We start from the raw sequence: 288,358 nt of genomic DNA, 5'->3' as shown, positions 1-288,358 counted from the left end.
TAGAGAAGAACAGGGTCTTTGCTGATCTGGTAATAGCATTATCTTTCTTAGTCGGATCCTTTTCTGCTCCTATCTACCTTCAAAATATTCTGCAGACACTCATTCTGGTTCGTCAACAATCACACTACCACACTTAACCAAATTGCCAACAACAATTACAAACAACTCATCGACCTTAAATACAAATACAATAGGTCGGTAACACATCACAAAACCTACAAATCTCATAGAGATTACAAACATATCGGTTCAATCATAACCATTGGATTACATGGCAATCAACTACACATTGTTCTAGACAACTTCAACTGCTCTTGGATCACCACACAATGGATCCTGTGGCTCATCACTTGTTTTCCATTTCATGCTATGCATTTGCTCATTCCCAAGATAAACGGTTATCTTCATGTGCCAAAACCACTTTGAAACTCATCACGTGCATCATGCTTACGTGGCATCTCCATCTCCGATCACCATTCGATCATAGATCATCATAACTGATTCACCAAGCTCCATCAGTTAGGGTTCTGCATATCAACTGGTTAGGGTTACCGGTTGACCACTATGCTTGAATAACAATACCAATACCGGTTTCCTTCATTGCTCTACTACCAGTTACATTGTTGCATCACTACCGGTTGCAATACAGCTCCATTACCGGTTACTATAGACATCAATGACAACACTATATTTCATCAATGCAATCTTCATGCAATGCCAACAATATTAAATAAATGATATCTTTTTTATTATTTAAAAATGGTACAATATTTATCAACACTTCCTTATAAGATGAGAGATTTTGAATTTTTTCTCTTGAACAAAACAATTTGAATAGTCTAAAATTTACTTTCTATCTAAAAAACAAAGATTAGAAAATGTGAGCACAACAAAAAACAAGATTAAACACATCAAAGATTAAAGAAATCAAACAAAATAAATTACATAAAAATTATGATGACCATTTCATTGACATCTATAATACAAAACTTAAAATTTTCAAATAAAATATTTTAATTTACTTAAACAAAATATATAGAAAATTACAACAAAATTTTTAATGTTTATTTATTTATAAATATACAAAATAAATAAATAAAATGCACATATTAATAACAATTCATTTACAATATAAAAAAACTTTCTCCAAATAAATCAACTAAAATTTTCAATTTCCCAGAACCCATGGTGAAATTATATTTTAACCGTGTCTGCTAGTATTTTCCAAAATCCATGGATGACCTGCAAGTAAAAATAGAATTAAGACTCTTTGTAAGACCAAAGATAAACAACCACTATATCCAGAAACTTAATGAAATACAACCAGCTATCATCAACTTACATAAAATCTGATTTGTGGTAAACCTCTCCTTGACATTTTTGTTGAGCATTCCCTTGAGAAGATCTTTGGCTTGAGAGGGAATGCCAACATCTTCATCAATATCAAGTTGTGTATTAGCTGTCTTAATCTGTTCTCTTATGTCTTCAGAATCACCAGAATCATAAAGAAAACAACCTGTCAGAAGGCAAAACAAAACAATTCCTGCACTCCAAATATCAACCTCCTTGGAATACCCCTCCCACAACAAAACTTCTGGAGCAACATATTGCAAAGTTCCAACATCATGATACAAAAGCTCTCCTGCATGCAGGCAAGTAAACAAGTTAAACTAAATATAGCAGATTGTGCAGTTCTAATATCTTTGGGTATAACAGGTAAGCTGGAATTATAATTATGTGGTTGTGTTTTGAAAGCTTCTTATTTCAGACATAATATTTAAATTGGGGTTCGAACTCATGATCTGTATTTTTCATGGGCTCAATCATCATGTCTAACTTGAATGATGTCAGATGATATTTATTGTACAGTCACTTATTTGTAACACCTATTATCTATATTTTTGAACTACTTAACCATCCAGTCTAACTAGAATGAATCAGTGGATACCAATTTTCAGTCAAGTTATTTGTGACACCCATTATCTATGCTTTTCAACGGTTCAACCATCCAGTCTAATTCGAATGAGGTCAGATGATACTAATTGTACAGTCAATTATTTGTGACACCCATTATCTATATTTTTCAATGACTCAACCATCCACCATCCAATCTAACTGGAATGGCATCAGATAATACTAATTGTACAGTCAATTATTTGTGATACCCATTATCTATATTTTTCAAGTGCCCAACCATCCAGTCCAATTAGAATGATGTTAGATGATACTAAATGTACAGTCTATTATTTATGACATCAATTATCTATATTTTTCAACAACTCAACCATCTATAATTCCAGCAATGTCAGATGATACTAATTGTACAGTCAATTATTTATGACACCCATTATCTATATTTTTCAAGTGCTCAACCATCCAGTCTAATTAGAATTATGTCAGACTAATTGTACAGTCAATTATTTATGACAGCCATTATCTATATTTTTCAACAACTCAAACCATCTGGAATTCCAGCAATGTCAGATGATATAATTGTATAGTCAATTATTTGTGACAACAGATCAACCATCCAATCTAACTCGAAGGACATCAGATAATACTATTTGTACAGTCAATTATTTGCAACAGTGGTAAAATCCATTTGAATTCAATTCATAACTCCAGTAATTTTTTTTAGAAATAATCCAGAAATTATACTCTTAATAATGACTATTACCTAGAATAAGAACTTATCAGACACAAGCAAACTGATGGGTCTGTTTCTTTCTCTTTTCTGCTTACCTTGGCTAAAAGGAGCAGCTAGTCCAAAGTCTCCCAGTTTTATGTCACTGAAATTGGTCTGAGAATTCAAAAGTATATTGTCAAGCTTTACATCTCTGTGTACAACTCCCATTCCATGGCAGTGCTGAAGAGCTTCCATTAAAGATTTGATAATGCATGCAGCATTTTGGTGAGATAATGGAGCATTTGCATGGTTTATGAGATAAGAACACAGGTCTCCTCCCTCACAAAGATCTGTCATCATGTAAAATTTTCCTTTGTGGCGATGCACATTTCTTAAGCCAAGAACATTTGGATGCCCAGATAAATCTCTCCATATCTCAATTTCTTCCTGCTTTACTGATTTGCTTGGAATAATTTTACAGGCCAATTTCTGTCGACTTTGCAAATGAATTATTTCGACCACTATTCCGTCTCCTCCAGAACCGATCTTCCTGCCTAGCTGGTATTCACCAAGAATCGACATCTTTACTGTAATAATTAATTATGCAGCGTTTTATCTTTTCCCGTCATGTGATATTGAATCAATGATTCTGGGTTTTTATATAAAAGAATAAAATAGGTGTCTCCTAATGATGTCTCTAGCATGTTTTGCATAGAAACACTGATTTTTTTAAAGATAGATATAATAGTTATTAATTTGACAATAAAATTGGTTTTACTATTACTATTACTAAAATTGACACTCATCATATTGTATATTATATGACATTTGTTATAATTACAATTAGTTTTACTATTACTTAAATAAAAATAATTTAAATAACTTTAAATAACTTAAATTAAAATAAATGCATCAATAAACCAAAAAAAATCTTTTATTGATTTTCTCCTCTCAACTATCACTCACTCTCAGTTTAACTATTAATCAATTCTATCTATCTCCACAATACTAATAGTTTAATTATTCTTTTATTTCTATAATTATTATATTCTGTATGCCTTTTAAATCTTTACATATTTGGGGTAATGAAATTGGCATTTCATATTTATTTTTTTTGGGTTTGTATTTATTTTGAAAGAGTTTCCACACACATATATTAAGATGTATTATTAATTATAATATAATTATTTTTTAAGTGGAATAATAAACAAATATGATATCTTTGTACTTTACACATTTATTTAAAGATAGGTATACTAGTTTAATTATTCTTTTATCTCTATAATTATTATATTCTTGTAGTTGTATGCCTTTTAAATCTTTACATATTTGGGGTAATGAAATTGGCATTTCATGTTAATTTTTTTTGGTTTTGTATTTATTTTAAAAGAGTTTCCACACACATATTAAGATGTATTATTAATTATAATATGATAATATAATTATTTTGGAAGTGGAATAATAAACAAATATGATATCTTTGTACTTTACCTATATTTCTCTAAAGATAGGTATACTAGTTTAATTATTCTTTTATTTCTATAATTATTATATTCATACTAGTTTAAATATTCTTTTATTTCTATAATTATTATAATTATTATATTTTTATAATTATTATAATTATATGCCTTTTAAATCTTTACATATTTTGGGTAATGAAATTGGCATTTCATGTTAATTTTTTTTGGTTTTGTATTTATTTTGAAAGAGTATCCACACACATATTAAGATGTAAAATATATTTTAATATTCAAAATGATTCTTTAAATAGATAACGACTATTAAAAACTAGTTTAACAAATAGAATCAATTATTAAATTGAATAAAAGAATTTGTTAATATAACTACTCTTTTATTTCTTCTTTAAAATATGTGTGAGTGAGAGAGATCTTAAGACATATTGTGTTTGAGCTATAGATTTGAGCAAATACCTATTGTATTATGTTATGATGATTAGTAATTATTTGTTTTGCATAATTCAAATCTAAAAACCTTATTATATATATGTTTACTATCTCAATTAATTATGCAACTTTTTATTCTTTTCGTCCTTTGATATTCAATCAATGATTTTGAGTTTTTATATAAAATTTTAGGACAATGATATTTAATGGAAAATTAATTATCAAAGATTAGTTTGACAAATAAAATTAATTGTTAATTGTTAATATTTAAGAGCGAACATATAAAAATAATAAAAAATAAAATAAAAATCATACACTTACTTTTATGCAATATACTAACTATAAACAAATTCTTGGAAAAAAAACATTCCAAAAATAGAATGTCAACATCAATTAACAATAGAATTTCTTCTTCGAAAAATTCTTGGCTTTCGAGTAGACTTCTAATGATTAAGATGGTGCTAGCAACTATTCCTAATTACATCATGTTTTTTTTGCAAATTCTAAAAGGTATTTTGGGAGGTCTAGAATCTAATCTTAGAAGCTTCCTATGGAAAGGCAACAAAGATGAGAAGAAGAAAATTCCTTTTTTGTCATGGGATAAGATCTATATTACATCTAAATTTTTAGGTGTTGCAGTTATTCATAATTTAAAAGACAAAAATTTAGCTCTAAGTGCTAAGCTAGTATGGAAGGTCTTTTCTAGTCATACTTCAAAATGGGCTTCCATCATATCCTCCAAATACTTAGATTCAAATGTAGTACAAAGAATCTTTATAATTTTCAATCCTCCTATTGGTTCTCAGATGTGTAATTCCATGATGAAATGCAAGAATATTCCATGGTAAAAAGGCCTTATTCTAGGAGGATTCCTAGAATGGTTGCTCTCCTCTTAATTGAGTGAATAGATTTCTAGTGGTAAAAGCAGTGTTGAAGGAAAATTGGGGAGACAAAGTATGTGACTACATGCACATTTTAGACCAAGATGGCATCAAGCAAGCTCATTTGAAGGATTTCTCTAAGCTGACCATTCCATGAGAACAATTTAATCTACGAGAGGAGAAGCTCAAATTGAGATCAATCCATTACAAAAATATGTAAGACTATCTAATCTGGACTCCCTCACCAATAGGAAATTATTTATTCAAGCAAGGGTATGAAATTATTAAGAATCATCAGCCTCTCACAAATAGAAGGTGTTTCTCCTTTTGGTAGTTAGATGCATTTCTTCCAAAAGTAGGAGCTTTTACTTGAACGACCCTCAAAGGTGGGATTTTAACAAGTGATAGATTGATTGTTATTGGTCTTGTAGATGTTGGCATAAACTTGATTTTGGCAGATATTTTTCAAATTGTAACCACCCAGTTACAAGGTTGAGACTACAACTCTACTAAAATCTTGACAACCTTTGTCATTGATGCCAAAGGGGGAGTAGTAGTATGAGAAAATAACCGGCAGAAGACTTATCTACTCAGGGGGAGCTCTTATATTTTTGGTAACATATTTTTGGAAACATTTTTGGATTACAAGTTTTGGATACACTTTTGAATTTTCTCATGAGTGTTGTCATCAATGCCAAAGGGGGAGATTGTTGGCATATGCCCACTCCAATGAGACATTGTAGGTGATTGAAGGTTTTGTCATTGATGGCAACCTTACAATCCTATGGCACCGGCAAGGCATTACACTAGCACTAGCAAGATCAGACTCTACATCGACACTCATACCACCGGCACTAGCAGAGAAAGGAAGCTTACCGGCACAGAGGCCGACATGATCTTTTTTGTTATAGTATATTTTGTTTATTATTGTAAAATCTTTGTAAGCCGACTTGGCAAGTTGTAAAATGACTCTTATAAAGAGAGATCATTGTAGAACATTTTGTAATGAAGAAAGAAGATTGTATTTAGGTGAAATAAGGCATACCTATTAAGCGAATTATAGGTTAAGGGTTTATGTAAGAAGCAGAGCAGAAACCGGTACTAGATCTGGCATTAAAGATGCTATTTTGAAGCAGTACAAGATATTGGATTTGTATAGTCCATTTTTGTAAGTCAGTGAGACTTCCCATTTTGTATTTGAGCAGTGAGCTCTAGGCAGTTGGCCTTCCTGCATGTGCAGGCCCCTCTTGTAGCAGTAATATTCTCTTATTGGCCAGTAAGTGAATATTGTGGGTCACAAATCTCACCAAGGTTTTTCCCACATCGGGTTTCCTCGTTAAATCCTTGTGTTATGGTGTGTTTTTCATGTGGTTGTTTTTATCTCTGTTTATTGCATTACTTTCTGCTTACCAGTACACTGTTATAATATGTTCTGCATGTTTTAAGTTAAGAAATTCAATTCACCGGTTAGATACTGATTCACCCCCCCCCCCTCTCTCATTATTTGTGGGAATCCTAACAATTTGTATCAAAGCTTGGTCCTCTATTTTTAGAAGCCTAACGGCTTGAGGAAGATCTTGACACCGGTAGAGATGGAAAATTTGATGAAGCAACTTGAAGGAGCTCTCTCAGACTATGATGCAGAAAAATTGAAAAATATCAAACTAGAAGATGATCTAAAGGCTACTCAGGATATTATTCAAGCACTTCAAGAGAATCTTACTATTTCAAGAAACAAGAGAAGAGAATTATGTGAAAAGATGCAAAATGAGAATGATGAAAAAGAAACTCTTAATGATATGATAAACAAGTTGAAACAAGAGAACATGACAACAAAGAATGAGATGCAGGATATGACTATGAGATTTTGTATAGAAATTGAGGATAGAAAGAAAAATGAAGAAGATTTGACCAGAAGACTAAGTGATGTTGCAAATGAAAACACAAGACTCAGTTATGAAAATGATTTGTTGAAGACAGATCTGATGCACACTCAGAATAACTCAAATGAACTGATGAGGCAGAAAGAAGTCTTAGAAAGAGAACTAGATACTGCAAATCAACATAAAGAGAAATTCAAGAAAAGCTCAGAGGAACTTGGTAACTTGCTGAAGAATCAAAAACCTAAAGGTGACACTTTTGGAATTGGCTTTGAAGTTGGTGAAAGCTCTGGTACTGCAAATACACAGGATCATAGCAAACCAGTAAGGCAACCTAATGCTTATAAATTCAATGGAAAATTCTTTAACTATAATAAGTATGGTCATAGAGAAAATGAATGTAGATCTAGAAATTATTAGAGCACCAATGCACCCACCGGTCAATGTTCAAAATGCAACAAAATTGGTCACAACTCTGAAAATTGCAGAATGAATGTGAGATGTTATGTTTGTGGAAGATTTGGACACCTATCTAATCAATGCAGAACACAAACTGGCATAGGTTATGAGAAAGCTATTTAGAATAATAATGTGACTTGTTAGGCATGTAACAAGATTGGGCATATTGCAAAATTCTATAGAAGTAAAGGATCACCGGCAGACAACAAAAGTTCTAGTTTGAAAGGAAAAGAAAAAGTTGGAGAGGTTAAGCAAGAATTTTCAAAACAATGGATTAGAAAGTCAGACCTAAATATTGTTGGGAATATTCCTCCATTGGTAGAACCAATCAACACTCCACCGGCAGGACAGAGTAGTGCTTCACCGATAGGACATAGTAATACTCCACCGGCAGGAAGCTCTTCATCAAATTGAAGAAAATTTTCTTGAGGGTTTGGAAATCAATGAGACATATGCTATAATTCCCTTGGTTAATGGTGAGAAGTTGGAAATTACTTCTATATCGGCAGACAATGTTAAGTGACTACTTAATCGACATACATTAAATGTGGTAGTTGGCAGTTTGACATTATAAATTTGTGGTTTTGACCCCATTTCACTTCGCTGAGCATTCAAACATTCGAAGAGAATGAAATCTCTAGAGCTAAGGCATTTCGAGCAAAGAGGCAAAGCACTTCAGCAATCAATCCATCCAAAGACATAAAAAGGTATTTATCATCATGGCATCCTCCTCTGCACCTGAATTTATAGCAAACCCTACAATAGTCAAGGTTATAAAATGCCCTAGGACCGTATTTCAATTAGTTCCCAAGGTAGCTAAGAAAGATGACAATGTAGGTGCTTTTTCCCAAATTCCAAAAGGAGTTGTTTTTGCAGAAGATCCCACAATATACATTCATTGTAACATAGAGGAATTAGGAGATGAAGAAATTAAAAACATGTATAAGATTGTTATATGTGATGACTCCGGAAATATAAAACCTGAACATAAAGTTGTTGAAACCCTAGGATTCACTAAAATCCTCTGCATTCCTGAATTTCCCAAGGAAGTGATTAGGATAGTTTTAAGAAGGGTACATGGTTCATTCTTTTGGCTTGATTCAGTTCACAAAATTACAAAAGAAGTTGTGAAAGCTGTAACAGGGTTACCTTCCACCAGTAGCAGACCAGACAAGACTAAGAAGGTCTCCAATGACCTAGTAATGAACTTAACTGGTGCAACATCAAACAGAAGGTCTCTAAGGGTTAATGATGTGACCGATATAAATGTTAGATTTGTTAGCATGATTTTAGGGTACAAAGCAACTCATGCAAATAGACTTAACTCAATTTCCAGTTTATGCATTAAGAGTGCTTATGACATGGTTAAAGACAATGCAAAAATTGATGTATGTGAATGGTTAAAAGATGAGTTGATTGATAACTTAGGCAAAATCAAAAAGGATAAGAAAGGAACATTCAGATTTGGTAATTTACTTGTATGCTTAATGTTACACATAACCAAACAGGTTCCCGGTATAGGCAATAAGAACCTTGGATTTGATATACCGGTAGGAAAATAGTTAATAGACCTATTCAACAATATGGGTGAAAACAAAGAAAAGAATATTCATGACTATTTTCAAGCACTAAAGGTTAGGATGAAGAAAAGAATCAGACTATCACAGAAGATTGTCAACAAATACAAGGATGAAATATGTTTTGTAATAAAAAAGGATGAGATCTGGATGGAAGCAGTCATCCCAAGAACAATTTGGGTAACAGAGATGGGTTATGAGACCGACGATCATATTATTGAAACTTATGCTAAAGCACTTCTGGAAGCACCAAATGAACCTAGGAAGAAGTATTTGGTAGTGCTAAGACCATAGAAAGTCAAATTCAATCTAAGAAGAGAGTGAAAAAGGTTGAAGCAGTTGTAAGAAGAGGTTCTAGATAGGCTAAGGCTATTAAAGAAGATATACTTAAAAAAACCGGTATCACTGAGGATGAGTTAGGAACTCTACAGCCTGAAACTCACCTTTCACCGGTAGATACTTCTTTAGAGAATGACATGTCTGCAACTTTCAAAAGAGTTGTAAGGAAAAGGGATCCTTCACTGGCATCCACACCCTCATCTAGAAGGACTAGACAAAAACAACAGGCAGTGAGGTCTCCGGTTAGAAAGACAACACCAAAGAAAATGTTGACACCAAAGAAGAAGAAGACTAAGCAAAACATGGCCCCTCTTGACAAATTGCTAAATGAAATCATAGAGGAAGGGAAACTCAAGAACATAGGAAAGGTCTATGATACACTATCAGTAGATGAAAAAGAACAAGTTGAAAACAGTGCCACTGACAACAAGAGAAGATCAAAAACCATTGCTTAAGGAAATGGAAACACAGACTAACCTACCAGAGGTCACTACAAGCTTGGTTACTTCCTCCATCGGCAGAATTCAGAATGTTGGCTCCTCCGCAACAGGTTACAAATCAACAAATGTAGCTGAAGTACTTTTGGACTCCATCAAAAGGATAACAGATTGTAGTTCAAAGGCTTATAAAGCTATAGATGACACAATCCCAATTTTGAAGATAATAGCTCCTAACTGTAACATTGACAATAAGGATTCTTTAAGACAACTTGACACTTTGTGTAAATACATCACTGAGAACACAGCGACTGTTGAGCAAATAAAGGAAGAGGCATTGAAGGATAAGTTAGAAATTGAAAAGAAAAAATTCTTTGAAGATCGGATAAAGAAGTGTACTAGGGAATTTGACACACTTCTACCAGAACTATGTAACTTATTGAAGGAATTTAAAACTCTGTACAAAGATACTTGCAAGACAAAATTTTTGATAGTAGACATAGATAAGAAAATGAGCAAGATGCGGGAAGAAATAAATAAACTTGCAGACAATTTTGTTAACTCACCTGATACATTATCAGTTTTTGAACAAAGGATAACAAGTTTTGAGGAAGAGTTACTTAAGTTAGAAAGAGAAAAGGAGACAATAGTAAATAAGGCAAAGAATTTGAGACTAAGACTGAGTCCAAGATTGGACTATCTAGCATCATTATGGAAGGAAATATCCAAGACACTAGAACAAGGACAAAAAACACCGGCATAGCATATGCAGCAACTCACCAGTACAATTCAAAGAACAGAGACAACAATAAAGGACAACAAGAAGTTTATGGAAAGTATAAACTTGATTTTGGCAGATATTTTTCAAATTGTAACCACCCAGTTACAAGGTTGAGACTACAACTCTACTAACATCTTGACAACCTTTGTCATTGATGCCAAAGGGGGAGTAGTAGTATGAGAAAATAACCGGCAGAAGACTTATCTACTCAGGGGGAGCTCTTATATTTTTGGTAACATATTTTTGGAAACATTTTTGGATTACAAGTTTTGGATACACTTTTGAATTTTCTCATGAGTGTTGTCATCAATGCCAAAGGGGGAGATTGTTGGCATATGCCCACTCCAATGAGACATTGTAGGTGATTGAAGGTTTTGTCATTGATGGCAACCTTACAATCCTATGGCACAGGCAAGGCATTACACCGGCACTAGCAAGATCAGACTCTACACTGACACTCAAACCACTGGCACCGGCAGAGAAAGGAAGCTTACCGGCATAGAGGCCGATAGGATCTTTTTTGTTATAGTATATTTTGTTTATTATTGTAAAATCTTTGTAGGCCGACTTGGCAAGTTGTAAAATGACTCTTATATAAGAGAGATCATTGTAGAACATTTTGTAATAAAGAAAGAAGATTGTATTTAGGCAAAATAAGGTAGACCTATTAAGCGAATTATAGGTTAAGGGTTTATGTAATAAGAAGAGCAGAAACCGGTATTGGATCTGGAATTAAAGATGCTATTTTGAAGTAGTACAAGATACTGGATTTGTATAATCCATTTTTGTAAGTTAGTGAGACTTCCCATTTTGTATTTGAGCAATGAGCTCTAGGCAGTTGGCCTTCCTGCATGTGCAGGCCCCTCTTGTAGCAGTAATATTCTCTTATTGGCCAGTAAGTGAATATTGTGGGTGACAAATCCCACCGAGGTTTTTCCCACACCGGGTTTCCTCGTTAAATCCTTTTGTTATCGTGTGTTTTTCAGGTGGTTGTTTTTATCTATGTTTATTGCATTACTTTTAGCTTACCGGTACACTGTTATAATATGTTCTGCATGTTTTAAGTTAAGAAATTCAATTCATCGGTTAGATACTGATTCACCCCCCCCTCTCAGTATCTGTGGGAAACCTAATAGTAGAACCTTTTAATTATGTTATTTGTGGAAATGAAATTGAGATGATAGATCATATTCTTCTTAATTTTCCTTTTGCTTATTCTTGTTGGACATGGTTACAAAATAAACTCAATTAATGGAGGTTTTTGAATCTTGGTTATTGCTTCATAGAAACTCTTTCTTTGCAGCACTATGGAGGCTAGCACCAACCATTTTGATTTGGAATATTTGGTGGGAAAGAAATAAATGGATTTTTAGAAAGAAAGTTGACCCATTATTAACAATTATAAAGAATATAGAAATGTCAATTTTAAAAGTAGTGAAAGCTTACACATTTAAACATAAATAGATTGACTCATGCTATACATCTTGGGACTCATAAGTGATGTCTAAATGGAACCGAATTGCATTACCTTTCAGAGGAAGCTTAATAAACAAATCCACAAAGAAGGTCAATGAAAAAAAAATTAGATGGAAGCCTCCCAATCAAAACTACATTAAGCTGAATTTTGATGAAGCATCAAAAGATAACCCAGGTATTTTAGATAATTCTTGTGTCCTTTGAAATAATAAATAAATGGTAATAGTAGCTTTGGCCTCCCATATTCCCATTGGATCAAATAACATTAAAGAAGAAAAAAAATTGCTTGCAGGTATTAGACTAATAGTTCAAATGAAAGTAACAAATGGGGCACAGTCCAGAGAAATAAAAAAGACAAAGATATGAGAAAACACAAAACACAAAAAATCCAACAGAAGAGCAACACAGAAGCAGCTGAGAGCCAACCCTAATCCAACATTTTCATGGTCTATTCCATCTCTTTCTCAATCTTGGTCATAATATTTGTAATCTTCTTGAGCTTTTGAAAATCAGGAGGAGGTCCAACTGCCTTTCTCTTCAACGTACCTCTAGTTCTTTTGCTAGGTCCCGAAGAAGTATCATGTTCAACAGTAGCTTCCACATCCACCGCATTCTTCAACTGAAATTTCTCTTCAAAGCTACTAATCATATTTTTAAAGCTCTCCACAGCGGAACCAAGCACCCCACGACTAGTCTTAACAACATTCTTGATGGATTCCTTTATTTTAGCATTTTCATTTTCCAAAGCTTCCATCTTGGCTTCATAGCCTCTTTTGAAATTGTCAAAGGTTTTTAGTTGTTGTGTTCTTTGTTTGCTTAACTGTTGGTTAAGACTTCATGGAGTTTTTTTTATGTAAAGAGTTTTGGGTCCCTTCAAAACCTATTTTTGCCCTAATAAAAAATAGTTCAAATGAAAGTAGTGAATTTTGAAATTGAAGGTGATTCAATGAATATAATTTTAGTGCTAAAGAAAGTGGATGCAGCAAATTGGAAGATTAAATATATTCTACAGGATGTTAGGGTTTTGGCAGATCTTGAGCAAATACAAACTAATAGTTATATGCAGATTCGAATACACAAAGATGAAGAAAAATACACAACACAAATAACACAGAGATTTAACATAGTTCACCCAAGATGGGCTACATCTACAAAACACGAGTGTCCAATCTTTTCTTAGTATCCAGTAATATAATACAACGCCATTAAAAAGCCTTTTTTATTCTAGTTGCTTATAACATGCAATATTTAGGGCAACCTACAAAGTCAGCTTTTTTAGGGTTTTTTTTTAAATGTCAGCTTTTTTTTCAACAAAAAAATGGCAATTTTTTTTCCCTCGAGGGTTGTGCCCCTGAACCCCTACTTTCTTGGGAGCTGCATCCCCGAACGCCTACTTGGGGCCTGGCCCAGCCTCAAACCTTGACAAGAATACATAACGAGTGCATAGTACTTGCATGATCAATTGCCACATACCAATAATCTCCTACTTGGAGATTGATCAAGATCCACACCAAACAATCTCCACCTCAGAGACTGATCCTAGATGACAATGTTGCACTTGTATCTCCCACTAGATAAAACATAGACTTGATTGTTCCTTAATTATATTATTTTCAGTCAAGAAGGCCAAGATAAACTGATGAGGAAATCAACTTATCCTGTGGGACTTCCTTCGTGAACATATCTATAGGATTGTCACTTGTATGAATCTTTTCAAGCCGCAACTGGTCATCCTCCAAAACAGACCGTATGAAGTGGTACCTGAGATGAATGTGTTTTGTCCTTGAATGAAGAGTAGAATTCTTTGCAAGATGAATGACACTCTGGCTATCAATGTACAATGGGATATCCTCTTGCATCTTGCCCAATTCCTCTAGAAAACATTGTAACCAAATCATTTCCTTGCTAGCTTCAGTAGCAACCACATACTCAGCTTTAGTGGTTGAAAGTGCAACAACCTTTTACAGTTTAGAAATCCAACTAACTGTAGTTCCCCCTATAGTAAAGACATACCCTATAGTACTCCTCCTTGTATCAATAGCACTTGCCAAATCAAAGTCAACATATCCTCATAGAGAAGAGTTTGATCCTCTAAAATATAATGCCTTGGTAGTAGTACCTCTCAAATACTTGAGAATCCATTTGACAACATTCCAATGTTTCCATGCCTGGATTGGTCATGTACCTGCACACAACTCCCACTGCATGTGCAATATGTAGTTATGTGCATACCATCGCATACATCAGACTGCCAATAGCTGATGAATACAAAATGTTAGCCATTTTATTTACTCTTCCCATGTCTTTGGACACATCTCCTTAGTCAATTTGAAATGAATAGCCAAATGTGTACCAACTATTTTTGCATTTTGCATGTTAAATCTTTTCAACACCTTCTTTATATACTCACTTTGGAACAAAGTTAATGTTCCATTTTTCCTATCCCATGAAATCCTAATTAAGGATTTTCTTAGTTGCACCCAAATCCTTCATAGAAATGACTTTTCTAATTTCTATTTAAGTTCATGAATATTTTGCATGGTAGACCCTGCAACAAGCATGCCATCAACATAAAGTAACAGGATAATATAACTACCATTATCCAATCTCTTAAAATAAACATAATAATCAGAATGACATCCGTGGTAACCTTGTTCAACCATGAAACTATCAAATTTCAAATACCATTGCCAGGGTGCTTTCTTTAGGCCATACAAACTCTTCTTCAACCTGCACACTAACTCCTCCTTACCTTTGACCTCATATCCCTATGGTTGTTGCATGTAGATTTCCCCCTCCAAATACCCATGGAGAAAAGGGCTTTGACATCTATTTGTTCAAGATGCAAGTCTTCTGCAACCACAAGACTTAGAATAGTTCTAATTGAAGTCATTTTCTCAACTGGAGAAAATATTTCATCAAAATCTATATCCTTTTTCCATGAAAAACCTTTTGCCATTAGTCTGGCCTTATATCTTTTCTATCCTCCATCATCCTCCTTTAGCATATAAACCCATTTATTTGAAGAGGCTCTTTTTCTTGCAGGTAATGGGACTATCCCATGCTTAATTCTGCATCAAAGAATCCATTTCCTCTTTCATGCCTAGCTCCCACTCTTGTTTTGCATCCACCTACATTGCTTCTTCATATCCTTTTCATTCACCAGAATCAGTTAATAAAATAGAATACAAAGAAGGAGAAAATATTTTAGGAGGCCTACTTAACCTCATAGAACATCTAACACTTGCAAGAGTTTGTGGGATATTTTGTTGTTGCTAAGAATCAGGTACCAATGACATTTTATTTGAGGAATCTCATCCAACACCACATATTCCTTTTTGACCAGTTCATGCTTATTTTCCTGCATCTATTTCTTATACATGACCTTCTCATTGAATATAACATCTCTACTTCTAATTATTTTCTAATTTTTAAAATCCCATAATTGATAACCAAAGTCATCTATTTCATATCCAATGAAGGTACATTTTTGAGATTTAGCATCAAGCTTGGTTCTGTTCTCTTTATTAACATGGACAAAAGCTTCAAAACCAAAGGTTTTTAGAAAATAATAATTTGCCCTTTTATTGATCGACGACTCCTCTAGAATTCCACCATCCAAAGGGTTTGAAGGTCCTCTATTTATCAAATAAAAAATAGTATGTACAACAACCGCTCAATAATATAGGGGTAGTCCAACATGAAATCTCATGCTCCATGATGGTCCTATTCATTCTCTTAGACACACCATTTTCTTGTGGAGTTCCAGAACCATCTTCTGCCTTTTGATTCCATTGAAAGAATAGTAATCTTCAAACGATTTGCTGCAATACTCGCCTCCATTATTAGATTTGAGACACTTCAACTTTTTTCCTATCTCATTCTCAACCAAAGCTTTCCATTTATTAAAAGTTTCAAAAACATCTGATTTCTATTTTTAGGAAATACACCCATGTTTTTTTGGTTGCATCATCTATAAAAATAACATAATAACACGAGCCACCAAGAGATGATACCTGAGCCAGTCCCCATACATTTGAATGCACAAGCTCTAACTTCTCACTCTTCTTCTCTTTTCCAACATTGAGAAATATGACTCTTGTTTGTTTTACCATAAACACAATTTTCACAAAACTCTAAATCAATCTGCTTCAATCCTGGCAACAAATTTTTAGAGTGAAGGATTTTCATCCCTTTCTCACTCATGTGCCCAAGTCTATGGTGCCACAATTTTGAATCTATCCTTGCAACATTTATTGTAGTTGTCCTTGTAGTAACTTTTTCTATAGAAGCTAAGGTAGAATAAGTATTACCAATACATAAATACATTGTTCTTACCTTTTCACCTTTAGCTACTACTAATGCACCTTTAGTGAGCTTCCAGACATTGTCTGTAAAGGTAACTATGCAACCTTCACTACTTAGTTGTCCTCCAGAAATTAAATTTCTTCTTAAATTTGGGATATCCCTTACCTCCTGCAGCAACCAATCATTTCCATTATACAACTTGATTTTTATCTTGTCTTTTCCAACAATCTAACAAGGTTCATCATCACCCAAGTATACCTGTCCAAAATCACTTTGAACATAATCTAGAAAATATTTTCTATGGGGTGTGGCATGAAATGAAGCCCCTGAATCTATTACCCAAGAATCATTAACATTATCTAAACACAAAATTAAGGCATCTTGTAAAGTATTACTTGCAACGTTGGCTTCCTTACCATTCTCTTCATTTCTATCTCCTTGTTTTTTTTTATAAGACCAACAATCTTTCTTTAAATGTCTTGGATTTTCACAGTACCAACAATTCTTTCTTCCTCTAGATTGAGAGCATTCTTTCTTTGACATCAAATTTCAAATTGTTTGTACTAGAGATAAAGTTACTTACAACCATAACCAAGCTATTCCAACTTTCTTGCCAAGAACATAAAATTCAAGAGAGCCCTAACCTCTTCATCAAAGTAATCTTTTACAGAAGTCAATTGGTTGGTAATTATATTAAATTTATTTAAATGATCTGCTGCAGATCCCCCTTCACTCATTTTGATATTAAATAAATGCTTCACAAGAAATACCTTATTCAAAGATAAGGGTTTCTCATATAATTTCGCTAGTGTTGCCATCAAGGTTTCAGTCATTGTTGCTTTCAATATATTGAATTCTATAGATGGGGCAAGGCACAACCAAATGGTCCCCAGTGCCTTTCTGTCTAGAATATCCCAATCTTCATCTGACATCATGGTGAGTTTCTTTGTTTTTCCTTCTAATGGCCACCACAGATCCTTTTGATACAGGTAATCTTCCATCTACATTTTAACCTAACTGATAATTCTGGCCGTTGAACTTCTCAACCTTGAATTTGGTTTTCTTCCATTGGTACCACTCAAATTTGAAAGTCCCTACCAATTTACATAAACACACAACTTTGATACCAATTGTTAGGGTTTTGTCAGATCTTGAGCAAATATAAAATAACAATTATATGCAGATTTGAATACACAAAGATGAAGAAAAATACACAACACAAATAACACAAAGATTTAACGCGGTTCACCCAAGATGGCCTACATCCACAAAACACAATCATCCAATCTTTTCTTATTATCTAGTATTACAGTATAACACCATTACAAAGCCTTTTTCATTCCACCCACATATAACATGCAATTTGTAGGGAAACCTACAAAGTCAGCTTTTTTAGGGTTTTTTCAAATTTTGGTCTTTTTTTTAAAATAAAAAATGGCAATTTTTTCCTCGAGGGCTGCGTCCTCGAACCCTTGCTTTCTCAGGGGTTGCACCCCCAAACCCCTACTCTTGAGGGCTTCTACCCCCGAACCCTTTCTCAAGGCTCATCCTGACCTCAAACCCTGACAAGAATACATAACGAGTGTACAATACTTGTATGATCAATCCCCACATACCAACACATGAAGCCTTGAAAATTTTATATGAAGGATGTAATTATCCTTTGATCAATTTCATATCTTTCACTGTTATAGAGAAGATAACAACATGGCAGATAGTTTGGCAAACAAGGGATGTAATTATCGATATGAAGGAAAAGTTCTTGACATGGAGGATATTGAAGCTAACCCCACATTGACATTAATCCTCTAATCAAAATCTGACTAGTAAGAATTTTTTTCTAACAAGTTGCTTTTTGTGTTGTGTAGATTTTAGGTGTTGATTTGTACAATTTTTAATGATATTTATCTCGATTTTCTCCCCCTGCATGATCACATCAAATCACTTAATATGAATCATCCCTAACTTTCATCATCTACAAAGCTACAAGTCAAGCTTCTATGCCCTGTCAACAACTTTCATTTGAGAGCATGCAAGCTAAACATTCATCTTCTTTATCACATAATAGTTTTCTCAAGGAAAATTTGGTCTAGGAGAATCCAAAATCAACAAACATCACATCAAGTTCTTAGTGGCTTGTTTTTGAACAATATCAGTTGAAGGTTTTCTCAAAGGAAATTGGCTCTAGTTGTAGATATTTTTCTTTGCACTCCTCCATTTTCTCAACATATACCTCATTCCAAGTCATCAGTTCAATTTTCTTTGTAGAAGACTTCAAGGAATAATTTGAAAGGGGATCTCAAGAAATTAGATTGGGCATTTGAAGTAGAAGTGTTGCAACCAACTTGAGTTCTAGGCAGGGTGGAATAATAAGATAATTTTTTAAGACTTCAAAGAAAATTGTCCCTATTAATAAATTAGTTTCTGATTTGGGTCTCTCTAGTTTTATTTTTTCTACTCTCTTCAGTAGCATGATGTAGATTCATGCATATGTTAATAGTTGTTGGGGTAGATACTTATTTTATTTTTGGTGTCTTTTGTTGTAATACCAAATTTTAGAGTTGGGTTGCTTTTTGTTATGCATCCTACCTGATGCAGGAGCACCAGAGTAGTTCAAACCGATATTTGGATTTTATCTCAGTGAGACATCAATTCTAGTATTGGCTCGATATTGGTATGTTGTTATCGGTTGGTTTTGCAGTGTATGGAGCAAAGATGAATCGGGTTGTGGGTGGTTTCCGTAACTTGCAGATCATTGACGATGTTATTTTGGGCCTTGTCTGATGTTCCCAGAGGACCGCGTGTAGTTTTATGCATTTGAAAATGTTCTTGGTGATTTAGGCCAACATGTTATCGTTTACACATTTCATCATGAACCGGTTGGTCTTTGGCCAACTTGATCGAGTTGTTATTGCTTGCGGATGGTATAAAGGGAAAGTTTAAAGATTCATTTTGGAGGACATAGATAGGAGGAAGAGATCGAGCGAAGATGCAGTTTCTGGAGAGATTCTGGGTCGGCGAGATTGAAGTCTAGATGGACTGAGGTCCGGATCAGTGTAGAACAGTATAGATTGTTACTAGAGGATTATTTGTTGAGCAGAAGATCTATGGATCTTAGATTTGTGTTGTATTGATTTTTTTGTAATCCTAGGCTACGGTCCAGCATGTGTAGTCACTGAAGGCTTATGTAATTATTTAAATGAATGTAATGACGGATTTATCTGTTATCAATTGATAGTATCTTTCTTGGTGTTTTGTGTTATAGGCTGCGAGGTGGGGATGTCCTTCATTGGATCTCCCTACCTTGACTACGTCAAGTGGTATCAAAGATGGTTTGTAAACTTGTTGATCAAAGAAGACTCGGTTATGTACCGGTTGGTTGGAAAGGAAGTTGAGGTAGTTTGTGGACTTGTTCAGATCGGTGAACGTGAGGCAGTACAAGGCTTTCAAGAAGACCGTTGAACCTACAACTTAAGCTTGAGGTAGTTAGTGGGTGGAGACTTGAACAAAACGTCGAACTGAGGCAAGCTGCAAGGTTGACTGGTAGATCGTCGAGTAGAGGAAACCAAAACATGTAGTTAATCCACCAAACCCCTGAGGTAGTTGCAAGTACCTATTGGCAGATCGCTGAACCAGATCAAGTGATGGGACTCACTTTTCAATTAACCCCAAGAGTCTGATGTAGGAGCACCAGAGTTCCTCAAATCAACATTTGAATTTGATCTCGCTAAGACATCAATTTCGGTATTGGCCTAGTATTGGTATGTTCTTGCTGGTTGGTTTTGTAATGTATGGAGCAAAGATGAATTGGGTTGCAGGTGGTTTTTGTAACTTACGGATCATTGAGTGATGTTGGTTTGGGCCTTGTCTGATGTTTCTAGAGGACCGCATGTGTTTTTTTGCATTTGAAGATGTTCTTGGTGATTTGGGCCACCATGTTATTGTTTACACGTTTCATCATGAACCAATTGGTCTTTGGCTGACTTGATCAAGTTGTTATTGCTTGCGGATGGTATAAAGAGAAAGTTTAAAGATTCATTTTGGAGGACTGAGATAGGAGGAAGAGATCAAGCGAAGATGTAGTTTCTAGAGATATTCTGGAATGGGGGGACTGAAGTCCAGATGGGCTGAGGTCCGGATCAGTGCAGGTTGTTACTGGAGGCTTATTTGTTAAGCAAAAGATCTGCGGATATTAATTTGTGTTGTATGGATTGTGTAGCTAGGAAATCGAAAATCATCACAAACAATATAAAAACTAATCTAGCTCAATCACGAAAGTTTAAATGTAATGATCTATCCTAATTACATCCAATAGAGACATAAAGATAAAACATTCAAAAGTAAATACTATGCAAACCATATGCAGATCTGAATGCTTCCTTCATGCGGCTCCATTGTTCTTCTTTCCTCTTCAAATAGTTTGGTTGTGGATCTCACCTACAAGTGCACATACATGATTGAAAGCAAGTAGGTAAGAAAATTTCTCAAAAGTACTCGAAGCGTGATTGATTAGAAATTCGATAATCTGATTAGGGGTCAAGAATCAAGGGATTTGATTGAAGAAATTCATCCAATTTATAGAGAAATTGGAGAAATGAATCAAATTAGCATGAAAGAGATTCAAATGGAAATTCAAATCAAGAATAGCAAAATTATGACATGTGTATGACAAATTGCTATGCAAGGATTTATGACAATTTATGACAATTTATGACAAATTGCTATGCAAGGATTTATGACAAGATTTTGGAATAGAAATAGACATTTAGGAATTTAAGAGAAATTAGAAAATTAGGTTAGAAATGATGACTTGGAAATTAGGAAATTGATGCAAATTAGGTAAATTAATTAATAATTTCCCATTCATTAATTAATTTACAAAAAGGGAGGAATTAATTAGCCAATTAAATAAACATTTAATTCTGACAAGAAGACTTAGGATAAATAAATAAATTATTTAACCTAAAGGGAGAAATGACAAACAAGGTTAAATGATTAAATCATGAAACCCTAGAAGATGAATTAGAAATGCAAAGACGACAATTAGGTCTTGATGCAAGATTGATTTGATGTCGATTCGATCATGATTTTGAATTGATAAATGATTTTATTGATAAATAATTGAAATTGGTTGACAAATTGACCAATATTGATAAAGAGACCAAATTTATATGCGCCAATTGACATGATTGAAGAGGACAAGGATCGATGACAAATCGATCGCAAAATTGACGAGATTGACAAGTTGATAAGAGATTGACAAGATTGACCAAAATCATGACTGAAAATTGTTATCGACAAGACCTAATTCGAAAGCGAGACAAATGAAGAGTGCAGAAGAAGGACTCGATGCTCACAAATGATAAATACCAAGTGCGTGACATAGGAGAAATGTTAATGCGACGCAAAAACATAAGATGAGGCAATGCGCAAATGTTAAAGTATGACTCCGCAAGCGTTGACCATTTTTAGGTGTCTACAGAGTGTTCACAAGACTCTACAGGTGATCTATTTCCAAACTCACTAGGAGATTATAATGATTGATGTTACAATTAAGGGGTGGTGGGAGTGAGAATACCAGTTGGGTGATTGTTATTATGGTGGTCATTAAGGGGTGGTTCTTAGGACTATGTTCCAAATGTTGGATAACAAATGTTGAAAGCAAACATGCATCCTAGAAAGACCTCTTAGAATCAGTATGAACCTTCACTATCCTTTGTTTCCTTTTAATCAAACATTTAATGTCATGATGCACAAACATACCAGTATGCCTTTAAAGAGGAAACAAACATAGTTAATTTCCCATTGCATTAACCTTTTGAGAAAAGATATTTCAACTCATAAATCTATTTAAAATTTAGCAACATAATGACATGTGAATTAATAATTTAAAACATGAAAGAAGAATTATAAAGAAGAGTGTAAAACACCAATATACATGGGGAAAACCTTTTTAGATAAGAAACCTCACACTTCAAAGCATTGAACCAATTTATTAATATGCAATAAATAAGATACAATACACTTTCAGGCTCATATCCTTAACATGGAGAGTTACATATTGCTCTTCTTTGGAGAAACATAGACATCATAGTAGTAGCACTGAATTCTTCATTCTTCAAACCATCATTTAATAATGAAATAAAACTCAAGCATATAATGCTTTAGAAGTTGGGTGCCAAAGAAAACAACTCCATCTTCAACAAAACAAAAAAGATGAATAAAGCACATCATCATCCTACATATCCAAACAAATCTATCCTCTTCCTAGGGTATAAATCTTCAGGGAAATAATTTTAATTAACTTAAACTCTAGGAAAAGATAAAAGAAAAAAATTGTTTTCTTCGCTTTTCTCATTTAGGAATAAGAACTACAAAACAAGTCTCTCTTCTAAAAGTAGGAGATTTTCAAATTTGTTTTTATCTTTAACATGAAATATTTGACTTCAATCCCCTAAATCATAGGACCTCCAAAGTGGGTACCCATTTCCTAGAAGATAGATATTACACCGTATCTAATTTCCTACACAATAGGAAATGTGCCATCAACTTCACCTACCATGTAAGATGTCACCTCTCCAAGAGGACACATAAAGTGAATGACAAACTTATGAAATAATCAACTTAGGATAAATAAATATGCACCAAAATAATTAATTAAATTAATTATCAATGTTAGGACTCAAAGGTTGAGACACATTAATCCCAATGGAGGTTGCTTTGTGAGTGATGTGGACCTCACAATGATGCTATTCTAGTTTCTTATTAGTCATGGTAGAGAAGTTAGCAGGCCCATCCTCTTCATTTCTATTAAGAGTTGTTCTAGCCAATAAAAAAAGAAGTGATAGTAAATTGAAAATAAAGGAACTTGAAATATGCACAAGGCAAATGAAAATAGGAATTTTGTCTCTCTCTTTAAGAATTCATTGAGAATGCGATATCCTCGTTTGATGATGGTGGGGTAAGCCTTGCAATGGGCATTAATCGTTTGTTTAAATTGGTGCCTTTTTAATGTTTTTTTAGACTATTTTCAAACAAATTGTGCTTTCCTTTTATGTTTCTATACTTTCCCATGCAATTTATCAAATAAATCACATGCCTTGGGTATGTGTTTATAATTTTTCAAGGTATTTTATTAAATAGTTCAAGTGTCTTGGGCTTACTTTTAATACCATCATATATAATATTAATTAATGTTTTATTAAATATTTCAAGTGTCTTGGACTTACTTCTAATACAAGTAAATTATTGGCATGGTTTTAGTAATTAGGATGTTGCATTTAAATTGGAACACTTTACCATATAACAAGTCTTTTCTAAGGTCTAAAGCATCACATGAATATGAAAAATGTTAATGTGATAAAAATTTATCACCATCTGCTAATAATAATATAGCAAAGGGGATACCCCTTTGTGAAATGGTGGGGCTTCTTGCTTGTAGATCCAACAACCAAAGTTAAAACCTTACAGGATTTCTTTCTATTGTCTAAAACAAAGAGTTACTTAACTTGGAGTTAATACATAAAAAAGTTTTAAGAGAGATCCCTTGGTGAAATGGTGGGGTTTATTTCTTGTAAAGTGAACAACCAAGGTCTCTCTCTACCATGTCAATGATGGAGTGTTGCTCACATTGGTGTTAACACACCAAAATTTAAGTCTTTAGTATCTACCTTGGATAAGGTTGTTAAAATGGAATCTCTCACTCTTACTCCTATCCATTCACTATCTATTTCAAGGATCCTTGGTTCCTTTGCATTTTCTATTGGTGGGTTTTTTGACATTATTCCTTCTACTACTAGGGTTTTTTTCGTTGTGGGTGTGCTTCCTATTATTGTATCATTTGTCACTGGTGCATCATTTTCCATGGGTGTGCATTCCATCTTTGGTGCAGCCACGTGTTCCTTTGTTTCTATTACAAGATTACAGTCTACTACTATTATTGTTAAACCTTCTTTGTTGAATTCTATTGTTGATGGACACAACTTAGATTTAGGGTTAGGTAGTTCCTTTGTGTCTACTGCTATAGTGTCGTTTGGCTCTATTTCTTTGGCTACTGGAGTTTTGACTACCACAGGTGTGCATCCTATTATTTCATTTTTTACTCCATTGTTGGGCCCAATTTAATCTACCACGGGTCTTCCTATCTTTAGTGTAGCCACAAGTTCTTTCATTCATGTTACTAGTGTGAATTTTTGTTGTTGTTGTTGCTATTACATTTTTGGGGTCGACCTTTAATGTTGATACATTTAACTTTGCTTAGATTGTATAGATTTTTAATCTATGGCCCTCTCTTTTATAATATGGGTTTTGATAATAAATAAAATGATAAATTAAAATATCAAAAATAAAATAAATAATTCAAATTTAATTAAGTTTAATGAATAGTCAAAAGGCATGAAATGAAGAGTTGTGACCCCCTCAAACATGAAGTATAAAAGGGATTTCATTTCATTTGATAAGGTGACCTATCCATCAATAAAAAAATCAGTTGAAAAGAAGGAAGAAATCAATAAATTTGGACATTTTTTTTTTTTAAGGCAACAATTACATATGAATGGTTGTGACTCTTTCAAATGTGTTGCTCAATAGATTGGTCTTTACAATCCAATCTCTAGTCTGACTCTATACTTACAAATAAGACCGATGCAATTAAGAAGTAGTTGGGTAAACTAACATGAACCTAGCAAGTAGTTTCTCTCTAAATTTTTAATGAAGGTACAACTCCCTTCTCAGGATCTACTTGAATTCTTGTAAATTAAACTAAACAGGGGGTATACTTTTGACTAGAAAGTAGGAAATGAACTAACATCTTCTCATCACCATGACACAAGCACAAATAGCATAGATCCTATTTAAATGGGAAAAGAATAGCTTATTTCAACTAGATATATCATCAATACATAGAGAATGACTTCCCAAATGTAGCATTAACTCAAAGATTAACTACTGCACTCGGCTAAGATTCAAAAAAATTAAAACCAATGCTAACTTTTGAGAGTGTAAGTTAACCCACAAGAAAAAAATTACCACAAAGAGTAACAATACTATTGAATTATGAAATCAAAGTTCTGCAATAACATGATTTTATAAAACCCAAATGTACAAAGGCATTCCAACTCAGAAATTAACTATCCAAAACACTACAATAATGATCAACAAAATTTGATCAAGTCTCACTCATACCTCAAAGGACAAGGGGGACCAAAAATTGTGATCATTTGAAAAGTCTATTACATGCACATTTAAAGATTACAAAATATAACTACCCCTAGATTCTTGGAAAATGATTCTTTTATCTTTCAGAACTGATTCGGTTTCTACCAAAACTTGCAGCAAACTTTAAGACAAGCTAATTAAAAGGAAAAAAAAAGATGGCAAGTGCTTTGAACAAAATGATTTAAGAGGTTGAAGTATCTCTTGGTGGTACCAATTGTTGTTGAGCCTTTCTGTCTTTGTAACCTTGTAACACCTTTAAGACACCTGAGATTTTGATGGCTCGAGAAATGATTACACTGCTAGTCCTCATTGACCATTGAGCCCTTATTTTCCTAATGATTGTGCTATTGGGTGAGAATGTCTTGTAATGATTAACACACCAAACCAATGAAGCATTAATTATCACCAACCCTTCATGCTTCATCTCATCGAATGTCTTAGGGTCAAATAGAGCATCTACATTATAAACGAATTCAGCCTTAAGTTAATCCATGGTGGTGATGCATGAGTTGTCCTCCTTAAGGTGATACTCAATGTCTTCAAATTCACGTGAAATTCGGGTTACCATGTCATTGGCTTCTATCAACAACTTATTTTGTTCCTTTATATTTTGTTGTAGAAAATTGCATTTCCATTTCAAACTGTGTATGTAACTTTCACATGGGATCGAGGTAGCATACGTTCTTTAATAGTTGTGTCTAATCTCATCTCTTCAATTTCTTGCATCCCCTTAATGGCCTGCTAGTGTGTGGTTTCTTATATTTTTAGATTACTTATCTTTGTGATCACATCATTCCTAGAAAGTACCACTTCATCAGAAGATCTATTTAAATTTTCAATAAATGATGGTGCTTGATCCTTTACTTTATCAACCCATTTTATGGTAATTTCATCCAAGTGGCTATAAATTTGCAACTTGGATATCATATCCTTATTAACATTAGATTTAGGATCAAATACAATTGATGTATCTCTATTATCCTATGATGATGCATTAAGAAGATATCTCAAGCAATAGGAAAATGAATCTGCAAGACCTTTTAAGCCTCCTTACTTAAATTCTCCTTCTCCACCCTTTCCATTACTCTCGTAGTTGTAACTTAAAAATTATCCAAATCTACATCCACACTTAGAGGCCGCATATCGATTTAAGATATATTAAAGCCAGTTATAGTAGTCTAATGTGGGTCTTTTTGTACTTTAGGCTAGGAAAGTTCAAGGAATAAATGGTCTGAGTCTTCATCCTTGACAAAGTATGTAGTAGTTTTAAGCTTTTTACTCTTGGGGGTAGGGGTAGACTGCAAAAATTGAGAGACAAAGTCTCTGGAGTGTTCCCTAATGTATTCCCTCTTTCTCTTATTTGAAAGTGAAACTTTGAGCCATGATGGAGAGGCTATAGTTTTAGAGGCACTTTGCATAGTATCAAGAGTCAAGAGAAGGGTCCTCAAGGCATTCTATTTATAATGGTGAGAATATTAGGGTTTCCATCATTGGAAGTATGAAAACTGCTAATATTTAGACTTAAACATTAAAAGAGGCATGAACCTAATAGATCTAGCCATAGATAAACAAGGATAGGGCTAAGAATTCTTATTTAGATTCACTTTGGGGGGAATCCTCTTTTAAGTTGAATTATGAACATGTTGAAATTAGGGTAAATGTGCTAGAATTGAAGTGAAAATGCATAAACAGTGAGCTATAGTTATGGGATTGATCTACAAACTTGGATCTGAGCAATGCAAGAGTGTTCAAATTTGTTCCCAAAAGGAGCTCTTAAAGTGTACAGACCAAAATTCCCATCACTTTGGTCCTCTACACTTTTCATCATCCAAAGGGAAATCTATTTGTCTCTACAAATAAAGCTAATTATGAAGATTGAAGCTTTGTACTTGTTCCTACGTACACTGGAGAAGAGAAATATGTCGGGAATAGGGATTTGCCTTAGGTCAAACCCCAGTTTTGGAATTAACCATGAAATAGAAATGAAATGTAATTGAATTGTAGTAATGGAAATAATTTCCTTTTGAGGGAAATGTTGAATAATGTTTGAAACATTAATGTTGTACCTTTTAATGGAGTTTTGTTTGTCTCCACAAGCAATTAGGGTTTCATGGAGTCTTCATAAACATAGAACATGAATTCCAACTCCAAATCTTAACTCTTGACCTTACTTCTACTCCAATGCTTGAGGGAAGATTGATTACTTTCTCACTTGAACTTGAAAGCTTGATTGCTTGAATTGATTGCATGAATATCTTAAGTGTATATCAAAATGAGAGAGGTAGAGATCGTTTTATACATTCTTGTCGAAAAATAATTTAATTTTCATACATGAGACAACATGAGATCTAAGATTCCTGCTCAAATGTTGTTACCATTGAGGGGACCCAAAATAGGTCCTGATTGGGAGGACCAAAGCACTAGACACTCTAGTTCCTGAGGACAAGAGCACTAGCCCCCTAGTCCTGACCAATCATAGATACAGGAAATGGGGTAAGAAAGTGTGCATTCAAGAAAAAATAAATTATTTGCATGGTGTGAGTAGAATCAGGGCTTCGATTAGGCCCCGGGACAAGAACGCCAAGGTGAGAGCCCAAATAAGGACAAAAATTGTAAGAGAGTACAATTTAGGACACTTCATTTAAAAATGTAATGGTGAAAATATTAGGGTTTCCACCATTAGATGTATGAAAACTACTAATATTTAGACTTAGGGACCATTGCATTAAAAGAGGCATGAACCTAATAGATCTAGCCACAAATCAGAAATGATAGAGCTAAGAATTCTTATTAGATTCACTTTGAGGGGGGAATACTCTTTTAAGTTGAGTTGTGAAAAACTAAAATTAAGGTAAATATACTGGAATTGAAGTGAAAATACATAAATAGTGAGCTACAATCATTGGATCGAGCCACAAACCTGGATCTGATCAATGTAAGAGTGTTCAAAATTGCTCCCAGAAGGAGCTCCTGAAATGTTGGGATCAAAATGCCCATCGCTCTGGTCCTCTGTAGTTTTCATTGTCCAAAGGGGAATCTATTTGTCTCTATAAATAAATCCAATTCTAAATATTTCAACTCCATACCTATTCCTAACAACACTAGAGAAGGGAAATAGACTCCAGAAATAGGGGTTCTCCTTACATCAAACATTGGTTTTGAAATTAGCCATGAAATATAAATGAAATGGAATTAAATTGCAGTAATAGAAATGATCTCCTTTTGAGGGAAATGTTGAATAATGTGTAAAACACTAATGTTGTACCTTTTTAATGGAGTATTGTTTTCTTCCACAAGGAATTAGGGTTTCATGAAATCTTCATAAACATAGAACATGAATGTCAACTCCAATGCTTGAATCTTGACCTTACTTCTACTCCAATGCTTGAGGAAAGACTGATTACTTTCTCACTTGAACTTGAATTATTGATTTCTTGAATTGATTGCATGAATATCTTATGTAGTTATCAAAATGAGAGGGGTAGACATCCTTTTATACATGCTTGTTGAAAAACAATTTAATTTTTCAACATGAGATAACACGAGATAAGGATTCTTGCTCAAATGATGTTACCATTGAAGGGTCCCAAAATAGGCCCTGATTGGGAGGACCATAGCACTAGCACCCTAGTCGTGACCAATTAGGAGACAATAAATGGGGTAAGAAAGTGTGCATTCTAGAAAAAAAGATTTTTTGCATGATGTGAGCAGAATCAAGGCTCTGATTAGGCCTCGGGATAGGAATGTCAAGGTGAGGGCCCGAATGAGGTAAAAAATTGTAAGGAATTATAATTTAAAATGCTACATTTAGCCCCCATTTTAGCGAGAGCATAAAACTAAGCATACTCTTGATAAAGTACAAAAGCTTATATTGAAAAGCTTTCATCAAAATGCTAAAGAGACAAGATACACTAAGCCCCCTAGTAGACTATAGGTATCTTACGACTTTAATATCAAGATAAAAGGGACATCATAAGAAAGAGAGATAATCATGACTACCAACCTAGTAAAGATTTCTTAGTATGAGTCATGGAAAGAAAAAATACCAAAATTACACAACAAAGGCTAAGTTTGCAAAGTAACTTGAGTATTGAGATATGCAAAGAGTGAAATATTGAGTGGAGTGTATGCCCCCATGTTAAAGTGATTGCATACACCACACCAGTAGAAATTTATTTAAGGTAGTATACATGCATCCAAAATACAAGCACGTTACCACAATGATATGCCCACAAGGAAGGACACATCAAAGGATAATGATCACAAAACACAAAAAACATAAAGGTTCTACTTAAGTCTAGGGTTAGTATTCTATTATAATAAATAATGTATATCATGAAATATAATTGTATTTAATTGTCCTCATCCCCCAAAAGATGTAGAACCACAATGGAAGAAGGACACATGTGTCTTTTGAGTCAACATGGGAGAGACAAAAAGAGATCTTAACAATTTACATTATCCTCAAGTAGACAACACTAGGGACAACAAATAGAAGAATTGAGAAACAAATAGAGGAATGCCAAAAACAAGAAAGAAAGGAGAGAGTGGGAGAGTCTACGACATGAGTGAAGCTAATCAAGCAAATCATCCACCTCCGAACCTTGCTAAAAACTATTTTGTGAAGGTGGAAAAGATGCAAGAGGAGAAAATTCAAGCACAGTAGATGGAGCTCCCACAAGTTCCAAACAAGGACCATGCTTTAATGACGAGTCACTTTGCCTGTTACTAGGATCTAGGATTAATGCTTTTGAAAATTGTTTAGATAAATCATTGTCAACATCAACAAGTTTATATTCATCATTGGAATCATTAGCATCCACATTGTTAGCATGAACATCATTTTCATCCATCTCTTAAATATTAATATTAAAAAAATATGATCCTTAACACAAATAGAACATAAACCATCATCTTTATTAAGCATTTTTAATCATGGAGATTTAGGTTGAACTTCCTCCCTAGGGTTGGGTGAAGGCTGAACAAATGGGATCATGTCAAAATTTCGTGACTTTGGGGAGGAAATGGGTTGAGAAGCAAGTTCACAAACCTTATCGCGATGTCTTTGTTGGTGTTCTCTTGCACAATAGTTTTGTTTAGTTTTAGCCAAGGGTTGTCAAGTTTTAGGATCAATGGACATAGGCATCTTCTCTTCCTTTAAAGGAGGAATGGAAGAAGGTTTACTAGATTGAAAAATAGGATATCCCATATGCTTCCCTTTGTAAGATGTAGGAGGTAGAACCACAACATATAAAGGAGGAATAGAAGGTATAAGAAGGAGATTGGGTCTATCATGAGAAGGAGGAATAGGTATAGGATATCTAGGCTTACTCCAAGATAAGATAATATCATTCTTCTACTTTTGATAAGATTGAAAAACAACATCACTACAAGGCTTAAGAGGCTCAAAAATTTTAGACCAAAAGTAATCAAGATTAACATCTCCACACCTCACTATGGGTTGGTACATGCCATGATTAATTGTTATATTTTTTCATTATGAGGAAATTAAGCATTTATGAATGATAGAAGGAATTACTTTCATAGAAGAGATCCAAGGATGTCCCAACTTCACATGAAATTGACTCGATGTAGGAATGATAGCAAAAATAACATCTAAGAATTTACTACCAACCTCAACAGGAAGAGTAATAGAACCAATAGTAGGGCAAGAGAAAACATCAAAGACCTTAACCACTACATTAGATTTATCATATGTTACTTGATGAAATTGTAAAGTATAAAGATATTCTTCGGTTATCACGTTCACCATACACATTGGAGCAATGAGCACCCCTTGTGGGAGTTTGTCTTTGATCTTTGCAGTGATATATAGTGGGCCATTAGGTGCTTGAATAGTCTTACTAGGATCAAAGGTAATGCATAGTTACTTAGGACGTATAGGCTAATCAACAAGATTCACCATATTATTAGACTTGAGGCCAAGGTCATTAGGAGAAAATGCAAGATGCTCAGACTCAATCACATTAGTAGAATGGGAAGGCAAAGGATTAGTAAATATTTGAAGATTTTGATTTGGAGGAGCTATGGATTTGTTTACTTTTTCATTCACACCAACTAAAAATATGGTATTATTATCAATAAAGTCTTGAATTCTACTCCTTAAGGAATAACACTTTTTAGTGTCATGACTGGGTTGATGATGATATTGGCAAAAGGATTTGGGATCATAATAAGGTGGCAAAGGTTTGGAGGTGTCAATTGGCTTGATGGGAGGAAGTTTAAACACATTTTTGTTTAACAATTATTTCATAATACTATGTAAAGACTCGGAAAGAGGTGTAAATTCTTTTCTAAAGTACTTGGATAAAAGAGGCACAATGGTTGTTGTAGGTGCTACTTGGGTATTGTTGTTGTTATTTAACTTGATGAATCCCTTGTTTGGTTTAAAATTTGCACAATATTGTTGAGGACTTTCATTCTTATCAACTAGAGCCATTGAAGGAGATGATTCAAATTGACTCACTTGAAGCTTATAATTATGAAGCACTGTGCACAACGCCTTTTTCTTTAACACCTTTCTTAGAATGAATCAAATCAGTTAAAGTAATCTTAGGACCAATATTATAGTGAAGTTATTGAATGAAATCTTTAGCCAATTGTTGAAATGATGTAATAGAATAAGGAGGAAAAAAACAATACCATTTCAATGCTTTGTCCCTAAATGTTTTAGTAAGCTTATCCTTTGCTATGTAATTTTGGTATTTGTTCTTTTCATGACTCATATTAAGAAACTCTTACTAGGCCAGTAGTCACGATTCTCTCTCTTTCTTATGATCTCCCTTTTATCTTGATATTAAATTCATAAGATACCTAAAGTCTACTAGGGGATTGGTGTGTCTTGCTTCTTTAGCATTTTGATGAAATCTTTTCAATGTAAACATTTGTACTTTATCGACAATATTCTTAATCTCATACTCTCGCTAAAGTGGGGCTAAATGTAGTGTCCTAAATTTTACTTTGTTACAATTTTTGTCCTAATTTGGGCCCTCACCTTGGCATTCCTATCCTGAGGCCTAATCGAAGCCCTGATTCTACTCACACCATGCAAATACTTCATTTTTTTCTAGAATACACAATTCCTTACCCCATTTTTTGTGTCCTAGATTGGTCAGGACCAAGGTGCTATCACTCTGGTCCTCAGGGACTAGAGCACCCATTGCTCTAGTCCTCCCAATTAGGACCTATTTTGGGGTCCCTCAATGATAACATCATTTGAGCGGGAATCCTAGATCCTATGTCAACTCATGTTGGAATATTAAACTATTTTTCGACAAGCATGTATAAAAGGAGGTCTACCCCTCTCATTTTTATAACCACATAAGAGATTCATGCAATCAATTAAAGCAATCAAGCATTCAAGTTCAAGTGAGAAAGTAATCAATCTTCCCTCAAGCATTGGAGCAAAAGTAAGGTCAATTCAAACATTGGAGTTGAATTTCATGTTCTATGTTTATGAAGACTTCACGAAACCCTAATTTCATGTGGAGACAAACAACACTCAATTAAAAGGTACAACATTAGTGTTTCACACATATTCAACATTACCCTCAAAAGGAGATCATCTTCATTATTGCAATTCAATTAAATTTAATTTTTATTTCATGGTTAATTCCAAATCGAGGTTCGACCTAAGGCAAACCCCTATTTCCAACCTATTTCCCTTCTCTAGTGTGCACATAAATAGGTACAATGCTACAATGTTCAGAATTGACTTTATTTATAGAGATGAATAAATTCCCCTTTGGATGTTGAAAACTGACGACGAATAGAGCAATGGGCATTTTGGTCCTAACATTTCAGGAGCTCCTTCTAGGAATAGATCTAAATAATCTTACACTGCTTAGATCTAGGTTTGTGGCTTGATCCAATGAATGTAGCTCATTTTTTATGCATTTTCACTTCAATTCCAACACATTTAACCTAATTTCAATATTTTAATAATTGAACTTAAAAGAAGATTTCCCCCAAAGTGAATCTAAGTAAGAATTTGCAGCCCTATCCTTTCTAATTTGTGGCCAGATCTATTAGGTTCACACCTCCTTTAATGTAATGATCCCTATGTCTAAATATTAGTGGTTTTCATGCATCTAATGGTGGAAACCTTAATATTTTCACCATTACACTATCAATATTTTGCAACTTGAAAGTGAAGATGGACAAAAATCTAGATGCAATGGTTAGTATAATAAATCATAAGATGTTCAAACATTGAAATAAACATAAACATTATACATAAAATTATTGCCCTCTCCTTCGGATTGAGCCTTGGATGAAGTTGAAGATGTACCCCTCTTCAACTTTTTTGGATTGGCTCCAAGATGAGTTGTGGATTTCTCTCCACACACAACAACAAGGATAAGAGAGATGAATGGGTGATGGATTATAGCAAATGGATGATTGATATGGATGCCTAAAATTGACTATAATTGAGATGTTAAGGGGGTGATTCTAAGCACAAATGAGCAGCATGTTATTGCATGGAGATGAGATATGAAATGCAGGGGAGGAAACCCCAATTTATAGCTTTGAAGGAGGAGGAATGGACGATCAAGATTGATTTGAAATGGAGGGCCAAGATTGAAGGAAATGGATGAAGTGGATTGAGAAGACATGGTGTGGAGACCAAGAGATTAGCCATAAAGGCATTTCTTGTCTCCACACTCCACAATATGCATGGGGAAGATATCCTCAAGTACATTGGGAAGACAAAAAGGAATAAAAAAATTCCTTGGGGAGGACAAGGGAATTAAAAATTTCCAAATAAAAAGAATGGGGAGAGAAAAGGAATTAAAAATTCCTTTAGAGAGGAGAGTGCATAGGAAAGTGGGAGAATTTGAAATCCTTGAAATGACCAAAGTTGGTGCATTTTAGGTTTGGAAGGTGAGAGGGGAAATCCATTTATGGCAAATGGTTGACTTTGCTCTAATCATGAAGATTAGGAATGTGCAAATGATTAGCAAGGGAGATTAAGTGGACTAATGAAGAATTAGAGTGCAAGTGGGAAAGTTAGGAGGATTTGACAACAGGAGAGAGAATGAGTGGAGGAATTAAAAATTGGAGAATAATGTTAATGAGACTTCTAGAAGAATTAATTAAGCTAAGTGGGATTAGAAAAAGTGATTTGTAGGAATCACATGACTTAAGTTAATTAATTTAAATTAATTAATTCAAGGGGAATTTAGAGGAATTAATTATTTGGATGACCTTAGAAGAATGGGAAATAATTTATTTATTTGATAAATCAATTATTGGACTTATAGTGATAGAATTAATTGAAATAATTTTATTTTTTTGATCGGTAACAGGTATTACAATTTCAGTTGCTCTACAGTGAACCAATAAGTACCTCTAACTTAAGACAATATGGGTTCTCACCCCTCCAATATAGACACTTTTGACTGGAGCTATGAACTAGTGGGGTCACAAAGGGGGACCCCATCCCCGAGGTGAAAAAGTCGAGGCATTAATGCATCCAATGTAAATCTCATGCAGCTTAACAATCCATCAGATCCATATTGCTCTTTATAACTCCCATCTCCTTATCTCTCCACAATACTACTTATATCTCCCTTCTCCTTATCTCTCCATACTCCACCTTATCACTCCATATCAACTACTTATCCCTCCACTAGAACACCTTATCACTCCATCTGGCAGTAGGTATGCACAATAGTTGCACCGAGGAAGAATCACACTGCACCAATAGTCATGGGGTGTTGGACATCTTGGAAGACATCACCGAAGGCACGAGCGAGCTTACAGGGGCATTAACGCCAATGTAGGGGAAGCATCGATCGCAGGGGGAGGAGGCAAAATGGTGATCCAAGCACGCACCAAGGCACAACAGGGGTAAACCATCATGGGGGCATCACTGGGGCAGAGATTCAAACCTATGACCCACTATCAATAGTGGGGTGCAACTTGCCGTTGCACTATGGGGTTAACCCCCTAATTGAAATAAATTTAATTAACTCTAAGAAGAATGTAAATAACATAATTAAATAAACTAATTATGTAAGGATAAATTAATTAAATATTTAAATTAATTAATTTTAGACATCTACATTTTGCCCCTCTTTTATGCAGTGAAAAAAATCGGGATGGGTAAAAGATAGAAAAAGATGCCCCAATTTGAAGATGCGAGTGGTATATGCCTCCTCGAGAATTTAACCAAAAATTTTTAAATTTTTCGAGAAAATTATTGAAAAGAAGAAAATAGTGAAAAAGAAGAGAAGTGAAAGGAGGAAAATGGGAGAAAGAAAAAATATTTGGAGGAAAGTGAGAGAAAACGAGGAATGAGAAAGAAACAGGGCTACAAGGGGCCCTATAGGCCACATGGGTCTCAAGGAAGGGTCATTATCACATATACACCTTGGAGATTTGGAGAGCCCAGAGAACTTGGAGAGAGATGACATGCATCTTGCACCATGAGAACTCTTGAGAGAGGGTCAGATGCTTCCAATGACTAGCTGATTATGGCCCACCGGTATGTACCTTGAACCCACTTTGTCATTTTCTACTTTAGGGCATTTGTTAGAGCAATAAATAGGGGTACAAATATTTGGGGTGCAGACGTCGTTCGCCATTTTGGCATCTGTGCGAGGGATTTATGCCTGCGTAGGCGTTCAACACCTACACAAATGTTGAACTGGCTAAAAGGGGAGCTTCTCGCCCACACGGATGAATAATGTTTGCATAGACGGTGTTATGTAGGTAAAGGAAGGGATTAGGAGGGTAAAGGTTGTATATCGATGTCTGCACCTATGGCACGACGTCTCCACAATGGTTTCGGCATCTCCACCTAGGAGAAACGTTGTCTCCACTTGGAAGGATGAAAAAAGGAAAAAGGGAGGTAGAGGAGAGGGGGAAATGGGTTCAAGAGATCACATGGATGCCCCAGGGGTAGAATAGGATAGAAATTGGCTAGGATAGGCTAGAATAGAAGGTGGTTAATGAGGTGAATCTACTGGATGCAGGTGGATTTTGATCCTATCACATCTCGAGAGCATTGGCCACCAACCATGGCGTTGTACAGGAAAATGTGGAGGGATGAGCGTGAAATACTCAATGCACTAGGATTAGGATTCATGGGGAGATGGTCGCAGATCTATGCACATATTGCCATGATGACAATGCTCATGGAGTGTTGGGATAGCGAGACCTAAACATTCCACCTACCGATGGGTGAGGTGAGCATTACACTTTTGGATTTTTGGAGGATATTGAAGATCCCCATAAGAGGTGTGATTCCAAAGTACAGGTTGGATGCAGGAAAGCACTATCTTTGGACTATTTGCGAGTATGATGACCTACCCATGGATAGGAGTTAGATGCGGCTCAAGGAGGCCATGAAGATTCAACACATTCCTTGATTGGTCTTGTTCATCTATAGATTGATCTATAGGTGCAAGATTCCTGATCTAAGTGGCCATGACTTTTCTGTTGGTTGGAATTGCTACATCTATTATATGATAGACCACATGGAGTATGCATGGGAGCGGCTATGCTTGGGTACCTTTATCATGACATGCACATGTGTGTCTATTGGGTTTATAGGAACCTCAACACAGTTGTTACCTTGCTCCATATCTAGGCCTAGGAGCATATAGCAATCACTTGGCCAGTGGGAGTACAAGATTGATGATGGTAGTTTCCTTACATAGACTGCTACAGGGGCCTGCTACAATATACTCGGGTTGGTGTAGTTTGGTTTTGGAGGAGAGTGTTTGATGAGTTGATGCTCTTCTGTTGGTGGCCTTATCTAGATAGTGAGTGATGGAGGGGGGATTGGCAGTTAGTGTTTATGCAAGGTGAGTGTTGGCTTTTTGGATGCACAATAATGTCATATATCAATACCTACCCCATCAAGTGATGTGATAGTTTTGGATAGTGCAGGACATTGTTGGATATGAGCGAACCCACCCATACATTACACAAGAGACTGTGACATGGGGAGAAGCAATGGGACCTTTTGAGGTCAAGGTTAGCTGGACATGAGCACAAATGGTGCCATGGAATGAGTGATATCAAGTTGGAGAGGACCCGACATGCACATGGACCTACACATGCTGGTGGGAGGCCCACAGACTAGTGCAACTCAATATACTAGGAGTACTTGAGAAAGATGAGCTACTATCATCAATTGATGAGGTTGTTGAAGAGGAGGGAGATGGTCCCAGAGATAGGGCAGCTGCCAGAGGGGGAAGAGGACATAGGCAGACAAGAGGAGCCAGAGGGTGGAGACAGGTACCATGAAAGGGGAGGAGGGGATAGGAGGGACCACGGGTAGAGGTACCCCTACAGGTAAAGGTCCTGATAGGGCAAATTGCTGCAGATCCAACATAGGATGAGGGTGGGGATGGAGGAGAAGATCCCATGGATATTCTAGGGGTATAGGGATAGGCTGGATAGGTGACTCAAGCAGATTTTGACAGGGTTGATGTCAAGCGAGATAGGGCACAGAGCCTAGATGATCAAGTCATTATGGAGAGACAAAGGGTTGAGAAGGAGAGATCCTGAGCAGACAGCCTACAAGAGGAGGTAGAGCAGCTGAGGAGGGAGGACCTACATACTACCCTTATAAATGGAGATGACTTGAGGAGATACAAGAATGAGACAACAATTGTTAAAGGAGGCTAGGAGTGGGGGGGCTATTGCACAATTGTGAGATGAGATGCAACAGATGGATGACAAGCTCTATTAGATAGTTCAAATAACTGGAAGACAACTGTGAGGGGGGTGAATCAGTTATCTCAGATTACCAGAACATTTAGCAATTAAAACTTTAATACCAGAACCCAAAACATTAATACCGAAATTCTTAAACCAAACAATTAAAAACCATCCAAATGACAGCAAGATTTATATGTGAAAAACCCGGTTAAGGGAAAACCACGGTGGGAAGCCTACCCACAGTCAGATAATACTTTTGCAATAAGTATATGAATTACAATTGAGGGGTATGCACTTGCAGGAAAGCCAACAACCTAGAGCACACTGCTCATCACAAAAGGAGTCTCACTGACTACATATAAATCCATACTATAATTCAGAAGAAGGAATGAACTGCAAAGATAGCATCTCCTATGCCAGAGTACAATTCCAGTTAATCTCAATACCGAAGGACTAAATCCTCTTACATAAACCCAATTCAATCTCCAATGATCAACCAAATCTTTTGCCTGAATGATATTACATTATTCACACATTACATATCCATATCTATTCCTTAACCATATCCCTATGATGATCTACAATGAGATCTTACATTATATATATAAACCCTCAATCATAAACAATCAGGTCAGCCACTTGACAGTAAACCAATTACATAATTATAAAACATGTTGGCCTCAGACCAAATAAACAATATCCAACACATAAGACATCTCGGAAACACATCGACAGGTCCAATCCACACGCTTCATTAAACCGGTCCATAACCTAGATCAACTGGGACCCAATATAGGTTCACACGCTAAAGCAATGATCTCCACTCGCCAAGTCTCAAACATTTCACCAAAAACATCTTGAATCTCCACCAGAAGTTGCACCAACATCACTTATGCATATCATCAAAGATCTTCATCAAAGCTCTACCAGTGAAACCCTTGTCGAAACCACAAGCCAAGCTTCCAAGCGAAAAGGATAGCATCCAATAACCAAACCAAAGCCAACTTATTTAATATGAACATGAGTACCATGAATAAGCCAATTCCATAGCCAAACTATACCAGATCATGTCGGTTCCAAACCAACCAGAAACCACTCATCCTACCAGAACCAAAAAGGTGTCGATAAAGCATCCAAAACAACTAGTGTTGACATCAATGACAAAATATCAATGCAACACATAATTAGCTCTTCCAAATGGCCAATAATTTCCTCCTTTAGCATTGATGGCAACACTAGATGTGAAAAACATCTAAGTACCAAGAAATGCCAAACAAGTCTCCTCCAATGGAAGACAACCAACAATCTCCCACTCAAAGATATAGCAATGAAGTTCTGAAACAAAGACCAAAATCCCCTTGTGAATGATATCTCTATAAAGCTTTGAATTACACATATATCTCTCCCCCTAATGTATACAACTCCTCAAGTTTTCTTTTTCACATCAATATCTCTCCCCCTTTGACATCAATGCTAGAAATCTGACAAAAATATCAAAGCAAAAACATAAACCACTAGAACACAAAGTTGACTACTCCCATTGAGCAGTAGCATCCCCACATCAGTGCTGAAATGAGTAATATCTCTGATAATACATACCAAACTGATGCCAAAAAGCATCGATTAGTTCTCTATCGGAGGGGCAGAAAACCCTAACCTGTCTCTCAAGTACTCAAATGGTTCTTTAATTAAAGGTTTAGTGAAAATATCTGCAATCTGCTCTTTAGTGTTCACATAAACCAGTCTAACTTAATTTTCTTCCACCTTCTCCTTCAAAAAGTTATACTTGATAGATATGTGCTTTGTCTTAGAATGAAATACTGGATTCTTTGATATGTCAATAGCAGTAGAGTTATCACAGTGAATAACTATCAGTCTAGTGCAATTCACTTCGATATCCTTCAACATTTTCTTCATCCATAAAACCTATGTATAGTTAGTAGTAGCAGCAACATACTCAGCTTCAACAGTAGATAAATTAGTACATGATTGTTTCTTGCTGATCCATGAAACCAACTTCTTTCCAAGAAAGAAAGCTCCACCGGAAGTACTTTTCTGGTCATCAACATCTCCAGCCTAAGCAACATCTATATATGCACATAAATTAAAGTCGTCATCCTTAGGGTACCACAAACCATATTCTGATGTACCTTGCAAGTATCTAAAAATCCCTTTCATGACACTCTCATGATTTTCTCTAGGATCACTCTGAAATCTAGATGCAATACAAACAATGTTCATTATGTCAGGCCTAGTCTGAGTCAAATAAAATAGACCTCCAATCATAGATTTGTATCTTATAGGATTTACCAGTGCAGAAACATCTTTCCTAGTTAATTTCTCACTTGTAACCATAGGAGTACTTATAGGTTTATAATCTCTTATGCATACTCAGTTTGATAGATGAAAATACTTTTGTCAGTCTGAGTAATTCTGCAAACCTAAGAAAAATTACATTTCCTCAATCATAAACATTTGAAATTCCTTCTCCATATTCTTAGAAAATTCTATGCACAACTTATCTTCACCTCCAAAAACAGTGTCATCAACAAATACTTCAATAATTAGTATATCATCATCAACAATCTTATAATATAAATTAATGTTAGCATTACCTTTAGTAAAACCAAGCTTCAAAAGATATTTATCCAACCTTGCATACCAAGCTATAGGTGCCTATTTCAATCCATATAAAGCTTTCCCTAACCTACAAACCATGTTTGTATTGTCTGAAAGTAAAAAACCATAAGGTGCTCAATATAAACTTCCTCATCAAGATCCCCATTAAAAAATGCACACTTAACATCAATCTGATAAACTTGTAGTTCTTATGGGAAGCATAAGCAAGAAATAATCTTACAGCTTCAATCCTAGCTATAGGTGCAAATGTCTCTCCATAATCAATTCCTTCCTTCTAAGAATATCCTTTATAAACCAATCTAGCCTTATTCCTTACAAATTGACCGTCCTCATTCAATTTATTTCTAAAAACTCATTTAGTTTCAATTACATTCTTATTTTTAGGTCGAGGAACCAAAGTCCATGTGTTATTCTTCTTAATTTGATCTAATTCTTCTTCCATAGCTTTCAACCAACATTCATCTTTACATGCTTCAATTACTGATACCGGTTCAACTTGAGAAATTAAGCATACATCATTACTTGTCAGTCTTATTCTTGTCATCACTCCATTGTTCTTATCCCCAATGATCTGATCTTCTGAATGATTCAATCTCACATATCTAGGAGTCCTCTGACTCTTTGTTCTTCTTCTCGGTTCTTTGGTTACTGTTGAATTTCCTGACACTTCCGAAGTTACTGGATCAACATTCTGCTCTGGTAAAGGTGCTACCGGTTCAGATATAATCATTTCCATCATCGGTTCCTTTTCGTAAACTATAATTTGACCTCTATTCAGCTCATCCACCTTGACATTAGCACTCTCCACAATTCTCTGCAATCTCTTGTTATAACATCTATATGCTTTTCTTTCATTAGAATAACCAAGAAATATGCCTTCATCACATCTAGGATCAAATTTGCCAATGATATCATCTCTCCTAATATAACATTTACTACCAAAGATTCTCAAATACTTAACTATAGGCGTATTGCTAAACCAAAATTCATAAGGATTCTTACCGGTTTCTCCTTTGATATGTACTCTATTGAATGTATAAACCGTTGTTCTCACTGCTTCTCTCCGGTAGATATGAGGTAGACTAGCTTACATCATCATTGTTCTAGCAACAACCAGGATAGTTTTGTTCTTCCTTTCCACAACTCCATTCCGTTGAGGTGTCCGGGGAGTAGAAAATTGTCTCCTAATACCATGCTTCTCACAAAAGTTATTAAACTCACTGGATGTGAATTCTCCACCATGATCTGACCTCAAACATTTAATCTTAAATCCTATCTTAGTTTCCACTTTAGCCTTAAAGATTTTAAAATTTTCAAAAGCCTCATATTTCTCCCTTAGAAATGTAACCCACATCATTCTAGAATAATCACCAATGTTTAGCATGAAATATCTATCACCTTGAAATTTGTTAACTCTAGCCAGGCTACATAAATCAGTATGAATAAGATCAAGAATATCATTAGATTTATCTTGTATACTCCTAAAAGAGGTTCTGGCCTATTTTCCCATTTGATATTCTTTGCATACCGAATTATAGGGCCTCACAAACTTAGGTATACCTCTAACTACCTTAGTTGAATTGATCATTACAATGCAATCAAAATTCACATGACACAGCCTCTTATGCCATTGCCAACTTTCATCAATTTGTGCAATCAAACATGTCTTCTCACCAGAATTTAAATGAAATATATTACCTTTTGTCTGTGTACTGGTTCCAATCTCCAAACCATATCTGTTAATGATTTTGCATTTTCCATCCTTGAACTATAATTGAAATCCCTTATTCACCAATTTTCCTACACTCAAAAGATTATGCTTCAAACCTTCAACAAAATAAACATTATCAGTATTGTTCTCACCATCCAATGATATAGTTCCCTTTCCTTTGATCATACATGCTTTGCTATCTCCAAATCTAACCAAACCACCATCAAATTCTTGCAAAGATGGAAACTTCCCTTTATCTCCAGTCATATGATGTGAACATCCACTATCAATTACCCATTCATATTTGTCTTCAATTTTAGTAGCAAGTGCCTTCTCTTCTAGTGTCAGAACATCTTCCTTGATAGCCAAGAACACCCATTCCTTTCCATTGTTGGAACCACTAGCAGAGTCTTTTGTCGATTCATCATCAAAATCAGTTATGCCTTCCTCATCTGCTATGTAGCATGATTTGTCTTTGTTTTTCTTGTACTTATACTTGTTCTGATATCTAGGGTTAGGCTTAAATATGATTCTTACTCTCTCTTCAAATATTGAATTCCTTTCAGGACATCTAGATGCAAAATGACCAATCTTGTTACATAACATCCAATTCCTTAGCATATAAGGCTTTCCAATATTGCTTACCAGTTGATGATGCAGATGCATGAAAAGATGAATCAAACTTCATAGCTCCAGAAGGTCCAAATTCTTCAAGCTCAAAAGTAGATAATTTCCCAACCAAGGTATCTCTATTGAGAGAAGTATTAGCCATTGTTTTGAACTCATTAATAGTAGTACACTTCATTTTGTAAGTTGGTGGTAGGGCTCTCAAGACTTTATAAACAATTTTATCTTCACTTAGAGTTCCACCACAACATTGAATTCCCATAACAATCTCATTTACCCTTTCCATGCATGTAGTAATCCTTTCATCTTCTTCCATCTTCAGGTTTTCATATCTCTCCTGGTAACCATCAAGTTTAGCAATCTTCATAGTAGGGTCACCTTCATTAAGAGTCTGCAACTTATCCCATATAGCCTTTTTAGATGATTTGTCAGTTAATCTCATTATTTGTTGATCATAAAGTGCACACAAGAGGGCTTCTCTTTCTCTACAATCATTATCAAGCTCCTTGTTCAGATTTGTCGGAGGAGGATTTCCAGATGCTGGATTATAAGGTGTAAGACCATTGTATGTGATCTCCCAAATCTCCTTTCCAAGACATCTCAGATGAGTCTCCATCTGAATCTTCCATACTATGTAGTTTGTTCCATCAAGCCTAGGAATATCTCTCTGAAAGATAGATCCAGAACTAGATGAACTTGAACTTTTAGTCGCCATAGGATCTTCCTCAAGTGGTTAATCTTTCTGCATAGAGTAGCAAAGCTCTGATACCAATTGTTAGATAGTTCAAATAACTAGAAGACAACTGAGAGGGGGGTGAATAGGTTGTCTTGGATTACCATAACATTTAGCAATTAAAACATTAATACTAGAACCCAAAACATTAATACCATAATGCTTAAACCAAATACCAGAATAGGAATTCAACCAATTAAGCATAAACAATAAAAAACCATCCAAATAACACCGATATTTATACGTGGAAAACATGGTAAAGGGAAAAACCACGGTAGGAAGCCTACCCATAGTCAAATAATACTTCTGCAATAAGTATATGAATTACAATTGAGGGGCCTACACTTGCAGGAAGGCCAACATCCTAGAGCACACTGCTCATCACAAAAGGAGTCTCACTAACTACATATAAATCCATACTACAATCCAGAAGAAGGAATGAACTGCAAAGATAGCATCTTCTATGCCAGAGTACAGTTCCGGTTAAGCTCAATACCGGAGGACTAAATCCTCTTACATAAACCCAATTCGATCTCCAATGATCGACCAAATCTTCTGCCTGAATGATATTTCATTATTCGTACATTACATATCGATATCTATTCCTTGACCATATCCCTATGATGATCTACAATGAGATCTTACATTATATATATATAAACCCTCAACCATAAACAATTAGGTCGGCCACCAGACAATAAACCAATTACATAATTATAAAACATGTTGGTCTCAGACCAAACAAACAATATCCAACACATAAGACATCCCAGAAACACATCGACAGGTCCAATCCACACGTTTCATTAAACCGGTCCATAACCTAGATCAACCGGGACCCAATATAGGTCCACACACTAAAGAAATGATCTCCATCCACCAATTCTTGAACACGATCACCGACAACATCCTGAATCTCCACTAGAAGTTGTACCAACACCAATTATGCATATCATCAAAGATCTTCATCAAAGCTCTGCCGATGAAACCCTCGCCGGAACCACAAGCCAAGCTTCCAAGAAAATGGGATAGCATCCGATAACCAAACCAAAGGCAACTTACTGAATATGAACATGATTATAATGAATAAGACAATTCCATAACCAAACTATACCAGAGCATACTAGATCATGCCGGATCCAAACCAACCAGAAACCACTGATCCTACCGAGACCAGAAGGGTACCAGTAAAGCATCAAAAATAGCTAGTGTTAACATCAATGACAAAACATCAATGCACCACATAATCAGTTCTTCCAAATGGCCAACAGAGCTCCAGACACTTTGAGCGAGGTTGAGGAGGACAGAGGCTGATACTACTAGGTTGAGGAGTAAGAGAGATGTGGCCCGTCAGTTGTTGGCTCCCAACAAATTAGGGCCCTTCCTATCTAAGATCATAGTGGCGAGGCAGCAGGTAGAGAGTATGGGGAGGGAGATCTAGTATTATAGGGATCGTTATCATCAATTCATGCATGAAGATCAGTGCACACCCTCCTATGCGGAGAGCACTAGATCCCACAAGACCTAGAGCCAGCAGTCAAGTACCCTTGTGGGGATGAGGGCACCACGTCCAGCACCTAGTGGACCCTCAGGTATAGGTGGAGGAAAAAGGGAGAGCACAGGCTTGTGTTCATGTATATGTGACATACTTTTGACCATTCCGGGATATATACCATTTTATTATAGTTGGACATATTGATTTTTTGAGATATATATTACACATGATTTTTGGCAGCGGTTATGCCTGTGTTATTTTATTATGGGTTGTACATGGACTTATTATTTATATGTGATGGATGATGATTTATGATTTGATGATATGATTATACATGTGGTCTATCCTATTTGTGTTGTAGGATGGATGGTTATGATATATATGCATATTTACTCTATGTGATGTTCCTAACATGTTTGTGGATGTAGATGTGATGCATGCCTATATGATGTGCAATTTTTTTATTTTTCATGATGTATGTTTATGGATGAATGATTATACTATATGCGATGCAAAAATGGATACCCTATATTCACTTAATGTCTATGTGATGTGATGGAGAAAATGATACTAAATATGAATATGCAACAAAGATATAATGAATTCACCTAAAAGTAATAATTGAATAATTGCAACTAAAATAATGAATGTATGCAATGGATCTTCAAATGAATGTGATTACTATGATGACTTTAACTAGCTACAAATGAGATGTAATTACTATTATGAATGCATCTAAATGAAGATTAATGAATGCAAGTAATAATACAATGTACCTAAAATGTAATGCAATGAGTTTCAAACCCTAATGAGAACCCTTATTCAGCCACTAGTATTATAGGCAGAATGGACAAAAAGTGTGTTGAACTTGTTCTCGACTAACTTACCAAAATGTGATTATTTTTAAATGTTTTATATTGAATAATGTGATTATTAATGATTGTAGAAATAAAGGAGGCCAATTAATGTCTCACATTACCATTTGCGTGAGATATTATTGTAATGGTAAATGATAATTATAATGAACATGCAATTTAATGAGACATGCAGCTAAACAAAAATGAAACTACATGAAATGATAGTAATGATTTTGGTAATGTGTCAATCATAATATAATGATACGAGACTAGTCAGAAGAGGATGTTGGTATTATGGATATGTTGCATTGGTTTTGTCATTGTTGTCAACACTTATCCTTCTGGAGATCTTTGGTTATGTTGAACCGACACATTATGTTCACTGCCTTATGCATAGTCACCAGTATTTGGTTCACCGACAGGTTATATTGTTCACCGACACTAAGGATGACTTGTTATCATCTACAGATCACTTGGTTATGTCAGAGACATGGTTTGGACACTTGATTTTGGTATTATGGTTATTGGTCTAATCGGGTTGACATATTTGTTGTTATCGGCAAATTGGTCTAGGTTATGGACTGACACATGTTATCTATTCCATATCAGCACGACACATTATAGAGATGATTTATTGATTGGATATTGTTGTAATTGTATTGAGCCAACATGATGCATCACATCTTGATTTATTTGTAAATTGATTTAATTGTAATATTCTTAATTATCCGACCTACACATTTGGTCCTAGGTTTTGGTATATATGTAAGGTCTCAATTATGAGATAAAAAATTATATATGAGCATAGAAGAAAAAGGTTATGGTATTGTTACATGGTATGTGCGAATATTGAAGATTATATGAGCAGACCATAGAGAAGGTTCAAGGAAGGTTTGAAGGTGATTATCAGAGCTTAACCAGTGTTGAATCCAGCATTGGAGATGCTACTTTGAGCAGTACATTATCATTGGATTTAATCATCCAATTGTAGTTAGTGTGACTCCTATTTTGTGATTGAGCAGTGAGCTCTAGGCAGTTGGCCTTTCTACATGTGCAGAACCCCATTTGTATACACATACTATGCAGTAGTATCATCTAATTGTGGGTAAGGTTTCCCACCGTGGTTTTTCCCCTTACAGGGTTTCCACTTACAAATCTTTGTGTTATGTGTTGTGGATGTTGTTTCTCTTTCTGTTTCATGCATTAAGTTTCACCAGTATTGATATTAATCGTTAATTTGTCAACCGGCATTAAGTTTGGTTTACCGGTATTATGTATCAAGTTTGACTAAGTTATATTTGGGTTAAAATTAATAGACAACTGATTCACCCCGCCCCCCCCCCTCTCAGTTGCCTCTGGATCCTAACAAAGGAAAGTGGGGGGTAGGAATGAATAAATTGAGGTCTCCAAAATGTAAAAGGGTAGGATGGAATAAAATGCAAGTGATATGGATGAAATAGGGGGAGGTTTGTTGTTGTGTATATGTGGAGATCAAACCTAGGTTTTGATATTTCCAAGGATCACCTACATAACTAATTATAGGAATAAGAATGTTGTGGAAATCCAAGGTGTGGACTAGACTCTCAGACAATAGGTATCTCTTGCACACAATTGTGTAAACATCATGATGATGTAGGTACGAGATTGTAGGTTTGTGCAAGGGAGACCCTAAAACACGCCATAACACAAAATCATGCCCCAGTGTACACCAACACAAGACATACCAAGATATAGAATGATCCCAACAATTGTAGAGAGGAGTAGTCATGGGACATAAAGATGCAAATAAAAGCAATAGACCAAATCATGCAAACAAAATGCACATGGCCAATTGACATCTCTTGCCAAGAGTAGGACTTAGGATGATGGATAAAGTTCCATTCATGGGAAGGATGCATCCCGATGGGAAAAGGTGATTGATAGGACTGAATAGGCAATATAGAAGCTAGCAGGTGTCTATGAATGCAGATGTGAAACTATTTGTGAAGACTTAATAAAGCTCATATGGATGGGAACTTGGATGATACACAAGTCAAGGAGAATCTCAGTTTGATGGATTAAGCTCATAAATCGGGGGGGAAGCTCAGTGTAATGGGTCAAACCTTATTCACAATTCGAACAAAGACTCATCATCTCATGAAGGTGGGGAATTAGTAGGGTCACTAGATCAATTTTATTAATGAAGATAGAATTAACCTTGATATCTACCACTGATGTGTTTGAAGGTTTATGTGGTAGTGTGGATTGAAGATGGCTCACGATTTGGAATAAGCTAATGTCTTTCATAGTGTACAAGAAAGCACAATGAAGTAGGGGGGATAAGTGGGGTGGGAGAGGGTAGGTCAGATATTATTCTAATTTTGGTTGTGAATAGGCGTTGCAGCGGATGGGGAATTGATCAAAACAAAGAGTCATCCTACACAGATGGCTTACGTACCTCCTTCCATTCGATTTATCAAAAATGGGAAATGATTGGATGGGTGGGAGGAATGAGGTATGCAAAGGTGGAAAGCAAAGTTTTCTCTTAAACACTATGACAAAATTGCAAAATTGTTGGGGGGAAGATGGAAATTCTTTTGTCTCAGCCCTAAAAAGCGAGTTTGTCAATGGATCTAGCTTATTTAGCTTGACACCTAGAACCAAGTTTTCACCAAGGTACTTGCCCATAGCGCCACAAAGTGGTTTTCACTGTTGGAAAAAATGATTTTTCTTTTTCTTTTTTGGTTTTTTCATTTTTTTGTATTTATCTTGATTTTTATTTTTTTTTATCTTTTTTTATTTTTGAAAAACTGGTAACCTCTAAAGACTAGGCATAGAATCTCTTCAGATGCATGATGCTCATAGGCTCATTGAAATGATCGCCCTCAAGAGTGGCCAATTGATAAGCACCTGATCCATATTTTATTATGATCACATATGGTCCAAGCCAGTTAGGATCAAACTTGCCTTTCTTCTCTCGATCCTGGAGATTCTTCTAATTTTCCATAAGTATTAGGTCGCCGATGTCGAATTATTGAGTTTAGACTTTCTTAATATAGCTTATCCTAAGGCGCTTCTAATATACTCGGAGATGGTTTAAGGCCTTGGGGCGCCTTTCATTCAGCAATTCTAGCTCTTGCAATCTGGCAACTCTATATTCTTCCTCAGGGAGAATATTTTGTAGTGATACCCTGAGTGACAGGATCTCAATCTCGAGGGGGAGTATGGCTTCAGAATTGAAGACTAGGGAGTATGGAATGGAACCTATGGGTGTGGGGATGATTGTGTGGTAGGCCCAGAGGGCAGGATGGAGTTGCAAGTGCCAATTCTAACCAAATTCATTGACTATTTTTTTGAGGATTTTGATAAGCGTTTTTATTAGAAGCCTCAGCTTGACTGTTACCTTGCAGGTAATATGGAGTGGAAAAGCGATGTTGGATGGATAATTTCTAATATAATTCCTTAACATCTTGATTTTTGAAAGGTCTATTATTATCTATGATGATAACTTTAGGGATTCCATAGCGGCATATGAGGTAGCTTAGTATGAACTTGGAAATTTGTTTGCTAGTTGTGAATGTGAGGGGTATAGCTTCCACCCACTTAGTGAAGTACTCAGTAGTAGTTATTATGAATTTGTGGCTATTGGATAAAGTGGGGTGTATTTTCCCTATGAGATTAAGCCCTCACTATGAGAAGGTCCATGGTGTGATCAATGACTTCAGATCCTGAGGTGCATGGATTTTGTCGTTGTGCTTCTAATAGGGGATACATTTCTTCACATAGTGATATGCATCTTCTTCCATCATAGGCCAATAGTATCCTGTGCTCCATAAATACCTTCATGCACTTCACGTAGTTCCCATTTGGCCTCATCTTTACCTAAATACCTTAGGAGGGATCCATCAAAATGCCTTTGAAAGAGGGTGTCACGAAGGATAGTGTATCCGGTAGATCGGAGGATGAAGGTTTGTTGTTTAGTTTTAGTGAGGTGGGGTGGAATGATGTTATCTCAAAGGTAGGCAAAGGTTTCTTGATACTAAGGGGAGTTAGAACTAATGAGGACACATACCAAGAACTCATACTTTTGATTGTTTGTTGGCATTTGTAGGAGAGAGCCAATTGTATCCATAACATCAACAACATGGTTGTTTGTGCTAGGAATTTGATCAAACTGGATGAGAGTGAAATGCTTCTTGATGTCTTCCACCATGTTGTGATAAGGAAGTGACTTGTCATCATTTGATATTCATCATTGACTTTCTTTATGACAAGTTGGGCATCACCATAGACCTGTAACTCAGTTATCTTCTATTGGATGGCAATCCACAACCTAGTGATTAAAGCTACATACTTCTCAATGTTGCTGGTTCATACAAAGGTGATCTTGTATGACTTCGAGATGTAATATACTTGAGGTTTCACGAGCAAGATACTTGTCCCTGATCCATTTTCTGTACAGGAGCCATCAAAATACAACGACCACTTTGAAGATGTGCTGACAGTCAAAATGGCATCATCAAGGAATTATGTGATAAGGGGGTGATCACCTTGTAAGGGGACATCAACCAATTGATCTGCTATGACTTGGCCTTTACTTTATTTTTGATCTACATATTCAATGTCAAATTCACTCAGGAGCATAACCCATTTTGTAGTACGTCCAGTGAGAGAAGCCTTGGATAGTAAGTACTTTAAGGGGTCAATATTTTCTATAAGCTTAGTCTTGTTGTTGAGCATATAGTGCCACAATTTCTATGTGATGAAGACCAATGCAAAGAAATCTCTTTCTATGGGGGTATAATTGAGTTTATACCCTACAAGAATGTGACTAATGTAGTAGATTGCATGTTATTTGTCATGGTTGCTTGTATGTGCTAGTAATGCCCCTAGTGCCACTATTGTTGTTGTATGTACAAAAGAAGGGTTTATCCTGGGATTGGTGGCATCAATACTGGAGGAGAGCCCAGGTATTCTCTTAACTTATCAAAGGCCTTTTGACATAGATAATCCCATTTGAATATGGTATCTTTGTGTAGGAGGTGTGCAAATGGGTGACACTTATCTGCCAGTTGTGCAATGAATTTGCGGATGGATTGAATCTTTCCTTGTAGACTATGGAGCTGCCTGAGTGTCTTATGGGGAAGCATTTCCATTATAGCTTTGACTTTTGTGGGATCCACCTCAATGCCTCTGCTAGAAACTATAAACCCTAGGAGCTTTCTTGATGTAACTCTAAAGACACATTTCTTAGGATTTAGGCATAGCTTATATTTCTCAAGTCTCTCAAAGATTTTCCTTAAGACTAGAATGTGTGCATCTCTTGTTTTTTACTTTCATAGGAGATCATCTACATAATCTTCCATTATGTTGTGCAAAAGATCATGGAATATGGTGGTCATGGATCGCTAGTAGGTTGCTCGTACATTTTTAAGACCAAAGGATATGACTTGATAGAAAAAGGTGCCCCAAAGTGTTGTGAATGTTGTCTTATGTTGATCTTCTTCTATAATTCTAATTTGGTTATATCTTGAAAAAAATTTCATTAGGGAAAGCATCTCATGTCCTACTGTGAGATCTATGATCATATCTATATTTGGAAGTGGAAAGTCATCTTTCAGACATGCTTTATTCAGGTCTATAAATTTGGTACAGATTCTGATACCCCCAGAGGCTTTGTTGATAGGTACAATATTTGAAACCCATTTAGGATAGTCTATGGCTTGATGAAACCAACATCCAACATCTTTTGCATCTTTGCCTTGACTAAGGGAGCCACTTGAGGATTCATCTTGCATAGCTTTTGTTTGACTGGTTTGGCATCCAAGTGAACAACAAGATTATCTACTACCAAGTTAGGATCAATGCCTAGCATGTCAACATAAGACCAAACGAAGTTGATTTTTGTCTCATTTAAAAACCTCATAAAGTTCCTCCTTTCTTGATCCATTAGAGACTTGGCTATGATTACATTCTTTGAAGTGTCTTATCTACCCAAATTGATTGTGTATATTTCCACAATGAGTAGAGGGGATTTTTCTTGATTTGGGGAACCATGGTAGGGAGGTCAAGTCCCTCATCTTCTAGTGGCTGATCCAAGTTTTCACTAGAAGATGCATCCTTTATTTTTACTTTTTCTATGTCCAAAGGTGCCTTGGAGAGGTTTCCAGTAGGGGACTTCTAATTTTTCTTTTTATTTTCATTTTTGTGACCGATGAAATTGACCTGACTACCAATGTAAGATGAAGTTGAATCCCATTGACAAAAGTGTGGTTGTCAAGTTCTTGCATATTGAGTAATGCCAAGAGGGCATCAGCAGCAGCACATATGTCAAGAACTAGTTGTCCTTATTGGCTCCAGTCAATAAGTTCAAGGTGTACAAGCTTAAGCTCAAATGGGGTGGGAGGGATAACGAGGGAAATGGTGTTTACATAGGCATCATCAAATATTTATTCAAGGTATTCGAAAGGCATTTCATGGAGTTCCTCTTCATCGGAGTCTTTGACTTTAGTAGGAGAATTTGTCGATGCATCAACAAGAGTGATCTTAGGCACTGGTGAGTAACCTAAACCTCTATTATACTTGTAGGAAATTAGGGAGTGGGTGCTTTTCTTCATTTTTCTTTTGGTTAGAGACCATGTCCTTTATAACCCATCTTATCTACAATAGTAGAGGCTTTTGGATACATTTGTTTTGGAATATCTACTAGTTTTTCATCTTCTTCTCGATACAACGAAGAGATGACATCGGTTTCCAGAATTTCTTCATCAAGTGGGCCCCACTTCTGGAAGGCGGTTTTCTTGCACTTCATGGTGGGTTTATTTTTCTTCTTGATTTCTTTTGGCTTTCTATATGTCCCAGGAGAAGGTAGAAGTTGACCCATGTGGAGAGCATTTTGAAGGGTATACTATCCACAACCATTATCAATGATCTTGACCTCGACCTTAAGTTGGGATTAAGTGGAGGTGACATTTGAGGGATCAGATGGGGGAGCTAGAGTGGGTGAGTTGAGTGCACAATGGTAGGGGTTCTTCCCTTCAAGGAGTTTGCAATATTGGAAGGGTTGTGGGTTGACACGAATGGTGATTTATCTACCATAAAAATGGGAATTTAAGGCATTGATGGTAGGTGGATTGGATGGCTTGAATGGAATGGATCCATGGATGACCAAGAAGGATGTTATATGGGAGGTCAAGGTCCAAGACCTGGCATGTTGTCTCCATAATAGCAAGGCCCAATTGAAGAGGCAATGTGATTGTACCTTTTGAAACCCTTTTTGCATCATCATAGGATTTGATTGTGATCTTTCTTGATGGATCAACCAAGTCTTCAACAATTCCCAATTGCTTAATTAACTTGTATGTACAAATATTTTAGCCAGATCCACCATCTATAAGGACCCTTTTGATTTTTTGTTTTTGGACGATAGCTTCAATGTGGAGGGGCTTATTATGAGATGGGTCATAATTAGGTGCATCTTTGGATGGGAATACAAGGTGGTGTTGTGCAACAAGGTTTCCTATGAGGGCTTCAAATTGGGTTGTGTTAATATTGTCAAGGACGCGAGACTCTAGGAGGGCTTGTTAAAGGATCTCTTTATGGATGGGGGATGTCTTGAGGAGTTCAAGGATGGAGATATGTGCAGGTCCTTTCTCAAGATGATCAAGGATATCATATTGGTGGGTGGATGACATGGGAGGTTGCAGGGGAGGTGGAGGAACACCCTGGATAGTCACTCTTCCTCTGCATATGGTAACATTGCAATCATTTTGATAATTTGAAGGTGTGGCACCTTGAATGACTATTTTTCTTGGGAGGACCAATTTTGGGGTTGCGGAGGAGGGATACCTTGGATGGTGACTCTGGGCCTATGAGTGGTGGGAGGGGGATCAACTCCTTTGACTGTGTTGGTATTAATATGGGTGTCGGCAGGTTCTATGTGGCCTACCAAGGAGTCAAAGCCAGACACATAATTGGTATAGTCGTAATTAACAACATGAGATGATGAGGCCTTATCCTTACCATGTTTAGGGAATGGGTCCTGGTAAATTTTAAGTTTTTCATTGGAGTTACCAGGTTTTGCAACATCAACCTCAATGTCACCCTTGTCAATAAGGTCTTGAATGTAATTATTGAGCTTCATACACTTACATGTATCATGACCATTGACATGATGGTAGTCACAATATTCATTTTCATTATACCATCAGAGTTTAGGCTAATTTGAATCAAAAGGGAATGTTATCAGAAAGACAACATCGCCAACCTTAACAAGCTTTTGTAAAATAACCTCAATGGGATCACCAAGCGGAGTGTACTCACGTTGTGACTAGTTGTTGGGGCGGGAAGGTCGACCTTGGATGGAGGGATTGTTGCAGGGTTGTGATTGATTGGCTTGATTGTGAGGATTAGATTGATTGTTGAAGAAATTGTTGGTGGTGGTAGGTTTGGATGGGGTAGCGACAGTTTGGACATGCTTTGTGTCAATGACTCCATCATTAACAATGTTCTTGTTCTTAGACCAAAAATTTGGCTTGTCATTATAAGAGGAACCTTGGTTAGATTTTTTATAATGCTTAAGTGTCCCTTCTTCTAAAAGGACATGTTCCAAGGCTAGACCTTTCTTAGATATTTCATCAAAGGTACTCAATAATTGACAAGTCAAAGGTTTAGATAACTCAGGTACCAAATTTCGTTGGAATAACTCAACTTGGTGTGGTTCTAGTATGTCCCAAGGAAATTTCTTGATGAGATGTCACCACCTTTGCAAGAATTTAGTGAAAGTTTCTCCAGGCCTCTTCTTTGTATTGCATAAGTTCATCATAGAAGCATCATTCTCAATATTATAAGCATAGTGGAACACAATTTTTTCTGCCAAGTCTGGAAAATACTTGATGGAGCCATGGGGTAAGGTGAAAAAACAAGCGAGGGCATCCCCACTAAGACTTTTTGCAAAAAAATCTTCTAAGGTAGATGTCACTATAAGAGACCTCTTCACATAAGATGTAAATTTCATGCACATGGTCCCTATGATCACCCTTGCCTTTTTGTTTTTCAAATTTAGGCATTTCAAACCCAGGTGGGTAAGGTGCAACTGAAATAGATGGGTCATAGGGACAAGAATATATTTCTTCGAAAGTGTAAGGTCTCTTGTTTGTCCCATTCTTAAAGTTCTTGATAAGGTCCTTCATGTCCCGAATTTACTTTATTTGGTCGAGCTCTTGATTAGGGACATGAGGAACATAATGACCCATGTTAGGCATAGGGATTTGATGAGATGAAGATGGAATATTACCACCACCAATGTATTGATATGATGAAACGGAAGGTTGTGATGTGACTTGAGGATGTGAATCATGAATAGTGCTAGCAGAAGGCAAACTTGTGTTGATGTAATTGAGGGAAATATGAAGAGGTGTGGTCGACCTAGAAGGTTGAGATATGATTGGATGGTTCATGTTTTGAGGTATGAAAATTAGAGGTAAAGATGTTGCAGTTGTAGGTGTCGCGGGTGGTGGGTGAAGGACAACGTCAATGATGCATTGATCTATGAGGTCACCTTCCAAAGGTCTATCAAGGATAGACCGGTCAAATCCTGGGGGCAAGCATGCTCCTTGAGTGATGAGATGAGCTACAAGCCCATTAGAATTATGTATGAAAAATCTCTCCATCATATCTTGGTTGTAGGGATCATCAACAAAGGATTGGACACGTGAAGAGAGGTTAGGTTGATCAACAAGTTGTTCCTCTTTAGGTTGAGGATCTTGAGTGAAAGGATCCCTAAACTCATGCACATTATTGGAGTTGCCTTGGGCAGCCATCTTTGCCTTTTGGGAGTGAGTCAAGGCCATGTACAAGTAACCTTGAGGATGAATGGATGAGGACAAGAATTGATGCGAGACTTAGGCGGATGGAAATAATGAGTGGACATCAAATTTTGATTTGATTTGATTTCGATTAGATTGAGATTAATTTGGATGGGGTCCTTGGATTAGGACAAGGTTGATTTGATTAGGATGACACCCTAGTCCTTGGATTAGGATTTTAGGTGAGGGATTGATTATATGGACCACAAGAAAGGTGACAACCAATGATAGGTAAAAATTTAGACCTTATGATATTGATCAATTCCTCTTCTACTTAGGGTAAACTAATGTCCCTAATCAAGACAAGATGAAGGATAAGGGTTTTGATCAACCCACAATTATTAGACAAAGGTACTTGGGGGAGATTGTTTCCCAAGCACAAAATCCAATTGATTGATTGATTAAGGATGAAGATATAAATACAAATTTTACAAGGTATTACCCCTATGATGGGGTTAATTAGGATGATTGGATTGAAGATTGATTAATTGGATCAAAGATTGACTGAAATTGATTGATCGTGCTAAGTCCTTAAGGATTGAGGGTGAAAAATGATTAGAGGGTGACAATGATTATGGAAGGAAAGAAAATGATGGGAGAAAGTGATGAAGTATAAGGTTACCTTAGGTGGACCAAGACTCAATAAGTGATTGGTGCTGAAGGAAAATCAGTCAAAGGGATATGACCACCCCTATTGATGGATTGTGACAAACCCGACCTTTGATGGAAGGCACATTCTCTCAAAGACTCTTCATCAAACTCATTGTTGTGACCATGGAGATAATCGTGGAAATGATGCAAGAAGTTCCTATGCTTCAACAAGAGTGCGATTGATATACAAGAATTTATGATGCTTAAGGAGTTGTTTCAAACTTGACCTCTTCTTCTTGACTTAGTGATATATTGACTTCTCATGATGTTTGATTGACTTGGACATATGGACCATGAAGGAAATTGACTAGAAATGTTGACTGGGTGGAGACGTCGAAGTAGAACGGAGATGTTGAAACAGTGACGCAGAGATTTCAAAGCTCAGAAATGACGGGGCAGAGATGTTGAATTGAAGGTTTGAATTGTTTGATGGGAAATTTTGATGAAAATTTGGTCAAACTTGGGAAATGGTTGATCGTCAACTACTCTTGTCAATAAAATATCAGACAAAGTATACACATTGGCCAAGGGCAACGCTTAATATCAAGCACGAAAATGATTGGGGGCCTAGATTACTAGACCAAGCATATTTCACTGGTATTGCACAAAATCAAGACACGCATCAAACATAGATCTTAGGATGGAAAGTGGAAACCATTCAATAGGCCTCTCACATAAGCGATACCTCAAACAAGTGGATAGATAGAGATTATGGTAGCACTGGCTCCCCCTTACAATGCACTCACTTCTCGAGCATACCAGATTCTCCTACTCCAAATATTTGAGGATCTATTATGTGGGAAATTCCTATCTTAGCTTGAGTGGGTACATGAGAGGTAACTTCGGGGTATGATTTGCATCCCTTGCACTATGAATGTGGGATTTTAGGAAACTACAACAAGGTTCTTAGTGTAATTTCTGAGGGATCACCAATCCAATGAGGGAGTCTCAAAGCAAGCCACTTATGTCTTTAATTGAGCTTATCGGTGTAGAGGGGGCCTCCACAAGCACTTCAGCCGCTTGACCAATATATTTATATAGCCACTCAGAAAACTTGCTCAAGATCGCACCACGAGAGTCGATATCCCCAACATGTCCCAATTCGAACTACCCTTGTGAGGTGATGAAATCATCGGTCAAAAATAACCCTCTCTATAAAAGTGTTTTTGTTGATTTTAGCTGGACTGAATCGTGAGATAAACCCTATGAAACTTGTCCATTTCGTATCTCACGTACTCCGAGATTGGCTGACTTGCCTCATAAGTCGTGCCCTTTTTGCATCTTAGTTAAGTGTCTTTTTCTTTATAGGATTTATCTTTTTGTTTTCTCTTTTTATGCATGTCGGTTTTTAAAACCCGACTTGCATGTTTTTGCCTTTGAGTTGCACATCAGGTTTTAAAACCTGATGTGCAAGTTTGTTGTCTTTAGTGGCAGGTCAGGTTTTATAACCTGACCTATAGCTCTGCCTTAACTACAGGTCGATTTTGCAGGTTCACCCTCCTAGAGTTGCAGGTCAGGCTTTATTTCCCGACCTGTAGGTTCACCCTCCTAGAGTTGCAGGTCGGGTTTTATTTCCCGACCTGCAAGTGATCCCTCGTGAGGTCGGGTTTTATTTCTGGACCTGCATAACATGTCATTTGGTTTTTAAGTGCATTAAATGCACTTTGTTTAACCTTTTTAAACTCGATTTTAGTTTTTAATTGGCATTTTAAGCTGATAACTTGCAGTTTCAAAGTTCTTAGGTGCAATTTTTCATTTTGCAAGTGCGGAGGAGATTTTGATCTTCAGATCTAAACTTTAGCTCACCTTCTTTTCAATTTCTTATCAGAATGGGTATTTTTTGCATTGTATTTTCATTTTTGCAGGCTAGGGTTTTGGTTTTTCCATTTTTCTTTCTGTTATTTCCTTTTGTTTTTTTTCTTTGCCAGGGTTTATGATTGTCGGGTTTTTTTGAAAACCCAACATGTTTATTTTTTCCTCCCTTTTAGGTGTTAGGTTTTGCAAACTCGACACCCTTTAAATTTTTGTTGTACCCTTAGCAGGTTTGAATTTAAATTCTGACCTGCATAATGATCTATGCTTTGGGGGAAAGTCGAGATTTATATCTTGACTTGTCATTTTTTCCCCTTATTGACATGTAAATTCATTTATTTTTCAACCTGCTAGTTTGTTTTACTCAAAAGGCATGTCAAGTTTTAAAACCCAACATACCTTGCTTTGCATGAAGCTGCAAGGTGGGAAATAAATCCCGACATGCAAGTTGATCTACCCCTGAGTGCAAGTCAGGATTTATTTCTCGATCTGCAGCCTTTGTTCTACCCTAAGGCAGGTCGGGTTTTATTTCTCAACCTTCCATTCACGACTTTCCCTTAACATGTCAGGTTTTAAAACCCAACATGTCAATCCATTTGTTTTATCCTGCACACCGAGTTTTAAAACCCAATATGCAGGGATGACCTTCCTTAGTGCAAGTTGGGTTTTAAAACCCGACCTGTTGTTTTTGTTGTTTTTCTTCCTAAGGCATTTTTGTCTTCTGGTTCTGATTCTAATCAATTAGAATGTAACTCTGATGATGTCAACTCTCTGAACACTGATCTTTGGAGTTGAAATGAAGCCTTTGTAAAATGTCTAAGCCCTCTCCTATCAAATCAACAAGGAAAAAGATGAAGTACAAGTATGACAAGTACTTGAACATGTTCTTGGAAAGCTCTATCAAGTCAAATGTGGACCAAATCCGGGATATTGAAATAGGGAATGTGGACATGGAAGAGTTTCTGAAAAGAGTTCATGAGGCCCCTTCAATGATGACCCCATCTTATAGCTAGCGAACTCCACAAGTATGCATCTTTCCCAGTAGAAGCTCATGATCTTGACTTTGTATTAGCACCAATAGAGTGCTTTGATCCTACTACTAGACAAATCAAAGATTAAGATGGGAATGTAGTCATTCGTCTTGATAGTGAATACTTTCATAGTATTTTTAAAGGTTCTTATACAGAGTAATTTGTGGATATCACTTCAGAAAGTGCACATAAATGGTATGAGGAAAATGAAGATAACTGTAAGAAAACAATCAATAATGTTTTCTTGCAAACTGCTAGAAACTCCACAACATTGTGTTGGCCAAATCTCTTTCATAGGAGTGATTTCATTGAGGATTATAATGATATTGCCACCTTATTGTCATGGATAAAAGGGCTTCTAGATTCTCACTACTTTCAAACATGGATGTGCTGGTATATGAATGTCATCAGAAAAGGAAATGACAAGATAGACTGGGGTGAGCAAATCAGTGATATGATTTGCAAACAATTGAAGGAAGTCAGAACCACTTTGAAATTATATATGACTTCTTACCTTGTGTATGCAGTCGCCTCTATGAGGCAATTTCTAGGACTGTCTACAAAAGGTGACAAAAGGAAAACTCTAGTATGGGATTATTACTCTTAGTAGACCATTACCAATTGGAGAAGTCACTTTCGAAGGGTCAATGATGCCTTCTTTTATGTATGGAAGTGCTTATTTGATAAAGAGTTGCAGAAAAAGAGACTTTCTAATGCAGCATATAAAAATGTTTGTGAGTATAGATGTGTCTTGTTGTAATTTTCCATATTCACATACATTTGTGTAGGTTGTTTCACTGGTGAACCTTTTATGCTACCAAGGTATCCATCTGATAAGATTATTATAATGGAGCTCTATCATCAGTTAGTGTATGTACATGAGAGACAATCTTATTCATGCAATACTAGTCTCAAGTCCTCCCAGTCTATTGGCCAGTATTCAGTACTAACCACTCTTAAAGCCAAGAACATGGAGGAAATGCAGTGGGTGACAATGAGAAGATTCAACGCCCGCAATAACTTTGATTTGCATGGAATGAAGAATAAGATCCATAGAAATTATGTACATGTGCCTCAGCTATAGGATGTTTGGGCAAATTGTATAGATGATGAAGATCTAAGGAAACTTGATTTCAGTCACCTCACACTTACGCAGATTGAAAACTTGAATTTGGCCAAAATTCTAGATACATGGGAGGATAATACTGATGATGTTATAGATCCCATTTATTTCAAGAACAAATTTTCTAATACTCCTCTTCCTCCTATTCAGGGGTCACAGAAGGAAAACAAATCCATTTCTGCAAGATTTGCCCCCATCATGGCAAATACTAATGCATGGTTGCTAAAGAAAGGCATAAGGATGAAACAGCTCCCTAAAATTTCTAGTGAGGAGCAAGATGATGAAGGTCCTCTGGGTAAGACATCAAAAATGAGAACCAAGAATAGACAGGATCCATAGAAGCTACCACCAATTTCATCTCCTAAGTCAAAAGAGAAAAAACCTACATACAAGTTTACTATCAAAGGACCAAAGAAATGAGAATCCTCATCTCAAGCCGCACAAAAGGATGTTTCTGGGGAATCGACATTACAAGAATTTTAAAAAGTACAAGAAGAGGGAGAGATACCATGGGAAGAAGAAATACAAGATGCAGAGGAATCACTTCCACTATTAGTTACTACCATTTCTACAACAACATAGGTTCCTGCTTCAACTCAGGTAACCATTCATTCTATTGAGTCTGATTTAGATGAAGAAGATGAAGAACAAGATGATGAAGGCTTAGATGTTGGAGAAGATGATGAAGAATTTGTTACTTTGTGAAGCCTTCCAAGTTTTGATGATGTACCTGCGTCTATGATTGAATCTTCAATATTAGACTTTATAGAAGCAATGAAATAGATTTCTTAAGAGCAACAGGTGGTGACGCTCCCTTCAGGTGTTGGTACTATAGAGGCTCTACCACTTGTTTTGACCGTTATTACTATAGAAGCTCCACCATTGGTTTCTACTATTGTGGAAACAACATCTTCTTTTGAAATTTCTAATGTTACTGATACAACTACCCTTGTGCCAATATCTCAAGTTATTGTAACTACAAGCTAAGCCACAATACAAGTGTCTGTGACTGTGCAAACCGGTACCACAATTCCAACAGAAAAATTAGATCTTCCTCCATGGTTGGATATTGGGGCGCCTAAAAGAAAAAAGCAGGTAATTTCACAAAATGATTTTCATTTTGATTGATTAGGTCTTGTCAAGCAGAAAGCCACCAAGAAACCCAAGATTGTGTCTAGAATCTTTTTTGATCCAGTAATCAAAAGGAAATACGTTGAGGTCTTGGTGCCATCTTCATATAAGGATAAGGACAACATTCAACTTGTGTATTATACTATACAAACTATGGAACTTGGCGGAGAAACACATGAGAGTGTTAAGTAAGACTCTCAAGCTGCTTTCAATTCTCTCATGTGCAGACTAGATCAGGAGGATGAGAAGATTGAATGGAAGCATAAATGTGAATAGCTAACTAGTGTTCTTCATAAAATTATGCAGTCATCACAAGAGGTTCAGCCAATAGATTCTTTAGTTGACACAGAAGCACTTAAAAAAGTAGAACAATTGGGTACAAGAGGCAAAGTAATGGAGGAATGGATCAATTGCTTGAAGTCAAAAGGGTCACATCTCATTGACTCTACAGTCAAGATTTTGATAGATTTTCAGAATGCACAAGTACAAGTTTGGGATGTACAATCTCTATTATCCCAAGAAATAATAGAACTTGAGAAAAATTTAGGGATTTGGGATAAAATGACAGAATATAGAGTATACATCCTTGTTGAAAACAATGTAGTATTGACTCGGGGTGAGTACATCCAAACCCGATCAATATTAGCACACAAGGATGAGCTAATGAAAATGTTGGTAAAAGATATGAATCGGGATAAGAAAGTATGTGCTAATGCAATTACAAATATTCCATCAGAGATATCAGAATTACTTTGCCAACTATTTGATATAGAACAAAAGGTCTTACCCAACGAGACTATTAAACATGAATTCCTCACCATGATCGACCACTTGGTAGATGATCAATTTTCTCTAGTGTCATTTGATAAGTTGATTCAAATTCAAGTCAACTTAGATGATCTTACATCAGTTTTGAAGAAAGATAAAAGGGCTTATGTAGAGGTCAAATATTTCATCTGTCATGTGCATGCCATTTCTAATGCAACTTCAGGGCCAGAAAAATCTGAGATGCAACCTACACTGGAAAGATTTGAGGAATTCCAAAGAATCAATGAGAGGAGAAAATAAAGAATAAAGTGTCTTGACACTACGTAGTTTTCATGTAGTTGCATCTTTTCTTACAACAAATTTTCTTGTAGTTGCATTTTTATTTTATGCAGTAGTTGTATTCAAGTGGGACTCTACAGTTGAATTAGTCAATTGTGCCCACATTTTTCTCAGCTCCTTTCATATGAAAGGGGGAACCTCATTCGTAAATTTTTTATCTTTTATATGCTAAGAAAAATTATGTTGAATTATTGCCTTAACTAAGACTTTGAGCATTTTGTTGTGAAGAATAAATTAAGCAAATAAAGAAAGCAATTCCTTTTGATTCCAAACATTGTGTTGGGTCGAAGATTGTTTATATGAATGGATGTTCCTATGTTCATGGCTTATATATGTTCTTTAATTCCTTGATATTGGTGGCATTTTTGTTCATGAGATTAAAGGAGCATCTAAATTGTGGAAAATAGACTTTGAGCTATTTTCATATTTAGGAATTACTATTGTGATACAGTGACTAGGTAGTAGGCTTTGTACATTGTACTTATGTGGTTTTAGAGATATAATTTAGTCATTGTATGCAAGTTTTGTTAGTTGCTTATTTTGTAAGAAGTTCTATCAAGTATTAAAGGGATATACACTAATTCTGAAATAAAAAAGAGAATTATACGCCCTAAGCTTACCCCCAAATTTAATTTCAAAGTTGTTGAAATACCCAAATTCTTTCAGGGAACCTCCCCTTGATGAGACAAGAGACTTTGTCTCAACATAGATGTGTGTGAAATAAATATTTTGTCATTGGTACGTTGGTGACAAAATATTCACCCAACAGAAAGGAAAAATCAAGTTTTGACAATCGCCTTTCTCATCACCCAAGGTCCGCAAAGGTGATGGGAGAGGATAATAGATGTGACAATGGGTCCACCCTACACAAGCGCAAGCACGAAAAACACAGAAAATATTTGTTCTTTTAAATCCACAAATAAAGGTTATCTATTCTAAACATGCAAGAAAGTAAACTAAGATTAATGGAAAAATTATGTCTTTGGCCAGCGTGTTGCACAAAACAGGTCAGTAGTCTCAACAATTGTCTTGGACACACAAGAAAAACCCGCAAAAACTTAAATTTGGATCAATACCCAAAAATTCCTAAGGCCTCTACGTAGATGTCGAAGCATAGGTGCAAACGCTAAATGTTTGTGCAAACGTCAAGCGTTTACGCATACACCGAAGTAGGCCTGACTACAGAACCAAATTACAAAAAGTGGGAAAAAAATGGCAAATTTGAAATTTGAAATTCAACTGCTAAGCTATTAACTACGCAGACATTGATCTATAGCACAAATGTTGATGCATCGATTTGCTCGAAAACTAACCTAATTAGCCTAAAAATATAAAAACTTTGCAAAAAACTAGAAATTGAAAGCAACTAACTAGATTATTTTTGTTATTTTTAACTGATTTTTTAAGTGGTTTTGTGATTTTTATTGTTTTAAATTACTAAAATGCAAAAATAAAAGCTCAAATTGAAGTATCAAAAGACACTGGGTGGAGAGGTCAATTCACAGGTGGAGACGTCGAAGCAAGAACTTGCAAAAAAGGTGGGTCAGAAAATTTAAATTTCGAGTGGAGACACTGATCCAAAGCGTAGACGTCGAACCAACAAGTCGAAGATGTTGATTTGCAACCGCAAACGTTGATCTGGTACTTGTGGCTAAAAACTTCAAAAACACTCAATTTCGAGATTAGTAGCAGGGTCGTGTGTCCCACCAGGCATGTCAAAATAAAGATGGACTAAAATCTAGATGCAATGGTTTGTAGAATAAATCACAAGGGATTCAAACATTCAAATAAACATAACCATTATACCTCAAATTATTGCCTTCTCCTTTCGATTGAGCCTTGGATGAAGTTGAAGATGCACCCCTCTTCAACTTGTTTGGATTAGCTCCGAGATGAGTTGTGGGTTGCTCTCCACACACAACAACAAGGATAAGGGAGATGAATGGGTGATGGATGATAGCAAATGAATGATTGATATGGATGCCTAAAATTGACTATAATGGAGATGCTAAGGGGATGATTCTAAGAACAAATGAGTAACATGTGATTACATTGAGATGGGATATGAAATGAAGGGGACGAGACCCCAATTTATAGCATTGAAGGAGGAGGAATGGACGATCAAGATTGATTTGAAATGGAGAGCCAAGATTGAAGGAAATGGATGAAGTGGATTGAGAGGACATGGTGTGGAGACCAAGAGATTTGCCACAAAGGCATTTTTTGTCTCCACACTCCACAATGTGCATGGGGAAGATATCCTCAAGTACATTAGGAAGACAAAAAGGAATAAAAAAATTCCTTGGGGGAGGACAAGGGAATTCAAAATTCCTAAATAAGAAGAATGAGGGGAGAAAAGGAATTAAAAATTCCTTCGGAGAGGAGAGTGCATAGGAAAGTGGGAGAATTTGAAATCCTTGAAATGACCAAATTTGGTGCATTTAAGGTTTGGAAGGTGAGAGGGGAAAGCCATTTATGAAAAATGGTTGACTTTGATCTAATCATGAAGATTAGGAATGTGCAAATGATTAGCAAGGAAGATTAAGTGGACTAATGAATAATTAAAGTGCAAGTGGGAAAGTTAGGAGAATTTGACAAGAGTAGAGAGAATGAGAGGAGGAATTAAAAATTGGAGAATAATGTTAATGAGGCTTCTAGAAGAATTAATTAAGCTAAGTGGGATTAGAAGAAGTGATTTGTAGGAATCACATGACTTAATTTAATTAATTTAAATTAATTAACTAAAGGGGAATTTAGAGGAATTAATTATTTGGATGACTCTAGAAGAATGGGGAATAATTAATTTATTTGATAAATCAATTATTGGACTTATAGTGACATAATTAATTTAATTAAATTTAATTAACTCTAAGAAGAATGTAATAACATAATTTAATTAATTAATTAATTTTAGACGTCTATAGAAAGAAAATGGAGTTTTAGGCCTACCTTGACTAGAATTCCTTGTATCATGGAATTCTATTAGGACAACATCTTGCTTAGTATCATCTATTGTATTCTTTTCTTTATCTCCTTGGTCGGCATGCTTAAATGTCTTCTCTTTTCTCTATTCTTATTTAGTAGTTCATTTCCTCTTTTCTCCTTATCTCTCTAGATTATGTTTTGGACCTCCTCTACAAGTCTTTTTTGTGGTCCTATCATTTTTGGGAGTCTTTTCACCACCTCTATCCCCTCTTGTTACAGAAGAAATCACTTGAGCAATAGGCACTAAAGAAGTGACAATAGTAATAGAGCCAATTGAAGTAGTAGTTCTTTTCTCTCCTAGTGACGTGGTTTTTTATACTTCTCCATTTTTCCTTGCTACCCACATCATTGTTCTTTTCACTATAGCCACTATTTTGATGTCACTATTACTTTCCTCTGGATTATTCCAATCTATAGGATCTAAAGGCTATTCTTGTATATTTAAAGTATATGTAGGGTCAATCAGGTATGTCACATCATCTAACACAATTGATAGTCTATTGTCTGCTTCAAGATCATTCATGACAATTCCCTTCTCCTCACTTCTAAATCATCATCACAATCCCCCCAATAGTCCTCTAATTGAGGCAAATGATCATATGTTGGACCTAGTTATAAATTTTACCTACCAAAACCCTTATTGTCGAAGTGTAATATTATAACTTCATATTCCTCTAATGTTTCTCTAGACCTTTTACATAATTTAATGCCTCAGACTAAGATTTACATGTATATAGACCTAAGTAAATGAGAAATTGAATTCTTGTCTTTCTTTTCTCAAGACTTCTCTTATTAACCTCATAAATTTGTCTATACAATTGAATGTGAACTCATTTATCTTCCACATACATGGTTAATTTCAATGGGAAGCCATCAATACCTCCCACCCATATATAAGTGAAGGCAATAAATTGGATGAAAAACATCCCGTATTGGTTTACCAACTGAGCAACTTTGATAGATATCTTCACTTTAGGATGTCCCTACAATTGCCTTACCAAGACCATGGTGAATACATCATTCAACCATTTTGAAATTGGTGTAACTCCATTGCAATCGCAAATCCAGGTCAAAATCATATACTTGGATGTCATCTTCAAAATCTTCAACATAGTTAAGTCTGGGCCATTGGTTGGTGCAAGATAGGGCATAAAGAAGATATGATGACATGTAGAAAAATTGGTTGAAATAGAAAAAGCTAATCATACTATATAGCCTATCATTGATCAATGAGGTCCAGTCCAAATACTCCTTTCCCGCACAGATGACTCAAATGAAAAATAACATCCACTCATTGAGATTTTGAGCATCTCCATCTTTGTGTAGCCAATGTAACAAGACTATGATATCAACAATCTATCCTTTGAGGTGGGTTCTCTATATAGTATTGGGAAACTTTGATTGCCCTTCTTATGGTGGTGAAAACCATCCTTTCAAAATCAAATTCCTCCAAATCCCCTTCTTGGCATTAAACTCACATTGCAATAAGACAAAATCCCAATGAAAATACATTCCTCCAAACCCCCTTTTGGGAGATGGAAGCAATTATAAATCATGGAACAATTTAAGGTAATTAGAACCCAATTGTCTTTTGTTTTTACTTCCTTGGTATCTGGATTCTACTGATTGATGCACTCCAAACTAGCTTAGAGCATTGCATGGCTACAAGAAAAGAGACAACTTCCATTAAACTACTCTCTACAAACCTTTGTGTGACTGGATGCATGTTAGTGTTTTACACATGCTAAGAAAACTCACCTCAATCCATAAAATTCAGCTTCTTATCTTCCACTTCTAGCAACAAACTAGATAGTCCGTCCAAATGTTCATAACCTTGATTCTTAACCTTCATCTTTTCATAATTTTAAAAGAATTTCACAAAATTTGGTTGAAAACCCCAAGAAAAACCACTACTATGTTCTATAAGACACTTGGAGAGTGAACTTTGGATAGAACACTTCGAGATTCTAAGATACTCACCTCTTCATTGGATTACACAACTACCTAACACAAGTAACACAATTGAGTTTTCCCTTGAATTTTGTCTCTGAATCATAGTTTGAACTTTAAAATAATGTTTGCTAAGGTTGAAATATCGTTAAATAACCCAGTTTGCAAGTACAATTAATACCTAACTACCTTGGCTCTATTTATAAATGTTATAGATTTGAAATTCGTGCCCTTTTTTTATATAAAAGTGGATAAACCACTGAATTATATTAATGTTTTTTGTTTTTTACAGGGTGTCTAGTTCAAAGAGAACTAGAGGGAAAGAACCAGTAAGAAAACCCTTCAGTATTGCTTAAATAACACAAACCTATCTACCCATTACAAGAAGACCATGGGCACAATCCACCCACAAAACCTTCCCAATTACATAACAAGCCTCATTAGATACAAAGGAAGTAGCCAGAAGAGGCATACAAGAGAAAACTGTGAAAATGAAACACCAAGAAGAAGTGCATCCATCCAAAAAACCAAAAGATTAGCCAATAAGATTCAAAGTTGGGCCACCCCTGTCTATGAAGCACAGTTGTCCAATCCACTGATTAGTATGATACCAAAAACTAGAAGAGAAATTATTATAAGAGATCCTATCAAGACAAACATCGTGAGAAAACATAATATAATTCAAAGAAGGAGAAGGGGAGGATGCTGAAGACCCCGAGGAACCAGAATAAGACCAAGCCATAGAATAGCCCACAGAAGCAACCAAGAAAAGAGCAACAAGATGAGAAGCCATGTCATATATTAGCACTTTGTCAGAGTCTGCCTTTAGTTTCTGAACTTGGTTCTTGCAGTAAGTCTTAATGTCCTTTTACAAGCTATCAGACTTTCACCCCTCTTTTAACTTGGTTCTTGCAATGTTTGAGCTTTATCTTTCTTTCAATCTGGTACTACTTGATGAATCAGACTCTGACATAGCTTCAAGAATTGATGTTGGGGCCTGCCACTTCATCTGAACGACTTATTTTGAAGCCAAAAAATTGCAAAATGAAGCAACTCTTGAGCTTAACTTTGGACTCTAAAGACTGGCAAAGAGGACTTGATTCTTACTTCAAAATGTGATGTTGGAGTCTGACGTTGGAAGTTGAACTCTTTAAAAATTCATTGAAGGAATAAACAATGAGAATGAAGACTTGCCAAAGGGGAAAGGAAGACGTCGTGAAATGACACTAAAAAATGAACTTAGACTTGGATCATCAAGGCTTAGAGGTTTTCAAAAGAAACAAGGACCCATGAGTTCCATTTGTCTTGGAAGACTCTAATGAGACTTCAAAAAGTGACTCAAAACTCCAACAAGCTTTAAAAGATGACTCGGATGAATTTCACTCAATTTGAAAAAGACAAGGCAAGGCTAAAATTGAATAGTGACTGAAATTTAGGCAACAAAATGGTAGAAATCATGAAAGGTTGTTTACTCCCTCAATAATGAGATATGAAAGGGATATCATTTCCTTGGGAGGATATCATCAAGAAAGGGATAAAAATCATAAATTGAGAATAAAGGAAGAGATTTGAAAAGTAATTTATTATTCTCAAAAGCGGCAATGAAGGATTGTGACCTTGTTCTTGTGAAAGGTGGTGACTCTTTAACCAATAAAATATAAACAAGAGATAATTTCAAGGACTCAATCATCACTCTATCAATTCAATTTTCATTCAATGATCAATCACCAATACATTAAATCAACATCATTAAATCATCACTCATGAATTCATCAAAGGTAATCGTTCAATCATCTATGAATATCACTGGGAATAAAGAAATCCAATAAACAAACCACTAAGAAAACAATCAATCAATTATACAAACATCCATCATTCAAGCATCAACCATTATAGCATCAAATCTTTCAAATTTCAACTATTAAGACAACAATCATTCAAGCATCAACTCCTTTGAGTATCATTTTAGCATACACTCATCAATCCTTCAAGAAATGACAATAAAGAGAAACTACGAAATCAAGATAATCTACAAAATATATCAAGATGTTAGTTTTAAATTTTAGTTGGTACTTGAAAACTGTACAAGGTATGGGTCCACTAGGTGGGCTAAGGGTTGGAAGGACATTTTTTCCTACCTTTTAGCAAGCTAGGGATAAGGTCCATGATATTGTCATCGGATGAGGTTTGGGTTCATGGGTGAGCTATTGTTTGGAAAGATGAGGTTTTTTCCTATCTTTGCCAAACTAGGGATGGGGTCATTGGTTTCATCACTATTGAGTTAGGAAATGAATTCTTTTAACTTAGCAAATTTTCAAGTTATTTGCAAAGAATTCATGATTTGATCAATTGAGTATTGTGCTATGATTTATTGATTTGAGTATTTTTAATCTTCGACAAGACGGTTTGAAAGAGAATTATAATAAAAAATCAAGACAAGTTCTATCCTATGAATTATTTATAAAATTATAAGTTGAATATTATAATTAAATTTCTTCATTTTTGATAAAATTATATTTATAAATATATATTACAATTCTCATCTTATTTTGGAATTCTTGTTTTAGGGTAAAAATTAGGAATATCCAAAAAGGAACATTACAATATCAGATATCTTTATTCTTAATTAATAAATGGATATAGTAAAAAATGCATGTATTTTTAAACATGATTATGAGTCTTGGATGGGATATTGAAGCATTAAGGTATTATGCAATCCTTGAGTTGTTGACCTCAAGATTCATATCATTGTTTTAAGAGTAATATTTGTTATCTTTAAATGTTAAGTGTACAAAATAAGATATATCAAGGAAGCTTAACTAATTTAAGTGTGTCAACCTTGAACTATGACAAGGTAGCCTTTATCTTCACTATGATTATGAAAAAAATAATGATATATTATGCATCAACTAAGATGTGAGGGATACCACTAGGTGCCATTATGGCATACAAATTATGATGAAGGTATTGCGTCCTTTATTATTATATGAATTTGAATGCAAAAACTAATTACAAGTAAATTTATTTGGAATGATTATTTTATTATGTAATTAGTACACTTGGAGCAACCATTATATGTTGGATCATGATCCTTATGATAATTTAGTGTGATACTCTTACCACTGTTGAATTGGTATAATGGTAGCTTCTTTTAATTCTATTGACTAATAGATTGTCTTGGTAAATAAATATTGAAGAGATCCTTTTGCTAATGAATTTATTTTGTCTCATGATATTAAAACATTATTATTTTGGTATATAGTGTCACCACACCATGTTTTTGCATTCTATCATGCTTTGAACCTAAATAATTTACTATATGTTATAGTATGATGTACCTATATTTTAATTGTATGAAAGCTATTAGATCATTATCTTCATATCCTAATACTATATGGTTTTCTATTGATGGATCAATTATAATTCATCTGGTAGATTGTGATGAGAAATATTATTTGACTTCTTCAAATGTTGACTATTTTTTATGTACATACAAGATCTATTGATTTGTTTCTATTTATTATTATGAATGCTTACAACTGTTATATATAGTTTGATTGATTTTTTTATTTGACATGAGTTGTTTATGCTCCCATTGATTATTATGGGTTTACTACAATGACTAGACTAAGGGCATTGTCAAAGAAGTATTGTAATTCAAGATTATCAAAATAGTTGGGTTTTCGAATGTTGATCATAATTAATATTTGAATGATTGGTTTATTAATCTAGTCTACATGGAATCAGTTATTGATATTAGAAAGTAATTATCCATGTATGATTCATGGGATTTTTATTAATGTATACTTTTGTTCTAAGGTAGTTGGAAATTTAAGGCTATCTTACTCATAGTTTTAATATATTGATTGACACAAGAAGGATATCCTCTTACACTAAACGTTGATGAGAATTCATTGCTATCACCATATGTTGTAAAATGATTTCTATGCATGTGGAGCATAACCATTAATATGGGCCTGGATAATTGATAAGAACTATATATTTCCTTGGCACAAGTAGATTCCCTAGTAATGTTGCACACTATTTTATAGATAGCTAACTTGAAGAACAATTCTACTAAAATATAAGTATAAATCTTGATTAGTAAATATATTGTCATTGTGTGAGACCACTTGCTAAATTGGCCATTATAATCACATTAAGTTATAAGTGGTGATTATAACTAGCATATATACCTTAAATTTTAATTTAATCTATATAAAATACACCGAGAGATATCCTTCTCGAGGCACCTATTTGAATCTAGGGTGTAATTTCATTAAAAATAGGCGCCTCAAGAATGATATCTCTCGGCGTATTTTATATAGATTAAATTTAAGGTATATATGCTAGTAGTGGTCGCGTGATGTGACATGGAAAACATAAAATAAATCAATATATAATTATATAGTCTCTTTTTATTAAAAATAATTATATTATAATATTATTATATTATTATATTATTAAGTGGAGATATACATCATGGTTGGGGTTACGGTTAACATTATAGTTATGCTTATGATTTAAGGTCATGGTTAGGATTATGGCTAGGGTTAGGATTGATATCACATGGTTAGGTTAGGGTTAGGGTTATGGCATTATGGTTAGGTTTACATAATAGTTAGGGCTAGGTTTAGGATTAGAGTTAAGATTTACATCAGGGTTAGGGTTGGGATTAGAATTATGGTTAGGGTTAGGGCTTAGCATTATGGTTAAGGTTACTATTTACATAGTGGTAAGGGTTTTTGTTAGGGTTAGGATTATGGTTAGGGTTTACATCTTGGTTAGACTTAGTGTTAGTATTAGGGTCAGGGTTATGATTATGGCTAGGATTAGGTCTAAGGATTGTGGTTAGGGATATGGTTAGGGTTAGGTTTACATCATGGTTAAGGTTACGGTTTAGGTTTAGGAGATGGGGTTATGATTATGGTTTAGATTTTAGGGTTAGGCCTAAATATTATTGCCAAGGTTAGAGTTCAAGGTTATGGTTAAGTTAGGGTTAGGATTAGAATCAGGCATATGGATAGGGTTTGGTTTATGTCAAGATTAGGGTTAGGTTTGGGGTTGTGTTATGGTTAGGATTGTGGTTATAGTTAGTTTGTACATCATGGTTAGTGTTAGGGTTAGGGCTAAGGTTTATTGTTAGGATTAGGTTAGGATTAGGATTAGGGTTAGGTTTTATTATTAGGCTTAGGGTGTAGGATTATGGTTATAGTTATGGGTTACATCATGGTTGGGGTTATAGTTAGGGTTAAGATTACGGTTAGGCTAAAGATTTGCGATTGTCATTTAGATTGTGGCTAGAGTTAGGGTTATGGTTAAGGCTTAAGGTTAGGATTATGGTTAGGGTTTAGGGATAGGGTTAGGTTTAGGGCTAGGGTTATGATTAGGGTTGGGATTTACATCATGGTTAGGTTTATGGCTTACCATTATGGTTAGGGCTATAGTTAGGATCATCTTGTTTGGGGTTAAGGTTAGGATTATGGTTAGGATTAGGGTTTAGGGTTATGGTAAAGATTATGGATAGGGTTTTGGTTTATATCATGATTAGGGTTAGGGTTAAGGTTTAGCATTAGAATAATGATTAGGTTTAGGGTTAGGGTTAGGGTTATGATTGGTGTTAGGATTAGGGTTCAAGAAATATTACAATTCAATTAGGTTAATGATCAGTGTTAGTATCAAGGTCAGGGTTATGATTATGGCTAGGGTTAGGTCTTAGGATTATAGTTAGGGATATGGTTAGGGTTAGGATTGCATCATGCTTAAGGTTAGGGTTTAGATTTAGAGATAGGGTTAGGGTTATGGTTTAGGTTTTAGGGTTAGGCCTAAGGATTATTTCTATTGTTAAAGATCGAGGTTATGGTTAGGATTAGGGTTTGGCATATGGACAGGGTTAAGTTTACATCATGATTAGGATTACATTTGGGGTTTAGTGTTATGGTTAGGATTATGGTTATACTTAGGTTGTACATCATGGTTAGCGTTAGGGTTAGGACTAAGGTTTATTATTTGGGTTAGGGTTTAGGGTTATGGTTAAGATAGGATTAGGATTAGGGTTAGGGTTGGGATTATGATTTGGGTTAGGGTGTATGATTATGGCTAGAATTATGGTTATAGTTATGGTTTACATCATGGTTGGGGTTATAGTTAGGTTTAGGATTATGGTTAGGCTAAGGGTTTAGGGTTGTCATTTAGATTGTGGCTAGGGTTAGGGTTAGGGTTGGGGATAGGGTTTAGGCTTAGGGTTAGGATTATAGTTAGGATTTAGGGATAGGGTTAGGATTTACATCATGGTTAGTTTTATGGCTTAGGATTATGGTTAGGGCTATAGTTAAGATCATCTTGTTTGGAGTTAAGGTTAAGATTATGGCTAGGATTAGGTTAGGATTTACATCATGGTTAGTTTTATGGCTTAAGATTATGGTCAGGGATATAGTTAAGATCATCTTGTTTGGAGTTAAGGTTAAGATTATGATTAGGATTAGGGTTTGGAGTTATGGTAAAGATTATGGATATGGTTTGGGTTTATATCATGATTAGGGTTAGGGTTAGGGTTAAGGTTTAACATTAGACTTATGATTAGGTTTAGGTTTAAAATTAGGTTTATGACTAGTGTTAATATTAGGGTTTAAGAAAGGCTACAATTCAATTAGGTTGATGATTAGGGTTAAGGTCATAAATTAGGGTTCAAGTTTGATTTGGTTGGATTTGGGAGTTTATTGAAAAGGAAAAAATGGGTCAAATACTTCTTTAAAATGAAAAATAGTTGTATTTTGAGCATACATTTTATGTTTAAAGTTATTTTCAAGTAAAAAACTAATTATTTTGTTAGAAGAACTATTTATTTTGTTAATTTTAATAATTATAGAATAATCAGAAACATTTAATAAAAAATTAAATATATATTAAAAATTATATTATATTTTTCATTCTTTTAATCTTCTATATTTAAAAGAATTTTAAATCAAAATTTATATAAACTTATTATAATGGAACTAATTGATTTTTTTTTAATACAAATAAATTTTAAAAATCAACTTAGAGATAAATAGGATATAATTTTTTTTGTATGAATCTAACTTTGATTTTTGAATTTAGAAACATTGAACATTTAGAAACATAAAAATTCTTTTTGATCTTTCTAAATTGAAAATAAAAAATTATTTATTATTTTTCAACTATTTGTATATGCATGTAATTTTGAATTTTTTTTAATTTATGTTTAAAATTTAGAAACATAGAAATTCTTTTTCATCATTCTAAATTGAAAATTAAAATTTTTCCTTAGAAAAAATAATTTCTATGATAAATTAGAAATTACTTTTAATAATAGATATTTTATATATATTAAAAATTATATATTATTTTTGAATTTTTGAATTCTTTTGATAAGGTGGCGAGGCCACTTTATATATATATATATATATATATATATATATATATATATATATATATATATATATATATATATATATATATATATATATATATATATATATATATATATATATATATATATATATATATATAACTGGTTCAAGAAGGGCTCCCGAAGAAAAGAACCAAAAAGAAAAACTTTGGTCATTGCCCACACAAAAGAACATACATAACCATATAACCCCCGCTAGCCAGAGCTAGATACATCTCATAACCCCACCCAAAATGCATTAGCATATTAATGCTTACAAGATCACTAAAAAACATTATGATCGAAAGTATCAATTACAAAATTACAAAATCCAATAAGGCATGATAAGCCAACCATGAGGATATGTAGAATTACTTTTTTGAATTTAGAAAGTTTAAAATTTAGAAACTTAAAAATTCTTTTTGATCTTTCTAATTGAAAATAGAAATTTATATATTATTTTTCAACTATTTGTGTATGCATGTAACTTTGATTTTTAGAATTGAAGTTTAAAATTTAGAAATATTAAAAATTCTTTTTCATCTTTCTAAATTGAAAATTAAGAGTTTTTCCTTACTTTTTTAATCTAAACTTCATTTTTATCATACTTCAAAATTTTATCAACTAATAAACACATCATATCATATCTTTGTAACTGCACCTCCAATTTCATTATTATGGGAAACATGCCAAACTTTGTAATGAGACAATGCAAAACACACCAAACTGTATAATGAGATTTTTCTTCTTTTAAAATTCAAACCTTAAGACAATGCAAAACACACCAAACTGTATAATGAGATTTTTCTTCTTTTAAAATTCAAACCTTAACTTCCTATACAGTATTTACTCAAAGTTGCATTGCTAAATCAAACATCACTAAACTTAAATTTTTCATACTCTTCACCAAAAACTATTACACTTCCACTCAAATTGAAATTCATTTACCATTTTGAAATAGGGAAATCAAAAAGCTTTTAAACTTCCATACGTTTGATATCATTTGATATTCTCCACTTTCTAATGCATTTGTAACTGTCAAATGATATTCTCCACTTCGCATGCATTTGTAACTTCTAACAAAACGTTTCTTCAAAGGACAAATCTACAGCTCCACAGATTCCTCCATTGATGTAAAGAGTTATGCAATGGCGGAAATTTTATTGGGAGGAGATATTCTTGTATATTACTTGATCAACAATTGGTGCAGATTTTGATTATTCCACTTTTCACAAAGAATTAAATATTCCTGTTCAATTGGTTAAAAAAAAGGAAACACTATTTGATGGTTCAAGAAACAATTGCACATATTGATCAACAAGCAAGTCAATAAAAATAAATGGTTTTCTATAAACGGAATTGATGATTTTCCACTACGCTTACCTTGTCATGAGATTATTTCTAAGTGTGAACTATTCTTGCAGTGGAATGAATCTGTACATTACATATGCTAATTCTACTTTTTTAACAATTGCATGGATTTATTTTCCCTCTTCTGCAGTTGCAAAACCAACGCATGCTCCAAGAACACTTGAAAATATAAACCAATTAAGTTTAACATTGCCTCATTGCATTTGTACGAGGACTTTCGATGCTTTATCATTATACTCATGTCGAACATAGTCGGTAATGAAGATTCTTGTGAAGCCATTGTTGAATGGAAGAAGCTATATTAGAAAATCTGTTAGCAATTTATGCAAGCATCTTCCTTTTCAAGCTACGAGGAACGCTAAATCGTTGTTGTAGAGAAGAACGCTTCAAAGATTCATGATATACTAATTAATATAAACCTGTAACCAACTCTACTCTAAAATACCTAACAAAACTACATCAAGAAGCATCACTTCAAAATAAATCATTTTAATATATGTTGGAAATGTTCTCTCATGGAAAATAAAGAGACAGAATACAAAGCATAGAAAAGAATCCTAAATCATTTTTGAAAGGATGGATGTTTTATAGAATTGTTTTGATTAGCACCAAAAATAATACATATTCTAAATAAAAGCACAATGTTTGAATAAACTTCAACAATGGCTTATTTTTTATTGATAGCTTCACACAAATCAATCCAGGTAATGTTGCAACTGGTCTAAATAAACCTAAAAATAAAATTGAGAGAAGACATTAGGACGACTCATACCATAATCAATAATTTACCTAGAAACCCCTATATAAAGACATTTTATCAACCTAATTTCAAGAATCAATTCTAAGACTCCAAACAATCAATTTCCTACCACTCTTGCTTCTACAAAGCATTCATTATCAAACATTTTTCAGAGATCTTCAAGGTTGCATATTTATCATTCAACCATTATGGAGAAAATTACATCATTCCTATGCAAGAATGTGTGTGTGATTATAGTTTTGTCATGTCCATTTCATTTCATACAACATATGTGATTACATTAAGAGAGCAAAGCATCAACAATTGCAGATCTGAGGTATACCTTTCCAATATTTATTTTAGTATTTGCACTATTTCATTCAAGGTTAATTTTTAAACTAGGGTTTGACTTAGGAAAACTCCTATTCCAAGTTGACAATTTTTCCCTTTTTCACCGTGTGCGGGAACGGGTATAGAGCCACGTTTCAAAGGAACAATAGGATTCACAAAAATGAACATGTTCTCCTTTTGACAATAGAAAATTAGGAGGACCAGGGCAACCAACACCATGGTCTCGACAATTCAAGCTAGATCTGAATCTTTGTCTTTTGTTCAGATTCATGTTGGTGTCTCTATACAGTGACTATAGCTCATTGTTTATGGTCGATCTCTTCAATATTTCACCCATTTACTCCAATTTTAACATTTTCACAATCCAACTTAGAAAGAGGGAATTAAAACCCTAACAGAGGTGGAACCTAATTATTATTTCAAGGAATTCTTCCCAAGAGGGATTAAGCCTAGATCTATTAGATCCATCCCTCTTTCAATGTAACGGTTAATTAAGCAAAATTAGTGGTTTTATTACATTTTATGGTGAAACCCTAATTTTCACCATTAAATTTTGGTGAACTCAACGTTTACACCCTTATTTCTAATTTGTGAGCATTTTAATTTTCAAGTTTGCACTCATAGATTATATTTTTAATCAAATTACATAAATTTAGAAGATAAAATTCATACAAACCCTAATTTATTTTAGTTAATTTAATTTGTGGGTTGCATAATTTGTAACTTTTACTTTTAGATCTGATCTTAGATATTCACAATGACACTTAATAGATCTGATTTATTTTCCATTTCATGTATGATTAAATTGTTGTTCACTTATATTTACCATAATCATGTGTAGGATAATGGTTTCTTTCACTTAACATTGCTTCTTTTCATTCATAACACTTTGGCATATTGCATGTTTAGAATTTCTAAAATGTTTCCTATTAATCAATTAAATCTCAAAGCTTTTATCCACAATGCATGTTGTTTTATGGTGATATTTTTAGGAAAATGCATTACATATGTAGATCACATAGAAGATTTTGTAGATCATACTCCCAGAGATGCTAATGAAAAACCTAACACTTGTACCTCTCCTAGAGTATCTCATGTGAATGAAGAAAGAGCTAATACTCCTATAAATGATCTCTTTATTGGAGAGAAATCATTGAAGAGAAACATGGCACCATCTTCTTCTCATACACATACCCTAGCAGAAGGGGGCAAAGGTCAAAATTTTGGTGTTTCAATCTCTCTAGATCCACCTTATTCTCCTAGAGCCTATCTTAACCATCAAAACATTTGTAGAGAAGATTATGTTATTCATGATCTATCTCCCCACATAACATTAAGTAAATATGTTGCCTTAGATGATAAGGGTATTTTTTTCTAACCTATCAAAGAGGATATGCATGATGATAGAAAGGAGAATCTCCCTACAAAGGACATTCCTTCTTCATCTACTTCTCCCTTTGTTCCTTCTAGATATACTTACACTACAAATTTTAAAGAAATTCAGTATAATACTCCTTAATTAAAATATTCTTATAGGAGTGGTTATAACCTAATATCAAAACAAGCTTTTAGAGGACAAGGACTTTGCAAATTTGAACAAGGAATCAAAGTCCCTATAAACCCTCCTTAAAAACTAGTACCAATCACCTATGGATGATCTCCTTAGAATTCAAAACTTTAGGGAGTATTTTGCAAGACATAGAGCTTGTCATCCATCTAAGAGTTCTTCTTCTTCAAACGTGCTCCTTTTTGTTCAAATCATCAAACTCATGATCGCCTTGCTAATGATTGTCCATATTTTCAAAAAAAGTATGGAAGAACTAGTTGATAATGGAACTATTAAAATCATAGATGACAATCCATCTTCTTTTAATGAAACTTGTCCTACATCACAAGAGAAAAGACCTAATCCCGTTGATGACCAAGAGAAATTACCTACTAGAATCTTTTGGAGATTGAAGTATGATAAGAATGTTGTTTTCCTTTCATTGGACTTAATTACAATTGTACGCTTAAGGAATGTGATGCACATTATATTTTTCATCATAGTTATTCTCATTCTCTTGGAAATTGTAAATCATTTAAAACATTTATTCAAGAACAATATGATAGAGCTCGCATATCTCTTACAACAGATCTCGCACTCTTCCTTAGTGAATAGGTAGTTCCTTAGCACTCTGTTCACCTTTCATGTTTCTCCTCACCCTATGACACTATTAGTTAACTTAATTGGGGTCTCTTTATCATAAAAGGTGATGCTTTCTCAATATCAATCATCTTGTGGCAGCAACATAATTCATTCTTGCCTCTATTCTTGGGGGGCAAGAATATTATACTGTTTCTTCTCTCTATCAAAGATTCCCCTATTCCGTTTAGGGGTTGCATTTTTTATTCTTTGATATCCTTTCTTGCATGGAATGGTATGCCTCTTATGACTTATCTCTCCATAGGGGAGTTTGTGATCCTTCATCCTAATCTTTCTCTCTGTGAAGATTCACTCTTCTTTAGAGTTGTATATTACATATCTTAATGTTTTTTCTTGCATTGAATATTCCTTTATGTGAGTGTATAGTGCATTCGCTTATGTTTAATCTCTCTTAGAGGTGTTGTAATTCTTCTCATTTTCCTTATGCTTGGGGGGCAATGAATTCTATCTTATCCTTTCTAAGTATCTACTTTTCCTTTGTTGAGTGGTGTTTTCTTATGATTTTATGGCATTCCTTGTGTAAAGTTGTTGTTTTCTCAAGGATTATCTCTTATGAAAGATGTGTGTATCCTTGACTACAACCTATTTTTCACTTGGAAAAGTATATCTATTATAAACAAACCCTTCACTTTGGGTCAAAAGTGTTTCATCCTTCATCAAGAATCCCTTTCACCTAGCAATGAGAGGAAGGTTGGCATTCTTGTTCTCCTTCCCTTATTTTGGTAGAAGATTCTATGTTTGTTCAAGAAATCCTCTTGAAGGTAGATGTCTTTTGAGACAATATGTCTTCTCTTCCAACGATTCTCTTTACACTTGTTGCCAGATATCTCTCTTTCAACTATCTTATCCTTGCTTGTAAGACTATTGCCTCTTTAGCTTGGATTTATGAATATTATTACCTAAAAGGATATATCTTTGGCATTGAAGGTGGTCATCCTTGTTTCTAGCTTCCTTAAGACATAAACATAGACCTATGTTGACATCTTAAGGGAGGGCATACATATCATCCTCTTTGTACTATATTGTACTCTATTTTTACAATGTCTTAAATGAGGTGTTTGTTCTCAAAATCAAAGCAAACAAGCTCTTACACAAGATTCTTCATGCCCAAAACCAGACACAAGATTCTTCATGAAAAAAACTCTTACATGAGACGTCCTTGAAACTAGACAATATTTGTCTTCCATGGGGTTACACAGTCTCGAAATCAGAGCAAACAAACCCTTACATGAGATGTTCCCAATACCATACACACATTTGCATTGTCATTTTATGTCTTATAGAGGTTGTTGCATGCTCAAAACCAAATAAAACATACTCTTATACAAGATGCTTCATACCTAAAACCAAACATCACTTGGCACACACAACAGGATGAATGGAACTAGCAAAATACAACTAGACTATTCCTACTCTCCTTCCCAACATGGATCACCTAGAAAAAAACAAGTAGAATTTGTGTCCATGTCCTCTCTCTCTCTCTCTCTCTCTCTCTCTCTCTCTCTCTCTCTCTCTCTCTCTCTCTCTCTCTCTCATGGATCACCTAGGAAAACACATCTAAAATGTGTATCCATACTTCCCCCTTTCTTCTCATGACCTCATAGCTTTGTGATTTGTAGTTCACGAATGATGCATGCTCTTGATCTTTTTATGTGATCACTTGTGTTCTTGAGATGGCATTTTCAAGAGTGATATTAGTGGTTGAGATATTTTAATATCAAGGTCTCTTCAGTTAGCTGACTCGAGGTCTTGTTGTTGGTTATTATCTTTTGTGTTGTGTATCTTTTTGTCTTTTTTTTGTTTTCCTTTTTGTTTTTGTCATATTTTGTGTTCTCTTGTGTGTGATTGAGTGAGTTAAGATCCTAAGATTGGGGGCTTGGTTCCTCAAAATTCATGATGTATTACACTCCTTGTGATTGTGCTCCTAATTTCTCCTCTCTTTATCTACTTTATCATGATTATTTGCATAGGCACATACTCCTATTAAAGTGGGGGCTAAATGTAGCATCATAAATTATCACCAGGCCAATTTACACATCATGTTTTTACCCCTACTTTAGAGTGTCCTATCCTCATCACTTGTCTAGGTCCATTTTGTGCCTATTTTCTAGTTTTCATGCCATTAACACCCATTGGCGGGTCTCTTTGTGAGGTGCCTCTACCCCCTAAGCCTTATCTTAGTACCATAATTTACAAAAGGACCATGGCACCCAACACCATGGTCCCTCTCAATGGGGCCCAAATTTGAATTGAGGCAAGATTCATATCTCCCCGATGGGAATTGATCCCCATGGCTCTACATGACCGTTGGAGGTCAACCTAGTCAGTAATTTACTTAGACACCCCTTATATAAAGACATTTGATCAATTGAATTTTAATTAATCCATTCTAAGAAGCATCAAGAAATTTATAGCACGGATTGTGGAAATCTGATGGATTTAATTCTAAGACACCAAACAATTAATTTCCTAGCACTCTTGCATCTACGAATAATTCATTAGCTCACATTTTTAGAGATCTTCAAGGTTGCATATTCATCATTCAACCATTGTGGAGAAAAATTACATCATTCCTATGCAAGTATCTGTGTGTAATTAGGGTTTTATCATGTCTATGCCATTTCATACAACATATGTGATTACATTCACAGAATATAGCATCATCATCAACAATTGCATAAATGAGGTATATCTTTCCAGTATTTGCATTATTTCATTCAAGGTTAATTCCTAAATCGAGGTTTGACTTAGGTAAATCCTTGTTCCCAACAAATTTCCTCCTTTTCACTATATGTGGGAATAGGTACAATATTGCATTTTGGAGGAATAACAAGATTCATAGAGAAGAACAAGTTCCTCTTTTGATGACTAAAAATTAGGAGGACCAAGGTGATCGCCACCATGGTCTCGACAATTCAGGCCAAATTTCAGGGAGCGGATCCAAATCTTCATCTTTTTTTTTCAAATTCATATTAGTGTCTTTGTATGATGATTGTAGCTCACTATTTATGCTCAATCTCTTCAATTAAAACCCTAACAGAGGTGGAACCTAATTATTATTTCAAGGACTTCTTCTCAAAAGGGATTAAGCCTAGATCTACTAGGTCCATACCTCTTTCAATGTAATGGTTAATTAAGTAAAATTAATGGTTTTATTACAATCCATGGTGAAACCCTAATTTTCACGATTACATGAATTTATCTCCTTGGTTTGGGTTATTCCTAAACTTGATAAAACCTTCCCATTTATTATGATTTAGCTTAAAGTTAAAATTGCATCAAATAGTCATGAACTTACTATTATCCAATTTTGGTTTCACGCCTTAATTGCACACTTAGGGTCTCTACCTATCATTTCAAGCTCCTTGCAATCTTGAACTTGAAATGATTTGTGAGTGAAGTTGACAAAGGTGTCATATTATAAGCATGTGTAAGTATGTGGTAAAATTCAGTATGAGATTTTAACCTTGCTTTGACATGAAAGATATTAGAAGGGGATCCTATTGTTTAAGGATATTTTAAAAAAAAGGTTTGATTTCATATTTATCTTTTGAAAACAGTACACATTATCTTTCTCAAGCTCAAGTTTTGCCATCGAGTCTCAAAAGTTCACCATTCATGTTTTGAGAGAAACGCAAGTTCAAAATAGCTAAAAGTTTCACTTGGAATATCGTAAAAATCAAGGAAAGATGTATTTCCAAATACTGAGATTTGCATGAACTAGCTTTTCCACGTTGCATGAGGAGATCAATAGCTAGCCTACCTTAGTCATGTAAGTTTTCCAAGTCACCAAGGTATCTTTCAGGTAGAGAAAAATGAACCTAGGGTTTTATTGATGAAAATGAGTTATTCTATGAAAATAAACCCTATTCTCTAGGAGTGTTCTTCTATTTTCAAAAGATTTGTGGCAGCCAGAGTTTCTTTTAGAAGTTCATGAATAAATTATAGGCAGATTTATATGAAAAGGAGCACTTCATATGCGATTCATATGAGAAAGGGGGGCTCATCTTCAATATTCTCCAATCATAATGAGTTGGTCAAAGCAGTTCCTCGCATAAAGAGCTTCATCAATGATTAACACAGCCGTGAAATGTGAAGATCAAACCCTGAGCAATCCATGCAACTATCATATGGACAATCAGTTTCAATAGGTCAGCTTCATATCAATAAACCCTTCCTTTTATCATTTGTAGAAGAGAGCTTTGAGTTTGCATGTATAAGGAAGGGTTATAATTCTATTGTTTGCATCAAACGACTTGATGAATAATTTGCCTGAGTAAAGCCATATGTTCATATAAGTTAATGCGTTGCTAATGGTAAAAGAGTTCCAATGGTATTCAAGAGAGCAGTAGTTGTGAGCTTTTAGAGCAGATTTTCATGCATAGATAACATAGAAAGCAAGATTATGAGGTCACTGTCATAACACACTCAGCAAAAGGACCATTTTGAAGGATCAAAGCATGGTTCTATGGTAAAACACATCCTTCTAAAGAAATAGAGAGGAGGTTTATGATAGTGAAGAAGTCTGAGACAAGTTTACTGTCTTTGAGCAGCAATAAGACTCCTAGCAGCCACAAGAGACCAAAACCCTAGTTGTTATCATGACCAAAATGGTATTCATCGTGGCCCATAGGCTAGGGAAAAACAGTCAAAACATCAAGCACAACATGGATCAAAGCCAAGGAAAATGATTGAATATACTGTAGAAAGTCATGGCTAAAGACAGTAAGAAGATCCCAATCCACAAGTCAAGGTGGAGACGTAGCTTAGAGAAGCCTTTGCCAAGTGAGAATACAGTGAAACATCAAGCACTTGAGTGACAAAAGAGAGTACCATCATCTCTGAGAGAATTCGAGATAGATATCTAACCTTCAAAACATAGGTATAAGACATTAAAATGCAGCCAACGTAGAAAAGACAGTGAATGTATGAACAAAGGTGTCACAAGCAACCCAGGTCCTTTGTAGTAGGCCCAACCCATTGAAGAAAGGATAGCCTCATTCAAATGGTAAGTGAATAATGGCTTTAGCCTCTTAAAACCGCCCTAGGTCATAAAACAATGGAATATCAAATCATAACCCTAAGGCATACACTTTCTAGCCCCTTAGACAATCATATACAAATCAAAGCATTCCAAATTAGGTATTAGTTGAAAAGAGTGTCAAAAAATAAATGATTATAACAGGGTTAGAAAAGTGTTGAGAAGTATGTTCAATGTTGTCATAAAAGACCAAAACTCAATCTTCTAATGGTTAGGATCAGAGGCCAAGACCTATTTTTGAAGAGATCAATAGCAGAGCACAAATATAAGGTCACTGTTACAGTGAGCAAACCTAAGAAAAAGAGATCAAAGAGCGCCTCAGGATCAACTACAACATGAGAATAGGCTTATGGCAGTAATCCAGCAACCTACAAGGAGAATCTCAGCCTTATACATATCTGAGAAGAACAACATCCAAAAGGGAAAATTACTTCATGAACAACGCATGGCCATTGAGGATAATGAATAGAAGGGAAACTATGGCCTACCAATAATGCCATGTTTTGATAGAATCAAAAGAGGAAGAATAACCCTTAATGAAGGACAACTATGTGAAGACACAGTCATAGCAAAGTGGCAGTCACATAAAAAATAGAAAAATGTAGTCCCTATGTAAAAATGATAGTCACAATCCATATGTATTGATTAAAGGCAGGGTTCTTGTAAAAGAGAAATAGGCAATGAACATGTTTCCAAGACAATAACTTTCAACTATAATGTAAAAAGATCAAAGCAATATAAGAACAATCACTTCATCAAGGAGCTTTCACAAAATAGAGAGCATATTACATATATTGATAACTCAGAAGACCAAGATACAATCATCACAATTCCAGCTCTTTAAATCCATGAAGATGACAGTGGGCATGTCACAAGATTAAAGTGTTGTTCAAGTACAAATTCATGAGCATTCATACCCTACTATTACTCATGTGCACGAATGGACATTTAAATAGTCACCTAATCATGGAATGAGCAAGGTCACAATAGGACTAAGTCAAGATTACAGTCTATGACTAATGTGTGAGTAGAAAAATAAAGATTGCAATCATCATCAGTACAGAATTCCAAGGTTTTATGAGACAACCAAAAAGGGTTAAATGATAGTCCAAATAGCAGTGACTGTCGTACATGTAAAATTCATCTTAAAAACAAGTAATCAATTAGAAGCAAAAGGGAAATCATGAATCCCTTCTAACCAAAGAATTTAACAAATAAGACAATGGAATAACACAATATCAAGAAATAGGAATTAAAATAAATAAATGAAATCAAAACTCCCTATCCCAAGATCGCGTATTATTGCTCTTCTCCTCTCTGTGGTATGATGGCTCAAGTTCGTGATTGTTGAAAATGGAGATTAAATGCTCAATTTATAGGTTTTTGGAGAAGATTGATTGAAAGGTGGAACAGATTGATCAAGAGGTGGAACTCGGGTGAGCTCACATGAAAATTGGTAGTTGAACTGTTGATTAATTGAGTCAACTGATTGAGAAAAAGCTGACTGAAGGAAGAAAAAGAATGATTGGAGGAAATAAAGAGGATGACAAAGAAAGCTTAATTTAGAAAAAGCTAACTGAAAGATGGAAATAGAGATTGGAGAGATAAATGATTTAATTAATTGATTGATTAAATTAATTAATTTAGCATGTGCTTGCATTTAGATTTAGATTTTCAATTTAATCTTTGCATGAGATTTTAATTCAAATAATTGAATTTATTAATCCAATTTAGCATTTGAATATATTTAGAAATTAACTTTGATTTTCAATTTTGTTTTTGAAATCATGCACATGTATTTGAATTTGGAAGAAATTAGAAGAATATGAAATTAAATGAAATTAGAATTTGGGGATTTGGAAATGGAAGAATTAATTAGTTAATTAAATAATTTAAAGAAACTATTTAATTATTTAGAAATGGAATTTAATTAAATAATTAAGATTATCTAATTTAAAGATTAAATCATAATTAATTAAATAATTAATATTTAATTAATATTTAGAAGAGGGTTGAATGATTAGATGATTAGAGATAGAAATTGAATGATTAGTAATTTATTTAAATAATAAAGATTATTTAAATTGGGGAATTAATCAAAATTAATTAAATAATAAATATTTAATTAATATTTAGGAAATGATTAAAATGATTAAATGATGATAGAATAAGAAAATAGAATAATTAGTAAGACGATGAGGAAATATGAAATTAGAAAAAATAGATTAATTAAATTAATTAAATAATAAAGATTATTTAATCAATTAGAGGAATAATTAGTACATGATCAATGAGACATTTTTAGGTGTCTACATTTGCCCCTCTTTGAGACAAAGTCAGAACGACATTGTTTCAAAGAAAACGAAAAATTCAGCCCCAGTATGCTTAGGTGATACTGCTGTATAGTGTAAATATGCCCCCTCGGAAAAGGTGGTCGAAAAATTTCAAAATTGAGACCATGTTTTCGATATCAGTTTAATGAGCAAGCGTGTGAAATTTCGTGCGATTTTGAAATCATTTGAGTAGGCTACGAGGTGTTTGAAGCTGGCAGAGACCACGAGCATTGAGGTGTCAAAAAACCTTAATTTTGAGCTATAAATAGAGATTTTTTAGGTTTTCATTTGCTCATTTGCAATTTGGTAATTCTTTGGTTTTCTCTGCAATTTGTGTGCTTTTGTCTGAGTATTTGATTGTCATGGCTGGTTATAGAGCTCGATTGCACCTGTCTGACCGAGTACGTTCATATCAGAGACCTCCTGGGACTGGCGGCATGGTATTTTTCCAATTTTTTCCCTGATTTTATGCCTGTTTTTTGCTATTTTCCAAAAAAAAATCCATGATCAATTTTTGCATTGTGTCACGCAATCCCCTGTCAATGTTTACGCATTAGTGTTAATTGTACCACAAACGTTCTAAATGCTACGCATGCATCATAAGTGTTACGCATTAGTATTAAACATGCCGCATTCACTCATTTCTTTACACATAAGTATTTATTGTTACGCATACGCCCATTTCATTACGCATTAGCCTTAAACATCATGCAAGAGTCATAATTGTACCGCATTAGTCACAACTATCACGCATTCATTGTATGTGTAATTTTTTGTCATGCGTTTGAAAATATTTTTTGTTTTTCGGGATCCGATATCTGATATTTTGAACATTTTCTCGTTGCAGGAGAACATTGGAGTGATACTGTCGACAGAGCAGACCTAGTGGACTTGATCTTCGAGCTGACTTACCAGATGAGGAGATCGAGCATATCCGATAGCTTGGTCGATATCATGTTTTACATTTGCCAGAGGTTAGGGCCAACAGGGCCATGATTATAGCTTTGATAGAGCGGTGGCATTCTGAGACCTACTCTTTTCATCTTTTGACTGCTGAGGCATCGATTACGTTAGAGGATGTATGGCGTATACTATGGATTCCCATTCATGGTGAGAGAGTTGTATATGACCATGATGATCACATTGCTGGACTATGTGCACTTTTCAAGTGTGAGATTAAGGACTTGCAGATCAGTGGTCGTTATGACATCCCTTGGGCACATTTAGACTATGATGACCTGACTATTGTATTATGCGATGTTGTCGGTGGTTTACTAATACTTGACAGATGAGGTCATGGGTTTCCAGTTGAATGGGGCAGAGTGCTCCATGATATGATCATTCATCGTCGATTGTATGCTTGGGGTCCTTGTCTACTAGCCATGTTGTACTATCAGATGCATGGTATTGTGTATCTTGGATACTGTTCTATCAGTTGTGGTGTTACTTTGCTTCAAACATGGGCATAGGAGCACATTTCTATTTCTAGGCTTGTCATTCATGTAGACTTGTAGCCTGGTGAGCCTTATGCTTTCAGGTATACAACAGGTATCAGACACATAGGTTCGGGGAACACCTTGTACTAGAGACATCAGTTTGACATATTGCAACATTTTATTTGGAGACCATACTTAGATTGCCCTGGTTGGCCTGATGATGTAGTGCACTTGTCTTTCTGTCGACACCAGAGATATCTTATTGCTAGGACCTTTGAGACCCAGTGGATAATCGAGATGTATCTTCCAGGGCGGGTTCTAAGACAGTTCGGTGAGGTACAGGTGACACCAGTGGTTACTGCGTATTTTGCTCGTGTATCATGGGAGGTATCTGATTGGGGTGTGTGCATACAGCCACATGTTGCTTCTGCTGAGTTTGATTCTCTGCAGCCATTACTCTGGGGTTGGGGTAGAGGTGCAGCAAATCCAGGGACGAGGACAGAGTATGATGTGTGGTTTGCTAGGCACGGGCCAGTGCCTTTGACCGATCATGTTGTTCCGATTACAGCACAACAAATTCGCCATCCTAGATAGGGTTGAGGATAGATGCAGGGGAGAGAGCCGGAGGAGGAGGAGAGGGTGGAGTTGAGGGAGGAGGTGGTGGAGATGAGGGAGGAGATGAGGAAGATGAGGATGTAGACATTGGTGGAGACATCGAGTCTATTAGCAGTGAGGATAGCGATGATTCTTCTGAGTCATCGAGCAGTGAGAGTGGAGGTAATGATGAGGATATGTCGGAGCTAGAGGATGTACCTCCTACAAAGGGTGGGATAGGACAGGTTGGTGAGGAGGATGAGTTGTAGACTCTTAGAGCGCAGGTCCAGAGTTTGGAGGATGAGGTCGCTAGATGAGATATCGAGCGAGAGACTTATCATGTAGATTATGGTGCCCTTGAGGCTAAGAGAGACTGTCTCCAAAGAGAGAGATGAGGCAATGTGGAGATGTCAGATTACCATGGATGCCTTTGATCAACTTTTTAGAGAAGGTACAGATGCACGCGACCAAGTAGATAGGTATTTCACTATTGCACAGAAGTCTATTTATTATTGGCAGGCATATGAGAGAGCCATCCCTGAGGGTCGGAGAGAGCCTAGCTTCAGTGCATTTATGGGGAGGAGATCGAGTAGATCTACTTCACGACGAACTGGCAATGGTGGTGTTATGGGACCACCTCGACATCCTGGGGCAGGATCTAGTGGACAGGATCCACTTGCTGACAGAGGCAGTGTTGGTTGATCATGTTATCTAAGCCTTTGGGCTTATTTATTGTATTTACACACATTATCATTTTTGAGTTATATATATATGACATGTGGGTTTTGATAGTGATCTATGTATGTTTTGCTTCTCATGTATGCTTATATGATGTTATGAGTTTTATGATGTATATCTATTTGATTCTATATGATTATGAATGCAATGGTAGTACATGTATGCATTAATGATGTAAATGGATTTTAAAATGAATGCAAATGGAATCTATAATGAATGATATAATGAATGCAAATGAATCTACAATGAGTGCAAATGAATCTATAATGAATGCAAATGAATCTATAATGAATAATTTTTGTATGATAATGGTTGAGCCAATTTTAACTCAGATACACCTTGAAGAAATGTTAGTTAGATGATAGAAAGAAAAAAAGATGATAGAAGGAATATTAGAAAGAATGTGATTTAGAAAGAAGATGAGAAATCAACAAATTATCAATAAGCAAATGAGATGAGAATGAGAATGAAATTGAATGAATCACGAACCTTTGTCACATATTTTATTGCGTCAATATATATTCATCACTGAGCCTTATTATTGAACAATGAAGCTTAGCACATGAGGGTATAAGGAACCAAGATGCAAAGATATCTCATTGTAGAAACAAACACGTAGCAAACAAGAAGTGAACCCTTTATTCTGGGAATTACACTAGGGGTCGAGGTATGTGTGGTGATTTCACCTTGATGTGAATGCTCTTATCACAGACACCCACTAGAGCAATTTCCCTAGAATTTCATCGGTTCACACCACAAACAACAAACAAAGAAAAAGATAATGCCCAGCATAGCTCCTCTAGTCACTTGTAGACATCCTTGAGTAGCATAGGAACAATATCTGTCGCCAAATGATAAAAAGATAAAGACCGACCCGGACAAAATTCAGCAACTATATTGACTTTGTGCCTTCGTTCTCAGTTGTTTGATGTGATGGTTGATAATGTTTGATCTCAGAAAGTTGCGGACCCCATTTAAGACTGACCTGTCTGACTTCGAGTGTTTCCTCTTCTATTTAAGACAAGATAATGATCACGTTGATATGGATATGATACGATTGATAAGACAGTTTGATCAGTTGATTGCAGATGTTTGACTAGATAGTCATATCCTTTGTTAACTTTGTGTGCAGTGTTTGCTGGATATCTGCTAGGGTATTTGTTTCTCACAAGACATTTTATTGCAAGTTTTTTGATTGATTGATTTTCGAATTTTAGTTCTTTTCCAAGAGTTTTTTCGATGTTTTTGGATTATGTGGATCGATATTTGAATATTTTTTGTTGATTTTTTCAGGATCATATTTGAATGTTTTTTAATGATATTTTCAGGATCGTATTTGAATGTTTTTGAATGATTTTTTAAGGACATTATATGGATGTTTTTGGGATTTTATGGTTTTTCAATGTTTTTGGATTTTGTGGGACGTTATATGATTTTTTGGATTTTTGTGTTTTTCAGTGTTTTTGAATTTTGTGTTTTTCACTGTTTTTGAATTTTTCAAAGGACATTATCTGATTTTTAGGATTTTTTCATGACTTTATATGATTTTTTTGGATTTTTTCAGTTATGCTCCCAGTGTGTAGACTTGTAAGACATGATGATCTGCAGAATGTATGTGGAGACAAATGAATTTTTGACGACCTATGTGAATGCAATATGCAAAATGAAGATGCATTTCTTAGTCGAACAAGGTTGACTGTGTTTGTTTTTGCATTTGTAATACATCAATTGAAATGAAGGTGCAAAACATCTCATAGATAAGCAGTCACTTGATCCCTAAGGTCCCTTGGAACATTCATCTCAACACACTTAGTGACTAGGATTTACAAATGGAGACGCGAAAAACTTCCCCATTGGTTCTTGAAACTTAGATCTTCTTTTGCCCATGTGTGTGCAGATGAGTTAATTCCTGCTCTTGTGTTCACTAAAGATCCTTAGCATCCTATACGACTAGCTACATGGATTTTTCTAACATCAAAAGCATCCTGAATAGAGTCTCGCTGCCAGCAAGCCTTGAGAGCTTCGACGAGGCTATAGACTGTAATTTCTCAAATATTGCTCCATTGCCCATAGGCGTCCATAGCCCTGATGGAGTTACTCGCATGTTTCCATAGTCAAGATTTTTGTTGTACTTGCATGCGTGATATTTCAGTTATATATCATTGCTCTATTTGCCTTGAGATGGATATTCGGCATAGCTCTTTTTCTTTTTATTTTCGTGCCTTGACTTGTAAGTAATGAAACCTACCTGGGTGTGACAATTACAGCAACGCTGAAGCAGAATTTTAGATTTTTCACTAGTCATATCATCAACTAGGTGTCTTGAATGAATTAGAGATTTTGTTAATGTGTTTGAGATATAGCAATTGATAGATTGTGGGTTAACAAGTCTCAAATAGTGAAATTGCTACCCAACCATAAGTAAAGTGTCGTCATAGGGTAATGTTGCAAATGAATGACCTTAGGACCTCAAAGACTTCATGTCCGAATATCTAAGAGAAGAAATGACCCTTGCTTCTCTTGAATGCAAACAAATGATAAACTTGGACAGTTTACTTGTTTTATTGATGTTGCTATATGTAATTGCCGAAACTTTTGAGAATGCGATGCATTTAAAAAAGAAACTATATGTAATGCAGTGTTTTAAATGATATGATATGCAATGCGGAAAATAAAACCTAAACTATACAGCCCTTAGGTATAATATCGCTTGAGGTGCATGATGTTCATAGGGTCAGAGAGTGGATCTCCCTCCATGGTAGCCAAATTATATGCTCCATTGCTTATGACCCTTGTTATAATGAAAGGACCTAGCCAGTTAGGTTTGAATTTCTTTGGCCTTTCTCGTTCCACTAGGTTCCTTTGATTCTCTTTAAGTACTAGATATCCCACTTGAAAAGTTCATGGGCAGACCCATTTATTATAACTTCGTCTCAGTCTGTTTTGATATCCTTGTAGATGGTTAAACGTTGTTTGTCTTTTTTCATCAAGGGTTTCAAGTTCTTGTAACCTTGCTACCCTGGAGTCTTCCTCTGAAATGATGTTCTGTAAGGAGACTCTTAGATACGGTATTTCTATTTCAATGGGGAGTATCGCTTCTATCCCATAGACCAAAGAATATGGTGTTACTCCTGTAGGTGTGCGTACTCCTGTTCTATAAGCCCGGAGAGCAGGATTTAACTGGAGATGGCAGTCCTGTCCTGTGTCAATGACTACTTTCTTAAGAATTTTCAATATTTTTTTATTTCTAGCCTCTGCTTGTCCATTACTTTGTGGATAATATGGTGTGGCAAATCTCTGTTGTATGTGAAATTTGTCACACAACTCTTTCACTTCCTGGTTTTTAAATGGACGTCCGGTATCTATAACAAAGAACATTGGAACTTCGTATCTACATATAATGTAGTTGAGCATGAATTTTTCTATCTGCTTTCCAGTGATGTATGTTAGAGGAATTGCCTCAACCCATTTGGTAAAGTATTCAGTGGTTGTCAAGATGAACTTGTGCCCATTGGAAGAAGTTGTTAGAGTATTCGGGTATTTACTTGATTAATTAAACATTCTCTATTTAATTATTTAAGTTCCCTTTATCTCTTTTACACTTAAGCTAACTTTAGGTGCATATAATTAATTATTTTAATTAATTATTATGTCCAAACCTAGTTTTTCCCTTTTAGGGTTTCTTGACCTATTAAAGGTTGAGTTCTTTCTTTTCATTGTAAGAATCACACTACATATTTTTGTGAATATTGAGCTATCTCTTTTTGAGCATATTCTCTGTGTTTTGTATGTTCTTCAGATTTTGCTTCATTGCTTCTCCTTGTAACAGGTTATTCGGCTTGCAGAAGATCTTCAGGCTCCTGTGGTGTTGTATTTTCTCAACTCCTATATGGTATCCGAGGCCGACCTCATGGTGTTGGTAATTTTTTCCAATTTTGCTATTTGACTGTGTATTTTTTCAGTCAAAGTGAGGTCTCTTTTTTGCACTCCGGGAGACGTAGAATGAGCATCCGACCTCCGTTTTTTGAAAACTTTATATTTTCGGAAAGCGTGTTCTGTGTACTTTCCAGAAATATGAGTTTTTTTTTCTAGATTCTGCTCCATGCATATTTTATTCAGTTTTTTGCTTTTCAGCACTCTGGTGGATATCGTGGTTGTTTCAGGTCCTGGGATCTCTTTTCTGAGTAGGGTGTCTCTGTTTTGATTCTCATTTCTATTTCCAGTCTTCTTATCATTGTAGCTTGTAATTATGCAAACGCACTGAGATAAAGTGCCATCATGCATTGTTTACTTGGAATCTTGCATATCTTGTGTCTCGTTGTACATGCACTGTTGATCAAGTGCCATGAGGGGGTTGATGTTTGCCTTTGTTTGCCATCTTCCTTTGTCAAGTGAGTGTTCCTTCCACGACATTCACCTCATGATGATGTGTCTCAGCACCTTTGATGTTCTTGGTTCTTCGTCATGCAGTTGTTTTTTGGCTGTCCTTTTCAGTGTTCCTGTCCCTCTCCCACTTCCGCATTATGGGGAGGTTTATCCTGTTGGTTCTAATGCTTCCATGGTTCGATTGATCAGCTCTTCAGGCTTTGGTTTCTCATGCCATCTATATCTTCGATTTCAGTTGTTTTTCCTTGTTTGCCTCCTGATTCGAGTAGTGTCATTTGAGGGCACTCATGCAGATTACAGTCTTCTCTACCTGGTCATGTTTTAGTTCAGTGGATGTTCTTCAGATCAGCAGTTATTCTTCGACAGATTTTGCATGTTCTTCATGCTTCAGTGATATTTTTTTCCATCTCTTTTTGGAGTAGAGTTTTGTTCCCATGTGGTTTTCTCTATTTCTCCAGTTCATAGAGATTTCATTGTATTTGGGTACCTGATCAGGCCTTGTTGTCGGGACCCATCTTTATTGCTTTCAGTAGTTGTTCTAGGTATTAGCTTCTCCCTAAGTCTAGCTTAAGGGGGGGTGTTAGAGTATTCGGGTATTTACTTGATTAATTAAACATTCTTTGTTTAATTATTTAAGTTCCATTTATCTCTTTTACACTTAAGCTAACTTTAGGTGCATATAATTAATTATTTTAATTAATTATTATGTACAAACCTAGTTTTTCCCTTTTAGGGTTTCTTGCCCTATTAAAGGTTGAGTTCTTTCTTTTCATTGTAAGAATCACATTACATATTTTTGTGAATATTGAGCTCTCTCTTTTTGAGCATATTCTCTATGTTTTGTATGTTCTTCAGATTTTGCTTCATTGCTTCTCCTTGTAACAGGTTATTCGGCTTGCAGAAGATCTTCAGGCTCTTGTGGTGTTGTATTTTCTCAACTCCTATATGGCATGAGTTTGTCATCCTTCGTGTTATAATCATCATTGACCTGGTTTACAATCAACTGTGAATCACCATAGACCTGTAACTCTTGTATTTTCCATTGTACAGTTGTACAAAGCCCTATGAGGAGAGCTTCATATTTAGCCATATTGTTGGTGCATTGGAAATTGATCCTAAATGACTTAGGTATAACGTCCCCTTTAGGAGTAATGAAGAGAATCCCTGCTCCAGATCTGTGACTTGTATATGACCCATCAAAGTATAACTTCCACATTACTGAGGTAGTTAATGTAAACACGGATTCGTCTGGAAAGTCTATCAGCAACGGGTGATTGTCTTGTATAGGAGCCTCTGCTAATTGATCTGCTGTAATTTGTCCTTTGATGGATTTTCTATCTATGTATTCTATATCAAACTCGCTCAAGATCATAACCCACTTAGCCAAATGCCCGGTCAATGTTGCTCTGCTCAATAGGTACTTGAGTGGGTCAAAGCGTGCAATGAGTTTTACCTTATGACTCAACATGTAATGTCTGAGCTTTTGGTATGCAAAGATTACTGCTAAGCATTCTCGCTCTATGGGGGTATAATTAAGCTCATAGCCGATCAGAGTCCTACTTATATAATAAATGGCTCTTTCTTTTCCATTTTTGTCATGATGTGCCAATAGAGCTCCTAGAGTTGAGTTCGTTGCTGATATGTATAACAATAGAGGTTTTTCTGGAGTAGGAGATATTAACACTAGTGTGTTCAAAAGATAATCTTTTGGAGCTTGGAAAGCTTCCTGGCATTGTTCTATCCATTTAAAAGTAACTCCTTTCCTGAGTAAATGCTGGAATGGGTGACACTTATCTGCCAATTGTGCTATGAATCTCCTTATGGATTGCAGTCTTCCTTGTAACCCTCTGAGTTGTTTAATTGTTGACGGAGGTTGCATATCAATGATTATTTTGACCTTGGCAAGGTCTATTTCAATTCCTCTATTTGACACTATAAACCCTAACAATTTACCTGTTGTTACACCACACAAACACTTCTTCGGATTTAATCTGACATTATATTGTTCTAACCGATCAAATATTTCTGTAACAACTGCAAGGTGACTTTCTCTTGTTTGTGATTTAGCCAATATGTCATCCACGTAATCTTCCATTATGTTGTGGATCATGTCATGAAACAATGTTGTCATGGCTCTTTGGTATGTTGCTCTGGCATTTTTGAGACCAAATGGCATCACATTCCAACAGTATGTTCCCCATGGGCATGTAAAGGTCGTTTTATGTTGATCTTCTGGTGCAATTTTAATCTGGTTGTATCCTAAAAAACCATCCATTAAGGATAGCATCTCATTTCCAGCTGTTAGGTCAACTATCATATCGATATTAGGTAGCGGGAAGTCATCCTTAGGACAAGCTTTATTTAGATCCTGAAAATCAGTACAGATTTTTCTGCCTCTTGTGGGCTTAGTCATAGGTACCAGGTTGGATATCCATTCCGCGTAGTCAATAGGTCTAATAAAACCTACATCCAACAACTTTTGTAGTTCGATTTTAACTAGTAATGCAATACTTGGATGCATTTTTCTTAATTTTTGCTTGTAAGGTTTAACTCCCGATATCAAACGTAAGTGATGCAACACTAATTCAGAGTCTAAGCCTGGCATGTCTGAATAAGACCAAGCAAAGTTGATAGGTCTTTGTTTGAAAAAATGGATGAATCTGTCTTTTTCTTCTTTGCTTAGTGATTTTGTTAGATGGATGTTATGTACAACCTCCCCTTTTGCTATGTTTACTTCTTCTGTTTCCTTTGTAAGTAACGCTGACCTTTCTCTTTCCATAGGAAGATTACCCAAATCACTCTTGTCATTATGAGTAGTTTGATCCTTATCTTCTGTTGCAGAAGAACTTTCTTCTCCAAAGTATGTCGTTCTATTTAGGTCTATAACAAACCCTACTTTATGATCACCTTGTGGAAATCCCTCTCTGACTCCTAGAAATTCTGAAATTGCTTCGTCGTTTTCAAACCAATCCAGCATTGGTTTTCCTTCTTGCCCCCAATCAATCAAGTGTAAATGCACTAGGGGTAAATCATTATCCCTTCTTTACTAGACTCCAATAACATGAAGACTTGAGTGTTTGACTCACTTTGTGTATCGGCGTCCTGTATAAACCTTATTTGATTCCTTAATATTACACTTTCTGGTGGGCTAGAATCATGGCTTGATAAGAATTCGGAGTCATGAGAGTTTGTCTCACTTTCAATATATGTTTCATCATATGAGCTATCATCACTTATTTCTTCTTGTTCTTGTCTCTGATTCTATTGTAGATTGATTGGTCTTCTTTGGACATTAGTTACCCTTCTTAAGCCTGGTATAAGCCTTTGCAATCTTTCTTCATATGTTTCATTAGGTTGAGCCTGAGTGGCTTCTTGTGGTAGAAGTAATGATAATAACCATGGGTGGGATTCGGGTGGTAGTGGTAAACCTACATCTGTTGCCACATTAGCCTGTACTCTTGTGTCAACAACTGCATCATTTTGTCACTCAGTGATAGGTTCTTGCAGGAGTTGTCTCATGTCTTCTCCATCTGATTCTGCACTAGGTGATGTAGGTACTTGATTACTTGTTTCAGACGAAGATGGGATCGCCTATGTGGACAAATTCCTTTGTGATATGAAATCTGATGGTTTGCTTGGTCAATTTAGAATATCAAGGGTACGTTGTCTTGCTTCTGTGATATGTTGTACATGCTTGTATCCCAATCCTTGATTCCCTGAATTATCATTAGGAACAATAGGTTCTATTCTTCCTTGTTTCTATAACCCAAGGCCTGTGGTACCATCATATCCATGTCTTTCGAGTATTTTGAATCCATTGCCATACTAATCTGTGTGTATTTTGGGTATTGTCATATGATCTTCTTCTCTATATATCCAATGGTAAACATCTTCGTTCAGGGATTCTTCTTGTAAGTCACCCCATCTAATGAAAGAGCATGAGTCTGTATATCTGACAATTTCTTTTCCTTTGTCTCGCTTTTGTACTATAGTGTGAGGTTTCCCAAAGGACTTAGGAGAAAAAGACAATTGTTTCCCACTTAAAGTATTTGCAATAGAGTACTCTCCACAACCCATATCTTTTATTTGTAAGGAGGATGTTGTAGGCATTTCCTTTTTTGTTTCTGTGATCTTTAATGTTTCCAGCTGTGTAGTGAGAGGTGCGGCCTGATTGATAGGTACCTAATTATCCACACTATCTTTCAGATAATTGCAATGTTGGAATGGATTTGGATCACCCTTTATGGTGATTTCAATACCATTGTATGGGAATTTGACACATTGATGGAACGTGGACGGTATTGCTTGCATGGTGTGGATCCATAGGCGGCCCAATAACATGTTATATCCCAGCTCTCTGTCCAAGACTTAAAAAGTGACCTTTATTGCTATAGGTCCTACTTGTACAGGTAATGTTACAATGCCTTTTGATGGACGTTCTTCATCATCGTAAGCATTGATATTTATCCTCTTGGAAGAATCAATGTGAAGTTCAGAATACCCTAGTGCTTTGACCAGCTTTAAAGTACAAATGTTGAGACCAGCTCCCCCATCTATGAGTACTCTTTTGATTTTTCTCTTATGAATGTAAGCTTCCAGATGTAGAGGGTCGTTATGAAGCAGTCTATCACTAGGAATATCTTGTTCTGTGAATGCAATACATGTGCCTTGTGTCAGATTTCCCACCATAGACTGAAAGGCATTTTCATCTATATCTCTGTTTACTATCAAATCTTGAAGTGCTTTGTCCAGTATAGCTCTATGAGTGAGCTAAATTCGCAATAGTTCGAATAATGATATTTGTGCAAGAGTTTTCTTAAGTTGGTCAACAACATTGTAAGTTCCTACTACTGGTGGTTGATTTTGTGGTATTCCTTGTAAAGTTACCTTTGATCTTCGAGTAACTGCTGCACAGTCTTTGTCTCTGGGACTTATGGTGATCGCAGTGATTGTATCATTTGTATCATAGGTTGTTTTATCAAGATTTATGTTAAATCCCTCTTCATAGTCTTTATGGGTATGTTTGACATCCATGATATGTTCTATGAGTTCATTTTCAAACCAACCTGAGTTAGGTGGTTGATCATGCCCCAAGTCTCTGAGACAAAGATTTCTATCATCATCGTACTTTGGTGCCTCTAATATCATGCAAATTTGGTTATCATTTGTGTGAGTGTTTTGATATTTGTCATCTTGATCCAGTGTTTCTTGTGAATCATTGTTTGCTACATCTCCTGAGCTAATTGCATGAATAGTGTAGTCATATGAGACCTTTGTGTAGTTAGTTGTATTGTCTTGGGTACCTGATGTGGTAGCTTTCCCCTTGTCATGCTTAACAAAAGGATCCTTAAAAATCGTATGATTTGTGTTTGCTGAGGTTTTATCGGTATCAAGTGTGATGTCCCCTTGGTCTATCATATCTTGGACCAAGTTTTTCAATTTGTAGCAACTTGTCGTTTTGTGACCTTTAGTCCTATGATAATCACAGAAATCATTATCATTCCACCATGTGGGTTTGAAAGGACCTAGTTCATACACTCTTACCTCAGGTAAAGTGATCATGTTTGTCTGTATTAACTTTTTGAGCGCTGACTCAATAGGTGCTCCTAGAGGTGTGTAATTTATTCTTAGAGCATTTACCCTGGGGTATCTTGTGTTCATGTTTTGTGTAGCATTTACATTTGTTGAGGTTGTGTTATGCCCTATATGTGGATTAGATGACATACTCGTTCCCAAAGATAAAACGGGTTGAGTTTTGTTTATTGTTCTGGCGTCTACAATACCATCATTGGTCACATTTTTGTTTTTCGACCAAAACTTAGATTTGTGATTGTTGTTGGTATTGCCATACTGAATAAGACCTTGTTCTACTAGTCCCTTCTCACAATTGAGAGCCTTTTTCATGATTTGTTTGAATGTGGTTAAACATTGCATTTGTATCGGATATTTAATCTTAGGAATCAAATTTTATGTGAACATATCCACTTGCTTTGTTTCTGGGATAATTGTCTTGCACCTCCTATAGAGAGCCCTCCATCCTTGTATGAAGGATGCAAATGTTTCATTCTCGTATTGTTTAGCGGCACACAAGTCCATCAAAGTAACCGGGTGTCAATTTCATGCAACAAGTTTGCAATAAATTATTCAGCTAATTCTCCCCATGATGTGATGGTTGGTGGTAAATGTGAAAACCACTCTAAAGCTGGACCTGCCAGACTTTTAGGAAATAGTCTCATTAGATAAGTATCTTCTGAGGCAACCTCTATACATGTCGTAAAAAATTCTCTCATATGATCTCTAGGATCACCCTTCCCTCGATATCTATCAAATTTGGGTGTTTCACAATGTTGTGTGAAAGGCGGCATGTCTAATGTGTGATCAAAAGGATAAGGACGTAAGTCCTGCATTGTGTAGCTCTTTTTATCGTTACCAGTTTGCATGGTCGTCATTTGTTGTTCTAAATTCTATATTTGTTGTGTCAAAATATATGTTTGTGTCAGAGGTATACCTTGTGTTTGTGTATGTCCCACAAAAGGATTCGTGGTTGCATAACTAGGAGGTTGTTGGAAGGTACCGAGATTATAACCTTGTGTGTTGTGCGTCCCACTAGGTATTGTGAAATAGTTGATATGCGAACCCATGTTTGGTTGAGTTGTACTTGTTGTATTTGCAATACCTAGATTTGCATTTTGTTGACTATATGTGGATCCCATAGAATAGGAAACCGAAGGTTGGGTTGTACTTGTTGCTTGTGTTTGAATAGGTGTTGAGACACTTGATATTATCGGTACGCTCTGTGATGGTATACTAGCATTGATTGCCGAAGATGACACACTTGTTTGAAAGTTTGCATTCGTGTTGACATTTTTTTGGATAGGTACGTTTTGAGGAAAACTGGAGGTCATTGCTTGTATTTGTGTCAAGGGTGGTGTTTGACTATTATCTTGACCTAAAGTTTTTCCTGGTGGTAAAATCTTTGTGACATCAAAATCCTCACTATGTATAAGTGCATCTAGGATCATGAGGACATGTGGATCTTGTTGTGCGGATTCAATTTCTTCCTTTGTCAAATGTTGTTGTAATTCATTTAGGGTGGACATTGTCTATGTACCTGAGTGTTGATCTGTTGACATGTCTAAATTCCAAGTAGGGTATACAAACTGTGTGTTGTTCGGGTCCATTATTCCTTTTGCTTTCTGTGACCTTGTGACGGGCATCTAAAATTGCTTATATGAGGGTGGTTCTATGCAAGATGACGACTTAACCCTAGACTGTAGACATAAATGCAAGGCTATAATAGACTCTCTATTGAGAATTTTGATGTGAGACCTTTTGAGCATTCCTAGATTTCTCTAATGCAAGTCTTTCCATTTGTTGACGAAGTTGTTCATCCTCAATCTCTCTATCAATTATACAAGAAATCCTAGACTCAATGTGTATCTCGTGTATGACTCCTATATATTGAGGTGCGCTTCTTAAATGCCAAGCTAAGTTAGCTAGACCATCAATGATTTCTCGTTGACCGTCGTTTGGAACTAAATTAGGTTGCTTGAAGGGGAGAAAACCATCACCTAGGAGACCCATGAAGGCTATGAACCTATAACTGACAATGGACTTAGACATATATGAGGTCTAGATGAAGATGTATATGATAATGTAAGACTATGTAACTAATATGGATGATAATGCAAAATACTTAGGACAATAATGAGGACGTAAGTGGGACTATGCAAAAGACATAGGACGATAATGAGGATGTAAGTAGGAGTATGCAAAAGACGTAGAACGATAATGAGGATGCAAGTGGGACTATGCAAAAGAAGTAGAATGATAATGAGGACGTGATTACGACTATGCAAAAGACTATGTAAAAGACTGCCTAGGGTCACAAGTATGTAAGGACTTTTGAGTTTTGGTTTCAAAATGGACTTTGTTTTCTGTAACTTCGTATGTAGGACAATGTTTTGTAGTTTTCCAAATCTGAGAACAATTGGTAGGTATGTATAGCCGACTGACTCAATTTTCATACAATCTCGGAAAATTCGGAGATACGTGGGATAGGGCCTGAAATAGCCCAAGGGACTGACTCAATACTGGTCTAGCACATCGATACATAAAAAAGCACAGAATACAATCTGAGGCTAGATAGTGGACACCATTTAGTGAGGCCCTTACAAAATACCGAGACAAAATGAATAGATAGAGAGTCTGGCAACATTGGCTCCACTCCACGACACACACTTCTCGGGCATGCCAGTCTCTCTTACCCTGAAGATCCGAGGATCTTATAGCTGAGGGATTCTTGTATCATAGTGTAAGGTACATGAAGGGTATCTATGGGATACGATCCACACTCCCGGAACCACTGAATGTAGGATTTTTGGCACCTAAATTGGCTCTTAGTATTAGATTTCAAGGGGTCCCGATCCAATGACGGATTCTCAAAGCAAGGCACTTAAGGCTTTAGTTGAGCTTATCGGTGTAGGGAAGGCCCCCACATACATCGAATTCACTCAACACTCTAGCCACCTAACCAGTATATTTATATAGCGGCTCGAAAAACCCGCTCGAGAGTACGCTGGGAGAGATGATATCCCCAACGCATCCCAATTCGAAGTACCTCTGTGGGGTGATGAAATCCCCAGTCAAAGATACCCCTCACTACATAGAATAAAAGAAAATTTGGATGTCGTTGTCACCTTCCTTCTTTCTCCCAAGACCCTGAAGGCGGGTGGAAAGTCAATTAGTGCAACAGTAGGTCCACCCGAGACACAATAAAAATATCTTTACCTTAAGAAAATGAAAAATGATTTAATCTAATGCAGCCTGATTCATGTTCGTTTTATAGCCCAAATTTAGGTGTTAGATATGCATGTGCATGTCCATTGTAAACACCAAATCCAAGTATAAAGGCATACGTGTCAATTTTAACCATTTGTTGATTTTAAGCACCAAAAACCGAGTGTGAGATGCATACATGTCAATTTTAGCCCATGTTCATTTTAAGCACCAACAACGAAGTGTGAGATTATCCATGCATGTCCATTTTAACCCATGTTCATTTTAAGCACCAACAACGAAGTGTGAGATTATCCATGCATGTCAATTTTAACTGTTGTTGATTTTAAGCACCAAAAATGAACTGTGAAGTGTGCATGCAAAAATACTAATCTAATCCTCTATGAAAATCTGCTACAAGTTGTAAACAGAAGATTAGTAGTAAAAGCAAACTAACAGAAAACAGAAACTCAAAACTTGAATAAGGCGAATGCTTAATTTTACATGTGCGATTGCGTGATTCTTACAGACCGAATGCGTGAATCTGGTAGAGCGAATGCGTAAATATGATAGACCGAATGCCTGACAATATCTGGTCAATTGCGTAGCACTAACAAGTTGATTGTGTGACAGAATGCAGACAACAACAAAAATTAAAAACTAACAAATAAAAGAAAACTAAACCCGATCAGGAACCTGCAAAACCAATTATGAAGCCCTAGCCAAATCCCTCATCATCCATTCAATTTTGATTAGATCATATTTAACTGTATAAGAAAGAACTAGGCTATTATATCTATCTAAGGCCAGTTGCTCTTCCGGATCCTGTATCAATTTTTCTGCCTGGAGAACCTTTTGATAGCGTTTGGCCTCTCTCCTTTGTTGTTTTGTCCTTCTTGCACGTGAAATCCCAAACTGAACTTTTCTTGCCATAAACTGTATCAATCAAATCATAAAATAAAAGCAATTTGATCCTGGATTAACCAAATTTAAGACAAAATTAAACAGAACAAATAACAAACGGAAGAAAAAATTAAACAGCAAAGCTTTCTGCGAATGCGTAATTCGGAAAGGGCGATTGCGCGACCTGGACAAGGTGATTGTGTGACCCTGTCAAAACGAATGCGTGACTCCGAAGGGTCGAATGCGTGATGTTGTCTATGTGATTGCATAACAATGAATGCTCGATTGCGTGACGGAAAACCCTTTTCTCGAAATTCGTGCAACCTGCAAAAAAAATGAAAAATCTCCACAATCTGCAAAAATCACACAAAAAAATTATGAAGGTTAAATTGTTGTTAGTTCACGTCGGGTTCACCAAAATGTTGTACATGTAAAATTCATCTTAAAAACAAGTAATCAATTAGAAGCAAAAGGGAAATCATGAATCCCTTCTAACCAAATAATTTGACAAATAAGACAATGGAATAACACAATATCAAGAAATAGGAATTAAAATAATCAAAACTCTCTATCCCAAGATCGCATATTGCTTCCATTGCTCTTCTCCTCTCTGTGGTATGATGGCTCTTAGATATTGCGCTAGTAACCTACAAGTGACACAAAGATTCAAAATTCGTGATTATTGAAAATGGAGATTGAATGCTCAATTTATAGGTTTTTGGAGAAGATTGATTGAAAGGTGGAACAGATTGATCAAGAAGTGGAACTCGGGTGAGTTCACATGAAAATTGATAGTTGAACTGTTGATTGTAGGAGTGAAATAGAATAGATTGAATAGATTAATTGAGTCAACTGATTGAGAAAAAGCTGACTGAAGGAAGAAAAAGAATGATTGGAGGAAATAAAGAGGATGACAAAGAAAGTTTAATTTAAAAAAAGCTAACTGAAAGATGGAAATAGAGATTGGAGAGATAAATGATTTAATTAATTAATTAATTTAGCATGTGCTTGCATTTAGATTTAGATTTTTAATTTCATCTTTGCATGACATTTTAATTCAAATAATTGAATTTATTAATCCAATTTAGCATTTGAATATATTTAGAACTTAACTTTGATTTTCAATTTGGTTTTTGAAATTATGCACATGTATTTGAATTTGGAAGAAATTAGAAGAATATGAAATTAAATGAAATTAGAATTTGGAGATTTGGAAATGGAAGAATTAATTAGTTAATTAAATAATTTAAAGAAACTATTTAATTATTTAGAAATGAAATTTAACTAAATAATTAAGATTATCTAATTTAAAAGATTAAATCATAATTAATTAAATAATTAATATTTAGAAGAGGGTTGAATGATTAGATGATTAGAGATAGAAATTGAATGATTAGTAATTTATTTAAATAATAAAGATTATTTAAATTGGGGAATTAATCAGAATTAATTAAATAATAAATATTTAATTAATATTTAGGAAATGATTAAAATGATTAAATGATGATAGAATAAGAAAATAGAATAATTAGTAATATAATGAGGAAATATGAAATTAGAAGAAATAGATTAATTAAATTAATTAAATAATAAAGATTATTTAATCAATTAGAGGAATAATTAGTACATGATCAATGAGAAAACCAACAATCATTCTTTTTCTTCATGATATGATCATTCATCGTCGATTGTATGCTTGGGGTCCTTGTCTACTAATGAATGATAGACAGTCACTTCATCAAGGAGCTTTCACAAAATAGAGAGCATATTACATATATTGATAACTCAGAAGATCAAGATACAATCATCACAATTCCAGCTCTTTAAATCCATGAAGATGACAGTGGGCATGGCACAAGATTAAAGTGTTGTTCAAGTACAAATTCATGAGCATTCATACCCTACTATTACTCATGTGCACAAATGGACAAGTAAACAGTCACCTAATCATGGAATGAGCAAGGTCACAATAGGACTAAGTCAAGATTACAGTCAATGAATAATGTGTGAGTAGAAAAATAAAGATTGCAATCATCATCAATACAGAGTTCCAAGGTTTTATGAGACAACCAAAAAGGGTTAAATGATAGTCCAAATAGTAGTGACTAAGATCATCATGAACAAAGGTTAAAGTCGTAGTCAAAACACTGTAAAAAACCTTAAGGAAATACAAGGAATAGTGACCTTGTATCACTATCAAAACATAGTATCCTTCTATAAAAAAAATAGATTTGAGAACCAACGGTTACAAAGATAGTGACTAAATGAAGTATCAAATATTATGAACCTAATGAAGGTTGTCGTCTAAAGTTGCACAAAGAATGCAGTCAAAGGTCTAGAGCAGAAAGAATGCAGTCGTTCATTCTAAGATCAAAGACCTAGGCTAAAGCAACACTGATGATACAAAGGGCTCATCACAAAGACCTTCATCAACAACATTCATGCCCAGAATAATGAGAAGATCATTAAAGGTTGCAGTCTTCAAAAGGGAAAAGAAAGATATTAATCTCTCATCAAAACCCTCCAATCAAGAGCATATTTGTCCATGCATACCAAAGAGTTATGAAGACAATGATTAAAACAATTAATGAACCCAAAAGGTATCATCATAGTAGCAACATCATTGGTGAACAATAAGCAGAGGTACAGTCATAAGATCCAGGCCAAAGGACAAAGGTCTAAGAAATTCAATCACGGTGGCATGGGACATAATCCATAAGCATAGAGACCAAAGTTTTCTCTACAATAAAGGTATAAGACCCATGAGTGGCTTGTGATGCCTTTTGGTATTTCAAATGCCCCTAGCACCTTTATGAGATTAATGAATGAAATGTTGCAGGAGTTCATAGGGAAATTTATGGTAGTCTACCTCGATGACATATTGGTGTTTAGTAAGAGCAAGGAGAACTTGAAACACTTGGAGGTAGTCCTGAAGCGGCTACAGGAGCAGAAGTTGAGGATAAATTTAGAAAAGTGTGACTTCATGAAGTAGGAGTTGGTGTACTTAGGCTTTGTCATCTCTAAGTGTGACTTGAAGATGGATTCTTCCAAGGTAGAGGCTATTTTGAACTAGCCTACACCCAAGATAGCTGGTGAGGTAAGGATTTTTCATGGTTTGGCAACACTTTATAGGAAATTCATTATAAATTACAGTGATATTTGTGCACCTATGTTAGAAACCATCAAGGGTGGTGTTAAGGTGAAGTTTGTGTTGACCAAATAAGCAGATAAGAGTTTTGAGTGTTTAAAACATAAAGTTGCCAAGTACCCAGTCCAAGTATGGCTTGATTTTAGTAAGGTCTTCACCATTGAATGTGATGCAAGTGGATTGGCTATAGGATCAATATTGAGCCAAGAGGGGAAACCGATGGCCTTTTTCAGTGAAAAACTTAATGAAGCAAAGAGGAAGTATTCCCCATATGATTTAGAGTTGTATGCCATGGTACAAGCTCTGAAAAAAGTAGAGGCATTACTTGCTTCCTAAGGAGTTTATTGTGTATAATAACACGCATGCTCTTAGTTTTTAGAATGGACAGGAGAAACTCAATCGTAGGCATATAAAATGGGTTGAAAGTCTTCAAGCATACACCTTTATCATCAAGCACAAGAAAGGGGTAGCCAATAAGGTTGCAGATGCTCTAAGTAGGAGGGTGTTGGCAGTGCAAGAAATGCAGTTGCAGAGTATGGGTGTTGAAGAACTCAAAGGATTGTATGAAGAGGACCAAGATTTCAAGGAAATCTATAAGGTATGTTGTGAGTTTGCAAATTCTTTTCATGGAGATTTTTCTGACTACGCCTTGTAGGATGGACTTTTGTTCAAGGGGTGCCAGTTATGTATCCCTAGGTGTTCAATGAGGGATAATGTAGTAGATGAGAAACATAGTGGTGGTTTAAGAGGTCACTTTGGGCTAAATAAGACTTTGGACCTGGTTAGGAGATTTTGCTTTTGGGCAAAGATGCAAACTGATGTCAGAAGGTTTGTGGAGAGTTGTACTGTGTGTCAGAGAGAAAAGGGGGTCTCAACCAATGCAGGAATGTACCAACCTTTTCCTATACCAAGTAGACCATGGGAAAGTTTGAGTATAATTACCCAAGACAAAGACAACTCATGACAGTGTGTTTGTTGTGGTAGACTAGTTTCATAAGATGGCTCACTTTATTCCTTGTAAAACCACAAATGATGCTAGCTATATTGCGGGATTGTTTTTCAGAGAGATTGTTAGAATCCATGGGTTGCCTTTGAGTATTGTATCTGACCGGGACAACAAGTTTGTAGGGCATTTTAGGAGAACATTGTGGAAAAGGTTGGGTACAAATTTGTCTTTCAGCTCAACGTATCACCCTCAGATCAATGACCAAACTGAAGTTGTGAATAGGTCATTGAGAAATCTTCTTAGGTGTTTGACAAAGGATCATGACAGTAGTTGGGATGTGGTGTTACCTCAGGAAGAGTATGTCTATAATGATTCAACAAACCGGAGTACGGGTCTGAGTCCTTTTGAAATTGTGTATGGTAGTCATCCAAGAGGGGTTTTTGAGTTGCGAGATGTCCAAGGGTTGGACAAGAGGAGTGCACATGTTGATGAATTTTCAAAGGCTATGAAAGAGGTCCACCAACAAGTCAGAGATACCTAATACCAGAAGAGTCAAAATCTTAAAGCAAGAGTGGATCGGCAAAGGAAAGATGTGCAGTACCAAGTGGGTGACATGGTCATGGTTCATCTTGGAAAGGACAGGTTACCCAAGAGAAGCCATAGTAAGTTCATGATGAGAAGAATTGGACCTTGTAAAATTTAAGATAATTATGGTCCTAATGCCTACAAAATTGAACTCCCTCATGATATTGCTATTTCACCTATATTTAATGTGTCTAATCTAACATTGTATAGGAGTCCTACTGTAGGAGAATGTGAAGGTGAATCTGTTCAGGAAAGTGAAGAATGGATAAGGCACCTACCACCTAAGGAACCGCCTAAGATGGAGTGCATTTTGCATAGCAAGGAAGCCAAGAAAAGAAGGCACAAGACCTATTTCGAGAACCTAGTCAAATGGCAGGGCCTTCCTGACTTAGAAGCTACCTGGATGCTGGAGGAAGATATAAAAAAGTAGGGTGGTGATTTGCAACAGTTGGTCTCTCAGAGGACTTGAGATAAATTCCACCCGGGGAGTATGGTGCAAGAGCACCTACCTATGAAGACATGAACCAAGAATAATATGGTTTTCTATTAGCTAGAAGGAATGTAATAAGACCCTATGGGTCCTTTTTGTAATTCAATGTCCTAGAAGTGTGACAAGTTTATCCATGTTTGGGTCAAATTGTCATCTAGGGTCTAGTAGAGTAAATTGAATCAATAAGGGTCACAATGGTCTAAATTGAGGGATCAAGTGACCACAATTCTATTTGAGTCATTTTTTGATGTTTTGGTGTCAAATGTAATCATTTTGGGAGACAATGATAGTCTATAGTCTAGGTTGGTCAAATTATGCAAAAGTTGTCATATTGTCAATTTGTTGTCATGACAATTTTGCACTTTTTATAAATTGTGATTCTGCAACAGTCAGTTCGGTTTGAAAAACAGTTGGAGGAGGTTGTGGTCATTTGGGAAATACCTTTTAAAAGCCCCAAACACCGAAGGATGTAGGTTGGTTGATCGAGAAAGAAATTGAAGCATCAAGAACTGTTGGAAACTCGGAAAAACCATCTAATTTCTATCATTTGCATACTGAAGGTGGATTGGCAAGAATGCTCATGACATTATTCATGTAACTAGATTTTTTTACCTTTGTTTTTCTTTCAGTGAAAATTCTTGAAGTGATTGTTGCCCAATTCTACAAACAAATCTCTATCGAGTAGCCTTAAACCCTTAAACCCTTAAGGTTTGTCTGCAATAATGGGTTTTGGCCTATCAATCCTTAACTAAACACTTTGTCATTACAGGAGATGATAGACCATTGTATCATATGTCAATACCTAAAGTCGTTAAGAGGATACAACAGGGTGAAGAGGAATGAGAACTAACCCTAGGTATGCCATCGCTATGTGACAAGTCGGTTTGATGAGTGCAGTGCATGAGGATTGAGTGGTAGAGCACTGGAAAGGGTTTGAATGTGGTAGAAGAGTATTTTGGAGGTTTGCATAACATTTCATGGTCAGTGATGGTCACCCATTAGGAGAACCAAACCAATTTGTGGAAGGTGTTCAGTCAAATAGGTTTAATAGCCCTATTAGGTCTGTTAGTGCAGTATTGGTTGGGATATCTGCAAGTTGACCTTGTACCAAAAACTAAGATAGTGCTGAGAACTCCCAAAAGGGTATCTGAAAATATAATTTGTATACCTAGAACATCAGGGTGTCAAAATTTATCACCCGATTCCCTCAAATGAAGACCTAATAGCAACTGGTTCCGGTTGTGGGCAAGTGAGTCAAAATTGATGTTCCAGTGGCTCTAAACCATGAAATATTGTTTCATTTATGTTAATATGTTGTGAGAACACTCCTCCAAGGATCGTTGTGTTGAATTGGTCAAGTGGGCCATTCAAACCCTAAAGCCTAGTAGTAGCCCACTCATGTATACAAGGGTGTGTGTAGTCACACAAGAACTTGAGAAGTGTTAGTTTTTTGTAAGTGGTCATAGTGGAGCCTTGAGGTTTTCCAAGGTGTTGTTGGGTGTCATTGAACCATTACTTGACTTGGTGTTGTGTAAGGATATTTGGAATTAGGGATTACCGGTTGAGTCTGTGAGCCTTAGAGGTTGGCTGGTTCAAGGTTTCCCTCCTTCCAGTCTGTTGCCATCTCAGCATAGAAAGAGGGAGCATTAACAAAAAATACATGAGTTTTACATTAGTTTGATTGAAATTAAGGACACATATGGGTTCCACATTAGCTGAGGCTTCTTTTCAGGCAGTTATCAGTCAATTATGGACAGTTTTGACATCTCTTTTACATGATTTTAAATCAAATTCGACCCCAAGCAGCTAATCATGCAAAGTTGGAGATATTTCCAAAGTGGAAAGCAGCCAGTTAGAGTTGAGTTAAGAGATGAAGAGATGGAGATCAACATTAATGCTATCTTTCAATCAGAATATGCTCTTCTTTTCTATATAGTCTTCTCTTTCTTTTCATTCTTTTCTAGTTCCTTTTTTATCTCTACCTTTTGGCTATCAGTAGCAAAGCATGACGATTTTGTAGCTCACCATGGAAGCACTTTTAGCTGTATCAACAATTCTTTCAGATTTTCAATAAAAGGATAACAATTTTCCTTCTTGATACTTTATGTGTTATGTTGAATGGTAGATTTGATGTTCTTGTGATTCATTGTTAGAATTCTCTTATTTTGTCTCTTTCAAACAATATTAATGCAAGAAGATGCATGGTTAACACGGGTTATAGATTGTGTTCAGATGGTCTTAAGAATTTGAAGTTGTGATAATGATTTGTTTTCCTTCAAGCAAACTCTGAAATAAGTCCCTTCTCTATGAAATATATATATTTTACATGCTTTGTTGAGTTGTGACAAACAAGGTTTCTTTTGTTAAGATGTGTTGTGAGTTAGTGCAGCTGATTAGGTTTCTTAAACATTTGGTGCATCACCTCTTAGGATAGGTTTCAATTCGACATTCTTCCTATCCCTTTTCCCATCAAGTCAAGTTTGCAAGAGGTTCATCAAAGAGAACCAGCTTGCTCTGGAGGTTGATTTCCACCATAGCCAACCCACAAGACAAGAAATCTTCCAATGTTTCACCAGATTGTTGAGCTTTCAACTTATACATCACAAGTGCAATCTTGGTGACAACACTTACCTTTATAATTAATATGTCTACACTATAAAGGTCTAATTTAATAAAATTCAATCCATCACCATCGACCATATCTACTATGAGGTTTGTGTCACTATCACCATTGTCTATTCGTAATGTAACTATATGAAAATATAATGTTTCCAAAAATGCATGATCTATTAAGGTGTGTCTTAAACCACATGATCTTCCTAATTATATCCATAATGATCATTGATAGCCACAATAGTATTTGGACCATTGTGGAGGTCCACCTTATTTTCTTGAGGTACTTTTCTTGTTGAATAATGAGCAATAAAATTTTGCATTTGATTAAAAATCTAAAGGCTTCTTTCATAGCATTTTCCTCACATGTTAACAAAGAAAGTATGAAAGAGCTAATAGGCTTGTACTTTGGTCATTAATATGACACATCTAAAGAATAATATTGATGTGGCATGAAAATCTATTGGACATATCAAAGTTGATGATAATAACTAAGCTTCCAAGTCGACATTTATACAATCATATATATAGCTTTGTATCCACTAATGGATGCATGAAAAGAAGATAGGTGTTCTAGAAAGCTTTATTTTTTAGTTTTTTATAAATACTTTATACACTTAAGGTAGCCTAGATTCTTGAAATCTATTTTTTATTAGTCGATGGGCTATTTGTTTGGGCTTTTAGCCCAGAAAAGTGTCAGCCACTCAAAAAACTTCATTGGCGATATTTTTCAATGGCGCACATGTTCAAGACCGTTGACAACATGTCCTCCTTGAAATTTGATTTTTTAAGTTGTTTCTTTTTGTAAGTGAGTAGTTGTCAAATGAATTTACTTCAGCGTAGGCACATTTATTGGAATTATTAAGAATTCAATGGTGAAATGTGACACATTTATTTGCAATGTTTATTGAAAGTAATGAGAACTTGGTAACTAAATGTGGCAGATTTAGGTACAGTGTTTATTGAAAGTATTGTTTTCGAATTTTTTGTAGTGTTTCCTCAAAGTATTTTTTTCTAATTAAAGCTTGCTTGCAATGTTTTCTAATTAAGTGGGTGCTTTTATTTCATCGTTGAGGATTGCTTCCTAGCTTGCATTTTTTATTTAGGTATATTTTACATTATTTTACCTTTAATCATTGTTATAATTTATCAAATAATGGCTATTTGTAAGAGGTGTAAATAGGTTTCATGAGGTATAAGGATTTGATTTTTTTACTCGTATTCCTTTGCAATCTTGTGTTTTAACATGGAAATTTGTTTTTGCAAGCAAAAGAATTTGTTGGACGAATGTGGCATATTTATTTGTAGTTTTTATTAAAAGGGAATAGTTTTTTGAAAGCACTAAGAACTTGGTAGTTGGATGTGGCACATTTATTTAGTGTTTATTGAAAGTATTGTTTTCTAGATTAAGGCTTGCTTCTAGTGTTTTATGGTTAAAATTGGTTGCTTTTATTTCATCATTGAGGCTTGCTTCATAGCTTGTATTTTTTGATTCAGGTATTTTACATTCTTTTACCCTTGATCATTTTTGCATTTAATTGAATTATACCTATTTGTAAGAGATGTAAATAGTTTTTGTGAGGTGCAAGAATTTTCTTTTTTGCTAGTATCCTTTGCAGTGCAATGTTTTAACCTTCAAACTTGTTTTTGCAAGTATAAGAAATTGGAAGGCAAATGTGGCATATTTATTTCTAGTTTTTGATATAAACATAATAGCTTTTATGAGGTGTAAGGATTTTGCATTATGGATTTTTCTAAGAGATGTTTTTGTCGATTGTGGGTTACGGTTTTTGAGAAATAACAAAACAATTAAAAAGAAATGGTTTTTATGACGTAGAAGTATTTTACAACTATTTTTGTTTTTGACTAGTATTCCACCGTAGTGTGTGTTTTTTATTCAAACAGAATAGTTTTTATGAGGTCTAAGGATTTTGAATTATGGCTATTTCTAAGAGATATTTTCATCGATGGTGGGTTGGAATTTTGAGAAATATCAACAAAAATTAAAACAAAATGGTTTTTATGAGGTACAAGTATTTTGTAACTATTTGGCCTTGTGACTAATATTCCTCCATAGTGCTCTCCTTCAGCCTTGAAATTTGTCTTTGCAAGTAAACAGTAGTGAAATAAATTTATTTGACCACGAGGGCATTCCTTAGAAGCACTAAGAAGTTGGTAGCCAAATGTTGCACATTTTTTGCAGTTTTTATTGCAAGTATGATTGTCACATCTATTTGAACATTTTATTGAAAGTATTGTTTCTTGATTAAGGCTTGGTCACAGTGTTTTCTGATTAACTGATTACATTATATGTCTGTAGAAGCTTACTTGTCAGCGTGTGTTTGCTGATTCAAGTATTTATTTCATTGTTTTGCCCTTTGCCATTACTGCATTTTGGCAAAATTTGGCAATTTGTATGACACATTTTCAATTATGGTGGGTTAGGTTTTTTAAGGAATAAGGGGAAAAAATATAAACTAATTCATTGCATTATATGTCATTGCAAAAGCTTTGTTTTGTACAATTAGAGTAATCATTTTCTTTTATTAGCTAATAATTATTTATTTAATTATTAGTCTATTATACTCCATGCTTAAGCTAAACTTAGGAATATTATAATTCTTTAGGGTTTTCTCCTTTAGGGTTTCGAGCATCCTCTTATAAGGATTCTCTATTTGTATTTTTCATAAAAACTATAATTATTGAATTGCATTCTTGTTGCACAATCAATATGACTCCTTTTTTCTAGATCTCTTAATTCTTGCCTCCATAGCTTTTTTCCTTCTCTCCTTCTCTGACAGGTTTGCATGCAGGTGATCTTTGGGAGTTGTGGAGTTCATTTTTCCTCAACTCCAATATGGTATCAAAGCTCTAGATCCGCATGCCCATGTTCTCTTCATCAGAGATTTTGAGCCTTGTTCTTTAGATCTATGTATTCGGGGGTTTGTGCAGTTGTTTTTTTTCCCATTTCTGAGGGTAGCTGATTTTTTGGTACATTTTGGTGCCAAAAGGACCTCATGATTGGATTTAGGAGGTCCTTTCCACGAATTTTGATATAAAATTCGATATAGTTTGGTGTTAGGTGTTCGGGAGGCAAAAAAAAATTAAACCCAGGTCATACGACCTCGAGCATGCAATTCAAAAAAAATCGGGTGCAGTTTAACGACTTGCCCAGGACAACGGGGTCAACACGAACCGTTGGCGGTCTGTTAACTGTTGGGGCCGCGTTGGCGGTTACCGCCGACGATCACCGCCCGATGATCTCACCCGACGGTCTTTACACCGCTTGTCAGGAGCTGTCATCATCACCGCTCGAGTCTTGTTGTCGCCACGGAGTTGTCACTCCGCCGCTAGCCATTTGCTATGCCCGGCCCCCGCCCCGCCTAGCCCAGCCACCGCCCAACCGCCACCCAGACACCACCTCCCTACCACTAGCAAGGAGGGTTTTTTTCTTGAAAGGTTTTTTACAGGCTAATGGTTTTGTTGCCATAACTTGGGCAAACAGAGTCATTTTTTGCAAATCCTTATATCGTCAGAAATCTCTTTCCGAGCTCTATCTAGATTTGGAGGTTAGAATTTTTTATTTATTTTTTGATGGTTTTTCCTACTGTCAAAGTCAGAGGTTCATTTTTGCACTCTGAGAGACATAACTTGAGCATCTGAACTCCGTTTTTCAAAAACTTTATATCGTTGGAAAGCTTGTTCTGAATTCTTTCCATTCATATGAGTTTTCTTTTTAGATTTTGCACCAAGTATATTTTATTTAGTTTTTTGCTTTTCAGCACTCTGGTGAATATCTTGGATGTTTCAAGTCCTGGGATCTCTTTCTTTGAGTAGGATGTCTCGTCTTTGGTTGTTCTATCTATATTTCTAGTTTTTTATCTCTTCTTATCATTGTAGTATTTTATTCATGCAAACGCACTGAGATAAGTGCCACCATGCATTGTATACTTGGGATCTTGCACATCTTGTGCCTTATTGTACATGCACTACTTATAAAGTGCCATGGGGGGTTGATGTTTGCCTTTGTTTGCCATCTACCTTTGTCACATGAATGTTCCTTCCACAACATTAGCCTCATGATGTGTGTCAAGTGAGTGTTCCTTCCACGACACTATGTACTTTCTTTGCAGCTTCGATGTTCTTGGCTCTTCGTCATGTAGTTCTTGTTGGCCGTCATTTTTAGTGTACCTATCCCTCACCCTTGTGTGCATTATGGGGGGGTTGTCTTGTTGGTTTAAATGCTTCCTTGGTTCGATTGATCAGCTCTTCAGGCTTTCGTGTTTCATGTCATCTAATTCAAGTAGTGTCATTTGAGGGCACTCATGTAGATTGATGTCTTCTCTACCTGGTCATGTTCTATTTCAGTGGAGGTTCTTCATATCAGTTGTTACTCTTTGATCGTGTTTGCCACTATTTCATGTTTCAGTGATGTCCTGCATTCTCTTCTTTTTGTTCCTATCTTCTAAAACACTCTTGTTTGAAGGCTTCTTAGTCCTTCACTTGAGCTTTCATCCCTTCTTGGATAGGAGTTTTGTTCCCACAAGGTTTTCTTCTTTTTCTCCACTTTACAGAGATTTTATTGTACTTGGGTACCTCATCAGGCCTAGTTGTCGGGACCCATTGTTGCTTTCATGTTTTTTTTTACATGCTTTTTTAGTCCTTAGTTGTTTTTTAGCTACTCCCTAAGTTCATCTTAAGGGGGGGTGTTAGAGTAATCATTTATTAGCTAATAATTATTTATTTGATTATTAGTCTATTATACTTTATGCTTAAGTTAAACTTAAGAATATTATAATTCTTTAGGGTTTCAAGCATCCTCTTATAAGGATTCTCTCTTCGTATTTTTCATAACCACTATAATTATTGAATTGCATTCTTGTTGCACAATCAATATGACTCATTTTTTATGGATCTCTGAATTCTGGCCTCCATCGCTTTTTTGTTTCTCTCCTTCTAACAAGTTTGCATGCAAGTGATCTTAGGGAGTTGTAGAGTTGATTTTTCCTCAACTCCAATATGTACCTTCCATTTGCTAATTCATCTACTTTTCCTATCGTTTTACACTTTCTCATTACTGCACATTGATGAATTGTGGCTATTTCTAAGATGATTTTGTTGATGGTGGATTAGCGGTTTTAAAAAATAAGCATAATAAAAAAAAAAACTAAATAGTTATAATGAGGTATAGTCATTTCCCAAATGATAGTTGTTGTGGTTTTTGACCAGTATTCCTTCAAATACAACAAAATCCAACTAATATGTTCAAATTCCCATTTCCCAAAAATTGCTCATGTTGTTAGACAACATTGCTTATACAATTACAATGGATTGTGGAAATTTTAGGTCTCTAGATATAAACTACCTTCCATAGGTACATACATAAACTCACTTAAAGTTACTTTGTGCATATATATATTCACCAATTAAAATATATGTTGAGACCCTATACAGTTGTGTAAATATACAACGTATATAATATGGCTTCACAAGTTGTAACTCATTTAGATGCAGGACTTGATACAAAGACAATGTAAGAAAGCCTTAATTAGAAAACAATCACGAAATATTGGAATTTCTAAGACCTTGGTGCTAAAATGTTGTTCGCATTGGATTGTCATTGATGTCAACACAGTGGATCATGCACATTAATGTTAACACGATGCATTGATGACATGATTATGCATGTCAAGATGAAGTAAATTGACAAAGACTATGCAAGGAAGAAAGTCAAATAGAGAAGCAACTGATCAAGTAGACACAAAAGGATGATTGCTTTTGAGCTAGTTGGACAAACTAAGCATGGGTTGAACAAGGTTTTGGGAAGCAACTGTTTGAATAGAAAACAAAGAGGATGAAAACAATCGAGTTGCGGGAATAGATCGAGCGCTTCAATGGACACACCTATGCGTGAAATTGCTTTAACCTTTTATCTCACATTGACAGTATGGTGGTCGTTTTTAGTCTTTTTGTGAATCGACATGTGTTGTGCAATGAGCAATAGCTCACATTCTTTTTACCACTCAACTTAGAACGTAGCTCAAGCGGGTTGCGTTAATAAGACATAATACCATTTAAGAGAGTTGTTTCAAGTCTTATCAATATGGTAATGTCTCTTCGATAACATGTTGAGGTAGCTCGTCGAGGTGACATGCGAATGTCTCTTCGATCAAGTGTATGGAACAGGCATCGAGGTGACATGAGTAAGTCTCATTGATTGGTCTAGGGCCTAATATCATCAATTTCTAGACCATTCAAATGGGCTAATTCATTACATTTATAGTATCACGCCTCTTTCTTTTTAGGAGAAAAAAATGCCAATGACCTAGTTAAAAAATGGTGGGATTCGTAGTCAACATGCAAGTCGTTGCCTTTGGAATTCCACTCTACTACTACTAAACTAGAGTCATCAAAAGTAGTCTTCTAAGTGTTGTTGCTCTGTAGTCTCCACGTGTGCAATGACTCTGGCTGGCGATGTTAATGCACGACAGGTGCGATGGGTGGACTACAAGTGAACTGTAGTGACCTCTTTTGGATGACGCCTCTTTTGGTGGACTACAAGTGAACTAGAAGGTGAAGTTACCGAAACTGGCTGTACATCAGAGCAAGGAGAATCTCTTATGTTCAGAAGAATCATGATGGAGCAGAGCAGTGAAGATACCGGATCTACTCAGAGAAAGAGTCTTTTCCGGACTGTGTGAAAATCAGGTGGTAAGTGTTGCAAGGTTATTGTGGATAGTGGAAGTACTGATAGTTCGGTATTTGACGAGATGGTTGTGAAGATTGGATTGAAGAGGCTTGAGCATCCTTGTCTTGTGTATGCTCTCTTATGTTTATATCTTCTTATGGTTAAGTAATCGAAGTTTAAGTTACCGGATCTGTTTTGTGGAAAAAGTAAAATATTTTTTAATTAACATGAAGATCAAGATCTAGTATTAGGAAAAAGCCATTAGTTCTAAGATAAACATGTTTTGTTGGATGAACCATGGTTTCCTACATTCAACCCTCTAACAAAATTTTTTCATGCTCTACATATTTGAGTGAAGTTAAGCTACCTCCTTCTTTGGCTTTGGGTTAGTTCTTGTCTACAAGCAATTAGACACAAAAACTAACAAATTTATATGCTTCATTTTAGCTAGAACTCAACTCAAATTAGATATCTCAAGAGGTCTACCTAATGATATGTGAGCCCAAGTAGATGTTTAGAAATAGGCCCTTGATTATCATCATGTAGCTTTCAAAGGCAAGAGATGCTTCCAACTTGGAAATGTTGGGGAATGTATATTTGATAAACCGAAATATTCAAAAAAAGCTACTTCAAAAAGTGGCATGCATTTATCTCATATTTCAATTGAAAGGGCTACATTAAATGACCCCAATAGTTCAAATAAGATCCCTCTACTTTCCCTTAACCAACCACTTTTACTTGGATCTTTGAAGTAACATAAATTGCATCCAAATATAGAAAATGAGTATCCTCATTATGCTAATTTTATTTATTCCTCCCTTTTAGGAGTTGCATAAATTTAGATTTGTCCTATACCTACTTCTTGTGATGTATTCGCACATAGCCCCATTGCAAATGGGGAACCCTGTTTTTTTCCTTTTAGGGTTTGTTTTCTAGGTCTTTTAGGGTTTTTGTCTGTTAGCCTTTGCATGATGAGTGTTGCCAGGGGAATTATTAGATAACAGGCTCTACTGGAGTTAGGGTGAGTCAGTGGATGCTCCATGTTAGGGTTTCTTTCAAGGTCTTCCTTTGGCTTAGCTTTGCTGAATTGTGTCTTGTTTGAGTTCAAGTGATTCAGTGAGTCAGTGTCATCTCTCAGGCCCGGGGCAAATTCCTCCATTTGATCCTCAATTTTGGCCTTAGGCTTTGAGAATGAAGATTTTTGAGTTGAGTGAGAGGCAAGTTGGCCTGGAGATGATGGGAGAAGTCTTGAAAAGTTATATCCAAGGCAAGGAAAGGAGGCAAGAGGTGTGAAATGAGCTTAAACTAGGAATTTCGCTCCTGACCCTTCCAAAGGGTCCAAAGCGAAATCCTCAATAAACACCTTTTTTCTTCCTTGTTTGCACTACGAACCTTGTTCCTTGGACATAGTGGGGATAGATTGATGTACTCTTGCCAAGAGAAGTGAATGAAGGCACTAAGAGGTGAGGATTTTGTCCAAGAACATGATTTTCACTCCTGACCCTTCCAAAGGGTCCAAAACGAAAATCCTTATAAACCTCATTTTCTCCCTTGTTTAGACCAACATTCTAGTTTTGAAGTGATGGAATGTGAAACTGTGAAGGATTTTGGCCTAGAACATGATTTTCGCTCCTTACCCTTCCAAAGGGTCCAAAGCAAAAATCCTTGTAAACCTCATTTTCTTCCTTGGTTTGGTTAACTTTTGGTTTCTAAGGCATGATAGGGGATGGATTGAGGTGTTCTTGCCTTGAAAGGTGGTTGGACGCATGAAAAAATGAAGATTTTTTGCCTAAAGGATAAATTTCGCTCCTGACCCTTCCAAGGGGTCCAGAGCGAAATCCTCATTTTGACCCTCTATTTTGCCTTAAGCACTAGAAGGACCTTGTTTTGAGCTAATTTGGTGGTGGATTGCCTTGATTATGGTGAAAGGAGGTTGGATAAATCAAGTTTGAAGGAGAATTGAGACAATGGAATGTGAAATCAACCTAAATTGGAAATTTCGCTCCTGACCCTTCCAAAGGGTCCAGAGCGAAATTCCTAGATGGCACCCATTTCTTCCTTGTTTAGACCGGGATCTTAGTTTCTAAGGCATAATGTGAAAGTTTCGACATGTTCTTGCCTAAGGAAGTGATTGAAAGCATTGAAATGTGAGGGGTTTTGTCCAAGAATGAAATTTCGCTCCTAACCCTTCCAAAGGGTCCAGAGCGAAATTATTTATTAAACTTATTTTTTACCTTGTTTGGGCTTAAAGCCTTGTTCCTTGGTCTTGGAGGTGAATTGGAGTTGAAAGAATGAAGGAATATGCTAAAAGCATGAATTTCGCTCCTAACCCTTCCAAAGGGTCCAGAGCGAAATTCCTAAAATCCACCTTTTTCTTTCATTTTGTGTCAAGCTAAGCATGGATAAAGATGAATAGAGCTTAGAAGGACCCCTAGGCATGCCTTGGAGTTGATTTTTTGCCATCAAAGATGATGATTTTGAGCTAGGACATGAATTTTGCTCCTGACCCTTCCAAAGGGTCCAGAGCGAAATCCAAATGGGTCTTGTCCTTGGCCATGGTCTTGAGCGAATTTCTTCTTTCAGGCCTTCTTGGGGTTCAAACAAGTGTTGTCTTCATGAGAAAGGAGTCCAAAGGTGAGAATCATGGCATAGCAAGGGAAGAAGAAGATGGAATTGTGTCCTAATCTTGAATTTTGCTCCTGACGCTTCCAGAGGGTCCAAAGCGAAATTCCCCAAAACCACCTTTTTCGCAATTTTATGCTAAGTCAAGTGTGGGTCAGGGTGAGATAGGATTGGATATGTCCTTAGGGATGACTTTGAGTTGCTACTGATCAATAAATTTGAAGGAATTGAGCAAAAACTAGGATTTCGCTCCTGATCCTTCCAAAGGGTCCAGAGCGAAATTCCTAAGATCACCTATTTTCCTTGCAAATCAGGTCAAACTTTTGGTTTTTATGGCTTAGGGAAGAATGGAGCAACATTTCCTTGACTTTTGAGGTGAGTTGAAGTGAGACGTGATAGAATTTGTCCTAAAATGCAAATTTCGCTCCTGACCCTTCCAAAGGGTCCAGAGCGAAATTCCAAGAAGACACCCATTTCTTCCTTGTTTGGACCAAGATCTTAGTCCCTTGGGCATATTTGGAAGTAAATCAACATGTTTTTTTGCCTTAGGAAGTGAATGAGGGCGAAGGGAATGAAGAATCAATCCTAAATCTTGAATTTCGCTCCAGACCCTTCCAAAGGGTCCAGAGTGAAACTCTTGCAAACACCTATTTTTCCCTTGGAGAAGGTCAAATCCTTGGTTTTTATGGCATGGATGGAAGTGAGATGATGTGTCCTTGCCTTTTGAGGTGGATTGGGGTTGAAAAAATGAAGAAATGTGCTCAAAACTAGAATTTCGCTCCTGACCCTTCCAAAGGGTCCAGAGCGGAATTCCCGAAATCCCTCTTTTCCTTCCATTTTTGTGTCAAGCTAAGTGTGGGTCAAGGTAGATTAGGCTTGGAAGGACCCCTAGGCATGCCTTTGAATTGATTGTGGCCACCAATGATCAAGATTTTGAGCTTAAACTAGGATTTCGAATCTGACCCTTCCAAAGGGTCCAAAGCGAAATCCTAAATAGGTCCTATGCCTGGCCATGATTTTTAGCGAAATTCTCCTTTCTGGCCATTTTGAGGGTCAAGCAAGTGTTGCATGCATGGGAGAACGATTCAAATAGAGAGTCAAGGTAGATCAAAGTGAGAGGAATGGAGTTGAGTGAGGGAAAACAAGCAAAGAGAGAAATTCGCTCCTGACCCTTCCAAAGGGTCCAGAGCGAAATTCTCCAAATCAACCATTTTCTCCTTGAGTGAAGCCAAAACATTGATTCCTATGGCATGGTTGAAGGTGGAGTGAGGTATTATTGCCTTGTTAGGTGAATTGAAGCAAAGGAAGTCAAGAAATAAGTCTAAAGCTTGAATTTTGCTCCTCACCCTTCCAAAGGGTCCAGAGTGAAATTCTCATTTTCACATAACTTGCCCATAACCAAGGTCAGGACATGGATCCCTAGGCTTTGGAGAAGAGAAAACTAAGCATATGTTTGCTTGGCAAGAATTTTGGAGTAAAGGAGTGATATGATTGGCCAGGAATGCAAATTTTGCCCTTGACCCTTCCAAAGGATCCAGAGCGAAATTCTTATAGGGCTTGTCCCTGGGAAGGATTTGAGCAAGCTTCATTTTAATGTCTTCTTGTTGATGATTTAAGGTAGGAAATGCTATGTTAGAATGAATATATTATGTGTCCTTAATCACCTTTTGGTTTGTTTTGCAGACGGAAGAAGATCAGAGCAAGGACGACCACTTGCAGATCATCATCGTCAAGGACGTTCCACAGGCAAAACGGAAGACTCAAGGTGTCAAAGGAATTCCCAGCTATCTCCAAAGCCCTTCACTTCGCCACACTAAGGAATCACAAGATGACCAAGAAAGGCTTTGCCAGCACTCCCAGGCGGAGGTGTACTTTCGAAGAAGGATGACTTGAAAATCAAGAAACTTCATTAGACACATGGGAGTCAAGGAGAGGTACTCCATTCATCAAACACATCAAAGACAGAGCAAAATCAACCAAGGTCGGTACCAGGGTATGTTGAAGAAGTAGATAGTTTCAGAAGAGTTAATTAAAGTTAGCTTCTCGGCTTCATCAAATTGAACATCAACCAAGTTACAAGTGTCAGACAAGGTGGCATCCCAATCATCATTCCTCCAATTGGATTGGTCCACCTCAGCATGTCCAGATTCAATGTTCCTGACTCATCGAGGATGACACAAACTTCGAGGAACCTACCCTTGCTTCCTATTGGTCCTCACCCTTGGAATGTAATTTTCTAATTGGCTAAGGAAGTTTGTTGTAACAAACCCTAATTAGGGTTTCTATCTTGTAATCATAGCCATTGATTCTAAATCAATCAGAGCCATCTATTTGTAAAGGGTTTCTCTATATAAGTGTTGGCTCCTCATTTGTAAAGGATAATAGCTAGTTAATAGTTAATAGTTGGTCAATAAAGAATAAATAGTAGTGAATAGTCAGAGTGTAGGAAATAGTCAGAGTAGAATAGAACGAGAAGGCAAAGATTGTTGCCAAGATGTTGTTGAAAAGGACTTGTAAACTTCATTGAAGAAATGGTGAATCCTATGGGTCGATTCAACAATTTGCATGGTCTCTATACTTCTCAAATTTGATTTCATGTTATTAGATGAGTGGAAGAAATGTGTATGATTGATGGTGAAATTTGTATATCCATACTACTAGCACTTTGTTGATTGCAAACTTGCCTTGTGTAGTCAACTGGAATCATTCAGCTTAAGTTTAACTTCAATTGTCACTTCTTCATTGATATGCATCAGCCTGATGGTGTCCATGCATGTAGCTCTGATCTGAACACCATAAAGCTTTCCTCAAAAGATTGCACTAACCTTGTGGAGATGGTCATGGGATGTCAAAGCAAGACTTAGTTAGAATTTCATCAAAGGTCATTCATTGCTCTTACATTCTTAGTAATAGAAATAGATCTCGTTTCAACCCTTCTCCTTTTTCTTTTTTTTCAAAATCTAGGACCAATAAAATCTCATGTTCAAGCAATATCCAAAGCAAATTAGACATTCAGGTCGTCGAATGTAAGTGCCCTTGTAATTCCAACAAAATCGCATCGTACCACAAAGATCTTATCCACACGTAGAGAACCTACATACAAGAACCTTGGAGTTGCTTCGATTGATCCTTCGGCGAGATCTTCAACAATCGGGAACTTTGTTCAAGAGAGGATAATGTACCTTTAGATATTTTATTCTGTGTTCGCATTTCTACAAAAAACACATCAACACTACTATATCAAGTTAGGGAGTCAAGCGATATAAAGGTTGATTATTCATGTTTTAAATCTCCAACTTCACTTCCTTATCCCTCCCCTTTCAAATCAATTACTACTACATGGCCCTTAAGTCTAGCTTGAGATAAAGAATGAAAGGTACTAACCTTCTAAATTTTCTAATAGACACTATGAATCAATGATTATCTATCTTGAAATTCATCAAATTTTTGAAGAGGTTGATGCATTGGGTTAGACTTCATTCAAAAACATTAAAGTAGTTCCTAAAAAAACAATCTTTAGGTTATATGGCTCTTCGATCTCCAAAAAAAATGGGTTTGCACATGTTTCAATAGGTATGTGTTGTTGTGTGCTCTTTGTTGGATACACTCCTTTTGAAAATGTTATCTCAATTATTTTCTTTGTTCTTTGTATATTTCACCCATGTGATCCAGTTGTGTTGTATGCTTTGTTATTTGTCATTCTTGGTAGTATTTTGGATTGGCGCGCCTTAATAGATCCCAAAATCTTAATAAAAAAATTATTATCATCTCAATCATTTTGTATGATTTGTTTTGATTTCATAAGCACACCAAGTGACCAGACCCAGTACAAAGCAATCATCAAGGCAAAAACAGCAAATCTCACAAGAAAGGAATTGGTGGGAAACAAAGGACCCAACCCTATACAATAGCTTCTCTTTCACAATTGCTGAAAGAGTATGGAAAGATCGAGGACCTTTCCTACTACGAACTATGGTCCAAGCTATATTATCATCTATAATACCATTACAACTGCACAAAAGAGGTGACCCCGCAACTAGAGGGTCCAGTTTAACCGAAGGAGGGACATCAAGATGAAAGATGAAGTGACATTAATCACTGAAGAAGATGGAAGTTCAAAAGAAGCATCCAACATGGCCTAAGTTAAACAAGAATCAAAAGGAGCTATATTAGGGAAATCTAGGTACAACAAAACCACAACAAGAGCAAGACGCTCAATAAAATCCTAGAAAGAGCCATCCTCATAGGAGGTAGGAACCTCAACGATCAAGTGATCTTCCTTAGAATCCTTCAACCAACTAAAAAATCCTTTCCGACATGACATGGAAAAATTTGAAGCCAAGTGACCAACAACAAAGCAATAGCAAGATCGAAAAGGGAGGCCCTCATAATCTAATGGTTGCATCCAAGGCTTGTCCCCAACCATGAGAACCACATCCCCATGCAAAGGTTTGGAGATGTCAATGTCAACCAAAATGTGATAAAGGTGGAGTGGTGCATATGGACAATGGAATCATCAACCTTCTAAATTGTCGATGGCCTCATAACAAGAATCCTCCAAAAACTGTAGGGGAAGATTCAACAATCTAACCCAATCCAAACACGAAAAATGGTTCAATGAGAGCATTTAAGGAAGGAGTCCAGGGTTTGATGGAGAGAGAATGCTCTCCTCAAGCCCAAAGTCGTCCAAACATCAGATTTCTATTTTTAGATGAAGAAAAGGAGCAATGAAGGAACCCTCAACGCAAGGAAAAATATTGATCTTACTAGTCAAAATAGGCTCCTAAGAAGTATGGACCCAATTGTGCAAGTCAAGAAGAGTAGGCAAAGATAGAGAAATGACAAATCAAACCTTTCCATAGGTAGAAGTCATTATTATCAACAACATCCTCATCACCGACAATAACATGAGAAGATTTAGCATTACAATGAGGTTGGCATGCTTGCTCAGGGTCGAAGGTCCAAGCTGATAGCATGGAGAAAATTGCAAGTCCCTACAGGAGAGTTAGATCCCAAGGGAGCACCAAGGTGAACCGTAATTTAATTCACCATAGCAACAACACCCTACATTGGACCAAAGCCAAATATGAACATAGGGTAGCCAGCTAGAACAAAATTGTTGCCGAAAGGAAGATCCTCCTCAACCTAGAGGAGGTCCAACAATCGAGGCAAGCGCACCATTCACAACCTTACCTAATACAAAAGGTTCAAATATAGAGGTGATTATAGGGGCAAAGGTTCAAACATAAGGGTGACTGTAGGGGCAAAATCAACCCACACAATGGTTGAAGACAAAAAGAACAATAAGGCTACATGCACCAAAGTTGTCATTGTATGAGCAAGTGTGATGAGAGGAACTACAAGAACAACTTTTAAAAAACTAACTCAACTATATTGTTGCCTCCACGACATTTCCATTTTGTATGATTTCTTATTTATATATATATAAAAATAAAAAAATGTAAAAACTTTCATCTTACACCCCTTGAGGGACCTGGATGGGTTAATTCAACTTTAAAAGAACAAACAAATGGTGTTTGAGAAAAATTCATGGAGGGGTGGTGGAAAATTAATTTTGATAGAGCTTTTAAAGGGAACCCTGGACCATCAGGCACTGGTTTCATTATTTGTGATTGGAAAGCAAATGTTTTGGCTTTGGGAGCGAAGAAATTAGAGGATGGAACAAACAATGTAGCAGAGGCTTTAGTAGCATTAATGGCTGTTAGAATTGGTTAGAAATTAGGGGCTCTAAAAATTCACCTAGAAGGTGATTCACTGATAATCATTCAGGCAATCATAAAGGGTAGAATCGATGCATGACATCTTCAAAAGTCAATTGCTAAAATAGTGGAAGAATTGGCATCATTTGGAGATTTTCAAATCGGTCATGTTAGGCGATCTGGGAATACGAAGGCTGACACCATGTCAAAATAAGCTCTATTTTTGGTGAGGTTGGCGAATTTAGGTTTGAAGGCTTTAGGCAACTTTCCTTAGAGGAGTTTTATGAGTAAATTGGTGGCAAGTCAAAACTTTTATTGAACATTCTTATTACATGAGCATAATAAATGCATTGTTTGGAGATGTGATGTGAAGAAAGGCGACGGAGTATAGAGGAAGCCCTGCATTAATGATCGTTTTGTAGTGGTTAATAACCTTACATTTAGCTTGTCCTCCTTTCTCGATGCTTCAACAATTTGTTTATGTGTTGGAGAAGCTTTTGTGTTTGTGGAGAAGGGTGGTGGCACTGTGGTTACAATGGTGAGTTATAGAAATACTTCAAACTTCAAAATACAAAATATAATCACGCTCAACAAAAGTAAGCCCCGATGAACCAAAATACTCCCATATACAAGGAAATCAACTTGCGCCAATAAGCCTCACAATATCTGGTTTGCATATATGATTACGTGAAAAGTCAATAAACCACTGGAATATTAGCCAAATTCATCATTTTCAGGTCAACAATCTGCTCAAGAGTAAGTCTGCAATAATCCATCTTACGAACCTCCCTTTCTGTACAGAGATCAACCCAAATGTCTTCTATCTGATGCACATGCATGAAGGAATTTTTTATCTTCTCCTTCATGCCTCACTAATCAAAATCTACTCTTGGCTTGAACCTTTTGAGTTTTATTTCCTGCATTTCGATTTCCATGGCCTTGGCCTTGGTGGATGTAATGAGGGAATAATGGCCAATTTTCAATGGGTTATTTGTAGAAATTCTCATTCCAACCTTATGCTTAACAAATTGATGTGCATAATGGTGGAGCGAAAAGGAGGGGAGCGAAAAGGAGCGGGAATCCCAAATTTCAAATTGGGAAATGGCGGAATTCTTGGGAATGGCGGATTTCTTGGAAATTGGTGTTCCTTTGGGATCGAATATGGCACGCAGGCAAGAGGTCAGACATCTCAAGGGTCAGAAAAGGACAAGGAAAAAGAAAAACCAGGAGAAGAAAAAGATTTGATCCCCGAGGACCCACACGACAAAGGAAAATGGAAAAAATGGTCCTCGCTCTTTGGAGTGAAGCCACTGGTTAAATCTGGGCTTCCGGAAGTAACGAACATTTCAGACCCCGCCTCTGGTCTGGTCGCTATTTCTGTTTCGGACAAGTAATCGATATGACTGTAGCTGGCCTATCTATGACCTTAGTGGGACGATTCTCTGGCTTTAGGCCTAACATTGATGATGTTAGGAATTTTATAAGGAGAAAATGGATGGTTAAAGGACAAGTGGAAGTGGCGGCGCTGCCTAGAGGGTTTTTTACCTTTGCTTTCAACTCTGAAGAAGACATGAACAAAGCTCTCTGCGAAGGCCCCTAGATGTTTGGCAAGTCTTCCCTGGCTCTCCAGAAATGGGCCCCGAATCTCGTCCTGGATGAATCCTTCTTCGTTTCGGCGCCAGTCTGGACACGCCTCCCGGGTCAACCACTCGAATACTAGAACGAGGAAGTTTTCAAGGGCATTGCGAAATCTTTTGGAGAGCTCTTATCGATTGACCCGATGACGGTGGCTAAATCAAGCTTAGTCTTTGCTCGCATTTGCGTAAATGTTAACCAAATGACAGATATGCCTCAATCCATAGATATCATATCTAAACTAGGAAAATGGTCCCAAGCTATTGAATATGAATCTCTACCGTTTGCTTGTTTCCAGTGCAAAAAATCAGGGCATTGGGCAAAATCTTATCCGCTCAAGAAAGGCAAGGAACTCAAGACAGATAGTAACTCTAAGAACAAAAAGATCTGGCAAACGACAAACAAAAAAGTAGATTCATCAATATCCGAGAGTAATCAAAAAAAGGATGCAACGGAACTTATGAATGAAGTCAAGAGGACTGGGAGTAGCAGCAATGATAAACAAGATTGTGTTTGTTCCAACGACCCACCAGAGAGCTCTAAAGAAGCAGAGCCAGGAACTAACTTGATCAATAAAGAAAACCCAGAAGCTCAGGAGAATGAAACTGTAAGTCAGGAGAAGGATGAAACTATTCCGGACCAGAAGGATGGATCAGCTAGCCAGGAGAAGGAAGAATCCCATCCAACCTCTTCACTATCTAAATCGGCCGACACAAACTTTAATGACTTTAATGAAGCCCAAGACCATTCTGATTCTGAGCCCTTATTGCTTTTAACTAATGGAAGCCCAAAGCCTCTCCTCTGTAAAACCCCTTCCCAAAGCGTGCTTATGCTGGATGAAATCCTCTGGATTCTCAGGTCGAGAGAAGGAAAATTGAACAAGGAGGAACCTAAGGAAGGAATCTCAACTAGAAGCAAGATTAAGAAAAAGGCAGATGTTGGAAGCCAAAATAAAAAGCAGGGAAGGCCATCCCTAAAACATCAAAGGGAACAGGAAAGCTGGAAGAACCGTGCTGATGGAACACAGTGTTCCATTGAGTCAGCCCTATACCCAGTTAAAATATGAAGATTATATCCTTGAATATCAAAGGGCTAAACACCCCCCATAAGCAGGATGTGTTACGGAACGTCATCAGAGATCATAAACCAGATGTGGTCCTTGTTCAGGAAACCAAGATGTCTAAAGAAAAAGTTGAAAGGATCAAAATTTTCAAAGAAAACAGAGTCATAGGAACTAACTCGGAGGGTGCCTCTGGAGGAACTGCGATCTTTTGGAACAAAAATACTATAATAGGAAAGGAAATCATCTCCGCCTTTAATAGGAACTCAGTTTTGCTCGAGCATATTAAGGACAACTTTGTTTCGATGTTATCTAATGTCTACGCTCCTAACACCAAATCCGGGAGAGCTAAATTCTGGAAAAGCCTTGCGGCTGACAGACACCAGTTTGTTGATCAAAGTTGGATTATTATGGGAGACTTCAATACCCCGCTCAAAGACGAAGATAAGATGGGAGGAATCCCCTTACATCTTGATGGAAAACAAGACCTTGTGGATTTCATTAATGACCAAGCTCTCATTGATGTTGATCTCCAGGGCATCAATTACACCTAGACCAATAGAAGAACCGGAACTGATTTGATTCAAGTTAGGCTTGACAGATCTTTAATTTCTCCTGACTGGCTTTCTAAGTATAGTTGTTCCCTTGGTTCTGTTATCAAAATCGGTTCAGACCATTTCCCCATCTCATTTTCTGCCAACTCTTTTTTGGCTAAGATAAACTTCCCTTTCAGATTTGAAAAAGCTTGGCTCTCGCATCCTTCTCTAGAAGCCTGCATTACTAAATGGTGGAACTCTGAAGTGGAGGGTAAGGCTCTTTTTAGAATTGCTAAAAAGCTCAACATCATAAAAGCCAAAATTAAAACCTGGAACAAAGAGATTGTTGGGGACATATTCAAGAACAAAACTCAAGTTAAAGCTGATTTAAAGCTTGTTCAGGATAGAATCCAAGAGGTGGGATTGACCGAAGATCTTAGGACGGCTGAAAATAATCTGTTATCTAAATACCACTCCATCATATCTAATGAAGAGACTTTCTGGAGACAAAGATCTAGAGCTTTGTTCCTAAAGGAAGGTGATAAAAACACCCGCTTCTTTCACTTAACCGCCCTTAAGCACAGGGCAGCCAATAGAATATCCAGACTAACTTGCAATAAAGGTGTCCTAACAGAGGATTGTGACATCAGGAAGGAAGCTCTCGAGCATTTCAGTACCTTGATGGGTGAAGTGGACAACCTGGATTACAGTAAGCAAAATACACTTTTACAAGCCATCCCTTCTATCCTATCGAAAGCTGACAATCGCCTCTTATCCCATATTCCCACTAATCCTGAAATCAAAAAGGCAGTGTTTTCCTTTCAGGGTGACAAATCCCCTGGCCCAGACGGCTTTCCCATGTTTTTCTTCCAAAAATTCAGGCACATTGTGGAGGCGGACATATGCAATGGTGTTAAGGAATTCTTTGGCTCCAGAAGACTTCTTAAGGAACTGAATGCCACTTTCATTGTCCTTATCCCAAAGATCCCTAGAGTTGATTCTCTTAACAAGTTTAGAAAAATCAGCTTGTGTAACTCTGTCTACAAGATCCTTTCCAAGGTTTTGACTTCCAGGTTGCTAGATGTTCTCCCAAGGATTATCTCTGTCCAACAGAATGGCTTTGCCCCCGGAAGACAGATTTTGGACTCCATTATCTTTGTTCATGAAAATATCCACTCCCTGAAAGTGGCGAGTAAACAGGGATTCTTCCTTAAGTTAGACATGGCTAAAACTTTTGATAGAGTGAACTGCAGTTTCTCCTCAAGATCATGGAATCGTTTGGTTTTGGTGACAAAGTTATCCAGCTCTGTTCTCAACTCATGGGAACTTCCTCCTCTGCTGTTATTGTTAATGGATCCACGTCTAATTTCTTCAAAAGCTCCAAAGGTCTCAGACAGGGAGACCCCATCTCCCCTATCCTGTTTACCATTCTTGCTGAATGCCTGGGTAGATTCATCCATAAAAATGTGGAAGAAGGCAAACTTAAGGGTTTGAAACCCTCTTCATCCAATGTTGTTTGCTCTCATGAACAATTCGTTGATGATTCTATCACCATGGGGGAAGCCACCATCTTGGAAGCCAAAAGCATGAAAATCATTCTGAATACCTATGAATCGGCCTTTAGTCAAAAAATCAACTGGAATAAAAGCTCTATGTTTTTCATCAACACCCCGACCCAAAGGCAAATTAGGATTGGCAGGATTCTTGGTTGTAACATATCTGAGTTTCCTTCTACCTATTTGGGGCTTCTTCTCTGTCTCAAGCCTGAGGATTCCTTCTGGAATAAGTTAATTGACAAACTCAACCTGAAACTTGCTGGCTGGAAAGGGGTTGTTCTTAGTCAAGCTGGTAAAGTCACTATGCTCAAAGCCACTCTTCAAAATCTTCCTGTGTATGCTCTTAGCTTGTTCAAAATCCCCTCAATGTTTGCAGAAGCTATTGAAAGAATCCAAAAAAAGTTCCTTTGGTCGGGAGTGGAAGTTAAAAACAGAATCCCCCTTATAGCCTGGAATAACATTTGTACCCCTAAGGCCTCAGGTGGGCTGAGCTTAAGGAACATTAGTTCTATGAATAAAGCTTTATTAGCCAAACAAATTTGGAGATTCAAAGGGGAGGAAAGAGAATGGAACTCTATTTGGAAAAACAAATATTTCTATATGCAACCTTCTGAGGAAGAATTCTTTGACAACTCTTTCTCTGTTGATGGATCTGCCATTTGGAATGCAGTGCAATCTGCTAAAGGCTGGGTTGCTGCTGGCAGAACCTGGAACCTTGGGGACGGGAGGAAAATAAGATTTTGGGAAGATAGATGGATCCTGGATAAACCTCTGGAGGAAATCCCTATCATCAAAGATTGGAAAGACAGCTTCAAATGCAGGTATGGTGAAATGGTAAGAGATTACTGGATAAATGGGGACTGGATTGACTTTAGCTAGGAGTGCCCGGATCTCAAGTTCCTTCAGATTGCTCTTTCTGCTAAAATCCCTAGAGACAACAAAGATGACATTCTGATATGCGGGAAAACTCTGGATGGGAAATACTCTGTTTCCTCTACTGTGGCTATTCATAATGTCCCGATGGAACCTACTCCCATCTGGGCTAAAGTTTGGAATAAGAACTTAGTTCCCAAAATCAACATCTTCTTTTGGATTTTCATCCAAAATAAGATATTAACCCTGGATAATTTTCATAAAAGAGGCATTATTTTTCCTAACATGTGTTCTCTTTGTTGTAGGGAAGAAGAGACGGCTTGCCATATTTTTAATCAATGCTCTTTTAGCCAGGACATCTAGAAAATCATCCTGACCAAGTGGAACTTGAGGTGGGTTTTCCCGAATTCTCTTGGTGACACTTGGCTTCAATGGCATTGTCCTAACTCTAATCCTAAAATTGTGGAGACTTGGAGACTTACTCTACCGATTGTTATCTGGAATATATGAAAAGAGCGCAACAACAGGATTTTCAGAGATAAAAGGGCTATTCCTGAAGTGGTTGCAGACAAAATCTTTAGGAGTATTTTTGAATGCCTCTATGGCACTAATGAGGGACTTGCTACTAAAGAGGATTTCAAAGACAGATGGAACCTTTCTACCACCACTACTAGCAAGGAGAAAGGCAGAGAAAGTCTTGTCTAGTGTTTCCCCCACAGGGATGGATTAAGGCTAACTTCGATGGGGCTTCTAAAGGAAATCCGGGTAAAGCTGGATATGGGAGCATTATCAGGAATTTTGCTGGAAGTTGCCTTAACGCGGTGGTTGGTCCTCTGGGGAATCAAACTAGCCATTTTGTTGAAGCCTTCGGTGCCTTGCATACTTTAATTATAGCCAAAAATCTCAATTATGATAAAATATGACTTGAGGGTGATTCACTTAATATTATTAAGTGCTTAAAGGGGAAATCGGAGCCTTCTTGGTCTATTGAGAATATCATCATGAAAGCTAGAGAGATTATCGCCAATTTCAAAGAAATTATTATACAACATGCCTTCAGAGAGAAAAACAATGTTGCTGACTGTTTAGCGAATACTGGAGTTAATTCTGACATTCAAATGATTTGGCACAAGGATGATCTGAATTTAAACATTAAAGAGATACTCATAAAGGACCGTTATACGAGGAGAGAAGGGCAATTAAATCATGACAAGTAAAAAGAATCACTTACGCCTCTCTGGAAAGGCCATCATTACTTGGCACTGCGGCAGATCTCTTACTATCTCCAAAAAATTGCCACATGCTTTGTGGGTTACTCAGAGCGATAATTTGAGTTGCATCGGAAAAAAAGTTCTCAATTTGCAGAGAAATAGAGTCGATATCCTGCATTCGAAAATGGGAGGAGATCTAAGATGCGAAGAACCTGACAACACGTCGACCTGGAAAGTAATGCCTAAAGTCTGGGCAAAGTTGGAGAAGGGCTCTCTCACTAGCTTCATGGAAAAGCTTGAGGACTACGACAAAGGTAGGGTCAACTTAGCCGTTTCTAAGATTTCTGAAAACTGGTCTAATGGCTCTTTTAAACTTTACGGAGTTAAATTTAAGTTGGATATTGGGCTTATTTCTACTGTGATTGGAATGCCCCTCTCTGGGCTCAACTTCTTTCGAGACCTCAAGGTCTCCAACAATGCAGTCACCCTGTTCCCGCGAAAAGAGAAAGAGCGGGCCAAAATCGGCAAGGCTATCAAGGGCTACTACGATGCTGCAAACAACAAGAAGTTGTGGGGCTAGGTCCTGAACGCAATCATGAAGTATATTATGGTTGAAGGTCGTTTCTCTAGGGCCCACACCTACCACTTCGTGCTCTTGAACCATTTCAGACATGACAAAAAAGTGTCTTTGCCCTACTACCTTTTCCGATCTCTCCAAGTCCCTGAACAAGCACAGGACTAACCCTTCCAACTCGATTCTCCACTGCGGGCTCCTCTTGCACATCTATGAGCATTGCAAAACCCTCGCTCTGCAGGAAAATAAGCGGATTTTCGCTTCCCCAAGTAGAAGGAGGATAGAAGAGGGAGATATTAGCAAGGAGAAGGCGTCATCCAGCAAGAAAAAGAAAAGCGCCCCCGGGTTGGAAACTGAGGACATTGTCAAGGAAAGCAGTGGTATGGAGACGGACGACTCTAATGGTGAAGACAGCTGGAAGGAAGAGGAGCTAGGCAACGAGAAAGAAAGTGGAGATTTCGAGCCTGGTCAAGATAGCCCTATTCTAAGTGATCACCCTGGTAAAGACAATAGCCATCTGATGGAGGAGACGGCTCCCAAGGATAATGAGGAAACCGAAGTTAATTCTGAGAAGGAAAAAAACAAAGGCTCCGAGAAGAACCTGACTAAAGAAAGGGATAGCAAGGACAAGGAAAGTGCTAGTGAGGGGCTTATCCCGAATAATCTCAAGAAGCTCTCGGAGGCCAGAATGAATTTCGACAAACGGACTTACGAAACCCTAAAAAACCTGGAGAAATAAGGGATAAATTCGGATTAAAAGAGGGAGGATGAAAACAGAGAGCATATTAATTGGAAGCAGGAAATGGAGAATAAGGTAAAATCGCTGGAAGAGGGAAAAGAAGTGATGAAAAACCTTATGGGAATTATCCCAAGTATCCTCTCTGTTGTCACCAAAAATCTGAAAGACATTGCCAAGGTCTTTGACCATACTCCTAAACCGATTGTGGATCTTGACCTAGAGGAGGAGACCATCCAGACTGGAAGTGGTGGTGATGCTACCCCGACGAGCGGAACTGCGAAGAGAACCAGGGCCAGTATCAAGAAAGTTGTGGCTGTTGTGGCCAAGGACCCTCCCAACCTCAAAGACAACATCAAAGAGCTGCAAAAAATTAGCAGCACCCTAGCTAAAGCCCTGGATAAAATCTGATTCCTGGATGGCCTACTAGCTTTTAAGGGCTTTTGTGGGTTTTCCTCGATTTTCCGTTGGTTTTTTCCTTTTGTTCTGTTTCTCGTGGCTTTGTTGTTTAAATCTTGTTTGTAAAGGGTTTCAAGGCCCCTTCAAAACCTGCTTTTTCATTAATCAAAAACAGATTGATGTGCATGAATAGCCATGATCTGTCTTCTCAACTCCATAAAAATGATCTTATCAGTTTGATACCTAGGAAGCATATATGGTTGATCGCTATAACATCCAACTCTCATGTAAGTGAAAGTTGGGAATTGAAGGAATAAGCAGCCATATTCATTCACCTTCTCCCAAGCGACATCTAGCACTCTTATGTTTTTCAATGTCTTATCAAACAAAGACATATAATGACCACAGAAGGCATCCTAGACCCTCTTGAAATGCAATCTGTTGGGTCTCAAAGGCAATTGGTCATAGTAATCTCACACTGGTATAAGTGAGCGATCACCCTTGGTAGAAAGACCAGGGAAGTGTCTGAGTGATGTTGCTATATACACCAAATATGAGTACATGTAGAACATCATGGTGGAAGGAACTGCTGCAAGTTGTTCACAAAGGGTATAAATAATGATTTCGCCCAAGAGATGTGTTGAGACTGCCTTATGAGCATGATGAACTTATACATCCATGGTTCAAAAACATTAGAATGTTCTAAACCCATCATCCTGCTGAGAAGAGTGATTGTCTCTGATTTCCCACTTGAAATCACTACGATACAACTTTGCCCACCTTGTAAAAGCAGTTTGTGGCTCACTGATTCATCTATTGATATGATGTTTGCAATCCTTTTCTATTAAAGCATAGTACTCAGTTGCACTATCTTTGGAGATCTCTATGTACACAGGTGCTGGTGGTATTCTGAAAACCTTTTCAATAGTGTATGCATCAAGACGGATTATCACTTCCCCATCATCATTCTTGATAGTTCTTGTTTCTTTGTCAAAATGATTGGCACAAGCAAGAACGAACTCACGTTCTAGGGCAGCCACTGGAAAGGAAAAAGCATGGTGAATGTGACTATCCAACAAGCATTGCATATTGCTATCCTTGGGATCCTCCACCTGTTTAACAAACTTTGATATATAAACATACCCTATTTCCGTATCTTTGATGTGCTTCATGGGAGTGGAAAATTGGGATGGAGAGATCTCATTTTGGCACCTATCATATTTATACTTCATCTTCTTTTGAAGGGAAGATGACGATAAATCAGTCATTGAACAAGAACCTGGCACGTTGCGATGAAGATCTAGAAGTGTCAAAGCAACATCAAGATCAACCAAATGAAACATATTTCTTTTTTTCAATGGCAAAAAACTCTATCCCTCTTGAGAGGAAAATGGTGAATAAATAGGAACACTTGAAACTTGGCTTTTGGTCAATTTCGGATCTTGGGAGATGTGTTACAAGTATGCAAGTGGGGTAAGACATATTCGCAATCGGATTTCTAAAACCCGAATGCAAGTATAGTTGTAATAAGAAAAATGGAAGGATGTGTGAAAAAAGGAAATTTTGACATGGAAAAGAAATTTTGACATGGAAAAGATAATGGGAATGGAATGTGTGAACAAACGTAATGAATGTGGATGAATAAGGAAAGAATTTTGGAAGATCGTCTTCATTTTAACCTCAAGGGAATGGGAGAAACCTTCACTTGTAATCAAGGTTTTAAAACCTGAAATTGGAAAGACAAGCTTTTACAACTTTGAAACTTGAACTTTTGGCAAAAGATGATGAAGTCTTTTCAGCCAAAGGGGAAAAACTCACTCTTTCATCTTACTTGCAATCGAATTTTAAAAACCCGAATGCAAGTAAAGAGGGAAAAATGGAAGGGGAAAGACAATGCAATCCTTAAATTACATTCAAGACTTGGATAGAAATAGGAAGATCTCTCTCAAGCCCAAAATGAAGAAGAACAACACAAACATCAACCATGATCAATCAAGGAATTTCAAAACAACAAAAATAAAATAAAGACAAAACTGGAAAACAAAACATACCTTGCTTGATCAAGATGCCCTCCAAAGAGATGGAATAACTTTGGAAGAAACAATCAACTCCTTAAATAAAAAGCAAAATGAAAATGTTGAAACCTTAGCCAAGTCCAAAGAGAAACAAAATTGCAGCAAAAATGACTTTTAATATGGAGGAAGAATAGGTCAAAACCTAATGGAAAACCTACGTAGGAAGAATAGGAACCAAAACGCCTAAGTTCGAACTCCAAATCATGGCATTCCAACTCCGAATCATGACATTCCAACTCCATAACGTGGCATTCCAAAAAATGGTTAATGAAAGAAAAAATGCAATCAAAGAACAACCCAATGGCAGCCATACAAGCTGCAACGTGTTTCTAAAAGCATTAAATCTGCCTTGAATTCAAAACGCCCCCTCATCCCATAAGATTCCTCCACCAAAATCGGTTAGAAGTTGTCGCAAAATCGAACTCTAAAGAGAGGAGCAAGTCGGGTTCTTGAGGAAAAGAAACAAGTTTAAAATGCTTTGTAATAGACATGTAATCAGGTTTTTAAAACCCCTTTACATGTTTTAATTTGCTCACTTTTTTCATCTCCCAAACAAATTCGGGTTTGCAAGAACAAAACAAGAAGACATGTCAAAATAACTTGTAATAGGGAAATAAAATCCCCTTTACAAGTGACCAAAAACATTAAAACATGTAATAGAGAAATAAAATCCCTATTACATCTCAAAATCACTTAAGTAGGAATTTTTCAAAAAAATTACAAGATTTTTTTAAACTTATAATTTTAAATTCACTTGTAATTTGTCCAAAAAGTTAAAGCAAGGGGGAAATAAAAAGTTAAGTTACAAGTGACAAGTTTTAGATAAAGTGCACTTGTAATTGTTTTAAAATTTCCCTACAATACTAAAACAAGAGAAAAATAAAACTTGCAATCAAAGGAAAATTTTCTACTTGCAGTTGAGAAAAAAAAATCCTGAAATTAAAGAAAAAACATAGCAAACGAACTCAGAATGCAATGAAATTTGAAACGTGAATCGTGGATGGACTGAGAATTAAGCCAGTCCAAGGGCGAAGCAAAATTTTGCCTCGGGAAACATGTCTTAGAGTAAAAATTTTCATTTTTTAACAAAAAAATTTAAAGGGGTTGTCCATTTTTGTGAATACAAAAATACGGACAACAATATATACAGTTGAAAATTACTGATCAGATATTAAATTCTTTACATAAACTTCTCATTCAATTCATCTCATGAATCTCTTCTATATTATCAATACCAACAGAAAAATGTTCTAATAATTACAGGAGAACAGGGATCTTCGTTGTATGCTTAATATGAAGAAAAATAGAATGCACTGAATAATCCATAAACTTCTTACATTTTCTAAGAATACAGCATAGTAGAATAAAGTCATGATTGCCGTGACATTATTTCTGTTACAGTTCCCCAATTCGCTCCACTACTCCACACTGACAGAAAAATAAAGCAGCACAAAATAGTCAAAATTTACAGTTTGCCCAAGACTAGGAATGAATTCATACATAAAAGCAAAGAAACTACTCTAACATTATGCAGATAAAGAACAAGTTGAAGGCATAGTATTTACGCACTATTTGGATACATGAAGAAGCAATATTACAATGGAAATAGAGTGATTACTAAATAAGACCTCCTTGTAACCCTTACGAAGTTGAAATTATTGTCCATACCTTTGGATGGTTTGTCAATCCAAGGTCCATTCATGATATTTAAGATGCTGCAAGCATCCGTATAATCTAGGTCTGGAAGCAGTTTTGGGGTTAATAAAAAACACCTACAAAATCAAACTCATTTGCATCAGTCATTTGGAGTGTCAGATTCGTTTTCAGTCCCAAAAATGACAAGGTAAAGAACTATGAGACGGATAAATGAGATCCATTCTTACTGTGGTGTGTTTGGTTGACTTGCAGCCCTAACTAGTTGCTGAAACATGTTCCTTTCATTTATGGGATCCATTCCTAGTGTACAGAAGAACCAGTATGCCAGAGCATAACCTTGTAAGACACTTGAATTAAAGCAATAAAGAAGTTCACAGTTAACTCTGCATATTTGTATGCTAGCATAACCATTTGGGAAGTCTTTAACATACCGTGCCATTCTTATAATAGAATAAGTAAATTTCAATATCTAAAATCAAGACCTAAAATAACAGTATGAACGTTAAAAATATCTACCATCATAAAATTCTACTAACCTTGATTTATTTCATCTACCACACGAAATGGGCAGTTCGTAAGGTCCTGTAGTGAAACGAGATACAATATTGTTGATACTGATCGTTCCTGAGAAAAGTCATCATTTTGTTAGCGTTTCATAAATGTACAAAGTTATCATGGAAAAAGATTGCATTCTCTGTATGTTTGAAAAAGAACAGAACCCATACCCCTCCAGACTGGTGATGAGCACTAAGTACCTGCAACTGTCCAGTTTGCCTGCAAAAGCAAAAGTCAAAGCTTAGTACAGAAGGAACAGCTACATCAAGGTAAACTAAGGATTATCCAAAGATCTACAAGTTCTTTCAGGGAATGATGAAAACAAGAACAAGAAAATATGGATGATAATAATTTTATGCACTTGACCATCCACATTCAGGTACAACAAAATAGCAAACAAATTTCATACTGGCAGAAGAAAACCCAGAACTCACTTCAAAATAGGCATACTCTTTAAACTAAAATCAAAATATCCTAGTGCCACCAATGGCATCGAACAATAAGCAGAAAGTACAAACAATTGAGCAGTGTCAATATTTGGCAGATTTCCGTATCATTCCTCTGAAATTTCCATTGTGGTCCCCAAACAATAGAATCCTCTTTAATTTTGGCTCTCTCTAATACTAAATCTTTCATCCATCTAGTGCTTGTGTGCCCCTAATTCTGCCATGCCTCAGTGGCAACCCCAACTCACTGGTTCATTTTGTATTAATTGAGCAAGCCCACTTCCACGATTATTTTGTCTACCTTGTTGAAGTTGGAATTGAAATTGAATTCTTCTTCACTTTTCTTGCTGTAGTAATCATCTTGCTACATCCTATAAGAAACTTCATTACATGTTGTATGGCTGGTTCCTACCAAAGAATCCAATAAGTATTTTCTACAGGAAGGGGCACCAAATTCCAATTTTGTTGAATAGTCTGTAATTCTTCTGACTTAAGAACAAAAATGCATTTAAATTATAATAGATATAATGAAAATATTTGAAAAAACAACATGCATAATTATTAAGAAACAAACCCTACATTTACAGTACCAACAGGCATGTTATGAGGACAAGCAAATTTGAAATGCTCCAAGGACATAGCCCAACACCTTGTATTAGATGCATTTTTCAAAATGATTTGAAAACAAATGAATAATAAAATGTTTGGACAATATTCTTCAATAAAAAATATAGATACAAATGATAGCATGCTTCGAACATAATTCCAATTTTAAAAATGAAGAAACAAAGCCTTTAAAAAATAACACAATTCCATTTAAAAGGATTTCATTAGCATAAGTCACAGATAACGAGATACAATACCTGAACTTAACCTTGATTAGAATACCATATTTATCAAAATCCATACCATGCTCATCTGGAAAAAAATATTTAGAAGCATCAAATTTACCAATACTGAGAATTCTGTCAACTTTACAAAAGAATTAAAATTAATATTGAGTACACACCAAGTGTTACTTCTCCAGCCACAGCCATCTCTTGAAAATTCTTTCCAAAAGTTTCATCGATCCTCGTGACAAGACTTCTCAATGTCGGTAACCAAGTTTCCTTTCAACGACCATCCTCTTAAAATTAGAATTTGACTATTTGATATTCCAATCAACATTTGATCTTTGCAAACCAATGATATTTAGTGATTACTTATATCTAATCTTTTTATCACTTGGTAAAAAGAAAAATGTATGTAATTTTATTAAATATTCACCTTCAGATTATTTATTTCTGTTAAAATATTATTGAGTGCCAGTTTATCTTCTTCTACTTTCAAAGTCAGGCTGCTAATCTGCTCAAGCACTCACAAAGCAGAATTCATATGAAGAAAAACATACATATTAATACAAGATAATCATTTAAAGAGATTTTACCTGAATCATATCCTCAAAAAGAAGCAACTCGCCAATTTATGTAAGGAAACAAGGAAAATTACCTTCTCACAACGCCGCTCATACTCATCAAGTACATTGGGATTGAGAAACATGACAGCATTAGCCTGTGCAGTGCAGTCTTGTATTGCAGCTTCAAGCTCTTCAACTGTTTCAGGCATCTTCATACAAACAAAATAGCACAATCAACGAGTCCAAAATCAAATAGTGCAAACATTCATTGATCAGTATTTTCAGTTATTAGTAATCAGTTCATAATTTAAATGCCATAGTCAAGAGGGCATCTAACAAATATTACATGAGATCCAAATATAATTTAAAAACATACAAGAAATGCATTCATATTCAAGAAAACATTTTACATTAAAAAACAAATATATCATTCAATCAACATCTGTTAGCAAGTAGGATCTTAGGATACTAATCATTATAAACAATATATAAAATAAATAACATAAAAAAACATACATGCATAGATTTTACACATTACACCAAACCTACATTGGGAAAACCTTTTCGGGTAGAAAATCCCATAAAGCATTATTTTATTAAAAACACTTATAAAATATAGTCCATTAAAAAATTAAAAATGGACTGAATGGACACTTTTCTTCATATTTCCACATGGCCAATAATACCTTATGTGCATAATAATATAAGTCCAAATTCACACTCTCAAATGAGAGAAAACCTCCTTAAATAAAGGAAAAAGGGTGGAAACTACCTTAAGGGGTATGAATCACACCTAATCAAAGCAACCATTTAAAAAAATTAATAATCTAATAGTTATAAGTTTATTAATTACATAAACTAAATGGTATGTGCTTTATAACATAAAGTTTTATAACCTTATATTAGAACAATATATAGATGATATAAGGGTATAACCAATAATAATATTATGTTCTAACAACATTTCACTGGAAAGATCTTCAAGTACTTTAAGTTTCCACTTACTGAGATAGAGAAGCTAATCTTTGTGATCTGATTACAAGAAAGAAGCTCCGACAATAGCCTTGAATGGCACTTATGAAAGTTTCTTAGTCAGGCCATAGAGCTTCATTTAATCCAAGAATACTCATAACACTAACCCAGAGGTTATTTTACTTCACAATGTCAGCTCAAGGATCTATTTTCAGGGTTCATATTTGATGTAGTTTGAAATGACCAACCCTGGTTTGCAACCAAATTTTTTGAAACAATTCTACCTTAATGGATTAGACAACTTATCGCACAGTTTGCTGCTCTTTGTAATGTCTTTGGCTGATTGAGATTGTTTGCACATATGCTCATATGATTGTTAAGAAGTCTCTCATTCATGCATAATAACATTAATCACTCAAACAATATTGCAAAGATACCACTGTAAGAACCACAACTAATTCTGGTATTATTTTTTCTGTTTAGTAGTGTGTGAGATGAAAAATGATGATGACAAACTATTGCAAAACCACAAAGATCAAACCACAAACAATCCTAGTTCTACAATAAAACATTCACCATACACCAATGAAGATACCTAAGAACATGCAAATTAACAAATTGAAGCCATAATACCATTCACATGCCAAGTAGGGTTTGATCTCCATTGTCTCCTATCTCCATTAGTCTTGTTTGATATATTTGCTCTCAGATTTTGTATTATGCACAAGTGCTCAACAAAGAACGGATTGTGGTTGTGAAGTCACTTGATCGCAAGAAAGCTTGATAGACGCATTAACTAGATAAACGCATTAGCTAGATAAATGCATTAGGATTAGAAGGATATCAAAATACTCTTATATAGAAGACACTTTAGAAAATGGAGGGATAGGATTAAGAGGTGAAAAGATAAATGAACGGCTAGGATTAAAGGGTAGGTAAAAGAAATAATAAAATATGAAGAGGGTAGGTAGAGGAAAATTAAAAGATAAATGACATGTGTCATGAAGAGAAAAGGCTAATGAATTAATTAAATAAATAATAATTTATTTAATTAATAGAGGAAGTGGGACTAATTAAATAAATAAAATATTTATTTAATTTAGGGAAAATATAATTTAAATAAATAAAAAAAATTATTTAAATGAGGAAAAGCTAGAAGAGGCAAAATGAATTAATTAAATAAATAAAAATTTATTTAATTAATAGAAGACTTAGGATAAAATTATTAAATAAATAAAATATTTATTTAATTAAGCTAGGACAATTTTAGGTGTCTACAAGTAGGTTTGACATTTCATCAAACACTTGGTGTGCTAGCTCTCTGATGTCTGAATCCTGAGTTTTGATTGTGTTTGATGTTTGTTTTCAATGCCAAACATAGAAAAACATACAAAATTGATAACACAAAGTGCATAAACCAAAACAACAATTTCTCATGATCAACTTCACTTTATTATCGTCATATCAGATCTGAGTACAATGTTTTTCAGGTCTGTTACGATAATTTTCAGACATACAAAACTTATAGAAATGTGTCAACAACATGCAAAAGCATAACATAGATGGATCATTAACAGACCCAAAGCTTAATATGTCCTTTAGGCACAATGTGATAACATGAATGGCTGAAGATAATGTTTGAAACCCTTATGTAGGTCTGATATTTTTTGTCGTTTATCTAAAACAAATCCGCCAAAAGAGGAACTTATACCAAACACCCAAGCCTTCACAAACAACCCAATTCCTCCTCCAAACCCTAGCAAAATGATCAGAAAAAACAAAAAAACACCTTACAACATTACCTTCATTTCTAGAAATGTGAAACACAAGTGAGATGCCTGAATCATATCTCCAACTGACAATGGCTTTTTGCCCACTGCCTCCAAGCTCGAGGTTTTACGTCCTCAAACCTGTTGAAAGCCAAAGCTCCCAATCCTCCAAGAGAAATAATAAAACCAATTAGAAAACCACACTTCCAAGCATGCTGGAAATGAACTCTCAAGAGTCTTTTATAACATTCACAAGAGAGCCCACACACTTCACTAGTCAATGTGGGATATATAGAGACACTTTCTTTGTATTTTAAATCTCTTTTGCCCAAGTGCAATTAGATCAGGGAAACATTTAATTTTAAAAAAACTTCCCTTTTAAACCCTAGTCCCCTAACAATGAAGTTAAATATTTTAATTTAACTTATCGTTAAATAAATTATATCAAATGATTATCAATGTCTCTAGTATGTATTAAACAATTAACCACCGACATAAACGCCATCCAAGTATTCACAAGTGATACTGACCTGGCTGAAACTAACTTACTATAAATAGTAAGTATCCCAAAACCACACCAAAACACCTCGGAATTGTCTATAACTAAAACTGTCTAGGCCATACATCATCAAGATCTCTTAAATGTCCTAGTTAGCCTACAGGACCATGGAGAAATAGGCTAATGACAACATCATACTACAAGTGCTAGAAAGGGGACATTACATAGTTTCTGAAGCTTAAGACAATTTATTTATTGGAAGATAATGAAGGAATGCTAATGCATTGACTCTTGCAATGAATTCTCTATTTCATCTATTGATGTTGCCTTGTCTCCTTCAAAATTATTTAGAGCAAGTAGATATTCTTATCAGTTTTTCTCCCATTGAAACTATCAACAATCCCAGTAATTCCTCAACAATAACTTTGGCAAGCATTAAATGACTTGTTACCATATTTGAATAGGCACATATGACTCTCCAATTAAGCACTTATACATGATGCAGTCATAGAATCATATATATTACAGCATCTGGACAGAAAGATTTGCTTTTACACAGCTAATTTGCATCGATACCATATTTGACAACATGAATTTCAACTGAAAAAGACAGCGAAATATGAATGCCTTATGGGGCTTCTTACTCAAATGCAAAATTTCACACATGATATGCTGTCCCAAAAAGGATTGTAATCTCCACCCCGCTGTGCTATGTTCCTTATAGGCTGCAATAGCAGCAATTCTCTTTTTTAAATGTTCTTTTACATCTAACATTTGGTTTAAATCTGAGAAGTTTGTAATATTAGATTTTTTTTTAATTATGTTAAAGGGTCCTCATCTTGAGACATTCATCTGGAAATAACCATGTTCCATCCAATTATCTTTACCGATGGTTTAGGCCTAACTTCTAGACCCCTCCAGTGAAGAACTGGATCCTTATGTGTTGTGATCTAATTAATCATTGATGAGGAATCAGACCAGTTGAGTCAGTAAATCGAACTGCATGTTACACACATGCACATACACATGTGCACATACACATTGTAAATCATTTGTAACCGCTGCATTGTTTGTTTGCATTATGAGCCGGTTTTGTCTATTGCATCATTCATAATCAAATCGCTAACTTATAACTTTTAATTACTATCATTCATAATATGTGAGGTTGGCTACTGTATGGTAATCGTTGCATGATATCATCCCTTATACATAATCACTGCTCCTTAAAATAGGAATCCCTGATAATAATTGATGTCCTTCTGTAGCATCATATTTCTGTGTCTTTATTGAGCTCTGCATTACAAACTTTAACTATAAAAATCACTGCACATTAAAAATCATAATTTGCTGCCTTTATTTACTTATAAATTGCTTACTACATGGCATGATCTGTATAAGAAACTTTTGTCTCATATGAATATGTTTGGGACAGTTCGTTATTCTGTCCATTCTTTCAAAATTGCCTATATATCTCATTTATCACTTGTAGTATCCAGCTCATGATTATTCATTACTTTGTTTGTTCTTGATTGCCACCTTTTGATGTATAGTCGCCATCTTTATTCTTTGTCTTAATCGTTGTTCACCTTTAAACAAAGTGCTGCCATTTGTATATCATAGAGTCAACCTCCAACAAATGATTTGTTTATCAAAATCATGCCCTTCTATGAATACGCACTTATGAACAATTAATGTCTTTAAGTTTGTATTGGCTTTGAATACTATTATCATTTATAAAGATAATACAAGGAGCTTTCTTAAGATAGCAACATAACTCTTAATGAAGCTTGTCTTGTATTCGAATTTGGGTGGGGACATCACATATGAGTCTGACTCAGAAAGATGAGGTGACATTTTACCACCTCAGATGACCCTTTACGTGTTGTTCTTACAAGGAGTCAACGAGGTCTTAATCAAAACGGTACATCTCGTTTTCAAAAGCCTGCTTTTGCATCCAAGAGGAATAATCATTTTTCTAAGGCTCTCGAAAGCACTCCCAGACCTTCGAAATCTGAGCCGATAGATAAAGGTGCCAGTTCATTTGACATTGACAAATTCTATAAGTCTTTTAAAATCCAAATCTCTCTTGCTGAATATCTTAAGATTGAATCATAGCGAGCTCGATAAGCTGATTAGATATGTCAATCCAAAACATGCTAAAGCTAACCTATGTTATGAGCAGTTTATTTGCCAAGACTTCAGAATCTAGCCTATCATCTGATACTAGAGATCATACTTCCACCATTGCTGATTTAAACCAAATCATTTTTATGTATCCCTTTTCATTAATGGCCATAGACTTAGCAACTGTATTGTTGACTCCAGCACATCAAACAATGTTATGCCAGAATTTGTCTTTAAGGCCCTTGGGTTGTCCTTGACTAAAACCTTTTGGGAGATGTTGCTCCATAGATTCAAAACAAATTCCTCTAATCGACCAGATTAAAGATGCCCAATTATCCTCAGCAGCTCACCCAGGCAAAAGGCTTAAGTTAACCATTTTGGTGGCCAACATACCTGCTAGTTACAAAGTGTTTCTAAGCCAAAGTTTCAGTAAAGATTTGGGACGGCAAATTCAAACGGATTGGTCTCATGCCCTCATTCCATTAGAAAACAAGAAAGTATGTCTAGAGCCAGAAGCCAAGGCAAAATCTGTAGTCATGAAATCTAATGATCCTAGTTCTCAAATTCTCTATGATGAAATGGAATTTGCTAATTATATACTCTTTTCTGATGATGTCTATAATGAGAAATCCCTTGGTCCAGATATCTCTTCAGAATTATGGACCTTGGAGTTTGATAGTAGCTGCTCTAATTCTGGTTCCAGCACTGGGGTGGTACTAGTCTCACCTAATGGAGAGAAATTCCCCTCCTCTTACAAGTTAGAGTTTAAAAATACTAATAACACTACTAAAAATGAAGCCTTACTACTTAAAATAGCAACAGAAAATGAAAAGGGAATCAGAATGTTAAAGGTGGTTGGTGATATCGAACTTATTATTAAACAAATGAGAAATGCTTTCACAGTGAAGAATGAAATATTGAAGTACTACCGGAATAGGGTCTGGGAGGAAACCGAACATTTTGATGTTTTCTCTATTGAGGTGGTTCCCCAATATCAGAATTCCAAGGCATACTCACTATCTCAGTGTCTTTGCTTCTTTCTCACCAAAATTTTGAAAAGGATCCCTACATAATCGAAATGATATATCGGCCAAACGTTCTTGATAATGTGGAATCCTAGTGGGTTTTTGAGAACGACGGGCAAATCAAAACGTTCATAGAAAATGCGGAAATGTTTAGGGATACCTTTTTCGAAGGAAGCCAGACGGGGTGCAAAGAATTTTGTCTGGACAAAAAGAGGGGATTGGGAGAACATATGATACAGCTGAAGGGAAACAAAATTCCCAAGGGGTTTAGTCACTCTTGACCTTAAATTGGTATGTGTCAATAAATGTTGAATGTCAGAAGAAAGAAATAAGTTGATGAAGCTTTTTGTTAGATACAAAGATGTGCTTGCCTGCTGTTATGATGATCTAAAGAACATTATAGGAGGACAACTTCAGCATCACACACCATTCAAGCCAGGGATCTCTCCTTTCAAGCAGAAACAAAGAAACTACAATCCCAAAATCACAAATACAATTTTCAGGTAAATCAATAAGATGCTATAGGCAAGAATTATTTACCTTATTCATCATTCCACTTGGATAGCAAATATTTCTCCTATACGCAAAAAGAATGGGGAAATAAAGATGTGTTGATTTCAGAAACCTAAACTAGTCTTCTCTAAAAGACTGCGACCCCTTGCCATATATGGATCATGTACTACAAACAGTTGTTGGAGCGCAAACGACGTCTATGTTGGACGAAGTTTTGAACTATAATCAAATCAGTGTAGATAGAAAGGACCAACATAAAACAACTTTCATCACACCTTGGGGAACGCTCGCATACAATTGTATGCCCTTTGTTGAAATTATAGCTAGCTCGGATTATGTTTCAAATTTAAATGTTGCATAAATGCAATTCAAATTTGGTGTATAACTTGTGCGATTAAATTACTATTGGGATGGGCCCAAAATCACACCATGTAACTTGTGATTAAGTTAAATGTAAGGGAGACTCGTAATGTAACTTGTAATTGAGTCCAGCCCCAAATAAAACGAGTGATATGCAATTATTTATATAACTTGTAATCAAATTATTGGGTTCGGCCCAATTGAAAAATGTAACTTGATTTGGGCACCAAACTTGTCAAAAGGAAAATAATATGAAGAAGTCGGTCTAATGAGGCTAGGCCAACCTATGTAAGAGGATTGAGTCTTGTATCAGCGCAATCAGACATATACATTCAATCAATCATTCCTAGCAATCAAATATTCTGCCCTAGCGAATATCCTCTCTGGTCTTCTTCAGCAAATTGGTCTTCATAAAATCAATGAATTGCTTCATAAAAGCTGGGCGAATTTGTATGCCAGACCAGGCTGTAGATCTCCTTCACATATGTGCTAAATATTGTGCATCTCAAGCTCCATTCCAGTTTGGATCTGTGCATCTTCAGGTAGCAGACTTATTGGCAGATTTGTTGGGTGATATCAGATTAGGGTCTGCACATAAAGGAATTTATATTGACAAAGCACTGCCCAAGATTGGGAGTCTTATCAGATTAGTGATCTGATCCTTATTGTAATTGTAATTTGCTCATACTAAAGGGTTTTGATCTGGATCTTTGATGTTGGGTTTTTTCCTCCAAGAGGGAGGTTTTCCCAGGTTATATTGTGTTTTGTGTCTCTTGTGTGTTTACATTTAAGTTAATTTCCGAGCTTACTTAAATCTGATCACTAAAACTAACACCCTTTGGCCAAATTAATGCAAGTGCCACTTTCCAAAGAGCTACGAACCTGTCATTTGGAGATCTAAGAAATAAGATCATTGTAATCTACTTCGATGACTTGATTGTATTCTCTAAGAAAAGAGAAAATCACCTAAAGGATCTGGAAATGATTTTGCAAAAGTGCAGAGAATGTGGTTTTTAATTGAATCCTATGAAGTCTATTTTCATCAACACATCATCTCCAAGGAAGGGATAAGAATCAATCCTAAGCAGGTTAAAGCCACCCAGCAATCGAGTTTTCCATCTAGCAGGACGGGTGTAAAATCTTTCTTTAGTCAAGTGAACTTCTTGAGGAAGTTTGTCTCAGATTTCTCTGAAATCACTAAACATATAGTAGATATGATGAAGGAAACACAAGTTTTTAAGTGCAATGATTCTAGTAAACAAGCACTTGAGAATAATATAATGTCCCCCTTTTGGGGTTTACCTAGTTTAGTCCTAAGACAACAATTCTAACTTAAAGTGAGAATTATGATATATTAATAAATATAATTTTATCAAAACTAAATACATTTCATTATAACAACTAATTTAAAATTCTAAGAATAGACCGGAGGATAGAACTTATCTTTATAACTTTCTCTGATTTGACAATGAGAGAAATACTATGACTGATAGAATCAATGATGTCTGCAGATCTGAAAGTGTTGCTCCTGATTTGGATATGATTCCTCACACAAGATGATAGCCTTTAGATGACTTCCTTATGTAGTTAACATCTCACACATATTTCATTTTATTTGCTTCATTGATTTGTATTTATTTTCCTTGAATGATCTGCCTTTCTATATTTTTTATTTTTATCTCCTCCAATATGTTTTATAAATATGCTAAATTATGCTTCTTAAATCTGCTATAATCTTTCTCTTCATCTCCTTCACAAAATCTACTTTTGACAAGTCTTCTATTATATTTCTCTTCATATTAATCTGCCGGTGTCCTTCTGATCCTTTTAAGAACTGCTTGTAATTCTGATTTGAATCTGTTCCAATATGCTCAAAAATCTTCTTTTAACCTTGCATAAAACTTCCTGTACAAATCTGTTATGTTCCTCTTCTTAGCAATTCATGAATGTATATATCTTTCGCAAGATCTTCCCTTCAACGTGGCTGGAGTATGTATGATATATCTTATTACCTTACACTTGCTTTTCTTTTTACACACAAACTTCTCATATTCTCTTTATATTTCTCTCTCTATGAAAAGAGACATCGCTTACAAATGAGACAACCTTTTCAATGGATATGTCCCTTGTTAACCTTTAATCACTGCTTTAGATAATCATCTCTATGACTTTAATCGCTGCTTTAGAAGACTTTTAAACACAACTCCTTCATAGATGAATACACACTCTTCTTTTGACACTGCATATAAGTCTACATACAATATTCTAGTTCTTCATACTCTCACCTATTCACGCCACACCACACCTTTATATTCTTCACCCTCTATTTACTTTTATACCTTATTGCACCTTTTCATGAATGGAGAGGACTCTTAGAAACAAATGTGTTTGTGTGTAAACAATTCTTAACAATATAGTTGTTTCTTTAATTGTTGATTATGAAGTCACCCCAACACGTATACAATAATATATTTGTTGTTTGTCTTAATAACAAAGCACTTTTTTTTTACCGCTTCACCTTAATACTCTTAATAACTGCTCCTTAACGCTTTGATTAGAATATGAATTGGTTTATTATCATATAACTGATTATCATATTGACCATTTTGTATTGGTTTATTATCATATAACTGATTATCATATTGACCATTTTGTCTTCCACCGATGGTTTATATTGTGCTTTCTTGACTGCCATTTCCACCATTCTCTTATGCTTTTGTCTTAATCATTTGGAGATCAACATACATTGCAATTATATATATTTTCTTTGTTTGTTTGATTGAAGCCATATTTGGAATACAGTTCACTGCATCTGTAGGATTTAGTTATCGCTGCCTATATACTTCTAAACCATTTATTATAATCCATCCTATTATCATATGATGTCATTATTATTAATCACTTTGGACGCTGCAATATATTGCTAACCAAGTCACCACCTTGCTGTGCATTACATCGCTGCTTACTCATGATAAATCCATTCATATCCTTTCGTAAGGACATCTCTGCCTTAATAGTGATCACTGTTATTGCTTTATTTAACATCTTTCATATAAAGTGTAACAGATTGTAGCCTTTATCCCCTCACATACAAGCGCTGCACTTTATGAGTTGTTGTGTTCTCGATATGAGGTTGTTATTTTGCCTTTATAATAAACCTCAACCTTTACATAGATCGTTGTATGATGTTGCTAAGACATCGACCATAAAGCTGACTGTTGTTGCATATGTTCACCGCTGCAGATTACACCACATAGTGTCGTACCAAAGTTGACTCCAAGGAATGATTGCCTGTCTTAAGTAAATTTGTTGTAATGTCTCTGATCATTATACATATCCTTCACTTGATTATCACTTTTACAATTTTGTCTCTTTGGAGACTTCACAAAATTGAAGGAGTACTAGTGATGTAAGCTTCAAGGAAGCTAACAGATAACAAGGAAGCTATTGTGCACGCACCAGTTTTGGTTCATCTAGATTTCAACAAATACTTTGTTATCTATTGCTATGTGTCTGAACACACTATGTCAGCCATTCTACTGCAAGCTAATGAACAGAAAATCGAAGCACCCATTGCCTTCAGGAGTGTTGCCTTGAAAAAGCATGATTTAAATTAGTCTCAAATAGAAAAGCATGCTTTTGAAGAGTGAAGGCAGTTAAACAGTTTAGGTTCTATAGTTTACATTCCAATACTATAGTTTATGTCCTTGACCTGACAGTTGAGTGCATTATTACTCAACAGGAAATCAGTTGTAATAAGAGAGGAGCATAGATAGCCAAAGTGTAAGAATATGATTTGGAAATCAAACCAACCAATCTGGTCAGAGGTCGAGGCATATGCAGACTAATAGTTGAAAATGAGCCTGAAGCAGCAGGAGTCCCCATGGCATTGTCAACTTGCAGGATCCGTGGTTCTCTAATATTGCCTTTTATCTTACTTACAGTGAAAGTCCTTCACACCTATCACCTAGGGAGAAAAAGGATCTGAAATTGAAGTCAGCAAAGTATATCATCTCGAATGATACTATGTACAGGAGAGGTTTGGATGGAATATTCCTAAGTGTCTCGATAAAGATCAACAGCAAAAACTTTTGAAAGCTTTTCATAATGAAGCTTGTGGAGATCATTTTTAATTTTTTATATCTACTGTGATCGTTTTTAATATTTGAGGCAAAGATATTATTTGCCAAGCATGTTCAAAGATGCATACGACTAGGTGGCTAGATGTGAGAAGTGTAAGCAGTTTGCAGGTAAGCCGCAATTAGCAGCCTTCTCACTCAAATCAGTAGTAATTGAAGAACCTTTTCAGCAATGGGGTCTAGACTTTATTGGACCAATCAACCTGCCATCAAGTGTTGGTCATACACACATACTAACGGCAACCGATTATTTCATAAAATGGGTGGAAGCAATACTAGTAAAGCATACTACATCAGAGGTAGTTCGCAATTTTGTGAAAGCATCCTGGTGTATTTTAGAGTTCAATTGATGCTGGTGTCTGACAATGCTACCAAATTTTCATCCTCTAAGGTGATGCTTTTCTAGCAACCACCAACTCTTGTAACACTAGTATATAGCCTTTAGTTGCTATAGTTATCTCCCTCACCATTTCCTATAAGTTTGCCAACCTTAAAAGAATTAATGGAAGCCCATCAATGTGAATACGTCAGACAATGTGTTCATCAACATTGTGTCTCACCTTATTTTGAAAAGCCCTTATAATGGGCCCATATTCTTGTCCTTTTGCAAGAAAGGGAGGGACTATCATCTTCTTCTAAAGATAGTCTCGCAAAGGAACAAATGCACTATAATCACTATTGGTGTGCTCAAGCAAGGCTTTGTAAATAGCTTGTAGAATCCCTTCTTGGTCAAAAGGATGCGAGTTTCATCTTAATTTCTCAACCTCATTGACTGCTTCCTCTTTCTCTTTGATAATTGCAAGAATGTGCCCCTTTCATAAGAGTGTTTTATCAGCACACTATAAGCTCTAATTCATTGGTCAGCAATTCAAACAAGTGGGCTTTCACTTGACAAAAATACGTATTATATTAATTTTGACAATGTGATGCAATGTGTAAGAAAAATTGTCACTTTTTCATTCATAATGATACCTTTGGTGGTTTGAATTCATATTGATGTCTTTTTGTTTTTTAGGGGAGTTACCTTAATGATAAGGAGGTGTAGAAATCAATAGGTATTCAACCTCAAGAAGGAAGAGACTAAGCTCTAACAAGATAGGAATAATATGAAAAAAGTTGATCGAAACATACAATGCCACCTGAGGCCTATAACACACTGTAAAAGTTGATGATTTGTAATGTTCCTGATGTCACAAAAGTTTGCACCCCTACTGAGCTATCCTCTCAGCAACCTCGTGAAACGTGGAAACAACTCTAAAGTGTGGGACATGTGCAATGGGGTTGTGTTGTGACCTTTTCACACATCACCCCATTGCAAACGAGGACCAACTCTCTCCTGCTTTTCGCGTTAGTTAGTTTAGGGTTTTGGCAACATAGTGGGCAATTTTGAGTTCCCATGCCCGAGTCTCAGATTTTTGACCATGCCTAATTGTCGTTTAGGGTTTTGAAGTTATAGGATCAAGTGCATAAAGTTGAGATTTTAAACAATCCTAATTTTGTCTAAGTGTAGACCTTTTGAGCGTTTAACATGTTTTTGAACATCCACATCGATGATTTTTAAGTGCTAAGGTATTTTAAGACCTTTAGGAGTTGTTTTCTCGCTCCTAGGAAGTTAATCAAGTTGATTTTGCACTTTATCCTGATAGGTTTCCTTCGCTTTATCCCGATAGGTTTCCTTCACTTTATCCCGATAGGTTTCCTTTCGTTTATCCTAATAGGTTTGCCTAAGTCCCGCAGCGTTTTATTGAAAATTCTAAGTGTTCAGAGGATTTTGAGTGGTTAAATTGTTAAATTCTGGATGAAAATCCATGTTCTAAGGGTCAAAATGTTAAAATTCCAGACTGGAAGTGCTTTTCACCCACATTCCTGATGACCCATGGTTTTCCCCCACTCAAAATCCTGACTGGTGGTGAATTTCCCCTGGATTCCAAATGGACCTCATTTTTCCCCCACTCATTATCCAGACATGGGGCGATTTTCCACCAAGATGCTTAAAATTTGACTAAATATGGGAATTTTTCTTGACAACCCACGATTTTCCACCAGGACTACGGATGACTTTAATGAGGACTAAAATGATGATTCCTGATGCCTATCGATTTTCCACCAGGACTTTTATGACGAGACTTTGTAGATTTTAATACGAATAGCGATTCCAGACCTTAGGCGAATTTCCACAAGTGATGATTTTAATGATTTTGGATCCGGATAACTGTCCAGACTGGGGTCGATTTTCGCCTAGGGCGATTTTTTGTGCTAAGTGGCAAGTTTGAATTGGAATTTTCACTCTAGACTTTGATAAATTCCCCCCTGGAGACATTTTTGTGCAAAGTTGATGAAATTATGTTAGGATTTTTATCCTAATAAGGGTCGGTTTTCCTCTATATGTGCATTTTGAACATTTTAATTATTTTTATTTGGATTTTTTTAATCCAAATAGGGTTGGTTTTCACCTAATGGTCAATTTGATTTAATTTTTGAAATCTTTTAAAAAATTGACCCACATTTAATTGTTTTTACAAACGTCAAAGATTATTTAAAAATAAAAAACAATTAATAAATGATTTGCAATAAGCATTTAATGAATTTCACCTTCTAGAAGCAAATTGATTTTCCCCAGGCAAGTATAAGTAACAATGTTTTATCCCACATTGCTTGTGTGATAATAATATTATCACACTTTAAAGGAAGGTAGCCAGCATTATAATAATATTATATTTGCCAAGTGTGTTGCTTACTTAGGCGATTTTTCCTCCAGTTGGCGAATTTGTTCAAGTGTCAAGTTGACACCATTGGGCTGAAGATTGTTTTCACTGCTTATTTCCCTTCATTCCCAGCCTAAGCGATTCATTTTTGGCTGCCATTGGAGGAGATTACTTGCAGATTTTTCAGACTTTGGCGATTTTGGTTAGGTGGCACCGTTTTTGGGAGAAGGACGATTTTTATTTTGGGGAGGTTTTACCTCCATTTTTGGCGATTGTTCTCCTTGGTTGGTCGTGCCATAGCTGGGAGGTTGCTGATTGTCATTTTCAGACCTGATTTTCACCTTTTTGCTGAGATTATTGACCTCCATTGTTGGCTGAGCACATCATTTTCAGACATGCATTTTCATTCCCATCTGACTTCCACCTAAGGCAATTGTCTAGAGGCTGATTGGAGGAGTTTTGAGTGAGTTTTCAGAGCTTCCAAGTGTTGTTGCAGGTCTGAGACACCATTGTTGCAGGTTGTCCTCAAAAAAAATACCATTTCCAACTACTTTCCCACCTTGGCGATTTTGCTTGGAGCTCATTCCTTTGACTTTTCATGATCATTTTCAAGGTTTTTATCACTTTGCAAGGTGCTGGTAAGTCTGAAACACACCATTTTCAGACTTGTCCTCAGAAAAATTTATTTTACGAGCCACACATATGCCCGGAATTGGTTGTTTTCATCAAATTTTTGCATAACAAGCGATTGCTACATGATTTTAATGACTGATTTCTAGAGTTGCAGGTTGTCTTCAAACTTGTTGGCAACCATTGTTGACCTCAGAAAGGTCACTTTAGACAACTTTTGTGTGAAACCGCTACTTTTCACACCTTTCCTAGTTCAATTCTCGATCTAGGATACTAAGTATTCATTAGGAATGTGGATAAATTTCCTGATTTCCATTCTTAAAATTGTCTAAATCATTTGGAAATCAGAACTTGTTATCAGGAATATTTTCCAAAGTTGCTAAATTCCAGCTTCGTACAGGTGCAATGTCAAAGTCGGGAATTAGCATCTAGAAGGAACAACAGAGGATTGTTGAGACAAGATTCTATCCAGAATCCAAGATGTCATCCAAATGGAAGGAGATTACAGACACGAACATGCATTCCTGAACATGGGCCAGATGCGACAACAAATGTTCGGAATTGGAAGCCAGATTCCTTCCCCAACTTATGTGAACATTATGAAGAGTGGCATTTATCGGGCTGCTAGATTCCCACAATCCATACAATGCAACGAGCCTATCTTGGAGTGTGCGCGCTGTTATGATCCTCGCTCTCAAATGATCAAGACTCCTAAGGGTACCATCATTGCCTACCCTACTGAGGTGTTTGGAATTCAACGAGGAGCAAACATGAAAGATAGAACCAAGGATGAATATGAAGAAAGATATAAGAAGATGGATGCATGCAAGACCGTAGTAAACAAGGAGTGGATGATCGATCCTAGGACTCATCATTCCAAGGCTCCCAAGACACTCATGTGCATGGATTTCAAAGATGAATATAGTAATTAAGTATTTCTGCTTAACCGAGTGATGGGGATGCCGCAAGGAGCAACATACGATGGATGGATGTTCTATTTCATCCGAGATTGTCTGAAAGGAACGTTGATCAATTGGTCAAAAATCATAAGTGAATCTGGATTTTCAGCTGAAGAATGTGGAGAGGCCCAGGTCATTCGCCATGACTTCCTATTTGGTGTATCTAGTTGCACGATTTGTTACCTACAAAGGATTAATATGCAGAGGTGAAGTCGAGAATGAACAAGGACAATTCAGAAGTTATGAGTGTTATCCACAACTAAACATGTATCGAATTGAAGATTATAAGAGGATGAATGATGCATTCACTATGTACATAACACGAATGTTACAAGACGGAATCCACAGGTAGTTATCCAAGGAGGCAACAGAGTTGATAGAGAAATATGGATTGTGGTACATACAATTCCCCACTTTCACATACCTAAGGATTCACGGATTTCAATCCGAACCTTACAAGCTTCCTAGGTATCCTACTAACAGAATGATCCTATTGGAACTGGTGAGACGGCTTCTAGAGTTTGATTCTATCCAGAAGGAAAAACATAGAACGGAGATGACATTTCCTATTTCAATAGGGAAGGCATTGGAAGTTTGTCAATTTGTCATAGCAGCAAGCACAACAATTGAAGAACTTACATTCTATTGATTTGCAACATACAAAAAAAGAGAAATATTTGATCCAGATAAAAAAGTTGGAAGGATCAGGAGAGATAAGTTCATCCACAAGGTAGACATAGAAGATTATCGGGCCAACTTGATGGACAAACAAGCAATAAAAAGAAGAATGTGGTCCAAAATGTCAGTGGATTTCATGAGGAAGTGTGGACTTTTCCTCGTTCCTAATCAGATATTAGATGACAAGGATCATATGCATCCACTATATGAGAATGAAATGAAGAAGGCGATTCTATTGCCTAATTGGTCAGAACTAGAAGAGACAGATTTGAATGTATTGATGAGAGAGGTCTCGAGTTTCTCTCGAGGATGGGTAGATAATCAGATGAACAAGTTTGTTGACATGGGTGTTACTTTCACTTATGAAAAGATGAAACATGAGGAATCTGCTTCGAAAGACGATCAAAGAACTATCAGTGACATAAGGATTTAGGCGGATGAGGAGAGTCAAGCTCCCAAACAAAGGAAGAACACACCAAGAGAAGTCAAGGCTAGAGGGAAGAAAATTAAGGAGGTTAAGAAGAAGAAGCAAAAGACTATCATTCCTTCACCACCCCTCAATCTCTCATCAATCAAGGAAGTTGAAGTGCCAAGACAGAATAAGGAGTTTGAGCAATGTTCCAACACAATGATATTACCAGAGAATGTTCAGGATTTACATGCCACAACTACATCTGCTCCACCCAATGAGGATGATGATCAGCCGAGACCCCCTACAGTCCTTTTGGAGGTTAGTTTGGGGAAGAATGTATATGATATGACCAGGGATAATCTTGATGATGATGATGATGATGATGTTATCTCGGCATTGAGAGAGCCTGATCGAGAGATGTCTCGATGATGGTATGGAAATGGCCGCTATTCCTGATTGGCTGATGAGGAGTATGGAGAAAAGTAAGAAGATGGTAGAGGAGCAACCTATTGATGATATTGTTGACTACTTAGCTAGGAGCAACAAGGAGAAAGAACCTAAGAAAGATGAGATTTTGTCACATATAGATAGAGATGAGACAGGAATGTGTATCGCCTAAGTGGCTATTTCTATTGGATATGTGACGATGGACATTGCTACTCCCATGGATTTCTAGATTACTTCAATTGCCCTTGGCCTTACTACAAAGGAACAGAAATTTCAGGAGGTAGGTGGTAACCTCACGGCAATCAGTGCGAGATTGGACCGAGAGATAGATAAGAGAGAAAAGTATGAAGAAGAGAATATCAGACTTAGAGAGTTCATTGTAGGGATAAGACATGAGAATCCCATCCTTATTTCCCCTATTGTAGTTGACCATGGACTACATACACATTATGACCCAGCGAGAGATACACTCTCGGAGGTGGAGAAATGGATTGAAGATACGAACAAACAGGCAGATGATTTCCTTACTCACTTTGTCCAAGCTTTTGATAGGACAACGGGGCTTATATGCAATATACAGTATTTGGAGGGAGTTTGGGAAGAATTCTGACCTATTCAAGAGAAGAGTATTCCATGCCTCAAATCTTTGAAGAAAGTTCCTATGTCCACATTGATCAGGGAGAATATTGTGCAGAATGGAGATAGATACAATTTCCATGGCTGGTATTGTTCATTGGCCATGAAGAAAGCAACTTATGAGAGCGCACAAAAGAGTTGTGCAGAGATGGAAGGATCAATTCATGATATTCAGTCAAGGATCCTTGCCTCAATTGAGGAATTATTGGGAGTTGATGTTGTTGGCATATGTGCAGAATATGTTGACATGATGATATTGTGTTGTCATTGATGTCAATATGCTAAAAGAATGAACCGGTAATATGCTCAAGAGAGAACCAGTAATATGTTGAAAAGTGAACCGATAATATGATGAAGAGTGAACAGGTTTATTGAAGTTAAGCAACTGGCAAAGTGAACTGGTATAATGTTGAGAACCGGTATATGTGCAAAAGGTGAAGCGATACGTTTGTCCAAGTGAACTGGTATATGGAATGTTTTCTATCAAGGTTTAATATGGTATGACTACCGGTTGGTAGTCTCAGCTTCAGGGTTTCCGGTTTAAGTGTTTCGAGCCTGTGTGATTCAATCGATGGCATTGTGTGTTGAGTTAGCATTGTAATAGAGATCAGATCGTGTTGCCACGTCAGTCTCGTGCACGTGAAGGATCTTGCATGAAGGAGATTGATCCTATCTACCTCGGGAATGTGCGAAGTCTCTACAAACAGTGGAGAACGTGTGAAGGGTTATCGCCTCCAAGAAGCGATGAAGAACGAACGATGGAGAATGTCTTGAGATATGTTCAAAACCATTGTATTCAAATGCAAAGTGTTCAATGGTCTGGATTGAACCGACTGAATTGCTCAACCTAAATGTTTAGGGTTTAGGGTTTATGTTACTGACCTATCTGTTTCCTATAAGGTCGATGTTGTGTTTCATGTTGAAGTTGTTGGCAAATGTTGTGTGTGTATCTAAGTGCAAAGATACGTGATTCTTGCCAGACCAGATAAGAGGGTTGATACCTGCAGAGTGTGTATGCAGAAGAAAGGAACTAAAGCGGGTCTGCATAAGCATTGAGTGCTATTACCAGATCATTGTAATACCTATTGATCTCTAATCACTTCAACAGTTGGAAAATCCCTTAACAGGGTAGCTTTATCCAACTTGCTGTAAATCCTTTAACATGGTGACTCAAAGCCATTGAGTTCATAAAATCCTCTAATAAGGTAACCCTTAACAGGGTTTAACCCTTGACCAAGTATTCTAGCCATCCCTTAACCAGGTGATCCCTAACAGGATCGGTTCCTAACAGAACCTATTGTAACAATCTTTAACCGGACAAGGCTTCTAATAGAGCGGACTTCTAAAAAGTTCAAAAACAGCTTGTGGGTATTCATCCCCACCGTGGTTTTTCCCAGTTGGGTTTCCACGTGAAAAATATGTGTCATATGTGATGTCTTTTTCATGTGATGCTTTGTTGATTTTTGTCAAGAGGTGAATCATGCTGATCTAGCAAGTTATTCTATTTTTAATGATAGATTACTTGTTTATGCACAAGGATAATGTGGAAATGAGAGTGTAGGTTGTGTGGTAAGATAAGTGTTTCCGGTTTATATCTTTCACAGTCTCATTGTGCTTAACCGGTAGTATTTTGGTTTATGACTGGTGTTAGTGATTGCCAGTCAAGTTCACTGTTTGCAGTCAAACCGGTTCAGTAAAAGTTTTTGTACCTGTACTGATTCACCCCCCCTCTCAATACCGGTTTGGTACTCACTGTTCATCATTGTGTTATTAGATGTCAGTGAAGCCAGTGGGTTACACTTAGCAGAATTGAGAGACAAAATCAAGTTCGTGTACTTCAATCAATTGGACTCTTTGAAGAAGAGTCAGATGGATGACTTGATCTCTTTGTTGATTCATGTCCACAATTCGCAAAAGCATATGCCAGATTGGGAGAACACTTTGGATGCTTGCTCGGATGCGTTGGATGTGATTGATCTACAACAGGATACCTTACCCAGCATTTTCATGTAGGAATTAGATTCTGTATTGGCTAGATTCTTGGATTATGTTGTGAGAGAAAGAGATGGAGGTCAAAATCTTCTAGAAGATTCCTTATTTGATGACTAGGTGTCTTTCTATTAGGCAATATGTTGGTGGCTCAATTTTTTACCTAAACCCTAATTAGGGCAACTCTAGGGCTTTGTTGGCATGATCTTGGCCCTTGATTTTGATTTAATCTTGGCCATCCATTTTGTATGAGACTCTATATATACCTCACTGCCTCTCATTTGTAAGAGATTTTTGAGAATTGTTGGTAGATGCTGCAGATTTGAATATAAATTATTGTGCGACTTGATGGTGATTTTGTTTAAGTGTTGTCTTCCATTCAAGGTTCTCAATTCCTCCAAGTTAGATTAGAATTTTAGATTAGAATTTGCTTTCATGTTTATTAGATTGAATGAAAGAATTGTTGAGTATATTTGTGTGGAATCTATTTATCCATACCACTAGCCTCTTGTTGATTGTAAGTGTGTCGTGCGTGGTCAACTAGAAATTTATGCAAGATTAACTTCGATTATTATACGTCCATTGATATGCATCAAATTGGATGGTGTCAAAGTTAGATGGTAGTAATTTGAAAATCTATGAGATATACCATAGATGATTGCACTAAGCTCATGTCAAAATCTGTTCGACTTGATGGTGAGACCTTGCCTAGTTTGATTCCACTGAATTTGTTCCTCACTTCTTGCATTCTAGACTTTAGAATAGATTTCCTAGCCCTATTTCCTTTTATACTTTTCTTAGAAAGTCTTGTTAGAATTAAGTCCAGAGCTACATTGCCAAAACCTAAGTTATCAACACACCCGTTCCGCATCTATGATATGCAAAGTTGATTCGAACAATTGTGTAAGTCCCCAAGTGAAAACAACAATTCACATCGACCATTGAGTTACCCACTCAGCAAGACCTGACTGTAGAAACCTTGGAATCATTTTAGTTGATCTTACCCTTAGCATCTGAGGTGATTTTGGTCAAGAGAGGGTAAAGGACTTTGGTAATTTATTCAGATGCTTACATGTGCATAAAACACACATCAACATCTTTTGGCGCTAAAAGGAGGGCTTGCAATCATTTTTGAAGATTATGTTCTGGAATGGTGTTGCTTGAAGAAGAACTTATTCAAGGTGAACAAAGAGATATCATTTCACAGTTCAATTTTCTTGCTTGGAGAAAGCAAAGTAGTCACGCTGAATTCAGAAGAGTAAGAGCAGTAGTTGATAAAGAAGAGCGATTGGGAAACTTGCCTCCAATTGTCTTTGTTCCTGGAACAGATAGTCACAAGAACCAATCCACCAATCAGCACAGAAGAAATTGAACCAGTTGAGATTTCCAAGTTAGAAATGAGTTACAATGGTGATGTCCAATCCTGATAGAAGTAACGAGCTTGACATAGATGAACTTGAGGTCCAGCAGCCGAACTTGGGAAATGAAAGAAATATCATATCCAGTTTGAACAATCTTGCTTGGGAAGTAAAAACAAGTGCACCACAATACATTGGAGTTACATTTGTGCTAGACGAAGAAGAAGAGATAGCTAAATGAATTGACGCAAAAATTGAAGCACAAATTGAAAGGGATCTACTTGATCAAGAATTACAACAAGTCTAGATTGATCCTAAATAGGTCATGCTGGAGCGCATCAATTCCTTTTCACTCAAAAGATTTCAAAGAATTCTAAGATCAGCTCCAGGAGAACGAAGACATTGCGAGTTGGAGACAACCCGTAGATCCAAATTTGGGAGGCGAGAGACTTCACCAAGTTCAAACATAGAAGATAGAGACAGATTGTTCAATCAAGAGGACATGCTAGGAGGAGATAATATCTTTCAAAATCCCTTATTTCAAGATCAAGATCAAGAGGAGGACCAACAGTTTCAAGGAGAAGATCAAGCAATGGCACGGAATCAAGGTCCTCCACCAAATGGTGCTACCTGGTTGGTCACCAACCCATTACCACTTGCATTTGAAGACATTCATGAAATGCCAAAAAATCCAGAGAATTTTTGTTCGAAATATAATGCTGGAGATTTACACAGAAGGGCGGAAGATCACATCAAGATGTTTGAAGACCATTTGAGAAATAGACCGATTGAGTATGGAGATGTGGCTTGCAAACTTTTTCCCTATTCCTTGGGAGAAGAGGCGTATTATTGGTTCATTCATTTGCCTGCAGGGTCCATCACCTCATGGGAAGAATTAAAGGATGTGTTCATTGGAAAATTTGGTATCCGGATTTCCCCATCGGAGTTGCATAGACAGTTTGTTGAATGCAAAAGACAAGAGCACGAACCTATTACTTCATTCAACAACCGATTTCCAAAAGGCTTATAAAAGGTTGCAAACTCCTTATCTTATTCCAGATGCTCGAGAGATATACTATCATGCTCTAGATCCACTTACAGCAATGTTTGTGTGAACTAATCCCTCTCCAACAAATTTGAATGAAGCATATGCAAAGGTAATAGAAGTTAGTAAGGTACTATGTCAGAATCTAAGTGGACCTTTGCTCAATTTGGGGTCGCCCGCGGCCACAAATCAAATTTAGAATCTAAATCAAGCTTTGGTGCATCATATGCCAATAAAGAAGCAAGTTCCACAACCGATGTATCCAATAGTTCAATCGTCAAATCAATTGGTACTCCATCCTAGAGCACCCATTTCTCAAGCTCCGCAGACCATCCAATGTACCTGCAAAATGTTGTGACATCCAAGAGGACACAAGAGAAGGAAGAAATGAAAGAGTTGATAGATCAAGTAAAGAAATTATCTACAAAGGTTGCTCATTTGAGGAACCAGAACAACCAGCTCTACAGTATGCATAGAAATTACCAAGGTGGTAATCAAAATTATCAGAACAATAATCAGAATTATCAAAACAACAATCAAGGTTACCAAAGCAACAATCAAAATAATCAAAGTGGTAACAACCAAGGATATCGTGGTAACAATCAAAACTATCAGAAGAGAACGTGGAATATTGCACCCAACAATGGAAATGTATCGTCACCTCTTGACAATCCGCCAGCTTCAGAGAGTCGACCGACTGATAGAGTCTTCCTTGCGGAGCCTACATTATCAAATTGGTGCAGATTACACAACACGAGTCAGCATTCAAAGTTACATTGTCCCGAATTCAAGGTTGTAGCTGACATTTTTCAACAGGAAGTGCATAACAATGAAGCATCAGAGAGCACTCCAACAATGGGATATGAAATTGTCCCCACCACAAGATACGATCAAGCATTAATCATTGAAGATTTCAAATTTCCTCCAATCTGCGAAGAAAGTTTAGTATGTGAACGGAGCGGGAGATTTCCACCGGAATCAGCTAATGGACCTATGGTTCCACCTAGTTCCTAGTTCAAGGAAGAGAAAGGCTTGAGAACTTGGAATTTTTGGATTCTGGGTTCAAGGAAGAGAAAGGCTTGAGAACTAGGAATTCCAGGATTCTGGGCTCACGAAAGAGAAAGGCTCGAGAACTGAGAATTCTAGGATTCCGAGTTCAAAGGAGAAAGAAGGCTTGAGAATTGGGAATTACGAGATTCTAGGATTCCAGGTTCAACGAAGAGAAAGGCTTGAGAACTGGGAATTCGGAGATTTCGGAATCAAGGAAGAGAAAGGCTTGAGAACTAGGAATTCTGAGATTCTAGGATTTTGGGTTCAAGGAAGAGAAAGGCTTGACAACTGGGAATTCTGAGATTTCGAGATTCCGGATTGAAGGAATAGAAAGGCTTGAGAACTTTCGCCTTCCGTCAAGATGACACTTAACATTTCATGATTCCATTGGTTTTGTCCTTGACCAAATAACATATCTCTGATAGATTCTCACTGATGGACCAAGGATGTCATAAAATGACAACAATTCCCAAATTTTCATAAAGTAGCTTAATTAAATTAATTGATTAAGTTGTCCAAATATTTAGTTAATTTATTAAAGATGACATTAATTAATTGATTTAATTATAAAATAAAGTGAAAAATAAAATAAAATAGGTCACTTTATTAAATAAAGTTTTCCAAATGATATCAAATATTTAAGTCCGCCTAATCTTCTAGATGTTTTCGGTAGTGCCTTATATGGAGGTTGGTTGGGTGCGGCAACGCATGCTTTTGAATTTGAATTGATAATTTATAATTTGTGAGGATGAAAACCTTCAAGAGTTTGTGAGAAGGTTTGGACTAATATCTAGCTCTTCCAAAGGGGTATATTCATGACCAAGTCTACATCTGTGCAAATTTGGTAAGTCTCCTTTGGATACAAATTTGGTGATTGTTTCATAATAAATACAAGAATTTTGCTAGGAGATATTATGGGAGTCAAATGGTTTAATTTCTAATATTACGGTGAGTTCTAATACTTGAGGCCTCTTTCAATATTGGAGATTTATATTATGAAGTCATAGTGATTAGTATTTTTGTATAGAGAGCCGAATAAGATAAAGATTATTTTATTTGTGTTATATCAGTGTAATACTCTCAACTCTTGGCATGAGCAACATGTTATCTGAAAGATAAACTTGTCAAAGGAAATATATCTATTATTATCTCTAATGTAGTGTGATGTCCCACCCCAGGTGGAACACTAGGAACTGCCACTGAACAACCTACTTGTTTGTTTAGATTAAAAATACACTGTTTTTCTTTTAAGGTGTTCTTTCAAATCTAGACATAAGTGCATAAGTGTGTATTTTGTTTGGGTTTTGGTTTTGTAATGTTTGATGAACCAATGTGAAGCCAAGCAACATATTGCATATAACTCAAACTAATAATAAAACATGGATTTGTAATCTTGAAAGAGTAATTTTCAGATTTGATTCAGTTTAGGAATATTACACAATTCCCCAAGGGATTACAAAAACATATGATAAATAATGCTACTAACCCTTATAAGCATACCCGAAAAGGTTGACCTTCGTAGGAATGAAGTATGAAGGAGTTGTAAAATATTTGCAAGTCTGATTTGTAGTGGCAGCCAAGCTGGTTACTCGGAAAATAAATTAAAATGTTCCAACTTCTTCAAGACCGATATGAAAGCTGTCCCAATCTGCTGGTGATGACTTGTATTTGCATACCCAACATTTATGATGCAGATTACTTTTCTTTCTTGGCTCCAAACATCCTCAAGGAGGGACGGCCACACAGGTAGACACCTCTCTCAGCAGTAGCAACAAAACTATCAAAATACTAACTCCAAACTCCTCTTCTAACTGCTGTAATCTATCAATAAAAGGCTGCTTTCTAGCTTACCAAAACTATATAAAGGAAGGAGAATAGTGACATCTCTCCACTCTAAGCAGCCCAAGAGGGGTCGGCCTAGCATAAAGGCAGGTCACTCAGAAATTATGTTAAAGCTGCTCCAAACCCCTTCCAAAAACTGATACAAATACCTTCAAACTGCTGGAAATGGAATTTCATACAAACCCCAATCCGAAAATGCATCAAAAGACTATTGTTCACTTCCAACAAGCCAAATAGGGGGTGGCTAAACAAGCAAGCTCCTCTTTCAGATTTCTATCACCAAATACCTCTTCCAAATCTGGTTTCTTTGTAGCCCAACTGAGATCCCTGAAGTAGAATCTCCTTGCACACTCTTGGCTGGTCTCTCACAGCTGCAACTGTGTTTACTTATAGAGGTTTTCATCTACAATAACCAGCTCAAACCCTAAGGTTTAGACAAGCTCTTCTAAGGAGATAAGAACAAGATAAAAAACCACAAAACATAATGCTTTCTTCACCTCCAAGACTCTTTTATCCTTCCTCAATGCTACACCCAAATTAGGGTTTCAACATGGATGCCCACTTATGGCTTTAGGTTGAGTTTAATTTAGAGTTAAATTAACTTATTATATCAATTCATTTCGTCTTAATGAAACCTTTTTAAAATAATTCATTTTTGCCTTTTAAGACCCCTTTAATATCTCCAATAATTTTATTATAACGTCAATTTCATGACTTAATAATTATGGCTTTGTTCAAGTCACTTTATTATCATAGAAACATCACAAATAACCATAAAATGAGTTAACTCCATTTTCTCTCTCCTAGGGACATCTAGCAAGGAAGCACCTCCCTCTCTCTCTCTAGACTCATCTATGTCTTTGAAGGAGATATTCTAGGATTTAATCCAATTTTTGACTGGCAACTTGGAGATAACATCATTGTCAACTAATTCAACCCATGTTTACTCTAAAGTGCCCTCTTAAATAGGAGAAAATCACCAGTCCAATGTCCTCTGCCCATCCTTATCAATCTACGAGGACTTCGTTAATAGACTGGTCCTGATCTGCTGACATTGGCAGGACAATACATGAATTTAATCATATGGTGTGGGTCTAAATTATAATATTATTGCCTCGAGGTGGGGCCCGATCCATGTTTTGCTATATCTCTCTCCAGCTATCAGTTTAAAATTATAATATTTTGAATGTCTTTAAGAAGCTCAGAATTTAACAAGGCAAGAACATAGTGAAAAATAAGGCAAAAACATATGATGGTGACCTTAGGCAATAACACTTTGTAAAACTTGATGTTAAGACAATAGATTTGCAAGTATGCGTGTGTCAGAGAGACCGTGCTAGCACATATCCAAATGACGTGTACCTAAATAATGCACTTAACCACACAAGATTACAAATTCTAACATTAGGACCTTGATTTGGGTGATGAAAGTGGGAGAATTGGGGGGAAAAGAGGTGAAGACAAGCATATGCCCAAACAAGCAATTCAGTTGAGAGTACATTTTGATCTAACTGCCCTTCCAAATTTTGGCACCATATAACAAGGGCTCATTTAAAAAGAAAACTCTTCGCATTAATTTGTAATATTTATTAACATTACCATATCAACTAATTCGGGTGAGAGTTGGCATTGACATCTGCCCAAATGACTGTATCAATAACATTACAAGAGTTAATGCACATTTCATGCATATCCCTGGCATAGAGGTTGACTCTTGTGGCAAGGTCTCACTTTAAGAAAGGAATGAGATGATCCAATAATCAAATGGCTAGAACATAATCATTGATAAGTGAATTGACATTAGACACCATCCACCCATCAATACTACAGTTGCATGTAAGGAATAGCCTTACTTCTTTAGGGAAAATACAATAAGTTTCAATGCAAATAGCTTGAGAAAATGCAAATACAATAAGTTTAAATTTAGATACTAAGAGATACCATAGAGGAGTACAATCCTCAAATTGTGGTGTAGGTGCTTACTGATGTAACATAAATGTGCAAATTAGTTCAGCCCACCCAGAATCTACTCAATCCTTTGTTACTTGCATGCTATGAAAAATTCACTTATGGACATTGGGTAAATCAAGTGGGTCAAAATGGTTGTGGTTAATGCAAGGGATGTGCATATGTTCATTCGAAACCACCACAATTCATTGACCTTGTTTCAGTCCTTTTTGAGGAAAGAAATCCTCAAGCTAAAAAAGACCCAAATTTGTTTCAGTGACTTCTGAGAATTGGGCAGCAGATGCACACACACAAAACATATATACATATATAGTACTCAATCAATCTTTATATCCATAATCAAATCCCAAAATTTTATCATTATCAAATCTAAAATACAATTTCAGTACCTCTTCAAAAGCTCGCTGCAGCTCTGGATTGAGCTTGGCAACAGATTCTGCAGCATCCTTAGCAATTTGAAGGTGTCTTTTGCACCGTTCAAGCTCATCCTTGCCTGTCAAGTAGTCCAGTGAACAATGATTGAAGAACAACATTGCCATTAGCAACACTAAACTGCATTGAGCATAGACCTCAATTTCAGACTTCAATTGGATTACAAGTTATTTTCAAAAAACTACATCTATATGTTAGACATGTAAGGAAGAAAGTTAGCTGTATATATTAATTGAACAAGTGATCAAATGAAATAATCAGATATTGTAACTACCTGGTCTACCAAAAACAATCATCTATGTAAACAAACTCTATCAAAAATAGCTATAACACCCATTCTGCAAGGCTGAAGTCAAGAAGTGATTTCGATGAACTCAATAACTATTTCTGATCTCATAATAGTTGAGCCTTAAACATAAATAGCCCTTCCTCCACTTGTAAACAAAGTAAACATGATGTTTTCCCTGATTATAATGTTCCTGCTCATGTTAAAGGCTGAACAAGAGGCCAGTAAGGTAAAGTGCGCCTGATTTCTAAAAGATAATAAAAACAAAAGAAAAAGCTTAAATGCATTCAAGATGAACACAAATCAGCAGACTTAAGGCAAACCCAAAAGAGCATGCTTAAAGGACAAAAAACAAACAAAAACATAGCCAAATTGATAAAGTCGGCACTCAGCAATCTGATGAAATGATATTGTAAGATCTAGATAGTTCCTATCGGTTACCCTCAATGACCATGTAAAAAAGTTAATCAATTATAAAATAATGCCATCAGTGGGGTCTCACCACCTTAAGTGACCATGTAAAGGATGCAATACGTCATAGCTAATATGATTTGTATTTTACAACCTTGTGTTCATTTCTTTGTTGTACAAAATTTCCTAGGTTCAAATGCTGGATTATAAAGTCCAGCTTCCAGGATAAAAATACCCCAATATAATGTGGACAAGTCAATGCAAATAAATCAATAAGGAAATTAAAAGATAGCATGTGCTCTTAATTTTCAGATATTTGCTTCTTAGTATAGTCTTTCATAGTTAAAATACCAGCACTTTCATTATTTTCTTATTGGGATATCTGACAGTGGTGCAATGTTGAAATGATTTTCTTAATTTTCCAAATTTCTCTTCTGTTTACCTTATCAGTATTGTCTCTCCTTTACTTTACACTTCAATTTGCTAGTGTTGTTGATAAAGTACACAAACTCTAAAATTCCAATGGTTTCATAAACATTTTGGCACTCATGTTCTAAGTGCTTTAATGGAAATATAAGTTGTATATTGTACTAGTCTACATTTGCGATCAAACTTTGATCATATTAGAAAATGATCTATTCTTGAGGATATTAGTGTCTTGGCAAAAAAGAAACTAGTTTTTCACCCACTGTAGGTGACTAGATTTAATGAAACTGCTGAATTTTCCACATACTAGATTACTGATTGAATAAGGCTCAGATAATTCCATGGCATGGTTTGCTTATCCCAATGCATTCCAATTATGACAGTCTTGTATCTGAGCTGTATACAAATATAACACAAAAAGTGTGTATCAGAAAACTCAAAACTGTCCATGAAGCAATGTCTCATGGAGTTTTCTAATGGGGGGACGAGGGATGCAAGAACAGGTTTCAAGAACAAGGGGACCAAGGGCCTAAGTTTGGAGACATCGAAGGGTGGTTCTGATAAGCAAATAGTAATTGAAGAAACGGTTATAAATAATGTATTACAATAACAATTTTGAATGTTCGAATGAAATTTTGGCAAATTAATAAAATGGCAAATACTAAACACTATAATACTTGAACACTACTAAAATTTGAAGTGAAATTCAACATTAACAATTTAACATTAAAGTTTGAACGATGAAAATTTCAAATTCGAGATTTATATTATATCCAAGATTTCATAGAGATGATTGCAACGATTACAATGATGTAAAAATAACAAAATATAGTGAAGGGAGGCCTTTCATCATCCCCAAACTCCTCATCACTAGAACTATTGGACTCCACATGGCCAAACTCCGCCAAACTAATACCAACCAGCCTTGCCACTATAATTGTAGCATCCACATCAATTTGTGCTTGCTCGTCTACCTATACGTCCCATCATGTTATTGGCCTCTCTTTGTACACAAGTGTCTTTAGGTCAGTGAGGCACAAAGCATTATGTACAGCCACAAGCTTACCTACTCTCTTAGAGGTAAGTTTGTTCCTCCTAAGAGAGTGGATGAAGCTATAAGTAGACCAGTTCGTCTTAGCAACTGAAGAACTATATGTTGTTTGTAATTAGGGCTGGGCCCTAAACCTCCACGTCTCACCTCCACGCCACACTAAAACATGCACGCCTCATGATAGGACCTATCCTAACTTTGCATTAAGTAATTAGTAAATTAAATAATTAAAAGGGTTCTATTTTGCAAAAGCCGACATGCTAAAAGGGGTTCGCTCCTTATATAAATAAGCATTCAACTCTCACCACAAAAACCAATGAAAGCACTCACTTCATGCGAAAGTCTGGATAATGCGAACCTCGGGAAGAAAGTCTTCATCTGTACATACAGAAATCTTATCTGCTATATCAGCGATTTGTATCTGCCATCTGCCAGTTGAGGCGTGAATTACATCATTAGAAGGAGGCGAACTTAGTTAAGATTGTGCAAAGTTCTTGAGGATCTGTAAATCTGGGTTAAAAGAAGAAGCAAGCTATCAGCAACAAACACCCACGTGACAGTGAAGCAATCTGCCATTCTTCCTGTGACAGCAACATCTACTTCTACAAGTTCTTGAGATAAGTGTTGTAACAATTGCATTACCATAATCTATAATCAGATCCGAGGATCTCTTTGGCTGGGTTTTTCCTCCTAGGAGGTTTTCCCAGGGTAACTGTGCTTTGTCCTGTTGTTTTTATTTCCTTTACTATGCTTAAATCTGGAAAACAATAAATTAATTAACCTAGTTTTAAACTAATTCTGATTTTCTGAGTTTTATTCAATCTGAAAGTACTAAAAACAACACTATAAACCTGAGATAACAATTCAATGGCTAGTGTGGTAGTCAAAGAATGTGGTCCATGGCAATTCCACCACAAAATTGGGTCCTCGTGTGCCATAGTTTCTATATTCATCTTGGCCGCCTCAGAATAATGCCTGCAAGTAGGAAATTTCACCCATTTAGTGCGAAAAATGTTGACCTTTACAAGATCATAGATCTTCTCAATGGCCTTAAAGAGCTCTACCTTCACCTCATCATCTTGTATAGATGTAACTCTACCAAACCTATGCTTCTACCACTAAGGAATCAATGCATAGACAACCATGTCCTAGTGAGTGTTGAGCTTCTCACATCTCAGATAAATGATTGGTTGAATGTGCTCAATATCAAATGCTAATGTGGGGTCCTCTTTCACTGCAGCTCTCATTTGGTCAAGCATAGAATCAAAGCACTTATACATTCTCCAAGGTTAGGTGCATTGACATCCCCATATCTAATGACCTAGACAACTAGAGTAACGGTGGAAACTATATATTTTGCATCACTCAAAAAAACATCATTGTATCCTTCACCCTCCTCCCCTACTTTGTCTTAGATTTGGCCCACCAATTCCATTTTGTTGTCATAACCATGACTTCCAATGACTCTTGCAAATCAATTATTCTCTTCAAGAGAATGAAATAAGATGCATATCTAGTCTCAACAAGTTTCAAGAACTCCTCCTTAGGGAAGCTCTTGAAAGGTGCATGTGAAGTGTGGTGGTTGCAAATAACATCTGCACATCACTAGCATCACTAACCGCTGCTCTGCTCCACTCAATTTTCCCCATGTCCTTGAGTGCATTATTCAGAGCATGCACATAACAAGGAGTCCACCAAATATGTCTATAAGCTGCCTCAACTATCTTAAAAAAATATGAGCCCTTTATATATGTAACCATGATATAGATGAGTGGACAATGTTTAATGTTTATCCACCCATCCATGACTATCCTATATCCACTTTTCACCCAACATTCCTTTTGTGACGTCTTCACACATCACCCCATTGCAAATGGGGACCCCCACTTTTCGCTTTTTAGAGTAGAAGTTTTGCCTAATTTCCTAGTGTTTGCCTTTGCTTATGAGAGGGTTTTTTAATTTGGAATAAGATCATGTGTTTAAAATGTCAAAATGTTAAAGTGATCCTGAGTTTTTCCTAAGTCTAGGGGTTGCCATAGGGTTTTGATTTATACTTGCTAAGTGTTGAATTTTAATTTTGCCTTGACATTTGAGCTTAAATGCGTCTAAGTGTGGTAAGTCGGTGATATTTTTCTGCCTAAGTGTCAAGATGTCCTTTAGGGGTTATTTTCTTGCTCCTGGGAGGTAATTCAAGTCAAATTTGCACTTTATCACAATGAAATCCCTATATTTTCGCTCAAATTTTGATAAATTTGGCTAAGTCTTGATGCATTTTAATGAAATTTGAAGTATCCAAATGTTTTTGAGTGGAGAAATCATTAAGTTCCTGATGAAAATCCATGTTTTAAGGATATCAAAATGTCAAAATTCTTGATAGGAGGTCCTTTTCCCCCCACATTTCCGATGACCCGTGATTTTCCCCCACTCAAAATCCTGATGGGAAAAGAATTTCCACCACATTTCCTGATGGAGGTCGATTTTCAACTAGGGAAGCAAAATTTTGACTAAGTGTTGGGAAATCCTCTTGATGACCCACGTTTTTCCCCTGGGAGTGCGGATTTTAATGCGGATGATTGTCCTGATGAATGGCGAATTTCCCCAAGTATGAGTGATGATATTTTTTGATCTGGATTCTTATCCAAATAGGGGTCGTTTTTTCCCAAAAGGCAATTGTGATGCCTTGTGATGATTTTTGACTTGGATTTTTATCCAGATATGGGAAGTTATTCCTTCATGTTGCTTTCATTCTTTGCAAACCCCTTGAGTGCATCTATATGGCTTTTAGGCTTTTTTGTATGTCTTCTTTGGTGGTTTTGTAGCATTCGGATTGTGATCTTCTTTTGTCTTCTTCTGATTTTCTTCATAGCCAAGACCAATCTTAATGAATGGAGACCTTTTGCAATTGAAAATGTCATATAGAATTTCAATACTCTTCTCAAACTCCAAGCATTTGTTCAAGTGAGAAGTCGTTTTCTCCAATTCCTTTCTCAAGGTAACATTTTTTTACCCTAGCTTATCACAGTCTTCTTCCTTTGTCTTCAATTGAGCTCCACCACCTCTTCCATCCTCTTTGCCTCTTCTAGAGGAATCTTCAAGATGATGATGATCTTCTATGATTCCTCAAGCCTTTGTGACATTTTTTCTTTTGAATCAAAGTTTGTGACATTTTTGCTTTTGAATCAAAGTCCTCTTCTTCATATTTCTGCAACTACATTTTTTGTTTCAGATTCTTTTTCTAAGCTTCTTGATCTCACTCAAGGCACAAATGAGTTCTTCAAGATCCACCTCTCCTTCAATTTCAGCATCTTCCTATTCTAAATCCATCTTTTCTTGTCCTTCCCTTACAACGTTGGCTTCATCTTCTAAGACATCACTCCTTGTTCCTACTGTCATTAACAAAATTTCTTCTCTGACATTGTTTGAGACACTTCATCACTATACACAAACAAGCTTCTATCCATTCGGGAATACAGCAATTTCTTGTGTTTATGGAAGATTTTCTTTTGTATTGATGATGCATGCTCCCTTTCTTATTATTATGATCATCATCACTATCATCTTTTTTTGCATGTGGACATTTAGCAACAAAATGTCCTATTTTACCACAATTAAAACATTTGAAAGGTAGCTTACATTTGTATTTCCCAAATCCTTTCTTTAGCTTTCTCACAAAATGGGCTTCCTCTGCATCGGACTCACAACTTACTTTACTTCTTCACCTTCTTTGAAGGTTGGAAGGTTGTTTCATGCTTTGTTGGCTTCTCTTTTTCAATCCTTATTTCATATACCATAAGGATCCCATGTAGTTCATCCATGGTTAGTGAATTCTACTACTTTGTTTCTTCAATGGTGAAAACATTTGCATCAAATCTTAAGGGGGCAGATCTTAGCACCTTTTGCACAATCATTGATACTTCTACCTTTTCACCAACTCCTCTGATGGTGTTAAGAATTTCATCCACACAAAGGAAATAGGCTACAACATTTTCTTCGTCTTTCATTTTCAAGCACTCAAACTATCTTCAAAGAATTTAGAGCTTAGCCTTCTTCACCTTGTCATTGCCTTCATAGATGTGACATAGCTTGTCCGAGATCTATTTTGCTGATCCACAATGCATTACTTTGACAAATTCAGATTTTGCCAAACCACACAAGATACCATTCATGGCTTTTACATTGTTTTCACCAGCCTTCATCCTAACCTGATCTCTTGCTGGGGGTTTTGGAACTTGATAACCATTTAAATTGATTGTCAAATATCAAACCCTAGAGCAATCAAGTAAGTTTACACCCTCATACTCCAAAATGCAAAGTATCTTATGTCAAACAATTGAGCTCTATTTGAGGAGAAACCTTCTTGACTAGGCATGAGTGCTCCCGAGGTCTACCTTCTAGCGGTTAGACTATTTATTAAAGAACCTGCTTAAATACCAATTGATGAGCACTCAATTATTTTGAGGGTGGTGGGGGGTGACATGTAAAGTTCCCTTATGGGATTGCCCTAGAATTTGCCCACAAAGATGAATATCAATGATGTTATCTGTTTGATACAATGAATTTGGATCTGATCTGTTGTAGGCCTGATCCCAATTCGCACTTGCTTCTCAACAATGGTTTTTCCCTGACCTGTATATGTGTTTCTTTTTATTGATTGTTGCAGATGTTTTGATCTGTCTTCATCAAATTAATTCACCTTATCACCGATTCTCTATCTGATGTCCGCTGCCCTAAGGTTGCTCTAATTCTTACTGCCTTTCAGATTTGTCTCTCCTTATCTCTGCTAGAATATTAAATTCCCTTTTCTGTGTAATGGACACCCTAGAATGCCCAAAAACTAAACCAGCCACTAATAGGAATTTGGTCAAACAGTTTGCAGCCAACTCCTTATTTCACCGTTTAATGTTTAAACCCCTTATGGCTTCGGAAATGAAATGCTTGTTTGTTTTTATGTCTTTGCATAGATTTGAAATCACATAACATGAACAAGAAGGAAACTACAATAATATGCAAATTGAAGATTGAACTACTGCTAATAAGATGTTATTTTCAGAATCAATAAAATCAAATACATGGCAGATTATCAACTCACTAATTATTCCAGCATTATTGACATAATACTCCAGCAATCATTTTCAATCTTGCTGCTACAGTGACATGAATAGTACCCGCGTGAATAGTAACCGTGTGAATAGTACCCACGTGAATAGTACCCGCATGAATAGTGTTGCGGCAATATTAATTTGTCTTCAATAGGTCCAATATCTTCATAAAATCATCTCCTCAAAATGGCATAAGCATCGGACAAGTAGGGAAGAAGATATGAACAAACATTAAATCTACCTGTGGCTGGAAATGCACCCAATCTGCCTGATAATGAAGCTGATAGCAATGGATTCCAAAGGCCAAACCCCAGGGGAATGACGTCTAGAATGTCACAAGAGAGGATAGACGTCCTCTAATGCCAAGAACGGATCTGCAACTCACACATACCAATTCTTCTCATATTCAACATGCTGAATGAAGCCACAAAAGCTTCTTTTTATTCTTTTTCCAAGGGTCGACCCAACTCACTTGAGCAATGTGGGATAAAAGATGTGCAATATAAAACATATTAAAATATTCACTTATGTCTCCCTTGGGTACCCCTTTGATTTGCACATCCCCATAAAATAAATATTAAAGTAACACTTTAATAACACTTCAAGCATTAAAATATATTAGCAATCGGACTCCGAATGGCGCGAGTGATAGCTCGTCAGAAAGCTCTCGCCGAGGAGTATCGAATCCAATCACCAAAACTAGTCTCCGTTGTGTCCTGCTGACTTACTAAAAATAGTAAGTATGCCTGAAACTAAGTAAATCAACTCCGTTTTGGCCCAAACTAGAAATGACTAGGCCAAAACACTCCAGGATCCCCTTAAACCCTTCGTTAGCCCTCGGGACCATGTAGAGCTAGGCTAATGCACATATACTTGGTCAACTGCTAAAGTGGGGACATTACACTCTGGCTTTCCAAGAGTAATGTCTTTTGACAATTCATTGCTATTAACTAATGAAGTTTCTGTCTTAATTACTACAGAGATCGCTGTTCTGTTAAGGTTGATACCGCAGCTTTATAAGTAATGCAATCATTGTTTAATAGTTAAATGAGAATGCTGCTTTGGTCGACCTGCTCTGATCCTAATTCCCTTCCTATATGTTCTTCTCTAAACCTGCTCTTTGTATGCTCTCAATCTGCCCTATTTGTCTGCTCTAAATAGAATTAAACTCTAATCTGTGTGTGTCATGTTCGTACCTTATTTTATCTCCCTTTATACCACATCAAAGGGTACAGTTTCTACAAGCGAGACAACCTATTTAGGGGGGGAAGCCTTAGCAAATAATTTATTAATTAATTTAAGCAAGTGGGCTGTGTGTTTGGCTAGCTTGTGTGGTCGGCCCAAAACACATAATAAGGCAAACATTAATATATAATAAAAGGGACTAGACCATCTATAAGGTAAAGTTAAGATGATTTGCTTTATTCATTCTATAATGTCTTTTCCTTCTTAGGGTTGGCCCCATGCATTCAATAATTTGCCTATACTTGATTATATTACGAGGCGACAAGTTTGACTAGGGTTTATAAATGCTGTGACCAGGGATTATGAAGGCTGCAGCTAAGACCTAGGACAGGGCATGACAGGATGAATCGATATATTCCAAATTTTTACTTGTTTAAAATTTAACAAGCACAATAAGAACAAACACACAAGATCCATACAACTAAGAACACAATATTTAGATAGAAACCATTTAGGCGAAAAACAGCGTAGAAAGATTGTTGAATCTACTATCCAAATCCAACCACCTTTCAATATTTGCAAGCACCAACCCACTAGAGACACCAATCCCACCTTACAGAATTTGCAGGCACCAACCCACTAGAGACACCAATCCACCTTATAGAATTTGCAGGCACCAACCTACAACAAACACCAATCCCCACAACTGAGCACCAACTCAACAAGAGACATGAATCTCTGCATCTAAGAGGCACCAATATCTTCTGCAGAATTTCACCTTCTCAATGTTGCTTCTTCAATGGATGATGAACATATTTTTCTGCACTATCACACTTCACAAGATCTGCTTTGAATTATATACCCTTTGCATAAAATCTGCTCTGCTCTTTATTTGAATCATAAAACATTTTCTCATACATCATACTTACAAACATGCTTCACCTTTTTATACTCCTTTTGTTTGCCAGAATTATTTATATAAAACAAATAGGTTGTCCTTATAAAATTAAATCATAATAATAAAATTAAATGAGTCAACCTCCAATAACATATCTTTCAAAAGAATAAAATTTCACAAGTCGTCCTCCAATTAAAGCCAATATAACAAATAATCTCTCAAACTTTGACATCAACAACCTTTGACATCAATGACTATTTTATCCAACAATCTCACTATGACATCAATGACCATATTACCAACAATCTCCCTTATTGAACAAAACACACTTTGACATCATTGACAACATTTCCAACATAAGTGTGCCCTACTACACAAGTTCCATTGAGAAATGTGAAAAGACGCACGTGCCTCAAATGGGATTTATGATTTCAATCTTTGACTTTGCATTTGCAATCTACCTTCAAACAGGCACGCACCTCTACACAAATATTGTCTTTGAATTTGCTAGCCTCAATTGCTTATCACAAGCATGTCCCAATGTGCCTTACCTTGTTTAGGTAAGGCACATTCTTGAATAAGTAAATATGAAATATTGACAACACTATTTTCCTCATGAAGGGGCATGCCTATGCATTAGCCCTAGAACCTTTCTAACTTTCAAACAAGAGCCCCAATTGAAGTGTGTGCCTCACAATGTAACTTATAGATCTGATTTTGAAAACCTAATTTTATCATATCAAGTGCATACCTATCAATGGGAATCAATCTTTATGACAAGTATACCTAATTTTGTCACATCAAGTGCACACCTAACAAGATGCACCCCTATGCTCCTACCATAACCAATTTCTATAGCAAATATTATCTTCCTTATAGTAAGGTGCCTCTCCTTAAGTACATGTGGTAGTGTGCCTTCTTTCTCACTAATCGTTCAGGAGTAGAAATTCACCTATCACCCATCTCCACAGATGAAGCTCAGCGTTTCGAGATGATTGGTCAACCAAGAATGGGTTTATACTTAGTTATTTTTGGCCTTGGTGAGCTTTATATAATAAAAACTTTATAATATTGTGTTATAAATTTACTTTTTTCTAAAATTAGAAAAAAGTTACTAAAAGTGACTTGGTAAGTTACTTTATGTTTTAATTAGTAACTTTATTATAAAGTTACATTGCACGCCCTCCTAGGAGAATAAAACATTCAAAAAAGGGGGACAAATAATTATGAAGAGCTCACCCTCAAGTTGGATGCCTTATTGGAGGAATAGAAGATTCCTTGGAATCTTTAATTGATGCCATTTGAGGATCGATTAGGGTTGGAGGTATGAAAGGAGCATTGGAGCGATCATTTGGTGGCATTTGAGTTATTATTTTTTGAGAACATTTTATCTTCTGCAGGTCTGCAACATAATTGACAGAGTTCTGGAGTGGATTTGGAAACAAAAACCTCCATTCCTTGGTGAAAGGACGAAACCACTCTCACTTTTCAACACACCCATTTGCTTGGAATGCTTCTATTTCGCCAAGGAGGGCCAGAATCAGAGATTTATCAGCAGCAACAGCAGGTTATCAGACTGGGATTCAGATTTGGACAGGAAATAGTCCAATTTCAGTGAAATTAATGCATTTTGAGCCAGCCATACCATTCCCAGCTTGGCCGTACCACCTTATTTTGCTTGGGAGTGCAATAAGATAATTATTGGGGTTTTCAAGGCAGTTTTTTAGTCAGAATTTTTTGTTAGCAATCAATAAGAAGAAGTAAGGGTCAATTTGGAGATATTGCACCTTATTGGAGCTACATCAGCAAATTGGTGGGGGGCAAGCACTTAAGTCTAGAGATCCTGCCTGGCAAAAGTCTGGAAATTGCATTCGACCTGTGATTTCTTCATATATTTGTTTTAGGTAATTATTTATAAGGTGAATAAAGCTCATTGGAGTCATCAACCACAGCCGGAGGTGCTTCAACCATTATATTTCTCATTTCTAGCAAATAAAACTACCCTCAAGCCAGCATTGGATCCCTGGTATGCCAACTTTGGCTTTGGTTATTGAAAATAAACATTTGTTTGCATTTGTGCATTGCTGATTAATAAATCAGAATTCTGGATTTTAGTTTCAGTCAAATTTCAGTTTGTAATTTGCATTGCTTGATCATTCTGCATCATTCTTTGAACAAGCAAAAACCATAAAAACCTCAAAATTACCAGAACCAAAAAAAAAAAAACCACCTGTCAAAGACTTCAAGACAAACCAAAACCTACAGTTGAGGCGAACTCCTAGTTGGCATCTTTCACATGTGCACTCAACATTAGGGTTGCAATTCGACCTTGAAATTCATCTCGCCTCGATTAACCTTTGTTTTGTCTTGGTGAATTTTTTTCATCTCTTCATCAATTGATCTTTATTCTTCGTCTTTCTAAATGCATATGAAAGCTCCCAGTTTACCTCCATTTTGATAGAAAAGGACAACAAAAACAAGATAGACCATAAGGGAAAAACACTGAAATATGATTGTTTGAATGGAAAGATGAGGTTTTAGCTTTGAAACTAGTAAATTTTACTTTGTTTTGCAACATCAATAGGAGTTCCCCTAGCCTAAGTAACAACAATAAGGACTTTCATATATGTTAAGCATCAAGGTATTGGACATGTGCATGTGGAAGGAGAAAGGGAAGGCAAAGGGAGCAACAAAATGGTTTGTACAAAGGGAGCAACTTGATTGTATCTTGGATCAAATGTTTGTCTAATTATCAAAAAATTATATATTTAAGGATTTTGTACTTAAACTATTTATATAAATAATAAATTGCAATTTCTTTAATTATTTTTTGCAATTTATTTTTCAAATATTAATTTCCTATATCATTTACATAGTCATGACACAATCATCCCAAGCATCTAGAGAAAATTTCATTGCCCCCAAAACTCATCCCTCTCAAGGAAACACTAACGAAATATACCTTGATTGTGGCATTCAATGCCAATAGACTCAATATAAGGAGACCTTACAACACTAATGGACCTTTAGACCACATGTCAAGGTTCAAAAGAATTCATTTGCAATAAACAACATAGAGGAAATCACATATAACTAATGTCCATTCTAGGCATGACATAAAAGTTTAAAGCACATCTATTATTTTGTTTCACTTCAGGTGAGATTTGATCTACCCTATAAACATTAAAAAAGGGTAATTGCACAAGATTTTAAAAAAACTTAATAGTGTATAATGTCAGCAAAATTTCACAAATTGACAAAAAAAACCAACAAGGCAGGACAAAACAAATAAAAACACTTACACAAATCAAGTTCTTGTTGAGCTTGGATGCCATTCTTTTCCGGTTCTCTAAGCTCCCTTTCCATATCCCTTACCTAATAAAATGCATTATGCTATCAAAGAGAACAAAGATAGAAATACTCTAAACCTTTTCACTGTTCCACTCACCAAAAAGAAATTCTGAAAAAAATTACGTTATGCCATACAATCTTGTGTTTTTGTTAGTCATGAGCAACAAACATAAGCATTCTACTGGCAGCCTATCATATTCATATTACATTAATATTCGCAGGAGGCAAAGTTATTGTTGAGATATACTAACCATTGAATTTCCAAATAACAACAATCATGTTTTACATCTATAATAAATTTAATACTTGGTTATAACTTTCACAGGTTAGGCATATCGGAATTCAAAATACACATCAAAAATTTATATTACCAATAGACTCTAAGTCTAAATAACCACAATCTTATTCACTCAACTAAACAAAAAAATCTGGAATAACAAACATTTCATTTCTATAATTTTAGGATTGGCTAGCCCAAGAAATTTGAGCAATTAATCACATAATTGTTTTAGTTGTTAACGTGACCTTTACATAACAGCTAAAATAAGTGAAAGAAATTATTTATTAAATGATAATATACTCTCCAAATCAAAGCACTTTCCAACTCAAGATGGTCAAATAAGAGATATTAGTATTGATTATATCTTTATAAGCAACATTCAATTATTTAAGAAGTCTTGCTTCCCCACACTTGCCCATGTCTGATTTTTTTATTTTTTCCAATCTTGAGAGACTATCTATCACAAGGGTTTCTCCAGATTAAAAATATTTTATCCGAGCCTCCCAAGTTAACTGATAATATAAATTTATAACATAGCTGAATCATTAAGTTGTCTAACTTGTAAAGTTCATGTTTGGTACACTTGAGAATTGCCTCTCATATTACCCACCAAATGAACAAAAATGTAAAACACTTGTGAAACATCCAAAAGGTTCATATTGTTCTTCTCATATATGTTGGAATTTTCAAAACAAATGTGTAACTACCAAATGATGCAGCGAAGGGTTAAACTTAAAATATAAGCCAAAACCTATATTTCAAAATTTAAGCTACCAAAAAACATACTAAATGAAGCCCTTCTTCCTACACATGACACAAAGACCACCCAAAAGGCAATTTTTAGCTGCTTATGATTTTTAAAATCAGAACATCTATGGTATTGAGAATTCTTAAATCGTAAATTAAGGACTTTGCCAAAATGTTTTCATTACAAAAACTACTTTCCCTACAACAGAAAAAGGGTTCCAATCATAGAAATTTCCTTTCTACACAAGGATATGAAACATCTACAATACCAGCTTCTACTAAGCCTGCCCCTGTCTACTCGTATGTGTTCAGTTCAAGGTTTGGCTAAAGACCAAGACAACTTGAGGTTAGCCCAAAGCCCATAGGGAACCTAGGGTGCCCGAGATACACCATAGGTGAACTCCAAACAAACCTAGGAAGACCCATGGACTTCCCAACAGAAAAAGTACAAGAAAAAAATTGTTCTTAAGCATTTTTAGAAACTTGAAAATGAAATAGTGCCAATGTCAAAGTGCCGAATAAAATAGTGGGAAAAGTGAACATATAGATTATGTTTTCTCATGAGATTTGCCAAACAAACCACATATAAACTATTTGAAGCTTAGTCTACTTCAACCATGTCTGAATCAGAAAATAATCACATCAATTAATTTCAATGTCATTACATGTAAAAGGAAAATGTTGTGTACATGATGGTGACTAAGTATGCTAATTTTATGGCCATGAATTTCTTTACCAAGGCCTCACAACTCACTAAAATATTGTGAATTATCCAAATCCAAAATTTATCAACTACTTTTAAAAAAACATGTTGACACCACCTTGACCCTATGTCAAAAAATTTCTAATTGAACAAATGTACAAACATTAGCAAAAACAAATGTATACATGAGTATTTGAGAAATTGTATTGCAGATCCCCAAGCTTTAGTGCCTAAAATGGCTGCATTTGAAAAGCACACAAAAAATACTGAGAGGGGTGGGGGGTTGGTGAATCAATATTTTAAAACTTTTAAACACTTGAAACTACATAAAAGAAAGATAGAGCAAACATCAACAAGGAGAATACCAATTTTCACATTTAAAACTCTTTCGGGTAAAAAACCACAGCAGATCAGTACCTTTCATTAACAAAATGAGTACCAACCTAGATTACACAAGTGAGCACCAACTCACTAAGAGCACATACTCTCCTTGAAGCACCAACTTCAATCAGTTGAAGCACCTACTCCAGTCTTTTCCATACTCAAAAATACTGAAACTTTTAAAAAGAACTTCACATTATACATTCAAAACAGCTATCATAATTATGTATTCAGCTCCATTATGTATCTCTCCAACGTAAGCTCCACATCCTGAAGATTATGCTCGACTACTTAGAAACTATGCTCAACCCTCCTTTGTATTGCACTTAGCACAATCATATGCTATGCACCTTGTTTTGTATTACACTTTGCACACACACTTTTCTGTATTACCCTTCACATGGTTGTATGCTACACAAACTAATCTTTCTATAATGAACTTAGCTCAATTATATATTACACACAGCCCTTTTTCTGTAAAAAAAGATTTAATGCAATTACATTGCATTCCACTATAATAGCACTCAACCCGCATTGGTTAAAAACGCTTGGCTTTTTAATAAATAGCAGTCAGCACTCCTGAATAGTATTCAACACCCTTACTGTCACCTCCACCATATGCAGCCCGATATCATTAAAAAACGCTTCACTCCATTTTTAATATAACTCGACTGTAGAGCACTCGATAATATATTTAAAATCGCTTTTCTTCACATAAAAATCAAATTCAATAATACTCAACCTTCCTCTGCTTGGTTATCTGCAACATACACACTATTTTTGTATTGCATCTTGCTCCATTACATGTTGTGCACAACCAGTTTTTATTACACTTCACGCAGATGTGTTGCGCTATAAAGATAGTACTCGACACTCAAGCACTTGTTAAAATCGCTTGACTTTTCTAATAAATAGCAATCAACTCCCTACCACTATTACCCGATTCGACTATGTATTCCCATTCATGCATCAATTTTATTCACTCCACCAGATCATATACATTTTTTATTAATATCGCATGGCTACATTAAACATCGTGCGTCCTCTATAGTTTATGACTACTAAAAGACATTAATGAACACATGTTTATTCAACAAAACAATTCTCCAATATCGCCAAAGCAATAAAAATCATCTGAAGCCATCCCAAAAATAAATAACCCACCAAAAACTGAAGACATTCAACAACGTGGAAGGTTTATTAAATTCAGACCATCGCACATTCGAAAATTCCACTAGTGATGTACCAATCTGACTTGGCACAAAAATAGACACGCAAGCAAATGAAGTAGAAAAGCAGCCAGCTCAAGCAGACAACCAAGTAGCTCAAACACACAGCCAAGTAACTCAACCAAACAACCAAGTAGCTTAAACACACAACCAAGTAGCTCAACCAGACAACCAAGTAATTGATGAAGATCTAATGAATAATCAGCAGCTTTGTGAGCATCTCATTCCAATTCTTTTTCAGAAATCCAAGCATAGTTCCCTATTACTTTGAGTCATCCTCCAAAATTTATACGACCTTGATCGTCATCCTTTGACATCAATGACAAAATGTTCAACAGCATTTGGTAGGGAATCGATACAATCAACATACCAAGCATCCATTGGAATGTCATCATTTAAGACCCTTATTATTTGGGACCTTCCCTTGCTGATCGTTTTGACTATTAAAGACATTTGAATTCTTGTGATTAAAGATTTTATTGAGGAAACTCAATAGATATTAAAGTAGTAAAGGAGAACCTACAATTGGGCCAATATAGGACAGAGTCCCAATAGTGCCTATAATACAATTAGTAGGAATACAAAGTAAAAGATTGGGTTTTACTAAGATGCAAACTTACAAGCAGAATTCCATAAAGATAAAGGAATAAAGAAGCATGGTCTAGATAATAGTTGCAAAAGTCACCAATACTCATAAAACTTGTAAGCACTCATGAGCAGAAACCATGAAATTTCAAGCTTGCATGTCATTTAAACATACAATACGAATAAATTTTCATAACCATTGAAGAAAGCAAAATAAAGACTTCTTGCCTATGTTCTTGGCAATTTCAAGCAATTTCAAAACACTTTTGGAGGCCAATAGCTAGTCTCAAACCATTTGAAAAGGACAACTTGTGTGTCAATGGATGAACATGTTTCTAGAATCATAAGTGAAAACTGACAAGGTTTCCAAAACTCATTTAACATTCAACAAGCGACAAAAGGAAGGGAAATTTCCAAAGACACACTTGAGCCGAGTCAAAAGAGAAGCCTTATAGTTTAAGCATTAATTACAAGTACCAATAAAGCACACCTTTGAAAATGCCATTAATGCAACCAATTGTGAATCACTAAATGATAGCGAACGAGCTATTATATTAAAAGGGGGGATTTATTTGGCAAAACAAAATCTTAAAATCAAACAACACCCTGCAAAGAGGCGCCATGACAAAGGATTCAATGCATTAGGTAGTTTTCAAAAGGGATATGGAGTTAGAGATTTTTTAGTTCAAAGGTACTCAAATTCTATTTGTTTTCACCCTATGCAGTCTTCCTTAAAAAGAAGGAAAGTTTTGTTGTAGAAGAACAAAAAAAAATTGTTGCATGAAAATTTGTTCTTCTCCTCAGTAACTGACCTAGTGTTAGAATGCATGAAACATTGTAATCCTTAGACTAGCAAAACGAGAACAATAAATGACAGATTAATAGCCAGATCAGATGGTGAATCTATAGGAGTGACTTTCAAATTGCAACTCACTAAGAGTTTCACCAACATCAACACTATAGTGGCATACAAAAATTTTACAGGGAAGAAAAGTTCATATCATAACACCATAGTTGGACATTCTATAATGTCCCTTTTTTGCAACTAAGTGAAAATAAATAAATAATTAATTAAATTATTAATTTGTCTTTAAGTTATTTAAGGCAATTAATATTTAATTATTTATTTAATATAGTCCAAAATTAAAATATTATTGAAGTCACTTTATTAGTTTAATATTTATATTAGAAATGGTTGCCAATAAATGATTATAAAAAGAATGGTAGAAGGAAGAAAGAGCATTCGGAAATTATTTTTATTTGAGAGCATTTCTGAAGAGTATTGGCTTTCACAGAGCTTGAGGACTAAAACCCTTGATTTTTTGGTCGGTTGAATGGAAACCAAACACCATCTAGAGGCAGATTCATTTTCAGGGTTCGCACTTGGGCTTCCACGGCGAAATTCGTGGAGTCTTCTTTGAAGACGAATTTCAAAAGGGAATAAAAAAAACGAAATATATCAGAGACAAGGTATTCCTGAGTCAGATTGTGGATTAATATGAGTAAGTTTATTTGTCTCTAAAAAAAATATTATGTTCATTCTAATGAAATTGATTCATGAAGCATTAATGGGAAGAGAGCAGTTATAGTGATTTCTGGCATATGGAAAAGAAAGAACCATGTAAACAATAGCTAGATTGTTTATTTTATTGGACACAATCATTATTTGTGTCGGTATTGACTGTGCTGAACAATTAGAAAGACTTTTAGGATCTATCTCCTTGTGTGGTTTGGGCGATAAAGTGATTGCTATCTTATGGAATATTTTGCGTGAGTTTCCAGACCAAGTCAGAATATGAGAAAAGGTCATATTTCTGTGACCACTGCCATTCATGTCATGAGTAATAGTGGTGATCAAAGTTATTCTCTGACTGCATCATAGCTATGTGTTGTTGTGGGTTTATGGTGCAAAGACATATGCTCCAGATTCTGAGTTTGATCGCTGGCAAATATTCAGACTACACCCACTTCTCTTAGTGCCTGCAAAATCATTGGCACTATGTGATAACCAACTGAACGTGCCTTTCCAGAAGAGACACTATTCATACCTACAGAACGGAGCATGGTCTCATGACAGATCGGTTCCTGGAGGCGGAGACACAGGAACGAATTGGAGGCATTACCATTGTGGCTAAAGACAACATAGACATGGAAAACAACAATCGTTTAATAGAAAAGAAGTCTTGGCCCTTGCGATAGCATGTATCATAACTATCGACGATACATTGTTTGTTGACTCATCTACTGCTAGCTTCAGGAGAAGACTCAAAACGAAGGTACTTTGTGAGGGTTTGATTCCACTTTTTGAGTTCGTAGTGGGTGATCAAGCAAACAAGATATTATCAGAGTATTTGCATGAAGTATCCATGTTTTGGCTGGACATGCTAACAAAAAGAAAGTGTTAGAACATCATATATATGCAGACCTTTATCAATTGGTGTGACTATAGCATAGGCGAATTGTAGACAAGTGACGACTTCTCTACAGTGGGAGCTATTATTATTAAATCTGGTTGTTGTATTCTTGCTGGGTGGGAAGGCTATTGGAGCACCTCTTGACATTAGGAATTATATTTGGAGTTATAGCTGGAAGTGATTGTGTGCCGAATGGTATGTAACAAGTCCTTGTCTATAATTTATTTGTTAGATCATGAACAACAAACATTTGAATTAGATGTGGGTATGATAAAGCATACTCACTATGAAGTTATTTCAGTCCAAGACGTCTGATTGTACAACAGCAGTTATTCAGACTTAAAGATACCGATATAATATCATGAAATTTGAGTTGTCAATATATTCATTTGGGTGTTTTATTGTAATACAAGTGTTTGATAAATTATCCTATCAATCTCCCTTATGAATTCATATGAAAGTTGTACAAGTTTGGAACTGTAATCTGGTGTTCTAACAGCAAGCATACTCAGAAAACAAATAAGACAACACTCAAACAAATTGTTTGATGAAATGTCAATACACTAAATCAAGAAACTCAGAGATATTAGAACTGTATCACACGGGGGTTTTTACACATTCGTTATTGGTCCTGAAGAAACGAAAATCGCAGCTGCCAAAGAATCTTCACAGATCTCATCTTACTAAGCATATTTCTGATATTATTGTGCTACTACATAGATTGGAGGGGATAAAAATGCATAAAACTTTAAAGAGTCAATGTATTTATTCATCATTATAATTGTTGTCGGAGACCAATTTATTGATTGTAGCATCATTACAGAAAACTTTACAACTAGCTCAAGCAACTTCAATTAAAATAGATAATTTTACGTCTTTATATCCCTTTTATGTTGCTAGTACTAAAGCTTGGCCAAAGCTGGTCACTAGAGGAGTTTTCGATAATATAACTCCAATTTATAATCTTTACTCACAACTTCAATCAGAACATAGCTTCAAAAGCTCAAATGGATGAATGATGCATTCACAATGTTTGCTATTAAAGAACTCCAAGGCGATATGGGAGTAAGATTGTCCCCAAAAACTACACAACTGATCAATACTTATGGAAGCTATTTCATTCAATTTCAAGGATTTGCTTACATCATAATTGGAGGGTTTGATGGCTATCCTTTTAAATTGCCAAGATATGTATGTGATAAATTGGTCCTTATTGAAGTGTGTAGGCGAATTGGTGAAGTGCATAAATGATGCAAAGAAAGGAAGAAGGTAGGAATTTCCTTCACTAATGGACTTGCACATTACAAATGTAGATCATCTATTAAGCAATAAACATCGAAAGATCTTTGGTGAAGTTTTCTATGTATTTTGATACCATAAGATTTCCTTTCGATAGTAAAGATCATGTCAAAGACAACTTGCACCTTAGACATAGATACTATCACTTTCCTAAAATAGAAGACCATTGGGTGGATTCTGAAAATGATTATTAAGTCAAAAAAAAAGAGATTGGATGAGATTAACACTACTACAAATCATAGACTTCAGGTTGAATTGTGACATCCAAGGAGTTGAAAGTGATGGATGTGATTTGGTTGATCTTGTTTATTTTGAAAGTATTCAAACACAACCATTTCCACCAATTAATTAGGCTAAAAAAGAAATAGTCTTTCGTGAGAGAACATTAGTTTCAAGAAGATCAAAGAAATGGGTGAGGAAGAAGGCAACAAAAGGATCATCTACAAAATCTTCCATTGAGAAAGACTACCCAAAAGAGAAGAGCTAAGACAAGAAAGATCTTCTCACTCTTCATCTTCGACTACTTCTCAAAATGTTAATGAAGAGCATGTGATGATGAAGATCCTTCAAAGCAATGGAGTCAAAAAAAAGTATGCAAGGGCAGACCAGAAGGGAAAGCAAAAAATATTGGAAGTGAAGAGGTAGAAACTAAATACTATTCAGGAAGAAGATGATGAAGAACAGTCCATAGATATTCCCTTATCTCCTTCTAAGGAGAGCACTTCTTCACCTCATTCATCATCAGTTTCTTCGACTTCATATTCCCTCCAAACAACTCACATTCCACCAAATCCTTCTCTTCCTTCCTCACCTAATGACACATCTTCTGATAATGTTTTGCCTCCATTCACTCTTTCCCACATGTTACAAACATTACACCTAGTTCTTCCTCTCCTTCACTACAACAAACTTTGTCAAGGAAAAGGAAATTAACTCAGTCAGTTGTTCCTCAGTTTGATGTTGTTGTAAGTTTGTTTTAGAAGTCTCCTCAACCAAAGAAAGCTAAAATGACATCCAGGTTAAAGAGAGATTCTACCTCTGGGAATATGAATGTAGAAGTAGCTCAAGCAACAGTGGAGAAGGATGGTGATTGAGTTGCTGAAGCAGATTTCAACATCACCAAGGTTGATCTCAGTCCTCCACCTGAGGGTGGATATTCACAATTTCTAAGTTTTGGAGGCTAAATTGGTAGTTTAGAAGTCTCCTCAACCAAAGAAAGCTAAAATGACATCCAGGTTAAAGAGAGATTCTACCTCTGGGAATATGAATGTAGAAGTAGCTCAAGCAACAGTGGAGAAGGATGGTGATTGAGTTGCTGAAACAGATTTCAACATCACCAAGGTTGATCTCAGTCCTCCACCTGAGGGTGGATATTCACAATTTCTAAGTTTTGGAGGCTAAATTGGTAGAAAGAACTGAGAAAGATAAATGCAGCAAGGGTCAACTTAAGCAATAGGTAAGAGTCTTGACTTCTTATCTTAAAACTGTGATAGAAACTTCAGCCCAACCATTGCACGCAATACATACTTCTTTCAAGCCCAATTCAGAGCAATGATGATATTATTGAAAAGATATGCAAATATCAGTCTTATGGTAAAGTAACTGAAAAATGGGTCAAACAGATAATAACAAATGGGGTTAAATTCATTGAGGAAGCCAAAAAGATATATGATGAAATTGATATTAAGAGAAAAGAGGTCAAAGAAGAGATAACACAGCGATAAAGGAAGAATCTACATGGATTAAACTTTAAAGTTTATAAAAAGCTCAGAGAAATGGTTGAAACAACTTGTTGCTGAACAAGAATTTTTGTGTGCCAATGAGAACCTATGTCGCCTATGGTTGAAAAACATAGAATGTAAGATGCTGGTCACTAAACAAGATGTTTTGGATCAGACTAAACTTCTGAAGGACTGTGATCTGCTTAAGGTGGAAATACAAAAGAATATTTGTCTATTAATACAAATATTCAAGCAAATGACAATTCTCAGGTTATTGAGGTTGATACTGTCAACGAGAATTTCAAAATGATGATTGAAAAAGAAATCTTTGATAAATAGATGTTTAATGTGGGGTCAATAAGGAAACTTAGTAATGTTGATGTTACCCTTGCTCACTATGCTTCTCATCTTTTAACGCTTTAAAAGAAATTGGAAAATATTTAAAATAGCAAGATTTTGTAGAAATTTCGAACAAATAATGTCATCATACCAGAGCACAAGCATGTTGCTACAGCTATGAAGCCATAGAATATAGAACAAGATATCGTGTCAATAACAATGGATAGCTAGTTTATTTTGTAAAGACTCTCAAAGGTTATAAATGTGCTTATATTTCTATAAATGTTTTAAGAAATTATAACCTTCTTATTTATTGTTACTCAAAAGAATCAGTTACAACTGAAAAACTATATATATGATGCCGATTGTAAACAAGAAGATATTTTCTTAATTTGAGAAAAATTTAGTTGAATGGTTGGATATATTTTTGTATGGACATTGAAAAGTCTTTGTGCTTGAATTTCTGGATATGAATAAAGAAGTTTGTTCCTTGTTTGTGCACTGGCAATAAGTTTCTTGTGCTATTATTTCTTCTGATGTTAATGTAAAATCTATTTTTATGCATCCGTTGTCCATAGCATTATGTACCTTGTTTTATTCTTGAGGTTTACACAATCTGCATTTAAATTGGATGGTTTCTTTGGTCTGTGAAACAGATAATCATTTAGAGAATTTTACCTTCGTTGCATGTTACATATCATTATTTAGAAGATAAATCTTTGAATTATCTCCCTTCATTTTGTAAAATTTGAAAGTTATATACTTTATCCCTAGCATCTTAGAATATTTATTTTCTTTTTCCTAGTTTCTGCCTTTCCTACTTTCTAGTCAAGAGCACACCCAAAACCTTAAATTTTTATCCTACAGAGGAGTTAGCCCTCTAAATGCAGAGAAAGTTGTTAGATAACAAGTTATCCAATTGTTGGTTTGTTTGCTACTACTCACTGGTCATCTCAAAGCCAGTTTTCAAATAAAAAACTGTAGTGACAAATCTGTTAACCAGCATAGACAAACCAATATATTAAACCACTAAAGGAGAATTACAAAATCATCAGCTAATACCACCCAAAAGTGATGCTCAAATCCCCTATTCATATTCCAACAAACAAATCCCAAGATAATTCTTATAAGAATCTATCATAACATTTCATACCTATCCTTCCAACTAGTGCACTCCAATTTGTCTTATTCAAATCCCTCAAAGATGCTTTTAGACAATCATAAAGACATGTCATAAGTTGTTGAATATTCTAGGTCAACGTGTAACTCCCTCTTAACTCTCTTATGTGTGATAGATGCTCTTACATTGTTGATGTGGGAATTCTGACTTCCGAAGGTCATAAACTCAATTGAGCCCATTTTCTCTTAATTAAAGATCTAGGAGAACTCTACATCATTGTAACCACTTTAGATGGTTAAAGCCCATTTCAAAAATTTTAGGGCCCAAAATGACATTTGTATCCCAAAAATTGCATTCAAGATTAGGATGCGAAGTCGAAACACCTTTCTTAACACTAAGGTGATGAGTCAAAAGACTTAAAAACAATGTTGCTATTGCATTATTACAATAATGCATCTCTCTTCATATTTCTCAAATGGGATACCAAAAAGAAAATGAAGTTCTCCAGCATGAAATACTTCGAGCACCAAGTAGAATGTGTATACCTAAGGCAAAAGTTTAAACTATCCCAATATGCAAAGTTGAGCAAAAGCTATAGAGTAGATTCTATTATTTTCATCATACCACCCAACAAGCTAGTGTTAAAAGATGTGCCACTCAATAACCTAATCACCATTCTGAAGTTTAACAAGTTGAAGAACGACAATCTCAAACATACAAACATTGGCCACCACTCTTCAATGGAAAAATTGCATTAACATAACAAAGATATGAGGTCCTACTTTACTATTTCAACTAGTACAAAATTACCCCCTCGTGAAAGCCATGAGATTTAAGTAGGCTTCTCTTTTGAAAATATTTGGATAAATTTTAATGGCTTACATAAGCTCCAAATTACTAGTCTTTGGTTGGTTAGCAAAAAATAAACAATACGATTATTAACTATATAGGGATAAATACATCAAGAGACCAAAATATGAGGGGCCATAGATTAGAGACATGTATCTATAATTTGGTATCTCATCAAAATATAAAGATTTGAAATAACTTCAAACATTAAAACAAACAATGCTAGGATAGCTAGATTGCGTATTTGGTTTCTTATGATGTAGTGGCAAGTTGGAGCAGGTTATGAACAACTCTAGTATGATCCCTACTAAGCATGCTTGTTATGTAACTTTTTCCCCAAGAGAAAATAAATTTATTAAATAACCCTTCAAAATTAAAAGGGAGATAAAGATGAATGACAGTATGATCCTTTGGTTAAAAGGGAGACTAATAAAGAATATTTATAAAAACTCTTATTAAAGTCCAAGAAAAATTATTCATTTAAATAATAATTAAAAGGAAACCTTTATGAAACTGTGTGATGATTTGGAAACCACCCCTTAAAAGATTATATAAAGCATTCATGTGAGACTTGGAAGGATACATGGAGATCAGTCAAGAAGAAGAAGATGAAGGTGACTTGGTAACCTATGCGATTGGAGAAGGGGGCACACAATGTGTGTCCAACTCGGGGTACAACGTACACATGATTGTCTTGGCCACAGTTGTTATACATGTTGAGTAATTACTCTAGAGCATGTTGTATGCATGTTGAGCAATTACTCTAGAGCATGCTATGTTAATGGTTGGCAAGCATCTATGTTGATTTTGAATAAGAAATGGTTCCTCCTAGATGTGCCATAGCTAAGAGGGCAAAGACCATTAAAATCTTCTTATAGTGAGAAAGACCACTCCAAGTGCTCAAGATTTAGATAAGTATTGGGAACCCTTGATGATAAAAGACAACCTTACCAATTCATCCAACCCTGACAGTTTGGGCACAATCCATCTCGAGTTCTGATACTGGTCTGATGCGAACACGATGCTATCAAGGTTTGCAATTTCTCCTATGGGTTTGTTGCGAATGACATCAAAAGAACCTACATCAAATCTTAGCATTTTTTCTAAATTTAACAACTTTTTAAAGATGAATTTCTACGGCCTCATGGTAATGGTAGAAAATTTGTCATGGTTCTTGGTTGCCCAATATGCACGAAAGGGCGACCCCTCCCCATACCAATGTCGAGTGCATGGGAGCAAGAAGAAGGTATTCAATGGACCCCAAGTATTCAAGATAAGGACCTATACATTAATATAAGTTATACGGATACCAATATGAATATTAATATATCAATACATTAATATATATATGAATATTGATATATGAGAATGGTGTTGCCGAGAGGAAGAACAAAACACTTCGGGAGATGGCTAATTGCATGATTCAGTCTCGAGATGTGGATGCATCTTTTTGGGCTGAGGCAATGAATTGTGCTAATTACATTCAGAATCGGATGCCTCACAGCGCATTGCGACAGATGACTCCTGAGGAGGCTTTGTCCCATGTCAAGCCTGATGTATCTTCATTTAGAGTTTTTGGGAGTGTGGCTTGCGCATTTATTCCAAATGCACAAAGGAAAGCCATGGAGAGGAAGAGTCAACCATTGATCTTTGTTGGATACTATGAGGATTCTAAGGCGTACAGATTGTTTGTTCCTGTTTCTAGAGAGGTCTTGTTTCGACACGATGTCCAGTTTGATGATTGCTATCCTCTGATGGACTCTCCATCACCAACTTCTTCGTCACTTCCTACTCCTTCACTTCTTGAGGATTATTTGCCTTCTGGGGGTGAGGAAGATGTTCCATTTCAGCCCCCACCACCTATCCTGCCACTTCTTAAGTGGGCTCGTAGTACCGTTGATGCAACAAGAGTTTGGGCAGGTACTCCTTCAACTTCTTGTCGCAATCATTCACAGAATTTTGGGATCTCTCTTGTGAGTCAGGCCATTTCTGCAGATCCTCAGAAGTTTTTCAAATGCGACAAGTATTCCAGAGTGGGATCAGGCTATCGCAGAGGAGTATTCTTCACTAATGAAGAACCACACTTGGGATCTTGTACCTCTTCCTAAGGGAAGGGAGTTGGTGTGGTGCAAGCGGGTGTATCGTACCAAGTATGTTGCAGATGGTTCTATTAATAAGTATAAGGCTCGTCTTATTGCTAAGGGGTTTTCACAAGTTGAGGGCATATATTATTCTAAGAACTTTGCTCCTGTTGCCAAGATGCATTCTATTCGCCTTGTACTTTCTCTTGCAGCTTCACAGGGATAGTTTGTTTATCAGATGGATGTGAAGAGAGTCTTCTTGCATGGTAATCTTCATGAGGAGATCTATATGGAGCAACCACAAGGTTTTGTTTAGGACTCTTCACTTGTTTACAAGCTTCGATGTTCGTTTTATGGTCTCAAACAAGCCCCTCGAGCTTCGTATGAGAAGATGGACACATTCCTGCTTTCTATCGGTTTCACGCATTGCCATTCCGATCCCACAATTTACACTCGGCATCAAGAAGGAGATCTTTTAATTTAAGTCTTGTATGTGGATGATTTGATTCTTACAAGTCGATCTTCATCCATGATTTAGAGACTACTCGCCGACAACTCGGTGAGTTTCTAAAAAATCGCAAGTTTTTCTAGTCGGCAGGTATTTATGCCATTGACTCGCAGAAGAAACTCGTTGAGAGTTTTTGGCGAGTTTTTCACAAAAACTCAGCGAGTTTCTAGAAAAAACTTGGCTGCATTAAAAAAAGAGGCTTGAACATGGCAAAAAATTATCTTTTTTTTTCAAGTCAGTATCATTCTCTTCATTAAGTTATATTTCATGTATATATATGGCAGGATGTTTGAGAGTGGTTTTAGATCTCTACAAGTTATAATGCAAATTCTAGGTTTAAGAAGATCTTTTAAATTTTCAGACAATCAAATTTCAATAATCAGTAGGCTCCTATCAACATTCTCTCACTCTCTAAATCTCACTCACTTTATCTGCCCCGAATTTAAGACCTATCTATCTCCCTATCACTCTTCCTCTATCCCCCTCTCTACCACTCTCCATCTTACTCTCTCCTCTCTCCCACTCTTTACCACTCTCCATCTCACTCTCTCCTCTCTCCCCCAAGATCTAGACCTATCTCTCTACCCCTCTCTTTCTCACCCTTAGACCCCCGCGAGGGGTGCTATCCTCAACCTAATTTCATTTTGCAAATGTTTGGTGGCAAAGTTGGGGTGGAAATACCCCAAATCTCAAAAAAAATGCCCTTAGAATCTTATGTGAGATTTGTAGTTCATCCAATTGTGAGCGCAATTGAAGCTTGTTTGAGGCCATCCACACAAAGAAGAGGAGCAAGTTAGCTCAAAAAATAACTCAATGACCTTGGCTTTGTGCAATATAGTCTTTGGTTGCGCATAAAGTAGAGGAAGCACCAACTGGTCCAATTGATTTCAATGATACAGATCCTTACAGTGATCAGACATCGCAGGAGCAGCCTCCATTGTTTACAAAGGATGACATCAATGATTTGGAGAGGCAGGCTACGGAGGAGGAGGGGGGTGGATTTGGTTTCACACTGGATGACATTGAGGAGGATGAGGAGTCATTGCCAGTGCCAGGTGTAGCTAGAGGCAAAGCTACATCCAGGATGGAGGACGAGCCACAGCCTAAGCCAATCATACCGAGAGACGATGCACAATCACACCCACAGCAAACTTCTAGGACTAGACCCTCTAGTTCTACCTCTCACCTAGTTTTTACTAGAGTTGGGAAGAGGAAGATGTAATTGTATTAATTTATTTACTTTTAGTTCTACAAAAGTTGTTTAACATTTCACTTCCAGCCATCAACATTCCTCATGAGGATGCGATTTTGTACCCACTTTGCATTTAAATATATCTAGACTCGGCTTGTTTCTTTTGAGTTCTTATTTATTGACTCATGGGATGCGTCTTCTCATTGAATTTTGCAAAAAAATGCATTTCTAATTAAATTTAAGCAATTTTTTAAGTTCCCGAGTTTTTTGCTAAGTTTTTGCCGAGTGTTGGCCAAGTTTTTCCCGTGTTTTCTTTTCAGACCTTGGTGAGTTTTTGGTTTTGGCGAGTACTTCAACTATGATTCAAACTATTCAGAGAGCATTAATGGAGCAATTCGACATGACAGCTCTTGGTCTTCTGCATTTCTTCCTTGGTCTTCAGGTTACTCAATCTTCGGATGGTATTTCCATTTGTCAACAGAAGTATGCTCTTGATATGCTTTAGAGATTTGGCATGCTTGATTGCAAGCCTGCCCCCACACCATTTCAGTCAAGGGTTGTGTTGCCTTCTAGTTGTTCTACTCCTTCATTTGATGCTACATTGTACAAGCAATTGGTTGGCAGTCTTTTGTACCTAACACACACCTCCTAATATTTCCTTTGTGGTTGGTATAGTCTCTTGGTTCTCTCATGATCCACATGAGAGTCACTAGAAGGCTACAAAATGCATCTTGAGGTACATACAAGGCACATTACACTTTGGCATTCATTATACATCAAGAGACTATGGGATTGTTGGCTTCACTGACTCAGATTGGATTGGTCATGTTAATGATCAGAAGTCTAGTTCTAGCTTTGTTTTTGTCTTGGTTTCGGTCCCATTGCATGGTCTTGCAAGAAGCAATCTGCTATTGCATTATCATCTATTGAGGCTAAGTACCGAGCAGCGGTTCTTGCTAGCGAGGAGGTTTTATGGCTACGTCAATTGTTGACAGAGTTTGGTTTTCCTCGTGACGGTCCCCCTATTCTTTAGTGCGACAATCAAAGTACCATTCACATTTCACGCAACCCATTGGAGCATCAACGGACTAAGCACATAGAGATCCACATGTACTTCATTCGACAGTTGATTCAAGATGGTCTTCTCAACTTGGATTACATACCTACAAAGGAGCAAGTTGCAGACATCTTCACTAAACCCTTGGCGTCCCCATGTTATCTTCCGTTGCGATCGATGCTTTAGGTGAAGGACGTTGTCCTTGGGGGGTCAATCTGAGGCCTTCATTTTTTTAGCAGTTAACGTTTCTTTTTCATGCGTTGCATCTCTCGCTTTTGGAGAGGGGTTTTTTCCCATGTGGTTTTTCTCCTTTTCTTCGCTTAGAGAGACTTCATTCATTTGTACATGGGTACCTAATCAAACCCTTTGTTGTCGGGACCCATTTTTGCATTCATAGTTTTTATACTGACCCTAAGTTTCACTTAAGGGGGGCTGTTAGAGCATATTTAGCTATTAGTTGCCTTTTTACAACTAGTTATGCTTTTTTGCCTTTTTTGCTTAAGTTCGCTTAAGAGTGCTTATTTTAGCTATGCACCTAGTTACCTAGAGTTGAGCTTTATTTAGCTCCTCGTGCTTGCACTTTAGTTCTAAATTTAGCTTTATGCTTTCTTTATAAGCACCTCATTGTACATTGTATGTCCATTCAGTTATTAGATAATCAATATGATTTAGCTTTCTAGATCAATTGTTTTTTGGCCTCCATAGCTATTTGTCTCTCTCTTGTTTTGTGACAAGTGTTTGATTGCAAGTGATCTTTAAGAATTGTGGGGTTGAGCAATCAACTCTTTCAATATTAATATCAATATCAATACTAATATAAGTTATAATTATAATCAATACTAAATTAATTACAAATATTAATATATATTATATTTATTTATTTTATATTAATATTATATATATAATTTTTATATGTTTTTGTATGGACAAACCCAACCCTCACAAAAAATTAGCCCCAACTTGCAAACCAAACACTTGAACCCAAACCCGAGCCCGAACAAGTGCTGATAAGCTAGATAAAATATATTGAGAATATAATATATGAAACTGCTCATAATATTATTGATTTATCTGGTTGTTGTATTCAATTTGCGATGTTAGATATTTCCTTTAGAGTTCTTATATAAATTATCTCATATATAGCATGCATTGCTATTTATATGTATTTGGGATAACATTATGTATTGTAAATTATGTTAACTCTACTATTAACCATTGTATTAATTCTATTGCTAATATTTAATTAATCCGGAAGAAAGAGTCATTGCAATGCTCCTTGCTACCCACTGCATGTTAGCATTTTAATTTGCACATTGAATGCAACACAAAATGTTAAAACGTGTAAGATAAAACATTTCTTCAAATTGTTAAGGGAAACTCCCTTTACAAATGAATTAAGGAAATGATATATTTCCTTACACTAAAACTTATAGAGTACCTAGAACTAGTGATGGTTCCGGTGATTCAGCACTATTGCACTAGACAAGAGATTTTATATTTTATCTCAAATGTATAAAAAGACCTAAAACAGCTAATTACCTTTCACACTTTTCGGCTAAACACAAAAACTAACAATTGGGAGAATACCATGATTGGATTGAATCGAACACATACAAGAATTACTATGAATTGAACACAATTAGTTGCTTACAAAGCTACAAAATTTCCTTCAATAAAAACTGCATCACAAGACAAATAACATGAATATCACAAGAACTCTTTGAACATTAATCTCAACAGCACATAGACATAAAATTACTATTTGGCCCTCTCATCTAAGTGCTAATGGCAATTAATAATAAGCATTTATAATGGCTTTAAATGAAAAATAATTAAAAAGATAACTGATAAATCTACGTTGTGAGGAGTTTATTTGCACACAAAGCAAGCTTAATATACAATTTTTTACACAAGTTCCAAACTCAAAATTAAAAAATCTTCAAATAGATTACTGCTAAGGATAACTATCAGGTTGTCAACTAAAAAGTAGACCTTCAAGAAGATCATCTATGCATAGCAAATCAATAATAAGTTACTAACCATTCTAAAAATAGACTTCTTGGAATATGATTATCTCTTAGGGCATTGTGATAGTGAAACATAACACAAGCCATAAATAGCCTTAAATAAAAATAACAAGCTGACACTTGGCTCCAATCAATGGTTCTAGTACAGTTCTTTCACCTAACCATGGTAGATCCCCTGGACAAGTCCTAAAATCTTTAAGACCAATCGGGGTGCCTTCAATATTATTTCTCTTATATTTCTTTTTACACCAAATGCTAGTTGAAATTGGCAACCTTTGATACTTTAAAACCGTAGAACATATGAAAAATATTGTTTCGTGCTTAAAAATGGAATAAAATTGCCATGATGACCACTGAAATGATTGTCGCCTACATTACCCAAGGATGCGTTCCTTGGCTAAAATCCCCCGTCCCCATACCAAGGACATTTCGGGGACTTAGGGATGGCCAAGGGACATCCCACCACCGTCGCCAAAATTGCAAAATCTGTGGGAGATGTCCTGAAAACTTGAGGATGGCAGTCATTCTCAAAGGGGACGTCCCCAATATGGTTGGAGACGTTTGTGATGTCCGCTAACCATCCCAGGAACGACCAGCTGTCCCCCTTTTCCCAGCACATTTAAAAAAATAAAAAAGAATTGAATGCTCAGAAAAACCATTTTTTAATTTTATTGTAGGTCTGTAAAACTGAATTTTCACTAATATGACAGGTAAACATGTTTGAATCACTTCCAAAAGCACTTAGAAATAATGAGCAGCAGCCTAGTAATATGCAATATGCCCTCTCTTGTTGATAGGCAGTTGAGCAGGGTTGGCCTATCATTAGGGTTCCCATAGGCTGGCGGTGTGGATAGGGGACCCATCCAGAGGTTTGTGGAGCTACGCAAAGGCTTTATAAGTCATTTTGAACAGTTTGAGTTAGTCTCCTATTTTTTAGCAGGGGTTCTTAAATTTTAGGGATTGATCGGAACACATCATGATACCTCAAGGATCATTTTGGAGGCTTGGGTCGTAGTTCCTATTTTTTAGGATCCCTATGTTAAGGAAGGGACTATCAATTCGCCTACTATATTTGGACATCACCAAGATGGCATGTGCAAATCAGCTTTCAATTCGGGATAGCCAAGTGATGTGTTTTGAATAATAATTAAATATTAAAGTATTGACTTTAATAGTTAATTAAAATAAAATAAAGTGATTAATAATGTCACTTTATAATAGATTATTAAAGTTATAAAAGGACCCCATGTCCTAGTGAGATAAAGTTGTTTTAAAAAAGAGGCCATTGAGGGGTATTAATACATAAATTAAAAAATGAAGTATTAAAAACATTATGAGCCCAATTTCCAACACACATCTTGAGAAGTCGTTACTTTATTAAAATTTGGGTAAATAAAAAGGTGGAGAAGAATAAAGTTTAATAAACTTTATTAAAATAGAGTATTGAAACCCTAAAGCTATGATTAGGGTTTGCAGTCAATAAAAGAACATGAGGAGGCGTCATTTTGGCATTCATTGATTCATTTTTACATCAACAATTGGAGAATTGAGCTCTGAGGATGAATTTAAGCAACCTTTCATACTTCTGGGAACGAAAAAACTCCCTAGAGATTTGTGAGTTGGACGAAAATCCAGTTCACAATTGTGGGAAATCTATAAAAGATTTCCATTTGTGCTTGATTGGAGTGATTTATAGGTAGATTTACAGATTAATTTCCAACAAATAAGCATCAAGGGTTTGATGCAGTCAGAAATAAGGTGATACATTGCAGATTTGGAGGGATTTGTAATTCTTCAAGCCAGCCATACATTCTTCTAAGCTGGCTATACCTACCCTAAGCCAGTCATACCATTCAACTGACACCAGGTTGCATTTCATGACCGTACCAACCAAGAAAGGGGTTGAATTTTGTACAACTATAATTGCCAGTATCTCCCAGCAGTGATTTGGTGACTTCTAAAGGCTACATGAGTTGATTTTGATTCAGATTGTTGTTTTTATCAATAAATTGCATAATTATGCCTAGGAGCCAGGCGTGGGACTCAACAGTTCTCCAGTATTTGTTTTTGGTAATTAGTGTAGAAGTGAATATAGCTATTTGCAATCATCTTCAATTGTTGGGAGCTCATATATTGTGTTATCTTGAAATTCATCAATTAAATGCCTTCCTAGTTGAGCGTTGGACTCCTAGTATGCAATTAGTGGTTTGGTGAATTATTTCCTTAATTCTGAAATTTATTATCTAGATGTTCCAAAATCAAAATTCTGAATTTATTTATCAGTCATTAATAATTCTGAATTTTGAGTCCAAAAGTATTGTTTCATTGTTAAACATTCATGATAAACCTTTATGCCATCATTGGAAACAAACCCCAAGCAAAAAACCACCAAAAAAAATTCCTAAAACTCTCAACCAGCAACATCAAATTCAGAAAAAATTCAGTATAGACTGGTTCGGGATCTTTCATAATAAATTTCATGTAATGTCCCCTTCCTAGGTGACAGGCAATTGAGCAAGGATTGGCCCATCATCTGGTTCTCGTAGGCCAATGGAGTGAAGAGGGAACCCATTCAAGAGTCATGGAGCTTTGCAGGGGGCTTTGTGAGCTGATTCAGACATTCAAACGACCGTTCCTAGTTTTCAGGAGGGATCCCTATTTTTTAGGGAATGACTAAGAGTTGGTCCCGAGTGTCTGCGAACCATTCCGGATCATTGGAGATCATTTCCTAAATTTTAAGGAGGGGTCCTCTTTTTTAGGGAGGACTACCAGTTGACTAGTTGAACACCCGGAGGGCCTCTGAGCAAAGGTGGTTCGCTTTTGAGCATTCCCAAACGTTTGGAGACAATTTCCTACTTTCTAGGAGGATTCTTACTTTTTAGGGGGATCACTACCAATTAACCTGCAATACTCAAAGTTCATCCATGGACAAGTGGCTTCAATCAGAATTCGATTCGGAATCCAGATGAGCAGCTTTTAAATTATCTAGGATATATTTTATATTTCCTAAGTTGGATTAAATAAATAATAATAATAAAGTGAAATAATATAATCACTTTATATTATAACAAAGTGACCCCTTGGCACATTTTTCTAGAAGTTATAACTTAAAGGTTATAACTTACCAATATGGCCACTTTTAATGGGGAATTAGACCCTCAATGGGTTAAACCTCTTAGGGGAAGTTATTTTTTTATAAAAAGAAACTATTAACATTTTTTATGATGCCAAAAGTACAACCCTAATCCCAAATTCGAATTAGGGTTTGAGGCATGTTAAAAAGACATTTTGGAGGCTCATTTTGGCATTGTGTGATTTTATTTTTCTGATATTATCTCTGCAGCAGCCTCCAACCAGCAGATAGCAGCTTGGAATCACCATTGGGAACGAAAACTCTCAATGTTTTAGTGTTTGGACGTAGCCCCATTCACTTACTGCCACTTGGTGCCAATTTGAAAGCTTCATATCAGGCCATGAGGGTCAAATTATTGAAGTTAATAACTGAAACAGCAAGGGACATACAAAGAAATCAGATCTGAGGAAGTTGGAGGTTCAAATTTACAAATTTGGGGGTCATTTATGCAAGCCGTACCATTCCAGGATAGACTATACCATTTCAGCTAGCCTAGAGATTCAAAAAAAACAAATTAAAGGGGTTTTGAATCAGCTGTTTCTTGGAAATTCATTCTCAAGGAAATAAAAGGGCAGCTTGATGATTCTTTGAGAGATTCCATAGCAGATCGGAGCTACACCAGCAATTATTTAGGGAAAGTCACCATTTCTGGAGGGTCTCTCCTGACAAGGAATTGGAATTCAGCTTATGTGTGGATAATTCTTCATTATTTGTTTTTGGTAATTTATATTGGAGTCAATTAGACATTTGGAGTTGTTGTCTCATTGTGGGAGCTCCAGTTTCATCATATTCTTCAAATCAGGCAAGCTCAATGAAAAATAAATTGAATGAATGATTCAATAATCGGATAATCTATTCAACAATATACAAGCATATATATAGAGATTACAAGACGACGTTCTAAATTAAGAACAAGTCGTTTAAAGTGAACTACTAAAAAGCTAAACGCTAAATAAAGCTTAAAAGATAATTAACTAAAAAGAAAAAGCTAAATGCTAAATAAAGCTTAAAAGCTAATTAACTAAAAAACTAAATGACCATTAAACAAGGAACTAAATATAGGTAACTAAAATATAATGAAATATTCTAATACCCTCCCTTAATGGTCATTCTATCTACTAACTACCCTACAGAAGACACTGCAGGTCTTTTGAGCACAGCTGAAAAGAACACTCTGCTATGGTGGAGACCCTCCCTGGATCTAAAAAAGTGTTAATGACCAAGAATACTAAAAGCCATCCAAGCTAATGAAGCCTTCACACGCGAATTAGAGATCTGGCACACACGAATTACTGAAGCCTGAAACAATGATTTTGAGGAAAAAATCAGCAAACCCTTTTGCAGAAGAGTACCAACTCCAAAACTGACTGCAAGATACCACGATTGCAGATGTTCACCCTGGTAGGTGCGACCCAAATTGACTACAACAAAGCACGATTTTGAGGAAAAAACCGTCAAACCCTGAAATAGGAACCCTCGAAAAGAGAATTTACGATTTTGAGGAGAAAATCAAAAAACCAAGAAATCTGAGGTTACAACAAATCGTTTTTATGGAAAAAAGGGTAAAACCCAGATAACTAAAATCTTACGCGAATATCGCGGATTACAGATGAGATAATTTTTAAGGGAAAAAGATAAACCCTGCGAACAATTTTTGAGGAAAAAACCGTGAAAACCCTGCCATGATTTTTTGTGGAAAAAATCAGAAAACCGACAAACTATTTTTCAGGAAAAAATCGTGAAAACCCTGGGACCTGTAAGACGAGGTTTGGCCTAAATCAATCTGATCAAGGCAACGATATTCAGATATCGTGAACAAGCACTGTTTCCAGGTGTTGTGACAGTTGTTGAACTTTTGTCTGTGTTCCAACATGATGTTAGTCAAAGATGCCATCACAAAAATGGAGGTTGAACGAGGTCAACATAGTGAAAGCATGAGACAGAAGAATCTGATTCAAAAATCAGAATAGAAGCAGCTGCACAAAAAATCTGAAACGCTGGAGGAGAATTCTGGCACAAATTCCAAGGTGCAAATTTCAAGGTTTGGAAGAAACCCAGAAATTAAAATTTTTTGCACACTTAAAACAACATAAATGGTGCCCAAAAAACAGCAAAAATCCCAAAGTCCACAGAAATAGCAAAAATTGTGAATTGTTTTTAAATTCCAAGGCAAATTCGCCGGCACAAAATTTGAGGTGCGGAAAACGAGGCACCCAGAAAAATCTGAGACCAACGTAGAAAAGCTCTCGAAAAACCCACCAAGAATCTGAAAACAGAATACAGATCCGACTGCTCAAAAATCGAGGCATGGAAAACGATGTACCCAAAAAAATCTGATGACGACCCAATTGAGGTCTCAAAAAACCCACCAAGAATCTGCAAGCAAAATAAAATTTTGACTTGAACTGAAGGGTCAAAACCCTAGTCGAAAATTGCAGAAATCCTAGGAAAATTTTCAATCTGCAAAAAAAACTCCAGGTTGCAAGCCCGAAAATCTCTAGAACGCTAAAAAAAACATGAACTGCTGCCCAGCACAAAGAAATTCGCCCACGAACCAGAAACCCTCAAAAGCCTTCTAAAAAGCAAAATTGTTTGTTTTAAAAAAACAATAAAAAAAAATCTGGAAAATATTCCAGAAAGAAGGGCATGAATTTTTATTAAAAAATTCGCCAAACTTTAAAGAATCCCATCGACCCGCTCTGATACCATGAAAAATAAATTGAATGAATGATTCAATAATCGGATAATCTATTCAACAATATACAAGCATATATATAGAGATTACAAGACGACGTTCTAAATTAAGAACAAGTCGTTTAAAGTGAACTACTAAAAAGCTAAACGCTAAATAAAGCTTAAAAGCTAATTAACTAAAAAGAAAAAGCTAAATGCTAAATAAAGCTTAAAAGCTAATTAACTAAAAAACTAAATGACCATTAAACAAGGAACTAAATATAGGTGACTAAAATATAATGAAATATTCTAATACTCAAGACACCTGGTATGTTAGTTTGTGGTATGTTAGTTTGTGGTGCAGGAGCACCCTTCAAAGGGCTCCCACCATTTGTTTTTTATTGTCTTCTTGCTTTTTTATGAAGCCATTGTACATACAATAAGAGCCATGTGCTCATTGGTCCTAGTTAGGGTCGTAGTTGAGGTCTTAGGGTCATGAGTCAAAAATTGAGATTTTCTTGAAAATAGAGGGTATGTGTGTCTTTGAAGTGTTTAGGGGTCCTTCATAGCATGGTGGTGTCCTTAGGTTTGCCCAATGTGGGTCTAGGAGTCAAGAAAAGCAACATTGGTAAAGTTGCTCAAAAGTTGCAAAAGTTGCATGACAACTTTTAAGAGTTGTCAAGCAACTTTTCCACCATGAGGTCAAAATCCTTAATGTAGTGTGGACAACCCTAATATGGGCACACACACCGAGGCAAAGGTGGTAGAAGTAATTGCAAACCCTAAGTTAAAGGGTTGGATGTCAGACATTGTACGGCCCAAGCAAAGTGACCTGACTGAGACTGCAATTTTGTTGTCAGTCGGCACAAATGGAGTAAAGGAAGATTGTTAATGGATTGATTTACGTGCAAAACTGTGTGGAGTGTCTTCTATGGTGTAAATACTTTCATTTTGAGCAATTAGATTAGGTTTTGGTTTGTAAGTTTGGTGTGCTTGTAAATATTTTGTAAGTTGTCTTCTCACTGTCCAGTTTTGGATTGGTTTGTGCAAATGGAATCATGACTCCATTCCCCATTGGGAAACCACCATGAAACCATGGGGAATGAGAGTGCAGGTCTTGTACTATAGTTCAATGCAAGCAGGGCCCTTGAAAATGCAAGGAGGCCATACAAAGAGCCACTCCTAGGCGAGACTGGACAGTGCCCGGCTAGGAAGGGTCAAGTTGCAGAGGTCTTGGAGAGCAAGTTTGGTCATAGGAGAGTGCATCCTTTGGAGGAGGTGTAGAGGAGTGTGTGAAGCACTACTGATGTGAAGGGGGAGCCTCCACCAATCCAGACAAGGTAGCTAAAACACAAAACATACACTGTGACCCAAGCAGACCATAAAACCCTCACAAAACCCGTAAAAAACCCCAAAATTCGCCCAAGGCACTGTACGGCCACTTGGAGGCCCAAAACCAGAGAAATCCTTGAGCCCTTGCCAAATGAATGGTAGTCCATTTTGGGAGTTTGGGTAGTTTGTGCATCGTTTGTGAGAGGGAGCCCTAAAGGACCGGGTAGGAGGCCTAATTGTTCAAAATCCTCGTAGCCCTATTTTGTAGGCAAAAACACAAAATAGTGAAATCAGTAAGGGGTTAGAATCTTGAAACCTCTTGGGGGCACATGAATGGGTGGAAAAACCATAAAATAGACCTGACCTAACCTTGCTAAGACCTAGGAAGCAGTAGGACAAGCCAAGCCCTTATTAGCCATAGTAAGGGGTTTTGAGTCTCATGAGTAGTAGGTGAGACCTTAGGAGCAGCATTGCAACTCATTGGTGGGTGGATTGGGCAAGGTCAGGGGACTCCTCAAGCAAGGGAAGTCCTAGAGACCCTAGGGTGTGAAGAGAACACCAGGTGATCCAAGGGAAGGATCCAAGAGCATAGACTAGGCTAGTCTATCCCTAACCCCATCCCATTAGTTTGGCTTTGAATGTTAGCATTTAACTATCCTTCGAAATTATTCATTGTTGGTAAAAAAAATGAAAAATCAGAAGTCTGAAAATTTAATTCCAATCAGTTATTCGATATGTATTGCGTTTGTTTTCATTCAATGATTTCAAAACTACAAGCATAAAACCCAAAAAAGCATAAAACTCAAAACTTCACCAAAAAAATCCAAAACACCTATTCGCTAGTCAAAGTCTCAATTTGAAACAAACACATCAGATTAGAGTCAATCCCTAGTTGGCATCTTTCATTTCATAAACACTTAGAACTCGGTAGTTGCAGGTCTGCAATATTGACCTTTCCACTGATATGAAAGGTAAACAGGTCTGAATCATAGCCAAAAGCACTCAAAAATATGAATAACAGCTTGGTAATGAATTTCACATACACCCAAAACTTTGTGGTGCATAAAGAAGCGGTTGTAGGTCATAATATTAATGGAAGAATATCATAATATCTTCCAACCAGAAAGAAACAATGAACTACATGCAAACAAGTGCTGGCATATTGACAATGAATTTTCAATTATAAATGCATATTGAGTATTGACAATGAATTCTGAATTATGAATGCATATTGAGTATTGACGATGAATTCTGAATTATGAATGCACATTGAGAATTGTTTAGGTTCTATAATGTACATATACCTGCTTTATCCATGTTTTCATATGAATATAATGCATATATACATGCTTTATCCATTTTTCATATGAACATTTAAATTTCCCTATATATTTTAAATTTTCCCTATATTTGATATAGCCATCCACCCACCGTCCCCAAAATTGGCCAAAAAAAATTGTCGTCCCAGAAACTCGTCCCTTGTTGTCCCCATCCCAGAAACTCGAGGTAACATAGATTGTCCCAAAACTACTTCTCAAATCCTTGTGTTACGTGCAAGAAATTGGCAACCACAGATGTTGAATACCTATCAAGTTTGTAATTCTAACTGCTGCTGTCCTTGTATTCTGCTGACTGAAAACTGCCATAAAATGTAGGCACCCCTGCTGGATACAGCGAACTTGACAAATTCATTGTAACTGAATGAAGACTTTGACCCTCTTCCTTAGACTGCACTCTTTTGTAATAGGGATGCAAATTTCAGCTTTATGAAAGCATGCCCTCTATTAAGTATGTGCTTCTATTCATAGGTGTAGTTTTCTATTTCAAAAATTCATGCCTTCAATCTATGAAGCACGCTTCTATTAGCAGCCTTGCAAACTCTAAAATGCTCTATTTTTATGTAAATGCTTACCCCTTTACAACGGTGTACATTGGCAAGATATAGAGGCTGTGAGGCACTACATATATAATCTGGGTAATTTCTATACCCACATATTTATTAAATGCCACTTAAATAGCCTTAGAACACTACTAATATGCTTAAATAAGCTATTAAAGTGTAAAATATAATAGAAGAAAGGGTAAATTCGTGGGAACAAGATAATTAAGTGTCATTATAAAAGGATGTGATGAAAAGACATTATGAAAAGCCATTAAGAAGTTATATAAAGAAGGGAAAAGTGGGAGATAGAGTATGGAGTTGTGTGAAATCATGTGTAACAATATAAATTAAATATGCGTGAGAATAGGAAGATGACAAATGAGAATAAATAATGAGGAATTAATTATAAAATATATATAACATTCTAGTATATTAATATATAATATTATGTCTATGATGGGGTGTGTGTGTATGAATGTATACAGTTTATTATAATTTGGTTTATACTTATTGCATATTTAAATTCTCCCTTATTGTTGTATCATGCAGAGGTTTACTACATATAACAGAATATTAAACCTTACACTTCTGTCAAAACTTTTCTCTCAACATTTGGTTTCGTTGTGGGGACCTTGCTTGTTATTGCATAAGGAGGGAGATCATACCAAAGAAAGAAATTGGAGTTAAAATTTTTAGAAGTAAAAATTTTGAATGTTTTTTCTAAAATAAATTTGTTTCAATGGGAAAGATTGAAGAAAGATTGGAAAAGGAAAATAATAATTAATTGTGTAAAAGGTATTTTGAAAGAAGAATCGATAAAAGCTAAAAGGTGTAATTCAAAATTGATAGCAATGATAAAGGAGTTACGAAGGAGAAATATGAATACTAATATGAAAATGATAATCTTGAAAAAAAAATGGAAAAAGTCAAAATAAAAAATGAAGAATTAGAAAAAAAAAATTGATGGAAAAGAAAGATAGTTTACAAAAAGATCAAATATCGAATTTGAAAGAATAAAACAATAAGTTAGATCAGTTTCTTGCAGCATGTCAAAAGGAAACTAGTGTCTAAGGTCTAAGCCTACATTATGTAATGCCTCATGATACAAATGATTCATGTTATTCATTTAATGAATCATTTGATATATGTGATATAGTTCAAGATTCTTTTGATAAAATGTGTAAGGTTGGAGATAATGATGATTTTGAATCTACAAGTCTTGACAGTTGTGATGATAATGAAAAAGAATGTTCTCTGAAAATTGTTGGTTTTAAGATGATGAGAAGAATAGGATATGCAAGAAAAGTTTATAAAGAGATTGAAGTACCTGGAAATGAAAAAGAAGACGATGTTAAAAGTAAAACAAGTAATAACAACTCATTCAAGAAATATAATGTTCTCATTGTCATAGGCAAGGACATACTAAAGAAATATGTTTGGATTTCCATCCTTGTAGCCTTTGTGGACTAAAGAATCATTATGAAAAAAGTATTAGAATAAAAAGTGGAAGAAGGAATCTATGATAGAATGTATAAAAATGAATTGTGGATGGATTTATTCATCTAACTGGCAAAGGATTACATATATGTTTATAAGGTTTTACAAATATTCATATTCATATTCATAAGTCAAAATGATGGAAACCAAGAAAAATTTGAATGTTTGTGTAGCACGCCAATCAAGGTGTTGTTGAGCATGCCAAGTGGGTGTAGCTAAGAGGGAAGTAGAGCACATCAAGAGGATTGTTTATGAGGAAAAACTATAACAAGGTAATCATAAAGGATACAAGTGATTTCACTGAGTTGTCTTGATGACAAGACAATGTTTTAGGCTTGGAGAGAATGTTGGCAAGATGTAGAGGGTTGTGAGGCACTACAGGATATAATTTACGTCACTTCTAAACCCATATATTCATTATGTACCACTTAAATATCCTAACAACACCTCTAATATGCCTAAATAAGTTATAAAAGTGTAAAATATAAAGAAGAAAAGGTAAATTTGTGGCAAGAAGATCATTAGTATTATTACGAAAAGATGTGATCGAAAGACATTATAAAGAGGCATTAAGAGGCTATATAAATAAAGGAAAACTAGGAGATGAGAGTATGGAATAGTGTGGAGTCATGTGGAACAATTTGAATTAAATATAGGTGAGAATAAGGAAGATGATAAATGAGAGTAAAGCATGATGAATAACTTGTATAATCCATGAAAGTGTATTAGCATATGATTTTATGTATATATGTGGTGGAAATATATGAATGTATATAATTTATTATAGTTTCGTTTATACTTATTGCATACCTATGTTCTTCCTTTTTATGGCATCACACCAAGGTTTACTATGTATAACAAAATATTAAACCTTAGACTCTAGTCAAGGTTTTTTGTCAACAATGTCTGCCTGTTAACATGACTGCATCTTTTTGAACTTTGGAAACACTTTCATCCTCCAATGGGTGCACCCCTCTATAAAGCGCGCATCTTTTTTATATATTTCAAGTCTCTCTTTAAAGAGGCATGCACTTCAGCATTAGAAAACATTTTTTACTCTTTAAAAATTAACAAGCCTTCACAAAAGCATGCACTCCAACACTAAGCAGCATTTTCACTTTTAACCTTTATGTGCCTCTTCACACAAGCACATGCCCTCTAACTAGGCAAAATTTCTTGTGTCTTCATGAATTTTAACCTTTACTCCATCACCTGAGCTTCAATTTCTGCCTCTGTGTTTGCAAAGCTTCTATCATTAGCCCTACAAAGATGCTAAATATAGACAAAAAAAAATGACATGAATGACCATGACAAGGGTTAAGTATGACTCATAATTGAGAATTTACAAGATTTTGGTTTGAAATTTAACACAATATGAAAACATCTGTATCAGCACAAAAATATTAAAATCTTAGAGAGAATTGATACCCTATTCCATCAATTGTACTCTTAAGGTAAATTTCACGCTAGAAATAATGGGAAATTTGCCTACAATAATTAACAGACGTATATTTTCACTTGCATAAATTTCCAGGGCACTATATAACCATTCTAAACAACTCTTACCAACTAATATTCTTATTCAATGCTGACAAATAAGAAAATCACGCATGCAAGGGATTCTTACAAGGTAAAAACAGCATAATTACCTTCATATCAAGCTCAATGATTGTAAGCTGTTCCTCTGCAAAGCGACGCTTCAGAGATACAGCTTCAATCAACAAATTCTGTATGAAAATCACATTTATCCATACAGTTAAACGGTGAACAAATCTTAAACCGGAAAAAAATATAGGCATAGAAAGATTGACAAAAATAATTGATACATTATGCCTCCTTGTTCATACAATAGTGATGTTAGTTGTCCTCTTACCTTCATTTCAACTGCATGTTTAAACCGTTGCACATTTAAATTGCCTATCATGTCAGTAAGCCTAGATATTGTTGTTTCCAAGTCCTCCTCTTTTTCCATTGATTCAAGCTTCCTCTTGCGTTGATCTATTAGAAATTAAATGAAACCATTAAATTCTTAGTAATAACAATCACAGTTTACTTCATGTTAAATAATTATTTTTAGTTAAAATATGAACCCAATTAAATTGGAGAAGACTATGCAGCTGATCAATCGCCCCTAATGAAATGATCATACTCATTAACACATGACAGGAGTAAGGCTGCTGTCATTGACTGGAAGGAAATTAGTTGAACAATTAGTTTGCTGCATTTATATCTATCAGGCATTCTCGCATGCCTTGATTGTATCTCATGAAAAAGGTGCATGTGTTCTAATAGCTGGTCACATATTCAAAATAATTCCCTGGATGAGATGTTTCATACCTATCCGATTAGCCATCTCTTGTCGCTTTCTTCGTTCTAATCTCACATTGTTGACAATATCCTCCTGCAATAACAGATAAGACTTAAACCTTAAAAAAATCCTTGAATTGAATAACTAGAAACAAATATCAATTGCATCTAAAAGGAAACCAATGGCCTTAACAAAAATATATTCTAACTTCAATCCCCACCCTTTTCCTATGTAGATTTGCTGCTTCATCTTCCAAATGCCTTTGTTCACTTGATATTGACTTGATATCTTCATCTATTCTTGCAATATGCTCTTCACATTCTCTCCTTTTGTAGGCAAGTTCATTAACCTCTCTTGTATCCACATCTGAAAGAGGAAAGTTGAGATTCTCCATATTGAGGATAATATTTTCAAATAATACAATCATATCAAGCCATGCAAGTCAGTATTGAACTAACAGGACCACCATCTTAAGCTGACACTCACTAGAAGCAAAAAGCCGTGATCCATTTACTGGATTCACACTTGCTGAGATATGCCCTCCATAACGAGATCTTGACCAACGATAATGATTTTCAGGAGTCCATAGATCCATGACTCCCAACTTGTTTGCATCATCAGCTCTACAGTTGGTTTCTTCCGAACCAATGAACTACAAGTAAAAAGCAAAATTTCAAACAGCATACAATTAGTACAATTTTCAACAAAATTAGTTCTCGATCTTATCTCTTATCAGCAGGGGCTTCAGCTGCAATTCCAACAGATGCTGCTTATATGTTAGATGATGGTAACTCATAATCGCATTATGAAACACAGCTGTCTTTGTGATATACAACATGCATATAGATGAACATACCGAATGATCAAGTGCAGCTTGACTGATTAGAACTTCCTTCACAGCAGACGGGGCCTCAAATACTTCATCAAGCCTTGACATAATCCCCAATTTGTGCATCTATATTATGTCATTGAACATTAAATATCACACAACATAAGAACCATGCTACATACAACAAAGATTTAAAAATATAATAAATCTTACCGCATCTGATACTGGCAACGGTTTATTTTGTGTCAGTCTATTTCCAGTGTAGTTCAGAACAGGAATATCAAACGGTTTCAAGTTTTTCACAAGCAAGTCTCGATCATATGGATCCTGGGTAATGAATGACTGCAATTTAACAAGACACAAAATATTTTCCATGGCTTAAGAATAATGTTTGGAAGACGTGTCACTTGAATCAAATATTCAACAGAATACAAAAGGTAAAGTTAAAGAGACGACCATTCAAACTACATCCCTAACAAAAATATAAGATAATTTTCAACACAGTTAACACTCTTTAAAATTACAAATTGAAGAATATGGCTTTGTGAACACCCAAATAATAGCCTATTGCTTTGCTACAGAAGAGATCTTGATTCTCTACATGTCTGTTTCAGTCAAGCCTCAATACATGGCATTAAGTTTGGTCGCCATTGCTCAAAGATGTCTTGGGAAGACTCTTACAGAAAAGCAATAACAAAACAACCAATGTCTTAGTAGTGAAGTTTGACAGTGAACAAGCGGTTTTCCAAATATTCAACAGAATACAAAAGGTGAAGTTAAAGACGTAACCATTCAAACTGCATTCTTAACGAAAATATAACATAATTTTCAACACAGTTAACACTCTTGAAAATTACAAATTAAAGCATATGGCTTTGCGAACATCCAAATAATAGTACATTGCTTTGCTACAGAAGAGATCTCGATTCTCTGCATGTCTGTTTTGGTCAAGCCTCAATACATGGCATTAAGTTTGGTCGCTGTTGACTCAAAATCCAAACAAGCACTCAAAGACAACTTGGGAAGACTCTTACAGAAAAGCAACAACAAAACACCCGATGTTTGTTGGCGGCAATATCGCTCGCACCGCAACTACCACCCCTCGGCTGCCAACTAACCAACACAATTACAACTTAATTAACTAGTTTTATTTCCGTGTACAATATTGCCGCCAACAATGTTTTAGTAATGAACTTTGACAGTAAAACAAATGGTTTTCCAAATATATGTTGCATGATGTATAAGAAAATTAACTAACTTCAGCAGTGAAAATCTATTGAATTCCAAAAAGCTAAATATGTATGACATTGTCTAAATTCTTGACAATCACTGATATTCAGCTATAAAAAGTTTACACATTTAAGATGTTGAAATACAAAAAGCATCCACTCATAAAATGTATCATTCAACATCATGATTTTATTAAGATTATTGAGGTCATGTTTGCAATGCTGTATTTTAGTGGAGAATTGAGAATACAACCACATCAATTTATTTTACAATCATGTATTTCTTGCTTTTTTGGCGCTTTCTTCAAAACAACATTTTTCTGCTTTTTCCCCCAAGTGACTTTATCACTGGCCACCCCCCATAAAATCTACTTCAAGCTACTTATTTTTCAATACACAACCAACAAAACCAAACGTGGGAAGAAACAAACTTGCAATCAGTAGAAATGGTATTAGATTCCCCGCACACTTTTATGAGATACTACAAATGAGTTTTGCTTTAGAAAGCCTTTTTAGTGACTTTGCACAATCTACGAGTGATGATGATGGTACTTGCCACACGATTCAAAGCTCAGTTAACATACATATTCCATGAGTAATTAAACCATCATTAATTCCTTGCCTCCACTTAATATTTCCAAAGTTTGTTGACTGTCATTAACATCCAAATTTCACAAAAGGCTAACCACCTCAGGAAGGCCTATTGGCCTTGACCATTTTTCAAGATCACCACTAGAGACCCCCTGTTAGCAAACCAATCCGCACAACAATTACCTTCATGATATGTATGTATAATTTAAGTTTAGCCTCAAGGCCATTTGAATACAACTGAGGGAAGCCTTGGCTTCTGTGCACAGATTCATTTCAACCTCTAGCAGGCCCACTGTAAGCAACCACAAAAGCCCCATTTTTGTTTCCAATCACCCTTCGCATCCTAGCTTTGCCTAGGTTCCACTTTGACATCCCATTGAACCAAAGCTTAAGTGAAGCAATAGGACGCTTGCCCACTTGACTAAACTATGGTAAATCTTTTTCTCGAGTGAAAAAACTTCATAGGGATAGATAAGTTTCCAACTTTTTGCTAGGCACTGCTCTACTTTTGGGATCAACAATTTATCATTTTTAAGCAAGGTAAGAATGTACTCCTTAATAGCTTCCACAATCTTTATACCCACTCTTGAATTATTCCTTTTCCTATTTTGGAATATTCCATGACTTCTTTCATTCCAAATCCCCCATATAAAGTGGAGCAAAGAGCTTCCAAAGCTCCCTAAGGGAAACTGACAAGAAAGGGATCTCCTATTGCACCATAAAATTATAAATTAAACCATATAGTATGGTCTGACCCATGAGAAATTAAATAGGATGAGGATCATTACCAAAAGCTTGAGGAAAAAGGCACATTCCAAAAAGAAATTTCTAACTGATTTCACCTCATCTTCATGCAAAGCACACATATTAGTGATGAGTATTCCCCCTTTCATTAGGTTCTCCAATATAAGGATCTTATATTATAAATTTATAGGCATATAATAACTACGACAGTTCTTGGGATGACCCCATCACGCAGCAGTTAGCTGCGAGCCTCCTGCATGCAAGCTCTTGGGTTCGAATCTGCTCGAGCCCCATGTGTCCCACACACAGGCAATGGAGAGATAAGGTGACGCCTGGGCATGGAACACAGGATAACACAAGGAGATATAAGGATGTCAATGCCTAACAAAAGTGAGGATGAGGCCCCTCAAAAATGTGGTCTCACTGGTTCATAGCTCCAGTCAAAAGCAATTTGGCTTTGGCCCATTACCAAACAAAAAAAAACTAAGACGATTCTTTTTCAGGGGACAAAGTGACAAGAACATCAGTTTGTCCTTAGCATTTTAATCAAATGTTGGATTCTTTGAGTTTCATTTTCTTCCTTGTTTTTCCTAAAATTTTCTTCTATTTTCTGAGGAATAACACTCCCCTCAATTCTGACATTTATTTGGTCAGTTTCTTTGTTTTAGATGACATTCAACGAGAGAGACATAAAGATTCATGAGTGATTCTACGGATTCCTCACATAAGTTTGTCAACAACACAATCTTCTAGTAATGATTACCATACCAACAGCAGAGATGATGTTTCATCCTAAGGATACTTTTCTGGATTTATTCTTTTATTTAGTCATTAGTTGCATTCCTCTTAAATTATACTTTTCCACATCAAAAAGAAAAGAAAAAAATCAAAAAACATAAACAATCTAGCATTATACAATCATGCCAACCTTTTTCAATATATTGACAATACCGTCATAAAAAATATCCCGTGATTTTGGAACTCCATATAGTACTAGAACCTGATTTGGAATCACTTCTTTCAATTTTCCTTATTTTGTCATGTGTTTCGAACATATTTAAGCACAACTTTTATAGACACTGAAAAAGTATAGCATGGAATAAGTACAACAATCACCTTCCAAATGTAATAAGGGACGTGACCTTCCAAATAGGCTGTGTGACTTTTGTTAGAAACATTGACCTGTAGCAATTACGTATTTCATTAGTTCATAAAAATGTTGAATTTGGCTTGATTATACAATGTGTTAGCTCAAGTTAAAGTGAATATTGATTGAATACCTCAAGAAGAACTGGACCATAAACTTTCTCTTTGAAATCATTGCTGTGATTTTTCACCCATTCTACAGCTTCAAATATATGGCTAGCCCCAGAATCTTTTAATGCTTGCAGTAGTCTTGTATTCGTATTTTCTATATCTTTCAACCTGCAATCACGTGAGAAACAGATAAAGTATCATCCATATGAAACAGTAGAATAAGAAAATTCATGCTGCACTTCAAAATCATGACCAATATCTAACCTGGCTAGACACCGGTTCAATGTAGATCTCTCTTGATCCAACATACTGACTTTTTCTCTCTTTGAGGATCGCCTTTCACTTGCCGAAACCTCCAACTCCCGTATTCGAGCTCCAAGATTTTCCTGTTTATTCAAACCAAAATATTCAAAAGAGTGTATATTATCAACCAAAAAATTGTTATGTTAATCAATTTGGAACTGGTACTACTATCCTCAATCCAATGTGAGTGGCTTAAAAATGCATAGGCAAAATGGAGGTAGTAGCTGAATCTTTTCAATCATTTCATTAACAAAATGTAAGGTGTAAAAATATGACTACTCTACTACATTACAAGATAACCTTTAACTTAGAAAAAGATATAATTAAACAAATGGTAGAGGCTTGCACAAGGAAAAAATTTAGAGGTAATATGTAGCCAATAGGCAAATTCTGCATCTTGGCTGCCTGAAATTGGCAAATCATTCATATTTCAAAACCAACCCTTTCATCAAACTTTGATGGGTTTTTAATTGTCTCTGGCATAAAATTGTCCCAGCATAGATAATTTAATTGGTTGGTATAGCCTTTGATCGGCACAGTATCCAATCCAGTTGGGGCCCAATCACCCTGATATGACCAGGTCAGTTTCAAGGAACCAATAAATAGTCCAAGCTCTTGCCTTAAGGCCACCATCTATCTAAGTATTAAATGTAGAAAACTTTTTCTTCTACAGATTAGTAAGAATTGTCATTTTAATAGAAAAATACACATCCATAAGCACATGAATGATATAAAATACAAATTTGTCATGGTCAATTCAAATCATAATGATTAAATAGGACCAATATATAGAACTCCACATGGAAAGACATGAGCTTGACAGGTTCACATGATATGACAAAGAATAGATTAAACCTAAATCTATAATGATATGTATTGACACAAAATTTATAGTGCAGTAGCCCTTAAAACTTGATAAAGAAAAAAACTACTATGTATATGGTAGTTAAGAGAAAATTGCAAAACCACTGCAGGTGCCATTCACAAAAGGAAAATTCCAGCAGAACAGCAACATATATTAGAAGCTCTTTACATTCTTTGATCCCTTAATATTTAATACATAGAATGACATATTCGAACATTAGTAACTTGCATTGAAGTTTTCCCACTTCATTAGTGATTGGCGATTGCAAATGTTGATGCATCACTGCCTAACGAAAGAGTAAAACTACTAAAACATTCACTCATAATCAAATATTTCATTGTCCTTGAATTTCCGCAGCCATATATTGTTTGTTTGTGTATGAGCTGCTCATTTCTCACTTGCATGTAGACATATAAAGAGATTCCGAGATCTTTGTAATGAATAATATCAAGAAAAAGTTTTGAGCATACATATTACATTATATCAACCCATGGATTGCATAATACTGATGACATCCCTAATGAACTAAAATAGAAATGCATGATCTACATAAAAAATTAAGGCCATGCCTATTATACGAAGTTTCACAAATTTTGATTATTCAGTATTCACTAATCACACGAGCAATACCACATATCACAGAAATATTCAATGCTTTTCTTTAAACACTCAGACATTGTAAGAGAATTACACTTGCCTACAATATGTGGTTCTCACTTTAACATACTTGTTAAGATCCCCCCTGAGGTAATCAAACAAACTGCAAACCGTATCTTGATTTCTTTGCTTTTACTGACCAGTTTGACACCACATGCTAGCATTTATTAAATTACCTTGACAACATATCTTAGACATCAGTCTCACTAGTCATATTTCAGTGTGATCAATTTTTATATAACCAAAGTATAGTGACAACAGAGAAGAATATGATAATAATGAAAGGTGAGGAAGTCCAAACAATGTTGTGAAAGGTGCATACTATTTCCTCTTTTGGAGGTTCATATACAGGTAACTGTGCAAGCTCGGCTTCAGCAGCTCTAAGATCATCCTTGGCTCTTGCAATCCTCTCTTGTTGAGATTCTTCTCGTTTTTTCACCTCTTCAATTTCACTCACTTTTGCTCTAACTTGTACACTCTGTTAAATACAACAATAGTCAAAGTAAAGAAAGTGAATATTTTTCTTGGCAGAAATGACCACTACACTTTTATCCATCTCTTTACACCTTAAAAGGATTTAAGAATGTGAGATGATGGCAAGCAAAAGGCTTACAAGTTGATTTTCCATCTGTATGATTTCTCTGCGTTTTTTATCGTTTGAACTTATGTTGCTGTTCAGCTTCTTACATGTGGCCTCAAGCTTCAATTTCTGTTGTTTCTTTTCCCTGGAGCAAAAAAGAATTATTGATAAAAAATATTATTTTTAACAATTAACTAAACGCAACTGCTATTCTAATACACAACAAGCTCATCATATGACATTAAATTTCAATGTATTGCTATAGGATTTTCTGAAAACAAACAATACTCTATAGGATTTTTTTGAACTGCTATTGCTCTTGCAATTTCATCTCGCTTGCGCTTTGCTTCCTTCTCCTTCTCCTTTGCCTCCATGTATTGCATTTTCCTCATATCATATTTGAGCCAGGGGAGCTTCTTCTTCATAGATTCAGCCTGAATTTGTGATTAATTTATCACATTCAAAAATGTATCAAGCTCACAAAATAAAACGTCAGGATAGCAGGTGCTCATGTAAAGCAGGAAAAAATGTGTTTCTCAAAAAAAAATTCCCATAAATATTTTAATAGAACAGAACTTAGAACAACCCAGATCAGAGAATACTTTTTGCAGCAACTGCTCTCTTTGGCGAACCCTCTCCACATCCTTTTCTTGCTCAGCATTCTGTGCCTTGAGTTGGTTCAAGGTTTCCTCATTCTGTTTAACAGTCTATTCAAAATAGAGCTTCATCAGTATTGTGAACTGCTTTTGAAGCATATTAAAGATTCTGGTTTCATGCAACAAGTTCTAAAAACAGGTTTTCTTCTCATTATATAAACGGCAGCTTACAGCTCAAACAACTTACTATTTCAAGCCTCTTCAATGAACAGCTTTTATCTATAAGAGCACGATGTTGCACTGAAAGTTCTTGATCTCCAACAGCCTTTTCAGTCTCTTCTAGAAGTTGTACAGGGCTTAATTTTGCAAACTCACAAACTCTGTCTTGTGGCAAAAACTGCTCCACAGTAAACAAAAAGAAAAAAACATAAACACCAATAGAAATACCTAATGCCAACAAATGCCATACTTCCTTTATTTTTATTTTTATTTTAAATTGAAATTGTAATCAAGATTCCACTCTCAAAAATGAATAACAATAGCTTAGGAAACATAAACATAATTTTCTAGACTGTAACCGCTAGAAATGAATACAGAGAGTAATTTGAAAATTTTATAGATGCAGATGCCGCTACTGTAATCTCTTAATCAACAGATAAAATGGGAAAGAAAAGACACAATTTGCAGACCGTCACATATTTTAATAAAGAAATTTACAGGCTTAATTATATGTTTCTTTACTTTTACTGGATCATGCATAACCATCAAGGCTAGATTCAAAAAAAAAGAAACTCTTCTCAACATAATGACATTTTTGTGCACTCAATCAGACATTTTATAAAATAAATCTACAGGCTCAATGACCAGTTTCTGTGCTTTTACTGTATTATCCTTAGTCATTATGGCAGTAGAATAACAACATATTTGAGCACCTTATGTGATGAAATATGTCTTTTTTCATAATGTTTCAGTCCTCTAACCATGTCAACAGCTGCTGTCATCTGACTTGTATGTGGAATTCAACCAATGTATTTAATTATTATACCCCATCACTACATATTCAATCAAATTAATAACTCGATTGGGATCCTTGACATCAGTTTTATTATCCTATACAGTTAACCACAGCTACCAGTTTATACAGTTATCCTCAGTTACTCGTTCGCTCAGAAAACCCTCGGATCTGGGTCTGGCTTCTAGCTAGTACAGATTCACAGTGTGATCTGCCATGGACATGACAAGATGCAAAATTTTAATTTTCCTTATTTCTTCACATTAGTGTTCCTGATGAGAAAGGACTGTCACAATTCTGACAGCAGAAAAAACAAGATTCTGCTTGCACCTCTGCTGTATAAAAATAATGTATTATTCACCCAACCATATTGATCCATGTTTTATTTGCTATAGTATGTGTTTTACTTGTATTCGAATAAAACAATACCATTTACAAATATGCTATTTACAAATAGCATACCAAACAAACAGCTGTGTTTTATCCATGGGTTTGGGATCAAAATATACTTAAATTTTACTAATTTTAATTTTGATATTTATAATGTACAATATTTTTAAGTCTAGAAAGATATTTTTAAATTAACAATATAATAATATATATTTATGAACTTAAAAAGATTTATATGTTTTTGTACAGATGTACTCAAAACAAAACCAACCTCAAAAAATTGTCATATCCATGAACCAAACCCCCATACTGTTGTGTGTTCTGCACACACTCCCCTATCCCGGACAGGGGACCCCCGTGCCTTGAGTCTACCTGTTATGAAAAGAGAAAAGAAATTATCACGAGACAGGTTTTAGGTGTTCAAAGGGCAACCAAAATGAAGTGGCCATCCCTTTTGCATTCGCCAGTGAAACCCCGACAAATACCCTATAATCGCCAATGCTAATAAGAAAAGTCGCTCAAACAAAAGTCACACATATCGTCTAAAAAGACCGAATTTCTCCTTAATTGAATGGGAAAAGGGGGGCTAAAAAGACCGAATTTCTCCTTAATTGAATGGGAAAAGAGGGGCGAAAGGAAGTTCGGCGGTTTTATTGATTTTGTAAGAAATTGAAGAAAGTTCGCATTTTTAGTTCCAAAAGTCGATTTTACCAAGGGAAGAGCGTATAAGAGAAAAACTCGGCCTATTAGTTTGTTTTGCAAGAAAAGAGAGCCCAAATTAACCTCAAGAAATCGCTCATTTCATGGAAGATACCTGAATTCTGCTAGGTGAGAGGACATTTAAAACTAAAATGAAAAATCGCTCAAAACCCACGAAAATCGTGAATTTATCTAAATCGCACATTCTGCTTAAGATCCCGAATTTGGCAAGGCAAAGGCATGGAAATAGAACCCGGCGTTGAAGCCCATTCTGAAGGATAAAAGGTAAAGTATTGGTGTCAAACACATCACACATTCTACTTAAACATCCCGAGTTTGGCAGGAAAGGAGTCGTCTAAGATAAACTCGCTCTTTTTCATTACAAAACCTAAAGTCACACATTTTACTTGAAATGGCTGTATTCCGTCAAGGAGTCAATTTATTTCACAAGGGAAAAGATTAAGTTTGGATCTACTTTTGAAATCGCCCTTCCAATTTTGCCTTCAATCCCCAAAAGAAACCCCCAACCCTTCTCAGGCCAAAAACCATCGCATGTGAAGTTGCGAGGGCAAAGGTAAAAATCGCACATTTCTCTGAAAAATGCCGAATTTCATTCAAACAGCTTGAAAAATCCAAACTCAGCCCTTTTCCCATGACATGCAAAAACACAAAGTTCGCCCATTTTAATATAGATGGCCGAATTTCATAAAGTCGTCTAACATTGAAGAGATGAAGTTCTCCAAAAAAAAACAAGTCCAAGTTTCATTTCAAGTGAAAGGGGGGTTTAAGACAAAGCCGCCCATTCTAGGCAAAGTGGGCAAATTTACAACTTAGGAGAAGGGTGCTTTAAGGTTTGAAAATCGCCAACCAAAAGTCGTGCATTTCATCAAACATGGTCGAGTTTTGTTTTTAAAACTGAATGAAGAGGGCAAAATGAAACGTAAGTGCGATTTTTACTTTGCCAGGGAAAAGGTTCGCTCGTTTTGGTCAATGGCTGAATTTCACTACCAAATAGAAAAGCACCTAAAACAACAAAACTTGGCATAAAGTTCACGCATTTCTATAAAATGGTGAGTTTGTTTAAAATCGCCTTAAGGCAAAGTGAAAAAAGAATCGCCTAGAAAACTCGTCATTTTTATTGCTTTTGTGAGAAATTTAAAGTTCACATTTTTACCTAAACGGCCGAGTTTTACCCTTTCATTGAATCGGCTGAGTAAAAAGAGAAAAGAGGGATTCAAATTAATTTAAAAGTAAATATTTTTATTTTTCCCTCTTGTTTGCCGAAGCGAAGCCCGACATTGCCTTGAAAATTTAATATTTGTTAAATTTATTTAATTTTTATAGTGATTAATCCAGGTTGAAATTGATTGTTTGCTGAATCGACTGTCGCTAGGAGCTGGGTGAAAACCTAAGTGCAAATTGGAGACCTGATCGCGATTAAAGCCGAAAGCGAAGATGCAAGAACACGCCGCAGAGTGAAAGGTCGAAGCGACGAAGTACGGGAAAACGTGCCACAACCTAAAACACAACTTGGAGACATGTTCACGATCGACGCCAAGAAGCGAAAATGCAAAGCGCAAGATCAAAAAAAAGATCCCAAGCACTGCCAATGAAGAATGCACCACCTAAACCGCAAAGCATAAAATGAAGCACGGGGAAGCACGCCACCACTGAACCGCAAAGTTGAAATCCACCCTCAAGACCGAAAACAAAGAACACTCAATTAAGATGTGTTAGATCTAGTGGTCGTCATGATAATAATGTCTCCACTAATATAGCTAACTCATGAAGGTAGCATGGTTATATTTTATGGATGACGGATGGAAAGGGATGACATCACATCATCTGAATAGATGAGAATGCATGTGATCTTAGAATCCCCTTCCAGTGAATTTAATATTTTATTGCTTATATGTATATGAGGGTGCTTAGGTTTAATGTGTAAATATACTGCTTGTGCTAATTAGGAGGTGGTTCATTATAATACTCTTTTAATGTTATAATGAGTAGTTGTCAAATAGATCTTGTAACCTTGTTTACTATATGTTCTTCTTTGGGAAATGAATTATGATCTAGGGTAATACCTTTTCGGTCCGTTTCATGATTATGTCTCTTTTGCAGTGTTGTTGACTTAAGTGGCATGTTGCCTATTAGAGGTAGGCATTCTCAATTGATTTATTGAAGGTTGCTCATATATAATGCATTTATGTTTTAGGACATGACTAAGTTATGATGATTTATATTTTAAGGAACCATTTGCAATATTAGGGTTTATTGTTACAATTATGATTTACTAGTGATTTTGATATGATGAGGGTATAACAATGGTATTAGGGTTTGAGGCTTGTGATCTCTTAATGGCTATTTGTGAGATGAAGTATTATGTTGATCAAAGATGAAAAACTCTCACTCGGCAATAACTCTTTTGGCCCAATAAATTTTAAAACTCGGGACTTGGCAAAAAATAAGGAAAAATTCGGCAAAAATTCGGCAAGTTTATCGAACTTTTGAAAATATATAATTCTTAAAATATTCTTGAAAAACACATATATACACTGAATTTGTAGAACATATTACTGTTTTGTATCATATATAAATCAAAGTTTGAGTTACATACGTATCATATACCAAAAAATAAGTGCAACCTCTAAATGAATTTGAGTTCAATACATATTATAGAGGATTTGCATTCCTTTGCTGGAGAACTGCTTGAGTTTCTGGCAGAAATTGGAGGGTTTGAATTGGGGGTTGTGAGTCAGAGGGTTTTGTGAGAGATTTTCATTCGCTCTTGTGCAAATTTGAGAGTTGTTTCCTTGGAGATTGCTTTGGATTATTGATTGGAGGACTGGCTGGAATATTTGTTGCTGTTCTTTGCCTGCTTACTGGGTGGAAACCCGTGGTTGTTCATGGATTGCTTCCATGATTCGTTCTTCCTTCCTTCTTCTCCATTCTTGATGTCTTTGCAGGACCCGAGGTAGGGTTTGGAATTCATATTCAAATGCTATTAGATTATTGCTTTGGAAATGGAAAAGTGTTGTATTAGGTGTCTTAAAATACAATTTGAAAGTATTTTTAATCCTGGTCATGTATGTTTAACTTGGCATAGAAATTGCTCTCTCCTTCCCCATGTCTTTTAATGGATTGCTCTTAGGGTTTATAACCCTCTTATGAATGAATGTTGTTTTTTATGGTTTTGGAAATGGAAAGGATCTATTTTAATGTCTTTCAATAGTTCCTATATGAGATTGAGTTCTAGATATGCATATGTTTTTAAGTGGTTGTTTTTAGAGTTTTGTGTCCTGCTATTTATTTCTCAGTTTTGAGGTCAGGAGGAAGGGTTTTTTGGAAGAGAAATAGGCCCCTCTCAAATGGGTATTCGCCAGATTTCACCTCTTGGGCCTGATTGATACCCAATTAGAGACCCCAAGTAGCCCTTTCCCAACTATGCAGGTTTTGTCTCAAATGTGTAGTTACAATGAACAAATACGCAGCAATAAGTGTCATATGCACAACTTAAGGTGTCAATTGTGCAAGTTCTGGGTTTAGCCCTTGTTAGGCCCGGTTTATGGTCTGTAGGTTCCCCGATGGGTTCCAGAGGCTTGAGTTGAGTTTGTGCTCTGATGTATATGTGTTTGGGGGTCTGTAAGGCCTTATTTGAGTTGATTCATGTTTGCATATGTTCATCTATGCTTGGTTGTGAAGAGATCCAGTTGTTAATTTTTTTGGAAGTGGACTCATTGATGCATCTTGATGGATAAGGCCTAGAGTGGCCTTGTGTATGTATATGATTCAAGATTCCTATTTATGGACTTATGTATGATTCATATGAGTTATCTATGCTATGGATGCTTATCATTCCTTAGATAGAACCCTAGGTTAGAGGTGTCTAGGTACAAATTAAGGGGAGCGGCTCACAATTGGGCAATGAGGCCCTAAAGTGGCTGCCAGGGAAACCCATTGTGAGTTTCATAATCAAGTGATAATCAAATTAATGAATTGGGAGGTAAAAAACACATTAACAAGATAAAGGTGACGCCTCACCCATGTTCGTAAGTGCTTATGCAGACTAAAAATGGGAGTGGGAAGGCCTATCCGTCTTGGGGATGTTGATCTGGCATGATCAAACCTCCTTGTCTCCATTAAAGGATTGTTTGGTTCCCATGGGTTGTCAAATGAGCATTGGGGCCTAGAGAGGCTTCCAAGGAAACTCATGTTGAGGCCATGTGATGACATTCTTTCCTATTTGTATCCTAGAACCCTATCCTATGTGGTTGTGTATAGAAGCCTCTGGTGGAACCTTGTAGTGTCTCTTGTCTATCCATGTGTATATCATGTTTCCTTTGGATGTTGGTGTTGTTGACATAGTTTGCTTGTGTGTGTGGGGCCTTGTGTCTATCTCCTAAGCACGATGGGGTGACCTAAGTGTTCCACATGATCAAGTGGTTGTTGCCAACCTCCATTGGGAATCGGTGGACTTGTTTGTGTTCTTTGGATGGATCTTGTCATCTAGTTTCCAGTATCTCCTTATTCATGATGCAGATTATTTAGTTACTGTATTAGCATATGTCATGTATCATTATGAAGCAATGTAATTGTAATTATTGTTATTGTGTTTTGGACACTCCATATGGAGGATGATGTAAATCAGATTAATGTAATTTGTATTCATTTAATCCTTGAGTAGAGTTTAAGTAGTTTGGTGTTGGCAACGACTACTCCTATGTGGATGGATGATTTAAAAAATCTTATGCAAAAAGGTTATCATAGGAAAACTTGATTTGGTGTTTAAAATGAACTTAGTGATAGTTTTGTTTGTTCATGTTTTATGGAATGTTGTCATTATCTCAGTTATGTTTTGTGTATCCTAGATCACATATAGGAGTGTTGCATAGTAGCAACGTTAGGGAGCGCATAAGAGGACATACTTTTCTATGCATGTTTATCTTCCGCTTGTGCATTTATAAAGATGAGTTTATGATTGTAATGTGTTTTGTTTTAAAAAAAAATTATTGCTAGGCTATTTCAGTTGGTTAGTTAGTCCTCTAAGGTTTTGTTGACGTGTATTTTGTACACAGCCAAACACAGAATAAAATACCCAAATGGTACCTTATCCTCTCTTGAATAAAGTCTCCGAATGCTAAAGATGTCGCGAAAAGGATCAATCGGGATGACTTCAAGGTTCTTCGTTGTAGGATCTCTACGTGTGGATAAGCTCTTTGTGGTATGATGTGATTTGCTGGAATCACAAGGGGACTTACACTTGTTGACCTAAACGTCTGATTTGCTTTGAATATTGCTGGAACATAGGATTTCACTGGCTTAGATTTGAAAAAAAAAAAGGAAAAACGACAAGGGCGAGGAAAGGATCTAATCCTAACACTAAGAATGTAAGAGCAATGAATGATCTTTGATGAAATTCTAACTAAGTCTTGTTTTGACATCCCAAGACCATCTCCACAAGGTTAGTGCGATCTTTGAAGGAAAGCTTTATGATGTTCAAATCATCACTGCAGGCATAGACACCATCAGGCTGATGCATATCAATGAAGAAGCGACAATTGAAGTTAAGCTTAAGTTGAATGATTCCAGTTGACTACACAAGGCAAGTCTGCAATCAACAGACTGCTAGTAGTATGGATTACGAATTTCACCATCAATCAAGCACATTTCTTCCACTCATCTAATAACATGAAATCAAATATGAGAAGTATAGAGACCATGCAAATTGTCGAATCGACCCATAAATTTCACCATTTCTTCAAATGAAGTTTTACAAGCCTTTTACAACAACATCTTGGCAACAATCTTTGCCTTCTCTCTCTACTCTACTCTAATTGCTATACTATCAACTGGCTAATCACCTTCTAACTACTCCCTATTCACTAACTCCTTTCTATTATCTATTCTATTCACCTTTTCAAATGAAGAGTCAGGGCTTATATAGTGCCCACAATACAATTCGATGGCTAAGATCAATTTGAGATCAACGGCAAAGATTCAACAATGAAAACCCTAATTAGGGTTTGTTACAACCATTACATAACATTTAATGCTTGACCAATGATAAAATTACATTTTAAGGACACATGTCTTCTCTGGAAAATTCGACCAATAGATAGTTGGGGTAGGTACATCGAAGTTTGTGCCCCCTCCCATGAGTTAGGTACATTGAATATGGACATGCTGAGGTGGACCATACTGATTGGAGAAATGATGACTAGGATGCCAACTCATCTGACACTTGGTTGATGCAAATTTGATGTTGCTGAGAAGCTATCTTTAATTCACTCTTCTGATACTATCTGCTTCTTCAACGAACCCTTGCTCTAACTTTTCTTGTCTTTGATGTGCAGGATGATTGATGTACCTCGCCTTGGAATGCTGGATTGGAAGAAGTTATTCCTGATGATGTCGGATCGAAGAAGGTCGTCCTTGTCGATGCTTGACTGGAGGAGGTCGCCCTTATCCTTGCTTGATCTTCTTGGAGGAGACCGTCTTTGATCTGGCTTGATTTTCCAACTCCGGGATCTCCATTTGATGCCTACACAAAATATTAAAGTTAGTCTTTTGAGCATCAAACCTCAAAGCATGAAATTTAAGACCTTTCAAAGGTAAAACTTAAGATATTAATTTGAAAAAAGTCATGATAAACCAAGAACTATACATTTTCAAATTAATCATGAATGGAAATTGGATTTTCAAGACTTAGATTTTACAAAATTGCAATGGGATCACAATAAGTCTTGAATGAGATCTTCAAAAAAGTAATTCTTCATACCTTCCCTTGAGTACTTAAGTACAAAACCTTAAAAAAATGAAGGAAGAAGACCGGATTTTGTTGGGCAAGATTTATAGCCATCCCTTGGATGAAGTACGCCTCCCTTAGCCTTCAAAAGAGCTTCACCTTCCACTAGCTTCTCCAAAATCTGGAAATTCACCTTCAAACTTGCTTAATTTCACCTTCAATCTTCTGGATTTCGCTCCTCAAAATATGCTCTTCAAGTTCGCATGAGAGATAATGCAAGAATGATTTGAATTTGCTAAAGAACCTCTCCCATTATATAGAGCACTTACCTTGATTCTTGTTGAGGCCGACCTAGCAATTAAGCCTTAAAATAAAATAAAAAACCACCAAGAAGAAGGCCGACTTGATAAATAAAGACAAAATAATGCCTTGTGCGCTCAACCTTTAATTTTTTAATTATTTAAATTAATTTTAATACCTCTAAGATGTTTATTTTGATTATTTCAAGGTACAAAATTAATTTATTAAATTGAAATGCCTTTAATTTAATGTGAATTTGATTTAATCTTCCAAAGGCTTCGAAGTGAGTAAATTTGGTGAATTTTTAAGAATATCACGCTCAAATAATGTAAAAATGAAGGATATCACTAATCTCGCCCTGGACCTTCAATGAAGGTCAGGAGCAATTTTTGTATCTAGTCCTTGCATACCTCCTTTTTTCGTCCAAAACTTCATCTAGGCATTTAAATGGCATTTTTAACTAGAGTTTTGAGTTTGATTTCATTTGATCTCTAGGAGGAAAGTGCTATTAGGACTTTTTCGCCCTGGACCCTCAGAGAGGGTCAGGAGCGATTTTTCAATTTTGCTCTTAATCCTTCATCTTTTAATTGTCAATTCTCCTTGTGGGGTAAGTAATGATCTCCTTCACTCGTTCTATGCATGCTTGATTTGCTTTTGCAATGCAAAATAGGGGCTTCAAAGATTTTCGCTCTGGGCCTCTAGTGAGAGTCAAGAGTGACTTTTGCAAATTAGGCTAAGATAATCAAGTTTTGGAGGTAAATCCTTGTTCATCACGTTTTGGAGGACCTTTCCACCTTAGCACAACCTTGCCTTAGCGCAATCTTGAAGGGAAGTTGTTGGTTTTGCAAATTTCGCCCTGGGCCTTCAGTGAGGGTCAAGAGCGATTTTGAGTCTTTTTGCACAAATTCTTGATGACTTCAACTTCAAATTACCTTCAAGGCGTAGAATATCATTCTTCACTCCCTTTTGAGTCTTGGAAACAAAAATACCATCTCGAAATACAAGGGAAGTGAGAATTCTTGGGAATTTCGCCCTGGACCCTTGGAGAGGGTAAGGAGCGATTTTCCTTATTGTCATCAAAACTTGCACTCTTAGCATCTCAATTCCACTTCAAGGCATTTCAAACACCGTTTCTAACTTGTGCCTAGGCTTAGCTTTGCTCAATTTTGGAGAAAAAGGTTGGATATTAGGTTTTTCGCCCTGGGCCCTCAGAGAGGGTCAAGAGCGATTTTGCAAATTCAAGCTTATCCATCTTTTGTTAGCCCTCCAAATTATCTTCAACGGGCAAAACATACCTCTACGCATCCATTCCAACCATAAAAATTGCTTTGACTTTGCAAGAAAAACGTACTTTTGAGAATTTTCGCTCTGGGCCTTCAGAGAGGGTCAGGAGCGACTTTCTCTTTGTTGCCCAAAATTCACCATTTTTCAAACTTTCAAACTTTCAAATGCATCCAATAACGTCCAATCTTCTCTCCGAGAAACCCTGCACAAAACAAGTTAGCCAAAATTAGCGAGAAATAAACTCGAGCAACATTTTCGTCCTAGACCCTCAGCAAGGGTCAGAAGCGAAATTTACAATCTAGGCTAAATTGCTCAATCTTTTAGTTTCAAATCACTTCACAGGGCAAGGTAAGATCGTTTTCAAGGCCAGGAACAAGGTTTCAAGCTCAAACAAGGTGGCAAATGAAGTTTATAATGAATTTCGCTCTGGACCCTCAGCAAGGGTCAGGAGCGAAATTCCTAATCTTGGCCAAAATTCATCATTTTCTTCAAGGTTTTCAAACATTTCCAACTTTTCCTTCAAAATGCCTTGCAAGTCAAAAATTTGGTCAAATAAGGCAAGAAATGAGTCCTAGGTTGATTTTCGCCTTGGACCCTCTGGAAGGGTCAGGGGCGAGATTCGCTTTGGACCTCCTGAGAGGGTCAGGAGCGAAATCCGCCTTGGACCCTCGAGAAGGGTCAGGAGCAAGATTTGACTTTTTGAACTCTCTATCAGGATAATTTTTATGGAATATAACATTTAAGTATAAGTGACTTATACTTTAAGTTATATTCCATATATACTTTCAGGATGTTTGAGAGTGGTTTCAGACCTCCAGGAGTTATATTGCAAAATCTAGTTTTTTGAGGTTTTTCAGTTTTCTAGACTTAGTCAAATTTCAGGATCAAGACATTCCAGACTTAGCCAATTTTCAGGATCAGGACATCACTCAAGCCGGACTTGCTATCCATGTGATCCCCTTGGCGACACTCAAAATGCAAAGGCTAATGGACAAAACCTTAAAAGACCTAGAAAACAAACCCTAAAAAGCAAAAAAGTAGGGGTCCCCATTTGCAATGGGGCGATGTGTGAAATGGTCACAACAGGTTCCTTAGTGGGGTGTTACATGCATTCGTAGAGCGTCACCGCCCTAGTTGAGTAATGTTTGTTCCATCCTTCTTGTTGATATTGGCCAATATTCTCCTTGTCGCCCTAGTGTCATTTGAGTGGTTACGCATCCTTGTTTTGAACCATTTTTCTTGTCATTAAGTGTTCATGATTTTATTTATATACTTATGTGGGTGAATATATATATATTGGGAATCTAGAATCTGCATATTGAAGACCTGTAAATATGAACTGCCAAAGTCTGCCAGAAAATGCAGAGGACCAAGGCACTAGGTGCCCCGATCCCAAGGATCTGGGGCCTTCCTCTGGATCTAAGCCTGTGACTATAAATTATAGCTTTCTAGAAGATTGCAGCTCTATTGGATTATATATATATATACGTGTGTGTGTGTATATATATATATAAGAGCTCCTATCTTTGAGTGCTTAAATAATTATTAAATACTATTTATGGGTTATACATATATTCATACACATACATAGATGAACGCACATGTGTTAGTATGTATATACTTCGTCCTTCATATTATTGAATCTTTTTTTAGTCCCGAGCGATGTCTATGGTGGCGAACTATTTTTTTAATCACCACCGACAAGCACGTCGGGAGGGAATCATTTTCTTAAAGCTTATGCTTACCTTGTGGTAACGGTGAGTGCTACCACCTCATGTGCATCTGTTGATAGATTTCTTGGCTCTTAGCCTCCTCTTGGCATCGACTATAGATAGCCATTTGATCACCAGTTGGGGGGGTTAAGTTTTCAAGTTTGAAAGGCATTCTTTTCGAGAAAATGGGAATATGTTTCAGGAAAGTTGTATGAAAAGACAAACAAAGCATTGTTAATGTATAGTGAATTATTGTCTTCTGATAAGGAGGAAGGAAGAGTTTGTTGAAGACTCTGATGTGATAGTTCATCCCATCAAGCTTGAATCGCATGTTGAGGTCATAGCTTGTAACCAAAGTCGAATCTAGAGGAGCTTTGGCAGCATTGTCAATCTGTATCTACTTATATAGGCATGAGTTTTATCCATATCGATCTTTGTATTGAGTTTACTTTGAGCAGTCTTTATTTGATACGATAATGAGATATTTATGAGTCGTTTCCTCTTATTATGAAAATGAGATCATTGTGAACCATTTTACTTGATGAATAATGAATGTGAGAGCTCAAAGAAACGTATAGTATATGTTCTTGTTATTGCCTATAGTATTTCATTGAGTATAAGTTTGATTGTGTGAATGCATTCATCATGATTTTGTTCAGTGTACCCATTTCATGGTACTGATGCTGAACGATCCGAATGTAGACATGCAACATATGCTTGAACATGTATTTTCATGTTGAAGTTGTGTCTAACTTCGGTCAGGATCTAAGGTTTGTTTTCTTAAGGAATTCATCTTAGGGGGAACCAAAAGAAATGTTGTGAAATCTGTAACATAGAAGAAAGAAAGTCAAAGGAGCACATGTTGCTATTCCCTATCCTTGTAACCGTTATGTCTTGTTAAATGTTTAAATATCTATTCAATCAGTTCAAGTATCTGTTTGAGCCAAGTCGGAAGGATTAGTATACTCCCGGTACCTGCAACAAGTTGATTGACTAATTCTTGACCCAATGTGTTGGCAGTTAATGATGTATGTTCTTTTATGAATGGTTAACAGTGGTGTTATTTGGTCAGTAGGACCCCTATGAAATGTTGTGTAAGAACGCTTCCCTTTCATTATGCCGAGTAAGGGTGGTGAACATTGACTACACACTATGGTGCTTTGTTATAAAACCTTGGCCAAGGTGGCACTATAGTTAGCATGAGACCAATAGTTCACAAAAATCGAATACACCACTAGCCAGAGTGTCATACTAGTTAGGGGGTACCTACAGTGTATGACCAACTAGTCTGTGTAGGTTCTAAACACCAGGCTCAGAGGGCTTAATGGTATTTGATCTATTCTTAGTCTGCTACCCTCATGAAGGGTTGGGCCCTTCAAGTAGGAAGAAGCATGGGGGACTTATGTCCATGGTCCAGCGGAAAAGCCCTTGATGATGCTCTCCCTCTCCCATGTTAAACCATGATATGCATATGTTTTTCACAAGAAGATGATTTCCTTGTAATCTCTAAACCCTTCTCTTTCTTTCAGTTAAATTTAATAAATTTTAATATGGCAGTTATTTTCCCTTTCAGTTGAAGAAGTTAGTTAGTTGGTAGTTAAGTTAATTAACTATTTACTTTTCAGCTGAAATTGAAAGTAGTTGTAAATCCTTCATTAGATTGCTATTTAATTTGGCTATTTATTCCGTTTAAGTATTTTGGTTGTTGCAGTTTTGAATGGAAACCTTAACTTTAATAAGTCCTTGCATCTCTCTCTACATCCTCTTTTACACACTGGGCTTGATTTTACAATAAGTCCTCAAAAACTTCTCGCACTGCTTCCATACAGATTTACCAAGAAGAAACAACAGCAATAGAGGCTTCAAATTGTTAACAACTTCTAAAGCAGTTCTAAGACCATCAAGCAATCCACATCCATCATAAGCATTACGTTTGTAGCTACCCTGAAATTATTTGTTCCTGGAAGAACAAGAGGTGAGTTGAAAACCAATTCAAGAAGGTAGCAATCAGACATTGTAACCTTAGCTAAATTATCATTATCGAGTGGCAAAAGAAGCAAAAGCTCTTTGTTGACCATAAATCTATTCGATCTACAATAGAACATATTGGCCACTTTCATATTGTTCCACCAAGTGATCCATATACCCTTATAAAGACGATAATTCTTTTTTAACAATCTTTCCATCTTACATCAAAAGAAAAACTCGTTATCTTTCCAGTTTCCACTCAAATTCTGTTCCAACTAGTTTATCTTCTCACCTTAACATCCAAGCAATCTTTCCAAGATTCAAAGCTAACAAACTCCATGACTAAATTTTTTTTGTTGTAGTTATCAGAAACATACAATGAACATATTCCAAATTAATGGCCATCCTCCTGTAGAACAACACAAGCTATTCTAGAACAAGGTGAAAGCCATGTGTCCGCTATCATACATTCCCACTTCCTATCCAAAAGGATCATTACCCAGCATTCCCTATATCATGAAGAGTTGAAATCTAAATAGCATCAGGCCAAATGCCCTTAAGAACCCAATCCAAACTACTTAGGTTAGATCTGACCTTAAGACCTCTTTAAAGAAGACAAAATCAACATTCACCATAGATCTTTTCAACATTCTAACAATGGTCCTCATATACTGAACCTCTATCCCTGTACTATTCTATCTGACAACTTTGATCAACTTTTAGGAATAAGGGATTTCAAAATTCAGACCATGCTTTGACAGGGACAATCTTTTAAAACAATTAATCATCTTCTGATCTTTACACCTTTTACATCCTCAAATGAAGGTAAAGTTGTATTTTCTTTACTTCCTCAAAAAGCAGCATCATGGGCCCTACATATGGACCTAAAGTCTCTTTATTCTCATTACACAGTATTGAGATAACACTTAATCATCACCCTTTACCAAATCATCACCCATATACCCCAAATTAACCCTCTTTTTGACTTATTTATAGTCAAGGGCAGAGTTGTTTTGGATCTGTCAATTACTTCCCCAGATGAATCAACTATGTTATTCTTCTCTGATGAAAGACTTGAGTCTAACAACACGTTAGTTGAAACTGCCAAAGTCCTGACTTTTATCTAAAAAAGGTTTATTTCATGGGAGTGTTATGTAGACAAAGAATTATTAAGGTCGAGAAAATTATTGGCAAAGTGGGAAGTAGCTTCAGAGAAGAAATACGGTTGCTCCTTGGCTGAAGTGCACATATATCCTTCAAACAGTCTTTTTGAACTCTCTTCATTATTTATAGGTAATGGAGGAAGAGATTCAAGACCAGTAAGATATAAAGGAGGAACACACTAAGACTTAGAAATAGCATCCATTTTAATGTGAAAACATCCAGTGCCTTAGCCATCTTAGTACCAACCTTACTTCCACTTGCAAGCAAAAGGCAATCTTTTCTAAGATCCTTGGTAAGAGAATCAACAGGTTTCAAAGATATCAAAAACATAGCATTCAATAAGGTAAAATGCCTCTTGCTTCTTCATCCTTCAAAACTTCAACTATCATATTCAGACCTTGGGGCAAAAAAGACAATCATTAGAAAAGAACCTTTAAACTTCAATCAACTAAGCAACACCATATTTAGAGATTTGATCAAAGTTTAAGGCAGGGTCACATTACAAAGCACAAAAAGAGTTTTCCCTATATCCAAAAAGACACTCATGAAGGATGACTTCTTCTCCTCTCACAACCAAAGCTTCTCCCCCATTGATAAATTACCAATTACAAAAAAAAACAAATTTATCATTGAACGATTAAAAAAAGTAATGATAGACAATTGGAAAATCTAACTGATAGAAGATATAATATTCCATTCACAAAACTCCAGATCCTTAAAAATCAAGTTGATGTCAATACCTGTGTTAGGTTGCCCACTTGGATGTTGAACTTGTGAACAGTGTCCAGGACATCCCGTTTTGGCACTATTCGACCTATGAATACAAATAAACATTGTGTATTTAAGATATCCAAGACATTTATGGTTCAATTCTCAAATAATAGAGTTCAAATCTTTGTTTAAATTGATAATTAGGGTTTTTACTTCCAAAAAAGAGCAACAACTCAAAAGTTCAAAGCACCCTACTAATAAATAGCTCTCAATCTTATCATTTCAATAAAACATGATGAAATATAAGGACAAACCTTCCAATCTTAAAATTTTGACATCTGTTATGTAATATATCCCTAAGAATTCAAAATTTTAAAATTACCTTCTTACCAATAATTATGCTCATCAAATACCTTATTATAGACCACTTCAAGCTAATACAAAAAAGCTTTCTTCATAAGCCTTATACCCATTTTTTCTAATGGCAATTTTTAGGCTGATATCATGATAGAAACATGAAAGACAAAAAGCAACAATTGGTTATGGGTCAGTCACTCTAAAACTCCCAAACTTTAGATGCATTCAAAAAGAAAATTGTATAAAACTTAATTCATAGGGAGAGTGTTTCATGAATATATCCAGTGACATTCCACGACAATGCCAAAGACTTCTCCTGTTAATGGGGTAATCAACAATAAGAAAAAGAGTAGAGCACATTAAAGAGCTCCTAGAGCTGGGTAATTCAGTTATACTTCATTGGGACTTCTAAGGAAATAACATATTGGCTAGTGTTGGTGTAGTGATTCATTCTTCTCAAGGTATATTTGTTAAGGGCGATTAATTTTTTCTTGGATCCAAGGCAAACAATGAAGCTAAAGAATTAGAGCTTTTAAAGGATCTTAAACTAGCTTCCTCTTTAGGATGGAAGTTTTTGGAAGTGGAGGAGGATTCACATGTGGTAATAAGGGGTTGCAATAATAATTCCCTTAACAATTTGAGGCTTAAAAACATTTTTGAGGAAATCCATAATGTGAGGGCTCTATTTGAGTCAGTTTCCTTTTCGTTACTATTACAAAGAATGCAATCAAGTAATAGTTGGTAAGCCAATACAGAAATTTCTCAATTCACATTCTCCAGATGAGTGGGATATAGATGTGTGGCTGAAGGCAAATTACCCCATGAGATATCCTCTTCTCCTTGTTAACTGGGGATATCATAGTTTGATGAGTTAAGAATAGAGCAAGAAACAAGTTTAAACACCTCAAAAGTCCAAGAGACAGGATAAGAAACAGCCAACCCTGATGTCTAGCCTTATGTGGGACATGTTTGGTCACAATTGAACTTGTTGCTTATGCCTTGTTCTAACAGTGAAAAATTTGAATGTAGCTGAACAAGTCACCTATGTTTTGTTCGAAGAGTGACAAGATTTTTTAATTAGAAGTCCCTTGTCTGCCCGGATCATCCAGGTAGCATGTGCACCTGTTTTCCACATCTACATCTCCTGAAATCTAATGTTTGATAATTTGCCACAGAGAATGGATTTTGCCTTGCATTAGAGTTCATTAGAAATTCTTCAAGGAAGCAACCTAGAGGGATTGTCAGTCTACCAAACCAGCTGAATTTATAAAAGAAATCATTCCTGATCAAAATGCTGTTGTGGATAAAAGAAATCCAATTTTGCAGTGTCCAGATTCTTTGTCTGTACTTAAGAAGGTCCCGAATAAATACAAAGATCTGGCTATGGAGTACACTATGGAAGATGTGGATGAGCACGGGCATGAGAATGAAGTCAGTGGAAAAGTGTGGTGATGGAACAGAACAAGATAGGGATTCCAATGATATATATATATAGTTCAGATTATCCTCAGAGACTCTCTGATCTCTCTACCTGTTGTCAGATACATAAATTTATTAAAACAATTGTACTACCTTCACTATCAAAAACCCAGTAACAGAAACGAGAAAAAAAAGTTGAGCTCAATAATGTATTGTGGTAAAAAATTGGAGAAAAAAAAGCAGCAGGCTTAGAAAAAAAAACTTTGGAAACAGGGGGCTGAGTCTCAAATAACCAGCACAGAACAAACTTGGCTTGAATATTTTGGCTTTGGATATTGTACTATTTTCCTGAGAAACATAATTTCAAAAACATTTTTATAACGACAAATGGTAGATAGATACTGTTCATATGCTTAGAAACTGCTTAATTTGAATGATCAGTACTATCCTTGAATGAATTGTGTGAGTTTCTTAGTTTTCCATTTTCGGCATTTTTCATAAGGGGGAAATTTCTTGTTAGAATTGGTGGATCACAAAGCAACTCCCATTTTAGCTATCATAAAAAAGTACTATTTAATGGAAAACAAATATATATATATATATATATATTAGAAAATCCAAAACCCAAAATTTCTGTATATCCTATACTTGCTCAATCCTATCCTTCAGCACTTGTAACCCAACATTTTTTTAGTATCCGCAGCCCTAAACAGCCATGTCTGGTGAAAAACAAGTTATGTCTCCAGGTCTAAACAGCCTTGTCTAGTGAAGAAGTTGTGTTTCATATAATTTTTTTTTTAAAAACTATCTTTACAGATACATAAGCTCTTAATTGATAGATAGTTAATAAAAGATGGTGTGCATCAACCAAATAAATTTGTTTAACTTTTATGTAAATTTTACTTTGGAGTTAAAATATGACACTGAAAAGTGGTTAACTAGAATAATGTCAATAAAAAACAATGAAGAAAGTAATGATTTAAAAAGAAAGAAGAAGGATTCAAGCAGCACACAGAGTCTAGAAGTATATAGGATGCAGTGAGGAAATTTGAATGGCAAGATCAAAGAAACAATCTTGCGATGTGAACCTCACAAGCTATTATTGCCTTTGAGAAAATCCCATCGATCGAGTTTTTGGATGAAGACATTGAACAACAAATTAAGATTACAAAGAAAAGAGCGCTAATATGCAAACCAATCTTGACTCTTCTTAAATGCAGTCTATATTCAATCGATCAAACTTAGATCTTGCAGTCAGTTTTGATCTTGCGCTTATTTCTTGAATAAATTACTCCCAAGCTGAAGGGAGACCATTCGGTGCCAACATGGTTAACTCTTTGCCCTCTATAGCATGTCCAATGGTAGAGAGTTGATCTCTCAATTCAGTAATCCTCGTGAAGTATGAGGTGATGGATTCTTCTTTTGTCATTTTGATGTGGTGAAGTTGTTGCTTTAATGCAAGGGCTCGGCTTGTGTTGTTGATCTCATACATTTCCTCTAATGCTTTGAACATGTCATATGCCGTCTCCAACTTGGAAATAATTGGCACAATGTGATCTTTCACAGAGTCAACCAACATCTTTATTGCTTTGTGGTTCTTTCTCTTCCATTGAAGCTTCTCATCCTCTTTGGTTGGTTCCGGTATGGCTTTCTTCATGACTTCCAAGATATGAAGTTCGATGCTCCTTCAAGTCTGTCTTCAACTCTAATTCCATTCACCATCTTGACGTTTGATAGAAGTAGTCGAACTTAAGACAATAGTGGATGATAACCTTGCTTCTAAAAATCTGATCTGATCTTTCCTTAAGCCTGCTCTGATACCATGTTAATTTTTAGGTGATCAGATTATGTAGACAATAATTTCAAAACTGAGGATCTACGAACTGCTTAATATAGTTGATTCTCCACTTGCTGTAGATAGTCTTTTATCTGCTGTGGATGAATGCACACTGACTGCTGTAAAAGCTCCTTACTGCTGAAGATGAAGGTCTACACAGTTGCTATGAATCATTGAAGAAGATCAAAGATCACAATCTGTCAGATAATGTACGATCTGCTGAAGTGAATGGATACGATCTGCTTGATAGTTAGATGATTCGATTACCTTTGGAAGAGAGGAGAGATCGAATCATATACATGGATGGAGGAAGCCAATCAACACGTCTCTTCCAAGATCGGTTCCTCATCAACAATCACATCTCCTTAATAATTACGTCTTCTCATTAACTATTAGTTATATTTGATTAATATCCTTTGGTGACAATATAACTAATAAGTCTCTATGACAAGGAGTGGCGGTTTTGCAATTACGTATTGCAAGGTCAGTAATTAATCAATATCATTTATTGACTGTGAAAGGCTGATAGGCCACTCAAACATTGAATGGTTAAGTCAGTCCTGAAGAATCCGACCGAAGCTACACATCAACATAAGGCAGCTAAGCAAAAAACATGTGTGCAGGTCAAACACTCCTTTGAAACCAGACAATCATCTTGTTGCTTTAAGTGGAGAGGATACACCACAACCTCAATAAGGAGAATTCAAGAGTGTACAAGACTGACCTTTCCCAGTTCAGCCTAGCATTCAAGGCCACGCAAGTCCCTACTGCCAGATGTTGTTGCACATGCAATAAAGAAAAGACCAAATAACCAAAAAAATGTATGAAGAGGATGAGAAGCGATAGGGCTAGAAAATATTGCCCACACCTAGTTCAAGGAACTGCTAAAACAATCAAGATAAGAAAAAGTAATGAGTGTCAAATCTGGCTATTAAAGTTGACAAATTGAAAATGACAAGCCATGGAAAGCCCCTCAAGCAAACTCAAAATTTAGAATCACAAATAAATATAGTGAATTTAACTGAAGACTCTTGCCAGGAATATCCAAATGATATGATTTACGAAAGGCTAAAAGGAAGCAGAAAAAATCTGTGCATAATCAAAGCGACTAAGAAACCTGCTTTGGACAAAATTGCTCCTGCAGTAGTGGGAAAGACTCTTTCTTGTGATATCATATCACAAGAAAGGCTGCTAAATCAGCTCACTGTTGAGAAAAAACAAACTCTTCCCAAAGATTCTAAAATCATAAAATGTGAGTGATTTTAATGCCCCAAACAAGCAAAGATTCGGACAAGTCTCTCTTTCACCTTAATCTGCCCGAGAATTTATTTTTGTATCAACATCAAGGATTTAGTGCATGTGAAGCCTGGTGTAAGAATGTATATTTGGTCAAATGAAAGAGTGGGGTGCAGAATTCCCAATGGAATGCCTGGATTTATTGCAACTTACAAGTTATTGGATCAGAAATGATATATTTATTGAATTAGACATTATCCAGAGGGTTGGATCTGATCAGTCGATCATCCTTGTATCTATAACAGAGGAAAAAAGACCTAAAAGATGCTCATATAAGTTCTCATTATTATGGCTTATGGAGGAATCATATAGGGAGAAGATTCAGGAATGACAAAAGACAGAGAACTGTGGACCAAAGATGTTTATCATAGATCAAAAGCTAAAATTTGTAAAGGTCAATTTAAGGGATCAGAAAAGGCAGAGACTTGGGGATATCACTACAAAAAGTAATAGGAGCCCTGAGCAAGAATTGACAACACTCAAGGAAGAATTCAAATCAAGTGCATATTCCAGAAAATGAGCAGAACACTCCTAGAGGAGAAATTCAATGGAAGTAAAAATCTGAATTAGATGGTTTAAAGAGGAAGATGGGATATAAGAAATGTTAACTACTATCCTTCCCAGAAATGTTAACTACACAGTATAAGACAAAAATGAATATCACAAAAGGGGATGACCCCACAACGCAGTGATTAGCTGCGAGCCTCCTACATGGGAGGTCTTGGGTTCAAGTCTGCTCAAGCTCCATGTGTCCTGCACACAGGCAATGGAGAGATAAGGTAATGTCTGGGTGTAGAAGACAAGATGGCACAAGGAGACATAAAGTTGTTAATGCCAAATAAATATGAGGATGAGGCCCCTCAAAAATGTGGTCTCACTGGTTCATAACTCCAGTCAAAAGCAATTTGGCTTCGGCCCATTACCAAGGAAAAAAAACGAATATCACAAAAAATGAAGAAACAAAGGAGTTTTAGGGAATTAGGAAGGCAACTGTACTACTTTCAAACCCTTCTCACAGTAGACTTAATATAAAGACGGCTACTAAATAGGAAGTTTTCAGTATAATCCCAAGTGTTGTTTTAAAGGAAGAAAAACAGCCCCCCACAGCACAGGTGACCAAAGAAGATTATGTGACCAAAAAAATAATCTTGAGAACTAAATCATACTTTCATTGCCTTGATCCCAAAGAAAAAGAGTGGGTAGTTCATTAACTCTTGTAAACATAGAACAATTTCCCTTTTTAGCATAATCTACAAGATAATATCAAAAGTGACAACAAATACATTGAAATTGATACTACATTAATCATCCTAGATAAGCAAGACAATGTTAACAAGATAATAAATTCTAGACAGCATCATCCTAGCCCAGAAAATGATAAATTCAATAAATGATCAAAAGGCGGGGAGCATAATGATAAAACTGGATATGAACAAGGCTTAAGACAATATGCCAGCAGCCACTATTCGTCCTTAAAATTCTGAAACATCCCACCCTTATTCTGCCCTGTTTTTTCTGATTGCCAATCTGAATCTTCTGAGTTTGTTTTTGAGTGCTTCGATTTGATTTTTATGAGTTTTCAATGTGCAAATGTTTTTGTCATGATATGAAGCAATTATAAGAAAATTTAACATAAGAAATAACAACAAATATATGGACTGGAATTAAAATCAGAAGTTTGATAAAGTTCTGAACAGCAAGGTTCATGCCTACAGCATAGATATTTGTTTAATTCAAGCCTTATGTTAAGATCTAGTTCCATTTCAGTTATTTGATGATACTTTCAAAAAAAAAACGGTGGTTTTTCCCTCCCTTTCTGCTGAAAAGATTCAAAAGTTGTTATTTCAAATTTGCATAGGTTGTTGCATGTTACATTGTGAAAAATAGCAAGTGTGAATCAAAGTGTCCTGAATGATATTTGGAAGGCACACCACAAATAAACTAAAACCCTAAGTTGAAGAATGCTAAAATAAGCACCAAAAGGTCAGCTGAAGGGCCATAGAAAACCCGCAAAAGGGTCCCCTAATCGCCATGTTAGCCTATGACAACCAAAGTCATAGGCTAACCTCTAGAAATACTTGATGCTTAAAAAGAAGACATTATAAATTCTCAATTCTCAAACAGTAAAGAAGCTGCATTCTTCTTTGTATGCAGAGGTCTAGGACATGGAGACCCCGTCTCTCCATACTTATTCATTCTGGTGCCAGAGGGCCTGGGAAGATTGTTGTCTGCCATGAAGAATGTACAGAGCCTTCAAGGAATAACAAACACAATGGAAACCCAGGGGATAAATCATCTCCAATTTGTGGATAATACATGACTAGCAGGGAAAGCAACCACCTAGAAGCCCATCTTTATCAAAAGGTATTGGGGCAACAGATCAGCAAACAAAAATAATAACATTTTTTTTATTGAAAACAAAAACCTTTAAACTGCTATATGTAAAGAGCTAGATATTAACCCTTGGTATTTTCCTTGCACCTACATGGAAATTCTTCTAGTTGAAGGATGGAATTCCCATTCTATTTTGAAGGTCATTATTTACAAAAATGTTTGAAAATGTTATCTGGGAGGACAGGGAAGGAGTTGTCCTTGGCTGGAAGGGTTCAAATAATAAAAGCAACCCTACAATCAATACTTGTTTGCATGATGTCTGTTCTCCCAACTCTAGCTAAGGTTGCCTCAACAATCAAGAATTACTTGGAAAAACTTCCTCAAGAACAAATCAGTCGACCTGCAAAAAAATCCCTCAAATGTAACTAGAAAAAATTTGTTTGCCAAATGAATGGGTTGGTCTAGGCCTCCTACTGAAGAAGAAAATGAATGTGGATTTCAGAGCCAAGCTGTCTTAGAGATTCTATTGTGAGCATAATTTTGGGACTCTACAAGTACTCGTAATGACTCACAGGACTCACGAATTGTATCACTAGACGAGTCAACTCGCCATGGACTCACGAGGTGACTCCTGACAAGTCATGGGAAGTACTTGTACAAGTCTCACCCTCAAACTCACTGAGTCCTAGAGTCGAACTCTCGAGTTCTGGGTGTGGACTCCTGTCCACCTGGGCATGGCCAGCAAGCATAAAAACATAAAAGACTGACTTTTTTTCAAATTATTTTGGTCAATCTTGCCCAAAATAGGTCTGAACAGCGAAATAGGAAGGGAAGGAGAGGAGAAGAGGAGCATTTGAGATCCAAAAAGACACGAGTAAATATCAATCTCTTTTTTTCTGTTTTCTTGATTTGAAAATCAGAAAAAACTTGAAAAACTAGGGGAAATGCCGAAAAAAAAATTCATTTCTCTTCATAACCTATTTCCTAGCATTTTTTGCTTATTTTTGGATTATATTTTTTAACAATTAAATGTTTGTCATTTTCTTGCTGATTTTTTGCAAAACCCTACTGTTTTTTTCATTATTTTATGTTAAAACGAAAAATTTCAAGTTCAAGGTCAACGCAAAGGCCAAGTAGAAAAGACCCTGCATGGAAGTATGGCATACTAGGAGATTAAAAAGGCCAAGTCACTTGTACTAAATGCAATCATCCGATGACAGGTGGGATGAATAGATGAATGCCCTTCTTGTTGAGTATGAGTTGGAAAAAGCAGAAAAGCAAAAGAGAAAGGAAGCACTAGCGACAATGATGAGTCAAAATGTATCTACTTCAACGCCTACAAATTCCTTTGGTGGCCCAAGTCCAAGCATTCATCATCAATATTCATCTATTGTTGAGATTCATGAGGGTTCTTTTTCTATTGCTAGCTTGATTCCTTCATCATCACCGAATTACTTTCTTTTGCACTATGTTCCAAGAGCACAACCTTCACTTTAAGGTACCAAATGGAATAAAGAAAAACACCATGAGGCTAGGATGGCAGCAGCAAATTTTTGGTAATATATTAATTTGCCCTTCAATGTGACGAACAAAACATATTGGGAAAGTTTGGTGAAAGCATTGACAGTTGCAAGAAAGGAATTTAAGAATCCAACAGCTAGAGAATTGAGTGAGCCATTGCTACAGGAAACCATAAAAAATAAGTGGATTGTAGTTGATGATCAAAAGAAAGTTTGGCAAAGAAAAGGTTGTAGCATCTTACCAAATTGATGGATAGATGGACAAAATAGTACTCCTAAACTTTTTAGTGGCTTCTAATTGTGCATCGTCATTCCCGAAGTCTATAGATGCCTCACATGAAGTCAAATGTGTTGAGACTTTGTGCAATCTACTAGATGGGGTGATCCAGGATGTTGATGTTGAAAATGTTGTCCAAGTTATCTCAGACAACGCAACTACATAAATAGTTACATGCTTAGACAAGGTGATCCCGAACGTTGGGGTTGAGAATGTTGTCTGAGTTATCATGGACAATGCAACTGCTTATGTAGCTGCAAGCAGACTACTTATGGAGAGGTATCTTACTATTTCATGGACCCCTTGTGCTACACATTGCTTGGATTTGTCGTTACAAGTCATTGTAAAGATTGGATGGGTCAAAAGTGTGGTTGAAGATGTTAAAAATATAACCAAATTTATCTACAACCATACTTGAGTCCTTCCTTTGATGAAAAAACACACAAATGGAAAGGACCTTGTGCGACCAGGAGTGACACAATTTGCTAGCCACTTCCTCACTTTGCAAAGCATTCTTTTTTACCATTTGTCATCTCAAGCAAATGTTTGTGTCTAATGCTTCATTGGAGTCTCCATTCTCCAAAAAAAATTGAACAAGAGAAGACTGTAAGTACAATTTTTTATAACACATTCAACAAAGGAGAGGAGTTAATCGTGGTAAGTAACAAACTCAAACATAAACTTTATACAAAATAATCTACTTGTTGGTTTTTTAGGGATTAATTTTGTAATAGTTTAAAATTTGTTTTCAATTTTTTAGGTGAACGAACCTTTAGTCACAATTCTTCGCATGGTGGATGGAGAAGGCATGCCAATGGGTTTCCTTTATGAGGCCATGGATAAGTCCAAAGAGGCCATATTCCATTACTATGGTGGAAATAAGAAAAAATATGAAATCAAATGGTGCATCATTGATCGTAGATGGACGAACCAACTCCACCAATCGATACATGCCTTGGCTTACTACTTGAACCCAAATTCTACTTCTACACATTTAAGGCTAATCAGAAGGTCATGGCATCTGTTATCACATGCATTGATAAGATGGTGTCAGATAGTGACTTGAGAGACAAAGTTCTTCATGAGTACGAGGTGAGATTTGCTATATCTTATTTTTTTATTTGGCAATGTTGGCATCCATTTTACATACATTACAACTAATTTTCTATATTTCATCTATCTATTCAAGGTCTACAAAGGTGCAAACAGGAAACTCTTTTCATCACCTCAAGCAATTGATAGGAGAGAAAAACAACCTTTTGGAGTAATTACGACACTTTATCTACTTATTTATTTAATTAGGTCATTTAATTACTTTATTCACTTAAGCTAAACTTAGGTGCTTTTTGCTTTTATTAAATTAGGCTAATAATAGCTTAAATTTGTCACATTCATTATGATTGTGACAATTCACACTTGCTAATTTAATCTACCATTACAGTTTTGCATCTAGGGTTTCATTCATCCTTTTAAAAGAATTCCATCATTCATTGTAATCGTATCATTTTGTGCAATCAATATAGAACTCTCAAGTTGCGATTAGCAAATTAGCCCTGCTTGATCTCTTTTGTGTGACAAGCGTTTTGCTTGTAGATGATTCTTGGCTTGTGAAGTTAAATCATCAAATTCTACATGGTATCAGAGCTATAGATGATTCTTAGCTTGTGAAGTTCAATCATCAAATTCTACATAGTATCACAACAAATCTGGTAAATTCTTGCCCATATCCTTGAAGGATCTAGCCTTGAGAGATTTTTCTATGCACATTAGGCTCAAATGGAAGTTGCCATCACATTCACAACATCCCAAAACCTATACTTTGGCTATCATTTTGTCAAAATCCGAGAAGTTGAAGTTTTGGGTCAATTTTGCTAAGGGCATGCAAATCAAGGCAAAATCCAAGGTCTACAAAAAATTTGGGCACTTTGGAGCGAAATCAACCTCATCATCCAACTCAGAATGCCCAAACACACTAAGATTGCTTGTCAAATAAAATTAAATCTGTGATCAATGAATTTTGAGCAAAAAAGTTTGGGGGGTTTGACTCGCAGTACAAAAATTTGCACTATCGTATAGGCTCGTAGGGCATACAACCAAATCACTTCCTATGCAATTATTATTTTTTGTAGCGGTCAAAAGAAAATCCTATGTTTCAATTTTTTTGCAAAAAAAACAATATTTTTATATTTTTGTGGAGGCAAATTTTTTTTGCAAGGTCATAGGGTCCTATGCCAGGCCATTCAATCACTACAGCCCCTACATACCTAATCTGACCGAGTAACTTCAGCACAGGCAGTACTTTTCCAACACATCAAACAGAATATTGTGATTCCAACAGAAGATTCTGGTCACCTTTTCCAATAGGGAATCTTGACAAAATATTCTAGTAAATATTTTTCTAGTGAAGAGGGCATTTTTCTCAACGACTAGGAATATTTGCTAGCATCAACATCATACAGACACATGTAGGCTCCTTACAAAACTTCACGCCCTAATTGATGTGGAGTTGGTTTTTTGGCCATAACTTCATACGAAATCAAAATTGTGCAAATCAGATATCCTTGAAAACCTTGTTCCAACATTGATCCAGTGGTATTAGTAATTTTGCCAAATTCTACTCCAATTTTCCATATCAGGCCTGTAAGTTTTGATTTTCAATTTTGCACTTCTAGGGTCATATCTTGTACATCAAAACCCCATTTTGCGCAAACGAGTAGGCATTGGAAAGCTGGTGGAATCCTCTGTGCAAATCTCAAGTTCATTTTTCCAGATTTTGCCCTAGGTACATTTTATTCATATTTTTGTGATTTCAGTATTTGGTTGATTACTTGGACGTTTTGGCACTTGGAAAAAGATTTGTTGTCAAAGAGGGATTTATTTGATCTACTTTAAATGTACTGAGATTTTTGGGGTCCAATAATTTCACTTGAGGTATCATTGATTTTTTTGTTCATCCTTTTGTTATCAGCCTAATAAAAGGTAATTATGAGTCTTGGTGAAAGGGCATTTTGACACATCCTAGGTGGCTTGATTTTTGCCTTATCTATATGGACTCATCCCTCAACCAACCTTAGAGAGGGGCAACTATGCTTGGAGGATCATATAATGACCATATTGTAGGAGTGATTGGTTGTAAAGTTGATGATGAAACTATGTGTACTTCTTCGGAGATAGATTGTCCTCACACACTTTTGACTCGCCTTTGGGAGATCTATGGAGACCCTCATATCTCTCCATTTCTAGAGGATCTTGCAGTAGATTGTCTCATTCCCCTTGCACATGCAAATTGCATACCCTATGATCATGATAATTTTGAGATCTTGAGTATATCACAAGTCTCATGTCCTAATGGATCAAAGGCTTGTCTCTCAATTCTCACTCCTCAAATCTCACTCCTCAAATTGAGACACCATCTCAATATTTCATCATCTTTTGTTGTTCTTGATCAGATTGGCATTGGCTCAAGCATTGCCCTCTATGTTCAATTCAACAAGTTGATTCAATTCCACATATTGACACACTCCAAACATTGGGGACATGATTGAAGATATTTCATTCCACATTGATGGCAGCTTGAGCATTCTTGTCATCCCATCTTCAGTGCCTTCAAATGTTGTTCATCAAGTATCTTCAAAATTATTTGGATTTGCTCCAATTAATTTGGCATCTTTTGATTCAAACATGTGGATGGTTGTGTAGTCTTCCATGGAACACATCATGAGACTATTCCTTCCATCTCCTTTCATGGAGTTGCTTATGCCTTGGCCATTTTATTTGTTTCTTCTTGAGGGAAGGAACATGGTTCGCCGCTCTTGGATATTCTTCAACATTCATCTTTGAGCATTCACCTTCGGCATTGAATCTTCTTCGTTATGGGGGGGATTCGTCATCCCTTCCTTTCTCTCCTATGGTAGTGTTGTGACGTTTTCACACATCGCCCCATTGCAAATGGGGACCCTTGCTTTTTTTTGGCTTTTTAGGGTTTGTTTTTGGGTCTTTTAGGGTTTTGTTAGTTAGCCTTTGCATTTTGAGTGCTGTCGGGGAGATCAATAGGATAGCAAGTCCGGCTTGAGTGATGTCCTGATCTTGAAATTTGGCTAAGTCTGAAAGTCCTGATCCTGAAATTTGGCTAAGTCTGGAATGTCTTGATCCTGAATTTGACTGAGTCTGGAAACTGAAAAACATCAAAAAACTAGATTTTGCAATATAACTCCTGGAGGTCTAAAACCACTCTCAAACATCCTGAAAGTATATATGAAATGTCACTTATACTTAAATGTTATATTCCATAAAAATTATCCTGATAGAGAGTTCAAAAAGTCAAATTTTGCTCCTGTCCTTCACTGAGGACCCAGACCGAATTTCGCTCCTGTCCTTCTCCAAGGGACCAAGGCAAAGCCCTCTTGTCCCTCACCAAGGGACCAGGGCGAAAATACTTATTTGAGCCATTCCTGGCCTTGTTTGGTTAAATTGAGACATCAAAAGCATGGTGAAGGACGAAATGAGCATGATAGAGCATCCAGACTTGATCAAAAACAATGAAATGATGAAGTTTTTGCCTAGAAGGTCAAATTCGCTCCTGTCCCTCACTGAAGGACCAGAGCGCTTTTCTTTATATGCACAATTTTAGACCTTTTTTGGACATTAACTTTTATTCATAGCATGAAGTAAGATGATATCTTCCTTAGCCAAGACATTTTTTGATGAAAATTGTAACGATTTGGCCTAGAAGGACAAAATCGCTCCTGTCCCTCACTGAAGGACCGGAGCTTGAAATCCAAGATTGCTTTGTCCTTGCAAGATTTTAATGATTTCGCGATTTAAGGAGAACAAAGAAAATGTGTTTTATCAGTTGAATATAATTTGAGTGCACCTTGATGGAGAAAATCTACTCAAAGAGTCAAAATCGCTCCTGTCCCTCTCCCAAGGACCAGGGCGAATTTCAATGATAGCTCCTGTCCCTCTCCAAGGGACCAGAGCGATTTGCTTAAAAGACAAGTTTTGGGCGAAGGTGAAGTGAGTTTTGAGTTTGAGGCAAATGAAACAAGGCGTAACCACTCTATTGAAGATAATTTTGAAGATTACAAGACGCCAAGTAAGCCCATATTTGCCTAGGCGCTCCTGTCCCTCTCCCAGGGACCAGAGCGATTTCCTCCTAAGACAAATTTCCCACCAAGTTGAAGCGAGTTTCATGTCAAAAATGAGTGAAGGGGAGCATAATAAATCCGTTGAAGACAAATTTGAAAGTTGGTAAAGCGCAAATGAGCTTATAAGTGCAAATTCGCTCCTGTCCCTCTGTCAAGGACCAGGGGGAAATATAGAATATCAAGTCTTTTCCTTCAAGATTGGGCGGATCCAAGCCAAGACGCATGATGGAGATGATGTTTGGAACACTCCGAAGAAAAACAAAGTTACAAAGACTATGAGAATTTGATGGAAATAGCTAACTCGCTCCTGTCCCTCTCCCAGGGACCAGAGCGAAATAGTCAAGTATGCTTAAATTTTGAATGCCACTTCCTTTTCAAACGTTCAAGAAGGAGTAAGGGACACTATTTTACGCTTTGAGGACAATTGGAGGTCGATATGATCAAGGATTAGCACAAGGAGCAAAAGTTTGCTCCTGTCCTTCAGACAAGGACCAGGGCGATATTCATTGAAACAATCATTTCCTTCAAAAAACCATATCAAGGCGAAGTCATGCAAGGTCCGAAATGTCATTAGAAAGGTGATGAACAAGGAGTTAATATTAAAAGTTGACAATTTTGAGCTAAAAGTACAAAGTTCGCTCCTGTCCCTCACCAAGGGACCAGGGCGAAAATAGTCTAAGAGACATTCATTCGAAAGATTGAATAAGATCAAGCTCAAGGTTCCCAATTAAAATGCCAATTTGGACGTAAGGGAAGTGACTTTGAACGTAAAAGGCGAGAAATTCAAAAGCGCTCCTGTCCCTCTGCCAGGGACCAGAGCGATGAGGTTAATATTCATTATTCTTCCCATGTCTAGGCGCCAACATCATTTTCAAATTGCATTAAATGCTAAATTTCGATGAACTTTGATATTTTTAATTAAAATTGGCATTTAATGGGTGCGCACAAGGCATTTAATTGATTAATTTAGCCTTTTAAAAATCATTAATTACGAAGGCATTTAATTAATTAATTATTAATTTAATTAAATAAAAGGGAGAGCGCTTGGGTTTTATTTTTATATTTATACAAAAGTCGGCCTCCTTTTATTTTAATTTTTTGTTATTATTTGCCTTATTTTCAAGTCGGCCTAGAGGTAATTAAAGAGGTGAGCGCTTATATAAGGAGGATACTTTGAAGCATTTCAAATCATCATTTAATCATTCATTTGCATGCGATTTTGGAAGACAAGGAAAAGTGCGAAATCTAGCTTGTGTGGAGCGAATTTCTACCAAGTGTAGATACTAAGAAAGGCGAAATTCATCTTGAAGGCTATTGGAGAGGCGTATTTCTTGCTAGATTGGAGGATAAAATCCAGATGTTTTGAAGGTATTTGAAGGCGAATTTCCAAATTTTTGAAGAGGAAGGTGGAGTTCTTTTCCAAGCTAAAGGAGGTGCATTTTATCCAAGGGAGAGCTTTGATCTACACTTTGCCTAGCCAAAATTCATCTATTTTTTAGAGTTAATTCTCAAGAAGAGGTATGGCAAAATCATCTTGACACCCTTATTCAAGGTTTGATTTTTTTAAGCATTTTTGGGAAAAATCTAAGTATTACATGGTTAATTAGGAAATGATAACTCAAGATTTATCATGAAGTTTCCTAATTAAAACCTTGAATATTCCTTTTAAAGTTTAATTTATGCATTGCAAAATATATTACTAATTTTGAAATGTTGGGTAGGTACCAAGATGGCGACTCCCAAGCTCGAAAGATCCACAAGTCGGAAGACTCTCCTCAAGGAAAATCAAGCCAGATCAAGGACAATCAAGCAAGGACAAGGGCAACCTCCTCCAGCCTAGCATCGACAAGGATGGCCTTCTTTGGACTAACATCATCAAGATAAGGGCGACCTTCTCCAATCCAGTATTCCAAGGCAAGGTACATCAATCGTCCTGCACATCAAGGACACAAGAAGTCAAAGCAAAGGGTTCGTTGAAGAAGCAGATAGTACCAGATGAATTAATTAAAGTTAGCTTCTCAACAACATCAAGTTGAATATCTACCAAGTTACAAGTGTCAGAGGAGGTGGCATCCTAGTCATCACTTCTCCAATCAATGTGGTCCACCTCAGCATTTCCAGATTCAATGTACCTAACTCATGGAAGGTGGCACAGACTCCGATGTACCTACCCTAGCTATCCATTGGTGGAATTTTCTAGAGAGGACATGTGTCCAAGCAATACAATTTTATCATTGGTCAAGCATTAAATGTTATGTAATGGTTGTAACAAACCCTAATTAGGGTTTTCATTGTTGAATCTTGGCCATTGATCTTGAATCGATCTAAGCCATCGAATTGTATTGAAGGCACTATATAAGCCCTGGCATTTCATTTTGTAAAGGGTAATTAGCAATAGTTAGAGAGTTAGAAGATAGTTGGAAGAGTTAGAATATAGTTGATAGAATAGCAATTAGAGTAGAGTAGAGAGAGAAGGCAAAGATTGTTGCCAAGATGTTGTTGTAAAAGACTTGTAACTTCATTGAAGAAATCGTGAAATTTATGGGTTGATTCAACAATTTGCATGGTCTTTATACTTCTCGTATTTGATTTCATGTTATTAGATGAGTCGAAGAAATGTGCTTGATTGATGGTGGAATTCGTACATCCATACTACTAGCAGTTTGTTGATTGCAGACTTGCCTTGCGTAGTCAACTGGAATCATTCAGCTTAAGCCTAACTTCAATTGTCGCTTCTTCATTGATATGCATCAACCTGATGGTGTCTATGCCTGCAATGATGATTTGAACATCATAAAGCTTCCCTTCGAAGATCGCACTAGCCTTGTGGAGATGGTCCTGCGATGTCAAAACAAGACCTAGTTAGAGTTTCATCAAAGATCAATCATTGCTCCTACATTCTTAGTATTAGGATTAGATCCTCTCTTCGCCCTCATCTTTTTTCCTTTTTTCAAGTCAAAGTTAGTAAAATCCTGTGTCCAACAATATTCAAAGCAAATCAGAAGTTCAATCATCAAATGTAAGTCCCCTTGTGATTCCAGCAAATCACATCATACCACAGAGAGCTTATCCACACATAGAGACCCTACATACAAGAACCTTGGAGTCATCCTGATTGATCCTTTTTCGCGATATCTTCAGCAATCAGAGGCTTTATTCAAGAGAGGATAAGGTACCCTTAGGTATTTTATTCTATGTTTGATAGTGTACAAAATACACGTCAACAAGTAGGGATATTGATTGTACTTATGTGAGCAATTCAATACTTGGGGCGACATCTTGAGTCCTTCACGCTTAAGTCACGTGTACTCTTGTCCTTCATGCTTAGTCACATATATTCTTTTTCATTTATTTTTCTTTCTTTTGGAGAGGAGTTTTCTCCCACTAAGTTTTCTCCTTTTCTCTGTTTGTGAGAGTTACATTGATTTGTACATGGGTACCTGTTGATGTGTTTTTCATGCACATGCGAACACAGAATAAAATACCTAAAGGTACCTTATCCTCTCTTGAGCAAAGCTTCCCAATTGCTGAAGATCTCGCTGAAGGATCAATCCAGGCAACTCCAAGGTTCTTATATGTAGGTTCTCTACTCGTGGATAAGCTCTCTGGGGTATGATGTGATTTTTGCTGGAATCACAAGGGGACTTACACTTGACGACCTAAACGTCTGATTTGCTGGAATCACAGGTCCTATTAACTAACTGGAAGACAAACAAATGACAAAAGATGCAAGGTTCAACAAGTCTACTCTACTACCTAGAATGCGAGAAGATGGATGAACAACTAGGTGGAGTCCTACTGGGCTGGGTCTCACCATCAAGTTGAACAATTCAACACCAACTCAGTGCGATCTTCTGGGGGATGCTTCAAATATATTCAAATCGGACACCATCAGATACTGATCATCATTCAAGTTAATGCATGAACAATAGACGTGTAACAACTTGAGATTAAGTTCATTTTATGCCAGTTGACCACACAGGGCGCACTTACAATCAGTAAGAGGCTAGTGGTATGGATTAGACGGATTCCACACAGGTGCATTCAACGACTTCTTTCATTCAATTTAATTATCTATCATCTAAAATGAAGATTCAACAAGAGACCATGCATATTGCAACGAAACGACATACTTCACCATATCTTCAATGAAAAAGAAGTCTCTACAATTAAGGCAACAATATCTTCTCTTCTCTTATCTTCCTAGTCTACTCTAATTGCTATTCTATTACCTATTCACCGACTATCAACTATTTTCTCCCTATTGTCTATTAGCTAACCATTCCCCTTTACAAATGAGGAGCCAGGGCTTATATAGTGCCCTCAATACAATTCAATGGCTTAGATCAACTTGAGATCAATGGCTGAGATTTTACAATGAAAACCCTAATTAGGGTTTGTTACAACAACTCAATTCTGGCCAATGAAATAATTGCATTATTTGGACACATGTCTTCTCTGGAATATTCGACCAATGGATAACCGGGGTAGGTACATCGAAACTTGTGCCATGTCCAATGAGTTAGGTACATTGAATCTGGACACGCTGAGGTGCACCAATCCGACCGGAGGAGTGATGACTGGGATGCCACCTTGTCTAACACTTGTAACTTGGTAGATGCTCAATTTGATGATGCTGAGAAGCTAACTTTAATTAACTCTTCTGAAACTGTCTGCTTCTTCAATGAACCCTTGCTTTAACCTCCTTTGTCTTTGATGTGCAGGATGGATGGTGTACCTTTCCTTCAAATGCTGGACTGGAAGAGGTCATCCCTGATGATGCTGGACTGGAAGAGGTCGTCCCTGATGATGCTAGACTGGAGAAGGTCGTCCCTGGCCTGGCTTGATCTTCTTTCATCTGCAAAACAAATCAAAAGATGATTAAGGACACATAATAAATTTATTTCAACATAGCATTTTCTACCTTAAATCATCAACAAGAAGATGTTAAAATGAAGCTTGCTCAATATTCTCCCCAGGGTCAGGCCCTATAAGGATTTCGCCCTGGACCCTCTGGAAGGGTCAGGAGCGAAATTTGCATTCCTGGCTCAAATTGTTCTCCCTTTGCAACCGTACTTGCTTAGATACATGCCCAAGGACGCCCTCATTCTCAACCAACACCAATCTTGATGCAAATTTGGGGCAAAAAAGAGGTTTTTAAGAATTTCACTCTGGACCCTTTGGAAGGGTCAGGAGTGAAATTCACTTTTTAGGACAAAATCTATCATGTTTCCTCTCCAAAATACCTTCCAAGGCGAGCACACACTAGTTTTCCTTCCTCCAGAGCCTAGGGATCCACGCCTTGACCTCTATCATGAGCAATTTGAGTGAAATTGGGAATTTCGCTCTGGACCCTCTAGAAGGGTCAGGAGCGAAATTCACCTTTTAGGTCACAACTCTTTATTTTCTTCACTTCAATTCATCTTGCAAGGCAAAGGAACATCATTTCAACCTCAACTATGCCTTAGGACTCCTAGTCTTGACTTGACACAAGGAGGAAATAGGTAGATGAAGAATTTCACTCTGGACCCTTTCGAAGGGTCAGGAGCGAAATTCACCTTTTAGCTCAAAATTCACACTTTTGAAGGTCAAACATCTTTCCAAGGCATTCCAAATAGATTTTCTCACCCTAGTCTAGGCCTGACTTAGCACAAAATTTGGAGGATAAGATGGTTTTTAGGATTTTCGCTCTGGACCCTTTGGAAGGGTCAAGAGCGAAAATCTTATTTTAGGCTTATTTCCTCATATTTTCAACTCCAATCCACCTCCAAGATCAAGGACACATCGCCTTACTCCTATCTAGGCCATAAAAACCAAAAACTTGACTTGATTTGCAAGGAAAAAAGGGTGATCCTAGGAATTTCACTCTGGACCCTTTGGAAGGGTCAAGAGCGAAATTCTCATTTTGGCTTCAAAATTTGCATTCTTGGTGACTAAAATCCACTCTAAGGCAATCTAATGACTTCTCTCACCCTTGTCCAGGTTTGACTTTGCTCAAATTTTGGAAGAAAAGATGGTTTTTAAGATTTTCACTCTGGACCCTTTGGAAGGGTCAAGAGCGAAAATCACTTTTTAGGCTCAATTCCTTCACATTTGATAATCATTGAGAAGTCAAAGTTATTTCTAAGGACCTCTCCCATCAAAACTCACCTTAGTCAGCACTAGACTTGGCACAAAATTGGGAAAAAAGGTGATTTTGAGAAAATTCGCTCTGGACCCTTTGGAAGGGTCAGGAGCGAAATTCTCATTTTGAGCTCATTTCTTCATATTTGATGACTCTTGACAATTCAAGGACATGCCTAAGGACACCTCTAATCTTGACCCACACTAGACTTGGCATAAATTTGAGGGAAAAGATAGGTTTTGCACAATTTCGCCCTGGACCCTCTGGAAGGGTCAGGAGCGAATTTCCCTTTCCAGCCCAAAATCATTATTTTTTGAGACAAAAATCCATTCAAGGGCAATCTCAAGGGCTTCTATCATCCTTGTCTAGGCCTGACTTGGCACAAATTTTGGAGAAAATGATGGGTTTTAGGATTTTTGCTCTGGACCATTTGGAAGGGTCAAGAGCGAAAATCTTGTTTTAGGCTCACTCCTCCATCATTTCAACTTGAATCCACCTTAAAAGGCAAGGAAACACTTCTCCTCTCACATCCAAATTATAGAAACCCAAGTTTGACTTGATTTTGCTAAGAAAATAATAAGGGTTTTTAGCAATTTCGCTCTAGACCCTTTGGAAGGGTCAGGAGCGAAATTCACCTTTTAGACCAAAATCATCATTCTTTCGAACCCAATCTTCATTGCAAGGTAAAATCTCATCTCTCTTCGCCCTAGGAACAAGGTTTTAAGCTCAAGCAAGGTAAAAAATATAGGCTTGTAAGGAATTTCGCTCTAGACCCTTTGGAAGGGTCAGGAGCAAAATTTCCTTCCTTGGCTAAAACACTCATTCCTCAACTCTTTCAAACGTCCTTAAGGGTTTCAATATGCCCATTCTCTCTTTCAACATACCCTGGACATCAAAATTTGGCCAAATAAGGAAAGAAATGAGGTCTAGGAGGATTTTCACTCTGAACCCTTTGGAAGGGTCAGGAGCAAAAATCTCATTCTTGACTTGATCCTTCATCTTTTCAACTCCAATCTTCTCTGGAAGGTAACAAAACATCATTCTTCACCCAAGAAACAAGGTTTGTGGTCTAGGCAAGGTCAAAAAATAGGCTTGCAAGGAATTTCGCTCTGGACCCTTTGGAAGGGTCAGGAGCAAAATTCACCTTCTTGGCTGGAATCCTTCATTTTTTCAAAGCTTTCAAACATTTCCAACGTCCGAACATGTCCACTCTTCCCTTCAAGATGCCTTACAAATCAAAATTTGGTCAAATAAGGCAAGAAATGAGTCTTAAGTTGATTTTCGCTCTGGACCCTTTGGAAGGGTCGGGAGCGAAAATCACCATTTGGGCTTGATTGTTTATTTTTCAAACTTCAATTTTCTCTTGGAGGCAAACATAGATACTTCCTCATGCAGCTCCATCTTGATCCTGGCTTTGGGTAAGGGAGAAATTAGTGTTTTCAAGAATTTCACTCTAGACCCTTTGGAAGGGTCAGGAGCGAAATTTGACATTTTGGACTCTCCGTCAAGATCATTTTATGGAATATAACATTTAAGTATAAGTATTCCATATATACTGTCAGGATGTTTGAGAGTGGTTTCGGACCTCCAGGAGTTATATTGCAAAATCTAGTTTTTGGAGGATTCTTCAGTTTTCCAGACTTAGTCAAATTTCAGGATTAGGACATTCCAGACTTGGCCAAATTTCAAGATCAGGACATTCCAGACAGCCAAATTTCAGGGCATTTGAAGATCAGGATGACATTCCAGACTTCATCACTCACCAACTTGACCTAGCTTGGACCTTCAAGAATGATACTCATTCACCAAGCAAGACACAATTAGCAACAAGATCAAAACCAGGCCCTAAGGAAGACTTTCAAAGAAACCCTAATTCTGGGGCCCCAAAGACTCAACCTAGCTCAAGCAGAGCTTGCTATCCAAGTGATTCCCCTGGCAACACTCGAAAAGCAAAGGCTAACAAACAAAACTCTAAAACCTAGAAAGCAAAACCCCACAAAGCAAAAAAAGTAAGGGTCCCCATTTGCAATGGGGCGATGTGTGAATACGTCACAACAGTACCTAAGCAAGCCTTTGTTGTCGAGACTCGTTCATGCTTGCATCTTTGCATTCATCATTAGCTTTTTAGCCTCTCCCTAATTTAATCTTAAGAGGGAGTGTTTGGAGTAATTAGGACACTTTATCAAATTATTTATTTAATTAAGTCCTTCCATTTATTACTTTATTCACTTAAGCTAAACTTAGGTGCTTTTTGTTTCTATTTAAATTGGGGTAATTATAACTTAAGTTGTCTCATTCATTATAATTGTGACACTTGGTGCTAGCTAATTTAATCTAGTATTAGGGTTTTGCATCTAAGGTTTCACTCATATAAGGATTCATTCATTCATTGTAATCATATCTTTTTGTGCAATCAATACAAAATTCTTAGGTTGTGTTGAGCAAATTATCCTTGCTTGATCTCTTTTGTGTAATGGGTGTTTTTTCTTGCTGATAATACTTGGCTTGTGAGGTTGAAATCGTCAACTCTTTCACAACCAAGTAAAAATTTTAGTTCAATACTACAAGCAAAAATTAGAAACTCGATTCTTATATTTTTTATTTAATTCTTATATTTTGAAAGGTTTTCTCTAGATTTATGGTTGGAGAATTATGGTGCTAGCACACCAAATTTTCAAGAGATAGTCATCTGTATTATGTCCCAGCCATGTAATGCTTCTAGGTGTGAACGCAATTGAAGCTTATTTGAGAACATTCACATAGAAGAGAAATAGGTTGACCCAGCAGCGCCTCAATGATCTTGTCTTTGTTTGGTATAACCTTCACCCTCAAACTAGAAAGATGGAGGGCATTTCACATGAATTCATCAAATTGGATGATATTGATCCTTATGATGAATGAACAGTTAATGAACAAAATGATGGTGATGTCCTCCCTATGGATGAAGATCTTGCAGAATTAAATAGAGGAGCAGCAGAATTTTGATGGTGATGTCCTCCCTATGGATGAAGATCTTGCAGAATTAAATAGAGGAGCAGCAGAATTGGATGCGATCGAGGAGAACAAACACAATGTGGAAGAAACAATTCATCATCATTTTGATTCTATAGCACCTTGTATTTTGAGGCTTGAAAACTAAATCATATTAGGAGGGAAAAGAGGAAGAAGTAGATTGTATTTGATAGTTTTTATCATTTTGACATATCATTATATGTAAACATTTATAAACTTATGATGTCGTTATACATTTGAAAGTTTGAAACTATTATGAATTATGAAATTTCAAATATTGAATGTTTGAAGATTATATGACGTGTAATATTTGAACTAGTATAGACATCTTAAATACATCTATCTAAGGAAATGCTGATAGATATCAATTGAAACTATTTTAGTTTATTTTAAATTATATTTACTACATACAAAAATATTTAAATTATATTGTATCTACACTATTTATTTTTTCTTTGATACAGATTTTTTATTGGATAATTGGCATCTAGTTTTTTATATTTAGATTTTTATTATTGTTCAAAAAAAAATCATTAAAAATAAAAAATTTATGAAATATATTTTTAAAAGAATATTGTAAATATGAAATGGTGGATTATTTTTATTTTTATTTTATATTTATATATCTATCTAAAACTTATAGATTTGATGAGGGTATATTTTATTTTATATGGGTGTTTATTTTCAAAATATTAAGTTTGTAATTAATATTAATATTTTGACATGCAAATGGTTGTCAAATTTAAGCTGAAAGCTAAAAATTAACATTAACACACTCACTTTTTCACTGCACCCCTTGCTGCCATTTTAGAATGCCTATCAGCATTAATTATAACATTATTGTCAAAGTAGGCTTTTATGTTCTCTAAATGCATTAATTTCTTTTTTGTAAAACTACAGTATTTTTTGCTAAGTCCTAGCCGAGTTTTTTGCAGAGTCCATGTTGAGTCCCGAGTCCAAGTCCAAATTTTGGGCTACCAAGTTGAGTCCAAGTCCGAGTCCTCAAACATTGATTGTGAGAGTTATGGTCTCTAAATTATTATTTCAACAAAAAATAATATCTAGACTCTTAGACTCCTACGCACATAATCAATACACAAAATCATCTAGAAGGTTCGGTTGTGTGGAACTGAAAGCAGAATCTCTAGGACTCATTAAACTCCTCCATTGTGGGGTTATCCATAGAGGTGATAAGCTTTTTCTCTGATGCTTAAGTATGCCCAAGCGGCAAGCCCACTAGCTATTAAAGAGAAGCTCAAGAATTGTTCAATAAAATTTTGGGAAAAAAGTTGCTAACTAACTCAGGAAAGACAAATCTGACTAGAAGGACTGGCAATCATGCATCCCCTCCAAACAGCATGATGTTTTAAACATCTGAAGATTATGTTCCTCCCTTTCTACTTCTCTGCACCAGAAAATTTGATTTGGATTGGATCTAAATCTGGAGAATATAGAGTTGAAGGTGTTAAGTTTTATGATCAGATTAGATAGACAGTAAATTAAACACAAATGCACAGAATATATCCTGGGAAAACCTTCCTCTTGAAGGTGAAAAACCCAGCAATTAATCTCTTGTAATATATTAGCAAATGTCCTTACAAAGGCTTCACACTTGAAGCTATACAATAAGCTAATTCAATCTAGAATCAATCAATGCAATATCGATTCTATACGCCTTGTATGATGATCACTACTTGCTGACAAGTTAACAATCTGTTGAACACCAACAACGATATGTAGAAGAATAATCTGAACTATTGGAGATGGACACAGCCTGCTACAGATATACACAATATGCTGGTAAGTGAAGAAGATATACTGATCTGTTATATAAGATCACAAACTACTGGTAGACAGATATTGATCTGCATTTAGGATGATAATACAATCTGCTGTGAGGTGTGTTAATCTGAATTGTCCAGAAGAAATGATAGAGCCCATCTATATATACCCAACCACGTCTTCTTCAAGCAACGCGACTTATGATGAATAAATGATGAATAGTTAGTACCAAACCGGTACTGAGAGAGGGGGGGGGGGGTGAATTTGTATAGGCAAAAACATGTTTCCTGAACCGGTTTGACTGCAAACACTGCACTTTGACTGGCAAGCACTAACACCAATCTAAACCAGATTACTACCGGTAAAACACAGGGAGAATGTGAAAGACATAAACCGGTAACCCTTAGCTTTCCATACAATCTAATACCTCATTTCCACTTCACCCTTATGCATAAACAGGTAATCTATCATCAAAATATAATGACTGCTAGTTCAACATATTTTACCAGTTTGACATAAAACACTAAACCATCACAGTAAAGGCATCACACATGACACACTGATTTTTCACGTGGAAACCCAATTGGGAAAAACCACGGTGGGGATGAATACCCACAAGCTGCTCTTGAACTCTTTTGAAGTCCGCTCTGTTAAGAGCCTAGTCCAGTTAGAGAGACTTTTACAATAGGTTCTACTAGGAACCGATCCTGCTAGGGATCGCCCAATTAAGGGATGGCTAAATATCCGGTTAAAGGTTACCTCGCAAGAGGATTTGAAGAACTCATTGAATTGAGTCACCCAGTTAAAGGATTTACACAAAAGCATGTTAAAGCTACCCAGTTAAGGGATTTTCCAACTGCTGAAATGGTTAGAAGTCAACAGGTAATACAATAATCTGATAACAGCACTCAATGCCAAGGCAAATCCACTTTAGCTCATTTTCCTCTGCAATCACACTCTGCAGGTATCAACACACTTCTCCGGTCTGGCAAGAATCAAGTATCACTCACTGGGATACACACATACCATTTGCCAACAACTTCAACATGAAAAACATCGTTGACCTTATAGGAAACAGATGGGTCGGTAGCATAAACCCTAAACCCTAAACATTTAGGTTTTACAATCTAGTCGGTTCAATCCTGACCATTAATCACACTGCATCGAATACAACAATCTTGAACAGATCTCAAGACGTTCTCCAACGTTCATTCTTTGCCACTTCAGGAAGCTGATAACTCATCACGCGCTCTCCACCGTTTACAGAGACTTCGCACATTCCCGAGGTAGATAGGATCAATCTCCATGCAAGATCCTCAAGGAAATCCTTCACACGCACAAGACTGACGTAGCAACACTTATCTGGTCTTCATATAATGCTAACTCATTACAGGATGTCATCTGTTGAATCGCACAAGCTTGGAATGCATCAACCGGAAACCCTGAAGCTGAGACTACCAATCGGTAGTCATGCCAAATGAAACCCCAATACAAAACTTCCATTTACCGGTTCTCATTCCAACATACCGGTTCACCTTGAACAAACATACCGCTTCACTTTTTCACAAATACCGGTTTACATCATCATACCGGTTCTCTTGCCAGTTTGCTTACTACAACATACTGGTTCATACTTCAGCATATTGACATCAATGACAACATACAATATCATCATGTCATCATGCTCTGCACATATGCCAACAACTTATCCATAAGTCGGCTTTATTATATTAATCAACATGACTTTCCATTAACACGTCTTATGCCAAGAGTCACGACTTCCACAAAATTAATTCAATGCCAATTAATACGTCTTATCATCAAGGTGGCGGGTTAAGGTAATTATTTATTGCTTTATTAATAACCACTTCATGATACACCGTTTCATGAAATCACCGCTATAAAACAAGGGTCGGCAATATAGGAATCTAACTTGATTAAATGTGTAAGGCCGAAAGGCCCTTCACACATTTGATGGTAAAATCGGCCCTGAAGGATCTGACCGAAGCTATCCATCAACAGAAGGTGGGTATAAAACTGCAATCAAGCTGGAAAAGAATCTAAGTGAGAATATCGTTGAGAATCTAAGTGAGAATCCGATTGGGTTTCCCAAAGCTGATTGTTTTTTGTGCTTGGCATCACAAGCAAAATTCTGTCACAATCCAACAGGGCTCAATCATCTGCCAAGTAATTTCACCTTTGCAAACAAAACTTGGCACAACAAGATCAATTACATTTGAATTAGACTGACTTGCCAGGCAATATGTGAAGGAAGATCCACTTAAATAGAGCTGCAAGCTTAAATCAGCCCCTAGAACTGGTACATCTGAATGGAAAGGTATAAAAGGATGTTCCAAGGAATGGAACTGCCCATAAGGAAAATCTGAAGACGTTCTTGGCAGCCTGAAAGAGTAACACCTAGCCCCACAAAGACATGGCAATAGAAGCAATTAATGATTGTATCTTTATCAATTCAAAAATAACTTTAAAAGATATCTCTGATTATTGGATTGCAAGACACAGAAAAGAAGCTATCTGAATCAGATAGGCCCTCAATATTCAATGAAACTAAATTTTGATAGAACCTCAAGACAGAATCTGTGAATGGCTGAAATTGAGGGAATCTTTAAAATCTTCTTGTGGAATCAATCAATTTCTTTTTAGGCATAAGGAAACACAATGAAAAAAATATTGCTGAAGCTAGTGACCTATGGACAGGACTGCAGATTGAAAGAGAAAAGGCCAGTCTGACATTATAGTCGAGGGGAACTGGAGGCTAATTGATGTGAGGACTCATTTGCAACTAGAGAAGATAAAAGTAAACTGCACGTCTCATGATCAGCTTGTAGATTTCCAATTCTTGCCACATAAGAAGAATGAGTGATAAAGTTGTGGATTACTTAGTAAATTTAGGTGTGGATAGATGTTAGAATATTTAATCTTTACTTAGCTTAGGTTTATTTGTATTTAGTTTAGGATATTCCTTTGGAATTCCTACATGTAATTTGTCCTCTAGTACATGTGTGAGGACAAGTCATTTCTTTTATTTTCCTTTATTAAGGAATATTAGATTTCCTCCATAAGAGGATGTGGACACATGGCACACACATTTTATGAATGGTGGTATTCATAGATTTGGGAGTTACTTTGTAACTCCTCTCCTCATCTCTATTTAAGAGATGTCTCCTCTCTCATTTCTTCTTAATGACAATATTGTAAAGAGCTTCTTGCTCTCTCTCTCTCTCTCATTTTAGGCATTGCCTCATTCATAATATCACAAGGGGTTTTTCTTTGCTTTTCCCCTTTCAAAAGTTCTTGTGCCTCCTTCTTCACATTTGGGTGATGCTCCAAGGTTTTTGCTTTTCTCTTGGTAACAATTACTTCATCATAAACTTTCTTGGATTTTATTTTCCTTTCCTTGCTCCTGTATTTCCTTTCAATAGATGTGGTTTGCGATCTCCCACCTTCATTTCCTAGAACCCCTCGTCCTTCCTCCCCACTAGTGAAGTTATTTTTTCTAGAATTATCTTTTTCTATTTGCCCAAGCTAGATTATATCCCTATGTTTTTCACAAGCTAGATGTGTCCAATCTGCCCCTTTCCCATGTGTGGGGCTTCTGCCTATTTTCACCACCTTGCCATTCTCCCATCCTTTGCAAGCAAAAGAGTGGAAGACAAGCACTTTCTGACTCTCCATGTTTATCACATATGGGGATTCCTCTCTTTGGGCTCTCTTTATGTGTTTCAGAGCTTCTGGTTCCTTCTACCCTAGTTGTCGGTCGAGGCTAACCCTGGTCTTCCATTATTGTCAGTTTATTCCTCTTGGCCAAGCTCATCAGCCATTAGGGCTCATGTCTAAACATTGGGCTACCATCCTCTTCCTTCATTTTGCTCTGACCTCTTAGGTATGACCACCTGTTGAAGGTGACTCCTTTACAAGACTGCTTGATTTCAATTTGTTAAAAATAACCAATCTCCCTGTTTCTGGAGAGGTTTGTCAGTGCATGGTAAGAGTTATTGTTTTTAACTTTCAAGAGGATTGGAGAACTGTGAATGCAGTCTGACTTGTGCATTGGATCACATGGTGAGCTTGTTCAAATTCCCACTAAAAGTATGGCTTTGAAGATTTCAACGTGCATCTCCTTATCTCCCCTCAAACTTTTTCATCTCCATTTCTTTCTGGGATATCAGTTTTACTACTCCTTCCTTGTATGTGAGTTTGTTAAAGAAGATTGTTGAAGGAATCAGGCTACCACATTATGGAAATTGGACCAATATGCATACTGTAACAGGAAAAATCTTTCTATTTTGGTACTGCTTCTTGTCTATGTCAAATATGGCATCTACAGAAGCATAAAATCAAGAGAAGCTTCAACTTCAAGGAGCCTATGATGGAAAAGGGGGAAATATTTTGTTAAATAATCATCAAGATCCAGAATGACAAAATGATAAGCTACTGGTCTACTACTCATTAGAGGATGCTCATCTCACCTATCTCAATCTAGTGGATGATCCAATGCTCAAGTGGGGCTTCCTGATTGATAAGAGCACCAGGGCCAATGCTAACCATATCATGGAATATTGAAAGACTGCACTAGTTAAAGGAATCAAAAACCCAAGGAGAAAAAAATCTTACATGGGCAGCCAGAAAACCATAGAGGTTCCAATTGGTGATGAGGGGTCCTTCAAGGTCCTTCAAGCCATTAAGGACCCAATTCAATCTACTCCAAAGCTTAATGTGATGAAGGGCACTCATGTCATAGGTTTTGCCGAGTGTCATGAGTATAGGACCCATAGTAATAGGACCTGCAGGTGCTAATAAAAGTATAATCTTCATGGCTTCCTTATTACGTGCCTACTATATTGTTCTGAATCTATTTAATCCATGCTAATGAAAAGTGTACAATATGAGTTTTACTTTTAACCACTACACTTTCTCTGGATGTATCACAAAAATAAATGGATATTATATTTTTGGAGATTTTCTTCCCTCTATGTTGTCTCCTTATTGTTCTGATTATTATGATATCAAAAACCTCTCTTGCAGTGGGTGAGTATAGTCCAGTGTAAATGAAAGTACCCAATTTAGAGAACAAGCTAACCATGCAAAAAGTGAGGGAAAAGGTGTTGAAATTGGCAAAAATAATTCTTATTTCAGAGTACTCCTCTGCTTAGAATGAGTTAACAAAAAAATTGTGCATGCAAGTTAACAGCTTTTTGTATTTGTCCTCAATATGACAAAGGAGAAGCAACATATTTTAGCTGAATCAAGGAAGATAATCATTAACAAATGGAGAATTCAGTGCCAACTGGAAATATGAAATAGAATGTGCAGGAAAACATGGATGCCAGATTAAAAGAACACAGTAGACAAAATCAGGAGAGAATACCATGACATTTTCAGAGTGCATTCCTCTAGCAATGAGTAACCAGATTTTATGGAAATACTGCCGCCAATTTGCACACTTTCACCAAAAACACACTTCATTGGAGCAACAATAATGCTAACTCTAATTAAATATAACGAAAATACAGTTCTAGACATAATTATATGTCTAGAGTTCAGCATCCTGTTGTATACAAGCACGTTCAGACTTGTATATGTCCATCAAAGTAGATTGTTTATGCAATCCATGTATAGAGGAATTTGGTAGCACAGTCTTCACACTTTGTAATGTTGCAACTATCAGAAAGTTAATATCAGCCAAAGGTTTTCTTTAATCACGCTAAATGTATATATGCAAAAAGAACCTAAAGCCAAATATTTCTGCACATACCATTGAGCTGCCACTCGGATTTATTCTGTCTATCTATTTTTCTTGTTACAGTAATGGTTTCTCCAGCCTTATTGCCCCGCAAAGAGATTTTTATCCATCCTGATTCTTCACCACGTTTCACATAATCACCAATGTTGGATGCTCTGCCAAGCAACTGCAGCAAAATCAAGCATCTAAATCAACTTGAAACTTACAATGAAAACAAAAAGACACAGAAATAAAGTAGGTTTATCATACACAATCAAAATATCCTGGCTATGGATCAAATATTATTATGACTATTAAAAAAAGCAACACAGCATGCCAGAATGATAGCATAAATAAAAAACCAACAAGATCAACCTGGGGTTCTCCAGCAAGGCCTATGGCAATGGCACATACTAAAGAGCTTTTCCCTGTTCCATTTGGTCCAATAACAAGATTAAGGCGAGATCCTGGCTTGGACCTTAAATGATTATATGTCATAAAGTTGTGTATCTCAATTTCAACTATATTTCCTGGCAAATAATCATCTTCTCCCCTGATCAACATGATCAAACATAAGAACATCAAACATGTATTAGATTTGCATGTTATCTGGCTAAAAATCTTTTAAAACTGCCCCAATACCTATATAAATGTTTTCTTATAGCCCTGAAAACAACCACAAAAGAGCAATAGTAATTCTAGATATATGACAATAATAATATTTAGTCCTTGGTTTTTGTCTTCCTGAAATTTATCTTATAGATGCTCAAGTTAGTTTCCAGGTACAATCACAGCCAAATGGAAATAAAGCCAATTAGCTTTACTTGAAGTGTGTTATATCCTGTAATGACAGACTGCATATTAACCTGTTAATTTTATAACGAGTATAGAAGCCATCTAACAGTCTGCCAGAAGGTTTGAAAAACATTTTATGTGCAATTTTGCAGTCTAGTCTTGAAATTAGAAATATATTGTTGTGTTCGCTTGATGTGGGAGAATAGACGACGCAGAATCTTTAGGGTATATTTTTGGGGGATATTATGCCTTATTTTAGCAAATAACAATAAATTCTTCAGGCAGTGGTCCAGTGGCAAGTTTGAGCATTGAACAAAAATAAAAATAATTATAAGCCTGAAAGGTTGTAATTGAGTGATTAAAGTAAAAGCCCTATAAAGGTTATCATGTACATTCATACAACTCATTGGAAAAACAGGATGTCAGAATCGACCAAGAATGCATTCATTACAAATATGACTTTTATGTCTCCATTACAACGTGCAAAAATATTTTTGAGACAACAAAAAATGCTTCCTTGTTATTTTGTTGTAGTGAGTTTAGAACAACACTATATAACATAGTATTCTATAGAATTGAACCAATGACTTCTTTATGATATACGAACCAGTTATCATCTAATGTCCAGTTGAGCTAGACATAATCAGATAAATTTTCTTCCACATATCTATCTATCCCATTTTCCTGGTGAAAAATAAAAATAAATAATCCAATGCCTAGATTTGCAATCATGTTTAAAAAAAAAAAAAAGTAGAAAACAGCAACTACCGCATGCTTTATTAATCACACATCCTTGCTGGAATATGGTGCAAATTATTATTCTTCAAAAAGAACTTTCCTGTGATTTCTACAACCTGTCAACCCCTTGTATCTCACATTCACACAACCACTTGTGTTTTCAGTGCCACGTATTCATTTATGAAATATTTCTTGTAAGACCGCTTTGTCAAGCAGCTGGTTATGCAATTCCTTCAGCCATTTCCTATAAGATCATTTTGTCAAGCAAGTGTTTATGCAATTCCTTTAGACAATTATTCTTCAATGACATTACACTTCTATTCTCTCTTACTATTGATGGCTATAGGTATTAGGAACTTTTGCACTTAGAATATTATCTGTCACACAACTAATGATACAGTAAATTAGAATCTTGACCGTTTTAACCAGATACTTGGGAACAATGAACTGTGGGGGTGCTATAAAAATACAGGCAAATACGATTTCCAAGAGGAGCTTTTAGTCTGTACTTCATTTGCTTCCCTTGGACAACTTTGCTAGAAACTCTTGTCTCCACGCCTGGCAGTAAATATTAAATCAATCACTACTACAACATATTTATTTCCTGCTAATAAGTGCATGAACAAATACAACAAACAGAAATATTTAAAGCAGCTACAAATTCTATCACCAAAACTTTCTTCATTCTCCATCCATTATTATCATGATTTGTACAGCCAACAGTTAAGAATCCAAATAGATTGAAATTTACACTGCAAAGGTATCAATGAACATACAAAATATATTATGCAGGAATAATAATACAAGACAATATCATGAGCTTATAAAGCCATTGTTTATAATTCCCATGAACAAAAACTTCCTAACACCAACTACCCACTAACAATAGATTAATAATACAACATTAATAAAAAGAGTAGTAACAAAGCGGCTGTCTCATATACGAGACATATGCCCCTATATAGTAAAAAACAAAACTAGAATACTATTTTGAACCACAAACCTAACAGAGGCCGCAATGACCTTCATGGCACATGCCATTTTTCATAATTTTGTCACTTTTAACCAAGCTCCAAATTCTTCAAGGAAAGTACTTTTAAATCTAGTCAGATTTTGCTTTCTTTTTCAATTTTTTTGTGGATCCTCTCCAAATTCACCCAAGAAGCAATCTCGGGCTGAATGGTCAACCCTGATTCCAAACCCTATCCATAATACAAGCTAGATCCAGAATACAATTAAAAACCAGCATGAACCAATCCGGATTTGTTGGAGCTTCCAATAGAAAATAGTATCATAGCCATAAAGTCAATTGAGGCATTGCAAGATTAGAACTATGCTTGGTAGTTCTCAATCAAGTCCGAAGGCAGTGCACAATGCTTCATGAACATAACAGATTTCCTAACAAGCCTTAGGGCTACGTGAAAAAATAGGTTTTTTTCATTTTTTTAATGAAAACTATGAACATATCCTTTGAGCATCATCAACAGTTCCATAAATGCTAAGAGCCCCAAATCCAAATTCTTATGAGTTTTTGGCCTTGAGAAGAAAAATCCTACAAACATGCAGATCAGTGCTCTTACGTTGAGCAACCAAAGACTTTGCTCAAGTTGTCCATTGTAAAGGAGAACTTTGTGAGTGCAAATCAACATTGAGGTAGCACTCATTTTCCTTTTAAAAGGGGGAAACTGAGCCATGTGAAAGATCATTTGGCATGATGGCTGAGGAATCTCCACAGATCTTTGCAGTTATGGTGAGCTGCTTGAGAAATTGTTGCTCTCATATTCCATTGAACAAGCGGATTGAGTGAGGTATTGTTCTTGGAGGAAGTCACGGTCTCCTCTTGGGGGAAATCTCTAGGTGAGAAATTTATTGGTTATGAGGGCTGAAAAGGGTTGCTTTGTAGCTGGTAGAAAATGGAACTTACCTAAAGCAATGGTAGCATTCACTATTTCCCACCTTACCAAATGCTTCAAGATGCTTGAGACTTAAATGGCTACTAATGAAGGCCAAGTTGAGATGACTAATGCCATTAGTGTAATGGCTACTAATGGAGGTCAATTTGAGATGACTAAAAAGAACACAAGAGTTAAATACCACAAAAATTAAAAATCTATGAACCAGGATGGTTAATAAAAGTGTAGACCTTCTAAAGCAGAGCTCCAGCTTAAAATCCTCAAGAGACATGATAAAGTCTCGAAATCAAGTAAAATGTCATATCCAACTTATTGGATGTAATGTACTCCAACGCATGAGATCGGGAGCATGTCGCCTAGTCAAAATAGTGACCTCCTATGGTCAAAGGCTCATAGCATCTAAGCCAAAGGCCACCCCAAAAATGAAAATTTACCAGATTATAAAGATATGAAACCAGGGTTTCTTGTCAAGTTGAACGAGTTCCAATGGTAAAAACATCCGAATATTTTTATAATGGGGCCACTGGAGATATGATAAAATGTTTAAATTGATTATATTATTCGCTTCACCTCACTGCAAGAAGCATTTCGAAATGACAAGACCGTCATTCTGTACTGGAAACTAAGCTGAAATTTGCCTTAATAAAAGAGAATTCGCCAAATCGGAATAAATCAGACCCCTAGTTAACTGAAAAATTATTCGATGTAATGTGTACTATGAGCAGTTACACTCGCTCCTTGCAAATTGATAGGGATTCGTCCCAAAAAAAAAAAATTAAAAGTAAAAACTACATTCTGAAGGATTTGGGAAACACGAATGGTAAGGGGAAGCAAAGTCAAACTGTTTAATGTAATCATCCAACGGATATACAAGGCAAAGAAAGGAAAATAGAGGTAAAAGCATCGGAAATTGCTATGTATTTACCTACAGAACTCTGTGAGTGAACAAACATAAAAGAAGAAATGGCGGCAAAAGCAATAATTGATTTTGAATAAGTTACCTGACAAACAGCGTGGGACGTTTGGATGAAGAGCCAGGTGTGGACTCGTCTGCTCTGCTGTGCTTACGGGGAGGATGCTGCAGTCTACCCTCGGCCTGCATTGCCATTGTTCCTGCCTTGACCTCCTGCTCTACCGCGAAAATTTAAACTATCAATCGTATCTGCAAAAGACCGGCTATATAAATCCGTAACACAATTAAATTTTAATACGCGACGTCGAGGTCTCTTTATAGTCTACTGACTACGGTAAGCGGAGGGAAATAATAGAAAAATAACCTTTTCCTATAGGTTATTTTGGACATTAAAATTTCTTCTTTCTAATGGATTAGATAGTCTAATTTTCTTCTTGATAGTTGTTTGGGACATGGCTAAACTAACTTCAAAAAGTGGTTATAAATTTCGTGTTATTGATTTCTCTAAAAAATCAAAGTTAGAGCTTATTCTACCGATCAAGAATGTGTTATTGACTTTTCCTGACTTTTTGGAATCAACCATGGCCAATTGCTTGTGCGTCGAGATTTTTAGTTAAGATTTGCACCTAGTCTTATTTATGAAGATATGTCCTTCAAATTTATATTATCTTGATTAAATATTTAAAGATTATTTTTCATTAAATTTATTTTGAATTTTATATTTTATCTATTTATTAAAGTATATTATCTAAAATTAGACGTAGTAATTAAGTTTATCAATTTATTCAAGTTAGAATTAATAGATTCAATTAATTTAATCTAAATGTCATTTTGGAGATATGTGCATGCATCTCCACAATGAGATGAGGACAACATTATCAATTGAGTGCAATCATTTTGACTCTAACATATTATCTAAGATTAATTGACGCTAACAATAAAATATAAATTAACCTTGGTAACCACAACTCAAGGTAAATATTAGAATACTAAATATTATTTAATTTTACAAAAATAAGCATAGAAGAATTAGATATTTAGTTGCAAAAATTGAGATAAAAATTCTATCATATTGCAATATCAATTCCACTCACCTAGATATAGAAAATGGATGTCCTTGTTGTACTTGTTATTTACAATTCTATGTAGAATTATAACCCCATGAGGGTCAGCTTTGTATAAATGTATCAATACAAAGATGCATAGATAATGATGAGCCTTGGCTAATAAAACGTGTTATGTGCCCATTTACAAATGTAATCTTTCACAGATGGATAAAAGGAGAAAAACTAGAGGGGCAAAACTCATTTCCTAAATAGATATAATAAGAAAGTGAAAGAAGGAAGGACTCAATATGAACCTTAAGGACTAGATCATTCCATAGGAGAAAAAAGAAGTGACTGTGTAGACGACACCCCCCCCCCCCTCAACTATGTATGTTCTCCTACAATAATGGTAAATGCTTGAAAAAAAAAGCCAATACAATGCCTACAAACAACATTCCCCCCTTGGGAACAAACAAAACCAAGTATATATGGAGTAAAGCCTCCCAGTCTAGATAAGAATTAATAGGAATAGAGATCAAGATGTATGATGATGGTGTCTAATTTTTTCTCGTGTGTCACCGTTTTTCTAAGAGATGATACCACGAAGAAGGTGACAAACCAAGATCAAGTGGTAATTGATGATGAATAAGATCCAAAGATAGAGACGATGGGACAACAACTATGATGGATGTGTCATCAAAGAGGACAAATAACCCCTCAAATGTGTCCTTTGAATCTAAAATGTGAAGCTCCGTATCCATCAAAAAATCATCCAACAAAATTGAATCTGAAAGACAAGATAAGATATCAATCAAGAGTTGGAGGAGACATAAGGACACAATGCATTCCCATGTTGATTTTCTCCCATAATATGTGGCATGTCCCCTTTCAAAAAAAATGATCAAATCAATGTCACATTTCTATTTTCCCAAGCTAAGGAGAAATTAATAGAAAAAATATTGTATTTAATATTTCAATTATTTTTTGTAAATTCAAGAGCTAATATTTTATCCTGGAGCAGTTGGCGTGGATTATTGCTAAGATGTGTTTATACTATCCAAAATTTATTTTTAGAAGATTTGTGATAGTTGTGACATGAATCTATGATAGCATTTATGCAACATGTATTTACAAATTGACAGGTGTAAGTAATGGTTTGTTTTGGCATGCAAGGTGAAATGGAAATTCAAATATAATTATATTTATTATTTTCCCACCATTTGAGACATTTACATTCAATTTTTTGTATATTTTGAGATTTTATACTTTTTGGATCTATCATTTAATCATACAAAAACTTTTAGTAGATGAAAACCCATTAGAAATTAAAATCAAAGGATGAAACCCCTTTGGTTCAAAAAGTAATTTCATTCATAGATTGCATTTAATCTTCAGAGATTTGTAGAATAGTTCAATTTTGTAGTGTGTTCTTGTTTTGTTGTAGGTTGCCAATGAAGAAGTGTGTAGTTTTTGAGTGCAGATGGGTTTGTATTTTCATTGGAGTGCATGCTAATGTGGAACATCATTTTGGATGTTATTATTTTTTGTTATATTATTCTACATCATTTATACGAGTTTTATATATTTATTTCCAATTTGAATATTCTAACTTGGTGTGTGTGAGAGAGAGAGGGTTTGTGGACAGACTGTTTCATATTGTTTTTTTTCTATATGTGTTTTGATGTTTTTGGGTGAGTATATAACTATTATATTGGTTCCCAAGACCATTATTTTGTATTTGTAACTTTTTGTGTAGAAGTTTATGTAGTTTGGTAGTACCACGAGTTGTATTCCACTGAGATTGTTAATTTCCCTAGAAATGTTTTATTGTTGTTTCTAGATTTGTATGAATCATTGCAGAGGTTGTAATGTTTCTTATTATAGTCTACTTAAAGGATATTTATACAATGAAGCATTATGTTTTCATTTGCAAGCAAACCAAGTTAATTTGGTGCAATTGGGTGTTTTCTAGATTGCTACTTTTTAATGATTTCATATGGTTTTTGTGAAGTTTGGTTAAATTAATTCTTATACCTGAAATTATATGACATAGCATTGGTAGGAACTATATGGTCACCTATACAACTAATGATTATGAAGCAATGTGGTCATGCACTTCTACTTATAAGACATTAGATTAACTTATGTTAAGCAACCATTAGTTGTAATAGGATACATTAAATGGGTTGAAGAAGTTGTGATGGCGGGTCAAGGGCTCTAGGAAGGTCTATGGGGCTAGTTGTGGCCCATGCATGCTTTTGCATGGGAGGGTAGGAGGCTAGAATTTTCTACTACATCATTTTGAGAGTTCATACATGTATTTTGGTGGCTCTTTTTAGATTTAACAAGCTTCTTCATTTCTATAGAAGTAGAGGTTGCTTGTCGAGTCTATGTATGGAACAAGCTCCCTATTTTAACTTCCTTTGTAAGTTTTTTTTATTTTTTTAGGGTAGAACTTGGGAAAGATCTCTAATGGATGGCTCCGAGGATCCTGATGGGCCTTTATCGATTTATTTTAAAGATGTGGTTCATAGGGATGAAAGCTTGACTTTTGAGCATATGAATGCTATAAATTTTCTCGTGCGGGCCACATGTGGTGTTAGATATGAATCTAAATTAGAGAATAATTTTAGTTTTAATGAGTTCTTAAAAAGAGCCTTGAAATGCCTATTATATTTATTAACCCAGATATTATTATTGAAGATGTGCTTTATTTATCAGAACATGCTCTAGTTTGTAAGTCTATGGGTTTTCAAGCTTACTTTCCTTTCTTAAAAAATTGGGTTTGTAATACTTGGTAGCTAGAGGGAGATTGGAGTTTTTTTAGGTGTTAATGTCTTATTTATAATTTTTACTAGAATGGTAGATTTTAACCATGTAACATTTTGTTGGACCTAATCTAAACTAAGAAATCCCGAGGAATAACTTCTTCATTTTTCATTACCATTCCATCTTTCCTTTTTCATAATCTCATATACTTTATAGTAACCAATCCATATGTTTTCACTTTATGTGCAACTTATATTTCCTATAAATTATAACTAACATGAGTGTTGCAAATATGAGTTCTTATTGTCATTGATGTCAAACTTGTTGATCCAGATGTGCAACTTGGGTACATTCTTGGTCTAGTATAGTGCAATTATAGTGGGATAGCTATGTGATCATGTAGATGTGTGGAATCTATTTGTGGTTGTTATAGAAGGCTTATAATGATGTATCTTGAAGTTTCCTGAGCTTTGGTGTTGGTTTCTAGGATCTCCAATCGGCGATTAGTCAAGTGTAATTTTTCTAGTGTCAGTGTACAAGAATGTGTTGCATTCTTATACATGCTAGTATTTTTGTAATGCAATTTGATTATTCAGTGTTATAGATTTTTTTTTATGCTATCTTGGGCATCTGCAAGTTCTGCATTCACATTTGTGCAAAATTGTGGTGGTGTGCTTTGATAGTTTTAACTTTTGCACTTGACTTATAACGTTTTGGTATGTGTGGTTGTGTGTGGATCTATGGGCGATGTTTTAGGATGGACAAGTTGGTGTGATAACTTGGTGTGAAGCCTCACGCAACTTGTTTGCCTCGAGAGCTAAAGTCTCAAAGATTGGTCATTCATTTTGTGTAGCTATTATCTCCATGACTGAAGTTCATTTACTTTTCAACCTACGGACGTATTTCTTGAAATGGGTATGCATTGTATATGCACTAAGTTCCTATAATAGTCATTCTGCACTACTGCAACAACTAAATCTATTTGAAATAAACAAATGAAAACATAACACATGAATGGCTACAGGAAATCTTAACATTAACAGAAGATTCTAATTAGATAATTGTTAACTAAGTTCAGAGCTGACAAATAGGAATTACTTTGTCTGCTTTGGCTGCAGGAATAGTCAGTCGCTAGAACATCTACAGCAGCAAACAGAAAACTTAATCTAACAAACACATAGGAATATTCACCAAGTGGGCCCCTTGGATGAGTGTATCTAGACTTCAAAGATGATTATATATCCTCAGAATAACATAACTTTTATTCATTGTTTTCAAAAATCGATACAACCCATGAAATGAAAGAAATGCTTCAAGTTCTGAAAAAACGTTTTCTAACCTCTGAGAAGAGGTGCGGGTCTTTATTTAAAAGAAAACTATAACAAACTTCCTACAATCTAGATCATGCCCATGAAATGAGGAGGAAAACATTTATGACTACCAAGAGAAGAAGTTAATGCACAAAAAATGTGGAACTCAGCTAAACCGCAACCAAGAATATAGCATGGCGGTGTTACTAGATTGATGTTTGTTGAAGACAAACATAAATGAATCTGGTATCGCCTTGCGATTATTTTGTCGATTATTACGCACACCATCTTATATGTTGTTTTGAATGTTTAACCGCCCTTAAATGTCTTCAACTGCTTTTATGACGCGATTCTACATTTGGCTTGAAATGACCGCTTCTGCAACAACTTATTCCTGCATTTAAAAGTTAGAACATACAAGCATACATATATATCTATTTTCATTAATCACAACACTTATACATCCACGCATGATATTACCTATAATAATCTGCATGGCAATAGGAATAATAGGTCAAAATAATATAGGGTTTAATGTGTTTAGTTATCATCCAGAATGCACATAGTCAGACTTTAATACATCACATGACTCAAACATTATCCCAATATGAAACTTAAAACTTGGCAAAAACTTATCAGTTTTAGGAATAAAAGAGCTATCATTTCAGCTCATCATGCCCCCCAGCTTAATGTCTTGCTAATCCTCCAGCAAGAGGAAAATTTGTTATTTGGGCACTGACTCATAAATCGCCTATGGTTCCCTATCCTGTAGCCAAGTTCCAATAAAACCCTTTCATCTTTTCCAACCTAGTCCACTTGGCTTCCTCTGTGGCCTCTTCATATGGTTTGTTTGTAGCCCTACATCCCATCAATGGCTACATAAGGATAGGTGGCTGAAATATCAAGGGTAGCCAGTTATTGCTTTTTGTCCTACCCAAGTGGATATACTTGGGAGCTCTTTGTGTGGTTGCATGATAATTAGGTAGTGAATGAGGTTCACCCTGCTTTAGGTCTTCTGGAAGATTGTTCCAACATTGAACCAAACATTCAATTACAAATTGATTTTCATTTCTAACCAAATGCTCATATTCCTAAAATGCTTCCTCTCTCAACGGTAAAACCCAGCTTCTGACATCAGGTCTAGTCAACAACTTTTGCCAGTCATAGTACATATGTCGTCAGTTTTTGGCTTCAACTTTGAGTGGTAGTGGGCAATCAAACTCCAAATTCCTGTATGTTCTATAATGTGTTCCCATACTGATTTCATTTTGTATCCATGACATCAATGCTTTTAATTGAATGTCACCGATATACAGTAAGGGATTCTATTTGTTGTCATAAGAGACAACATAATTATGCAAATAAAATTCACATAACAAATTCTTAAAAGTTGTAGGAGAGTTTTGATAAACATTATAAAATTCTTGTGGAGTATCTAAAGAAGGACTAAGATTCATAACAATGCGATTTAGCTTGAAACATAAATATTGTTCCTTCAAATATAAAGCATAAACTCTCGACGGAGCCCTACACTGCATCAACTTAGGAACCATGTTTGCAATGGTGTCTACTTTGGTTTGCAATTCAACAATTTAACTGTCCCTCTTTTCAATATCTTTTTGTTGCTTATCAATTATTCCCTGTAGCCTAGCCCTTTCTATCTTGCACTGTCTATAAAATGTAAGTGCAATGGATAAACTAGTGAGAGATGAAGGGAGCCTATGAGTTGTTACCTAAGGGCTTGAGATCTCATCAACCGATTCTTCCAACTACTCTACTACATGTGCCAAATTTGATAGTTTGTCAACTCCATGTCCTTCCTGCAGTTGAACCTTTGTCTGACTTTTGTGCCCTAATTCCAACGTTTCCACAAAAATGACTTCACTCACATCCCCTATTGCTTGAGTTCTTCGTTTACCCCGTCAACTCCTTAATTGCATTTCCTGTGTGGTTGCAGGAGATGTTGCTGCGGGAGGTGTTTTGTAGGAAAATTTCCCTTTACCTTATGTTTTTTAGTTGCAGGAGAAACTTGCGCTACTTGAGGTCGTTTTACGGTCTCTTCCTTTGCATCAACTTTTTCTTTTTCTTTCCCTTTCCTTCTAGAAGATGTTGCTCCACTTTGAGATTGAGTGGAGGGTTGTTCAATATTTGGTTCAATTGCCATTTCTTTTACATCAGGCAAGCCCTCTTTGGCAACAGGAGGTTTGTTCACTGCAGAAACCCTAGGAGATGAGGGTTCTCTGATATCTTCCTCTCGAGCTATAATTTTTTCTGCGGCAGGAACATTTTCCTCCCCAAATTGCAAGATATCCTTGAACTCCCCCCATCATATTTGCGAGACATCTCTGAGAGATCGTTCTACCAACAATTTGATCAGGCCATAATGACTAACAAAACGGTTGCTACCCTTATGTGTTTCCTTTGCACTTATTGATATAAGATGATACAAGAAATTCGAAACATTCATCCTTCGGCCATGTCGTAGATGACTCAGTAATTTAAAACGAATCGAATGCAAATTGGAATACCTACCATCACATGTAATATATTCCATCACATAAAATGCAACTTGGGGCCATTCTGCTGTAAGAGATGTTTGTTTGGTTCCTTGCTTGTCCACACTCAGAGGGTCGTCAGCTGGGTGAGTAAACTCTATCCTAGAACTTCTTGCATCCTTCGCCTCAGGAAATATTTCTCCCTCCTACAGAAACCCAGTGACTTCGGCTATTCATTGCTATGTGGCAATGACCCTTAACCCTTTGACAGAGGCCTCTCCTTCACTATATGTGCGCGTGAATTCATGAGCAATTTCCTCATTAAAATATGTCAATTTTAAAATATAGTCAATCCACCCATAGGTATGGAAGTAATATTCACATTGGTTGTCCTGCAACAAAGCATCATGAACTACAAGCTCATGACGGATAGGGGCTCTTCCCATGGCTAACTTGGCTTTCAAAAACAATTACCACGACAAAATGAAAGACTAAAATATCCTGCAAAATTGAAAATTCATGCTCTGAAATCCTTAATTTCTTTTTCAATACCTTTCATCGGCTATGGTGGCGGGATGAACTACTCACACATGCCATGGGATTACTCATTCAAAAATGATATTAGGTGAATTAAAACACATTATTGACAAGGAAACATAAATACACAACCCATAAATCAAACCACAAAGCACCCCCCCAGCTTAAGTTGACACGTGTCCACACATGTGAAAAAGGACAAAGGGAAGGGGTATGCGGATTATGCGAATCATATTAGGTAATAATCATAATGAAAGAAAAAATGCACAATTAAAAGAAAAGTAAATAATACGCATACTTGCAGTCGTACTAATTAATATTGCAACTAAATTATTAGTTATTCACAATATGATATGAGATGACGTGAAGTGAATGATGTGACAGAAATAGATATGAAATGGGATGAGGTGGATGAGAAAATGATTAGCGGAGAATGGTATTTCCATAAAGTATGGAAATGGTTATTATGAAGGCATGCATGAAGAATTTTAAGACTGAGGACCAAGAAGGCCCCCTGCAGAAGCTACAGGAAGTGCATCCATAATATCTTCTTTAGATGTTGCAGGAACTGTTGCAAGAGGGTTTTCTTCAGATATTGCAGGAACTATTGCAAGAGGATTTTTTGCAAATGCTGCAGGAATTGTGGTCTGCACTTGGTTGGCAAATTGTTGTAGGAACTGTTCTTTTGTTGCAATCTTATGATAAAGGCATAGTTGATGACCATTGACTAGAAGTTTGACTCTGACTGGGTCTATTGTTGTCAACCAAACTGCTCCATTTGAAAAACTTCATCTATTTCATATGGGCCCAACCATCATGTCTGTACCTTCCCCATAGTATCCTTATACATGGAATCATACAGCAATGCCTAATCTCCAAATTTAAATTTTCTCTCTTTGTTATACTTATCATGTCATTTAGCTCGTTGATGTTGAATAATCTTTGTATGTTGGATAGTCATCTTTCTCAGCTCATCTAGAGCATTCAATTGCATGATGCGACCTTTTTGTGCTTATGAGAGAATCATATTCAACTATAGAGTTATCCTAAGAGTTTTATGCTCAAACTCAATGGGCATCATTGTTGTTTTTCCATACACCATTTCAAAAGGTGTAAAACCCATTGTTGTTATGTATGCCCAAATGGCTTCAGGAAGTCTATTTGAACAATATTTCTTATGAAGAGCTACTGTCTTGGTAAGAATAGCTTCTAAATCTCTGTTTGTAACTTCTACCTGACCATTTGCTTCAGGATGGTATGGAATAGACTTCATATGTCTGATATTATATTCATTAACCAATGTTGAAAGTAATGTAGAAGTAAATTGCGGTCCTTGATCTGAACCAATCTCTCTTGGTACACCATATCTGGTAAATATTTCCTCATAGAGAAATTCAGCTACCTTATTATCTCTTGCATGTGTCATGGCCGTTGCTTCCACTCATTTTGTAACATAATCAGTGCATGCTAGAATATAAGATTTCCCATTGGAAGGAGGATCAATTGGTCCATCAAAATCCAATCCCCATTTGTCAAATGGTGCAACCAATATTTGGGGATATAATGGTATTTCATCATATCTAGTATGCCTACCCATTCATTGGCATCTATCACATTTTCTAGTATATTGTGTTGCGTCTTTATAGAAAGTTGGCCAATAATATCTTGTGCTAAGAGTTTTAAGTGTTGTTCTTTTAGCAGCAAAATGTCCTCCACATGGCTCATCATGACATGCATGAAGGATATCATACATTTCATCCTCTCTGACACACCTTCTTCTGACTTGGTCAGGTCCAATATAAAATAAACAATCAAAAATCCATTAGAAATTAAAGTTTTTCTCAACTAGTAGTCTTCTTTCTTTAGGAGAAAAATGAGAAGCCATCTTATCAGCAGCTAGATAATTTGCAATATCAGCATACCAGGGAGTGTGAGCCTTTATTAGGAACAAATGTTCTTCAGGGAAAGCATCATCTATGGCTATAGGATCATCTTGCAATTGAAACCTAGAAAGATAATTTGCAACTACATTAGCTTTACCTAGTTTATCAATAATTGTAATATCAAATTCTTGCATCAGTAGTAACCATCGAGCCAATCTTCATGTAATTGAAAGTTTGTTCATGGTATATTTGATTGTTGTATGATCAGTGTGCACATATATCCGATGTAATGTGATATAATGCCTGAATTTGTGTTAGTTCCCCCTTTTTTCATTTTGAGTTTCAATTCAAAAGTCATCCTTTAATTATTATTTTCCTTTTCGGTTGTGTGTTTCTTTCCTTTGAACTTAAGTAATTGAACCATGTCTTAGTTCAAAGTTCAAGTTCAATGTCCGCTTTAAAGTTAGTTGTCTTCACGACTTTGTTTCGTGATAAAAGACGAGCGCTATTGTTGAAAGTTCATGTTCAAGTTGAACCTTTGAACCTTTTGGTTCAAGGTTCAAGGTTCAAAGTTAGTTATGCGTTAGTCTTATCTTTGCTCATTCATTGTCTTCTGACTATTTTGTGTTGTGTTCTATGTTTCTTCTCAAAGTTGAACTTGAACCCTTGAACCTTTTGGTTCTTGGTTCAAGGTTCAATGTTTGAAATTCATAATCTGAGGCCTCATTCAAAAGTGGTGCACGTATCATGGAGGGAAAATGACGGCGGGAAAGGGAATGTTCCGGGAAGTTCGGGATTTTAGTTTCCAGTTATGGAAAGTAATTATGGTAATTCATGTGACATGTAATGGAGTGACCCACAATTAAATGCATGCCAAATATCCTTCAAATCAGGTGTCAATTCACACAAACTTACTTAATTAGTGCAGATAGCGAGGATTTGAGTGAGATTTTATTCATTTATTTGTTGTAAAAACTAGCAATCTTTCAAGTATTTTCTCAGTAGCTGTGAAAGTGAAGGAGGCAGGAGGTATTGTATTTGCACTCAAAAGGTTTTGGAAATTTGCTGACAGGATCAGGTTAGTTTCAATTATTTCTTCTCCTACTGTATTTTCTTTCTTAGAAGCTAGTTGTTGTCTGTTTCCTTTGTTGTGAAAGTGGAATTCCTTTAATTCTCGAAGTCGTTTGATAAGTATGAGAGGGGCCATCATGAGGCCAACTCTATCGAAATTGGGTCATACTTCCTATTTGATTAGCTCACTATCGGAGATGGGTGACACTTCACTGGCACAAGCAGACCTCACTAACTTCCCAGAAAGAGCTAAGAATCCAGCTCAAAATCCCATGATGGAGAAAATTGTAAGAAGTGGTCTGATTGAAGCCGTTGCATTTCATATTGCGACACCGTGCCTGGAGTTGGTTCTAGGATGCATGAACTAGCATGATGTAGAACAAAGGTGTATTAGGGATATCAATGGAGAGGTGTTGTTGAAAATTGATAGGGAAACTGTAATGGCAGCCATGGGAATTCCCCATAAGGAGTCATACGAATAATGGACCATTGGTACCTCATACTCTTTCTTCTCTAACAAGAAGAGTACCTACATAAGCCTAATTGCTAGAAATTGGCTGCTAAAAATCCAAAAAGGAGGTTCTGGGTTGTCGAGGCCACTCACTAGAGAACATTTTATAACAGAAGTGCAGGATAATATTATTTTGTTGAACAGATTGAAATGAAATGCTCATGTCTTCTATTGGGAGGACTGGATGTATTTCTACATTCAAGTTATGTTGAATGGAAGTGCTTATCTAGATTGGGGGCAAGTTATTGCAGAGAGATTACATGAGGACTTAAACAAATTTGCAGGGATGTGTGGTTTTTATATGTCCTTGTACCTTTTTTATATGCTCATCTGCACTCGAGACTTGAATGGTTTATACCATGAACCTTGGGTTGATGGGATAAGGGTTTACGAATACTACCCTCACCTACAACAACAAAAATATGTTGAAAACTTCATGAGGTGGAATGATATATTTGCAGGAAGACTGGTTCATGAGGTGGAATGATATATTTGCAGGAAGACTGGTTCATGAGTTGCAAGGTAACATAAACAAAAGGTTATCAACAGAAGTGATGGAATTTGTAGGTATCTATGATAGTTTCTTCATTCAATTTACTCAGTTCACTTATGTTAGAGTTGGCAGTTTTTTGGGTGAACCTTTTAGGTTACCTAAGTATGCTTTGGATAGTTATATCTTGATTGAGGTCAATCGACAACTTGCCTATATTGATAAAAGAAATGAAGAGAAGTATGGAGTTGTTTTCCCAGTAGAGCTGGGTTACTATAGCTGTAAATCTATTTCAGATGCTTTAAATCTTGAACTTGAATTCAAGAAGTTCAATTTGCTGTCATATGTTGCTAGATGCAAATTTGATAGCCGAAGGTATGCCATAGAAAACTTGAATATTGGTATTGATTTTCATCATGAACCTCAGCTCGAAGGCTACTGGGAGAATTGTAATGATGAGTTTTAAGTCAAAAAGAGATCGTGGTCTAGGTTCATTGTTCAACAAATTGTGATGATGGGTTTATCTATTAATGTCTCTGATGTACAAGAGGATGAGGGAAAAGAAGTTGTTGGTCCCAAGTTCAATGAGAACATACAAGGGAAACCTATTCCAAATTTTGATTGGGATAGAAAAGGAGATGACAACATTCAAGCTAAAACTTTCAATGTTATTAGACGAACTGAAAGATGGCTAAAGGACAGTTGTTTTGGACAATAAACCATTTATGCACCAAAGAGGAGAAAAGTTGGTCGAACTTGTACAACTTCACAAGTATCTTTTCCCTCTTCTAACATTGCTATTGATGTTGTAGGTAATGAAAAACATAGGACCGAGAGAGTTAAAACTGTAAACTTAGGAGAATCTTCTCTAAGTTCCTCCCCTGTTTGCGTCACACGCTCCAGTAGCAAGAAGAATAGTCAGAAACTTCCCACAAATCCACTTGTGGTATATTTGGACTCTGAAGAAGAAATTCAAGGGATGGTGGATGCCCAGGTACCGAAAAAGCCAACTGCTGATGTTACTGACAAGGAAAAGGAGATTCAAGAAGCAAGGGACTCTGTAAATGCCATGGTTGTTGTTATCACTAGCCAACAAACACCTCCACCCAAGGAAACGTCTACTGTTCCCAAATGGTTAAACACTTCACTTAGAAAGAAATTAAATGTAATTCCAATCTCTATTCCAATGGAAGATATGGTTAGTAAATATTTGGGGAGAGCGTCAAAGTCCAAAAAACTCAAAATTGAAGCAATGATAGATGTAGATGATCAAACAGGGCATTGGGTTGCAAAGGTAGCTCGACCTCCAATGGATAAAGAGGTTGATACCGTCATTGAAAAAGACTTTGTTATTGAGAGAATTGATTTAGGGGTGGCCTCTCGAGCCGCAGATGCTAAACACCTAGAGACCTCCACCAAAAGAATTCTGACCAGGGCTTGGAAGGACAAAAAAGATAAAAATGAAATGAAACAAGTTATAATGCAAATGGATCAATACATCAATGCCATACAAGATCCCAATCCACAACCGCTTTCCCAAGTATCTTTGTCATTTGATTCAAAGTCACCAATGAACCAAAAGTTACTTGATCAGGTCCAAAGAAGTCAGATGGTAGTAGACATTTTTAGTGAGTGGCTGGAATCAATTGCTCAAGAAGGCACAAGCTACATCTCTAATTTGATTAAGGTATTTGGAAGTGCAAAGTCTGTGGGAAAATAATTAGAAACAAAAATAATCACCTGGGATAAAGAGAAAAGCAAATGGGTAGTTGTGCTGAAACAAATGAGAGATATCCAAAGGTATGGAGTCATGAACTTCCTGGCAGAAAAACCAATGTATGGTTTAGATGATAATGTGATTTTTGTATGTAAAGAAAATATATAATGGAGGAACTCAATTATTAAGTAGGGGCATGAAGAATTAATCAAACTTTTGAAGGAGTTAAAAGAATTTATTAATATTATGCAAAAAGATATAAAGTGCATAGATATTCAACTCCTGAAAGATGACAGGCAGACACTTGAAGATTCAGCTAATATGATTCAAGCCTTCAAGGATCTAGTTCAACAAATCCAGGAAGTAAAATCCTTAACAATAGAAGACTTCTCAAAAATTGCATGAATTGAATCTATGTTGGTTGTTTGCTTTGATCATCTCGAAACACATAAGGGCAAATTTGTATAGGTGAGTAATAAGAAGGAGGTTTGGAAGTAGCGTATACTTCATATTGGTCTTCCACATTACCAGCTCATCCTCAATTTCTCTACAACTCATTTGGAATGGCACAATATCCGTAGCACTCCTTTGCCTCAGGAGAAACAGGTGGATGCCACGTTGACTGTCAAAGCTTGATTGCATAACCATTTCTCACAGCTCATGTCGCTTTTCTTGTTTTGGTAGTTGCTTTTTAGTTATAGAGATAGACTTCTTTGACTCTTGGGGAGAGTTAGACATTTTACTCTGGTTTTAATTGTAACAAACTATCATGGCCTGGTGGCTATATATACTTTGTTATAAGCCTTGTAAAAGGTCCAAATTTTTTTGGGGTTGAGATAGGACATAGGCTTTATAATTTTTGCAATGTTATGTATTTTGAAGGAAAGATAATTTGATCTGTGAATGAAATTGCAGCATATTCCATCTTTTAAATCTATGTATTTATGAATTAAAGTGTGAATCTCTATGAAGATTTGGTTCAATTGTGGAATGTGTCATCTTTCTGATGCAGTATATGTGAATGTGCAAAAGGAAAAACTTATGAAATGTCTGTCTTGCCAATTAAAGGAATGAAAGTCTGTGAGCTTCTTAAAAAATCAGTGCTTAAAAAGATTTGTGGTATTCATTTTGTGTTGACAAATGAATGTTTAAATACCTTTAATGCTTTCTAGTAAAAAGTGTGCATAGAAATTGATGTAACCTAATCTTATTGAAAATCATTCTTGGAAAGTTGTACCCATATGCAGAGGTTAACTATTTAAGCAATTATCCAATTGTTAGTGTGATTTGTCTTTTATTTATGGGCATGCAGAAGTTAAAGAATTAAATTGTGTGAAAGACAAATCTATTAGCCAACAATTTGTTAAGTGCATATATGACTGCCAACATCTCCTTTTCGGTGATAGTATATTAAGCTCAGGTCCCTGCATGTTTTTGCTGATGAAATAAATTGCATTCTCTAAATTGTCCATCTTCTGCCCCAAAACTGCTCCTATTGCATAGTCCAATGCATTTGTATGAATATGAAAAGGCAATGACCAATTTGGACCCTTGAGCACTAGTACTTGTGTCAAGGCATGTTTGAGCTTCGAGAAAGCTTCATGGCATGCAGAGGTCCAATCAAACTCCATATTTTTAGTCAAAAGACAATATAAAGGTCTTGCAATTTTACTAAAATCCTTAATAAACCTTCTATAATATCCCGCATGACCAAGGAAACTTTAGACATCCTTTTGCTTTGTGGGTGTAGGGAGGTTTTGAATGACTTCAATTTTGGCTGGGTCAATCTATATTCCAGTCTTAGAGATATGATGACCAAGAACTATGCCTTCTTGCATCATCATAAAGCACTTTTCACTATTCAATGATAAATTGTAGTCTTCACACCTTTGCAAAAATTTCTTCAAATTCTTCAATGCCTCTTCAAATTCTTAACCATAAGTGGTAAAAGCATCCATATAGATCTCCATGTTGTCTTGGGAAAT

General features: G+C 36.0%; 2 protein-coding genes across 2 annotated transcripts; both read right to left on the bottom strand.

Annotated features, from left to right (window-relative positions):
* Positions 1–1,111: 1,111 nt before the first annotated feature.
* Positions 1,112–3,241, bottom strand: LOC131073475 (calcium-dependent protein kinase 12). Its single transcript, XM_058009911.2, has 3 exons — positions 2,743–3,241; positions 1,343–1,642; positions 1,112–1,242 (listed from the first exon to the last, which is right to left on the bottom strand). Exons 1-3 carry the CDS (start codon positions 3,206–3,208, stop codon positions 1,202–1,204), a joined length of 807 nt encoding a protein of 268 aa, XP_057865894.2. The 5' UTR covers positions 3,209–3,241; the 3' UTR covers positions 1,112–1,201.
* Positions 3,242–139,092: 135,851 nt separating this feature from the next.
* Positions 139,093–272,839, bottom strand: LOC131073492 (structural maintenance of chromosomes protein 5). Its single transcript, XM_058009925.2, has 30 exons — positions 272,633–272,839; positions 268,561–268,738; positions 268,219–268,372; positions 237,367–237,440; positions 221,600–221,749; positions 221,359–221,463; positions 221,045–221,190; positions 220,790–220,901; positions 220,499–220,654; positions 218,616–218,737; positions 218,375–218,519; positions 218,211–218,276; positions 214,744–214,872; positions 214,558–214,656; positions 214,188–214,353; positions 213,922–214,067; positions 213,731–213,794; positions 213,267–213,391; positions 213,043–213,120; positions 182,296–182,368; positions 169,595–169,698; positions 142,178–142,294; positions 141,956–142,033; positions 141,699–141,798; positions 141,553–141,607; positions 140,414–140,462; positions 140,225–140,312; positions 139,916–139,988; positions 139,701–139,804; positions 139,093–139,460 (listed from the first exon to the last, which is right to left on the bottom strand). Exons 1-30 carry the CDS (start codon positions 272,737–272,739, stop codon positions 139,402–139,404), a joined length of 3,222 nt encoding a protein of 1,073 aa, XP_057865908.2. The 5' UTR covers positions 272,740–272,839; the 3' UTR covers positions 139,093–139,401.
* Between the last annotated feature and the right edge of the window lie 15,519 nt (positions 272,840–288,358).

Source organism: Cryptomeria japonica, chromosome 1 (genome assembly GCF_030272615.1).
Source record: "Cryptomeria japonica chromosome 1, Sugi_1.0, whole genome shotgun sequence".
Classification (NCBI taxonomy): Eukaryota; Viridiplantae; Streptophyta; class Pinopsida; order Cupressales; family Cupressaceae; genus Cryptomeria; species Cryptomeria japonica.
This window is presented reverse-complemented; position numbering and strand designations above follow the sequence as displayed.

What these genes read in the sequence shown, in the direction of transcription:
- LOC131073492 (XM_058009925.2), bottom strand. Translation starts at nt 272,739, where the DNA reads ATGGCAATGCAGGCCGAGGGTAGACTGCAGCATCCTCCCCGTAAGCAC. An exon ending in AGAGATGGCTAATCGGATAG is followed by an intron (nt 213,392 to 213,730) that starts GTATGAAACATC and finishes AATTTCTAATAG; the next exon opens with ATCAACGCAAGAGGAAGCTT. An exon ending in ATGAGCGGCGTTGTGAGAAG is followed by an intron (nt 142,034 to 142,177) that starts GTAATTTTCCTT and finishes GTGCTTGAGCAG; the next exon opens with ATTAGCAGCCTGACTTTGAA.
- LOC131073475 (XM_058009911.2), bottom strand. Translation starts at nt 3,208, where the DNA reads ATGTCGATTCTTGGTGAATACCAGCTAGGCAGGAAGATCGGTTCTGGA. An exon ending in AGCTGCTCCTTTTAGCCAAG is followed by an intron (nt 1,643 to 2,742) that starts GTAAGCAGAAAA and finishes GCCTGCATGCAG; the next exon opens with GAGAGCTTTTGTATCATGAT. An exon ending in TACCACAAATCAGATTTTAT is followed by an intron (nt 1,243 to 1,342) that starts GTAAGTTGATGA and finishes TTTTACTTGCAG; the next exon opens with GTCATCCATGGATTTTGGAA.